This window comes from Sarcophilus harrisii, chromosome 4 (genome assembly GCF_902635505.1).
Source record: "Sarcophilus harrisii chromosome 4, mSarHar1.11, whole genome shotgun sequence".
In the NCBI taxonomy this organism is placed as follows: domain Eukaryota; kingdom Metazoa; phylum Chordata; class Mammalia; order Dasyuromorphia; family Dasyuridae; genus Sarcophilus; species Sarcophilus harrisii.
In genome coordinates this window covers 457,526,287-457,799,418 of record NC_045429.1, presented here as the reverse complement: position 1 = coordinate 457,799,418, position 273,132 = coordinate 457,526,287, and the positions used below count along the sequence as shown (strand labels likewise).

At 46.0% G+C, this 273,132-nt stretch overlaps 5 protein-coding genes, 1 long non-coding RNA gene and 1 pseudogene across 24 annotated transcripts in view; 6 read left to right on the top strand and 1 right to left on the bottom strand.

Moving 5' to 3' along the window:
* Window positions 1–52,358, top strand: part of MLPH (melanophilin) — a 54,563-nt gene extending 2,205 nt beyond the window's left edge. Inside the window, exons 2-17 of one of the 3 annotated variants that reach the window (XM_031968240.1) lie at window positions 11,405–11,540; window positions 18,035–18,256; window positions 19,218–19,351; window positions 21,112–21,150; window positions 21,933–22,030; window positions 22,442–22,555; window positions 23,458–23,638; window positions 24,039–24,205; window positions 30,598–30,684; window positions 39,831–40,019; window positions 42,366–42,509; window positions 43,598–43,690; window positions 45,612–45,680; window positions 47,739–47,796; window positions 50,259–50,359; window positions 51,496–52,358. In XM_031968240.1, coding sequence (XP_031824100.1) covers window positions 11,431–11,540; window positions 18,035–18,256; window positions 19,218–19,351; window positions 21,112–21,150; window positions 21,933–22,030; window positions 22,442–22,555; window positions 23,458–23,638; window positions 24,039–24,205; window positions 30,598–30,684; window positions 39,831–40,019; window positions 42,366–42,509; window positions 43,598–43,690; window positions 45,612–45,680; window positions 47,739–47,796; window positions 50,259–50,359; window positions 51,496–51,522 — 1,833 coding nt within the window. In that variant the 5' untranslated portion in view covers window positions 11,405–11,430 and the 3' untranslated portion in view covers window positions 51,523–52,358. The remainder of the gene's footprint in view (window positions 1–11,404; window positions 11,541–18,034; window positions 18,257–19,217; window positions 19,352–21,111; window positions 21,151–21,932; window positions 22,031–22,441; window positions 22,556–23,457; window positions 23,639–24,038; window positions 24,206–30,597; window positions 30,685–39,830; window positions 40,020–42,365; window positions 42,510–43,597; window positions 43,691–45,611; window positions 45,681–47,738; window positions 47,797–50,258; window positions 50,360–51,495) is intronic. The other 2 variants (XR_004234111.1, XM_031968241.1) reach the window with 2 other exon arrangements.
* On the top strand, window positions 35,589–37,427 carry LOC105750557 (annotated as a pseudogene).
* Window positions 52,359–58,974: 6,616 nt separating the features above from the next.
* Window positions 58,975–60,845, top strand: PRLH (prolactin releasing hormone). Its single transcript, XM_023503807.2, has 2 exons — window positions 58,975–59,074; window positions 60,520–60,845. The coding sequence occupies exons 1-2, from the start codon at window positions 58,975–58,977 to the stop codon at window positions 60,681–60,683; spliced, it is 264 nt and encodes an 87-aa protein (XP_023359575.1). The 3' UTR covers window positions 60,684–60,845.
* A 1,194-nt stretch (window positions 60,846–62,039) lies between these two features.
* RAB17 (RAB17, member RAS oncogene family) lies at window positions 62,040–80,669 on the bottom strand. The gene is made up of 6 exons (XM_031968239.1): window positions 79,786–80,669; window positions 76,000–76,159; window positions 69,485–69,636; window positions 66,788–66,913; window positions 64,796–64,889; window positions 62,040–63,932 (listed from the first exon to the last, which is right to left on the bottom strand). Exons 2-6 carry the CDS (start codon window positions 76,154–76,156, stop codon window positions 63,820–63,822), a joined length of 642 nt encoding a protein of 213 aa, XP_031824099.1. The 5' UTR covers window positions 76,157–76,159; window positions 79,786–80,669; the 3' UTR covers window positions 62,040–63,819.
* A 147-nt stretch (window positions 80,670–80,816) lies between these two features.
* On the top strand, window positions 80,817–87,468 carry LOC116423791. The gene is made up of 2 exons (XR_004234313.1): window positions 80,817–81,007; window positions 87,170–87,468. It is a non-coding gene; the product is annotated as an uncharacterized LOC116423791 (long non-coding RNA).
* A 10,071-nt stretch (window positions 87,469–97,539) lies between these two features.
* On the top strand, window positions 97,540–263,204 carry LOC100921442 (leucine-rich repeat flightless-interacting protein 1). 17 transcript variants are annotated; one of them, XM_031968223.1, is made up of 22 exons: window positions 97,540–97,682; window positions 198,302–198,388; window positions 204,749–204,766; window positions 211,665–211,712; window positions 213,679–213,723; window positions 214,402–214,452; window positions 221,724–221,762; window positions 227,688–227,747; window positions 231,202–231,264; window positions 234,215–234,295; window positions 236,189–236,233; window positions 237,836–237,901; window positions 240,529–240,606; window positions 247,694–247,729; window positions 248,137–248,262; window positions 248,864–248,935; window positions 251,566–251,736; window positions 252,631–252,723; window positions 253,095–253,187; window positions 254,824–254,916; window positions 257,184–257,325; window positions 260,171–263,204. In XM_031968223.1, exons 1-22 carry the CDS (start codon window positions 97,587–97,589, stop codon window positions 261,727–261,729), a joined length of 3,162 nt encoding a protein of 1,053 aa, XP_031824083.1. In that variant the 5' UTR covers window positions 97,540–97,586; the 3' UTR covers window positions 261,730–263,204. The 17 variants fall into 17 exon arrangements, with proteins under 17 accessions (XP_031824083.1, XP_031824082.1, XP_031824084.1 ...); XM_031968222.1 differs by having other exon boundaries at window positions 227,685–227,747; XM_031968225.1 differs by lacking the exon at window positions 97,540–97,682 and adding an exon at window positions 153,858–154,141 and having other exon boundaries at window positions 227,685–227,747.
* Window positions 263,205–267,198: 3,994 nt separating this feature from the next.
* LOC116423676 (leucine-rich repeat flightless-interacting protein 2-like) lies at window positions 267,199–271,672 on the top strand. Its single transcript, XM_031968773.1, has 5 exons — window positions 267,199–267,399; window positions 267,527–267,576; window positions 269,264–269,381; window positions 270,376–270,455; window positions 271,505–271,672. The coding sequence occupies exons 1-5, from the start codon at window positions 267,348–267,350 to the stop codon at window positions 271,670–271,672; spliced, it is 468 nt and encodes a 155-aa protein (XP_031824633.1). The 5' UTR covers window positions 267,199–267,347.
* Window positions 271,673–273,132: the final 1,460 nt, after the last annotated feature.

Here is a 273,132-nt window from a genome sequence, read left to right as displayed (position 1 = left end):
TTTATAGGGGAAACTAAGGCCTGGGGCAGCAAAGTGCTTTATCCAGGGTCACAGAGCTAGGTCCTGCCAGAGCGAGGGCCCATTCTGCCAAGCAGCCCAGCAACAAGAAAGGTTCTGGCTTCTCTTTGCCATTTAAAGCCCATGTCATATTACCCAGCAACCCTCAGCCTGATGCCAGTTTATAACAAGGAAGGCTCAGGATTTGACAGATGACTCTCCAAGAATCAGCCTTGAGAAATAAGTCAGGCAGTTTTCTATTGCCTTTAGTTTATAAATAAGGAAACTGGGGTTCAGAGAATTGTAATTACTTGCCAGAAATTCATTCTTTCGCAAACATTTTATTAAGCACCTACTTATTACTGTTCAGTCATTTCAGTTGTGACCGACTTTCCTGGCCCCGTTTGAAGTTTTCTTTGCAAAAATACTGGAGTATAGCTCATTTTGCAGATGAGGAAACTGAGGCAAACAGGGTTAAGTGACTTGCCCAGGGTCACACAATTTGGAAGTGTCTGAAGCTGAATTTGAACTCAGTTCTTCCTGACTCTAGCTTCTGCACTCATTCATCACACTACCTAGCTACCAGGGGATCTACCCTACTGTGTGCCAGGCACTTATATATTGGGGGGTTACAAATTTTAAAAATTAATTAACCCCTGACCTTAAGGAGCTCTCATTCTAATGGGGAAGATTTCATCAGCCGGGCAGATGGAAGCCCTGATTCTTAATGAATGGTCAGGCCTCTTCTCTGATGTCATCATATCCCTCCCTACAGGACTCCCTAGTGCAGGAAAGGGCTCCGAGGGCTGCTCTGGATTAGTGGTCTTGGGATTGTTGCCCCATCCAGGAGCCTCCCTCCACCATTAGCAGTAACCTGGGAACAAGTGTTGCTGGGAATGATAAGGAAGATGGGCCCCCGTCCCCCAGTGATTTCTTAGAACAGCCTGGAACCCTAAGGTGAAGTGACCCCAGCCCAGGATCCAAAGCCCATCCATGTCACGGGCAGGATCGGAGCCCAAGTGTTCGTGACTCAACATCGAGCCGTGAGCACTAACATTTGGTCTACTTTACGGAGGCTCCTTCACCCAGTAGAATGTAAGCTCCACTTCAGTTTTGTCTGAAACTGCTCCTTTGTCTGCCCAGCTCCTCATAAATGCTTATCGATCAATCGAGAGCCAGGCCCCCATTTGGGGGCAGCCACACATGTGGGGAAGGCCAAAAGCCCTTTCCTCCTGCCATCAACGTATGCCCTTGAGCCCGGGCCCTTTGGCACCGAACCTCTGCCGCTCTGCTAGATCCGCTCCCTTCTATAATGCAGCTCATGGGAGATGCAGGAGGGATGGAGGGTGGCTTGGGGTCATGGGCCATTGCACAAAGGGCTGGATCTGGAGAGATGCTTCAGAGGTTCTCAGCTGAACCCTAAGGGAGAGCGGAGAGTGTCCCCAAGCCAGCAGGACTCAGTTTCCTCTGGTGTAAAGTAAGCAGATAGCATGAGGCCTTGGAAGCCTTTCCACCCAAAATCGGAGATCTTGTAGCACTTGATCCCTCGGTGGGCCATGATCCCAGGCCACCCCCATTCCTCCTGCAGCTCCCATGAGCTGAGCTGTAGAAGAAAACTAAAGGCTAGAATGGCCAAGTGAGGCAAGAGAAGCCTGGAGATATGGGATGTCATGAATGGAAGAGGATTTAAACTTAGATTAAACTCCTAGTTTGGGTAAAGCCCTGGGCATGCAAGGGTGATCATAGGAGAGTTCCTGCCCCCAAGGAGCATCCGGTCTGTGCTCCTTGTATAAGATACACTCGCACATCACACATAGCCACATACACACACACACACACACACACACACACACACACACACACCACCTCAGTTTATTCATCTGTAAAATGAGCCAAAAAGGGAAATAGCAAACCAGTCCAGTCACTCTGCCAAGAAAACTCCCAAGTAGGCTCATAACCAGTTGGACACGACTGCAGTGACTGAACAATCACAAGCTCTGTTCCAAACCCAGCCCTCTTTCTACTGGGCCATGTCCTCTCTTGTAGCTCGCACAATTATTTTTTAATTCAAGGGATAAAACCTCTGCTGCTTCTCCTCTCTCCATTCCCAGATCCCTTTCATCCTCCCGAAGATGATGCAGGATTCAGGCAGGGGTCCTGGATTTGAATCCCGGATCTGCCAATCACTCGTTACCTGTGTGACCTTGTCAAGCTGTCTAAACTTTCATTTTTATACCTGTAAAAATAAGAACCTAAATAAACGAAGGATTCAGAGCCACCTTCTGGGTCTGAATCTCTCATCCTATGACCCACTGGAAATGTGATTTCCAACTATGGAAAAAACCAATCAGTGAATGGGCTACTTAAGACCCGGTCACAGAGGGTCTCGGGAAAGCCTCCGAGTCTTTAGCTCTTCTGTCCCCCTGAGTCTTTTCTCTTTTCCAAACTAAACCTCCCCTTTTCCTCCATCATTCCTCACATGACACGTCAGTAGCACCATGGAGAGAACACTCTCCCTGCCTTTGACACTCACTAGCCCTAAAAGGGCACATCAGACCCCAGAGTTCCTTTCAAACTTAACTCTACGAACTTAATTCAACTCTTGTTTGTCCTTATCTGGTCCCTCTCCAGAACGTCCTTCTAAAAACTGTTCCCCAAACCGGGGATGACTGTAAGATTAACACCCTGGGTCGTCTTATCGCCACCAGTGTAGAGAGAGTGACTCAGAGAAACTCTCCCCCCATTTATAATCAGAGGCTGCATGGGGTTGGGGGAAGGGAAGGACTTCCCAGCAGAGCTTTGCTCCCCAATTTCTACTGGCCAAGAACCCATGTCCTACCGTCAGATCAAAATTTCTCTTGCAATCAAGGCAAGACAAGAAGTAGACAGAGTTTGATTTTAAATCAAAATTTCAAGAAAAAAAATTGTATTTTTTCCTTAAACTCCATTCAAAATTTACCAGCAATTTAAATTGTTTTTTAAAGGAGAAAAAGACTATTTTAAGACAGTTAAGGAAAGCCAGTAATCTGTATTTGGCTCCTTAGTATTTAGCAAAGAGTTCCAGGCCCCTCTGCTGGGTGGCCCTGGGCTCTGCCCCACCCCTAGCTGCTCTTTGAACAAACAGAGATGACTGCCAATCTCGGGGAGCGAAAGCATGATTAAATTCAAGCAGAAGAATGAGGAAGAAAGATTACTTTGCCCAGGAATCTCATGACCAAGAGATAATTTCTAGAAATTTTTTTTTTAACAATCTCAAGAAAGATGGAATAATCAGGACTTAGTAAGGAGAGGATTGTCGTCCTCCTGGAAGCAAGAGAAACCTAGGGAATAGAGAGCTGGACTTGGACTCAGGAAGACATGTCTGCTGCCTCAGAGGGGAATGACCCTTTGGCCCACGGAGTCACTACCTCATGTATCGTACAAACGGCACAAAATGCTTCCCTCACTCCCTTCTCTGAGCCTCAGTTTCCCTATCAGTCAAATGGAGATAATAGCATACAAACATCCCACCTTTCAGGGACGTTGCAAGACTCAAATGATAGAATGTATTTAAAGAACTTTAACAACTGTATAACATGGCTATTGTACTCCACTTTCTTTTTTTTTTTTTTTTTTTATTTAATAGCCTTTAATTTACAGGATATATACATGGGTAACTTTACAGCATTAACAATTGCCAAACCTCTTGTTCCAATTTTTCACCTCTTATCCCCCCCCCACCCCCTCCCCTAAATGGCAGGATGACCAGTAGATGTTAAATATATTAAAATATAACTTAGATACACAATAAGTATACATGACCAAAACATTATTTTGCTGTATTGTACTCCACTTTCATTAAAACCTAAGGTGCCATGTTCAATTCGGGAAGCCTCAGTTCAGGAAGGGCACGGATCCACTGGAGGAGGCAACCGGATGGAAGGTCCTGGAGTCTGTGTCATGAGAATCAGTGGAAGGAACCGAGGATGCTAAATGGGAAAGAAAGCTCAGAGATGACTTGGTAGGGAGGAGGAAGGATTAGCTTTGCTCTGCTTGGCCCCAGAAAACAGAACCAGGAAGAGCTGGTAGCCAGTTGCTACATTTGCAAAAAGGGGCTGATTTAAACGGGTGGCAAGGAAGTCCTGCCAACAGTTAGAGCTGTTACAGATCAGTCCTCTTTGGGATGTAGCCGGAGCCTCTTCAGTGGAGTCTCCAGGCAGAGGATGGAGGCCCACTTCTTGGACATGTTACAGAGGGCTTCCTGTTCAGGATTGGGTCAGAGGTCCCTTCCTAGCCTCAGAATCAGGGATTCTGGGACTCAGTGGATAAGCACTCATCCGGGATGTTTGCAGGAGAAGCAGGTTGGATCTCTGAGCTCAGGGATTCCAGAGAACTCTCATGCCCAACAGGAAAGGAGAAGGGAAGCACTTGACTCCACTCACAGGATATATGAGCCAGAGACACCCACCTGGGCTCCGAGACAGAGACTCTTTGTCCTATCTGTGGACAACTGGATTGCTCCAGCTGTTTGCACAGTTCCTGGGAACCGAGGTTGCATTCAAAATACGTGCAGTAACAGGACACCAAATCCTGGGGTTGAAGGAGAGGAAATATACTTTATTGCCGAACTCTCTAACATACTCTCAAAAAGCAAGCAGTTATTTTTTTAAAAATACTGGGAATTTTGTTGTTAAATTTCAAAACCTAGTTTAAAGAGAAAATTCTACAAGAAACAAACAACAACAAATCCAAATATGCTGGAACTAGAATCAGAATTGTACAGGATTGATCATCTTCCACAATAAAAGACCACAGGTCCTGGGATATTATATATTGACAATCAAAGTAACTAGGTCTGTGGCCAAAAATGTCATATCCAACAAAAGTAATCATAATATTTTTATTTTTTCTTTAAATCTTTTTTATTAAAGCTTTTTATTTTTCAAAACATATGTACGGGCAATTCTTCAACATTAGCCCTTGCAAAACCTTATGTTCCAGTTTTCTCTCCTTTCCCCCATGTCCTCCCCAGATGGCAAGTAGTCCAAAAAGAGCCATAATATTTTTAACAAGAACTTTTTATTTTTAAAATATATGCAAAGATAATTTTCAATATTTACACATGCAAACCTTACCACAAGCATTTATTAAGCACCTATTGCATGCAAGGATAATGGGGATACTGAAATAAATGAAACAATATCTGCCCCCAAGGGGCTTATTTACAATTCAACGTATTTCAAATAAATGTAAATTAGGTGCAAGGTGATGGATAAGGGGAGTCACTAGAAGTCTGGACTTCATGAAGATTTCATGAAGAAGGTGGAATTTAAGTTGAGTCTAGAATGAATTTTAGCTTTGAAAAAGATGGGAGGAAGGAGGAAGAGCAATCTAGGTATGGGAGAAAACCAATGAGAACATGGAGCTCAGGGATGGATTGACATGTGCAAAGAACAGATTTAGTGGAAGGGAATAAATGATAAGAAGACTGGAAAGGTGGGACAGATGGGAAAGGGCTTTAAATGCCAAACAAAAAATTGTTATATTTGATCCTGAAGGTGTTTACTCGGTTTCCTGAGTTGGGCAGGGAATGATCTGGTCAGACTAGGCTTTAAGAAGATTAAGGGAAAGATGGACTGGAGTGGGGAGAGCCATGGGACAGGCAGCCCAACAAGCAGGCTATTGCAATGGTCCAGGTGAGAGGTGATCATTTGTCATGTGAGATGGCATATTACAGAAATCTCATTTTGTTTCTTGCCCCCCCCCCCCGACAAGACTGTAAGCTCTCTAAGGGCAGAGACCAAGTTCTCTCCATTTTTATAATAATAATGGTGAGGATGATGAGAGTATTTACTTCTTTAAGATTCACACACTACTTTACAAACATTATCTCATTTGATCTTCACAACAACCGTGGAGAGAGGAGCTATTATCTCCATTTGTTCTAAGTGTTGAGGTCACACTTGAACTCAGAACTTCTGTCTCCAGGTCCATCCCACACCTAGAGCAAAATTCTACCTAGAGGAATAGGCAGTGAATAAGCCTTTCTTGGCAGATCTTCTGCCTCAGATGGATGCACACGTGGTGCAATGTCCCATCTGTTTCTTATTGTTGTTTGTCCTTCATGACATCAGGGAGGTGACGTCACCTCTCAGTCAAACAGTAAGTAGTAGAACCAGAAAGTAAGTCCAGGTCCCCGAAGTCCAAATGCAGCTCTCCTTCCATAAGTTGTACAGGCTCTTGAGGGAGAAGCAGGATGCTGAAGGAGGAAGGCACAGAAGGGAAAGAGCTAGTGGGTCTGGGAGAGGAGCAGGTCAGATTTGCTAGAACGTGAGATAGGGCTGGGAAAAGTACCTTCGAGTCAAATGCTGGAGGGCATTGATTGTCAGGCTATGGGAATTTGGGTTGGGGCTTTGGAGCAACAAGAGATATACCGATAAATGTTTAACAATCAGCTTTTCCCTCCCCACCCCAGAAAAATACTACATGTCCACTTTTAAGTTTAATCTGCACTATTAATATTTTCTCCATCACTTTCTTAAGTCTAGACAAGCCAAAAACTGATAGAACAAGCCCTGATTTGTACCATTTGCCAATTTCAGAGTTATGACTTCACACTGAAAATTTAACTCTGGAAAGCTGGTTGGAGCTGGGTACAGGAGACTCCTCTCAAAGCCCTTCAGATGGTTGGTCATCTCCTTTCCCCTTCCTGCTGTCCACTTCCTCGCCTCATGCACGCTTCCTACTTTCGGCTTTCACAGCCCCTTCACTCTGCCTTTTGGATTTAGGCTCCCTGCCCCGCTGCAGACCCCCAGTGAGTTGTCAACCCCACCCCTGCCTTCCTCCACCCCACCCCCTACCCACCAAGGAGCCCCAAGCAGCCTATGAGAAAGCAACTTCAGAATAGGGATGGGCTCAGAAGTCAGGTAGCAAAGGGCTGAGGAAGGAGAGTAGAGTGGGAGGCAAATGTAGCTGGATCTCCTCTTGGACTGACAGTGAGAGAGAAGATAATGAGAGAAGAAAAGGGGAAATGTTTTTCTTTCCTAATGCCTGAACTCCATGGGGTCAGGAGGCAGTGGAGGGAAGGAGTAAAGATGCAGAAGGAGAAAAAGAGAAAAAGGGATTGAAAGATTCAGAGATCTGAGCATCTCCAAGACCGTAACATTAATCCTTTCATTTGTGGATGAGGACACAGTGTCCCAGAGAATGGCTTGTCCAGAGTCACACAATAAAAAGCTGAGGCAGAATTGGAACTCAGGCCAAGCAGTCTATTGTGAGAGAAACTTCTTTCATTGGAAGGGACTTGACTTTGTGAGTTTGGGATCTCCTTTTTGATTCAGTTTTTATCTCTTCTTCACTGTCTCTAGCAGCTCAGCAGTATCCCTAATTTGCTGTGGGCAAGGAAGGGATTATATAAGAGATCTACTAGATCTATATGTATATATATATAAGAGATCTATTAGAAAGTGAATTTCAAAGCTTGGAAGCAGATTGGTTAGAATTTTGTCTAGACTAAGAGTAAGTAGGATCTGAGAGAGAAGCTCAGGAGATTCTCCAAAGAACTTCTAGAGCACGAACTTTAAGGCACAAATTCTATGATGATGATTTAGGTTCCGGAGCCTATTCTTGTTTACTCTTTAGATCTCAGCTACATTCTGGGCACTTGACTGGAGCCCTGTCTTTTTGCCCTTCGTTGGCTTAGAACTTTGGAGGAACTCAATAAATAACTACTTGTCAATTGATTGATTGGGGGGGGACATGAGTAAGTGAGGGGTTTCCATAATTGGCTTTGATTGTGCTACTCTTAGGAGCCACATTTTTTCTCATATGAGGTTTGGGGTTTGGCCTTTCCAAGATAGAGTGAGAAAACAGCTAAGTCAGCTGATGGTCATGGTCGGGGTTGGTTGTTAGGATATACTGTGTGGCTTTGATGTTAATGAATGCCCTCACTGTGGGCTTAAATACTTCAGAAGAGAGGGAGAGATGGGAAAAATAAAAATTAAAGAAAACCACCCCTGTTTTTCATGAGGAAGAGGGCATTTTGTTCCATTGAAACCCAGCCATTCATTTTGCTCTAGGGGGCATCTGGAAGGATTTTTTCCACCCAAGAACCGAATTGAACCTTCCATGAGAAGTGGGAAGCCTGTGGCATACCAACTCTCCTCCCCGCCCTTACACCGCTCACAGAACAGTGTTGTTTGTGAAGCTGGCGTTGGGTGCTCAGGGCGGTCGGACAGGGTAGCCTGTGAACTGGAGCTCTGCCGTGACCCCGAGGCTCCTAGAGGTTTATAAAGGAAAGCAGGCTCTGGGCAGCTGAAGGTGACTTTTCATGCTGGCCATGAAGAGGCTGATGGGCAGTTTCCAGCTGGCAAAAGCTAGTTTTGCCCATCTTCCTGGTAGAATAAATTTGAGGGAAGAAGTATGCCAGAGTGGAGGATGGACTGCACTGGAAGCCGACAGATAGGAGTTCATGTGACCTAGCCAAATCCTTTGACCTTTCTGGGTCTCAGTTTCCTCATTTGTAAATCAAGGAGGTTAGATTAGACGGTCTCGGAGGACTCTGCCAACTCTGAATCTAAAAGCCCAGGATCTGGGAAAGAAGTTGTTTGATTAACATTTTCATGGTGAATATTTTTGGTCAGTGGGTTGGTCTGAGGGAGAAAAAAGCCTTGGAATCCAGAATGGAAAAAAAGGGTGCTCCAAGGAGGGGAAATCACTTCCCCATTTCTGAGGCTTCTCAGTGTTAGCCTAGGAGAGTGAGCACAGTGGACCACCTGCTCAAAGGGCCTGGGAAAGGGCCCTGAAAGCCCTCAGTGCTCTCACCTATTGCCCAAGCTGGATTCCACTCGGAAAACTCCCAGTAAGTCTATGTAAGGGTTGTGAAAATCCACATCTCGGGGCTGGGGAAGAAGTCACCTGGCCCTGAATAGGAATCCCCACCTCTGACCAGGAATTTTAGTCCATTCTCTGCCTAGAGATCTCCAAAAAAGAGGAACTCCCTTTCCCTCCTTCTCCTCTTCCCCCCTTCCTCCCCTCCCCTTCCCCTTTCCTTCTCCGTCCTCCTTTCCTCCTATTTCTTCCTTCCCCTCCCCTCCCATTCCTTTTTGGATCAGCTCTCCTTGGCAAGCTTTTCCTTCTGTAAAGGTCCAACTTCCCTCTTTGCCCCTCAGTCTCTTGTTCTGGGTTTTCCCCTATGGGGCCAAGCAAAATGAGGACCATCCTTCTGTTGCTTGACAGATTTTAAAATGGCCCAAAAGTGCTCTCGTGCCTCCCCTGATTCTCCAGGGAAAACCTTGATCAACCCCCTTTAGAAAGAGTCGTGAGCTACTCTGTCAATCAATCAGCGAGTGTTTAGTTGTTATTGCTTAGCAATTTCAGTTTTGTTCAGTTCTCTTTGACCCCATTCGGAGTTTTCTTGGCAGAAACGCCGGAGTAGTTTGCCATTTCTTTTTACGGTTCATTTTATACATGAGACTAAATGATTTAGCTAGGGTCACATGGCTAATAAATGTCTAAAGATGGATTTGAACTTTGGAAGTGGAGTCTTCCTGACTTCAGAGCCCTAAGCATTTATTAAGTTTCTATGATGTGCCAGGAACTGGGGATGAAAAGATTTATTCTAACCCCCCCCCAATATCTTATATTTTACTGGCAGATCCAAAATGTTCACAGACTAGAAACTACAGGTCACTTTGATACAAAATGGCGGCCAGCTGTGGACTGCATTCACGAAGGCCTTTGGTCCTCAGTGTCAAGGTCTGCTAGACTTCTCTGTTAGCCAATTGGCTTTAGAAATCATTCATCATTTATTCCATCAGACTCTGCAGGAGTGTGACCTTAAACCCCATGACAGCAGCTGAGCCCATTAGAATCAGCTATATCTGATGGAGTCCAACCTCCCACTTCCCCCTTCCCGTCATCGTCACTCCAAACCCAGCAGAGAAAGCACATGACCCTTCTTGAGGCAGATATTTCCTTTCATAAGAATCAAGTCTGTGTGATGCCTTTTTGCAATCGCAGATGCAGCCTTTGGGCGTTCAACTTGCCTGGTAGACTTGAAAGCCTCAGTGAACCCTGAAGAAAGAGTTTTTTTAAACTCTTCACATATTGCCATGTCCTCAAGCTTGCATTAAGGCTTTGGATTTCTCATCTACTCTTCACTAAAAACTTTTAGATTCTGGTAGAAGAGAAGAGTTCTAGACTGAGAGCTGGGTTTGAATCCCAGCTCCACAATTTACTACCTATATGACCCTATACAAATGGCTGCTCCCCCTGTGACTCAGTTCTTTCATCTGCAAATGAGAATAGACACCCAGAGTGTCTAACTGCCTCAGATAAGATCTTACATATAAAGCAATTTGTGGATCTTAAAATGTTTTAGAAATGCCTGGTAGTGGAGGAGGCAATGGGTAGTAAGAGGAGGAGAATCCTCCACTTCTTTCAGGATTCAGCTCCAGCACTGCTTCCAACAAGAGGCCCCCCTCCTAGCTGCTACCCCCCCAAAAAATTATCTATTTACTAGGTATTTATTTTCTTATATATATTTTTCTATCAACATGTTACCTCCTCCATTCAAATGCAAGCTCCCAGAGGGCAGGAACTGTTTGATAACTGTGTCCTCAGCACCAAGGACAGAGCTTAAGGACTTAAGCTGGTATAGTTTAAGTGCTTCATATTCACAACTGATAATAGAAAGTTGGACGAGATAGTCTCAAAATTCACTCCTAACTCTGAAGCTAAGAACCTATGACCATATGCCTGTGTGTGTGTGCACGTGTGTGTCCATGAGTGTGCACTATTTTTTGCACTCTATTTTGATCAGACTGTAGTTCTCTTGTCCAAAGACCATACCAGCTAAGCTTGGAGATGCTCGTCCTTATGAATATGCAAATTTTCAGTCATAACATTTCTCTCTTCTTCCTAATTAACTGCTTTTTTAATAAATCTTTTTCCTCCCACAATCCTTATCTACAACAAGAATTTTTTTAAATGAAAAATAAATTCATCAACTCATATTTACATAGTCCTATGGAGGAAGGGAATTCTCATTAGTCATGTCCATAAATGTAGGTCTCTTTCTTCATTTTAAGTTCGTCACCTCTCTATCAGGTGGTAAGTGACATGTTTCATCTTTATTTTATTGGGAATAACAACTATTAAAATTTCTCTACTGAGGTGGAAAGGGGCTACAAACTTCACTGAGTAATTGAGTGCCCGCACAAAGTCACAGATGCTTGAAGTTTAGGAGGCAACTAATTAGTGACTTGTCTGAAAGAGATCTGGGGTTTTAGTAGACCACAAGTTCCAAGGTCATAGATGGTACCTGTGATATAGGGTCCTATGACTTAAGTGCTTGCTGAGAACAATTAAATTGCAAATTGGATGGTATGGCTTCTCCTCAGCTGATTACGTTCTCTGTGACATTTAGGGTGCCATCCTGACCCACCAGCAATAATGGGCAGAAAACTGGATCTCTCCAAGCTGACAGATGAAGAGGCCAAGCATATTTGGGAGGTGGTTCAGCGTGACTTCGATCTTCGAAAGAAAGAAGAAGAACGATTAGAGTAAGCAATTTTGTCTTTAGTTTTCTGTTTGCATAGGGTATCTTAGCCCAAGAGAATGGAACTCCTAAAGACAGGAACTAATTTTTTTTCTTTTGTATCTTCTGTTTCTGGTACGCAGTAGGTGCTTAATATGCACGTATTAAGACAACAGAAAGAGCATTGCTCTGGAGTCAAAGGACTTGGATTCAAATTTCACTTTTAATGCTGACTTTCTCTGTGGCCTTGATGAAGTAACTTTCCTCCATGAGCTCAGTTTCCCCATTTGTAAAATGGACTTCTGACTCCCTCCCAATTCTAGATGTAGGATCCTATGAATGAAATTTAAACATATTTTATAAATGAACTTTATAGATGCACACATGCCAGAAAATTCTTCCACTGTAATGGCAGAGAAACTGAGGCAAGATAGAGATTAGAGAATTTTTAATATTTTATTTGGATTTCTGAGAAGGAAAGATTTACTGGGACCAAAAAAATCCATGTTTTACCCCAAGGCTAGTCGGGGCATCAGCTGCATTGATGTCAATAACAAAGACTCTTAAGTGGTCACATTAATCAAATTCTCACTGCTTCTTTCCATTGGACAAGAGCCAATGCCATGTTTTACAGAATTATAACTTTGAATATTGCAAATTCACTTCAGGAGGTTCCTGGTTTGCACTAATTGGGACCTGACAATAGGGGAATACTGAGATCATGCAAGTAGACAGTTTCTCTGAGAACAAGAGAGAGGTACAAAGGTCCAAGGGTAGATCTTTGGGCACTCTTAGCTTGCTAGATTGGAAGAAGAAAAGCCTTTCTCCCTCTGGAGTGGGAAAAGGCCAGCTAGGATATAAATGGAGTCAAGAGAGCCAAGAGAAGAACGTTCAAAGAAAGAGGAAGTAGCCATCAGTGCCCTGCCTATCAGAGGAGGTATGGAAAGTGTGACCATCTTTCCTTATCAGAGGGCTGGTTCTTGAAGATATCAGATCACCAAATGTCTACATCACCAGCCATTCACCCCCCTATCTATTTGTGGAAAGACTATCTTTTCTTCAAGGCCCAAGTTCTTTCACCGGAAGCCCATCATATTACACCTAACACAATGGACCAGGAACTCCAATGGGGAACTCCTCAATTTCTAGGCTTATCCTGCTCTATTATAAATCATAGTCAATGCAAATCAATTCAACAACAATTAAGCACCTACTGTATGCCAAGTTCTAAAGATGCAAAGTCAAAGAGAAGAGAACTGCTCTCCAAGAGCTTTCATACTAGGGAGTTAGGGGAGAAAAATGGGGACAATTCTTGACCATCTTTTAACCATTAGCATCTAGCATAGGACCTATCTAATACAGTTTGGTTCTTGTACTGAGGAGCATACAAAAATGAATCAAACAGCTTTCCCTCCCGACTATATGCTAAAGTTCTTCCATTACTATATTGTAATGAAAATGCTAAAGTACTTTGGACCTTACCACTCAGCCCAGATACTTGAGAAACAACTGTGTGTCTCTTTTCCCAACTGTCCCCTCCTTATATGAGCACACGGTTCTCAAAAGAATTGCAAATGAACAAAGGGAATAATAGAGAAGCTAGGGAAATTTCATTTAATATAAGAACTCCCTCTATCAATGTAGGTCAGCTTCTTCTCTGAGATTTATGGCATCAGGGAGCTACCTGGAGTCTTGGAAAAAGAAATTACTTGCTCAAAGTCACACAACCAGTACATGATCTGTATTGGCAGAGGCAGTACTTGATCTTAAGTCTTCTGACCAACTTTCTAGTCATCCCTCCAGACTATTATTATACTATAATAAAGTTTTTTAAAAGGAGGGGAAAAAAACAACACTTCAACAAGATCGATCAACATATTAGTTATGTCTGAAAGTACATAAGCAATTCTACACCCACAGTCCCCCACGTCTCCACAGACGGGAAAGAAAATAAAATATGAGTAATTGAAAAACTAACAATGATCTTGAAAGACAGATAATGAAATCCACTTCCTTCTTCCCAGCAGAAAGGTGGGGGATAAACAATGGAGACGTTGTCAGACACTGCATAGTCTGTGTAGGTTATTTTGGATTAACGGCTTTGTTCCAAAGAAGGATTCTGTTCCAGGGGAAAGAGGAGGGAGAAGTGGGAGAGTTTGGGTTTTGTTGTTGTTTGTTTTCCAGAAATGACTATTATATACAAACCAGAGACAGCAGTAATGCTTTTTTAAAATGAAAGAGAAAGAGGGGAGGAAAGGAAGAAGAGAGAGAGAGAGACAGAGAGAGAGAAGGAGGAAAGAAGGAAGGGAGAGAGGAAAGAAGGAAGGAAGGAAGGAAGGAAGGAAGGAAGGAAGGAAGGAAGGAAGGAAGGAAGGAAGGAAGGAAGGAAGAAAGGAAGGAAGGAACAGAGGAAGGGAGGGAAGAAGGGAGGAAGAGAAGGGAGAAAGAGATGGGAGGGAGAAAGGGAGGGAAGGAAGAAGGGAAGGAGGGAGGGAGGAAGAAGGAGAGAAAAAGAAAGAATCTTCCCCAACAGTAAAGGCCCCCAACTCAATACTTGTCACGTTGCTTACACAAAGCTTGTGATCACAGACGCTCTGTGACCTGAGAGACTAGATGATCTTTAGGTCTTTTCTTTATAACAAAGGGCCTGGATGCTGAGGAAAGGTCAAAGACAATGTAGAATTCAGGATAAAAGTCCTCCAGGTCCTTACTCCCATTGGAAGTGATTCTACCTTTTGAGGGTTTTGTCCAATTAATGCTGGTGTGACCTTGCAGGTCCCTCGTCTCTATAATGAAGGGCTTGAACTGATTTCAACAATTAGATCCTCTCTGAGATCTTTTTCTGCTCTAAACCTAGGATCCCCATGAATTGAACTGAATTGAATTGATTCCCTGATCTGTGCTCCTTGTCTACTAGGGAGAAAACTCTGCTCTTCCCCTGTCCAGCCTGACCCCTGGTGGGGGTTAGAGGTGGACCACATCCTCTCGTGTCATTAGGAAACTTGAGAACCCGGGATCCTTTCATAGCATGGGGAGCCATCCTCTTCCCCCAAACCTCTCCACAGGACCCCCAGTCCTCCTCCTGCTGGGAGACTCTCGGCCTTCCTTAGTCCCACAGGGAGAGGGCCAGTGAGCTTTCCCAAGCTATCTTATCTCCCTCCCTAAATTGTCAATTTCTTAAGGGCCCACAGTAGGTGCTTGTTTCTTGAATGACTAAATTCAGGCTGTAGCCTAGGGTTCTAGTCCCAGACTGGCAGCCTTCCTCAGTGTCTGCTAACACTAAAAGCACACCCGAGGACCTTGGTGCTGTCCGCCATTTACTCTCATTCTTCTCCCACCTTCTTTTCTACACCGGCAATTTGTCCTCCAGTGCCAGCTGCACCAGGCTACAAATGATTGGCTTTTCATGCAACATTTTAAAGTTTGTTTTTATCACATTTGATCCTCATTGTAAACCTGAGAGAGAACCCCATAGAACCTCATATGGGGAACTGACCAATATCCCCATTTTATAGAAGAGAAAACTAAGTCTCAGAGAGGTGAACTAACTTACCCAGGGTCACCTAGCATTTCAGACTGGATTCAAACCCAGGACTTCCCAATATTAAGTCCAACGCTCTCTCCACTACATTAAACCACCCATCTTTGAAGCTTAGAAGTCAATTAGCCGGTCAATCAACAGATGTTTCCTATGCTAGGCACACAGGAATAAAAATGTGGCCTGGGTTTCAGGGGTGTCCCGTGGGATAGAAGGGGGCAAGTCTCCTTTGATTCAGCCTTCAGCAGTTTTCAAAATGAGAATTCAGAAGGAGGAGGAGAGTGACCTGGATGGTCTTTGGGAAGTTGACCAGTGATTTTAATGACCCCAGGTTTTTTTTTTTTTGGGGGGGGGGGGGGGGTTGTTTTGTTTTGTTTTGCTGAGGCAATTGGGGTTAAGTGACTTGCCCAGGGTCACACAGCCAGGCAGTGTTAAGTGTCTGAGATCACATTTGAACTCAGATCCTCCTGACTTCAAAGCTGGTGCTGCTCTATCCACTGTGCCCCCTAGCTGCCCCCTCCAAGTATCTTTCTAAAATAACCCCCACTTTTCTGACATCAGTCATCTTCTGGAGATGTTCTGTGCCCATCAATCTTGGAACCCAAGAATTATATATCACCCAAAAGCCAATAGAATAGTGAGGGGGAGGGGGGAAGGTTCAGCATGTTCAGTGTGCTCAAGTGATAGACAGCCCACCATTCAATGTCAGAAGAGCTAGAGGCCTCCTCCCTACCCCACCCAGCACACTGGGTGAACTGCTGCTGAAGGAATCATGGGAGGACCTGGGCCAGAATCACTCAGGGCTAGAGTCAGAGGCCAGCATGAGTCACCTTCTGCAATCTTCACTGACTCAGCTCAAGCTCCTCATTCCAGGCCCTGCCAGCTACGAGATCTCCCCTTCCTCCCCCATCTTCACTGCTCATATAATCTCTATGTATCTTGCATGTACCTGCTTATGAATATGCTGTCTCCCCGTTAGAAACTAGGGTTCCTGAGGGTATTTGATCCACTCCCGCTCCTATTCCTCTTTTTACAAAGGAGAAAATTGAGGTCTCCCAGTTACCCAGGCGTGACTGGGATTTGAACCCGTGGCTCTTTTCGCTGCATCATGATTTGGCCTCCCATACCCAGTCATTCTTTCCTCAAGTGCCCTCAGCACAAACACATACGTCCATAATACACACATATATATGGATGTCCATGTATACATACACACACACACACACACACATATATATATATATATATATATATATAGCTTTCCCCTTATCCCTGGGATCCTGCACAGTGACTAACACCCTGTGAGGCTTAATTAATGCTGGGGGATTGACTTGAGTTCCATTTCACGCTTCATCCCTGGATCTTGGCACCGTTGGAACTTCCACGTGCACTTGGCGCAGTCATTTGGGTTGTCAGCCCCTTTCCTGCCCCCATCCCTGAGTTTCAGAGGGAGCTCCAAGATGAGGGGTCAATGGCGGAAAGACGTAGGCCCGACCTGGCTAGAGAAGGCAAAAAGGGAAACACCTTCTTTAAAGGGCCCAGCCTAGAAGCTAAATATCACCCTGCTCACCTTCCCCCGGTAGCCAACAGGAAGAGTTGAGGCTTGGGAGTCACTACAAACAAGCAGGGCTTCTGGAGATAAGCTCAGCCAGAATCCGGGGCTCGGGACACAAATAGGCTCCCGCTTGCTCAGGGAGGAGGCCCCTGGAGCTGCCCAGCGCTGAGTGCTCCAGAAGGGGCCGCCGGGAGCCAACTGGAAGGCACCCGGCTGAGCAAACACAACGTGAGCTGGAAGGGAAAGTCAGCTGCTTGCCCCGAGGGGTGATGGCAGCGGGAGGCCTGACACACCAGCCTCTGAATCTCCAGGGGTCAAATGAAAGCCAGCTGGAGCATCCCCGAAGGGCCCCAGCTTCCTTAACTCTTGAATGGCCACTGGCTTGGGGTAGATACCTTCCTGCTATGGATCCCAAGACATGACTGTTTTCACTTTGAACCTCCGTATCCAGGCAATTATCCCCATTCTCCAAAGGAGGAAGCTGAAGCTCAGAGAGGGTAAAGGCTGATTTGCCCATATCTGACGTGGGACTTTAACTCTGGTCCCCAATATGCTGTATTATTATTATCCCCATTTGAGGAAACTGAGTCAGAAAAAGGGAAGCTGTGTGCTTAGAGTCACAGAACGGCAGGATTTGAACTCGGGTTTTCCTGCCCCCAGATCCAAAGCTTTCTTCACTTTGTCATCAGCTGAGCAGGTCCTGCCTGAGCTTGGGCTCCACTGCCATTGACATCCCCACCACCATCACCCACCATCTTCATGCTCTGCTGAGGTCTCAGAGGAGACTAAAGGGGAGTGTGAATGTCACTCAATCTTAAGGAGGGCAGAATGAACAAAAGATCCTATTTAATCTCTTCCCATTGTACAGATAAGGAAATTGAGACCCAGGAGATTAGTGACCTGCCCAAATCATTGAGATGGGAAGTGGAAGTGGCCCAAGGCTCTACCATTCTCTTCCTCATTCCTCCATTTCTTTGGCACCATCTTTTCTCTTCCATCTTTTGAATCTTTCACCATTTACAGCCCCTCCTTAGCCTGTTCCTCCTTCAATTCACTTCTGAAAGTGTTCCCTAAGTTGGATCCTCAGCTTTTAATTCAGCAAGAAGAGGCGGGGTCTCTGACTCTTTCCAGTCTCAGGATTTTACATGTTGTATAAGGGCCAAGCACTGGGCACAGACATTTAGTAAAATTCATTGATCCAGTCAATCCATGTACAAATTCTCATTAAATCAGTCATTCAAAGCTTTCATGGAGAAACGTCCTACTATGTGCAAAGCCCTGGAGAGGCTCAAAAGGCCCCTCTGGAGCCTCAAAGGGAGATAGAATATAAACCCACAGCCTTGGGCTCCAGTCATTAGTGTGACTTAGGCAGCCTGGACTCAGCATCCTCACAAGCCATTTCTCCATCTCCTGGTACTTCCCTAAGGGAACTGAAGGGCAAGATCCAGAAAGAGAGCACAAAGAAAGAGGTGCTGTCCGACCAGGCCCAGCTGAACGAGACCCACTGCGGCCACTGCCTCCAGCCCTACCGCTTCCTGCTCAATAGCAAACGCCAGTGCCTGGACTGTCAGCTGTACACCTGCAAAAAGTGCGGCACTTACAACCGGCGAGAACAAGGCTGGGTCTGCGATCCGTGCCAGCTGGCCAGGTGAGGGCTCCGTGGGACGGGCTGACTGGGCTGGATGAGTGGCCTCTGTGGTTCCATGGGGCTGTTGGGAAGGCGGGCAGGAAAGCTCTTTGCAAGCCTATGATCAGAGATTTTTATGGAACAGGGAACTTGGAATCGGCTTAGATACAGAACTTAAGCTGTGTGACCTTAGGCAAGTCACTTTCTTTCTGGGTCTCATCTTCCTCATCTGTAAATTGGGGATAATAAGGCAGCCTGCACAATTCATGGATTAAGAACTAGAAACTATCTCAAAGATCATCTAAGCCAGACTGCTCGTTTTATAAAAGAACAAACTGGGAGCCAGGGTCTTACCCAAATTCATGCAGGGAGTAAATGACAGAGCAAAGATTTGAACCCAAAGCTTCTGAGTCCAAATCCAAGCTTCTGTCCTTTGCACCAGACTTTCTTTCGAAGGAACTCACTCAAATTTAGAGTTTGTTGGTTTTTCCCACTCTGCCAAGAAGCAGAGGATTACAGTGGGAAAAGTCCCTTGTGATATCGGAAGTCCTATAGGAATGCAAATGGGGACTTCTATGCTGTTACTGAAGTTCTTCTGTGATGTCCCCATGGGGCAAGAAGACAAGCTTGGGGTCCTGAAGGCTATGGCATGGGAACACAATCTCTAGGAAAGGATGTGAAGGCTAGAGGGGGAGCTCCTTCCCTCCAGGCTTTGGGAAGACTCACCAATGGGGCTGAAAAGGGCTCATTCTCATGTTAGCTTCTGGGGGCAAACTCATTCCAAACACTGAGCTGGGGCTAAGCCATGGAGAGGTTGCTATCTGCATCTGTGAAAGGAGCACCAGTCTGATGACATCGGAGATCTCTGAATTATTGAGATTTTGAGTAGTGGGACCATCGGGTGAGACATCAGCGTACTGACGGGGAGAGAAGCAGACGAAGAGCTGGCACCTGGCTCACGAGGCGATCTTTCCTCTGGCAGAGTCGTGAAGACGGGCTCCCTTGAGTGGTACTATGAACACGTGAGAGCCAGGTTTAAGCGCTTTGGGAGCGACAAGGTGATGCGCTCTCTCTGGGGCAGGCTGCACCACGGACCCGGGAGCTCCCCTGCTTTAGGTAAGAGTGGGGGGGGGGGGGAAGAGAGAAGTCTGAATCCCAGTCTGCTCTCCTCTGCATACACTGGTGGAAAATAAGCTCAGCTCTCTAGGACCTCGACTTTGGAGAGGAAGGAGACTTCAGGAGCCTAATGGGGAAGGATCCTCTCCCCCATTTTACAGATGAGGAAACTAAGGCTGGTACAAGTTAAATGATTTGCCCCCATTTGTGTAGGGAGTGGGGGGGGGCAATATGAATTTCATGGGGCCAATCCACAGGAGGAATCCTGAGTGACTTTTCCAGACTGAAGGTGAACTGCCCGTGGTAATCAAATGATGCAAATCTCAGCAGGAGCCTGTGGGGTCTATGAGAGTGGGGAGGGGAGGAGAGAGACAGACAGAGACAGAGAGATAAAGGGAGAGAGAGAGCTGTATGGGAGAGGATGAGAGAGACAGACAAAGAGACACAGAGACAAAGACAGAGAGAAGCTGAAATGGGGGGGAGAGAGACAGAGAGACAGAGAGAGAAAAGCAGAGATAGGGAGAAAGGGGGAAGGGGAGAGAGAGACAGATATGAGAACAAGCATCTCAATTCTCACAGCAACCCTAGGATTTAGGTGTTATAATCCCCAATTTACCTATGATGAAACTGAGGCAGACAGATTAAGTGACTTGCCCAAGGTCACATAGCTAGGAAGTCCCTGAAGCTAGATTTTTTACTCTAGTCAGCACACTAGCCACTGGGCCATCTAGCAGGCTCCTGATAATAAAAACAATTAAGACAAAAATAATGTAAATAAGAAGAGGAAATCAAGTAGTCGAATCATTTCCTCCCAATTACACAAATGGGGGCAGCTCCTCAGGCAAGTCGTTTAATCTGCATCAGCCTCAGTTTCCTCTTCTGTAAAATGGGGGAATGGGGGAAGAAGGATGTCAGAAGAGATGCTCCTGAGATCTCTTTCCTCTGAATTTGCGATGTTACAGAGCTGAGGTTATTTCCACCAGCAGGTGGCGGCCTTGTACAGCGCGAGCCTCCCTGCTCCATTGCGCTTTGTCTCCCTCAGCTGCCCCTTCTCTAGCCCCAGAGGAGACCATGATACCTAAGGATGGGCCGGAAAGCCGAGCATCCCGCCTCCGGCGCAGAGCTCCCTGGGAGGGACAGGATCTGGAACAGGCCCCGCAGAGATGTCCAAGTGCAAACCCCCCGAATTACAGGGAAGCGGGCTCAGAGAGGCTGAGCAAGCTGCCTGGGGTTCCCCAGCTAGTGAGGGGCTCAGACAGGATTCCCGGCTCCGGGTTCGACATGGGCTCCGGGCGCCCGGTGGCCTCTGGGAAAGGAGAAGCGCGGCCGGCAGGGTCTGAGAAGGGACATTTGCAGGCCTTCCTGCTGAATGGCAGGCGGAGTCCTGACAAGGAAGCTCCAGCTGCCACTTCCTTGGCTCTCTTAGGTTCTCAAAGCTTTTTCAATGCAGCTCCACCGAGGCAGGTTCCCATATGGTCCCAATATTACAGAAAAGTAAAGCGAGGCAGGCCTGCCCAGGTCCCCCAGCTAGCAAGTGTCTCGGTCACATTCCCACGCTGCTCTGTGTGACCTCGGGGGCTACCAGGTGCTGCCTTCCAGAGGATGCTGCTGGCAGTGATGATGGTGGTGATGGTGGTGGGGAGGAGGGGGGGGGAGGAAGAAGAGGAGGAGGAGGAGGAAGATGACCTGGATGAATGGCTTGAAGCTTCCTCCACATCATCTCGTTTATTTCTCAGTGAATGTCTTCCCTTCGCTCCCAGGTCTTCACAGCAGAGCCCACAGCGTCCCAGATGTCCACAGTAAGTGGCCCCCGCTCTGGAGGAGAGCTCACGCGCTTGACCAGCCTTGGTCAGAGAATCACCCAGAGTCCTGAGGGAAAGCCCCCCCCCATTGCTCCCTCAATCATGCTTCTCCTTGGAGAGGCTGCAGGCTGCAGAAAGGGGATGGGAGATGGGGCTCAAAGAGACTCCACCTGTGAGGGAAGAGTCAGAGACAGAGAGGGAGAGAGAGATACATGGACAGAGACAGAGATGGAAAGACAGACATATAAAGAGGGAGCAACAGAGAGGAAGGAAGGAAGGAAGGAAGGGAAGGAAGGAAGGAAGGAAGGAAGGAAGGAAGGAGGGAGGGAGGGAGGGAGGGAGGGAGGGAGGGAAGGAAGGAAGGAAGGAAGGAAGGAGGGAGGGAGGGAAAAAGAAGAAGGGAAGGAAAAAAAGAAGAAGGGAAGGAAGGAAGGAAGGAAGGAAGGAAGGAAGGAAGGAAGGAAGGAAGGAAGGAAGGGAGGGAGGGAAGGAAAAAAAGGTTGAATTGGACTCGTTTTATCCATGAGATTTTTAGTAAACACAGATACTTCAGTGAGAACCCGCTTCTTATCCCTGTCCTCCATCCTCCCATGGTCCCTGGGCAGGGAGGGAAAGTAGCCAGAGTCCTGCACTTGAGTTGAGGCCCAAGTTCGAAGCCCCCTGGGGCACTCGGTAGCAGCGTGACCCCGTGGCCCCTCTTGGCCTGTCCCCTTATCTGTGGCTGGAGGGGCTGCCCTCAGCTCTGCATCAGTGATGCAGCCCGTCCCCGTCCATCACAGGTGGCGGCCAGTTCTCTCCCGCGGGAGGCAGCGGGGACAGCGGGCGGACGTCGGGAGAGGAGGCCCTGGGCGGCCCCGAGGCTCCGCGTCCGGGCAGGGTGAGTGTCCCCGCTCCCCGTCCCCCCTGCCCGGGCCCTTCCCTCGCCCCCCTGATGCCTGGCACTCAGGGCTTCTCTGGGAGGCACCAGAGCGGGCGCTGCTGAGCTCTGCTGCTACAAAACTCCGCTACTCTCCCAGCCGGGGAGGAACAAGACTTTCCGTCTTTTTCCTGGGATCAGCCACATCCTCCAGTGGATGCTAGTGCCCTGCAGTGAACGTTGGTGTCTTTCTGTGGACGCTGGTGCCCCCCAGTGGACGCTGCTGACCTTGACTTTTGCCCTTCTCTGCCTTGCCCCCTATTATCCTGAGGAAACGCGGACACTGGTGCCCCCCAGTGGATGCTGGTGCCCCGCAGTGGACGCTGCTGACCTTGACTTTTGCCCTCCTCTCCCTGGCCCCATTGTCCCAAGGAAAAGCGGCTGCTGTCAGTTCACCTCTTTGACTTTGACCTGGACTCCGACCCCCCTGCCCAGCCTCGGCCTCAGTCTCCTCAGCGTTCTCCAACGGCCCTGGATGGCCTCCAGGTACGGGGTTGGGGGGGAGGGGCTTTCCTGACCGGCCCCGGCAGCCGCACACTAGTGCCATCCTGCCCGGCAGCGCGGCCAGCCTCCGACACAAGGACCAGCCCCCCAAAGCTGTTCATGACCCCTCCCCTGTTTCTCTGGCTCGGTCTCCTACTGGCTCCCCCCAAAGTCAGGGCCAGTGGCGAGCACTGTGTGGCCGGCAGGGCTTTGGGCTCATCCTCAGGGTCTTCCCCTCACGCATCTTGCTTTTAATAAAGAAGCAAAGGGGCCCATCGAGGGGCTGAGTATTAGGGCAGAGCCAGGATTTGGTCCCACACTCAGAACTGTCTGGCCACCAGTCAGTGTTACCCCAGGGGCAAAGGCCGGCTCCGCTCTCTGGCTCTCAGCAAGCCCCATGACAACAGACAGGCTGAGAATCCCTGGGATCCAGACCCTCCGCTGGACCAGATTGCGAGCCTCTGTCCGTGGCAGAGGGCCATCCCGCCCCCATCGGGCCCCAGAGGGGAGACAGGAGCCTGTTAGTGGGCGTTCTGAAAAATCCCTGCAGGGGCGCTCTGAGCTCTGAGGATGAGCCCGTGTCCTGCTGGGCCTCCAGCAGGGGGGGTTCAGTGGAAAGGGCCAGTCTGGAGTGGGAGGAGCTGCTCTTCATTATCTGTGTGACTTTGGGCCAGTCATACAGGTGACTGCAGGGCCTCAGTTTCCTCCTCTGTAAAATGGTCTCTGAGTTTCCTGGCATCTCTAAGCCTTTTCTCCCCAATGATCCTTTCTCCCACAATGAAAACTTCTTAGTCTATAGACTTTCCATAACTCTTTTGCCTCATTCGTGCCCATTGAATGAGTTAAATGGGGGGGGGGGGGCGCACAGGCTCCTCACTCCCCTAACTGTGTGCTCCGGTGCTCAGACCCTCCCCGGTGCTCCGAGTGCAAGTGTCCATGACGAGGAAGCTGCCTCCCTCAGAGATGCCTTGGTCAGCCATACCGGCCTCACCCCAGAGTCCCAGGATGTTCTGGAGGAGCAGGGACGCAGCAGCCCCCAGGGCTCTCTGCCGGGGGACTCCAGCCTGGAAAGGAAGCCCAGCCCTGGTAAGCTTCAGGGTTCTCCCTGGGAGCAGACATGGGGTCCTCCAGGAATGGGCCCTGTCCAAAGGAGGTGCTGCTGGTCAGCAGGCCCTTCTAACAGGTCAGCACCCCCTTCTAATAGGTCAGCAGGCCCTTCAGTTTTGATTATCTAGAGTGGGAGCTTTCACTTGGCTCAGGGTAATGGAGAAATGGACTTAGAGTCAGGGGCTCTGGGCTACTTATCCAGGAACTGGCTAATCCTGATCCTAAGCAAGGGTCTTCTCTGTGTCTCTGTCTCCTCTCCCATGAAATGAGGGGGCTGCACTCAATGGCCCTTAACACCATAAATCTATGGCCTTCTGATTGTAGGGATGGGGGGTCCCCTTCCACTTCCAGATCTATGAATTCACACTCACCCCCACAGATGGAGAAGCCACGGGGAGTGACCAGCCCCAGCTCCAGTATTTTGCCGACCTGGACACCTCAGACGAGGACCTTGGAAAGACCCCCAAGATGGCGGTCCCTCCCTACGATGCCAAACGCGGAAGTTGGACTTCCTCCCCGGAGAGTATGGCCCACTCCGAAACCCAGGTAAGAGCGATGGTCCCAAGAACCTGCCTCCATCCTCTCCTCCTTATGTTCTAGGGAACAGAGTTTTAGAACAAAATGTGCCCAAGCCCGTGTTCAAAATGCTTTCCTTTAGACACATGTACAAAAGTGCCGACAACTCCGTCGTGCAGAAACGCTGAGTAATACTGAGGACGGACACAAGCCTTTGGCCTTGTGCTGGCAGGCAGCTTCCTGAAAATTCCAGCTGCTCCCCAGAACTGGGCCTGAAGGTCCCGGGCCTTGGCTTTGGGCCTGGGACTTCTCCCCTCACTCTTTCCTCAGCTTCTCCCTTTCTAGACCACACATCAGGGCACAAATCTCCAAATCATTTAACCTGCCTGGTCTGCCCACGTGGCCCTCAGCATCCCCTTGACTTGACAAATAGTGGCTTCTTCCAAGTGTGGGCTCCATCATAGCCCATGGGTTTTCAATAGCGTTTGAATCAAAAATCCCCAGATGCAGCTGGAATATCACAAAGCGATCCTGCACCAAGCCGCACTTTGTGGGAAGTTAAGAAATGCCCCCCAAAAGTAGACATGATCTTGCTTTGATGGCCTGAAGCTCAGGTCTGATTTAAAACCCAGTGAAAACCTCTGAACTACACGGTCAAATCTAGACTTAGAAAACTCGTCTTATTTTCAAAAACCCACTTGGTATTGGACATGAAGGGTGTTTTCATGAGGAAGCATTCATGGGCAGGTGCTGGAATCTTACATCCACAAATTGGGCACAATTAGTGCAGCAAAAAGAAATCTTGCAAATCATAAAATTAATTTTTTAAGTTGTAAAAGGCCGGACAGTTTATTGCTCGCCAATCAATCTCATCATTTACCCACCATAGTAGGTGCTAAATCCCAGGCCGGGCCCTGTGGATACAAAGACAAAAGGACACAGTCTTGCCCCCAGGAGCTTCCATTCTGTTGGAGCTTCTTGAATGTAACACACACATGGACACATACAATAGAGATGGGGAAGAAAGGGAACAAGAAAACATCAGACCAAGTGCTCTAGGAGAATTTGAGGGGGAGAGAATAATTTCTCCTGGGAGGAGGAACCAGGGGTAGTTTCTCCCATGTAATATGGAGCACAACCTGAGCCTTGAAAACAGAAAAGGATCCAGAAGGTCTGAGAAGGCAGGAAGGCCTTCCTGATCTAGTCGATGGCCCACGGACCATTAAGGTGTCTGTCAGATTTAGGGAGGACTGTGCCGGGCTCCCAAGAGCCAATTGTGTAGCATTCCCTGGGAGCATTTGCCTTCTGGAGATCAGCAAATGCTACAAATCAGGGCTTGGTTTACTGTTTTGTGAATTGGCTGGATTTCAGGAAGTTTGGGGGAAATGTTAATATTGCAGATTCACTCTGAATACTTTTTTTTTTTTTTCAGACAGCCAGTAGTTAAACGTGTATTACTAGCTCACCCTGGATTCAGGGAACACCCGACTAGTATTTGGGTTTCACCAGAGATAGTGTGTAAGAAAGCCAAATTTGGGGAAAAAGTGGGAGGCGTCTAAGACAGGCCTTAAAGCCAGAGGGGTCAGACTCTGACTCTGTGAGTGGCAGGGAGCTGCTGAAGGATCATACAATTACAGATAGAGCTGGGGGGACCTCAGAGGGGTCCAACCCCCTCTTTTTACAGAGGAGGAAATTGAGACCTCAAGCAAGGATGTAGCTTTCCCAGCTCCTACAGCCAGGAAAAGCCTCAGGCAAACTCTTCTCAGATAAGGTAGGAAGCAGCCGGGAGTCCCGGTGGGCAGCGTGCTGGACCTAGGATCAGGAAGATTGTGTTTGTGTGTCACATGTGTTATGTGACCCAGGACCGGTCACTGACCCCAGCTCCCCTCAATTTCTTCATCTGCAAGGTGGGCTAATAACTGCACCTATAGGCTTTGCAATGTTGTTATTATTCCAGCTCTAAGTCTCTGATCTTCCTAGACCCTCAGTTTTTTCATCTGTAAACTGGAGGTGTTATTGTAGACGGCCTTGGAGGTACCTCCGGCTCTAGATTGATGATATTATCATTTTCTATATTTTAATCTCCAAGGAGCATGGTTTCCTCATCTAGAAACAGGGAGAGACATAGGTTCTCCTAGTCCCTGGAATGGTAAGGGGAGCCAGTGAGATTTTATTTTAATTTTTTAAACCCCTGACAAATCAGAAATGCCTCCGGTTCTTGGCTCCCAGACCTTGGCCATTCTGCCCTTTCCTCCAGGGGCCCCGGGGGCCATTTTCTGTGTCCCCCCTTCCCAGAAGGGGGGCTGTGATGGGAAGTTCCAGGACATCAGTCCATTTACCCACAAATAATTGCTAAGGAGGCAGGTGAGGGGAGCAACCCCTCTTTGGCCCCTTGAAAGGCCTACAGAAAGCTCTCCAGATGCAGGGGAGACAGGGCCATCCCCCGTGCCTCAGGTGTCCCATGCTAATTGGTGAGTCGGCCGCTAAACGGCCACATGTCCAGCATCTGCCCCCTCACCAAGGTGGGTCAGTCCAAGGTTTGCTTCCTGGGAGAGAGTCTCAAATGAAATTAAGGTTCCATGGCTTCAGGCTTTGGCTAACTCTATCAATTCAACGAGCCTGGAACATTGCTCGGGTCCATCCTGTTTCTTGAACCTGGTTAATGAGATTCTTCAAAGTAAGGATGCTCTGTGACCCAGGAGGAAATGGCCTGGTTTTAGGGCTGGGGTCCTGGGTTCAAGTAGATCTCTGCTCCCTAATGCTGTGTGACTTTACCTAAGTCTCTTTACTTGTCTAGACTTTGGTTTCCTCATCTGTCAAATGAGGGGGTCGATTTCCTTCCAGTTCTAGACCCACAGTTATTTGATCTTCCCCAGGATTTGATGCAGATTTCCTGGCTAACTCGAGCTCTAAGGCCCAGAGCGTCAGAGTGGGAAATAGCACATCAGGTGTAGGCAGGACTGGAACTCTTACCCATAGTCCTCGGGGTCCGGTTCTCTGCCTTTCTTACCAATTACAGGTCTTTAGGGAAGACCTAGAAGCCCCTTAAGGGGGGAACTCTCCATCAGAGTTCAAGCTTCCATGGAGTGTGGGAGCTGCCCTTCTGCTGTGAGGGAGCCACTTCCATCGGGCTTAAAACTTAGTTCTGTCTCCCTGTCAGCCTCAGGGTTACCAGAGGAGCCTGGGAGAAGGTCTACAAGGCCTTAGTCTTCATCATGTCCATTCCTCTTACTCTACAGCAGGGGAAACTGATCCCCGGCTGGCCCTGAGCCACATCACAAGGGTCGGGTTTTCACAGGCCTTCTGGCACTTGGCTGTCACCAAAAACAAAACTATGGTATCAGTGGAATCAACCCAGAATCACCTACTCATGGAATCTGGGAACAAAAGGGGGGCCCACAGGTTACCCGGTCCAACCCCTTCATCTGACACAGGGGGAAACTGAGGACCACAGTCTGATCTAATACATATGATCTAATATGTAATGGAGTTGAGCCAAACCCGGCCTGTTGATGTTTTTTCTTCTTTAAAATAATAATGGTTCTTTCTGAGGGAGAAGGTTTCTTGGGGAGGTTTTCTGGAGGCAGCCTTAGTTTCAGTTAAAAGTAAATAATCACCCAAAATGCAGCCAGCTGATAAAAGTTCAGATCTTTTATTGTGTCCTTCAATGTAGCCCGGTTAGTTTTCTTAGAGGCCTCTCTCTCTCCTTGGTTCTAAGAGCTCTTGCAGCTTTGTCCTTTGCCTCTGCTTTCTTCAGCCTCCAGCCAGCACCAAGGTGGAAGATGCAATGAATCTCTCTTGCCTCTGAGAGAGGGCTTGTGGGCTTCCCCCCAGAGTGCTCCTCTCCGACCGTTGGGAATGTTCCCAAGTAACTCTCCTGAAGCTCTAAGAGCTTCCTCTATATATATGATCTCCCAAAGGTTAACTCCTTCTCTGAGAGAATGGGATTATGGGTTATCTCCCAGAGTGCTCTCTGGCCCTAAGAACTTCAAGGGAGGTGTGAATTCAGATATCTCATACTAAACCCTGCTCAATCTCCCAAAGTGTGAACTCCAATGAGTACTTAAATACTTCTTGCTTATAAGAGCTCTCTAAAGGTGTGAACACAAGCATTATTGTCTATCAGTATTAGCAATTTGTCACCTTGTAAGGATTAGTTCTAAGGTGTGAACCAATAAGCATTGTATCAATTCCATTGGGTTAACACTAGGATTCTGACATCTCCCTTGAGTTTTCACCTTGTTTCAAGTTGAGTTGACACTAGGATTCCAACACCGGCCCTTTTAACTTCCTGCACTGAGCCCTTATCTCTTGGCTCTGAGAATAATGAATTTACACATCAGCCCCTGGAGGACAGAGACTTTATCTCACATGCCTTCATCATCTTAAACAACAGGAAAAAGTGCTTAATGTTTTGTCTGTTCAAAATGACCTGCCCTGAGCACTTTTGCAGACTTATTCGACACTGTATTTCAGACTTCAAAGAGTAGAAATGTTCTGGGATTGATACCTCCTGATACTGGATGAAACTCCTGTATTTTAGCTAACAATGAAATGAATTTCTCTAAATTGACAACAATAATTGCCACCTTCTGGCTAGAAACTTCTCAGGCCTTAGTCAGTCTGAGCCTCAGATGGCCAGAGCCATAACGAGGGTGGGGCCAATGGGACTTTTGGCCAAGGCACTAACATTTAGAGGGGGAAATATAGGTAATCACTTAGAAATTACCTCATTAGCACCTAGTTAGCAGGAGTAGTTAAAATAGGAAGCTCCCACTGTATACACCCTGAACCACTATAAGTAACTCATTGCCCTCTCCCCACCCAGCTTAACTGGTTCTTAATTACTTGTGTTATTTCCATTCCATGAATTATAGAGTTGCTCTGAAGCCACATTTGGTGCCTTGGGCACTAAGTTCATTCATTCTGAGGCAGACAGCAGACACAAGCAGGCCATTTGTGGGCCCAGAAGCCAACCCTTCCAGGTAGAAACGACCTGCTGAGGGACTGCCCTCTGGCAGCAGAGCCTTTGAGAGCCCTGATGCTGGGACTGAGGACCTGGCATAAAAAGCTCTTAGGAGGCAGCCCCCCGCCCTGCTGGGACTCTTTATTCTTCTCTTTGTGGTGTCAAAAGCAAGGACCCAAGTCTTGTGGTGGGACCTTACCAAGTTACAAAGGTAGAATGGTAGAGGAAGGGAGGAAGGCACACTGGCTAGAGCACCAGCCCTGGAGTCAGGGGGAGTTGAGTTCAAATCCAACTGCAGACACGGGACTTGGGTCTCTCCGATGCCAGACCCGGGACCACCTAACTTTGTCTCGGGATTTTACCCCTGTTGGGGACTTGGCTCGACTTTAGGCTCACTTCATGCTCGGTTGTGAGCATGGAACAGAATCGACTGGGGAATTATCGGCTCACATTGATCGAGCGGCTGAAGGATGTGACTCATTGGAGCAGAGGGTTTAGTACATAAAAGGATGATCTGATCAAATGACTGAAGGTGTGGGGGCAGCCATTATGATCCACACCCACCTCTCCCAGTTCAGAAGGACCCTCTCACTCAAACCCTGAGTACCTAGAAGGACACAGCCCTCTCCCTTTCCTCTCTTCAAACAAACAAAATGAGAAACAAATCCGATAATGGCAAGATTTCCCCTGGGTCAGTGGTGTGGAAATGGAGACTAATTGATTTTCCTCAGCCTCAGCCTCAGCCCATGAGAATGGTGACTTTGGGGTGATGCAGAGCTGGGTCAGAGCCCCTTCCTGCAGGCCCTGGGATCCAGGCGGGAAGCATCCGGTGGCCACTTCGCCTCCATCAGTGGGAGGTGTAATTAGCGGGAGCCTTCCCCAGCAGACTGATAGCAGAGTTCCTTCTTATTTTGCCAGAAGCATAAACATTCCCCCTCCCCACAAGAGGAGGAACGGGAGGCCCCAAAATCCGCTGGCCTGGGTTTGGATGAACTTATAATCCCACAAGATCTTTCCTTGGTTTGCTCATTATGCCTGTGATTTCCTGACCTCTCTTGCCAAGTCACCCAATTTTCTGCCTTGAATTCTGAGGCAAAGTGGGGGTCGGGCAGAGACTGGTCTTGAAATCAGATAAACGTGAGTCATTACCAAACAAACAGCTTTGTAAGTGACCCTGGCCACATCACTGCAGCTTTCTGTAATTCCACTTTCTCATATTTATAATGGGGGGTCAGACCCTTCCAGCCGGTGACTTCCAATAGCAGGGTTTCTTTTGGGGGATGGGCTGCACTTGAAGGCTGCTCTGGACTCTCCATTCTGGGTGCTTCCCATCCTTTCCCGAGGGTCTCTCCTTACACGCTCCTTTTGGGCGCTCTGGGCTTTTGAGGTGGTGGGTGCCGGTGGTGGGCAGCAGGATCTGTTTCCTCTGTCGTTCTCCCTCTTTCTTCTGCTGCAGATTCTCTCTGACGTGAATCGGCGCATACGGGTCGTCGAATGCTTGCTGGCCCGGCTAGAGGAGAGAATCCTGGTGCCCCGGGAGGAGGTAATGCTGAGCCGTGCTCTGGGAAGCCATGTTCCCTCCTGTTCCTATCTCAGTAAAGGAAATGCTACTGCTGAAATGAACGTTATTATTGAATTAAATAGACCACGTCTTAATTCATTTTATCCTTGCAATGACTCCGGGAAGGAGGTGCTAATCTTATCCCCATTTTACAGATGAGGAAACTGAGGCAGACAGATTTGACCAGGGTGATAGGGCTGTGAAATGAGTGTTGGGGGCTAGATTTAAAATTAGGTCTTCCTGATTCCAGAGCTGCCATTCTATCCATTGAGGCACCTAGCCACTTGAATATGCTTGGGGAGAATAAATTCAACTTATGTATATCCATGTTGTGTGAGGTAAGAGGCAGTATGGAGTCATGGATGGGTGACCCAGCTTAGAGTCAGGAAATCCCACTTCCAGCACAAACTGGCTAAGTGATCCTGGGCAAATGGTTTCAAAGGCGACGGACCATTAGCCTTTCCGAATCCATGATCCCAAGAACCTACAGACATTTGCAGGCTGTAGGATCCTGAGCAAGTTGCACAATCTCTCCCGAGTTCAGTTTCCTTGTCACAGAGGGACCTTGAGGACAAATGGGATAACACAGGTGATGTGTCTTACAAACTTTTAAATACCATTGACACGGCAGCTAGTTTTATTATTAGGAAGACCTTGAACAAATGATAAATCACTTATTAAGTACCTACTAAGTGCCAGACCCTGTACCTAAAGAATACAAATAAAAGCAAACAGTCCCTGCCTTCAAGGAGCCTAATGTTCTAATAGGGGAAACACTTCTTAGAGGAGAGCTGGAAGTACTGAGAAGGTAGCAGGGAAGAGGCAAAGAATCCTGGGAGAAACAGGGGCCGGCATCCCCAGGGCAGAGGCCAAAGGCTTGAGCGAGATGCCCGAGTGCTGGTGGGGGGTCTGGCCAGCGATCCAACTAAGGTAATAAATCCTGAAAGCAATCCGTGCTGCTCTGGAACAGTTCTCCTTGTAGAACGTGTTTCCTGAGAAGCCGGCCAGGCAGGCCCACCTGCAACCAATCCAGAATTCCCTTAGACTGTGTAGCTAGTTCAACATCCTCATTCCGTAGTGGGGAAACTGAGACCCAGGGAAGGAAATTGGCTTCCCTGAGGTTACAAGCGGGAGAGGCAAGATTTGAACTCGGCTCCTTTGACTCCCGACTATCTCTCCACAGCATCATAGCTGTCTCCTCTGTCAGGATACAAGCTCCTCGAGGGCAGGAACAGAATTTGCATTTCCATCGCTTAGCAGGGCACCTGACACAGGAAGTTTTTCAGGCTTTCTTTCATTCATTCATCAATGCTTCAGTCTCCCATAGAGATAACATTTCTTACCTCAGATCCTCCAGAGATTGCTCATGGGCCTTCCCCAGCACAGAGATTAAATGCTTCATTAATGGCTCTCATGAGTGATAAAGCCTTAGCCCTGCCCCCCCCCCAAAAAAAAAAAAAACAACCTTCATCTACTGGCCAAGATCTACCCATGATCACCTTGGGATAAAGCGAGGCTGGTTCTTCTACATTGGACAAGTGATCTCGAGGCCCGTTCCCAAAGCTTTTTCAGCCTGCCAGTGCACACCAAAGCCCGGACAGCTCTCAGAATGCAGGGGCCCCGGCAGGGATGGGGGAGGAGAAAAGGAAGAGTCCTGGGTCACATCTGAGACCAGGGGCAGGCTGCAGGAGCTGGACCGGGGCAGCAAAATCAACCAGAGGATAATGGGAAAGGGCCTCGTTAGGTTGGGGATGGGAAAGCTGCAACATAGCATAGAGAAGAAGAACGGTCAGAAGCCCCTTGGTTCTGAGACAAAGGGTACCTCAAGGACTATCTAGTCCAACCCCATCATTTTACAGATAAGGAAACTGAGGCATTCAAAGGTGAAGTTAACTGCTCCAGTCACACAGATGGTATGTAAGGCAAGATTAGAATTCTAATCTTTCCAACCTCTAGGGAGCTGGTGGCCTGCTAGTTAGAGCTCTAGGCTTAGATCCAGAAAGACTGGGGTTCAAATGGTTGTGTTAGAGAGAGAGAGACACACAGAGACAGAGAGACACAGAGAAAGAAAGAAAGAAAGAAAGAAAGAAAGAAAGAAAGAAAGAAAGAAAGAAAGAAAGAAAGAAAGAAAGTAAGTAGAAAGACTGGAACAGGGATGTGACCAGGAGCCAGGAATGTTGACTTCCCAACTTTGCTACCAACTAGTTTCATGAACTTGAGCAAATCCCTTCCTAGCTTTGGATCTCAGTTTCCTGTCCATTCTGGCCAGAATTAAGTGCATTAGCTTCACCGTTTCCTGACCCTTGAAACAGCCTTTCTTTTTCCCCTTCAGCTTCCTCAGCAGAACTAAAGCACCCAAAGTATATATTGATTTTTCTTTTAATTAGCTCTATTGATGGTGTGGAGTGCCAAGGGAGGGAAAGCTGCCTGCGTCTCTGTTTCTGTGTGTTTGTGTCTCTGTCTTTCTGTCTGGCTCTGGCTCTCTGTTTGTCTCAGCCTCCTCTCTGCTTCTCTGTGTGTCTTTTTTCTGTTTCTTTCTCTGTCCTTCTGTCTGTCTTCTCTCTCTCTCTCTCTCTCTCTCTCTCTCTCTCTCTCTCTCTCTCTCTTTCTCTCTGTGTCTTTGTCTCTCTCTCCCTCCTCTCTTCTCCCTCCACCCCACGGTAATGCTAATTAAACTACCCTCCTCCACCACCACCCACTTTGGAGCAGTCACCATTCTCTCAAAAGTGACTTCCAGAAGGAGCTGGCTGTGCTTTGATGTGACCATGGGGTAGCTGAGAAGAACATCCTAGATGAGAAAAGTGCTTTCCTAGAGAACCATAATGGGTATTACAGGGATTTGTTGTGGTTGTCTTTTTTTTTTCCTTGAAGTCACTAGATCTAGTTCCCTTGACTTCCCAATCTGAAATCCTGGCTCTTGGGGACCTCTGCTTGTCCAGCTGCCTTCCCCAAGCTGTTGAGAGGCCACAGGGCAGGTGCTAGGATTCATTTACAGGAGGAGAGAAGGGGAAGGGCTGTCACTCAAACAGCCGGGGCTTTGCTGTGATAGAGAGCTCAACAATAAATTATTTTAAAGGTTTGTGATAAATAAATGATGCTCGAATACTGTAAAGAGTGTTCCTATCCTCAGTATTCCAAAGGATGGCGCCTTCATCTGTCTTCTCCGACATGAATTGCAGCCCCTCCCTGATCTCAAATATCCCTGAAATTTGTTCACCAGGGGACCCGCCTCTAGACACAGAATTTGGCTGTTCTCACTACCCCTACCACCCCACTCCGAAACTCTTTGTGCACCCCTTATCAGAGCCTGGGCACTGGTGGCAGAGCTTTGGGGACGTTGAAGTCCCTTTCATGTAAGAATGAGGTGACTTAGATGACTAATATGTATCTATGTATATTATTGTGTGTATGTATATAATATATATCACGGTGCAGTAGCTAGACTTGGACTCAGTAAGATGAGTTCACAAGTTCGCATCAGACCCTAGATGCTTGCTAGCTGTGTGACCCTGGACAAGCCTCTTGACCTCACTATGACTCAGTTTCCTCATCTGTAAAATGGGGATAATATTTAATAGTACCTATTTCCCAGGGTTGTTTTGAGGATCAAACGAGATAAAGCCCTTAGCCCAGTGCCTGGCACCTAGTAAATGCTACGTAGATGTTAGTTGGGGTTGCTGTTTTCTGCACATAGCTACACCCAGATATTCCCACACATTTATGGACCCCGAGCTTAGGGGAAGGCACTAGTGTGGAGGGGAAAGAAGAAAAGTGGGATTTGAGCTGAATCTGGAAGAAAATCAGTTAGGGGGACTTGGGGAAGGGGGGAGAAGGGGAAAAGGCATGGCTGTACCACTGAGGGACTGTTAGAGTGGGGGGGAGGGGCGGGTAAGAAAGGACGTTCAAAGCAGAAGAAAGGCTATTGTCTTTTCTCTCAGAGGTCCCCGGTCTTCATCGGGCATAGCTGGAGGGTGGGGGGCGGGGGACCCGACGTCATCAGCGCTGGGCTTGGAGCCCCTGTTCTGGGTCGCCGCTGACTTGGAAGGAGTGTGGCGTGGTTGGGAGACCTCGGCGTATTCTAGAGTCCCAAGTCCTGGAATCAAATCCCGCTCTGACCCACAGGAAGCAGATTTCCTTTATAACAGTTACCTCTGTGCGTCAATTAAGTGACTTCTCTTTGCTTCGTGAGCTGCTTTCGTTCACTTCTCTTAGGAAAGGGGGACCCGGAGCGCCCTGGGGTCTCTGCCTCTGTCTTGGCCCCCGCCCTCGCTCTCAAGCTCCTTTTTAATTTTTCCAAGTGTATCCGCGACAGGGCAATCCAAAAACAGGCGCCGAATGTTGCCAGTTGGTCGGGTTTTCAATGGGCCTTTGTTTCTCGGAAAAGTCCATTCATCCAATGAAGTGCGCTATTTTCCCCGAGACTGTTTCTCCTCCTGTCTAGCTCTGGACTCAGCTCCTTGTCCATGTGGAACATGCGTCCGAGACTGAGTCCATCTCCCGAGGCATCCCACGGCTTGTTGGATGATACCCCCAGACCCCAGGGCTTCTGAGAAATGGGTTTCAACGACGATCCGAGGGGTCGAGTTTCAATCGGGGGCTCCTAACTTAGCCTCTCTGCCGTTCTTAGTCTTTTGTAACAGTTATTTTTTTTTTTAAGTGAAAGTTTTCTCTTTTTTAAAACTTTGATTCTATTTGTTGCTTTTTCTCTTTTTTTAACACCTCTAAATGACGTAAGGCTGTCTCTGCTCAATCGGGTCTAATTAGCTCAAGGGAGGAGTCTGATAATGAGGGTGGGGCAATAGGAGGGGAGGGGAAAGTAGGAGGGAGAGGAGAGATAAAAGGGGGAGGGGGAAAGGGGCGGGGAAAGCACAGGGCTGTACCTGGCTGCCATATTAACTCCGCCGTGGAGTTGGCGGACATTCTGGGCCTTCCGAGGTTGAAGCTTGCGTTCTGAGAGCGCGTTGCCCGCCGAGGCGTAGCAGGAGCGGCAGACTCGTTGGCCAGTCCTATCCTGGTGCTCCGCCGAAGCTAGCGCGCCAGTCCGAGCCCCTTCTGGCCCCGCTATGCAGGCCGATCCCCAAACAGCTTCGGCCTGGGCTCCCACGGACCCTGCCGCTGCCGCCGCCAGACAAGACCCCCCCTTCCCAGACGCCCCTGGGCTAGAGCAGCACCCCGCGCAGCCCTCTGGGAAGAGGCCCGAAGACTTTGTTTTCCGCAAGGTCGTGGGGGAAGGATCGTTCTCCACCGTGATCTTGGCCCGGGATCTGGCGACCTCCAAGGACTACGCGATTAAAATCCTGGAGAAAAAACAAATCATCCGGGAGAAGAAGGCCCGCTACGTGGTCAGCGAACGGGACGCCATGTCCCGCCTGGACCACCCTTTCTTTGTCAAGCTTTACTTCTCCTTCCAGGACGACGAGAGGCTATATTTCGGCCTCAACTACGCCCCAAACGGAGACCTCCACAAGTACGTCAAGAAAATGGGTCCCTTGGATGAGCCCTGCGCCCGCTTTTACTCCGCCGAGCTCGTGTCCGCCCTGGAGTATTTGCACGGCTTGGAAATTATCCACAGGGACCTGAAACCCGAAAACATCCTCTTGACCGCCGAGATGCACATTCAGATCACAGACTTCGGCTCGGCCAAAATCCTGGACCCTGGGAATCCCCAGGCCCGGTGCAACTCCTTCGTGGGGACGGCGTATTACCTGTCCCCGGAGCTCCTCCTGGACAAAAGCGCGGGCAAGAGCTCGGACCTGTGGGCTCTGGGCTGCGTGCTCTACTTCCTCGTGACTGAAATGCCTCCTTTCCAAGCCAGAAACGAGTATCTTCTGTTCCAGAAGATCCTAAAGGGAGCATTTGATTTTCCAGACAACTTCTTCCCGACGGTGAAAGACCTGGTGGAAAAGCTGCTGGTTTTGGATCCCCGAAATCGACTAGGCTGCGAAGAGATGGGGGGCTACGGCCCCTTGAAGGCCCACCCCATCTTCGAGAACGTCTCCTGGGACCATCTCCATCTGCAGCCGTCTCCGTTGTCGCCGCCGTCCTCGGTCCCGGAACCCGAAGTCGAAGACGAAGATGAGGCTGAGGTCGAAGGTTTGGAAAACTGTGATATCTTCCACCTCCTGGGTCTGCCTTCATCTTCCTCCCCTCTCGCGGCTGCGCCCACGCCCGGCTCTCCGCCCCGAGGTGCCGTGGACAGCTACGTCCACCGAGTGGACGAGAACTCTTTGGAGCTGGACCTCACGTTTTCGGAAGAGGAGAAGGGCCTCTTGCTGGAGAAGCAGGCTCGGGAGAACCCGTGGCATCGCTTTGTAGACGGTCGTTTGATCCTGAAAATGGGTCCCGTGGACAAACGAAAAACGGCCTTCGCGCGTCGGCGCCAGCTGCTTCTCACCGAAGGACCCCACCTCTATTACGTGGATCCTGTCAGGAGAGTCCTGAAAAGAGAAATCCCGTGGTCCCCACAACTGTGGCCAGAAGCCAAGAACTTTAAGACCTTTTTCCTCCACACACCCAGTAAGACCTATCACCTGAGGGACCCGAGCGGGAATGCTCACAAGTGGTGCCAGAAGATCCAGGAGCTTTGTCAAAACAGATCAAACCATCCCCAGGCTGCTGCCTAGGGGGGGGGGGGGGGGCCCAGAACCCTGGCGCCCGCTCTAAGGACCTTAAGAAGTTCTGCTTAAAATCGCAAACCTGCCAACCCTGTATAATAGGAGGTATGTTTTAGTGGGGCCTTTTCCAACTTATCCCAACCCCCTCCCCCTTAATGATCACTGAAACCTGGGGATTAATTTAATGTCTCTTTGAAACTTGCTTTTTATTGTATTTTATCTGCTCTTCCGCCTTTTTTTTTTTATATGTGGCAAAAACTAATAAATTGCTTTTACTTTCTACCTTGTTTCTTGCTGTTTTATGAATCTGAGGGGGTCTTGCTAAGTTGTCCTCCTTCTCCATGAGATTTCATGAATGAATGAATACAGAAATAACTAGTAACTTTTGTGGGGGGGGGGGGGGGAACTGAACACCAGAGCTCCTCCTTCAAAGAGCCTGTGTGCTAAGGAGAGTCAGGAAACGCTCCCTGCTCTCAAAACTTGAAAGATCAGTATCTATTTTAACTGGGTTTAAAATGTTATCTAGGAGAGAGATATACCCTGGCTCGCTAACACTTCTCTATTTGTCGCCATCCTCAATGGAAGCCGAGTGCAGAAGAGTCTCTAGGTTGATTGCCGGGACTAAGGTGCACAGGGACAGGTGGGAATACAACTGGGGCTCAGGGGAGCAGGGGGAGAGAACTTAGCTTGGGCAATAGAAGCCGGATTGGTAGATGGAAGGCTTCCTTCCCCATCTTGACTGTTTCCTTCACAGATACCACTGAGGTGAAGCTTTTCCTGGAGCTTTAGGGCTGACAGGGGCATGAGGGATAATTGTGGGTGTCCCTTTTCAGAAAGGAAGGCCCAGGGAGGCACCCAGGATTACAGGGAATAAATAAGAGGCAGAATTTTAACTGTAAAGGTCGAACCTCCCTCTCTTTCCGATCCACCACACCAGCCCCTAGGAAACATTTCTTCCTTCTTGCCCGAGTTCCCTGAAGCCTTTGCTACAATGGCTCACCCTTGACCAGAGCCCACACTGAATTCTAGGGGCCCTTCACATGAGTTCTGAGCCTGGGGTCCAAGAACTTGGGTTTTAAAAACATCTTGATCATTCTATTTCGATATAATGGGATGCTTTATAACTTTATGTATTGTATTTTATGTGTTTAAAAATATAAATAAATAAATTTTTAAAGCCTCTGAGAAGAGGCTTCCTCAGACTATCAAAGGGACTGGGGGGCCAAGACACAAAGGTGGGTAAGAGCTCCTTCTAGGAAAGAGACAGAAAGGTCTTGAGTTCAAATCCAGCCTCAGACATTGAGGAGTTTTTGTGAACCTGAGTCACTCAATCTGTCTCCCTCACTTTCCTTAAATACAAAATGGGGATAATTAGCACCTTACTTCCCAAGAGCACTGCTCCTGGCACTTAGGTACTTAGAGACTTTTAAACAGTTACTAAGTGCTTATTCCTCCTTTGCTAGGTGCTTGGGAAGAAAAAACAAGAGAAAATCTGTGCTTAAATCTGTGGCTATTAGAAGCTTACTTCTATCAGTTCAGTCAACAAACATTTATTATTTATTTTACTCCTGGCCAGCCCCTCCCACACACTCCCAAGCCCTTGAAAGGCAACGACTTTTAGAAGTTCCTTCCCTGGGAGTTGCCATCTTATCAGGGAAAAAAAATATTTCAGTCGATCAATTATTAAGTCAATGGATTATATCCAGAGACAATCAAAAGGAGCCCCTCCAAGAGTGGCCAGGAAACTAGGAGAGTGCTCAAGCTTGCTTCTTTGGAGGTTCTGGTGGACACTTGCCTACAGCGACACAATCAGATCCGGGGCCAAAAAGAAAACTCCAGTTAGAGGTCATCTAGTCATTAAATCAACAAACATTAAGCGCTCATTCTGGGCCAGGTGCGGCGCACCGGAATGAACCCATCCCTGCCCTCAGGGAGCTTACCTTCTCTAGGCTCCGAGCTTCCTCCAGTCTGGAAGAGAATCCCAGAGATCTTTTAGTTTAACCCTCCTGGTCCAACAGGAGGAAACTGAGAGACTCGGTGATTTCCTCAGTGTCAGAAGGTAATAAGTAGCGTGGCTGGGGATGCAGTATATTCGGAAGTACTTAAACTTTTGCTAATGTTCTCCTTTATTAGAATATAAGCTCCTTGAAGGCAGGAACCATTTGGGGCTTTCTTTTTCTTTAACTTTCTGCATAATGCTAACTTGCCTGGGCTGGGAATTCCCTCCCCACCAGCACTTAGATAAAGTAGGGGCTCTCTGTAAGCCCCGGGGGACCTCCTCTGTGGTCCTGATTAATTCAAAGAGATATACAATCAAACTGATTGTTTGATTCGATCAAAAAGTGGCTCCATCCAGTCACCGGAACTAAATTGGGTATATTTTTCAACTTCATCCTTAACACTTTCCAGATCTGGCCCCCAGGAGCTAAATCTCAGCTCAAATTTCCTGTTTGTCAAAATTTGAAAGGTAGGGCACGGGCAAGTGAAGGCAGCTTCCTTTCTTCTCTGTTTCAGTCCCTGGGGCCAGAGGCCCACACAGACGCTGACCTAGAAGAGGAGGCCCTGAAGAGGAAGCTTGGAGAGCTGACCAGCAAGGTCAGTGACAAAGGAGGGTCTTCAGAGGAAGAAGAGGAGGACGGCCAGAGTGGGCTGATCCCAGGAAGGAGTTCTGCACCTGGCACCAGGCCTGTCGAGGCCCAGCAGGTTGGTGTTCACATCTTGGGCTGTTTGATCCCTAACTTCTTGGCTTTCCTGCCTGGTCTGGTGAGTGTGTTGGGAAAGGTGTGACCAATGGACCATTAGACCACTCATCACATGACTGCCCGAGACCATCCAGCCCAGAGGGAATATGGGATGAGGTGTCTCAGGGGATTTAAGGGAGACATCCAGTCCATCTTTCCCTGAGTCAGAATCACTCTACAACCTTCCAGACAAGCAGTCAGGTGTTTGCCTGAATCCCTACAGATCGCACGGCTCTAATTGTCAGGATAATTATTTTTTCCTTATATCCAATCAAAATCTCTCTCTCTCTCTAATTACCACCTATTGGTCCTTCTTCTCTGGGGCATGGGGGAACAAGTTTGCCACAGGACAGCCCTTCAGAGTATAGAAGCAGCTTTGGCCCACCCCACCTCGTCTTCTCTCCTCTAGGTGGGATCCTTTCGACCAGCCTTCATCTGACCCAAATTTGAAGTCATTCGCCTTCCTAGCTGTGTCCTCTCCAGCTTTCTCAGTGGCCTTCATTAGGCATCCAAAATTAAATGCAAGACTCCAGGCGTGGTCTGACTAGGGACTATCACCTCCAAGTCCCAGTCATTGCTGTTCACTCTTAATGAAATCCAAGATCCCATTGGCTTTTTTGCTTTTCTTATAGTACTCTGGATGCCGGTTGAGCTTGCAGTCCTTTAGAACCCCCAGCTCTTCTTCCAATAAGGTCTTAGCTAGCTAGCTAGTGGATAGGGTGCTGGACACAAGGGTCTAGCCATTCCATCTATAGCCATGGAATGGGACAAAGCCAGCTGGCCCACATCCGGACCAAACTTGACTTTAGACTCATTTGTTATGAGTCAGTTGTTTGAGTCATGTCAGATTCTTCATGACCCCATTTTAGAATTTCCTCTGCAAAGATATTAGAGTGACTTCTGATATCTTTCTCTACTCGAGGAAACTGAGGCAGAGTTAAGCTAATACACTGTATCTGAGGCAAGATTTGAACTCAGGAATGTAAAAACTTCCTGCCTTCAGGCTCCACGGCTGCCCTGTTTTGACCTCATTGGCCCCATTCTATGTGAAAACCTTCCACCAATTCTTCTATTGGTCACTCTCAAGGGTGGACAGACCCCTGGATGGGCCTTTAGGGGTTGCCATCTGAGCCATTCTTTCAGAACCTGAGGGCAGGATGGGGAATAAAGGGCCTCAATCCCTACTTTATGAGATAGAGAAGAGCAGCTTTGGGGAGGCTATGATAATTGTTTTCAAAACAGCCAAAGAACTGATCTGGAGAAGGGGATTAAACTTGACCTGAATGGCCCCACAGGAAAGAGCAAAGAATTTTGGGTAGAAATTAAAAGGTTTGGGTGATGTCAACAAAAACATCCAACAGCTGAGAGTGATCTAAAAATGAACTAAAGGCTGCTCACTCCCAACCTCTCCATGGAGGTCTCCAAGCAAAGGCTGGATGCCAGTGTGGTAGGCATGTGGTTAAGGGGATTCTCGGCCATTATGGTTAGACTAGAGAGGCTCCCAGGACCCTTCCATCCCTGAGTCTGGACTTCCACCAAAGCATGCACCCCATCACTCTGTGCATCCTTAATGTCTCAGAGTATCTCCTCCCAACAGACAGATTGCAGCCCCTCCATGCCTTAATGGACAGATCTTTATGAACTTCCATAACCTGGGCCCAACATTCAGGGCCATACTGAGCCGGACTGGTCCTCAGAGAGCAGATGCTCAGGCCATCAGCATGCTGAACATGTTCACTTCCACTTACCCTTTATTCCAGCCCTTTATGGCTAGTGTAGACATGCAGTATTTTCATTCAGCTGATTTTAAGCCCCCAGGATCCCCTTGAGGCCTCGATACAATAAGGCAAGGGAGAAGGATGTTAATTAAGGATGATTAACAATAACTGACATTTATCGGGAGAGATACAAGACCTATGATTTCAGCAGCAGCAAGAACTCATGCTGTTCATGCCATTGGGTAACATGGAGGCTTAGAGAGAGTTTTCCAGCACACTGAGCAGATGCAGAGACTTGAATAGGGTCATACTCCAGTCAGAGTCAGAGATGGAACCGGAACCCAGGGCTTAGATTTCTGCTCCATCTCACTCTCCACAACACTCCACCCACTGCTTCTCTGCAGCTTCCCCAGGGACAGGGATGAGCAGAGCATAGATTTGAAGCTGGAAGGGACCCTTTATGCTTTCTGGTCTGTCTGACCCCCTCTTTTTACATCTAGGTTAACACTATAGGTGCCTAGCAACACCTCTGGCACTCATCTGAGTCTCTTTTACTCATGGAGCTAAGTAGACTCTGTCCTATTTCTCAGACTGGCCAGACACATGGAGAGGAGAACAGGTTTCCTGACCTTGAGGAGCAAGTCCCACGTACCAGAACCCCTGATTCAGCGCTCTCAGAGCTGGAGGACAGAGTGGCCTTGACAGCCACTGAGGTGCAGCATGCAAAGAGGGAGGTAATTACCAAAAGATTTTAAGGCAAGTCTATAAGCATTTAGTAGGTGCCGTTTGGTACCAAGATTAAGCAAAATTCTGGTAACAAAGAAAGGACAAAAAAATGTACATTGTTATTATATCAATTACTGTTGGAATCCTTACAAACTGCTAACTCATTAGAATTGATAGAGACCATAATTATCTAATTTAGCATGGTTCGGTATGATTGATCTGATCCTATGAGGAGATGTTATGGGCCAGAGCTTGAAACAAGGTATTAAGTGGAATTGAGGGGACAAAATTTAAATCTAGTTTAGCATTGATTTAATCCTACAACAAATAATGGTTTCCCAGTGATATAATGATTGGTGTGTACTCAGTGAACAGCATATAAGCAAGAAGCTCTCAGGGCCAAAGAGCACTCTGGGACATACAGAAGCCCACAAGCCCACTCTCAGAGGTGGTCAGATTCATTCCATCTTCCACCTTGGTGCTGGCTGGAGGCTGATGAAAGCAGAGGCAAAGGACAAGCTGCAAGAGCTCTTGGAACCAAGGAGGGAGAGAGGCCTCTAAGAAAGCTAACGGGGCCCAAGGAAAGAGATAAGAAATAAACGTTTGGATTTTATCAGCTGGCTGCATTTGGGGTGATTATTACTCTGAACTGAAACTAAGGCTGCCGCCAGAAAACCTCCCCAAGAAACCTGCTCCCAGAGAGCACCATTATATTTTAAAGAAGAGAACACCACAAATTACGTATATGTGTATATATTGTGTATGTGTATATAATATGAATGTGTAGGTAGGGAGGTAGCTGGATGGATGGATAGATAGATAAATAGATAGATAGATGGATAGCTCAGACCTGTGCTTTTATTAGTACATTCTGCAGCATACCAATTCATTCAAAAATATGGTTCTGAGAAGGGGTCTTCTTCCAGATTGCCAAAAGAATCTCAAACTCAAAAAACAAAAAACAAAAAACAAAACACACAAAAAAAAACCCTTCTACTGGAGCATGCTGGTAAGGAGGACTGTTCTCAGGTTTCATTTAGCAAGCCAGATTGACAAGGGGTCCTTGTATGTATTTAACATGTGGGTGTTGCCCTAGGTGTCAGATATAAAATCTCGGATTGCTGCCCTCAGTGCTGCTGGACTCCCTGTCACAACTTGGGAGAAACCCAGGAAGAAATCAAACCTCCAGGTTGGTAGAAGGCACTGAGGGTAGGTAGGGGAGGGGAGGTTGAAGAAGGAAGATGGAATCACAGTCCACAGCAAGCCCAGCTCCACCTGCAATTCCTAGAGCCAAACAGGGATTGGGGGGGAGGGCAGGGGGAGGTAAAGGGGTAGGGGCAGGGGAAGTATATGGCTGATCTGCTGAGTCTGTGGTTTAGACATTCGTTGGGGTTTTTTATTTTCCTATTTCCCTTGCTGTGTCCTGGAGTCTCACTATTGGATCTTGTGCCACTACAAAGAAAGCTGCTAACAAATACTATTATAATATTGTGCTATTACTACTGCTGCTGCTGCCTTCTTTCTTTTTTCTTCTTCATGATTTGGAGCATTTTTTCATCGAGTTATAGATAGCCTTGGTTTCTTCTCTCAACAGCTCCCTAATCATGAATCTTTAGATTATTTATGACTTGGGGAATGGCTCTTGTTTTTTTTTTTAATTTCAATTGGTTAATTAGAAATGAGACCTCTGCCAGAGACATTTGTTGCAACTATTTCCCCCAACTAGCTGTTTCTCTTTTAATCTTAGCTTTATTGAATGTTTATGCAAAATCTTCTTTTTAATTTTAGGTAATCAGACTCATCTATTTTATATTCAATGATCCTCACTAATCCTTCTTTGATCATGAGCTTTTCTACTATCCATAGACCTGATACATAATTTTTAAAAATAGTTCCCTTATTTATTTATGCTGTGACTTTGTATCTAGCTTACAGATCCATTTGTAGTCTATCTTGGTATAAAATATGTGAGGTAGTCTAAAGGAATTAGGATTATAAATGGAATTAGTTCCAATCCTGAGTCCAAGTCCCTGTGGATGGAACCTTGGACTTGGGATCAGGAAGATCAGAATTCAAATCCTGACATCAAAACTTAGTAGCTGAATAACCCTCAGCACAGCCAATAAGCAAATAGCGTTTGCTTAACTATGCATATTACTTGCAAAGCATTTGTTTTCCTTCCCACCCACCCCCCTCCAAAGGAAATGATAGTGAGGAGAAAATAATTTTTTGTTAATTTTTGTTAATTTTTTCACCTCCAATTTAATATAAGGAGAAAAAATTCAACAGTAGGAATAAAAATAATGATTAATAATAATAAGTTTGGAGTCAAAAGGTATCTCAAAAATCATCTATCTAGCCTGATTCCTTCATTGATATTTGAGTAAACCGAGGCTCAGACTTGGCTGGGTAACCTGCCTGAAGTCATTCAGATAGGATTGCAGGTTTAGGGCTAGAAGGAGCCCTCTAGACTATTTACACCAACCCTCCTCATTTTACAGATGAGAAAACTGAGGCAAGGAAAGGTTAATTGATCTGTCGATTATCATTCAGGCAGGAAGCATCAGAAACAGGATTTGCACCCAGGTCCCCCAACTCCAAATCCTGGAGTTTCTGATCTTCCTCAATGAATGGGAGTTTCTACACTAGCAAGTCCTCAATCTATACCATAGCCCTAAATCCAAAAAATGACCAAAATTTTGTTATCGACCTGATATTGGTTAATTTGTTTTTTCAAATGGAAAGCCACAAAGGAAGCTTTCCATTGGAGTATTAGCGTATTTAGAGGCATTGAGTTTAAATTCTAATTCTGTAAGCCTAGGACTAGCCCTCCTTCTCTTTCCAGCTCATCTGGAAAATGAGAGGGCTGGTATAGACAGCCTCGTTAGAATCTTAGGAGCTACAACCTCTCTGGGCCTCAGTTTCTTCACCTGTTAAATGAAGGGTTTGGACCATACAATCCCTGCGGCCCCTGTAGGTCTAGAGCGAGGTCCCAGATTCATGGTCACCTATAGAAGAGAATCAGCCTCCCATCCAGCTTGGAATGACCTGACCAGAGTTGGGTGTCATAAGGAAGCCCCTCAAATGATGTCTCGCATCTTCACTCCTAGATACTTCCACTCCAGCTCTCCAAAAACAGCCTGGGGGATGAAAATCCAGAAGACTCCGAGGTTATCAAAGTGAGTAACAGTCCATCCCTCAAAGAAGCCAGAAGAGGAGAGGAGGAAGGGAAAATGAAGGCTTGATGTCAGATGGCAAAAAGTCGAATGGAGCTGTTCATATTTATAGGCCCTTTTAAAAACTCTTGTTTTTATTCTTGTCTTTTTCCAAATAGATCCTTCTCCCTTGCCCTTCTCATCCCTTATAACAAAGATTTTGTTATTTTTGATATTTTACTTTCAGCCAATTACATATAAAAACAATTTTAATATTCTTTTTTTAATTTGAATTTCAAATTCTCTCTCTCCCCCTCTCCCTCACTGAGACAGCAAGCAATTCATATATAACAAAGTTTTTTTGTTTTTTGCTGAGGCAATTGGGGTTAAGTGACTTGCCCAGGATCACACAGCTAGGAAGTGTTAGGTGTCTGAGACCAAATTTGAACTCAGGTTGTCCTGACTTCAGGGCTGATGCTCTACCCACTGTACTACCTAGATGCTCCTTGCCTTTTTTTTTTAATCTTTTGAATGTTTCTGATTAATTAAACATTTCCATGCAGTTAAAGCAGTTCAGGAAGAGAGAGAGAAGAGAAAGAGAAAAACATACTGAACAGAAAAAAAAAATTACTCACATACATGTAAGAATTAGGATGCGAGATGGCATTATCGTGCAGAGAGTGCCGGCCCTGGAATCAGGAAAACCCAAGTTCAAATACAGCCCCAGACACTTGTTGTGTGACTCTGGACAAGCCACTTAACACTGTTGCCTCAGTTTCCCCATCTATAAAAATAAACTGATGAAAGAAATGGCAAAACCTCTCCAATATCTTTGCCAAGAAAACCTCAAATGGGATCACAAAGAGTTGGACACGACTGAGAAATGACTGAAAATAAGAATTAAAAAGTGGAAGACATTCAGAGTTAACATGGATAGGTATCTTCCCTTCTAACCCTAATTGTTGCATGCACAAATGAGACTTTTAAAAAAGGGGATATTGGTATGGGATTCCCTTCCTCTTACCCCCCAATTCCATTGCTTAACACTTGCTTTATTGCCTGCCTAACCACTCCTTTAATTGGACCCTCCCCAGCTAGCTTAGAGCCAACCTGCCATTAGGTGAATGGCTCCAATAGGTTGAAGAATGAATAGACATAGCCCCAAGGCACTGGGTCTACCAAAATGGTCCTTGAACTTGAGACACACCAGGAAGAAAGGCAAATCCATGGCTGTGTTGCGTGCATCCCACTCAGCTAAGATAGGCTATCTATTGATAGAAGGATGGCTGGCACCAAAAAGGCAAATGAATTGACTCCATTTTTCACCTCCTTTTCTTTTGTCTCCAAGTACACCCTGAGTTTGGACTAATTCCAAAGCTCAGACTAAAGCCAGCCTCATTAAGTCAGATCACCCGATGCCATTTCAAGATGTCGGTTCTTCCTACTCACTATCTCTTATCTCATTTGGAAAAAAAACTTTCAGGTTTCCCCACATTCCCCTATACAAGGATCTTTCTACCCAGGGTCCAGTGGTTCATCTTAACTGGCAGGAAGATAGATTTTTCAAGCTAAGATCTTGGCTAAATGTCTCAGCTAAGCATAGACCACCGATTCAGAGATAGACTTTTGCCTTGGAAGGCTAGCTGGTCCAACTCTGTCATTTGGCAGATGAGAAAACAGATCCTGAAAGACAGAGACTTGCTCAGTCATGTAACCTTGGGATTGACCTCTTTGGCCTTTGTTTCTTCATCTGTGAAATATAGAGGTTGGATTTGAGGAACTCTGAGTCCCTGTTCTTCCCTAAATCTGTTATCTTATGAGTCAGAGACTAGATATGAGCCTTCCTGACTCATCGAATCATAAATTAAAACAAGAAGCCGGGGCTTGCCAGCTTCTGCCGGTTTGGGAGAGCATTTTGCTTGATACATTTTCAGGGTGAGCACTTATACTTCAGAAACTGGCTATCTGTTAAAACTTCAAGCATTGATTCTTCCCTCACCCCTAGACTCAACTCCCCAAAAGGAGGAATTGGCCCTCAGGATTCAATGACATCTCAAGCCAAAAGATTTCTTTTTCTTATAGGTAATGTCTAGGCCACATGTCCCGAAGAGAATATTCAATAATTCTCTTAAACTTCAAGGTAAGAATCATCAGGTCTGTCTGTTGGGGAAGCCACAGAGAGGCAGGGACCTTGGAGACAAATATTTAGGGAACAGACAAGAAGAAGCATTCTGGGGGATTTGCACAGGCTAAGTGAATAAACACAGCTTCCACTGCATGTTCTTTGTGCATATAAGGAAAACCCAACAGGCTGGAGCCCTCCAGAAACTGGTCACTCTGGAAACTCAAGTTAAAGGTCTGCCCTTTTAAAAACAAGGTCATTTTGTTTTAAACACAACAAGTACTCCTGTTCATACAGCTAGTAGGTGGCAGAATGTCAAAGAGAAGCCATTGGCTGCCATATGCTGGACTCTGTCCGTAATGGACAAGGAGATCATCAAAGCGGCTTTTCCCTGTGGCCATTCCTGCTGCTTTCACTGGCCAGAACTCTTGAAATCAAGAGTTTGTTCTGCTTGGCATCTAGTTTGTATGTGTCCAGTATACTCAACATAGCATGTAGGTTGTATCCCCTCAATACAATATAAGCTCCTTGAGGCTAGGAGTTATACTTTTGTATGCCCAGTATCTAACAGAGATTATTTATTGTGCCATAGTAGATGATAAAGCCTTCAATTGATTTGGAGTTCCCAACAATAAAAACCCAAGAACCTCAAATACATTTCCCCAAAACAGTTCAACACAACTGCCAGATAGCATGTTGGCCAGAGATAGATCACCTGCCTTTTTTCACTTCTGTAGTTTGGTCCTGAAAAAGAACCTTTAACTTGGACAGCATGGCACTAATCTTGCCCAGTTCCCTATAGCTTTATGAGAAAATCACTTTACCTGATGTCAGTGTTCCTCTTCTCCTACGACAGAAGTCATGTAATATATTATTTCCTTGATACTCCAAGGTCATTGTTAGGGACAAACCATGGTTCAGTAATTCTTCCCAACTGTCTACCCCATACCTGACTTTGAGGTGTATAGAGCTGTTCATCACTGCATTTATTGGCCCACCAAGGGCTGTGCTTGTTGTGTTCATGGCTGCTTTTAATAGTTTGGCTGTCTTGCCCATTACTGTCATTCCTTCCTGATGTCCACTTGCCCTTTACTGTCATTCCTTCCTGATGTCCATGTGCCTGCCTCTAGCATCACCTTTCTAATTGGCTGCTCCTAATCTACTACAGGCTTGACAACCAGACCAACAAAGTGGTTAGGATTGCTCATTAAAACAAGAGTAAATAGGCCCCAAGGGAGGGCCTGAAGGAAGGGGCCTCTACTGTAAGTAGAGTATATGAATTTGTTGAGTTCATTTAGGATGCTCAGTGAGATTTTTGCTTTGCCTTTTGGATCTCATCAGGGTTCTAAATAATTGGGGTGAAAAGAAACTGAAAAGGAGGGTATTCCCCAATGATGAGGAATTCTCAAAGACTACTCCATGGCGCTCAAGCTGTCTCAGGCCTGGCCAAGCTGAAAATTTTTAAGTGAAGTTCTAGCAATAGACTCTGTGTCTCTGTCCCAAAGATTGGTCTAGATAAGTTGAGTCACACTCATCTCTTGGCCACTGCTGCCCTCAAAGGTCATCTGTGAGCAGAGGAGTCACGATCTGCTCTGCCAGACCTGGGGATCCATCCATTCAAAGAAATTCTAGATCCTTGCAGCATCTAAGTGTAGAGGGGGAGAGAATGCATAAATGTATGAGTGTATCTATATGCATGTATATACACTTGGAGGAAGTTAGATTTTTTCCAACTTCCTTTCCTCAGATCAGGATTCCTAGGTCTGAGTGGACTTCTATTGATTCATTTCCCTTCATACAATGGGAAGGCCTAATCGATGATCTCTGAACTGAACACCAAATTTCCTACCTCCATACTTTTGCATGGAGTGTCCACTATGCCAAGATTATGTTTCCTTCTCCTCTCCAATTCTCAGTATCTTTAATTTCCTTCAATGTTGAATTCAGCTGTCACCTGCCTCAGCCTTTCATGATCATTCAAATTATTACTGTTTTTTCCTTAAATTATATTTTATTTATTTAGAAGTTTAAATGTTCTGTGCCCACAATAGAATACATGTTTTGAAACATGTATTTATTACATTATATTAACAATAGAAAAGAATACAAGTTTCTTAAGGGGGGAAATGACGCTGCTTTTGTCTTTCTACAGCACCAGTCTAGGCATAAAATAAGAGTTTAATAAATGTTCTTTGAGTGGATGGATGGATGGATGGATGGATGAATGGATGGAAGGAAGGAAGGATGGTATTCTTGACCCAAGGTAAAAGAAGTACACACTGAGTATTCCCCTTGTAAGAGTTATGATTGATCTTTCAGATAGCTAGAGGTACTGTCCAAGGTGCTGAGGAGGAAAGGTGATTGCTTTGATTGAAATATCTAGAGAGGCTTGGTCTAGAAACCAGCATGGAAACTGCCATTGTCCTTGATAGTTTGAACCTAGCTAAATGATTAAATCAAACCATTTATTTTCCATGAAGACAGAAATGATGGCCTTTTCAACCGAAAATCACCTTACCGAGGGTCCCTGACTCAAAGAAATCCCAATGGGAAAAACAGAAGGGTGGATCACATTTTTGCGGTAAGACTCATCCCAATTCAGTTTCATACTTCAGTCCAATGAGTCTATTGTCTGTAGCTAAATACCCATAATACGTCCCAGCTTAGTCTTAAGCCAAGCTAAGGTAAAGAAAAATTGATTTGGGGAATTTTGGGAAATTTGGGAATAAAATGGAATACTCTGTATCAGTCAACAAGAATTTGTTAAACATTAGGAAAGATGAAAGGTAATTTTAGAGGAGAAGTCTCTAGCAGCTGGGGGACAGGGCAAAGGGTGAGGGAGAGACTAGGAAAAGTCTTGAAGGAAGTCAAGAATTCTAAAAAACATAAGTGAAGACGGAAGGCCTTCCAAGCATGCGGCATAACCAGGGCAAATGTCTGTAGGCATGAGATAGAATGTGTGAGGAATAGCAAATAGACAGAGCAGTGTGAGGAGGCTATAGCATACTTGAAGGCAAGTAAAGTAAAAGAAAGTAGGAAAGGTAGGAAAAAAGCCAGGTTGTAAAGAATTTTCCATGCCAAACAGAGGATAGGATAATGTGATAGGGAATCAGCAGAATTTGTTGAGTCAGAAGTGACATGGTCACATCTGCACTTTAGGAGAATCTCTTTGGTAACTGCATGAAAGATGAGTCAGGGAGAAAAGTAATTGAATGCAGGGAAACTAAAAATAATTGTTATTAATATTGTAGTCATAAGTAATGTGATGCTTTAAAGTTGACAAAGTGCTTTCCTTTTACTGTATTTGGGTCTCTGAGATTATCTCATTGATCTAATTAAGAGGCCATTGTTATTGTCTAAATGAGAAGAGATGAGGGACTGAATAAAGGTAGTAGAAAATCAGAGAACAGAAAAAAAGATGTCTTAAAAATAAAAAAAAGACAAGATTTATCTTTCATTTGGAGGTGGGAGATGCAAGAGCGAATAATAATAATAAAGTTAGGAGAAGTGTCATTAAAAATTTTGCAAATGGGGATATTAGTCACTGAGAGGTTAATTGACTAATAATATAATAATCAAGTTTTGACTAAGATGTGAGACTAGCAGTGAAGTAGTGAAAGAAGTGTAATAGCAGAGAATAGCCCCCAAACTCAGAATTTCATTTGAGTGGTTTTTAACTTTTCTTTGCTCTTCATTTTTTTTTTTGATACTCCCCAGAAACCTGTGATGACCCATCAGCCTTAAAGAAAATCTTTACCATCGAAATCAGATAAAGAATAACTAATGTTTTCTCCACTATCACCACCATTATTTTCTTCTCCCTCCTCAATTCTTCTTGGAGAAAAGAAGAAACATTGCTTGTGTAGGATTCCTGCTTCAAGGTGATAATAGTTGCCAGCTTTTCCTCCAAGCCTCTGCAGAGTGAATTTAAGAATAGAACAACATGGCGCATCACTTCCCAGATCATCGCAACCTACTTGCTACCTGATGCTATGTTTCTTTTCAGTTTATTGTATCTCTGAATTTATATTCCATAGACTCATAGATTTAGAACTAGGAAAGACATTAAAGAACATCTACTTCTACTCCTGGAAACATAGAATCATAGATTTAGAATAGGAAGAGACTTTTAAGGTTATTTAATCCAACACCCCAATTTTACCCTTGAAAACATTAAAATCCAGGGAAGGGAAGGAATTTGCCAAGGTCTTCCAGGTAATAAATAGCAAAACTGAGAATTAAACCTAGATCCCTCAAAAAGAGGATCTCAACCCTCAAAGGACCCATTTAGACACCTATTAAATGATTACTTTCTTGTATTGCTTTTCCAACCATTGTTGCTATCAAAATGAAAATAAATAATGTGTGAAAAAACCATTGAGATCAACATAAATAAATATATGTAAATACACACATATATTCATGTATATAAATATATTGTGGAAAGACAGAAAGAAAAGGAGACAGAGAGAGAGAGCAGGAGGGAGAAAAGATTCACTTTAACTTAATGTTTTGATGAATTTAATTTTATTGGCATAGATACTAATAATAATAACATTGCTACTGATAATAATAATAATAGCTCACATTTATATAGTACTTTTTAAATCTTGAAAAGCACTTTATAGACATCATTTTATTGGATTTTCTCAATAATTGTGAACAGGGGCAGGGAGCAGGAGCAACTATTAGTCTTATTTTACAGATAAGGAAACTGAGGCCCAGAATGGAAAAAGACTTCCTCAGAGTCGCACACCTAACAAATAAAGGAGGCAGAATTAGACCCCAGTCCTTGTAGGTCCCAATCTACTACCATTGCTATGCTGCCTTCACCAATGCTGATAATAATCTCCTTGTTATCATTCCCTGCCCCTCTTTTGTCTTCTCCATAGAGTAATCACTGTCTGCTTCTTTCAATGTCTTCGGGGCACTATGTCACAATTGAGCCCTTCATTGGGTAGCCTCTCGAGCTACAAGACTGGCCTGCTTTCCTGGCTCATCATTCAAAGATATCTGCTTAAGGATACTCTGATATAACTTCCCACTTACACATCATGTTGGCAATGTGTTGCAAGCTGCTTCTATCTACCCTGCATCTTCTCACTCTCCTTTGGGTTATTTAGCAGCAACAACAACAACAGCAATTACTACTACTACTACTACCACTACCATTACTACCACCACTACTATTACTACCACCACCACTACTACTTCTACTACTGTCATTTTTCAGCATGAGTTAGGATGTTTTCCTTGGGTCTTATTGCAAAACTCACCCATACCATTGGTCTCTCAACCAAGACTGTATAGAATCCATGTGCCCCACTCACTTCCCTGCCGATAGCCTGCATCTCTGGGTATCCACTAACAAAATCATACAGTGTGGATCTGGCTCCAGTACTTAGCACAGTGCTTGGCACCTAATGATCATGGAATAAGAGCTGGAAGTGACCTCAAAAGCAATTTGGCCCAACTCTCCCATTTTATGAAGAGGGACTGAGACCCAGGGCAGTCAGGAGCCCCATTCTTATCCAAGCATAAGAGTGAGATGAAGATAAGGCATCATCTCGGCCACTGGGACCTGAGATGGCCTCAGCAGTTGGCCCATAATTTTATGATGTCCTCGATCTACCTTGGTTGCCCTTGGGAACTTCATAGACCCCTCGTGGCCACTTTGAAAAGGTAGCTAAGAACTTATAGGATCGGGAAATCATACCCAAGAAGTAAGAATTGCCACAGTGTGGTAGAAAACTGTGGACTTGGATCAGAAAGATCTGGATTCAAATCCCAGCTCTAATGATAGCTATATAATGATGGACAATTCATTTTACTTCATGAGCTTCAGTTTCCTACTTGGTAAAATAGGGATAAAAAAAGTTATACTCAGAATTATCTTTGTTTCTAGTGTGTTCTAGAGGAGGCCAGCTGGGTAGTGAACAGGAAGATGGATACTTTCTTCTCAGAGGGACATGTTTTCTCTTTGGGAAGGTCCATCATCATTTTCCCTCTCCCTGCACCTGAATTTAGGCTATTCTGCCAGGCCATACCACCAGATGGCGATACTGTCACCCCAAAAGTCCCATCACCATGTAACTCTTCTCCTGGGCCAATGTTTCCTGCCCAATTCCCTCTGCGGCAAAGGTGAAACCATCTTAAATCTTGCATGAGCCCCATTCCTCTCTTAATTCACTATTTTTGAAAAAAAGAAATAAGATTGTAGACTTAAGCCTAGGAGGGACATTAAATGCCATCTTATACAACCCTCCTTAGAGAAGAAGAAGCTGAGACACCGAGCCAATTACGTGAGTTACCTGAGGTCTTACTATGCAGCAAATACTGCTGGGGATATAAATGTGTGAATAGGATAGTGCTTGCCCTCAAGGGTCTTACATTCTACTAGGAGATGTGGGTCACAGATACAGAAATGCCCAGTTACCCATTTGGTTCTCTTTCTTGTTCTTCATATACTGACATCTTTGTGCTAGTTTGAAGATAATGTTCAAAATATATTTTTAAGCAATACGGGATGTGTGAGAAGCAGAATCAGGGTTGAATCTAGATTTCCTGGCTGGAACTGATTACCACCTCATTACAACCACAAGGTCTCACAAACTGTCTCTAACAACATGTTCTAGAATTCAAGTATTGAAGCCAAGATCATCAGTCAATAATGTAGAGAATCCACCTCTTAATGGCCTAGCCGTACCAGACCTAAAATCATACTATAAAGCAGTGGTCATCAAAACCATTTTTTGGTTAAGACAGAGTAGGACAAAAGAAAAGAAATAAAGTAGTGGATTAGTGGAATAGGTTAGGATCACAGGACACAATAGTCAATAGCTATAATAACATTGTGTTTGATAAATCCAAAGACCCCAGCTTCTGGAATAAGAACTCACTATTTGACAAAAATTGTTAGAAAAACTGGAAATTAGTATGGCAGAAACTAGGCATTGACCCACACCTAACATCCTATACCAAGATAAATGGGTTCATGATTTAGGGATAAAGGGTAATACTATAAGCAAATTAAGAGAACAAGGGATAGTCTATCTCTCAGATCTGTGGAGAAGAGAAGAACTTATAACCAAAGGAGAACTAGAGAATATTATGAAACACAAAATGGATCATTTTGATTACATTAAATTCAAAAGATTTTGCACAACAAACCAATGCAGCCAAAATTATAAAGGAAGCATAAAGCTGGAGCAAATGTTTATAGCCAGTGTTTCTGATTAAGGTTTCATTTCTAAAATATAAATAGAATTGACTCTATAAGACTACAAACCATTTCCCAATTGACAAATGGTCAGAGAAAATGTACAGAAATTTTCATATGAAAAAAATTAAAGTTATTTCTAGTCATATAAAAATGTTCTAAATCATTATTAATTAGAGGCACTACTTCACACCTCTCAGATTAGCTAAGATGCCAGGAAAAGATGATGATAAATGTTGGAGGGGATATGGGAGAACTGGGACCCCGTATGCATTGTTGGCGGAGTTGTGAAATGATCCAACTATTATGGAGAACAATTTGGAACTGTGACCAAAGAGTTTTAATCCAGCAGTGTCTCTACAGGGTCTGTAACCCAAAGAGATCATAAAATAGAGGAAAGGACCCATATGCGCAAAAATGTTTATAGCAGTTCTTTTTAACAAGAAACTAGAGATTGAGTGGATGCCCATCATTTGGGGGATGTCTGAATAAGTTTTGGCATGTAAATGTAATGGAATATTATTGTTCTATAAGAAACAATGAGTAAGATAAGATTTCAGAAAAACCTGGAAAGACTGAACATGAACTGACACTGAGTGAAGTGAGAAAACAAAGAAAACATTGTACACAGGAAGAAGAAGAGTATGTGATAATCAACTGTGATGGACTTGGCTCTTTTCATGTGGTGATTCAAGACATTTCCAATAGATTTGGGATGAAGAGTGCCATCAGCATCCAGAGAGAATTATGGAGACTTAATGTGGATCAAAGCATGGTGTTTTTAACTTTTGTTGTTATTTGCTTGTTTTTTCTTTCTCTTTTGATCTGATTTTTTTTGTGTGTGCAACATGAAAAATATGAAAATATGTTGAAAAGAATTGCATATATTTAACCTATATCAGATTAGTTGCTGTCTTGGAGAGGTTGGAGGTAAGGGAGAGAGGGATAAAAATTTGGAATACAAAGTTTTACAAAATGAATGTTGAAAACTATCTTTATATGCATTTTAAAAAATAAAATACTATTAGAAAAAAAAATAATCCACTTTCTTTCCCTTTAAAAGAACCAAGACACCCGTCCCTTTTTAGTCCACCATCATTTATTTTTTGAAAGATTCATAAATTCAGCCCAGCAATCATATAGATGAATTCTTGAAGGACCTGAGCTATATCTGGTTTTGAAGACTTGAAGTGACTGAGAAAAGTTAAGGGCTCTCTTGCCATCTCCTTTATTTTAGCTTTCATTTTTGGTTCTCCCCTTTCCCTTTTTAACAGTTTTACAAAATCCAAATAACAGGTGAGTGATTCTACCTTCTCCCTATTTCCTTTATCATCATGCTCATCACTTTCCAGCAATGGTCCTACTCCATCTTGGATTTTTTTCCTTTGTCTCTACATGGCCAATAAAAGCCAACATCAAAATTCATTGCAAGCCATGAGTTAGGTTTTTCCATTCCCATTTGTTTTGCATTATCATTTCCTTTCTCTGTTCTCATCCTCGATGGCCAGGCTTTGCTTTTACTTCTTGCCCATGTCTTTTGAGAGGTGGCCAATAAGTTCCCTGGGCAGCCACACTGCTCTCCTGAGCTATTTCCTTTGTTCTTCTTCATGGGAACCATTTGTGATTGTGTCATCCCGATTCCATTCTTGAGACCATTCCATCCCTTCTGAGTCAACTCTTTCTAAAGAATGAATCGATGGCCAGGAGGTCCTACTTTTCTTTTATCTAGTATTCCAGAAATCTCTTCTTCCAAAAATCAAGGCTGGATGTCTGACTATACCTTATTGACCATGAAATCTAAGATTAAGTGGTCATTTCCGCACAAAATTCTTTTCAAGTCTGTTCTCAGCAACCGGTTCCTCCTGTTTAATTGAATCCAGTCTAGATTGGCACTTTTCCTTCCCTTCATCTTTTAAAAACAAAAATAGCAAAGTCATTGCAATGGTACACAAGGACTGCAGGAAGATGGTCATAGTTATCGATTTGCCTTTGAACTCTGAAGATAATGGATCTTGCAGGAGGTGGGTGCTAAAATGAGAATGCTTCATTTCCTGGGGGCATCAAGGACCATGCACATGAAGCTAAGGTAACTTGTTTAAAGGCCATTAAGTCTCGATGAAGATTTGGGGGGATCAAATTATATCTCTGGTGATTCAAAAAAGCCAAATCTTTACCTTTTTTATTGTCTGCTCCCCTAATGAGATTAGGGAGGGGGAAGGTAATTGATTGGAGGGAGGCTGTGGATGCCTATGACCTAATCAGTAAAAGAGAATATAAGAGGAGGGACCCCAGGCACATCAGTCGCTTTGGACTCAAACCTCAGCAGGACCATCTGCCCCAGAAGCTAAACTCCTCCCTTTCCTGATAGCACAGTAAGTATACTCTACCCAAATGGGGCAACTGACATTGGGGAGGTCTGAGTGGGGTGAAGGAAACAGGTGCCTACTGCCCTTCAATAACCTAGGTCCTGTGGGGCTGCAGTAAATGCTAGCTGGGGCTAAGAACAGGGGCAGGAGAGAAGAAAAAGGCAGACATAATGTAGTCAAGTGGCAGCTCTGTGTGCTGTCATGATTTCCCCCATCATCTGTGATCATTGTGCAAGAGACACTTCCAATGGGTTAATCTCAAAGTAGAAGGGATTATGTCTCTGAAAGGCCTTCTGATTTTGCCCACATCAGTTAGATCATAATTATCACTTCCTGTATTAATATTATAATAGCTGGCATCCCTATAGTACTTTAAGCTCTGCAAAGTGCCTTATATAGAACATCTCATTTGTTCTTCCCAACAATTCTGTGGGGTGGATGCTATTATCATCCCCAAACTTTTTTTGCCCACTGGATCATTTAACTAAAGGATAGGCTCAGAGCAAAGAAACCAAAATGGTGATATTTAGCAGAAATATTAGAAGGAAGCTATAGGTTAATTTTTAAAGCTTTGAAATTTGTAAGTTATAAAAACTACAATTTATAAAGGTCTTAACATTTACGTGTTATAAAAACTTTAAAAAAACCATTCAAGGGATTGTAGTTGGTTGTTGTTTTTTGAAGTTTGAGGATTTGGCTAATTATTAATTATTCATTTTCTGCTCTGAGATTCAGAAAATAAATCCAATTCAACAAACTTTGCTTGAGTGATTACATGTGTAACACACTGGAGGAGACACAGATGTCTCCCTTGATTCTCATATTTATACTTGGAAGAAGATATTAGCAATGAGATGCTCAATCAATCAATAAAGGTGCTGTCCCCTAATGATAGCTGGCATCCCTGGGTCTCTGGGAGGATTGAAAGGCACTTTCCAGGCTGATCTGATCTGGGCTAAAAGCCCCAGGAGGCAGGCTCTATGCATATTATTATCACCATTTTTAAAAAGGAAGGAAAAGTATCTTGAGATGGGTCACAGTGTCAGAAGCAAGTTTTCAGGAAGTGTCTTATGATCCCATGTCCGATGCCCTTATCTTGAGCACTGTTTCTCATCTTCTAGAGTCTGCAACAGTAGCAAATGGACTCTCTCTCTCTCTTTCTCTCTCTCTGTCTCTCTTTCTCTTTGTCTCTGTCTCTGTCTCTCTCTCTCTCTCTCTCTCTCTCTCTGTCTCTCTTTCTTTCTCTCTCTCTCTCTCTTTCTCTCTCCCCCCCCCCCCCCAGTGTCTCTGTCTATGGATGTGTTTTTCTGTTTCTATCCATTTGTCTTTCCCATTCACTTTCACATCATCAGTTTGGGGAACACAGCTCAAGAAGAACATTTATTTTGGAATCAGTGGATCTGGAGTCAAATCCTGGCTCCCTAATTCACAACCTGTGTCCCCTTCAACAAGTGATTCTCATTTTTGAGGCTCAGTTTCCTCCTTAGTAAGCCCTAAGTCTTTTGATCAGCACTATCAGGAATAGTCTAAGGCTATTCCCTCAAGTCCTCTGGCTTCCTGCATCCACAGGTGAGGCGTACATCTATCTCACGGCCTGCAGAATTCAGCACAATGAACCTCCTGGCAGTCTGCTTCCCGTACCTGCTGCTCACCTGCCTCGTCTTACCCAAGGCTGAATGCCGACTTCATGACGGCTCAGTGGAGATCAGGAGTGAGTACCCTTCCCTACCCAATCGCCCAGACTACCTCCACACCTCTCCTCCAGGACGCCTCCCAAAAGCCCTGGGTTTCTTCCGACTTTAAAGCTCGCATCCTCTGCTTCAGGTCTATCTTGATGGTTTTATCATTATGGGTTTATTGAAAAGTTCTCCCCCAAAATGCTCTGTAGATGGAGAAAAGGTGAAAGACGCGGTGCAGTTGGCAGAGTGAGGAGAGGAAGCAGGCTGCGTCTAGGGCAGTAACAGGAAATTTAATAAGAGATTAGTCTGACTCAATGCATTTATTCACCAGGAATCCTTAGAGCTCTGTAAGGGGGAAGGGACTCCTTCACTTGGGAGACCCAGTGCAGACATCTTCTTCCCTAAGTCACCAAGGTCAGGTCCATTGCCAAAGACACAGGCACAGACGTGACACTTTCATTAAGGTCAAGAAACTTGGTCCCTGGGGGTTCCCACACAGCCCCCATCAACTCTGTGTGACTCAATACAGTCTCCATGAGTTACAGTGACCCAAAATCTCATCGCTTCGGAAGCCACTGGCTGAGGATGCTGGCCAGACTCAGCCCGGCCCAACCGTGGACACCAGGCTAAGCTGGGCTTGAGGATAAAGCCTCCCCAATCAGCCCTTGTGCTCCAGCAGTGCAGAAGCAAATCCATGTTAATAGGAGATCCCTCAAGGGCACTGAGAAGCAGGTGTACATATGAAAAGATACCAGGACTTTTCAGCATAAAAACAGGCTTGTTTCCTAAAGTTTGCTCCCAAATGTGCTCCCCTCTTAATGTACAGGGTATTTTATAACATCAGATCCTTTGGATTCAGTCAGTCACTCAGCATTTATTAAGTGCTTACTGTGTACCGACCAGTGTTCTAAGCACTGAGGATACAAAGAAAGGGGGAAATGGTCCCTGCCCTCAAGGAGCTAATGGAGGAGACAACCCAGGTAGGCACACACACAAACACAAGGATTGCACAGGATATAGGGTTACAGAATAACAATTATAACAGCCAGGGACCCCTCCAGCTAAAGAATCCACTCCCCTCATTTGACAGGTGAGGCGCATGATCTCCACAAGGAAAGAGGAATGAATTTGTAATCAAGGGACCCAGAATCAAATTGCAACTTGGCTCCTTCCTAATTGTGTGAACTTGGGCAAGGTCCTTCACTTCCCTGGGATTCAGTTTCCTCATCTGCAAAATGAAGGAATTGGGCCAGCTGGCCTCTTAGGTTTCTCGGGTCACTCGAGATATGACCTCTGAAGTTGGGGAGCTAGCATTTGGGATGCCCATTGGCAACCATGACCCTTCTCTGTCCGTGGTCCTGAGGATACATCAGTCACTCAGCAATGATGTTTATCCCAAGCCCATCCATTTTTCCTCTGAGAAGCATGAACACTCAGCCCCATTGTATCTTCTAAGCCTCCCGCCCTTCCTTTCCAGATCCCGACATTGACCCTTCCTGGTACACGGGCCGAGGAATCAGACCTGTGGGACGCTTTGGCCGAAGGAGGGCCACCTTGGAGGACTACCTGAGGACTGCCTCTGGACGACATCCAACTTGCTTTCCTGCAGAGGAGAGTAACGAGTCTACCCAAGATGAGTAAGATGCGTTTGTTGGAAATAAACCCAAACGTCTTCTCTCCCCGGCCCTTCCCTCCCACTCCCTAGTTTCGTTCTCGGCAAATAAAAGTATTTGATCTTACTTAAATCGGTGTCTTTGTTTGGAACTGAAATAAACCAAAGAGTTGCATGATGACCCGAGTTCAAATTTCATTTCCAGGGGCAGCTAGGTGGTGCAGTGGATAGAGCACCAGTCCCGAAGTCAGGAGGACCTGAGTTCAAATCTGGCCTCAGATACTGAACACTTCCTAGCTGTGTGTCCCTGGGCGAGTCACTTAACCCCAATTGCCTCAAAAAAAAAATCATCTCCAATATTTACTAGCTGTGCACCCATTAAATTACTTAGCTTTCCCAGGTTTAAGTCTTCTCATCCGTATGACTAAGAGGATAATTCCTATGGCAGTCATCTCATAGGGTAATTAATCTCAACAAGAGGAGGGGTTCTTTTAGTCTTTGCACATGTATCCCCCCCACCTAGCACAGTGCCAGGCACATAGTAGGTGCTTAATTAATGCATGTTGACTGATTTGGATTATTATGAAGAGTCAGTGAGAAGATGTTTATAACAGAGCTTTATCACAAATAGTCAGAAAGCCTTGGGGCCAGACCTTATCTCTGATACACACTTGACTGCATGACCCTGAGCAAGTCACCACTTCTCACCACCCCAGGTAATGCTCTAGATTGATAAATTACAGGTGTTCCCAATTTCCAACACTGAAAGGCGTTTCCACACCAGGCAGTCCCTACATACATCAATGATGCACCAGACACAAGCCGACCATCCCCACGCCTATAAAGCTGGACATTCAAGGAGTTAGGATCTGATCTGGAAAGTCTTGGAAAACAACACTCCACAGGGTCATAGAAATGCAGCTCTAGTACTGGAAGGAGCCTCAGAACGTCTCTCCCAACCTCCTTGTTTTACAGATAGGGAAACTGAGGTGGGGAAGAGGAAAGGCCTTGTCCAGGATCATATGATTAGTGAGTATCCTAGAAAGTTTTGAACCTAAGTTTAATGATTAATTCAATGGCCTCAGCGAGCGCCCATCCTCCCTTGGAACTGTCCTTTTCCTCAGGGAGGCACCTTATTCCTGGCTTTCCTGGTTTTCAGAACTTTCACTGATGTCTCTGAGCAAACCACTTCCTTAGACCACCTTAGACTGTCTTTTCTCAATAAACAAAACCTCCAGGAGCATACCTGCCCTGACTGCCCTCTGGTGAGGCAGGGGCTGACTTCTTCAGTGCTAGGCTGATGGCGGCAAAAGTGGAAAAAGAAGGAAAGGAAAAGGAAGAGGAGGGAGAAAAGAGGGAAGAGGGGGAAGAGGAAAAGGGGAAGAGGAAGGAGGAGAGGGAAAATGAAGAGGGGAAGGAGGAGGAAGAAGAGCAAAAGTGAGGAAGGGAGGGGAGTGGTAGCATCCAAGGCAAAGACCCAAGATGCTCCAATTTAAAAAAATGAACAACCACAGAAACACTTCAAGCATCAATGACTGAAGATGACGTTTTGCTTTGATCCAGGCCTGGGAGCTTCTTGTAGGTGGTTACTCCCAGTGTGGAAAGTCCCTCTATTAACTGAGATCAGTGACTGCTAACTAAGTCTTAGAGAATCACCTACAGGGCTTTGAGAAGGTTCACGCAGCCAGCAGGTGCCAGAAGCAGTACTTGAACACCAAAGCTGGCTCTCTGCCTCAGCTACAGAGCACCACTGTTGATCTTTGGGTCATGGCAGCAACAAGACCAAATGTTGCTTCATTGGTTGGATTTTTTTTAATAATCATGTAATCACAGCATTAAAGGGGATGGATCCCTCTAAGTCCCGCTGATTGCTGGCACTGTGACATGAGCAGGTAGAGCTAAGTTAAGATGACTATGGTCTCTCTATTATTATTAATACCATCTTCCTTTCCCATTGGGCTGCCTCCTCTGGGTGTCTCTATCTTGCCCTTTGGGGTGCCCACCCCCCACTTCAGCCTTTCAGCTTCCTTTAGAACACAAGCTCTTTGAGAACAAGGACTGTCCTTTTTACTTCTATTTCCACTTCCAATTCTTAACACAGTATCTGGTATACAGTAAGCACTTAATAAATTCTTGTTGATTGACTGAATACCTTTCCATATTACTTTTAAATTTGCATAATATTTACTCACATCAACCCCAGAATTGAGAAAGTATGAGACCTCAGTATATCTAGAACTGGGAAGGAGGTTAGAGACCATTTAGCTTAATTTATTTTATAGACAGGGAAACTGAGGCCCAAGGAGCTAACAGTGACATGACCAAGGATACACAGTGAGTACAAGAATTGAGTCTTGTGGCTCTGAAGACACTAATATTTACAATGCAATTTTGCACAAATGTCATTATACAAATTACTGAGAAGGAAACTGAGGCTCAGGAGGCTGTACAGTGATTTGAAAAGCATCTTCTTAATCATCTAGGAAGAGAGTATAAATATGAAAACATGGAGAAGTATACACAGGATTTAAGTGTTTCTACCCTTCCCATTTCAGCTCCTTCCAGTTGTGTTCAGATGGCATGTCCACCTGGCGTTGGGCTCCCCCGGTGCCAGCCAGCAAGGGGATGCCTCACTCTGACCCATCAGAAGGCAGCCAGGCAGTGCAGTGGTTAGAGCGCTCAGAGCCTGCCTTGGCCCCCCAGTCATGTGGGTTCCTTATATTTAGTCCCTTCAACAATCTATGTCTCCATTTTCTCAGCTGGGAACTGAGGGGGTTGGGCTACATGACTCCCAAGCTCCCCGTCAGCTCTAAATCAGTGATTGCCAGAGAGGGAGAGGCCGTGGTGTCCCTGAGAAGCTGCCCACAGGTGGAGGCGTCAGGTGTTCTGGCTCCAGACTCCCAGACACCCCTGGCCCATTCCTCCTGCCAAAGGCTCCATCAGGAGGCTTTACTTGAAGGCCCCATGAATCTCTTCTGAGCCTGGGAGGGAGAACTTGTATGACAGCAAGTCCGGCATTTTGAGTCAACTTTCCAGGTCACCCTTGCCATAGCCAGGGCAGGGCCATCCGCCGGCTAAAACAAAGGCGCTTTCAGGAATGGGCCGAGAGCCTCGTCTTCGTGAGGGAAAGCCAAGAGGAAGCCAAAGTGGGGGGAGGGTTCTTTCCTAGTCCAGGCAGCATTTGTTCTTCACTATCCTGGTTGTCTTCAGGTCGACTCGGGGCTCCCCCTGCTGAGTCTGACCCCCATTCTGTTCTTCCCTTTTTAATAGTTCACGAGCTAGAAAAGGAAAAAGAGAAGGTAGCAAGATGTTTGCCCAAGAAGCCAACTCCTCCCTCCCTCACTTGAAAGTCACATTGAGGGATCTGTGGAGGGGAAGGTCCCAAATCACGACCTCTAATCATCCATCCGAGTTATCCCAGCCTTTCTCCTGGGCGCCAAGATGCTTGGAAGATGGACAAGACCCGCAGCACACATGAATACACTTCCTAATGACAGGGCCTTTTATATAAGCTTATATTGTAGCCCTCCAAGATGGAAGGCTGCCAATCAATCCATCAATGAATATTTATTAAGCACTTACTGCATACCAGGCACTCTGCTAGGCACTGGGGATACAAGGAAACCAAAATATTCTTGTACTCAAAGAGCTTCCATTTTCTTGGGGAACAGACTATACACATATAATCCTGTTTCTATTGTCTATAAGCTGTGTACATGTGGGCAAGTTATTGCCTTTCCCTGGACCCTAATCCTCACCCACAAATTGAGGGAGGCTGGACTACATGGCCTTTCCAGTTTTAAATCTAGTCCTGTGACCTCTCTTAACCTCAGTTTCCTCACCTGTAAAATGAGGGTGTTGGACTAGTTGACCTCTGAACTACAGAGCACTGTGGATTTGTGAACAGCCACTAGGGGACTCAGGTGGGAGGGAAGGACCAAAACTGAATCTTCTGGCTCCCCAGTCTCAGGGCATCTCAGTTTCCTCAGTTGTAAAATGGGGTAAATAAAGCACTTACCTTCACAGGTCTTCCATGAAGGTCAGATGAGATAATAATTGTGAAACATCTAGCACAGTTCTGGGCATACAGTAAGCACAATATAATCGTTAGCTTTCATTATCGTTATTATTATTTACTTACCTAAGGCAGTGAAGGCTTCGGTCACTTGGTAATTTAATTTGGCCGAGGTTTCCATGAACAATAATTTCTTACTTTCTGCAAATGCTTTTCCCTCCTGAAAGAGAGGAGAAAATGAACTCAAAATCCTAGAATCTTGAACGCTAACATCGACTGATGTCACCAGCATTTCTACTGGCTTAAAGTTTACAAAAGCACTTTGATTAGACTCTTTCACTTATTTCCTCACTTTATAGGCAGAAAGAATATTAGAGATATCTCTACAAGCTTCTTGTTTTCCATATAAAGAGTGTGAGAGATTTATTGACATGGACTCAAATTTATCCCCCTTCGGATTACTGCCTTGGTAGAGTGGTGGAGCTTGAGTAACTCGATGAAACAAGGAGCTAAGGCATACAGGGTTATCTAAGGTTCTGGTGCAGAATTTTGGCAAAAAGTGACCCACTGGAAGAGGAAATGGCAAATCTTTGCCAAGAAAATCCCAAGGGTCATACTCAAGTGAGAAAAGAGATGACATTGAAAGATGAGTCCCTGGGGGCAAATAGGTGACACAGTGGATAGAGCATCAGCCCTGAAGTCAGGAGGACCGAGTTCAAATCTGGTCTCAGAAACTTAACACTTCCTTGCTGTGGGACCTGGGCAAGTCACTTAACCCCAACTGCCTCAGCAAAAAAAAAAAGAAAGATGACTGTCCCAGGTTGGAAGCTTCCTGATACACAACTGAGGAAGAATACAAGATAACCAGCAGTATATCCAGTACTAATGAAGCTGCTGGGCCAAAATTAAAAGGAAATTCAGCTGTGGATGTGCCTGGTGATGAAAAGAAAGTCTGAGGCTGTAAAGATCAATATTGCAGAGAAACCTGGAATGGAAGAGCAATGAACAAGGTGAGCTGGATGTGGTCAATCAGAAGATGGAAAATTGAAACATGGACATCTCAGATGTCAGTGAACTCAGAGGATGAATATGAATATGAAGTGGAGATGATAAACAGATTTAAGGGCAGACAGAGTACTTGAAGAACTGTGAAAAGAATTTCATAATGCTGAACAAGAGGCAACAACAACAACAACAACAACAAAATCCCAAAGAAAAAGAAGGGTAGGAAAGCAAAATGGCTCCTGAGGAAGATTTACAAAGAGAGGAGGAAAGGGAAAGGGAAAGAAGAAAAAGAAAAACATTCTCAAATAACTGCAGAATTGCAGAGAATAGGAAGAAGAGATAAGGCTTTCTTATCCCTTTCTAAACCCTTGGTTTAGGATGGTCATTAAACCGTAGACTAAAAGGGACCTCAGAGGCCCTCTAGCCAAATCCCTTCATTTTATGATTGAGAAATCTTAGGTTCAGGTAACATGATTTGTTAGTGGTTTCCCTATCTGGGCCTCAGTTTCCCCATTTGTGAATAAAAGGACAAGTCTCTCAGTCTTTGGATTTGACCTCTACTGATTTCCCCAACTGTGACCTTCTCAAGAAAAACTGAAAAGCTTTTCTACAAAGAATAAAAGTAAAACCAAGACCCAATACAACATAGGCCTTTTTCTGGGTCTCAAAGCACACAGCAGCCCAAACAAGAAGAAGCTGTAAAGTACCTAGGAGAACTAGAGCTGGATCAACCCAGGAATTTTACAGACAAGGCAGAAAATAGAGCAAGACTCAGCCACTATCACCCAGCTGTCCTGATTCCCAGATCTCCCAATTCCTAATCCAATGTTCTTTCCAAAAGATCATGATGTATTCAGGTGAGCTCTGAGTGATGGAAAAACCAATGAAGGTCCTGATGAAGAAGGAGCCTCAAGACAAAATATGGTATACATTGTCTGTATCCAGTGTTTGCATTTAACTAAATTTCTTTGCCACAAAGGAGCCTTTTGTCTACCATATGGATGGAAATGACAAAAGACATCAATAAATTTTTTTTTTTAAAAGACTAGGCTGTTCTCTCTTAACCTGGAGCACTATTCGGCAATGGTATCCAGACAATGACCAAACACATACCTCAAGGGTCACTTCCCGAGAATCCTCAAGATCTGTCTTGTTGCCTACTAAAATCACCACAATTTCGTCAGGTGAAAATTCATTCTCCAGCTCTTTCCACCAGTTCTGGGCCCTCTGGAAAGAATCCTTAAAAAGAAAACAGCATATAATAATCTCTTCAGTTTGATTGGCTAGAACAAAGTAGTGGGAAAATGGATTTTTTCAGGGAGCTTGCAGGCTGGCAAGCGCTTTATAAACATCATCTCCTCTGTACCTATAAGCTATGTTCCAGTGAGATTATTTTCCTCATTTCAAAGAGGAAGAAACTAAGATTTAAAGAGATGAGATGGTTTATGTTGCATCACAGGCAAGATATGATGAACTCAGGTCTTCTGAAGTCGGGGTTCAGCACTCTAGTTGCTATGCCTCCCAAGAACAAGTACTTTTTTAATGTGTTGATTTGCTATTGAGACCCTTTTTCTCCCATTTGATGTTTGCTATTCTCATAATTTGGTTTTTTCAGCTTTGATCATTATTCAACTTTGGTTTGTTTGTTTTTTATTCACATACAATTAATACTTGTTTCAGAGTCCCAAATAACATGTCCCCTGAGAGCTTCATAAAACGGGGGCAATCATCACCGAATCTGAGAGCTGGAAGGGACCCAGTGGGAAAAGCCCTTTCATCCAAACTGAACACAAAGGCGATCCCCAAGGTCATATAGCCGATAAGTGGCCAGTCAGTCCTCCATGTAATTTTCTCATGCACTTCTGAACATGTGGCCTTCCCAGAAGAGCTAGTCTCTGGCCACAGCTGTTCCCAGAAAACCCAGAGGACTGAGATCAAATAGCCACAGAGAGATTGCAGCTAAAGCCCAGCCCTTCCAAGAGGAAGCACAAACAACAGCTCAGTCCCAAAAAGGAGCACCTGGGGTTCTCTAGACTAAATTGATTTTCAATGAGTAATCTCGGGAATTTTGGCTCCTCTTTAGGGAGTGTTAGCACATCAGCTAATTTTTTTAAACCAGTTTTGGACGTGGGAGCGAAAGATGCAACATCAATCCAGATTACCAGTCAATGAGATGCTAAGACCCGCTAATGAGAATGAAGTGCTTCTCATGTTTATTTTTCCTAGTGACTAATCTAGACTTAGCACATGATATCATGAGATTATTCAATGCTCAGCTCAACTGGATCAGTATGTACTAAGTGTCTACCAAAAGCCAAACATGTGCTGGACACCGGGGGATTAAAAGAGAAAATGAAACCAGATCCTGATCTCACAGGTTCAAGGGTTAGAGCTAGAAGCAATCTTAAAAGTCTCTGAATCCAGCACTTATATGGGGAAACTGAGGTCCAGGGAGCTTAAGTGATTGATCCAGTGCTATATACTGATGTATGAGATGACATCTGAACCCAGCTCCAGCCACCATACCATGCATTCAGCTCAAGGATATAATATATCCAGACAAAAAACTACATAAAATAATGGGGCATCTCATGTACAAGGTAGCATTGGAGATCTGAGCTTTGTAGGGAGTTTGAGATTCCAAGAGGCTAAAGTGAGGAGGGATGGCCTTTTGAGCATGATGCTCTGCCTGTGTAAAGTCACAGTGGTGATGAGTGGTTATGTCATACTATGATGGCATTTACATAGCTTCATAAGTGTCCAAAGCACTGTGAATATGTTGTCATTTGATCCTTACAATAACCCTGGAAGGAAAGTGCTATTATTATCCCTATTTTACAGATAAGTAAACTAAGGCACAAGGCAGGTAAGTGATATGCCCAGGGTGGCAACCCTAGGAAGTATCCGAGGCAGGATTCAAACTCGGCTCTTCTTGATTCATGGAGGGAAAGAGCACGTAGGACAATTTAGTTATTAACATATAGTATGTTAGGGAGAATGGTGCAGACTCAGAGAGAAATATATGCTGGAATCGGCCCATGCTTTTAAATGTCAAACAGAATAGCTTGTGCCTTATTGTAGAGGTAATGGGGAGCCACTGATGTTCATTGAGCAGGAGAGTAAAATGATCTGCCTGAATTTTGGGAATAGCCCTTGCCAGCTGTGCAACCCGAGATGTTCCTCAGGCCTGGAATTCTCTCCCCCTCCTCTCCATCACCTGGCTTCCCTGGCTTCCTTCCCATTCTCACTAAAATCTCCCTTTCTACAGGAAGCCGTTCCCAGCCATCTTCATTTTAATTGGCGCTTCCCCTCTTGGACTATCTCCAGTTCATCCCGTATTAATCGTATTTGTACTGAGTTATTCACATGCTGTCTGGCTGTGATTATCTTAAGGGACTGGATTGGGGGTGGGGGGGGAGGGTTGCCTTTTTTGGTATTCTCAGCACTTGGCACAGTGCTGCACATACTAGTTTCTTAAATACTTGACAAGTGACTAGACATGGAATTAAAGTGGAATTGGAGAGATTGGAGGCAACGACCAGTTAGGAGCTCCTGCAAATGTCCAGGTAAAGGACAGAGAGGGCCTGGTTGGAGGGGCAGGGGGATCTGAAGGAAGAGAAGGGGGCAGATGAGAGCTCTGATGAGTATGGGGTCAGAGGAGAGGGAAGTGGAAGGGAGGCCCCTAAGATCGGGTGACAACTAAAGGAATCTCACGCCTCTGGCTGGATTTGATCTGCTTAAAAAAAGGGAACAGACCCAAAGACCAAGCAAAGGCTATCTAGGGACCGTAAGCACCCAGGGCATCCAGACCTTGTTGGCAATGTCATAAACCAAGATGGCGGCATTGGCTCCCCGAAAGTAGAGGTGGCAAACGCTGTGATATTTCTCCTGTCCTGCCGTGTCCCAGATCTCCAGCTTTAAGGCCGAGTTGTCTATTTCCATCATCTGAGTGAAGAAGGCACCTGGGAGGAGAGAAGTACTGCATCAGGGTTGGAAGCAGGAATTGTCATCCATCATGAGCCATGATCTGTTTTGCGGTTCCTGGGGATGGGACCAAAGCTTTCGATGCCCTGTGACCAAATACCATCCACTCACATCACAGGAATCCTTTGTTACCCTCTATAATGGGGTCAAACCAGCAGACTTCTCAAGCCAGTCTTGTCCAACCCTCTCCCACCTTCAAATGTCTGAAGATGCTAGTGGGGTTCCCTACCTCACTCCCACCCCCAATCAGTCATCTCCTCTCCCAAGATCCCCTAGATCTTTCCAATATTTCTCATATGACATGGGTTATGGACAGTTTCCACTACTACATACATATATACATATGTATACACATCCTCACACACAGATATACAATAAACACACTCTCACAGACACACATATGTGCATGTGCATGTATACACATACACATGTATACACTTATATACATGCACATACACATGTATACACTTATATACATGCACATACACATGATCTTGCTAATGCTTTCTTCTTGAGATTACCTTCCTGAAATGCTGAATCTCTCTCTCTCCCCCCCCCCCCCCCCTCCAGTAGAATAGAATCTCCCTAAGGGCCAAGCCCTGTTTTGGTTTCTTTCTCAGGCTCCCCAGTCCCAGGGCCTAGAACACAATGACAGAGACTAGAACTAGTCATGTAACCTCATTAGTATAAGAAACTTGGTTAAGAAATCTCCCTCTGGCACTTTCCTTACAATATATAGTCTTGCAGAATGGGGACATTGTGCCTTGCCCCGCGTCACACCCTGCCCAGACAGTAAGTATCCGGGTGAAATTCAAACTCAGGTCCTCCTAATGCCAAGAAGGACTCCTGGAGCCCATATGCTCTTGCTCCCTGACAGAGGGTTAGCAATGGGGAGCTCTGACAGATTAACTGACTTGCCCAGAGTTACAGCCAGGTCAGACCTTGCATACAGTAGGTGCATAATAAATGTTTACTGAACTGGATTGTTTGGAACCCAAGACTGTAAACTCCTCAAAGACAAAATCTTGGGTATTTTTCAGCTCTGCCTCCTTCAATCACTAGTACTCAAAATGTGGTCCTGGGCATTCCTGAGACCCTATGGAAGGTGATTTTATAATAATGCTAAGATGTTTTAACTTTAAATTTGGTAAATACTGATGGATATAGAGCCAGGCCCCAATTAGTGCTCCTAATAATCCCTTACAGTGCTGGTATTTGAATTTCCTTTGAGCTAAACTCAATGATCCTAGTATATATAATTATAGCTTCAAATAGAGTGGGTACATACAACCACTTCAAGGGGCTCCTCGTTTGCACCAATCAGGATCTCACTCTAAACCACATAAACCAAAGTTCTTTGGAGGTCTCAATAATTAAGACTGAAAAGTAACCCAGAGACCAAAAGGTTTGAGAATTGTTGCTGTGGAGCCTTGAACAGTGTTCACCACTCATACGATTACATTTATACAAGGCATTTAATAGGAAGTGCATCTGGTATATTCCAGTGAAACTGACTCTGTCTCTCACCCCTTAAAAATGGAAAATGGGGATCGCTAAGTCTCCCGAATCTACCTTGATCATTCTATGGCTTGAACCTTCAGGGCCACCAGACAAGCTCTGGTGGGATGAATTCATTCTTGCCACATTGGAGATGACAATCCTGACAATTTCCATTTTGCCAGGGTCTTAATCAATCAATCGGCCAATCGACAAACATTTTCCCAAAGGTCCATGCACTGTGCTAGAGGTGGGTTTACAAAAATAAATCAGGCCCTCCTCAAGGAGTTTATATTCTCAATAGGAAAAATCATATTTACATATAAATCAATACCAGATTTGCATTAATGCCTTTTATTTTGTTAAATTTGGTGGGGTTTTGTTTTGTTTTTAATTTTGTTAAATTATTTCAACAACCCCATGAGCTCAATAGTGAGCATTGTTATTATTATTATATCATTATTTTATTAATTATTTTCCTCATTTACAAATGAAGAAGCCGAGTCCCACGGCCATGCTGTGTCCCCCATCGCAGAGTTAGGACTGAGCCTTCTGACCTCAGCCCTGGCATTGCTCCTTCTCCCACCTGCTGCCTCCACTCATCCAGGATTGGATGCCCTGGTGCTAACTTTGGAAGCTGACTCAGGCTGCATCCGTCGCCGGCTGTTCCTATTGCCTTATGTGTGGGCATAGGGCAAAACCCACTTGTCTGAGCAAGTACTTTGCTTCTATTATTGCCCTTTCCTTTGCTATGGAAGTAGCAAGTGAGGATGACTGTCTTACTGGCCATGAAGAATCCAATGGTGTCTCGTGTAATACTGTGCAATTTTTTCAGAAATGAAGCAGGAGCCATTTGGTGTACGTTTGCAGAACTAGCACAGCAGGGGCCCTCTAGGCTAACCAGGACTCCCTTCTACAACATCTGGGATCAATGCTAACCCGGGCTCCTCTTAAAGACCTCCCATCATGGAGACCTCACTCCATCACCACTTCCCAATGCTTCCTATTCCATTCTGCGGAGGCTCTAATTCAGAGAATCATGGGATCTCAGAACCAACAAATTCAGTGTCTTCCCATCAAAGAAGAGGTCCCTGGGTAATTGTCCAAGGTTATACAATGGTATGATTGGAACCCAAGTCCTTTGAATCCAAAGCCAGGGCTTAAAGACCATCTAGGTCCTTTCCCTTGGGCAATCTGGCAAAGCGTGAGGATCCTGCTCAGAGTAATGCTTATAATGTCCGGGCTAGCTTTCTGGCGGTCCTCCGGAAGGGCCTTGGTCTCAGCAGAATAATCACCAAAAGAATGGACAAGAATACAGTCCAAAGTCTTTATTGTCTCTTACTCAGTCTGCATCTGTCATAGTCTGACCCATTCTCCCTCAGCAGTCTGCAGTCTGACTTCTTGTTCCCAGTTCTTATGTACCCTATTACAATAACAAATACATTACAGTACACTAAGTATGCATGAACTAGAGAACCATGACATCACCACACTAAGCACTAAGCATATATGGGAATTAGAGAACCATTGTCTCATCAATTTCTCTGAGTTAACACCTTATTTCAAGTACACTTCTCCAGGGTTCTGGCCCTCTACAAATGCTCTTAAATGCGGGGAATAACAAGGGAAACCAATTACCTTGAAATAATATGTTCTAAATAACAAGTCAGGAACCCCTAATCTGGCCAACCTCTGCCCCAAAAAATATTCCCCCTCCCCACATCCCGCCACCCTTGGTTGGCACCTAAGTGATTCCTCCACTGAGGATAGATCTCGTTGGCAGTCCATCCTGCCCTTTCCCTTTTGCTTCTGCCCCCTTGGCCAACCTGAATGGGACTAATCTCCCTGCCCGACTTCAACAACAAAGACAAGGACAATGACCATTTGGCCCATAACCCAAACTCTGAGGTGTTCTTTGAGTATTGAATTAAGTGCTTCGGATTAAGACTTTGCGTCTCTTTGATCAAAGCCTGGACTCTGCTGCCACACCAATTTGTTAAGACTTATTTGGCTTGTCCGATAAATTGCACAGTGAACACTGTTGGCCTTGGGGTCAATTACAATCTATCCTTAGGCACTTCCTAGCTGTCATTTCCCCTAGAGTCAATTCTTCATCTATAACCTGGGGGTAACAATTGCACTCCCCTCCCAGAGTTGGGAGGATCGGAGAGGAAAAATATATAAAACATGTTGCTAAATAAATGTTAGTTACTATCGTGGGCTTATACAGATGGGAAGTAGACAAATACATTGTAGCAATGATGTCCCCCAGTCATTTGGCAGAGTAATTGTGCCGATTGCATCAAGGTCCCGGACATGGGAGAGCCTCCTGGAAGAGATCTTTCATGAGTCTGAGGAGCTTGGTTTACTCCAGCATGCAGAAAGCCCCAAGTACAGGAAAAAGGGCTAGATTTCAATAACACCTCTAGAGCCTCTAGAAGAGTGTGTGGGTGTGGAATAAATAGTATAGACAGGAGGAGGAAGATGGATTTCTCTACTGACCCTGAGCTGCCCATGAAAGCAAAAGCCCTTCTCTTCAATATTAATATTTTGCCCGTGTGGCTGTATGGAAGCAAGCCCCTAGAACCCCTCTAGAACCCCACTTCCTCTAAAGAGAATCACACAGAGATTGGTGGAAAGACCCCAATCCTTGTTAGCGTTTTGAAGTTTTTTTCAAGCACGTTACAAACATTTTATTATTTTACCCTCACAGCAAGCCTGGGAGATACATCCAATTATTATCCCCATTTTACAGATAAGAAAACTACAGCAGAGACAGCCAAGTTTCACAGAAGCCAACCCAAATGTTCATGGGAACTATTCGTGTCCAAGCTGTGGCAGAGTATTCTGAGCTCCTATTGATCTGATCAGCCACAGTAGGACACACTGGAATTGTACTCTAATATAATGATGTCATTTTAGACCTCTTGCACCCATAGAGACAGGATTTGACTCCTAGCTCCAGGTCTGGACTCTATCCAGTGCACCACCTGACTGCCTGACTAGCATGATTGGCTTTGGTTATTTCAGCTTCCTGAGCCTCAATTTCTCTCCTAAGTCAAATGAGAAGATTGGACTAGAGAGCTCTAGCTTTCCTTCCAGCTCCGGAGCTATCATTCAAAAGTCCACTAGGTGTTGCTCTCGTCCCACACAATGGTCCCCAAAGCCTATAGAAGTGAAAGTGCTTGAGGGAGCTTTCTATGTAAGCAGTGGAGGGCAGTACTCCTCCCCGGAGGTTTCCATGGAGCCTCCGAGTTACTTCCTGAGCTGATTGATACCCTTCCAGGGTCACCTGACCACACCAAGTCAGCCCACGCAGAGGCTCCAGATCTCCTGATTCGACATTCTATGGTCCCCGGGCTGGCTCAAAGGGAACAACTTTCATTTCCCAGGTTTCCCATTCAGAGGATGAATTGGAGGAGGAAAGTCTTTGATCCTCATCAGGAGGACTTTGGTTCAAATCCTGTATGACCCTGGGCAAGTACTTTCTTTTGGTACCTCAAGTTAATTCATCTATAACATGGGGACACCTGCCTCCAGGGGCTGCTGTGACAAACAAATGCACCATTCTGAAATCTTTAGGGCCCTACAGAAAGATACTATTATTATAATTATTTACTGTTATTTAGATCTGAGACTTTAGGGTCATGTAATCCAACTCCCCCATTTTCTATGCTGGCAAACTGAGGCACAAGGGAAGAAAGTGGTTTAGTATCGTAGGTCACAGCTCAGAGTCTGTCTAATCCAGAAGAGGAAACACAGAGAGTAGAAGACAGAAGCAGGATTTGAACCCAACCCCATCCACTCCCACTCCAAGGTTAGTAGCTTTTCCACCATCCCAAAACTTCCAGGGTCTTCTCCCCATGACCTCCAAAACTAGGAATGGAGATGGTACCTGGTTTAATTAATGTTGGTCTTGCTGTGAAATCTGCTCCTCAGGGAATGTAGAGCTACTCCTTCAATTCTGTCTGGGTCCAGAGAGGGGAAGAGATGGATGCCTATCACTAGAAGATGGCCCTGTTCTACAGCATGGTCTAGGTTGCCCCCACTCTCTTGGATGCTGAACTGGCATCCATTTGCTTTATATTTACTTTGTGTGCCTCTGTTTACTTATCTGAGAAAGGGGTACATCCTCTCAGTGGAATATAAGCTCCCTGAGGAAGGAACCTTGGTTTTTATCTTTGCATCCCCAGGGGTTAACTCAGAGCCCAGAACAGAGTGAGTGATTAATCAATATTCACTGTTGAATTGGTGGAGACATTCCATTTGTTTATTCCTAAAGTATTAGATGTAGATGGCTGAGTGAGAAGACTACCATGAAAGGAAAGAAGGCAGTGCCATGATCCCCCAATAACAGTTCCTCCTCTTCCCCCAGGATGGCAATGCAGCCCACTGGGCCAGAGAGGAACCTTGCGCCTCTCAAGGAATTTCATTCCACCCAGAAATATTCTCATTCTTTGAGCCCAAATTTATTTCTTTGCAGTTTGCACCCAGTGAGACCAAGAGGAACTGATCTAACCCATCTTCCATAGGGCAATCCTTCACACTCTTAAAAACCCCTCCCTTGCCCTGCCCCCACTTTGGACTTCTCTGGGAAGCCATCAATAGTTGGTCTCTCTGGAAGGAGGCACCGACTTCATGGCAATAGTGCCCAATGGTGAGGAGGGTTATGCTCTAAGACAGCTGATAGGAAGCTCCCCTTTAAAGAACATGACTTCCAGGCTCTTTAAAATCTGAGTGAACCTCTGAAGCATGCTAAGGGGAAATGCAGCTCTATCCCCACCCCAACCCTATTTAGCTCCCTTGGTCTTAGCATGAAGGAAAAAGCAAAGTGGAGAACTCACAGCCCATGGTGGGCAGGATTTCCTTGAAGTCATTCTTGATGAGTCGGATGACCAGGCTGGACTTGCCCACAGAGCTGCTCCCCAGGAGAACCACCTTGAAGACGAAGGGCTGGTGGGGGGCACCCTCAGGCTGGGTATTTCCCTTCGTCTGTGCCATGCTCTGCAAAAAAACACCATCCATCAGAAACAGGTACCATCAGATGCCCTAAGGATGCCAATGGCGCCAACCATTCACTTGCAAGGCTTCCTATTAATGCTCTAATGGGTACAATTCTGGAGGGTAGAGACCAAAGTCCCAGTTAGGAGCACTGGGTTACAGTCATTATGAGCACAACATGGGACTTTTCCCTGGCAAGATTTCAATCAATGAAAAAATAATGCTCCATTTCTAGTAATTAATCCCACCCCTTTGAGGGGATCAAAGAATGGTGGATTTGGAGCCAGGAGAGGCCATCAGAACCTTATCTGCCACTTAATGTTGAAGGGCTTGCATGAACCTCCCTGTGCCTCGGTATACTCATCTGGAAAATGGAACCACTGATTCCTATAGTACTTAACTATTTAAGAGCATCAGTAATATTTTTCATGCAGAAAACTAGGAGAAGCTGAAAGCCCTTCATCATCACCCACAATCAAAGCCATGGGACTGGGAACAGTTACCGCCTTTGGACCCTCCTAAAACATCTCATAAAAATATCGATGTTCAGAAGCACTAGAGAGATCCCTCACCCAGGGCTTCTTCTCTTTTATGTGTTCTTAGCAGTATCCAAAGAAGCTCATAGACACACACACCCCCCATCCTTCCCAGAAGCATAGGAAATGCTACATTTCCATTTTGTTCAGCCATATCTGGCTCTTCATGACCCCACTTGGGCCATTCTTGGTAGAGACATTGGAGGGATTGTCCATTTCCTTCTCCAGGTCATTTTACAGATGAGGAAACTGAGGCAAGAAGGGCAACGTGATCTGCCCAAGATGATACATGTAGGAAGAGAAAGAATCAGGAACCAAAACCAGGTCCCCTAAAAGTCTGGCCATTTCCTCAGCACACAAAACAGCCTAGCCAAGCTCTCCCGATAGTGCTCACTCAAGCTCCCCAGTGACCATCATGACCAAATCCATCAGCTTCTCAGAACTTCATTTTTCCTTGCACACACAAATATATTCACATGCAAACACACATGCATGCACTCAGAGAAACACACAGAGGTAGGGAGCTGTCCCAGGCAATGTGCCACTAAATGACAAAATGAATAAACGAAACAATCTCAGGACAGTGTGAATTTAGAAAACAGGACTATCTCCTGGGTTAGAATGGACTGGGAAAAGAGCCAGGGGTATCAGTGGACCACAAAGCTAAAGGGAATGAACAGTGTCACTGAGGCAGTGAAGAGTCAAGTGTGAGCTCTGGCTGGGTTAGAGAAGGCTCCCAGAGTGCTTCTTGCTATGGTCTGGCTCAGACCCCGTCTGGAGAGATTCACTACGATTAACTCCATTTTAGGAAGGACCAGTTGGCCCCATTGCCAAGCCAAAATTCCGAAAACGTAGCCCTGACCCCGTTCCTCCTCTACTCAGGCAACCCCCATGGCTGGGATTTCTCAAAATCGCTTTCAAAATGTCCCCTTTTCTGGGGTTGAGGGAGCAAGAACATGATTCCAACCTAGCAGAGACTTGGGCTTTGGCCACTCAATGGTCTCAGCCAAGTGTGAGCCTTTCCTTTCCTCGTCTCCAATATCGAAGCCAATCCAGGTGCCATGATTTTGTCAAATAAAACCTAGACCAAAGCCCTGTGCTCTCTCTAGGAGAGACGATAGTTGGATCGATCCAATGAGCCAATCAATTTCTGTAGGACACAATAAGCACAAGGCACCGTGCTTACCTCCTTCAGGCAAACACCATCAGTGCTACTGTCCCTATTCTACTGATGAGAACCGAGCCGAAAAGATGGGAAGTCATCTGCCCAGGGTCATAGACCTTGCAACATCTGTTTGCTTCAATGTTCTCATCTGGGAAACGGGAATAATGGCAGCACCTAGCTCCCAGGGTGATTGTGATGATCAAATGAAACTATTTTTAAGCACTTCACAGGTGCCTGGCACATAGTAGGTGCTATTTGACTGTTAGTTATTATTATTAATCCACTTCACCACCATAAACATTAAACCCACCATAATCTGTACGCCCTGAAAGAAGGATGTGAGCAAAAAAGCTGAAATGAGAAAATACTTCAAAGAAATCATTCTTTCCCAAGTACACACAGGAATCCAAAGGAGGCTGGGGCACGATGTCCTGGGAGCATGGAGACAAACTGCTTTAACTAACAATAAGCCAACTGTGTCACAGTGAGACTTTGGGCAAGTCACTTAACCCTAATTTGCCTCAGTTTCTTCATCTGTAAAATGAAAGCGCTGGCCTCCCTGGCCTCTGCAGCTACTTCCAGCTGCATCTGTGGTCCTGTGATTCAAATTCAAATCCCCACAGGCTAGATAAGGCACAAAACCTCCCTGGGGCGGTTTCCTCTCATTTGAGGGGAGGGGCTTGGCCCCTTCCATTATGTTACAAACACTGGGTTCTCTTCCAGCCCGAATATCCTCCAGATGAATTTGAATTTCAATTGTTTTCAAGACCTTTAAATATTTTAAATATCTGCCCTCCCCCATTTTCCTAATGCTGTTCATTAGCTCCCACCCTAAAAGAGATGACATCATCCAAAGCCGCTCCCATCAGCCTTTGCTAGATCAAAAGTGAGTGACTGGGAGAGACTGGGAGCGAAATGGGGGATAAATGGGGGAGCTCGGAGCGGCCACAATGGACCCTGTGTCCACGGGGCAAGAGGTGGGGCCGGCGGCCATCCAGCATTTAGCCCCCCTCCCTCCATAGCCAAGATGACCCCCAAGACCCAGAGCAGCCAGTGGCTCTCTTACACTCGTACAGGTTAGTAAGAGCACAGAGTTGGACCTGGAAGGGACCTTGGAGATCATAGAATATAACCCCCTTGTCTTACAGAAAAGGAAACTGAGGCCCAGGGGAGAAGGGGGATAATAACACTGAGTCATAAAATTAGAGATGGAACTCTCCCCCATCCAACATATGTGGACACTTACACACACACCATAGACACACACGTACACACATGCATGATTGTGCACAGACATGTGTGCTCGCACCAACACATACACACATACAAGGTGCACACGCATCACAGATACATGTGTATACACGTGTGTGTACACATAGAGACATGCCCGTAAGGCACACACCAGGCCGTGCACATAATCACATGCTTGTGTGTACATGTGTGTGCAAGGCACACATGTGTCTATCCATGCAGCCTGGGTGCATGCTCGCCTGTATACAGGCACATGCACGTCTATATGTACCTACACAAGCACACACATGTACACACACAATTTTGGAGAAGATAATTAGGAACAGGGAAAGGGAAGTGACTCCTTCAAGATCACACGGCTGGGTATCCCCTGGCAGAGCTGAAGCCAGACCTGGGAGGGCTCTTCCCACTCCTTGGCCTCCTCAGTCCCGCTAATAACAAGGACTAAGATCTGATGGACGAGTTGTGGGCAGGGACCAGTTCCGGGCCCCAGGGCCCCAAGGCCCCGCCCCCAGCTGAGTTGGTGCCAGGAAGGTAGAAGTAGCCTCTGCTGCCCTCGGGAACGGTGACCCCGAACTGCCCTGGCTGCAGCCCCCCCTCCCCCAGCCAGCTTTAGGAGCCCTGGCCGGGAGGCTGCTGGCCCCGCTGGACAGCTCCATGCCCCTCTGGTCACTCACCTGGGCTCGGGGCTCCACAAGTTGGGCCTGTGGGTCTGGCTGCTGGGCTGGAGGATGACGGGCCCGGCTCACTTCCTCATAGTTCCCGGAGAACTTCGCCCCACGCTCTGCAGTTGGCTGAGCCAAGCTCGAGCCCCAGCTCACCTTTCAGCAGGATTGTTCTCCTGGAACCAAACAGGGCTCATTTCCCCGAGCGGGGTCGGTGATTGGCCAGCCCGCAGAGCTGGGGGTACGGAGCTAGGACAAAGAGGGAGAGGGTCAGGTGGAAGGAAGGCCCTGCTTCCCCTCCACCTCTGCTGGGCCCCCACCTCCCCGGGACGCACACTCACTCACACAGCAAACAGCTGCCGGGAGGAGAGTGGAAGGTCCAGTTGTCAGGATGCAGCGGGCGGGACTAGGCCAAAGGGCTGAGCCATAAACCTGAGAGTAGGGGAGGGTCAGGTCCCACCCAGCAGGCGCTGATGGGAGGCCGGAAAACCCCGGGCCAGGGGACAAAGGGGAATTCTTTGCTGATCGAGGTCATTGCGGGCCTGTTTGTTGGTCTGCAGACTCACGGGGCCATCGATTTAGAGCCAGAAGTCCAATGGCCTTCATCGTCCTGCTCTGTACAAATGGCGGCTCCTGACCCAGCAGGGTTGGCTTCCAGTGTAGCTTCTGACACAAACGAACCTTGGAGCTGGAAAAGCCCTGCTCGGTGCCCGAACAGGGGGCGTCTGCATTGGTACAGACCAGTTTTTCCCCAGCAGTTCCAGGCACTAATAAAAATCAAAGGCATGAACAAAATCGGCCAAGTGTGTCCTGCCTCTGACTCATGCCCAGGACAAGGAACCTTCAGAAAACCAAGCTGGAAGGCACGGAGGGATTTTTTTCCCATCAGGCTCTGCTTTTTAGGGAGTTTGGTGCTCTTTAGGGAGCACTGAACTCTGGGGGGGGGGGGGGGGGGGAGAAAAGGACCCTGGGGCGGCGGGGGGGGGGGGGGGGCGAAGGGGGGGGGGGGGGGGGGGGGGGGGGGGGGGGGGGATGAGAAAAGACTCCTGGGAGAAATCAAATCCTAGCCCCCTGAATTGGGGCCACATGACCTCTCTGGACCTGTTTCCCCATCTGGGAAATGAAGGGCTCAACTAATGAAAACTGGACTCGAAGACCCTTTCTAGCTCGAAATCTTGGCTTCTAGATCCGGGTTCTTAACCTGGGGTCCATAAACCTCAACAGAGTTCAAGAGGTTCGTGAATTTGGCTGGGCCGGGTGGGAGTGCGAGCTTTATTTTCATTTCTCTCCAGTGGAAAGAGAGCTTCCTTCAGTTATTGGAGGGGGGGGGGGCGCCAAAGGCTTCACCAGGCTGCTGCTAAAGGGGCCCCTGACCCAAAAAGGTCAAGAACCCCTGCTCTAGACTAACTGATGACCAAGATGCCTTTCAGAACGTCCTAAGATTTCAAGGCTTCTTTCTCTAGGGAGCTTTCCCTGGGCCGGGGGAGATGAGGAGGCAGAAAGGGGGGGGGGGCGGGGGGGGGGGGGGGGGGGGGGGGGGGGGGGGGGGGGGAGGTACAGACGGGGGAGGGGTGGATGGAGGAGAGAGAACCAGCATTCCCCCACTCCGCGCTCTCCCCCCCTCCCCTCCCAGGCAGCGGGAAACCAAGTGCTTGGAACTGACCAACTTTCCCAGCTTTCCCTGAAGTTTCAGAGAGCCGAGGAATTTTCCTGTTCTGCACCTTCTTTCAGATGTACACAGCCCGGAGGCTGCTCTGACTCCCCCACCCCCACCCCCACCCCGCCCCCGCGCCAGGTGAGGCCGTCCATTACCCTAATCCCAACGGGAGGAGTTGGAATGCTTTGAGGGCTTCCCACGGCTGGGCGTGGCCTCCTGCTCCAGGCCGCCCCTCCCGGCGGGGGGGAGATGGGGAAGGGGTGGTAAGAGCAGGTGGGATCCCAGATCCCAAATCCCCCTGCCCCCTTTGCTGCTCCCCCTTCCCCTGGGGGGGGGCCGCCCAAACCGGCTCCCCTCCTCTGGCGCGGGGGCTCACCCAAGGTCCCGTCTCCCCTGCCCCCGGCATTGTACGTGACTGGGAGGTTCCCTCCCTCCTTATCTCCTTCTTCTTTGTCCCTCTCTTCTTCCTTTTAGGTCGTGCCCCAGCTCTTGCCTCCACCTTCCTTCCTTCCTTCCTTCCAGGATACCTGGTATTGAGCTGCCCTGTGGCTTCCGTTTTAATTCACTTCCTGTTCACCCCAACATCTTGACTGTGTCCCCCCCGTTTTGAAGTGTTTCTGTCGGTAGAGCACTTGTCTCCCCAGCCAGCGCAGGGCACATAGTAGGCGCTTAATAAATGCTTTCCTTTTGCTTGATAATAGGGCGACTGCTGCAAGCCCTTATTCTATATTTGGGTATTTTAATGTCCAAATAGGATGGGCAAGCCTGCCCAGCTGAAGCATCATGGGAGAAGGGGGGATAACAGGTGTCACTCAAGGTGAACCATCACCGCCATTACTGTAATGCCGAAGGAGCTGAGCAAGACGGAGTCTAGAGACCAATTCAATAATTTATTAAATGGAGAAAAATACTGGGACCAATGGATCCGTGTTGATCCCAGGGCTAGACAAGGCTATCATCTCAAAGAGTCTAGCTCCGATTATCGAGTATCAGGGCACCGAGTTTTTTATGGAATAACAAGAACAGTGACATTACTGATATTCTAATGGCATCTGAAATGGAATAACCTTTATCTTGTCAAACATTAAGGAATGTCTATAAAACCTTTATCTCAAACATTAAGAGGGGACGGTCATAACCTAAGGCAGAATACGAAATAGGATAATTGGAGGAACTGGGTCACCCCATTAAAAGGGGACTTTGGCATAACATTACCTCCACTACCATGTCTCCTCCAGCTGCCATAAGGACAGCCTGGGAACCTAAGGGCAAGAGCCTTGTCCAGCTCAGCTCTGAAATCATCACTGAGGGGGGAGACATCATGGGAGAGGTGAGAGGGAGAGAAGAGGGGCCCACCTTCCTCCCCTTCTGCCTCAGTCCTCCCCAAGACAGCTTTACAGCTTTACTTGGTCTTTAACAGGGAAAAAAACTCATCTTTTTCTCTCTTCAATCTAGAAATTTTTTTAACCAAATAGCTTGGATATCAACTGTTTTCTACTAGCCTGAGTTCTAGCTCAGGTTCCTTCCTTCCTCCTTCTTTTCATTATTTCTCTTGAGATTCATGACCTTTTGTTCTTCCACATGAGTTTCATTATTATTTTTTCTAGCTCTATTAAGTAATCATTTGGTAATTTGTCATTCAACTTTTCTGGGCCTCAATTTCTCTACCTGTAAAATAAGAAGATTGAACTAGATATCTAAGACTTCAGATAAGGACAGGAAGGTGGATAGGTGGTCCTGGAATCAGCCTCAGACACTTGACTAGCTGTGTGACCCTGGTCAAGTCACTTAACTCCAATTACCTTGAAAAAGACTTCATACAAATGGAGTTGGGATTCTAAATTGAATGAAGGGGCTGGATGAGAAGTCTCTCCTAACTCTAGAACAAGGATCCCAGGATTCAGATCCTGCCTCTGACACTTCCCAGCAAGAGGGCTTCAGGCTGGTAGATGAATCTCTCAGTCTCAGATTGTTCAGCTGTAAAATGGAGCTAGCAGCAATGGCTGCCAAAGGGCAAGGGAATCTGGCCAGGGACCCGTGGATGCAAAGTAAAGGAAGCAGAGCCAGGGAAACAATAGACAATGTCCTCGAGAAGGAAACAAATGGAGAGTCCACTCTCAGAAGGATGGAAAATGAGTGTTGGGAAATTATAATGAAGGAGTTGGGACCACACTGAGAAATGCAGGATGGCCCCCAGATCTTTGCCATATCTAGGTGGACGTGCCCTGGGTGGAAGGGAGAAAGGAGGAAGGGGAGAGAAAGGAGGGGAGTTAGAAGAGAAGGAAAAAGGGAGAAAGGAGAGGGAAACTGGAAGAGAAGGAAGGAGGGAGGAAGGAGAGGGGAGCTGGAAGGGAAGGAAGGAGGGAAAAAGGAAAGGGGGACTGGAAGAAAAGGAAAGAGGGAGAAAAGAGAGGGAGCTGGATAGCTGCAGGTTCCTGAGAGGTGAAGGATTACTGGTGGGTCAAACCAGGCTTGGGAAACCTGTGCCGTCCATCCCAGCTTTGGAAGATTAAATGCCATTTCATTAGCGACTAGATTTTATTCACCCTTAGGATCCTAGAAGCCCAGATTCAGAGAGACACATGTGTATGGACGTTTTCATTGATGAGTTTTATTGATTATCTTGTCTCTTCTTCCTCTTTCCATTTTTTCTTCTAAAATATCCTTGTTATGAGGGATGCTCCTCCGGAAAGGGAGTGGGAGAGAGGCCCTGGAAGAAATTCTGGTGGCATTAAAAAACCTCTTGGGGAGGTTTTCTGGAGGCAGCCTTAGTTTCAGTTAAAAGTATTAATCACCCAAAATCGCAGCCAGCTGATAAAAAGTTCAGATCTTTTATTGTGTCCTTCAATATAGCCCGGTTAGCTCAGAGGCCTATCTCTCTGCTTGGTTCCAAGAGTTCTTGCAGATTGTCCCTTGCTTCTACCTCTGCTCTCTCTCCTTGGTTCTAAGAGCTCTTGCAGCTTTGTCCTTTGCCTCTGCTTTCTTCAGTCTCCAGCCAGCACCAAGGTGGAAGATGCAATGAATCTCTCTTGCCTCCGAGAGAGGGCTTGTGGGTTTCCTCCCAGAGTGCTCCTCTCTAACCCCAGTCAATGCTCCCAAATAACTCTCTTGAAGCTCTAAGAGCTTCCTCCATATATATGATCTCCCAAAGGTTAACTCCTCCTCTGAGAGAATGGGATTGTGGGATATCTCCCAGAGTGCTCTCTGGCCCTAAGAACTTCAAAGGAGGTGTGAATTCAGATATCTCATACTAAACCCTGAAATCTCCCAAACGTGTGAACTCCAATGAGTACTTAAATACATGAGTGAGCTAGAGGATTTGCTAAGTACCATGCTAAATTAGATAATTATCATCTGTCAACTCTAATGACTTAACAATTTGTAAAGATTCCAACAGTTATTAGTAAAAAGTTTATTTAAAAATAAAAGAATGGGAAATTAAAAGGTGTTTGTTAGAGATGGTGGGTGACAGGAAGGGGAGGTGGGTCAGGTGAAGAGTGAGGGCAGAATTACCATGGACCATGCTCTATAAGATGGTGATGATGATGATGGTCATTATAATGATATTGATGATGATGGTAGTGATGATGATGATGATATTATTGATGATGGTGGTGATGAGAGCATCCTTAGTGGTTCAGGTTTTCAGATCACTTTACATTTATTATCGCATTTGATCCTCAGGTTGGTGCTATTATGATTCCCATTTTATAGATGAAGAAATTGACACCGCCCATCCATGTGGGAGATCTCATAAACGAGCTGTTTGGCTCCAAATCTTCCTGACTCCAAGGCCAGCACTCTCTCCAGCAAGGCCTTCCCAACAGTGGGGGACTTTTCTTGATTTCAGAAATCGAATTCACCTTCACCTTGAAGGGCAAACCCAGCAATCTTGCAAAGCAAAATAGGAGGGACTGAGAGACGGCTCAGAAAGACCCCTGGGCCCCTGCCTATGGGAGTCATCAGTGTTTGCTAAAGAGGAACACACGTTTGTTGCACTCAAAAGAATCCCTTGTGGAGACAGGAAACCTCAGTGAGGGCCGGTGAGGAGCGGAGTCCGCCCAGGCTCTTCTCCAAATGCAGGACTTGCCGGAGCTCTCACTTCCTTCCAGAAATTCTGTCCTTAGTTCTCCAAGGGGACCCTGATATCAGAGAGGTGATGCTGTGACATGCAAGTGAATTGGATGTAAGGGAGGGAGGCTTGTGCAATGAGGCCACCAAAGGCCCAGCCCCTTCCCCTTCTTGTTGATAATGTCCTGCCCCTGGAACTCAACTCTCACCTCTGGGTGCCAACACTTGCCTGGGATCCTCAGGCTTCTGGTCCCACTGTCTGCCTGAACTCCTCCAGTTCTGGGCTTCCCTGCCCCCTCTCCTCTGTCTGCCTTAGTATCTCTGCAGCTGACTCCCCAACACTTGAGCCTCTGTCCCTGCAGGGCCCTTCCAGAACTCTGGGGCCCTTCCTTCCATCCCTCCAGCCCAAGCCCCAATGGGACAGAAGCACTTGGGGTCCTAAAAAGGAGGCCGGGAGGCAGCAAAGTTGGAGTCAGGGAGCTCTGGGCTGGAATCCCTCGTCAAACATTTCACAAGCCATTGAGCTTCTCTCATCCTCAGTTTTTTCACCTCTTAAATGGGGAGGATAATAGTAATAGCGCCTACCTGCCAGGGTTGTGAGAATTAAATGAGACCTGAGAGAGACATGTGTATGTGCACATACACGTATATTTATGTAGGCCTGTGTCTGTATGTTTATATGTACCATGTTTATGTGTGCACATATACGGTTAAACACATGTATGCAGATATAATCTGCATATATATTTATGTGCTTTATTATTTTATATATATATATATATATTATGTGAACATCGTTATTATGGTGGTGATCGCTGGGATTTAGATAAGGCTTTAAAGTTTACAAAAATTAACATATGTACATATGGACTGGGCAGAGATATAAATATGTATGGCTATATGTATGTGTGTCGATGTTATATGTACATAGAGTGAGCGGACCTATATGTGTGAAGAGGATGCATAGAAAGGTTAGATACATTGGAGCGGGCAGATAACTGTCTCTGTGTGTATTACACTTTGCAGTCCTTAAGGCCCAATGAGAAACAGAATAATAATAGTTATCACCAAACATTGTTTTAAATGACAACGATCAGTGTTTCCTTCCTTGTTACTGGGCGACTGAGGTTTGGTGCTGCCACCTCCTGGCAGCATTAATCCGGGAGATTTACCCCTTAGCTTGGAATAAAATACTTTTTTTTTTTTTATTCACTCATTTGAAAATTTCAAGTTTGGGGCTAAACAAAAAACAAAAACAAAAAAAAAACGAAAAAAGGCCTGCTATAAAGTTCATGGAGAGAGACCGTGAGTCCCGATGGGTGGGGGAGTTGACATCAGACCTTTGGCCGGTCTTGGCTTTGTGACTGTGGATCGGTCACTTCACATCTCCGTGCTCCCTGGGACTATAAGCCACAGTACCAGGGCTGGGCTGTAGTGACAGTTTCCTTCCAGTGTCCTTCCAATCCTTATAGACCCCAACTCTTGAAAGAGAATCATGGGAAAGAGCATCCGCGGCCTAGGATCAATACCAATGCACCCGTAGGAGCTTTCTCTGTAATATCCCTTGACCAGAAAGGAATAATCTCTCCCTGATGGGACTGTGTGAGACTCGAGTGAGAAGGAACTTTGCAAACACTGAAAGATCGTATCATTGTTCTTATTCTTTAGTTAACGAGGAGGCCGTGGGGCTGGCGAGGGGCTGCCAGATTGGAGTCGGGGATGGCTGAGCAAACATTTGTCTGTGAGTGTCGGAGGGACAGTTTGTTCTGGAAAGCATCTGGAATGCTGGAGCTGATGAGATATTAACGGAGACAAGAAAATTGACATTAACCCGGGGAACTTTGGACCGGGATGAAGAGAAACAAGCCTCAAGTGAAAAAAAAAAAATCCCTTCCTTTAGCGTCTGTTGTAGACTGATAGGACCGAACAGGGATTGAGGAGGAAAAGAATAAAACTGGTTAACTGATCCCAGCCTCCCCCTTCTTTTCATAGATTCCAAACCCCTGACGTTAGAGCTCAAAGGATCGTGGCCTTAAGGTTGAAAGGGGCCTTAGAGGTCTTCTGGTTCATTCCTCTCATTTTAGAAATGGGGAAACTGAGACCCTAAGTGGTGAAGGGACTTGTGCCCAAGGTCACCCAGGAAGCCAGTGGCAAAACCCAGCCAAAAGGCACTGAGGTCATCAGAGCCTTTCACCCCACATCCAGTTCTCTTTCCAGAGAATGTTTGATTTTTCCTTTGACTCTCTAGAACCTAAAGAGGTAGCTGTCACACAATAGGTGCTTTACAAATGATTAATTGTCTGACTGTTACAGCTGGTGAGCTTTCTGAGCAGAGGGCTCCGGCGTGTATAATCTTGGCGTGTCCAATACCCAGCACATAGTAGGCATTTTCTCCATTCTAGTACATAGTCATCTAGTTCTACTTTTCCTTTCACACAGAAGGAAACTGAGGTCCAGAAAGAATATGTGACCTAAGATCACTCAGGCAGTAAGAGACAGGGAGGAGATTCAATCCCTGGGTCTCAGACTCCAGTCCAGAATTCCAGTCAATGACTCATGACTGGATTCACTCTTGCCACTTCCCGGCAGGAAAGGCACTTCCTGCAGGAGAGGCCCTCAAATGTGGGGAGGGGGCAAGGTAGGGGTCCCTCCTGCCCCTGATGGGGCTCTCCAAAGGCCCATTCTAAACTCCTCTGCCAAGGGGGAATTCATCATGGAAACTCTGAGTAGAATGAGGGAGAGATTCTTTTCCCCCTTCCTTCCCCCCTCCCGCCAACTCCAAGTCACTCTGGGAGTCCCTGAGCCAGAGGAAACTTTCTGGAAGGAATTTGAATTTGTTCAGAAGCCTGGAGGGGAGACTCTGGCTGCTATTTTTATAACAAATAGTGTGAAGAGGATCCAAGCCAGAAATTGGTAATTTAATTTTTACTATTAATTAATAACGAAATTTTAATTTAATTTTTTTTGGCTTTTTCTCTTCTGCAAAGAACAATAGTGATACTCCATTGTGTTTCAAGGTACTGATTCACCACAGGGTCACAGAATCTTGGAGATGAATGGGGACTGTCTGGGCCATCGAGCGCAACTGGAACCTACACGAGACTTCCTGAAACTCTGGAGCTCAGCACCCTAAGTGACGTCTGATAGATCCCTCAAATGGCCACCTGGAAAATCTCTGACTGAGCCAAGGGCTCCTCGGGTCCTTTCCTTTTCTGCCCCTCGGGTTCTTGGGAAGTGTCCTGGACTTCCCAGCAGCTTCCCTGGGCTTCACTGCTGACCCAGTGCTCCTTGGAGTGGGCAGCACAGGAGGAATAGTGACTGCGTGTCTGAGCCGGGGCCAGCACTCCCTCTGCTGGGCCACACTACCCCCTCATCTCTGATAACCGGCCCCTAGAGCCCATCGCTAGGGTTGGATTGGCTTGGCATGGCTTTCTGTCCAGCTCTGGGATTTCAATGCTGTGGAAATCCCCTCCCCCAAGGCTGGCTAGCCATTTGCCTATAAATTATTCATCCAAAAGCAGCAGTTTCAAACTAAAATAGAAATCTCCCACTTAGAAAGCCACAAACGACCATTATGTGTTTTAGCGAATTTTTATTTATTTTGTTAAATATTTCTCAATCACATTTTATTCTGCTTCTAGACAAAGCTTCCTCTGGTGGGCTGCATTCGATGCCTCTGTCTGAAAAGACAAACTGGGCCCCCGGAAGCTGTGACGTGGCTGGGCACAAAGCCCACTGTCATAGAGGATGAAAGCCTTGAAAGGGGCCCAAGAGGCCACGAGGATGGGGAAACTGAGGCCCATGGAGGGAGGTTATTTGCTAAGGTCACTGGGGTCTTAAGTATCAGATTAGATTTTCCTGGCTGTCTCATGCTGCCCTTATGACTTCATGGAACATCTATGTATCCCAGACTCCCAACTTAATTTTATTTTCTTTCATTTATTTATTTATTTATTTGTTTGTTTATTTATTTTGTGGAGGCAATTGAGGCTAAGTGATTTGCCCAGGGTCACACAGCCAGGAAGTATTAAGTGTCTGAGGTAGGATTTGAACTTAGGTCCTCCCGACTTCAGGGCTGGTGTTCTATCCACTGCGCCCCCTACCTGTCCTGAAAATCTATTTTATTATACATTTTCTATGCCCAAGACACGTGCTAAATGCTAAGGGTAGACCCAAAGAAGGGATGTCCTGTGCCCTCATGAAGCTTGTCTTCTCTTTGAGGAGATAAACAGATGTATTGGCAAAGTAACGCCAACCTACGGTGCTGTGTATGGCCCGCTACTGCCGGACTCCATGCTGGGAGCACAGGCTATTCTGTGTGACCCGAACACCTCCTCCTCACCTTGCTGGTGCAGCAACCCCCCCAGCCCCATGAGCTCGTGAGTGTGTGTGTGTGTGTGTGTGTGTGTGTGAGTGTGTGTGAGTATGTGAGTGTGAGAATGTGTGTGTGAGTGTGTGTGTGTGTGAGTGTGTGTGGGTGAGAGTGAGTATGAGTGTGGTTGCATGTGTGTGTGTATGAGAGTGTGAGTGAGTGTGTGTGTGTATGTGAGTGACTGTGTGTGAGTGTGTGAGAGTGTGTGTGTGATTCTGCGTATGATTGTGCATGTGAGTGTGTGTGTGAGTGTGAGAATGTGTGTATGAGTGAGTGAGTGTGAGTGTGTGAATGTGTGTGTGTATGAGTGAGTGAGTGTGAGTGTATGTGTGAGTGTGAGTGTGTGAGTGTATGAGTGAGTGTGTGTGTGTGTGTTACAGTTAATGGTTTCTGCTCCCTCCCCTCCATCTTTGCCGATAGAATGGAAGCTCCTCCAGAGCAGAACAAGGGCATGTTCATCTCTGTGCCCTCAGCCCCAAGCTCGGAACCTGCCACATGGCAGATGTTTACCAAATGGCTGTGGACCGGATGAATGAACAAATGAATGAATGAATGACGACTCCTCCTCCTCAGTTTCATTTCAGCAATGAAGTGGCTTTGGGGTCAGTAGAGAGATGAGGTCCTGGAGTGCAGGAGGGGCTGTAACTGAGGGACCCAGGAGCAAGTCTCTGTGGGAGCTTCGGGCAAGTCCTTCCTGGACCTCACCAGTCTACTAAGGGCTGGATTGGGAGAACTCTAATGTCCCAAGTAGCCCAGGATATAGGAGAAGAGCTCCCCTGGCCCCCACCTGTGAATGAGGGCGATGGTCCAATGGCCTCAAGCCCTCCCAGCTCCAGAGCTGTGATCAGGGAAGGCTTCTTGGAAGAGGCGGTGTTCAAAAGGAGTAAATGGGTGAGGAAGTAGAGGCGAAGGGAAAGGGGTCGTCCTCTTGCTCCTCTTCACAGCCCTCTGGGCGCCAAACAGCCAGCTGACGTTTTCCATCTTCCAAAGTCTTCACCGACTTTCTTGGCATTTTGCCCATGGCTTGGCTCAGTCTGGCCATTAGCCCGTGGCACGGCTCCTTCAGGCTGACTCTGGACCTTTGGAGGTTTACGCAGCCTCCAGAAACATCCCAGCACATTGAGAATTAATTAACGGGGGGGGGGGGGGGGGAGCAGGGGGTGATCACTGGCTCTGGAGCTGCCCATCCCTTCCACTTCTCCAACATGAGAAAATCCATATTTACAGCGCCACCGAGCTGGGAGGGCCGGCGGATGATCTGGAGAAACTCCCTCTCCCAGGCCTGGGCCTTCCCCAAAATTCACAGACCATAGAGAGTCGCCTGATGCACTGAAGACTGAACACAGCAAGTGAGCGGGCCGGAGAGGCAGGATTGGGATCCTGCTCTTCCTGTTTCAGGCTCTCCTCCATGATGTCCTGGGATCTGGTTGGCCCCCTCTCCCTCCAGAGCCAAACTCACATCTTGCTGCATGTTATCAGGCTTCTGAGCCCACACAGGATGAGCCCTTGTGAGGAATGCTGGGAAGAAACTGGGCTGGGTGGTCCTGAGGGGCCGCCCCTGAGATTCTGGGAGGCCATTAGCGAGGGGAAGACCCCTTTCTGCCAAGGCAGCCATTCTACTAGGGATCAGCACGGCTTGGGTTGGAAAGGTTTGCTCCCCCAGTCTGCCTCTCTGCACCTTCTACCTGTTATTATTAGCTCTGCCTTCTGGAGTCAAGCAGGCCAGGTGGGAGCCCTCTTCTGAGGGAGCATTTCACCTGGACAGAAAGAAAAATAAAAGTCTGGGAAAAGGTCACAGGCCTGCCCCACAGGCATGAAATAGGGAGTGATGGGGGACCTCAAATCTCACAGAATATTCTCTCTCCCTCTCTCCCTCTTTCCCTCCCTCCTTTCCTTCCCTTCCTCCCTTCCTCCCCTTCCTCCCTTCCTCCCTTTCTTCTCTCTCTCTCTCTCTCTCTCTCTCTCTCTCTCTCTCTCTCCTTCTCTTTCTCCCTCTCCCTCTCTCTCTCCTTCTCCCTCTCCCTCTTCCTCTCCCTTTTCCTCTCCCTTTCCCTCTCCCTCTCTTTTTTTCTTTTTGTCTCTGTCTCTGGCAGCCTCTGTCTCTCTCCAGCTTTCCCTGATTTTTTTCTCTGTCTATCTCTGTTTGTCTCTGTCTTTGTTTCTCTATCTCTATCTTTCCCTATTTCTGTCTCTGTCTTTGTCTAACTCTTTCTCTCAGCTAATAATTTCTTTTTTTAGGCCAATAATTTTTTGACTTGCTTTAGGGTTAATTCTATCCTTTAAAAGGTCACAAGCACCACCAAAGAAGAATGCCTATCTTGGGTCTGGTTGTCACACAGCCGGGTGTGAAATTAAAGGAAATCTTGGGGAGAAGTGACCATAGTTAGCACTTCTATAGCACCTTAAGGTTAAATGATTTGCCCAAGGTCTCATAGTTAGGAAGTATCTGAGGCAAGATTTAAACCCAGATCTTCCCAAATCTGAACCTTGCCCACTCCACTGTGCCATCTACTTTGATAGAGAGGGCGAGGAAAACTGGACATAGTCTGTTACCAGCCTAGATTCTCTGAAACAAATGTCAAAAGATTAGGAGAAAAGAAAGCTAGGATCCCATGGAATAAAATGCTTCTGAGTAAGCCAACCCAGGAGCGATAGCAGATATTCAAGAATGAAATTTTAAAGGCACAAAAGGAAACCATTCCAGTGAGGAGGAAAATTCGGATTCGTTTAAATAGATCGGTGTGGATGCATAGGAAACTCAACAAATACAAGTCAAACGTGCAATTCTTCTAAACATATTTACATATCTGTCATGCTGTGCAAAAAAAAAAAATCAGATCAAAAGGAAAAAACATAACAGAAAAAACATGCGAACAAACAACAACAACAAAAGGTGAAAATACTATATTTTGATCCACATTCAGTCTCCATAATTCTCTCTCTGGATGCAGATAGTTCTTTCCATCCAAGTCGATTGGAATTGCCCTGAATCACCTCGGGGAAGAGCCAAATCCATCATAGTTGATCATCATAAAATTTTGTTGTTACTGTTCTCTTGGTTCTACTAACTCAGCATTAGTTCATGCAAGTCTTTCCAGGCTTTCCTGAAATCAACTTCCTCATCATGTCTTATAGAACAATAATATTCCATAATATTCATATACCATAACTTATTGAGCCATTCCCCAACTGATAAGCATCCACTCAGTTTCTAGTTCCTTGCCACTACAAAAAAATGGTACAAACATTTTTGCACTGTGGGTCCTTTTTTATCTTTTTGTTATATTGACCCAGTAGAGACACTGCTGGATAAAAGGGTGTACCCGGTTTGATAACTCTTTGGACATAGTTTCAAATTGCTTTCCAGAATGGTTGGATCATGTCATACCAACAATGCATTAGCGTCCCAGTTTTCCCATATCACTTCCAATATTTATCATTATCTTTTCCTGTCATCTTAGTCAATCTGAGAAGTGTGAAGTGGTACCTCAGATTAGTCTTAATTTGCATTTTTCTAATCAATAATGACTTAGAACATTTCTTTTCATATGACCAGAAATGGCTTTAATTTTTTCATCTGAAAATTGTCAATTCACATCCTTTGACCATTTATCATTTGGGAAAAGGCTTGTATTCTTATAAATATAAGTCAGTTCTCTACATGTCTTAGAAATGAGGCTTTTATCAGAAACATTGTAAAAAAAAATTTTTTTCTACCTTTCTGCTTCCCTGCCAATCTTGGCTGCATTGATTTTGTTTGTACAAAACCTTTTTAATTTAATATAATCAAAATTATCCATTTTGCATTTCACAATATTCTCTAGTTCTTCTTTGGTTATAAATTCCTCCCTTCTCCACAGATCTGAGAGATAGACTATCCCTTATTCCCCTCATTTCCTTATAGCATCACTCTTTATATCTAACTTATAGACCCATTTCAACATTATCTTGGTATAGGTTAACAAATTTCCATATCAAGAAAACATATACAATCATAGAAGAAATTATACTCATAAGAGTCCATCTTTTAAAGCATTAACTTTTGCACTTTGGTAGCAAAAAAGTAATTTCATCCCTGTAAGATAGAGATGGTGTGGTTAGATAGCAATTATTTAGAAAAAGCTCTGAAGGTTTGTGGTAGACTGAGCTTGGTTTTAGTCTGCAGTATAATCAGAGAAAGCTGGTACAATCCTGGGCTTCACTGAGAGGCTCAGCTTCCAAAATAGAGAGTTAATAGTACCACCAAACTCTGCTCTCGTGAAGAGTATTGTCCTCAGTCTTGGGCAGCACAGTTCAAGAAGGACATTGAAAAAGTGAAGAGTTCCCAGACAAAAACTATCAAGCTGCGTCAACTGCATTAATATACAAATCACTTAGAAGAATTGAATATTTTTAGCCTAGAGAACAGAAGAGTATTGAGGAGATTTGGGAGCCATTTTTAAGTTTGTCACTTGGAGGGGGGATTAGAGTTGTTCTATTTGGCACAAGAAGTAGAACCAGGAGCAATGGGTGGGAGTTGTAAAGAGGCAAATAAAAATCAATATGAAAGGGAAAAAATTCTTAACGACTGGAACTGTCCAAACATGATCTGGGCTGCCTGTACTAGTGATCTGTTCTATCTCCGGGGAGATCTTTAAACAGGAGGGATGGTCGTTTGTCAGACTTGTTAGAGTGAGGATTCTTTTTGTGTATGGACTGGATTAGATGGTCACTAGGGTTTTTTAAAATTCAAAATTCTATGAGGCTGGCTGTATTGGGATCACCCCCAGTCTTCTCTCCTCGAAGTGGAACATTCCCATTTCTTTTCAGCAGTCTTCATGGCAAGAATTCCAGCCCCTTCACTCTCCAGGTGTCTTTCTTCTGCACAAACCCCCATGATTAAATTCTTTCCTTAAATGTGGCACCCAGAACTGAACACAAAATTTCATGAGTTGAGTAACAAAGCAGAATATAGTGTTCTGCATACTCTAGAGACAGCTGGTGACAGAGTGGACAGAATAATGGGCTTGGAGTCAAAAGACCTGAGTTCAAATTCAGCATCAGCCATTAATTAGCAGTGTGATCCTGGACAAATTACTTAACCTTTGTCAGCCTCAGTTTCCTCAATTTTAAAATGAGAACAATAATAGCACCTGCTTTTCAGAGTTGTTGTAGGGATCAAAGGAGATATTTGTAAGTAGTACTTGGCATATAATTGGTTCATAATATATAAATGTTTTCCCTCCCCTTCCCCCGGCCTTTCTTAATGCAGTCTAATATCATGTAAGTTTTTTTGACTGCCATGTCACCCTGTTAGTTCAAACTAAGCATGTGGTCCCTTAAAGCCTTGAGAATCTTCTTGGCTAGTTCTGTGTCCACTGATGTCTCCCTCCAATAGAGGGAGACACTCATAGCTCATTGAATCCTGCCTGTCTTTGGAACTTTAGAGATCAACCAATTCAAAGCTTCTGTTTTATAGATAAAAGACCATCTAGAGGAGGGGGTGAAAGGAAGAGTGGGAAAAATTGGAATACAAGGTTTTGCAAGGGTCAGTGTTGAAAAATTATCCATGCATATTTTTTGAAAATAAAAAGCTTTAATTAAAAAAAAGAAAGAAAATGGAAATATGTTGCCCCCAGACTCCCTGCAAATCAGTGGCAGAAGGGAGGACTTGAAGCAAGAACAGGATGGACCATTGAGTTCAGTGCATTTATTAATCATCCCCAATATACCAGAAAGAGGAGTAGTGTGATGCAGTAAAAAGAGATCCAGCCTTAGAATTCTAGTCTCACTGCTAAATCATACAAACTAGCAAGATCACTTAACTTCTCAGTATCACTGGCAACTCTCCAAGACTAGTAGCAGAGCAGGTGCAGGTTTGCATTGGTAGAAGGACTTTCCACATCTGGGAGTTCCCTATACTCTCTGACTACGAAAATAGGATTGGAATGGCCTCTGCCCTCAAGGAGCTGCCATTTTCCTGAGACTGTGTGTAGTTCACAGCATATAATCACAGACTCTCAGAATGGAAAGGGTTCTTAAGAGTCTGATAGTCATTAATCCCAGGTAGTCTGATCTACATGAAAGAGTTTTTTGGGGGGTAGGGTTGAGTACTTTCCATGCCACCCAAATTCAGACAGAGAGCTATGGAGACTGAATGATGATCTATTTTTTAATTTAAAAAATTATTTTGTTTATTTATTTATATTAATTTTTAATATTTAAATTTGTATTATTTTAAAAGTTACACATGTGCATTCATTCTTTACATATTTCCATATGAGCCAATTTGGGAGAGAAAAACCAGAACAAAAGAGAAAAACCATGAAAGAAAAAAAAGCACAGAAGGAAAAAAAGATGAAAATATTACGCTTCGCTCTGCATTCAGTCTCCATAGTTCTCCCTCTCTGAATGTGGATGGCATTTTGAATCCAAAGTTTATTAAAATTGCCTTCGATCACTGAGTTGATCGCAGCCCAGTCTTGCTGTTGAAGCTTACTCATTTTACATTTCTTTTTTTGTTTTTCTCATGGTTCTTCCCTTTCGTTCTGATTTTTCTTTTACAATAGGACAAACATGGAAATACGTTAATGTGACTGTACGGTATAACTTATACCAGATTGCTTGCTATCTTGGGCAGAATAAAGAGGGAAAATTGAAACTCCAAATCTTACAAAAATGAATATGGAAAACTATTTTTACATAAAATACTATTGAAAAAAATGTTTAAAGAGCTCTTTACCAGACATCAATGCAGCTTTTATGCTCATCATTGAAGTATTATGGGAAATTCTTTACCATCCTCTACTCAATCCATTTGGGGACTGCTCTTTAGGGCACTTTCCCTAGAGAGAGAGACAGAGACAGAGACAGAGACAGACAGAGAGAGACAGAGAGAGAGTGATGGGGAATTCTCTCCTTTCCTGCCGGATTGCCACTATCAGACAATCCTCCCTTTTGAAATTCGTTACCTAGGGCAGCACAGCATGCTAGGAAGACAGATAGCTTCAGTATCAGGCAGGAAGCCCTGGGTTCTAGTCTCTCCTCTGAAACACAGTGACATGATGACTGTATCCATTTCTCAGGGTTCTGGGCAACTCTTAAGTCCATAAGTTGCAGAGAAGGGGCCAGCCTGCATTTTCTGCATGAGTCTCTATAGCACGACCCTAAAGTTCTCCAAATTTAACTGCTTAGAAAGTTGTTAAAAGTTGAGAGAACGATAGAAGCATGAACAGAAATATGAAATCCTCATACAAAGCGTCTAAGCAATTTCCACCTAGCAGGGACTCATTAGTTTCCTGCTCGGCCCTCTCGTCTGCTCTGCTTTGCCCATGGACGTGCTCACGTGCTCATTTTACTTGTTTGTTGGTTCGAAATAAATAAATGAAATTTAAGTAGAAACTGCGGTTTTCCGCCATTCCGGAGAATGATGGAGAATCCCCCTCCCCGGGGCAGCCGCTGCACGCCGGCACCGCTTTAGCTGCTCGGGCATCCCCGCGGCTCCGCCGCCCATCCCTCCTGGAGGATGATGGGAAACTCCCTGCCTCCCTCCAGAGGCCGCCAGCCCGCGGCGCGGTCCCCGGCCCCCCCCCCCCCCTCCGGCCCATGTGGCTGACGTCAGGACGCCCGAGCGCGGGGCGGGGCCGGCCGGAGGCGGGGCGGGGCCGGCCGGGGGCGGGGCGGGGGCCAGTAGCAGAGCCGGAGCCGGGCCGGGCAGCCGGGCGGAGGCGGCCGATGGAGATGGGCACGCAGGGCTCCGGGCGCCGCAGGCTCCCCCAGCGGGAGCGCCTCACGGCGGAGGACGACGCACTCAGCCAGATCGCCCGCGAGGTGGGTGGGTGCGCCGGCCGGGGCCGGGGCCGGGGGCCGGGGGCCGGGGCTGGGGGTGCCGGTGACCTTCGCGGGGCCGCCTGAGCCGGCCCGCCGGGGACACACAAAGAGCCGGCTCGGGGCGGCCCGGGACGTCCAGCTCGCGGGCCGGGGCCCGGGAGCGGCCGCGTGGCCTGGGAGGCCCTTTCCAGCTCTCGGCTTCTGAGCCCGCAAAGCCCCTGCCACTCTTCTCTCTCTCCGGACCTCAGTTTCCCCATCTGTAAAATAAAAGGGTTAGATTAAATAGCTTGAGAGACCCCTTCCAGCTTTAAGTCTCTTCGATGAGGCCTCAGTTTCCCCATCTGCACAATGAGAAGGTTGGACTTGGTGACTTGGGAGGCGCCTTCTAGCTCTCACGTCTCCTTAAAACTCCCTCAGTTTCCCTAGCTCAGAAAGGAGCTATTTAGCCCAGAACTTGATGACGTCTGACTAGAGAACCTGGGTTCAAATGCGGCTCTCCTGGGTAGTGGAGTGTAGAGGGGTTAAATCTGGTGAGCTCCTTGGATCTCCGTGATCTGTAAAACTGCAGGCTGTGTGATCCTTGGGATGCCTCCAGCTCTCACATATGCGATCCTTTGGGCAGAAGGGTTTGTCCTTAGGAGATCTGCTGCTAGATGCCTAGCACCTACTGTGTGTCAAACATAGCGCTAGACACTGAGGGTAATGGGACAAAAAAGTGCCTTGAATGACGGAGCTATTCAGTCAATAAGGATTTATTAGGGGCTTACTATGTGCCTGGCTCAGTGCTAAGCCCTGAGGATACAAATTCAAGGGGAAAAATACTAGTTGCAGGCCTCCTGAAGCTTCGGTTCTAATGGGGGAACCTAAACTTACAGGGGCGGGGGGGGAAGCCCCCCTTCCCCTCAGCTGGCCCGGGGCTCTCCCTAAATGGATGCTCCTGGAGGAGCCACCCAGAGGGGAGACAAGGGACTGTTGCGGTCTAGTTGCCCGGCTTTCCTGCTTCTGGTCTGCTGGCTTAGTGCCTTGAGACCTGCCGGGCCCTGCCCTCAGAGAGCTCACCTCCTCCTGAGGAGACGCCACTTTTCGGCCGCCCTCACGGAGACCGGCTCCCCGAGTCATTTCACAAATGAGCCACCAAGGCAGGGAAGGAGACAAGTGATTGCCTCCAAGCCTCCCTTGGCCTCCATCCCAAAGGTTCCCAGGTAAAGCCATCACTCAGGGTTCCAGCCACCGGAAAAAGCTCACCTTCTCCAAGGCACTGGGGCCTGGGCCCGGAAGACTGGAATAGAAGCCCAGCTCCCTCCTCTGTGACCCTGGACAGCTCAGTCAATCTCTGAGGCAGCTGCTGAGACTATCTTTGGCAGGGGAGGCAACGGCCTCCATTGGAGAGGAAGTTCCTCATATCACTGAGTTCTAGTATCTTTCCCCAGGGAAGTTTTTAATTTCCCTTAATGGCAACTTAGTGTCTTTTCCTCCTCAAATTATAACAAAGTAAACACTCGAGATCCTAGATTTAAAACCGGAAAGGAACTCCTCCCATTTTGCAGATGAGCAGACAGAGGCCCAAGGGCCTGCTTGCCCGGTCTCCCCCAGGAACTCCAGGCCAGCCTTAGACACTTCCCAGCCTTCTCTTCTCATCACCCCCGTTTCCCCTCTTTTAGACAGGAGTAGTAATGCTTCCATGGCTGACTTCACGTGGAGGGTTGTTGGGGAAGAAAGGGCATTGGCCAGTGGAGGAAACTGGGTAGGTAGCTAATGGGACAGATGGCTCGTCCGACTAGAATCCAGTAAGGTTTCTGAAAGTGCTTTCAGAGAACGTGGGCAGCCACGTATAGTAATACATAGAGGGAGGTCCAAGTGCTGTCTGACTCTCTGGATCTATGGCCTTGAGGTTGACCACTAACTTCTCTAATTCCCAGAAAACTGGTTTAAGCGCAGGGAGAGGCCGGTAGCCAATCAGCACTGGTGAGGGGAGTTTTCACTAGAGGAGTTCCATGAGGAGGGAAGGCCCCCAAAGGCCAGCTTAGAGGGCTGCCCTGGCTGGGGTTTCAGCCTGTGGTCAGGGTCGGGGAGTCTTAGAGCAAAGGCGCTTTGCTAGATGCGACAGAGGAGGGACAGCTTCCCATTGGGCCCTTGTGCCCGTGGGGGCCAGGCCGAGCTCTGGCTTTCAGAGGCCTGTGGGGCCGACGTGCTCTACACTAGTCAGGGGCAGATCCTTGGGTTCGGGCAGCCCTTGGTCTAGAACTCGCTTCCCGGTGCTGGGCTAAGCCACAGAGATGGGGCGGCCCCGTGGCCAAGCTCTTGGGCTTTCCAGGGCCAAGTTTCCTGCTGGAGTCCACGTTTCTGCAGTAGACATAACCCACTTAGACTCCATAAGTCTCTGGGACCTGCTCATTTCCCTTCAGAATGGCGGCTCCTGATTGAACACCTTTAAAGGGCAACGTTGACAATATCTCCACCGACCCCCGCGTGGGGTCGGCCTGCGCTCAGGGCTTTTGTCTGTGTGTCCAGGACAGTCCCTCACAGCTGAGGGGATTCAGGATGCGGGAGTGTGTGAGAGGGGCCAACAGGAGGGCCCTTATCTCCACCGCCCCCCAGGGGAGGCCTGTGTGTGGGCCCACGTGGGGTCCCACTGCACTCAGGGCTTTTGTCAGTGTGTCCAGGACAGTCCCTCACAGCTGAGGGGATCCAGGACTTAGGGGTGTGTGAGAGGGGCCAGCAGGAGGGCCCTTATCTCCAGCCCGACTCCCCAGGGGCCCAGGTTTTTGCTGCTGGCCTAGCACCGGGTAAACGCTTAAAACACATAGACACCTCCTCACCGTGAGCACTTATTTATAATCTGCACCAGGTTCCTGGCCTGGCCCGGCCCGGCTTCCCACGGGACGGTGGAATTCTTTACGTGACTTGTAAGATAGCGAGCCGAGGGTCGGCCGGCTCCCTTTCGGTTCCATTTGTCTTTGCGTTCCGGCACCTTGCAGACTCGCTGCCAGATTGAGGTTTCTTTAATTGGATCTTGCTTGTGGGAGCAGTGGAGCCGGAAGAGGGATGTCATGGGGGCCAGAAGTGAGTCATGGGTCCATCAGGACCAGTGATTCAGAGAGAAAGGAAGGAGGAATAAAAACTCCCAAGCCATGCAGTAGCTTTGGAGTCCAAGGTCCTGCATTCAGATTCTGCTTGTAGGACCTCAGGCAAGTAATTCTTCCCTCTCCCAGCCTCAGTTTATTCATCTGTAAAATGAGGGTATTGGACTAAGGGGTCACTAAGGACTCTGAACTCTTCATCTATGATCTTGTGTTTTATACTCTCTATTTAGGATTATTAGAGAGAACAAGAAAGAGGGAGTGTGGGAGCTTGAAACTAAAAACCAGAGAATTCTCCCTCCTTAATAAAGCATTGAAGTGTTATCCTGAGAGAAGCCTCTCCTATCCCTTTCAGTTTCAAATCTATGCTGCTGAGGCCCTTCTCTGGACCTCAGTTTCCTTATTTGTGAAATGAGGTTGCACTAACTGACTTGAGATCCCTTTGAAGTCTAGAGCGTTGTAATTGTTGCTGCTGCTGGTGCTGGATCCCATGCATCCATCTGTGACCTCATGGCTGAAACACTCCAGACCCTTCTTGGAGCCTCAGTTTCCTTATTTGTGAAATGAGGTTGCACTAACTGACCTGAGGTCCCTTTGAAGTCTAGAGCATTGTAATTGTTGCTGCTGCTGCTGTTGCTGGTGGGATTCAGTTGCATCCATCTGTGACCCTGTTAAGGACCACACCTAAGTGTGGAGGGGCAGGTGGGTTCTCTGAAAGCCCCCATAGCTGTGAGTCGTAATACCCCTGAAGGATGTTGCTTGTGGATTGGGAATGAAATAAATTGGAGGCAGGAGGGAAGAGGAGGGAGGTCAGAGACTGCAATGGCCTCTGTCTCCTTGTATCGTTATCGTCCTCTCCCATGGAGGGGTCCATTCTGCTGCTCTGAGTTGGATCCCCAGCAGCCACTGGCAGGTGGCTCCTATAACATGACCCCATGGCCCAAAGCACTCCAGGCCCTTCTCTGAGCTTCAGTTTCCTTATTTGCAAAAGGAGGTTGCACTGACTGACTCCTGAGATCCCTTTGAAGTCTAGAGCGTTGTTATTGCTGCTGCTGATGGTGGGATTCAGTTGTGTCCATCTGTGACCCCCTGGCCCAAAGCACTCCAGGCCCTTCTATCCTCCACTACCTCTCAAAGTCTTTCCAAGCTCATGCCAATTGTTTCCATGACACTCTCTCTCCATCTCATCCTCTACCATCCCCTTTTCCTTCTGCCTCCCCTCTTTCCCATTATCAAGGACTTTTCCAGTGGTCCCCTCTTCTCTTCTTGTGGCCAAACTATTTCAGTATTGACCTTGTTGTGAAGAGTCTGAATAATTCTTTTGTGTAGCGACTTATTTGATCTCCTTGCTGTCCAAGGGAGGCTCACAAGTCCTCTCCAGCAGCGCCGTCGGGAAGCCTTGGCCCCACAGTTGAGCTTTCCTCATGTTCTGCTCCTCCGGCCATAGCTGGGACCATCATAGCTTTGACTCTGGGCCTTTGTGGACAAGCTGACGTCTCCGCCCTTCAATCTGCAGATTTGCCACACCTATGAACCTACCTTTAATTTGTCCATGTTCACCCATTTAGTGCCTGATATTCTCTTGCTCTACAGGCCCAAGCCCCCATAAGCCTTCATGCTGCCCACCTTTTTGAGCCTTCTTTCTTAGTCTTCCAACTATGGCGACACGGGCGGGATAGATAGGCCTGTTTAACCGAGGAAAGAGTGAGGGGAGCAGGGAGCTAGACTCCTGCCCACACGGGCCGGCCTGTCTGTCCCCAGAGGATCAGGGCACAGCCGAGGATTCCTCCTCCCTCTGGGAGCCCTCGTGTGAACCCCTCAGCCTCTAACAGTCGTAGCGAGCCAGAAGCCATCCAGGTCTAGGGTGAGTCTGGATAGCCTGGGAGCCCCAGACTCCGGGGATCCTTAGGCAGACTGAGACGGGAACAACCAAAAAGCGCCTCTTTGTCAGTTCCTGCGCGTGTGCGCTGTGAGTGACCAGGGCACTGTGGTTTGTTGGCTTCCATAAACTTCCTAGTGGAAGCATGAACCTAAGACTTGGCGTGTGACCTGACTGGTACGTATTTCTTGCCCCGCCGCCTTCACGCCGCTGTCTTGGATGAGCTAGAGCCCGTGGGATCCTCCACTTTCCTCACTGATTCTCTCAGTTTCCTTCCCCTTTATCCAGACCAGCGCTGGGGCTGAGCGTGGCTCTTAGATCCATGTGTAGTTGGGGCTCCCATGTTTCCCTTGATCCCCCAGAGGAGCAGTGGAGGTCCGTAGAAGGCTGCTCCATGTGGAGTCAGAGGATCCACTTCAATCCGTTAAGCGTTTATTAAACATCTCCTGTTTACTAAGCTTTGTGCAGCTAAGCACCGGGAATGGAGACGAACCAAAATCACTCATGGTAGAAGCAGGAACTTATAGCCTATAGGGAAACAATGTATATCCCGATTTTTTGTTGTTCAGTCATTTTTAGTTGTAACTTTTCACTCTCTGTGACCCCATTTGGGGTTTTCTTGGCAGAGAAACGGAGTGATTTGCTCTTTCCTTCTCTGGCTCGTTTGACACATGAGGAAACTGAGGCAAGCAGGGCAAAATGGCTTACCCAAGGTCACATGGCTAGTAAGTGTCTGAGGCTGGATTTAAACTCAGGAAGAAGAGTGTTCCAGGCTGGGCATTCTACCCTTATAGATATTATGAATGCAGGTAAATAAATATAATTTCCATTAGCTTGTCAATGGCTTTTCTGAATAGCCAGGCAGCTTGTACTAATTACTTTGTCCTTTTCAACAACCTTGATTCTAGAATTTGTCATTGTAATGGGGGTGGGGGTGGATGGAAGGAAACCCCAACAACCAAAGGAAATGGCAAACCCTCCCTTGGAAGATGAGTTGAGTTGGTCTTGGAGGAAGCAGGAGAGCCCCTGAGTCGGGCTCTGCCCCGTCAGTCCTGATGTTAGGCACATTCTCCTTGCTGCAGGATCCTTGCTGGGCCTTCCTTGGCACCCCACATGGGGCTGGACCCTCTTTCTAAACCCTTGGTTTCTGGTATTTTCACTGGCTGAAGTTGAGAACCCTCAGGAAGGTGGGGGTTGTTGCTTCATCCGGACCCTTCTAGCTCTAGGGAGACCTCTCCTGCCCCCCATACAGCCCTTGGCGTCACCCAGACTTACCAGGCTGCCAAACCAAGTCTTGCCATAAATCTTGGCCCGAGACAAGAGAAACGAGCCTGTTGTCTTGTGCCCCCGGGCCACCTGAGAGCCATTCCTGGCGAGGGAATGCCAGCTGGGGTGGATTCAGAAGGCTTAACTCGCTAGAGACTCACGGCTCCCCCAGTGGCTCATGGGCCTGGGCTGCGGCAGCTGTTACCCATCCCAGAATTCCGACTGGCTTCTCATGGTCTGAAAAGTTGTCATAAAAACTCCAGTGAGCCTGACTTCATTCCTGGTAGAATTCTGGAGTTGGTTCTAAAGGGCCGGTTCACGAACGCTGAGAAAAGGACAAAGGCATCGGAACCGGCCGGCTGGATAGCGGGTTTCGGGAAGCCCTTTCGCCGGCCCGTTCCAGACCCATTTTATTTCTTTTTTTTTTTTTTAAAGGATAAGTAGGCTAGAAAATGGCACAGATCATTGCTGAGAAGCAGGGGGTGCCGGGCCTCCATCCTGAGTTCCAGTTCTGCTTGGGCCCTTGCTAGTGTGGTGACTCTGACCAGGTTCCTTCATCTCAACCTGTTCCCCCATTTGTAAATGAAGAGGCTGGATGACTTCTCCCGTCCCTTTGAGCCCTAAATCCAGGAAGAGAAGGCCGGTTCTTTCCTTTGCCTCACTGATGATGGCGATGGCTTTAGTGATGCCCAAACCCTCTGACTTTTCTCTCTCCCTCCTATTCCAGCCAATGTCTCCAGCTACGCTGACGGGCCAGCATTTCTCGCCTCTCTCTCCCCTCCACCCTGTTTGTGGTTTAAATTACCCGATTCCTCCTGTACAGATGGAGGAATAAGCCCCATAAGACCAGTCAAGGGAAGAAATATGTGTCACCTCCCACCCCCTCCCCATCCCCTTATCTCCAGGGCAACTACAGCATTCCTGCCTTGCCAGGAATGGCCGGGGCAAGTGTGGGCCCCTCGGGATATTTATATACCTAATCCAAGGCCAGCAGCCCCAGATACTGGAAGCAGATGCACAGACGAAATTCCCCGGCCCAGCCGCCCAAGCACATCCCCCAGTCGTCACTCTGGGGGGGCCCTTAGCGGATCCTGCTCATCAGCATCACCCGGCTGTTTTATGTTTCTAGTGGGACAGAGGGGCCGGAGGGGACTCCCTCCCCCCGCCCAGAACCAGCCTTAATTAAAACTCCCCTGTTTTTAAGAGGACGCCATCCTTTCCCTCTCCCCAATTCTCAAATCTTCCCTCAATCTTCGACGCGTCCTTCGGTTGAAACCATTCTTTCCAAAGTGACCCATGATTCCTGTTGCCACGTGATGATGTTTCTCCATCCTCTGTCTTCTTGACGTCTCTGCTTGTTCCTCCAGCAATCTGCTCAGAAACCTTCCATAGCTCCCTGTTGATTCTGGGATAAAATACAAATCCTTGAGTCTCCCTTTTATGTGGGTGCTCTGTGTTTTGGCCAAGTTGGACCCCGTGGCGCTGCTCAGACTCAGTGCTGGCCCCCGGCTCAGGGACAGCCCCCATGCTGGAGTGCACCCCCCCCCCCCTCAGCTCTGCCATTTGGAATCCTTTCACTTCAAGGCCCACCTCCTTGGGACAGGCAGCCTTTCCTTAAATATTCATAGAGTACTTTATCTTAACTGCCCTAGAGTGGTGAAATCAGGAAAACCTGAAATCAGGCAAAACCTGCCTTTGGCATTTATTATCACCTCCCCTCTGCCTGCCTCAGTTTCCCCATCTATAAAATGGGGATAATAACTGCAACTTCCACCCTTACGCCCCAGGATTGTTGTGAGGATTGAATGAGATAACTTGCAAAATACTTCACAAGCCTTAAAATACAGCATCAAAGCCAAGTCTTCTTCCCCTTCCTGGACCTCAGTTTTCCACTCTGTAAAATGTGGAGGTTGGACTCGATGGCCTCTGAGGTCCAAGATCCTCTGACCCCACGTGTGTTGTGCTTAGCTGATTGTTGGTGCATCCTCCACCTCTGCTCCCCTCTTCCTCCGGGAGAATGGAGGCTCCTGGAGGGCAGGAACCGGCATCTGAAAATGCCTTTATTCTCAGCATCTTGCATGTGGAAGATACAGAATCAATATTTATTGAGTTAAATTGATTTAAGTAATAGTCTCTATATTAAAAGTGCCTGCTGACACACATCATCTCATTTCATAGGCTCATCTCTTTATAGATAATGGCGGAAGGGACTCAGAGGATTGGAGTTCAGCCCTCTTATTGATCCCGATCACAACAATGGGGGGGGGGGTCACAATACAAATATCACTGCTCCCATTTTACAGCTGCAGAAACAGCTGCAGAGAGGTGAAGGGATTTGGCCAACCCTTAACATTTTAAGTCAGGGATTTTAAAGCAAGTTTATATTCCTTGTTTGTCCCAGAATGCCCCCAGTAACGGCAGGAAGTGTGTGGGCTGAGGAGAAAGTCATTTGGAGACCTGGCTTAGATGTGGAGCTTTTCACTTAGTTCCAGCTTCCCCCCACGTTCATCAGGGACTAATTTGGGGGCTGACCCCTTGAAGTCTCATCCCCAGAGGCCTCTGACTACATGGAAGCAATTGTTCTTTGAAGCACTAAGATTCTCAGACTGCCTTCAGTCCACTTTCCCTACCGGAGCCCTAGTTCTAGAAATACTCTGTGACCTTGACACAGATGTGGCCTTTCTATGGTCAGCATGAGTCCTCGCTATGCCCTGGTCCCTGAATCCAGCTTTATCTGATCCCGGCTATAGTTCCTTAAGACGGTAGTGTGACTTCTCAGATTGGCTACAATGACAGGAAAAGATAATGATAAATGTTGGAGGGATGTGCAACTAATGCGGGAAATGATCCAACCATTCTGAAGGGCAATTTGGAACTATGCCCAAGGGCTAACAAAATGTGCGCACCCTTTGATCCAGAAGTGTCTCTACTGGGTCTGTATCCCAAAGAGAGCATAAAAGAGGGAAAAGGAAGTGCAAAATTGTAGCCCTTTTCTAGTGGCAAGGAACTGGAAACTGAGTAGATGCCCATCAGCTGGGGAATGGTTGAATAAGTTATTGTATATGAATGTAATCAAATGTTATTGTTCTATAAGAAATGATGAGCAGGCTGATTTCAGAAAAGCTTGGAGAGACTGACATGAACTGATGCTGAGTGAAGTAGCAGAACCAAGAGAACACTGTACACAGTAACCAGATTATATGATGATCAATTGTGATGTACTTGACTCTTTTCAACAATGAGGTGATTCGAGGTCATTCCAATAGACTTGGGATGGAAAGTGCCATCCCCATCCAGAGAGAAACTGAATGTGGATCAAAGCAGAGTTTTCACCTTTCTTCTTGTTGTTTACTTGTTTTTTTTTTCCTTTCTTGTGTTTTTCCTTTTGATCTGATTTTTCTTGCACAACGTGATGGATATGGAAATATATTTAGAAGAATTGTATATGTTTAATCTACATTGGATTGTTTGCTATCTGTGGGAAGGGAGAGAGAAAAAAAATTTTGGAACAAGATTTTGCAAAGGTGAATGGTGAAAATTATCTTTGCATGTATTTAGAAAAGTAAAATACTATTAAAAAGGGAAAAAAAGATGGTGGTGTGATAGCTAAGTAGATGATTGGATGGAAAGCAAAATGAGAGAGAGAGAGAGAGAGAGAGAGAGAGAGAGAGAGAGAGAGGAGAGAGAGAGAGAGAGAGGAGAGAGAGAGAGAGAGAGAGAGAAAGAGAGAGAGAGAGAGATACATCAATAGAGCATTTTTGATAGAGCATTTATTAAAGATTTACTATGTGCCAGATATTCTTAAGTGCTAGATACAATAAACAGACAATTTTGCATTTTGTTTTTTCCTCAAAGATTATTTTTCCATATATATACATATATATATGTATATATATGAAAATAGTTTTTGATATTTTTTTAAGATGTCAGTTTCCATCCCAACTCTATTAGAAATGCGTTGGCTCACCACATTGCTGAAAAGAGCCAAGTTCATCACAGTCAATCATCTCATAATCCTGCTGTTATCGTGTACCTTGTTCTCCTGGTTCATCCAGCATCAGTTCACATAAGTCTTTCTGAGCTTTTCTGAAATCAGCCTTCAATGAGACAATTTTGTTAAGCCCTTTGCTGACCTGAAAGTGTTACAGAAATGCTAGAGCTATTATCATTATTGTTACAATCAAGCAAAAAGGAGAGATACCGGAGTTACACTGAAATAATGCAACCTCCTCATCCTGTAGATAGTATCTCATCTCCCACCTCTGCATCTTTGCAAAGGCTGTGCCTTATGCTTACTTAGTTGTCCTTCCTCACATCTATTTCTCAAAACTCTTCAGGGCTCAGTTCATTTTCTGCCCTAGTCTTGACTGTCTTTGTCCTTCCTCCAGCCAGTGAGTCACCAAAAGAATAGCCTTATTTCTATAGAATCACAAGATCCTAGATCTAGAGTTGAGACCAGAACTTGGGGCCATTTAGTCCAACTCCTTTATTTTGGAAATTGGAAAATTGAAGGAGATCTTGAATTGTTGAGGTCCCAGTATGATGGAATGGGACAGAAAACCCATCCTTTCACCTTTTAAAGTGATGAACTTAATTAAACCCAGTAATGTTTTCCAGGATCCTCTTGCAGGATTCATGGTGTCTCAGTAATCTTGAGGCATTTCACCATTTGTTTTCCAAGCCAGTTTTTCTTAATGCAGATTCCTGAAAAATGGAAGCTTTCTTCTCTACATAATTAATGGGTTTTTCTTTCTTTCTTTCTTTTTCTTCATCTGCTTCCTTAATTTTTGTTGCGTTTTATGAGCCCTCTCAAGAAGCACAATATGGCAGAGTAGATTGGGAGCTGGTCTCCAAGTCAGGAAAACATGCTTCGGATCTATCCAGGTTGTGTGCCCCTGGGCAAATGACTTAGCTTAAGTGGAGTCATAAATTGTGGAGAAAGTACTTCCCTATATTAGCAGAAGGAGTTTCCTTCAGTTATAGTGTCTATCCCTGCTCTCTGTCCCATTATGACTATTGTGCTAGTAGGTGCTAGAGATACTTGGATGAAATGAAACAATCCTTACCAGCAAAGACCTCGGAGTATATGGGAGAGACAATACGGAAACACAAAAATATATTCAGCATTAATAAATATGAGATATATTAATATATTAATTAATTAATATATAAGATATAATTATATTAATAAATATAAGACAAAATAAATATGACACAAAGATATACCAACTACCGCTGCCCTCCCTCCCACCTTGCTTTATATTCAGATATTTTTATAATATATTTCCTTGTTTCCCTATAAAATGGAAACCCTTTGAAAAGGGATGTGTCCTGTAATTTGTCCTTTGTATTTTTAGTAAAATTATCGCGATTGATCTGTTGGGGGGACACTAGTTTGGGGGAAATCCGAAAGGGGCTTTGTGGAGCAAGGGCTGGGCCCTCCCCTCCCTTTCCCCTTGGCCCCTCAACGTACTTTTCCCCCCGTTCCGCTTCTCTGGCCTGTTTCAGCCCGAACGAGAGAAAACTTGCCTTGGCGGCCCCGGGGAGGAAATCGGGCCTCTGGGAAGAAGGAAAAAGCAGGCCCAGACGGTCCACCAGAACCGGAACCAGTACCTCATGGACTGTTCCTGAATTGGGATCTCAGAGAAATTAATGTGGATGGAGAAAGGGGCCCCCACACCCCTCGGGGGATGTGATAGAGAAATGTAGGGAGGAAGCGATGAAGAAAAAGGGAAATGGTGTAAACATTAGCAAATTCTGGAGTAAGCCCTGGGCTGTGGACGCCTGAGCTTGGCCTCTGGGGGACGGGGAATAAAGGGTCTGATGGCCCAGGCCCAGGAATGTACAGAATGGGGCCAGTAAGACAGACATCTGTCAGGCTATCTTGGGAACGGGCTCCAGAAGGTGGATTTGGCGTAGGGGGGGAGGGGGCTGTCTGTGTCTATGTATGTATGTCTGTGCATATGTGTGTCTCTGTGTGTGTGTCTGTGTGTCTTGTGTTTTTGTGTGTGTGTGTTTGTGTGTGTCTCTGTGTTTGTGTCTGTGTATGTATGTGTGTCTGTTTGTGCCTATGTGTCTGTGTCTCTGTGTATTTGTGTGTATCTCTCTGTGTGTGTTTGTGAGTCTCTGTGTGTTGTGTTTTTGTCTGTGTGTGTGTGTTGGGGCTGTGAGAGGGATGTGCTGGGGGAGGGGGCCCGGTGTCCCAGAGACATCCCCTGCCCCGTTATCTCTCGCTGTGCCTCGGCTGACTTGTGCTCTCAGGCCGGGCCAGTGACCAGTGATGACTCCAGCAGATGATTCCACATTGAGATCAGCGGAAACATTTTCACGGCCGTGTTCCTCTCCAGGAAAAGTCTCCGTGTCTCGCAGTCCTGTGCGTGTGCCAGGAATGATGTGGTCTGGCTCGCCTCCTTGAGCCCGGCCCCAGCGTCAGCGGCTCTGAGCGGCAGGATGTCGTCCATCCAGCAGCGCTGACACCGGAGCCCCGAGCGGTCCGCTCACACTGGGGACGAGCTGGGCTTCGGGGGCTCCCCCTGGGCCTCAGGGGCTCTGCCTGGGCCTTCTCACCCCGACCAAGGGGGAACTGTCTTCGCCACATGGAGGAACTGATTCCTCCTGGCTGTCCTCTGTGTCTCATGCAAAAAACACCCCCCTTTCAGGGCAGCTGCCTACCTGCTCTGCCCAACTGCTGACTACAGATCGCTGGCCCTGTTATCAAACTTGACCCTGACCTTGGTTACTCAGCTCCGGGGGCTTCCCTTCTCCCTATTTTCTCAGCAGGGGACAACTTGCCCCCTCCGATGGTTGGTTTTCTGTTCTTTGGGCGCACCAGGGGTTCCGGAGCGAATGATTTCAGTAGCTCCAGCCCTAAGTTTTCTGGATGGATTCCGTCTCTATTAACACATGAAATACATCTCTGATGTATTTTCTCTGATTTTTCCAATTAACAAAAAATAATTCTATCTCCCAACCTTCCTCCCACCTACCTCCCTTTGAAGCAAAAGAAAAGAAAACCCTTCTTAGAAATCTGCATAGTTAATCCAAACAACTGCCCCCATTGATCATGTCCAAACTGTCTCCCTCACTACCCAGACTTCCCCAGGCAGCATCCGGGGGAGCGTCCCAACGGAATTGTGTCCCTTTGCACTAATGAAAGTGTTTCTCTTTCCAAGTCATTTATCTCACAAGTGGCAACAACGTTGTTACTGTGTGTTCTGTTCTCCAGGTTCTGCTCATTCCGGTCTGCATCAGTTCATACAAGTCTTTTCTAGATTTTTTTCAAAACCATCCCTTTGATCATTTCTTACAGCAGTTATACTGATAAGGGGCAGTTGGGAGGCGCAGTGGGTAGAGCACAGAGCCTGGAGTCAGAAGGTCTGAATTAAAGGACACTTGACACTCACTAGCTGTGTGACCTGGGCAAATGACTTAACCCCTGACTGCTTTGTGGGGGGAAAAAAAGCCAATTACATAGATAGACCCTTATTTGTTTAACCATTCCCCAGTTGATGGTTAACCCCTTAGTTTCTAGTTCTTTCTCACTACACAAAGTATATCCTATAAATATTTCCTGGGTACATATAGGTCCTTTTCCCCTTTCTTTTGATCTGTTTAGGGCATAATCTTGGTCAGTTTAGTGGCTTTGGGGGAGAGTTCCAAATTGCTTTCCAGAATTCTGGGCCAGCTTATAGCTCCTTCAGCAGTGCATTAACTTGACTCTTTTCCCAAGCTCTTCCTACCTTTGTCATTTTCTTTTTTGGATAATATCAAATAAGTGAATATGATAAACCTTAAAGAGATATGAAAGTGCTATTTCATCATCATTATTTATTATCTTGCATTATTAACCTGCATTTCTCAAATTATTAATAGTTCAGGATTTGAGCCTGGGTTTCCCTGTCTCACCAGTCTGGAGACTGACTCACCAGTGCAATGGCCACTCACAGTGATCTGCATGGAAGCTTTCACCTGCTCCATTTTTCATGGCCAAGATTAGTTCACTCCTTGTTAAGCAGTCTAATGACCCTCTGCTACTGGGGGCCTCACATGTTGGTAGCAGATGTAGCTCTTACCCAATAGGCTTCAGGACTCCCCAGCATAAATAAAGGGGCAACCAGCCTCAGGAGATTAGGAGCTAGCGCATTTTCTCGTATGGTTATTGATTGATTGGATTTCTTCCCTTGAAAAGTGTGTGTGTGTGTGTGTGTGTGTGTGTGTGTGTGTGTGTAACATTTTATTATTTATTTAACATTCTTTTTAGATTTTGAGTTCCAAATTTTCTCCCTTTCTCCCATCCCTCCCCCATCCACTGAAAAGCCAAGCAATATGATACACATAAAATCATATAAAACTTATTTCCATATTTGCCATTTTTTAAAGCCAGAAAAATAAAGAAAAATGAGAAATTTCACTTGTAATTCATCGGTTCTCCCTTTGGAAGTAGAGAGAACATTTTTCACCGTGAGTTCTTTGTGGTTGTCTTGGATCATTGTCTTGATCAGAACAACTTAGTCTTTCACAGTTGATTATAATCAAAACATTGCTATTACTGTACACAATGATCTCTTTGTTCTTATCGCTTCATTTTGCCTCGGTTCATATAGATCTAAACGAAACCGCCCCCTCGTCGTTTCTTAGAGCACAATAGTTTTCCATCACAATCACATGCCACGACTTGTTCAGCCATTCCCTAATTCCCAATTCTTTGTCACAAAAAAAGAGCTGCTAAAAATCTTTTTGTACATATATGTCTTTTTCCTGATTTTTTGATCCCTTTGGGATACAGACCTAGCAGTGGGATTGCTGGGTCAAAAGACATGCGGAGGGAACCAGCCTTTGGTAGTTCCAAATTATTCTCCAAAATGATTGAACCAATTCATAACTCCACCCACAGTTCATTGTGTACGGATTTTTCGCTCATTCCTCCAGCATTTCTCATTTCTGATAGGTGTGACGGGGAGCTTCATAATTGTTTTGATTTGCATTTCTCCAGTGAGTGGTGATTTAAAGCATCTTTTTTATATGACTATAGAGAACTTCTTCTAGAAACTACCTGTGTATATCCTTTGGCCATTATTTATCAATTGGGGAATGGCTCACATTTTTTGTTTTTACAAATTTGACTCAGTATATATTTGAGAAATAAATTCTCTATCAGGGAAACTGGCTATAAAAATAGTTGATATTACTTCATTTTTTTATGGTATCATTTAGCAAAAATGTCTTTTCTCTATTTATCTCTTAATTAGGTCTGTTTTTGCTTTTAGAGAGGTGAGTGGTTCAATGTATAGAGTTCTGGGCCTGGAATCAGGAAAACCTGAGTTCAAATTCATTCCCACACTTAACCACTGTTTGCCTCAGTTTCATCATCTGTAAAATGAGCTGGAAAAGGAAATGGTAAACCACTGCAGTATCTTTTGCCAAGAAAACCCCAAAACAATCGCCAAGAATCAGACATCGTTGAATGACTGAACAACAACAGTTTTGTCTTTTGCTTTGTCCGAAATCATGATTGTTCCCCCTGCCTTTTTTGAGTTAAACTGAACCATATTAGAGCTCCAGCCCTTTATTATATACTTCTCTGTGTCTTTCTGTCCTGAGTATATCTCTTATAAACAGCATCCTTTTGGATTTTAATCCATTCTTTTGTCTACTTCTGTTTTATATGTAAGCTGAGGTTCTTCACATTCAGTTATGATGACTGTGTGTTTCCCTTCATCCCATTTTCTTCTGTTTCTTCCTCTCTCTTTCTATGTCCTCTCCCTCCTTAATACTCTGTTTTACTAATGACCAGCATCCTTTTAACCTGTCCTCTGTTTTATCCCCCCCTTGCCCCCCATATCTCTATTTCTTTCCTTTCTTATGCCCCCATTGGGTAAGTTACATTTCTATCCACAGCTGACCGAGTCAATATATTTTTTTCTCTTTGAACCATTTCTGATGAGAATGAGGTTCAGGAGTTGCCTCATTGTCCCTTCCACTATTAAAGCTCTTTCTTGTACCTTTTTTATGTAAGAAAATTTGTCCCATTCGGCCTTTCCTTCCTTCTTCCAGTGCATCCCACTTTCTCACCCCTTCATTTTTTTGGGGGGGGGCAGGAAATCATTTCAATGTAATCCACTCACACCGTGGTCTCTGTTGTAAGCTCTTTCTAATTGCCACAATAAGGATAAAGTTCTTGAGAGTTACATGTATCATCTTTCTCTATAAGAATATAAACAGCTGAACTTTGTTGAGTCCCTTATTACTCTTCTGTGTTTACCTTTTTGTGCTTCTCTTGAGTCTTCTGTGTGAATGTCACATTGGATATTGCTTGATAGCCCTGTGCCATGTCCCCCTGAAGGATTATACCCAGTTTTGCTACAGAAGCTATTCTTTATTGTAATCCTAGCTCCTTTTCCCTCTGGAATAGCGTATTCCTTTTAACGTAGAGCTAAGAAACTGTGATGATTGGCCATTGCTAGGTCATATTACAGATGAGGCAACTGAGGCAAGCAGGGCCAAGCGACTTGCCCAGAATCACAAAGCCAGCAAGTGCCTGAGGCCAGATTTGAACTCAGGAAGATGAGTCTTCTTGACCCCAGACCTGGTGCCCTGAACATCATGCCGTCCCCTAGCTGCCTTGATCTTCTGCCATCATCTTATCAGAGCCTATGAGCTCCCACGCAGCTCCTGAGTCCGTGGTGGTGGGAAGCTATTTGGTCTCTGCTTTTGTTGGGCGGCCCAGGCAGGGCCTGAAGGCTCCCACCTGGTGCTCTCTCAGCTGCTCCATCCTGGAGTAGAGGGGATTGGGGGCTCGTGAAGGCTGGTCAGGGGAGGACAAAGCCTAGCAAACCCAACTAGAAGAGCACTGAGCAGGAGCTGGGCCCGGGGACAGATTGCGTTGGGAGCTTATTGGCCAAGGCCTGGGATAGCTAAATTTGGAAAGGTCACTCATCGGAAGATGGCTCATCTCAACAGGTGAGGATTTGGGGAGTGGAGGGACGGCAGCTCATGAGCTATTGATGAAGTCACAGACGGGGTATGATGTGTGTCAGCGAGGGAATGGCCCGGCCTGGCCTACTCCCACCCCATGAGGTAACCCGACCCCTTAGCAAAGACACTGGTCCTGGCTCCAGCGGGATGGGGAGTTGGGAGAATCTGAACGCTGTGCCAGCCGCGTGACCCACTATGTGGCCCTGCAGTGTCACCTCCGGTTCCCTCGTCCCTGAAGTAAGGGACTGTCAGCTTGGATCATGTCTACCCTCAGTCCTCATACAACGACTTGTGCCCACTTGTTCTGTCCTTATAATCAGGAAGAAAAGGTAGAGTGCTCAGTTGTCCATAATCTGTTCCTCTCTCCCTGTATCTTACTAGTCACTTAATCTGCAATTGTGGGAGTTGGTGGGATGGTTGTGGACCTCCCTTCCGGTCCTAGATATGACCTGATTCCCTCTCTGAGCCTCAGTTTCCCCAACTGTAAAGTGAGGGGGTGGTCTAGACAGCCAATGAGAACTTTCTGTCTCTAGCTCTGTGGTCCTGTGACCTCTCTGAGCTTCGTCAAATGTAAGATGATGGGTTGAGATCCCTTCTAATTTTATGACCAGAATTCTATGAGTTGTGAACTTTAAGTCCTCCCACTTATTTGAGTTTATCTTCCAGGGAGCAGTTTCATAAGGGTTTTAGGGGGGAAAAAAGCAGCATCTACAGAGGCAGAGATGAGTACTGACCCACATCAGGAGGCTGGGGAGTAGAAGGATGTAACTTAGAGGACAAAGGAAAGAGAGATTGTTGCTGTTGAATCATGTTTTTTTCAGTCACGTCCAACTCTTTGTGACCCAGTTTGGGGTTTTCTTGGCAGAGATACTGGGGTGGTTGGCCACTTCCTTCTCCAGCTCATTTTACAGATGAGGAAACTGAGGCAAATGAGGTGAAATAATTTTCCCAGGGTCACACAACTGGTACGTGTCTGTGCTTACATTTGAACCCAGGGCTTCCTGACTCTAGGGCAGGCGCTGATCACTTAGATGCTCTTATCTGTAGAATGAAGATAATACTAGTTCCCGCCTCCCAGGATTATTGTGGATCTCAAATGAGATAATATTTGTAAAATGCTTTGCAAGTCTTAAAACCTTGCATAAATTATATTAAAATCCTACTGACAATAATAGAGACCTATAACACCTGGGTAAGGGTTCTTAATCATCTGTGTGTCACGGACTCCTTTGGCAGGCAGTCTGAAAGCTCACAGAGCCCTTGTGGAGATCACGTTTTTAATAATTTGAAGGAAATGCTCAATTACAATTAGCAGTTAGTGAAAATAAAAATGTAACTTTTTTTCATCCAAGTTTATGAACTCTTTGGAACTTATCCATGCATCCCTTGCTGGGAAAGGGCTGGGGAGTGGAGGGAGAAGGAGCAGTTACAAGCCTCCTTTGAGACATTATTGTGAGACTTAAAGAAGATAATTTATTATATATATATAATAAGAAAATCTATAAAATGCTACCTGGCTATTGTTATTAATTACTCTGGTAATTTACTCCATTAGATTATAAGCTCCCTGACGGCAGAAACTGTCTTATGCTTCTTTTTTCATCCCCAGCATTTAGTACAGTGTCTGGCACATAGTAGGTGCTTAATAAATATTGGTTGATTGATGATTCACAAATACATGCTATTTCTTTGGGTAGAAGATAAGCTCCCTGAGGGCAGGAAGTGTTTTATTTTTTAACTTTGCATCTCCGGCATCTTGCACAGTACCTCTTAACCCACAGGTGCTGGAGAAGTGCTTATTGAAGGGTTCCTATAGACAGAAATTTTATGACTAGAAAGAATCTAGAAAAGACTGCTAAGAAAAAGACCTTAGGAGCACGGGTGGTGTTTTCAGGCCTGGTTGGCAACTCTTCACAATGTGGCTCTGGCCTCCCTTGTAGGCTTTTTTCATATCTCTCCTCTTCTTCCTCTTCCTCCTCTTCCTCCTCCTCTTCCTTCTCTTCCTCCTCCTCCTCTTCCTCCTCCTCCTCCTCCTCTTCCTTCTCTTCCTCTTTACTTATTGTACATTCTAAGCAAATAATTGTGTTTATATACACACACATGCACACACACACACACACACACACTAAACAGTACATGTCTAGTCATTCTATTTTTGTACATTCTGTCCATTAAAGGCTCAGCTCAGCCGCCAAACCGCCTTCCACAGGAGACCTTTCATGGCTGCCCCATATGTTAGCACTCCTTCCTGCCAAATTACTTTCAACACCTTGTGCGTTCGCTTTTGTTTGTGTGATGTTTCTGCTCCCTGCAGAGCAGCCGTGCATTTGGGGGGGACGGGACAGAAGAACGTGCTTGGACGTGGGATTAAGGTGAGGGCTTCAGAAGAGGGAGGCCGACTTAGGATGCAAAGAACTGGTTAAGAAGGTGATGTGTGAAAACAGGATTTGGATTTGGGGACCGCTGGCTAAAACTTTAGTAATGTCGGGTTCCTTACAGTCATGAAACACACCCAACAAAGGTCTTGAAGGATGTATTTAGTTTTGAGTCTTGAAGTGCTCATCAAAAAGAATTTAAAGTGAAAAGAAAGAAGAAGATGGGCCTGAGGGAGAGAGGCAAGGAAGAAAGGAAGAAAGGAAGGAAGGAAAGAAGGAAGGAAGGAAGGAAGGACGGAAGGAAGGAAGGAAGAAAAGAAGGAAGGAAAGAAGGAAGGAAGAAAAGAAGGAAGGAAGGAAGGAAGGAAGGAGGGAAGGAAGAAAGGAAGGAAGGAAGAAAGGAGGGAGGGAGGGAGGGAGAGAAGGAAGGAAGGGAGGGAGGGAAGGAAGGAAGGAAAGAAGGAAGGAAGGAAGGAAGGAAAGATGCAAGGGAGAGAGGAAGGAAGGAAGGAAGAAAGGAAAGAAAATATATAGGTGCCCGACTAATGCACTGCCATTATATAGGAAAACAAGCCAGTAGAGATGTAATCCAGCAGCTGCTCTGTGGGGCAGCTAGGCTGTACAGTGGAAAGAATGCCTAGCCTGGAGTCCTGTTTGCCTCAGTTTCCTTATCTAGAAAACAATCTGCAGAAGGAAATGGCAAACCTCTCCAGTATCCCTGCCAAGAAAATCCCAGATGGGTCCATGGAGAGACACAGAATGAAAACGACTGAGCAACAACGACAGCAAGCTGCCTGTAGCCCCCACCTCCCTCAGAGACCCTGAGTAACCAGTGAAGATCCAACAAAGAAAGTTCCCGGCTCTCAAATCCTTGTTTGACCCGATCAAGTGGTTCAGTGGCCATAATTGCTCCCTTTTGCTGCGGCTTTATAAAGTTCACTTGTGTTTGCTGTAATCATAGGTTTGCCATCATGGTGCATGTGTCACCCAGTCCTGTCCCATTGGTCCATTTGATTTCTATGTAAGTGAATTTCCTGGTATTCTTCCTGTGAAAGTTGCTACCAATTATAGTTGTCAATTTGTGGTGGCCATTTGACATTTAAAATTCTTCTTCAAGATGTCAGCTTAGAGATGTAGTGGCTAGAAACCCTTTCTTGAAAACAAAACCTGGGTTCAAATCCTGCTCTTCCCATACATTCACTTTCTGAATGATCCCCCTCGGGGACCAGACAGCTCTTGTCTCCCCCATTAGAATGTAAGCTTCTTGAGGGCAGGAAATGTTTTACTTTGACATTTGTATCTCTAGCACTTGAGGGGAGGGGGGAACATAAGCATTTATTGTGCACCTACTCTATACCTGGCACTGTGGTAAGCACTTTACAAAATATGAGTCCATTTGATCCTTACAACAATCTTGTACTTTGACATACATATCTCCAGCATTTGGGGGGAAACATAAGCATTTATTGTGCGCCTACTCTATACCTGGCACTGTGGTAAGCACTTTACAAAATATGAACCCATTTGATCCTTATAACAATCTTGTGAGGGTACATTTGAGAGGAGATAGTGTCTCAGCTAATAAACACAGGTCACTCAGCTAATAAATGTCTGAGGCTGGATTTGAATTCAGGTCTTCCTGACTCCTATCTGCTGCTCAGTTAGCCGCCATTTAGCTTAATGACTGGAATCTCGTAGGGTTTGGGGATTGGTTGATATACTTAAGGTGAGATTGCACTATTATAACTACATGGGGTATGCTTATTTTAATTTATACTTTTTTATTATTTTAATTTATATGTAAATATATTATATATAAATATATAAAAATATAAATATAAATAGTATATAAATTACTTTAATTTATACTTTACCATATTTAACATGTATTGGTCAACCTGCCATCGGGAGGAGGGGGTGAGGGGAAGGAGGGGAAAAATTGGAACAAAAGATCTTGCGATTGTAAGTGCTGTAAAATTACCCATGATCTATCTTATAAATAAAAAGCTCTTAAAAAATAACTACACGGGCAGTGGAGAGTACTGGGCAGAAGGAAAACCTGGCTTCAAATCTCACCTCAGGTGCTTTCTAGTTTTTTGACTCTGGGCAAGTTAACCCATGCGCCTCAGTTTCCCTAACTGTAAAGGAAGGGAGTTGGTCTTGTTGGTTTCTAAAGTCCTTTTTAATGTGAAAGCTGTGCTCTTACTGCTGCCAGTTAGCCAGAAAGTCTGTAAGCTGCCACCGCTCAGGGGAATGATTTCAACGGTTCCGATGAATATAAAGCTCTGGGCCAGAGAAAGTTGCTGTTATTTATTCTTTCTCCCCTTTATGTCTTTGCCTTGGTTGTTTGCCTTTGTTCCAGAAGCATAAAGGGGAGACAAAGTGCAGCCATGATCTGATGTTGTCTAAGGTCTGCGGAAACTTTCCTGTCCTTGTCACTGGCCCACAAGAGTCCGGGAGGCTTCAGGAAAACCAAGGGGCCTCTTCTTCTCCCATCTCCCTCATGCTGGGTTTGGAGGGGAGGCCAGAAATAGCCCTAATACGGCCAGAAATAGCACCAGTCCCAGGTGGGGGCGGGGAGGCGACTGCGGCCACCCAGAAAGGCCAAAAAATACCCGAGTGGAACGGTGACCATCCATGGCCGTGCGGGCCGGCCGCATTCCTCTGTACTGAGATCTCTGCAGACCTCAGGCTTCTGCCGTCCAAGGCCAACAGGTGGGCGAGGACGGAGAAATCCTTGGCCATATAGAGGCAGGCCCTTCGTTCTTTCCATGCGCCAGTAGGGCCTGCTCGCAGAAAGGCTTTTCCAAAGTCAGGCTTTTACCAGTCGAGAGATTGCCGGGTTCTCGGTGCTTTCTCTCCAGATTTTACAATGGATGATATCAGCGGCTCTTATCTGTCCAGGTCTGTTCCCACAGTGTAAGCGAGGTTGGGTCCCCTATGGGGTAGGGGTGGGGGCAGGGGGAAATCAGGTCAACAGGCTAATAGCATAGGCCACCAGGCGCTGGACATCAATCTAGATGGTTGAAACACTCAGATATCCAAGCCCAAAATAGCTTCTCTGAGACATCAGCTGTTCAGCTGCTCAGACTGGCTTTGAGAGAAAAGCGACCGGCTTGGGGGTTAACTTACCCCAGATAAACCAAAAAGAAGGCTGGGGGATTTTTAAATATAGAGAAAAGAACTGCAGGGAGGGAGTCAGAAGAAAACACAGACCAACAGGACAGTTTGGAAAGATACAAGTAGAATTTGGAAAGATAGGAGAGAAAAAAGGAAAGAAGGAAGAAAGGAAGGAAAGAAAAAAGGAAGGAAGGAAGAAACAAAGGAAGAAAAGAAAAGGAAGGAAGGAAAGAAAAAAGAAAGAAAGAGAGGAAGGAAAAAACAAAGGAAAGAAAGAAGGGAGGAAGGAACAAAGGAATGAAAGAAAAAAGAAAGGGAGAGAGGAAAGAAGAGAGGGAGGAAGGAAAGAGAAAAAAGAAAGGGGGGAAGAAGAAAGAAACAAGGAAGGAAGTTAGGAAGAAACAAAGAAAGGAAAGAGAAAAGAAAGGAAGAAAAAAGGAAAGGAACAAAGGAAGGAAAGAAAAAAGGAAGGAAGGGAGGAAGAAAGAAACAAAGGAAGGAAGTTAGGAAGGAACAAAGGAAAGAGAAAAGAAAGGAAATAAAGAAAGAGAAAAGAAAGGAAGGAAAGAAAAAAGAAAGGAACAAAGAAAGGAAAGAAAAAAAGAAAGGAACAAAGGAAGGAAAGAAAAAAGAAAGGAACAAAGGAAGGAAAGAAAAAAGGAAGGGAGGGAAGAAAAAAGGGACAAAGGAAGGAAGGAACAAAGGAAGAGAGGGAGGAAAGAAAGAAGGAATGAACAAAGGAATGAAGGAAAAAAGAAAAAGAGGAAAGGAAAAGGAAAGGCTAGGCACTGTGTTAAGCATGGGGAAATGAATATGAGCAAGCTTACTTGCTTTCCATCCTCAAGGAGCTTATATTCAGCTCTAGAAACACAGCATCTACAGGGGAGCTGGGAAGAGGAAGCCAGGCAGCTGAATGTTTTTATCCAGCCAAATAAAGCAAATGGTAAATGGAGATTCACAGTTTCAGCAAGAGTCCCCTTTTTTGGTTGTTTTTCTGCTGTGTGTATACAAACATTCTTTTTGTGGATGTTTAAAGTTGAACTTTTTTTTTTTAAAGTAGAAATCTAATAACAGAACCGGCAGCCCCAGCGTGGAGAAGTTGAGCGTGGGAGGCAGCGGCGTTGCCTTGGCGGATGAGCAGCCGCTCGGGTGCCCGGGCCCCAGGAGCCGGCCTAGCGGGTGTGCCCCAGAGCCTTTGGGCTGTGCCGATGCAGGGCTCCTGGGTCTCCTCGCAGCCCCCCGGCCTCACCCTCTCAAGAAGCCCACCTTTGCTCAGGCGCATTTCTGCCTCCTTTGGCAGGTGGCCCTCAGAAGCTGAGCAGAGCTGCTCTTGCTTGGCTCCCGGGGACCAACATGGCTCCCAGGATGCTTTTCGTGGGCATCCTCAGCATCAGAGGAAGTTAAGAAGGAACAAAGAAAGGAAAGAGAAAAGAAAGGAAGGAAAGAAAAAAGATGTTTGCCTCCTTCGGCCAAGGTTACGGGCTTTGAATGGCTAAAATTAAGGTGCTTTCACATCCATCTATTGGGCTCGGTCAGAAGTGCCCTCCCACCCTCCTCCTTCCTTGACACTGGCTGTGTTCTCAATGTTGCTCCTTCATCTCCTTAGAACTGCCCGGGGCTGCTCCAAAATAGCATCTGGATGATTTTAGCCAGTGGAGTTGGGACTGAATGGGGGGGCAGGTGATTCTGCTCCCCCCACTTGGCCCATTTGAAGAGATGGGGGGGGGGGAGCTGCCTTCCTTCCTGCTGGGCTGGGTTTTAGACTGGGTTCTAGGCTGCTAGGGACTGCAGGGGCTTGTTTATATTCAGTTAACAGCTGCCCATGAGGGTCAAGGGAAGACTGAGGAAATATAGGAAGGTTAAAGGTCCCCAGGGGTGAGAGAGGTGGGAAATAGTCAGCTCCCCTTGCTTAGCCTTGGCTCTGGCAGAAATGTAAGGTACTGTTCTCTCCTGGGAATCATTGAAAGCATTTGGACCATGTTAATAGTGGTGCTAATGGACTAAGTATTATTGACATGTTGGAGAGGATTCAGATGGAAAAAAGAGATTATATATATGACATATACATACATATCTATGATATAAATATAGATATAAACTGAATCTACCCAGCTTGCCCAAACATTTTTAAATGAAGCTTTATTTCTTTTAATAATCTCCAGATCTCACTGCACAGCCTACTTCCTTCCCCAACACCATTTTGTTGACTTGTCATCCAAGGGAGTGGACTGAGCTTAGGGTTTGTGTCCCATGCTTACAGCAGTGCTGGAAAAGATATAACAGAGACTAAAACCCCCCTCCCTGGGGCAGCGCGGTGGCCCAGTGGCTAGAACACCAGCCTTGGGGGGCCTTTACCCTGTGACCCCTAAAATTTGGTGAGGTCTTTTGTGTTGCCCCTTGTGCATGATGCTCCATTGGATGGACGGGCTCCGCTGGATGAGGGATGGGTTCCATTGGATGGATGGGCTCCACTGGATGATGGATGGATTTCATTGGATGGATGGGTTCCATTGGATGGATGGGTTCCATTGAACGGACGGCCACTGAGGTGCCTTCTGGCTCTGATTTTAGGGTCCCAGGTATCTTTGAGACTTTCTTCCTTGGATGTTCTTAGCTCTGTGGGACTGTTCTGCCTTCAGCAGTGACCAATATGGAAATGAACATTTCACGGTCATCCCAATGGCAGCACATTTTCTCTGGTTGTTCTGTTTCTGTTACTCTGGGTTTCAGTGACTGGAGTTTCTGAGCCTCTTGTCAACACTTTATTTGGAAAAGGGATGTCCTTAGGGTGTCCTTTTCCTTCTAGGTACTCGTGGCAGGGAAGGAGTCCTGCAGGCGGGCCCCTGTCTGGGTTCCCAAGACTACCTGAGCCTGGGAGGGCAGGAGGCAGGGACTGGAAAGCGGCTCAGCCTCCTATCAGACTCCTGATGTGTTCTCACCAATCCTGCATTACTCAGTCTTTCATTGAGCGATCAGTCTTTCCTATAATTCCTTGGCAGCTCTTGAAAATTATGTGTTTGTGCCAGTGAGCTGCCCAGATTGCCTGCAGCGGTAGGAATTGTGGGGGCACAGAAAGAACACAGCCTGGGAGTCTGACTGGCAGTACAGAGCCTTCACATTTAGATGGAAAAAAACTAAAATCAAGCTTGCTGCAGAATATGAAATCTACAGTCATGAAAGAGTTGGAAGCAGCCCAATCTAATGATAATAATAATAATGATGACAATAATAGCTAGAATTTATAGAGCACTTAAGGTTTGCAAAATGCTTTATAAGTATTATCTCATTTGATCCTCAAAACAACCTGGAGAGGTAGATGCCATTATTATCTCCATTTTACAGATGAGGAAACCGAGGCAAACAAGAGTAAGTGACTTGACTAGAGTCATTCAGTAAGTTCCTAAGGTGCCCTTGTCTGGTATTGGTGGAGCGGGGAATTGATTCAGCCATTCTGCAAATGAATTTGCAGTGCTGTTCTCCAGGTGACCAAATACTCAGCTCTGTCCCAGGACAGGTTAAAAGAAAAAGGAAAATAAAAATATTTAAGGCACCTCCTTTTATAGTAGCAAAAAAAACCCTAGAAATTAAAAAAAGGTTCTTTTATTGGGGCAAATGGCTAAATTCTAAGATGTGACTATAGTGGAATAAGTCCTGTCATGCCCTAGGAAATGATGAAATGGACAATTTGAATGAAGCAGCTGGTGAGATGGAAGCAGGAGCACAGAGAATAATGCGCTGGGTTTAAGCTGCATTCAAATATGGTATCAGATGGTTACTGAGTGTGTGACCTTGGGCAAGTCACTTAATTCTGTTTGTAAAATAAAATTAATAAAATCACCCACATCTCAGGGTTGTTGTGAGGATCCAGTGAGATCGTATTTGTGAAGTTCTTAGCACAGTGCCTGACACATAGGAGACTTTTTATAAATGCTGATTCCCTCTCTACCCTCTCAGAGAAAACTCAGAAGAACTTTATGAACTGATGCAGAGGGACATGAGTGGAAGGAGAACATTTATACATGACAATCACATCATAAAGAAAATTTTTGAAAGCTCTTGGGACTTTGATCAGGGCAATACATTCAGAAGATGACGATGGGGGCGTCGACAGATTTAAAATAGAGAATCAGACGTATATATTTGGATGTAGCACACGTGAGAATTTGTTTTGCTTGGACTATTTTGTGATGGGACTTTTGGTTTTCTTTTTTTTTTTTTCCTTGTTAAATTGAGGTGGGACAATGGAAGAGAGAATAAATCCTTGTCTAAGTAAAACATGTTCTTTTTAAAGGACTCTAAGTCACAAAGAAGAAGCTGATTTGTTTTGGTAAAGGGAGTTTCCCCATCTGGAATTTCCCCTTACCAATGAAATCACAGATGGGGCCCTTACCTCTATCCCTGTCCCGACCCATTTAGCGTGTGCTGGGCATCTCAGCCCTTATCCAGGCTAGTCCTTGGAAAGCAAACTCAGGCTCCCCTGGCTTGTGCTGAAATACCCTCTGCGGCTCCGTAGGACCTGCCAGAGCTTCAGTTCCCATGTCGGTCACCCCTCCATCACCAGAAAACTGTCATGGAGGAAATAGTTCCATGACTAAAATGCTACAGATAATTAGATGCGTTTAGGCCTATTTTAGCTTTTGCTGATGTAGGTTGTCCTGGAAGTACGTAGTTGCTCGTGGTTAATATTAGCCAGAGGTGTCCTGCTTGTTGCTTATACAGCATTCCAGTTTTAAGGAATGGGTAATAAGAGAGGTATCAGGGAACAGCGGCCTGAGGATTCAGGTTCAAATGAGCCTTCCACCATTTCTGTTCACTGGAAGACTCCCTTTCTGTAGTGCCGTTGTTAGCCAAGAGGGCAATAGAGCTTGGACATTTGGAGAGGAAATGCTTTTTGTATATTTTGTTCAGGAACATAGATAGGGGAAGGAAAAGGAGAGAGGGAGGGAGGGAAGAAAGAGAAAGAAGGAAGGAAGGAAGGAAGGAAGGAAGGAAGGAAGGAAGAAAGAAAGAAAGAAAGAAAGAAAGAAAGAAAGAAAGAAAGAAAGAAAGAAAGAAAGAAAGAAAGAAAGAAAGAAAGAAAGGAAGGAGGGAAGGAGGGAAGAAGGGAGAAAGAAAGAAGGAGAAAAGAAGAAAGAGAGAGAAAGAAAAGGAGAAGGAAAGAGAGAAGGAAAGGGAGAAAGGAAGAAAGAAAGAAAGGGAGAAAGGAAGAGAGAGAGAGAGAGGAGGAAAGGGAGAAAGAAAGGGAGGAGGAAAGAAAGAAAAGAAGAAGATAGGAAGAAAGGAAGAAAGAAAGAATCCAGAACAGGGCTCACTCGGGAAGCTACGACAGAAATAAACCCCTCATTTTTGCAGAGTGAAAAGAACAGATGGCTTCATTTAAGGAATTCTGTCCAATAGTATTCTCTGTCTCTAAGTAGAAGTTTGTTTGGAGCAGAGATTTCTGGGGCATTAGTCGCAAATTAGTGAGTACTGCTAACACATCAACAGCAATCCCAAAGTCTGTGGTCTAGCCCAGCCATCTGCCTGTAGCCTCAGGGTCCTTTGGAAAAGCTTGGGCTCCAGAAAAAGATTCTGTCTTTAGTCTACACCCATCTATGCACATTTACTTTCCTCTTTGAAATGGAAGCTTCTTGAGGACTCAGACTCTCTTCCTTCTGACTCTGATTCTCAGTTCCTGGTGCAGTGACTTGTATACAGGAAGTATTTAATAAATGCTCCTGAATGAGTGATTACACTCTGACTGATAAGTCTCTGAGGAAGCATTGATTTAATGCTAAAGCATCTCCATTCCTGGATTTCCTATATTGGAAGTATCCTTTATCTTGTCTCTGTGTAACTACCTGGTTCCTCCCATAACCTTCATTTTAAGGAGGTACATCAGACCGGCCATGTTTTTATTCCTCCCTAGGCTACACTGTTGATTTTCTCCACTGTGAGAAATTCCCTCCCATCTGCCCCCTTTAGGATGTGAGCTCCTTGAGGACCTGGATTCATTCTCTCTCTGTCTCTGTCTCTCTGTCTCTCTGTCTCTCTGTCTCTCTTTCTGTCTGTCTGTCTCTCTCTCTTTCTCTCTCTCTCTCTCTCTCTCTCTCTCTCTCTCTCTCTCTGTCTCTCTCTGTCTCTGTTTCTCTGTCTCTCTCTGTCTGTCTCTCTTACATACACACATATGTTTTACTATTTTTCAGGTACAGATATTGTTATGCTGTATTAAATATATATTTATCTAAAACCATTAATTAATTCATCCTGTTTTATCATTCTGTATTTTCTGCTGAGCATCATCATGGGTCAGTTTATCTGGGCCCTTTTCCTCTTGAAAGTACTTCCTTTACACTTTCTTTTTATTTATCTGACTACATGTTACATCCCTCCCCAGTAAGCTCCTTGAAAGCAGGTATATTTAATCTTTGTATCCTTAGCCCCTAGCATAGTGTAGGTGCTTAATAAAGGTTTGATATATCGATTCCTTTGATCTGGATGATCTCCAACCTCTTTCAGTTCTAAGTTCTGTGAAACATCACAAGACGAAAGGTGACATTTATTAAAAGATTTTTTAAAAAACCCACATTCTGTTTAGTTCTGACATAAAGCACTGGCCATTTAAAGCATCTGTAATTCATCAGGCGCCACATTCACAGAATACTTATAGCGGCAATTTTTATGGTAATAGAGAACTAGACCTTGAGTAACTGCCAGACTGTTAGAGAACAAATTGTCGTATGTGAACAAAATGAAATCTCACTGTTCTGGAAGAAGCAGCTAAGATGACGACGAGTGCAGAGAAGTGGGGGACGAATGACGAGACTAAATGAACTGATGCAGCGAGGAGTCAGCAGGACCAAAAAACGATATGCACAATGACTACAACAATGTAAATGGAAAAAATAATCACTATCATTCAGTTAAAACAATGTTGCAGAGATATTAAGAACAAACTTGATGCTAAAGGAAATGGAAAATATAACATTTCTGCTTATGGGATCCTGAGAGTAAAACGATGTATGTAACGTCAAAATCTTCCAATGTGTTGGTGAGTTTTGCCAAAAAATAAAAAAAAAATGAAAAATTTCTTCCTATTTAAAAAAAAAATTGTTAAAGGGATAACTCTATGGAAAGGAAGGGAGATAAAGGGGGAAATCTAGCTCTTGGGGAAAAAAGCAAAATAGAAATAAAAATCTTTCCTTGCAAAGAAGGGGGGCCGTGTTAGGTTCTTTTGTAAACTGTATAAATGTAGATTTTCATATGTTGGATTTGCATCAAGTGGACTCGACACGTTTTGTTTTTAAATGAAGTTTTCTTAGGATCACAGATTTAGAGCTGGAAAGAGCTCAATGAGGACATAGAGTCTAACTCCCTCATTTTACACACCGGGAAATTAAGAAAAAATGAACGTGACTGGTGTCCCACACAGCCAGGGAATACTGTCTGAAGTGGGAATTAAGCTCAAATATTCCTGACTCCCAAGGTAAGCTAGGGGGCGCCATAGTGCTGGGTCTGGAGACTCATCTTCATGAGTTCAAAGCTGGCCTCAGCTACTTACCAACTGGGTGACTCTGGGCAAGTCACATGACCCTGTCTGCCTCAGTTTCCTCCTCTGTAAAATTTTAGATTAAATTAAATTAAAATTTAGCTCATTTTAGAGCCGGAGAAGGAGATGGCAAAACACTACAATATATATCTTTGCCTCAAACCCCAAAATGGGGTCATGGAAAGTCAGACACAACCGAAAAGCAATTTAAGGCTCCTCCTTTGCCTTTGTTGATGCTGCAGGTAGAGCTTTGCTCTTGGTTCTCACAGTGATTTCACAGTGACCCGTCTCCAGGAAGTGGCCCACACATCAGTAGGCTGTGTAGTAGAAAGATTGGGCATCCACCAAGATGAATCCGTTATCACATGTGGCCTCTGTGAGCATCATCTTTGACTTAAATAGTAACAGTGACTGTATACAGAAACTCAACTGCTTTGGGAGGGCCAGCAGAAAGCAATCAAGATAATACGGAGTGGGGCAGCTAGGGGGCACAGCGGAGAGAGCCCCAGTCCTGAAGTCCAGAGGACCTGAGTTCAAATCCTACCTCAGACACGTAACACTTCCTGGCTGTATGACCCTTAATCTCTTGTGCTGTGGACAGCTTTAAGAGTATAAAGAGTGGAGAAGGCATCAGTCTGCCTCAGTGGAGGGCCTTCATCATCTGGCAATTCCCTTTGCCGGTGAGATCACTGGGCCACTTCCAGTTCTGACTCTTAATTAGATAGAGAAGGTGTCCCAAAAGTCTAGGTGCCGTTTTGGCACAGTGCAGAGAGAGCGTGCCGGACTTGGGGTCCGGGAGGACCCAGTCACTTAACCTGTTTGCCTCAGTCTCCTCAGCAGTAAAATGAGGGTGATTTTTACCGCTGAGGAACCTGAGGCTAATAATAGTGTTTATGTTGCAGATTGTTGTGAGGCTCAAGTGAGGGAATGTTTGTGAAGTGCTTAGCACAGAGCCTGGCACACAGTAGGTGCTCTAGCCTGGCTTCTCCCTTTGTTCTGTCGTGTCTGTGAGTGAGTGGTGAGCGCTCAGGTCCAGGGTGGGAGCTCCTGACGATTGGGGCTATGGACGCCCTCGGCAATTTGCCGGAGTTTATGGACTTGCAGAATAATGAGAATACCAGGTTTATTCTCCGAATAATGTTTTTAAAAAGCTAAAGGAAACACCAAGTTTACTGAGAGATGAGTAAGAATCGAGCTGTCCCTTTTTTCTGGCCATATTCACGGGCCCCTTGAGATCCTTTAAGAATCCCCGCTCTGGGAGCGGGAGGGCCATTCTCCGCCTCCCGGGATGCTTTGGCTCAGTCCGGGATGGGGTCGGCGGGCCGGGGGAGCTCTGGGGGCAAAAAGGATAAAAGTGAGAATGGCCACCTTGGGTTTGGGCGTGGACCAAGTGGCAGCGTTGGTTCGTGTCTTGAGAGAACTTGCACAGATCAACTGGAGACGGATTTTAGAAGTCCTTGAACACCAAGTTAAAATGTTTAGACTATATTGTGGAGACACTTAAGTAGCCGTTGAAGTTTGAGGCAAACCTTTGATGGAAAAGTCATTTGACATCAGTCCATTGCACTGCTTGGAGGGGAGAGGGCCTGGGGTGGGGGAAGGAGAAAGGGAGGAAGGCAGAGGGAACATACAGGTGGTGCTCCATGAGTTCAGAGCCAGAACCCCAGCTGGGCTTGTGGAGATGTGTCCGGGAAGGGATGGAAGGGAGAAAGAAGCGGCTTCGCTCAGGGGCAAGATTTAGCTCAGGGGGCAAAGGAGCAGCGGGGAATGGCTGTCCTCCTGAGCCCGCTCAGCTCCAGGAGCCCTTTGCTGGGTGGCTGCGTCTCTGGCCCAGACACGTTTCCGGGGGGAGATGGGACCGGCCTGGGGAGCTGAGCAGCTCTGCCGGGATCCTCGGGGAGCTGACAGCTGCAGCACCAGAACCGGGTGAGATCTGGGGCTGGCTTCTCCGTGGGAGTCCGGTAAAGAAGTTTGAAAAGTGAAAGGAGAAGTGATCACTTCCTGTCCACAAAATGAGCTCATGGAAGAAAGTGGTTTTTCACAGTGGTTTGGAGGCCTTTCTTCCCCCTCTCCCCCACGGTTAAAAATGCTTCCTCTTGCCCAGAGGCTCCCTGAGCCTCCAGACCAGGGGTCACCTCAGCTGCCATCCCCCAGAGAGCCTCGTTTTACAGCCATGGAGACCGAGGCTCCAGGGCTGTAATGGATCGGGCCAGGGTCAAACAGGTGCTGGCGGAGCTGGCCCGAGGAGCCTGGTTCTGGACTTTGTCCCTGCTCTAGAGAAGAGCTCAGAGGTCTAGAACTGGAAGGAACACCCCAGAAGCTATTTAGTGTTTTTTACAGAGGAAGAAACTGAAGTCCAGAATAAGTTAGTGTAAGAGAGTCAGAATTTGAAAGGCCATCTAATGCAGCCTCTTCGTTTAACCATGGGGGAAACTGAGGCTAAGGGAGGAGAGACATGTCCAGAGTCATGTAGGATGGTAGGACCATCGAATCCCCATTCTGGAGCTAAGGGGGACTGGGAGGCATCTCTTCCATCCCTGCCTTTTTGCAGATGAAGAAACCGAAACTAAACTGGACGGTCTTCCTTGCTTTCTCTGCGGGTTCTGGGCGAGTACTTTCTGAGACGGCCAGGGCCAGTGACAGACACTTTGGGTGCAGAGTTTCTGCTTTCTACCTCTGGGCCAAGGGATCCCCTCATAAAGCAGGGAAACAGAGTGGTGCTCCATGGGAAGAAATGCAGATGTGAGAGGTCTGTTTTCTTCTTTTGTCCTCCCCCTGCCCTTGCCTCAGTTTCTCTGAGGATGGGAGCTTCTGGGCAGAATCAGGGCCCTCCCTGCCTTCCATCCCAGCTGGCCGCACCTTTTCAGCCTCTCTTCTTACACGGAAGGAATTGCCCAGGGAGCCCCAGTGACGATGGGAGGCGAAGCATCCGTTCTCCGAGGGTCAGGATTCGCAAGGGAATATTGATGTCCTCCTAACTGCTGCCTGGCTCCTGGCACACAAATAAGGACAATTCATTTCATGTGTCTTTGGGATGGAGATTATTGGGAAATGTCAAGCAATCCCATAGCTCAGTTATAACCGTGTTTAAAGCCCAGGTCAGCCGGGGACACTCTTCTCGGCCCCCAGAAAAAGGGGATTCTGGGGAGAAGGTAGAAATTCAGTGAAATCTGGCAGGCTTTTATTTAGGGTTTACCCTGTACCAAGCAAGGGCTCTGCTGCTTCTGGGGATGCAAACTGAAACAGCCCCTAATCTCTGGGAGCTCATGGGAAAGGGACTCGGCCACCAAGCTTTACTGAGCTCCTCCTGTGGACAGTGGGGACAGAGAAGCAAAAATGAGCCGGATCCTGCCCTCAGGCTGCTTACAGTCTCCTTGGGACCTTAGAGAATTACCAAGAATAGATATAAGATGCATATGGCATGTTAACATAGTGCTAATTACCATATTAATTATAATGAATGCAGTGATTGATTATAATAATGTCACATTTTAACACGTAAGTTAATACAAAGTTAATATTAATAATAAATAATATTTACAAAGTAAATAACAAGATCATTTCGAGAACTAATGACTTCTAACAACCAAGGGAGAGAAAGGGGTCCCAAAGGAGGGGTCTCAAAGCTTCTATTGGGCAGCTACAGGGAGTCATAGTGCATAGAACACAACCTGGAGTCAGGAAAACTCATCTTCATGAGTTCAAGGTGCTTCCTAGCTGTGTAACCTGGCCAAGTCACTTCATTCTGTGTGCCTCAGTTTCCTCATCTGTCAAATGAGCTGGAGAAGGAAATGGACAAGCCCTTCAGAGTCTCTGCCAAGAAAACCCCTCATGGGGGCACAAGGAGTTGGACTTGACTGAACAGCAAACAATCCTATCTCAGGGATAAGGAGAAGGGAGGGAGCGCCTCCCAGTCCCAGGAGCTGGGAAATGCATCGCATTGAGCAAGCCAGTCCTTGGCAGTTTCCCTCCCTGGGTCTCAGTTTCCTCATCTGTCAAGTGGCTAGATAGCCTCCAAGGTCCCTTGAAGTTGGTCCCTGTGACTCTATCGAATGTCCCATCTCCATAGTTTCAACTCATACAAATGCAGGATTAAGCCAAATGTTTCTTATGGGAAACAACATGGTTTCCCAACAATTTTTGCTAATATTTCAGGGGGCCAAGAGAAGAAGCTCTTCTGTGTCTTCTCTAGGTTTCTAAGCCTTTTAGCCGACTGGATTTCCCAATAATCCCAACTCCTACAAGCTTTTCGGTTTTTCTGGGAAGTCCTGAGCTACTAAATGGGGCCCAGAAGACACTGGCCCCAGAATCAGGGTCAGGTGACTTAAAACTGCATCCATTAAGCAATTACTGTATACTAGGCACTGGGGTACAAAGCCAAGGAATGGAACAATCCTTTCTCTCCCACGATTCTGTTCTTGGTGATGATTGCTTGGACATATTTAGGGTTAGAGCACGCGGAGGGTCCTAGATTTAAAGCTCTAGTGGGACCCATTTCTTTTAAGATGGGGAAACTTAGGCAGGAAGTAGTTAAGTGAACTACCCAGAGTCACCCAGCCAATGAGTGACTTTTGTGACTCACTCTCCACCATCCCACTTCCCCATTAAAATTGGCTTTGCTGTTTCTGTGTAAGTTCCCCAGGTTTGTCCTGCATCCAGGAGTCTATTCCGTGACCCACCTCGTGCCATTTTTTATCCTTAGAGTGTTTTACTGTGGCCCAGGTTATCTCACTGCCTCTGCTCTTTAAGGGGCAACAACGGCCCAGTGGTCTCAGTCTCGTCTCTGCTGGGGGTCCCTCCCCAGCCTCTCACTGGCACTCCCAGCCCTGACCACCCCAGCTTCCTCCCTCCTCACAGTGGGCCCAAGCTGCCTCCTCTTCCCTCCACACCCACCCTTGTCGATCAGGATCCTGTTACCTCTTATATCTCCACCCGAAGGCTTCCTCTGGCAGAGACCTACCAGTTGGCGGCGGCCCAGCAGAAGAGTCAGCCCATCAGCACTCGGCCACGTGGGCTTTGGTCCCTGCGGCTGTTCGAGCTCCTCCCGCCCTCCCAAAATAGTGCCCGCCGCTGTCCCTGTGAGCAGAGCCCTCTTGCCATTCATCGCTGCTCCTTCTCTTTTCTTGGCATTTCCATCCGAGGGCTCCGAGCGAGCGGGGGCTTCCTGGGAGGGGCTCCTCAGCGTGGGCATGACACAGACCCCGCTATTGTCAGTCAGCAACAGGGGCCGGATCAAACTGGAGCTTGTTATGGGTATCATTTGTCTGAGATGACCTTTTGTGACCGAGTGCCTGCTTTGGCACTTTGGGTGAAGGACCACCCTGGGTCCGGCCCTTGGGGTCATACTTACCTGGGGTGCACCTGGGACCCCTCAGCTTTGTCATTGACCATCCATCCCAGTGAACTCTAAAAGATCAACCCAGGGCACCCTTTATTTCTCCACTGAATGATCTTTAGAGCACAGTTCTTTACCTCGGCCTCCACAAATTCATTTTCTTTGTTGTTGTTTTTTACTATTTTTTTAAAACTTTTTATATTCAAAATATATACATTCATCCCCCGCAAAATCCCATGTTCCAAATCTTTCCTCCCTCTCTTCCCCACTACCCCCTCCCTTAGGCAGCAAGTGATCCAATACATGGCAAACACGTGCGATTCTTCTATACCTATTTCCACAATTATCCGGCTGTACCAGGAAAATCTGCTTAGAAAGGAAAAACTGAGAAAGAAACAAAAAGCAAACAAACAACAACCAATTCCCCCCCCCCCAAAAAAAAAAAAAAGTTGTGCTCTACCGTCAGTCCTCCCTCTGGCTGCAGCCGGCTGTCTCCACCACAAGTCTACTACTGGACTTGGCCTGAATCGCCCCATTCTTGAAAAGAAGCTCGTTTCTGACAATCTTGATCATTTCGGTATTTCAGCATAATTGGCTTATGCTGGGGCAGCGAGGTGGTGCACAGAGTCCCAGGTCTGGAGTCAGGAAGGCTCGTCTTCCCGAGTCCAAAACTGGCCTTGCACTTATTAGCTCTGTGATCCTGGCCAAGTCACTTAACCCTGTTTGCCTCAGTTTCCTCATCTGTTAAGTGAGCCAGGGAAGGAAAGGGCCATCTCCTCCAGCGTCTTTGCCAAGAAAACCCTAAATGGGATCATGAAGTGCTGGACACAAGACTGAAAAATGATAAAACATAATCATTCCCCCTTGTAACCTTGTTTCAGCGTGCAAACCACAATTGGGAGAAGAGGTGCAGAGGCTTTAGGGACTGCTGCCCAAGGGGTCCAATCCACAAAAGATCAAGAACCGCTGCTTGGGGCGGAGGGGAGGGAAAATTGCCCCTACTGCATTCTCCTGGAGATACTGGGAAACGTCGCAGCAAGTGGAAAAATAGAGATGCCTCCTTTTGCCCAAGTTAGGGAAAACCAACATTTGTTTCAGATTTTCGGGGCGGTCTGGAATTAGTCATGGTTCTCTGCATCCGGACGCCCTAACCTTGAGACGGAAGAAGGGGAAAGATGGAGCCGGGAGCAGTATTTTGGGTATTCCTTACGGGACGTTTTTTCGCTAAGCTGCCCACAAACATGCCTTTGGATGTGCTGAACCAAACCACAGGAAGTGCCAAGCGGGTATTTATAGACAGATCCTTCTGATCCTCTGTGAATGATGGCCTTCTTTATAATTTTCTCCAGACTGGCACTATGGCCGTACCTGCTTTAAAAAAAAAAAACCAGAGAATGTGTCACTGAGTTTCATGCTTCAGAATAATATATAATAAGTTAATGTTTCTAGAATCCTTTAAGGTTTGTGAATTATCTCATATAAGCCTTCCAGCAACTCTAGGAGGGAAGTTATGATATCCCCATTTTATAGGTGAGGAAACTGAGGCCGAACATGATTTCCCCAGGGTCACAAAGGCAGTAAATGTCTGAGACGGGATTTGAACTCAGCTCTTCCTGTCTCCCATGTGGAGGTTCCTCTGAAGCCCCAGAAGGCAGGATGGTCATCCCATGAGAAATCCCTCCTACTTCCCACCTCTATTCTCCCGAGTCCCAAAGATGAGAAATACTATAATGAGTTCACCTTCCATAGCTGCTGAGTCAACTGGGCAGGGCACAGCCTGGTCAGTTTTCCCATTTCCTTTTTAATTTTTAATTCCTCCAACCATCACCCTGGTGTAAAACTTCCCCAGCTGGCCCTTCCCCCCCCCAGCTTGCTCCCCATTATATTGTAAGCTCCTTGAGTCCAGGGACTATCTTTGCATCATCAGTGCTTAACACAGTGCCTGGCACATAGTAGGAGCTTAATAAATATTTATCGACTACTGACGATTATGTTTCCACTGGATCACAGGATACCAGAGCTGGGAGGGATGTCTCGGCCCAACTGAGTCAACACAGCCTCAAACCAGCATCTCTGACAATCTCACCCCCAGCTCTCACCTCACTGCTGGACACATAGTAGGTGCTTAGCGAATGCTTGCTGACTTGACTTGACTCAGCACCTCCCGAGGCAGCCCATTCTACTTGGGAACCTGGTTCTCTTCCTTCTTGAGTCAAGCAGAACAAAGACACTCAGTCTCTCATATGGGACGTCTCTTTAAATTCAATAAGCCTCCACCTATGGCTTCTCTTCAGACAAATCCTCCCCCAAGTTTTATTTTATTTTATTTTATTTTACACGGAATTTTGGCATTAGGAGGAATCTGTAGCTGAAAAAAAATCTTTTAATAACAACAACAATAATCAGTCTTCATAGAGCGCTTTGTGGTGTGCAGAGCACAAATGTTTTTGAATTTTATCCCACCACAATCCTGGGAGGTGGGTTGGTTACTTGACAAATATTGATAAAGTGTGAGTGCTTTCTGAGTGCTTTCCAAGTGCCAGTGCCTTCCTGAAACAGTTAGGTAGCACCACGGTGCATAGGGTGAGGGGTTAAGAAGATCTGAGTTCAAATTCAGCCTCCCACCCTGTTTGCCTCAGTTTCCCCATCTAGAAAAGAAGGAAATGGCAAAACCCCAAAGGATCTTTACCAAGAAAACCCCCAGTGAGGTCACAGAGAGTCAGATATGACTGAAAAACAACTAAACAATAAATATTGTTATTACAAAAGACTTCAGACCAAACAGTGCAGGAAAATTGTTTATCTCTTACTATGATGCATGAGAGGGAGATAATTTCATTGCTGAGGAATTGAAGGCTGGCAGGTCGGGTGATTTGAAGCCAGGTCTCCTTGGTTTCCAGAGCCGGCCTCTTTCCACCACATCAAGCTGTCAATGCTTCTTCCAAGGCCCTGTTGGGCTACTTGCTACAAGACCCCTTTCTGTCCCCTTGTTATCAGTGTTGGTCCTTTCTCCAGTTAGAGAACCTCCCAGAACCTAAGGGGTTTGTCCCTTAGAATGGAAGCTCCTTGAGGGCAGACACCGGTCACTGTTTTTAACTCTGGCTCAGAGCAGGTGCAACTAATGCTAGGAGAGGCTCATAATCCTCCCTCCCCAACAGACACATTAGTTGCCTTAGCATTTATTCTTATTATGCTGATTTCCACTAAGTGAGGTCTCATTTCTTCTCGGAGCATGAGTTTGCTGTCTCACAGGGGAAAAGTCGTCTTCAAAGAATCTTTTATTGATCTTTGAGTTGAACTCTGGGTCAGTGCTGATGCCCAGATAGCTAAGTTGCAAAACACGCCTTGTTTAGGAGCCAATTATTAAGTTCCATGATCAGGTTTCTCTGTTCCTTCTTGTTGTTGCTCAAACATTTATCCATTCCATGACCAGCTTCATAGGCCAAGGAAGCTTTTGTTTGTTTTACTGGGGAAATATGGGACAACTTGTTATTTCTGCTGAAAGATGGAAGGTGGAATCACTGGCCCAAGGGAGTTTTTTAGTGAGACATCGTTTGCCAGTAATCCTCCTCTCTCCAGTGAACAGATGCAGCCAAAAGTTGGTTTTAATTAATCAAGAACTTGAGACCTGAAATATTTAAGCTGAAGAGTTCTGCTCCAAACCCCAAACTTTTAGTTCTCTCTCATTTGCATCATGTTTTCAAGTGTATAGACACACGTCCTGCTCCCTTGAGGTTCATTTATTTTTGGTGATAGGCAAAAGAAGGCACTAGATTTAAGAAATATTTAAAACCCACCTTTCCTTCCTTCCTTTCTTCCTTCTTTCTTTCTTTCCTTCCTTCCTTCCTTTCTTCCTTCTTTCCTTCCTACTTTCCTCACTTCTTTCCTCTTTCCTTTTCCTTCCTTCCTTCCTTTCTTCCTTCCTTCCTTCCTTCCTTCCTTCCTTCCTTCCTTTCTTCCTTCCTTCCTTCCTTCCTTTCTTCCTTCCTTCCTTCTTTCCTCACTTCAGTTAAAAAATATATTCCTTCCTTCCTTCTTTCTTTCCTTTCTTCCATCTTTCCCCACTTATTTCCTTCTTTCTTCCTTCTTTTCTGCCTTCCTTCCTTCCTTTCTCACTTCTTTCATTCTTTTCCTCCTTCCTTCCTTTATCCTTCTTTCCTTTCTTCCTTTCTCACATCTTTCCTTCCTTTGTTCTTTCCTTTCCCACTTCCTTCCTTCTTCCCTTCTTTCTTTCCTTTCTTTTTTCTCTCTTTCCTCATTTCTATTCTTCCTTCCTTTCCCCTTCTTTCCTTCCTTCCTTCCTTCAGTTATTAGGAATATACTCCCTTTCCTGCTCCCACACAGAGAGCATGTTAGGACAATCCTAGCTGACCTCACCTGTGTGTTTTTTGCCTAAGTCACCCACATGCAGAAGGCAGCTGGTGGCACAGTGGATCAGTCACTCAGAAAGACCTGAGTTTAAATCCAGCCTCAGACACTTTTTAGGTGTATAACCCCAGGCAAATCACGTCATTCTATTTGCCTCCATTTCTTCCTCTCTAAAATGATCTGGAAAAAGAAATGGCAATAACTTTGCCAAGAAAACTCCAAATGGGGTCAGAGAGAGTCAGATGTGACTGTAAACTGCTGAACAACAACAAAATGGAGATAATAACAGTACCTACTTCCAAGGGCTTCTTGGAAGACCAAATGAGATCCTGTTTGAAAAGTGTTAAACACACAGTAAGCACTCTATAAATACTAGTGATGATGACAATGATAGGACTCCAACTTGTGCAAAAAATGCTTTCTCTGCATCTTCTTGGTTGGTTTCATTGGTCTGAATGATGGATAAAGACCAACCAAGAGTTGCCAAATACCAGGTAAACAGTGAGGGGGAGGGTGCCAGCCCAGCTGGGTACTGGGAGCTCTATTGATTGGTCAAAGTCCTAATGGTTGCTCTAGTCACTTAGGAAATACTCTTTTCTGGAATCTCAGAGTGGGTGTGAGGCAAACAAGAGTCATGAGCAGCCTTCATTTACTCATTAGCTTAAATTAATCCTTTGAAAACAGCTGTTTCCAGACTCTCCTACACAGGCAGCCTCTGCTTGAAGGCCTCCCATTATGGGGAATGAGCTCACTTCCTTGTGGTACAGTCAGTTCCCCTTTCCAATAGGTCTAAATGGAAGGAACCATCTTCCTTCCATCAGCCCGTATTTTCTTCTTTTTAACTTCTCATGCTGCTCTTTCTTTCTTTCCTCCAAGGGTTGAGGGGACGATCTAATCTCTCCACTCTGTAGTAGCCCATGGCCAGAATACCTGATTGACAGCTATCATGTTCCCTGGGTTATTTGTTTCTCCATTCGAGCCTAACCTCCCTCAGGTCCCTTCATCTTACTTCATATGGCATAATCTGGAGGCCTTTCGCCATCCTGGAGGTTCTGTATCTGAATATTAATGGCCTTACGATGTCATGCTCAGAAGTGAACAGAATATTCAGCTGTCACGCCAAGTCAGACTGTCATTGTCCAGCCCTGGATATTGTCTTTTTCTTGATAACGGGCAAAACTCATTAACTTTTCTTGCCTGCTGTATGATACTTGTCAATCCATATTGTGGTCCACTCAGGTCTACAGATTGTTTTCAGCTAAACTACTAGATAGCCACTCTTCCTCTATTCACCTTCTACTTCTGGAGTTCTAAACTCGTAATAATGTTTAATTATCTCCACACAAGCTACTTGTGTAGATTTGGCCCAATGTTCTGGATTGTCCAGATTTTTGTAACCTGACTTTTTCCTCTAGCATGTTACTCAGCCTTCCCAGCTTTATGATCACCTGTAAATTTAATAAATGTGCCATCTTTGTCCTTATCTAACTCATTGATTTAAAAAAAATCAATAAGTTGCCAAATAGGTCCCTGAGGCTTCTCCCTAGAAACTTCATTTCAAAAAAAAAAAAAAAAAAAAAAAAAAAGAAACTTCATTTCAACTTCTCTGTGAAAAACTACTGTTTGGGTATGACCACTCAAGCATAGAAAGGCCTGTTGCCTCTACATCTCATTCACAAAAACAGCTAGATAGACTTGGCCACTTTCTAAAGCTGGCTTAAGTTCTATCTATAGTTTTCCCTTCATTTGGCCAGTTTCGTTAACCCTGCCAAAAAAGTAAACGTGATTAGCTTGGTGTGACCTGTTCATGGTAAGTGACCTGCTTACTCAGTGTGTCCTAATATCTTCTCGCCTACGTCAGGGGACACAGAACTACTTTCTTCCAGAATTTGTTACTGAGGTTCTTTCAGCTCCTTCAAGAATTCGTTGTTTTGCTCTTTTACAGAGATTAAATTATTTTAATTACACTAATTTAATTTAATTAATTTAAGAGATTCCCTTTTACAGGGAAGCGCTAATCCCATAGAATTTTCGTCCAGACTGACCTGAAGTTCTGCCTGCTGTTGAGCTAAATCTACTAGCTGCCTTTTAATTAGGACAGTTTCCTGCTCTCCTTCTCAAACTAGCTATTTATACTGAAACCTATTTTCCCTGAGTGAAAAGGCAGCATCCCACATTAAACTTGAAGCTCTGTTTGCAGAGATGTCATCCTCAAAAACAAGGGCAGAGCTTGTAGTTCTCACGGAGAGGGATGTGAATGTGTGAATGCAGAGAGGTGTTTGCTTGCTACGAACCCCATATCCACTTAGCAGGGCTCCGTTGTCTGAAGGCTGCCATTGTTGGCCACAGTTCCTCATCTGTCAAGGATGTTTGGTTCTGAGCCCCCCTCCCCATTGTTTCTCCTTTCTAGCTTTCTATACCATGGAAGTTGTTCTTCATTGGCAGAAAAATATTTCTTCTGCCTTTAAGATTTTCTGATGGATAGAGTACTGGATTTGAGTCAAGGAGCCAGAGTTCAAAGACTACCTCAGACCCATATTAGCAGTGTGATCCTGAGCAAGTCACTTAATCTGTTTGCCTTGATTTTCTCATCTATAAAATGGGGATAATAGTACCTACTTCTGTAGGTCATGGTGAAAATCAAGTGAGATAATGTGAGATGATGAAAACCTTATAGAATTATAGAAATGGCAGCTTTTACTGCTTTATTGTTGTTGCTAATACTGTTATGACACATTATCTCCTCACGTGGCTACTGATTGGTGATCTGCCAGGGTGGATTGGGGCACATATGACGAGATTTTCTCTAGGTGTGGAAGTGATCTGATTGGAGGAGGAACAGTTGAAAGACTGGGAATCTTCAACAGGGAAAACACAAGGGGGAGGAGGAGAGATGGTCGGCACCTTTAAATATTCAGAGGACCTCCATGTTGCAGGAGGTGTTTGTAAGAACCTCAACTTCCCATCCCCTCTGCCCACTAAGGTTCCTTTCTGTCTCCTCTGGATGTATCCTGTGTATATCTAAGTAGTTACACTTTGCTTCCCCATTAGAATATAAGCTCCTTGAGAACGGGGATTGTTTCCTTTTTATCTTTGTCTCAGCAGCCCTAAGCATTATGCATCACATAATCGATATTTAATAAATGCTTATATATTGACTTACTGAAAGGGATCTTCCCTCTTTTTAAAATGGCCTTGCATTTTGTATTTTACATATAGTATAAATTGTATTTTATATATAGTAATGACCGCTAGGTGGCACCACAGGAAATAAAGTCCTGATTCTGGAGTTCAAATCCAGCCTCAGACACTGGCTGTGGGAGCCTGAGCAAATCACTTAATCCTGTTTGCCTCGGTTTCGTTATCTATAAAATAACCTGAAGAAGGAAATGCAAACCACCCCAGTATTTTTGTCAAGAAAACCCCAAATGGGGTCCCGAAGAGTCGGACACAACTAAAAACAACCGAATTTAATAACTAACTTCCAGATAAATCATTCTCTTCTCCTTTCTCCCTTCCCCACTGATTCTTCTCTTATAACTAATAAAAACAATTAAGCAACTTAACTGTTATAGTCTGACAACGTATACAACATTTTGTCCCTCTAGTCTCCCCTTTTTATTCCCCTTCGATCAGTTCTGCGTAATCAGGGCCGATGATTACAATTTCTGAGTTTGATTTCCTTGTTAGTGATCATTCCATTTCCATTTTTGGAGCGAGTGCTCTTCTTACTTCAAGGAGGAAACCTATTCTTTGTGTAGTTTTAAGGTCCAAATATGTTATGGTTTGATATTCGATGCTCTATTGTCACCGCGGTGGCTGCCCTTCCCAAAGGACAGTCTAGAATCCCCACTGTGCTACTTAGAGAAGAGGGTTTGGTGAAAGCCGCGAAGCTCCATCTGCAGCCCAGAGATGAAAGCTTCTTAGGGGCTGGGTGATCACTGTCTTTCCCTTCTCTTGGCTTCTCCTCAGCCCATTAGATGGGCCTGGCTTTGTCAGCTGGGTCATGGCCATTGCTAGGCCTTTCAGATCCCAGTCTGGTGCCATAAATGATTCATGAGTCATCAAAGGATGCTCTGGCCCATTGTTAATAATGTAGCATTTCTCCCTGCAGAACAAAACATTTACTTATATTTCATGAAGATAATGAAACGTCAGGTGAAGGTTGGATAAATTTTTAAAACAAGATTGAGAAATAATTTGGTCAAAAACTCCTAAAATCTGCCCTTATTGACTAGTTGAAATTATACTCCTCACTCTTGTACGCCCTATTTAAATGTGATTTTTTTCAAGTTGTCACTGAATGGAAAGCCGATATTTCCTGTCAGAAACTGGATTTAAATCTCGAGTCAGAGCAAGGCGTGGGGGCACATGCCCCTAGTCCCCAGCATGGGGAAGCTGGGCTGTTCCATTGCTTGCGAGGGGACTTCGGGGAGCTGTTACCTGCACTGAGGGTTGTCGATAGGATGAAGTCCCAAGAGTTGGGAACTCTCAGGGCATCTAATGAAGGGTGAATGGCCCAGCTCAGAAATGAGTATTTCCAAGCTTCTGTGCAGAAGAGCATTAGGATGGGATTAGGGATAGGAAAGAAAGTGCATCAGCATCGGGAAAGTCTGTGGCGCTGGCTCTAAGGGCAGATGGGACTAGGGTTAGGAAAGTGCATCAGCATCAGGAAAATCTGTGGCACTTCCAGGTAGCTGGATCTAGGGGCAGATGGGGGACACCTAGTCCCCCCCAAAAAGGATAGATGTCCCACATCTGCTATTTTGTGACCATAGGGGAGGACAGAAAATCAGGGCAAATAGATGGAAACACGGTCCTGTCTCTAGTCAAAGGCAGGGATTCTGCCTTTTTGCCAGATTGCTGGCTGAGATGAGAGGTTTCAGGCATGTTTAAGTTATTCCCCCTCTCCAGGAAACAAGTAGGCCAGTTCTGGCCCAGACCTTAAACTTCCTGTGCCTCTCTGCTGCTTTTATTGACCTCCCCCTGGCTGATCTAATCACATTTAAGCAGATGAGTCATATGGTGTATGTGCTATAATATATATATATATATATATATATACATACATATGTATATATACATACATATATATATATAAAACATAATGTGTGTATATGTTCTCATACATATATTTATATACACGTATATATATTCATGTCTGTGTCCTCCTTCTGGATGCTGATGGCGCATTCCATCCCAAGTCTATTGGAATACTCTTGAATCACCTCATTGCTGAGAAGAGCCAGGATTTTTGCCCCTCCCCCCTGAAGTAGACTGTCCCCTGCTTGAGGACAGAGACTACCCTTAAAAAAAAAAAATCTTTGTTTGCATTTATTTCAAATAGTACAAGAAGTTGGGTCCTCTTCCCCACAGAGCAGTTCCCGAAGTGTCCAGCAGGGGTCAGGCTGGCGTAAACATCTCTACTGAGCTTCTGGCTGACCTCCCCCTGGTCCTGAGTTAGGGACCGTGAACTCCTGGGCTGATGAGAAATTTGGGCACTTCCTGTCCCTCCCTCTGAAGCTTCCACGAGGCCGTAAATCCCACTGTCCCATCGGTGATAAGTAGAACGGGCTCTTTCATCCAGTGCTAGAAACATGGAGCCCATTTCCTGGGAGCTGTCCTGCCCTTGACTTTGGGATGTTGGGATGTTTAGGAAATGGCATCTGGGAGGGTGAGTCTCCCTAAACTTCCTTGTGTACATGAGAAAGAATAACTACAGCATAATACTAACATGAATAGCACTTTCGGGTTTGCAAAGCACTTTATATAGGGTTTCCCTCTGAATTAGGAAGACTCACCTTCCTGAATATAAATCTGGCCTCAGACACTTACTGACTAACTCCAGGCAAGTCACCTCACCCTTTTTGCCTCAGTTTCCTCATCTGTAAAATGGGCTGGAGAAGGAAATGGCAAACCCCTCCAGTATCTTTGCTAAAAACTCCAGATGGGGACAAGATTCAGACTTGACTGAGATGACTCGACCACAACAATCCCATTGGATCCCACCTCAACTCAAAGAGGTGGAGTCTTTTCCTTATTATATCCATTTTACAGATTGAAAAATGGAGACAGAAGTGAAGGGACTTAACTGGGGTCGCACGGCTCGTTAAAGTGTCTGAGGCAGAATATGGCACCAGGCATTCCTGGCTTCACATCAAGTATGACATAAACATTAGCTGCTGCTGTTATTTTCATTATTATTATTTCCTGGTTTCTACCTTACTTTGCTCTCTGTCACAGATCCCCTTCCATTTACCTTATATGCTTTGTCAGCTTCTAATGATTTACATATTATTTCCACCATTAGAATAGAAGCTCCTTGAGGGCAGGGACCTGACTTTTTGTCTTTCTTTGCATGGAAGAATAAATGATTGTTGACTGACTGTTCCAAGGAGCTCCAGAGAAAATGGAGAGTGAGGAGCACATGGGCAGATATATAGATATATTTAAAAATATATATGATCTTAGAAAAACCACTATATATATACATATATATATATAGTGGTTTTTTTTAAAGATCCTGCCCTGCAGAGCAAGGTTAGTGGGATCAGAAGGTCATGCTCAGTGTGCACATTGACAGCTGTTGTGAAACTGAACCCAGATCTATTGTTAGGAGCAGCTTTGGATCAGAGATCAGATGCTGAAGTATTTTCTCCTCCTCTTCTGGGGAGGGGTGGAAGGGGGGAACAGGGAAAGGACAGGGTAGGGATACTGATGGCAAATGGTGGATGACAGAAACACAATTTATCTGTAAATTTTTAATTGTTCTTTTTTTTTTCCCCCAAGATGGAACAGAAACAAATTAAGAGAGACAGGATTCCAAAAGCTGATCAGGAAAAGATACCAGTTCCTTTCCATTTTCCCCTCCTTTCTGCCCTCCCCAGTACCTTTTTTTTGGGGGGGGGTGCTAAAGCTGTAACTCTGGATTCATGCAGTATAATGAACCTTCCAGGGAGCCTATCCCAGGACATTGGCTAACCTCAGCTGACTTAGGGTTTCTTCTCTGGGTTGACCTCAAGAACAGGCCTGCTCTAGCTTCAGAAGGCCTACTCTCCTGCTCTCTTATACTTCAAATTATTTTTTAAAGGACTAAAGCCTCTCAATCTAATTGAGAACATGTTTATAACTCATTCATACTAAAGTGTAATCAATTTCTAAGCGGAAATGAATGACATCGGAGACTTCCAGGTTTTGTTGGGAAAAGCAGGTGAGAAGAACAGACAATTCTTGGTTTAGAGATGGCAAAAGGAGGGTCTGGGGCTGGAGGTAGGTGGAGGACAAATGCTAAGGGCTAAACAAAATTGCCTGAGGACCAGTTTGCCTTCTGCATTCTAAGACCCCCTGGCAACCAGTGGAATCAAATTAAAATGTAATTGAGAAATGCTTTAGGAAGACATCAGTACCACTAAGAGCAGCCCTTGTGAGGGTTAGTGGTCCCCATTTCTATTGGGGGTACTTAAAATTATTTTGGTCATGTCGGGTCTGTCTGCTACGTGTCAGGTCATACCGCGTCTGTCAGCTCTTCTTTGTAGCATTTGTGAAAATCAAAATGGTTTAATAGCCCGATGAGTGTCAATGACCTTTTGGTGATTTATTAACCAAGGGTTCACTGTATTCTAGCTTTTAATGTGATTCAGGGGAAAGAGCACCAGATTCTGCTGGGAAAGAATGCCCAGCACCGCCAAAGCAGACAAGACTCATACAGTCTCTGCTTTTGTACCTTTAGGGAGAGGAGCCTGCTGACTTTGGAGGTAACTTCTTCCACCTCAGAATGGCCCCATTCTGCCAAGTTTTCCGGACCCCATGTCCCACTGGCCTTGGTTCCATTCTTTGGTGCCATACAGAAGGAAGCTTTCTCTTGCACAGATCAGCCTTCAGAGACAGCTAAGATCTTCTTTGGGCCAATGATCCTCACTCCCTTCAGCATATCCTCTGAGGGTGTGGTCTTGAGGCTCAGCACTTTTCTCATTACCCTTTTCCAGTTGTACCCCAGCTATCAACACCCTTTCTGATCACTGGTGCTTAGAACTGAACATGAAGCCCCCAGGGAGGTTTTATGAAGCCAGAGGCTCTCACATCTTGATTCCCAGAAGCCATGTCTCTTAAGAAAGTCAGAGATCATCACCTTTTTGGTCACTATATCACACTGTTGCTTCCCAGTGAACTTGTGGTCCACTCAAACTTAGAGATCCTCTTTCAAACAAACTCTTAACCAAGCCTCTTCTTGTTGAGTGGAGTTAGTTTCTTGAACCCTGGAATAAGCCTTTTGGGACATATCTACTCAATTTCTTCTTATTTGATTCAGCCCTAGAGGTGGTTGAGATCTTTTTTCTTTGCCGCCACCTCTGTTATCCGGCGTGTTAGCTCCCTCCCAGCCTGATGTCATCTGCAGGTTTGATAAGGTGCCATCTATGCCTTTCTCCTTGATAACAACATGAGTCAAGAGCCAAGCAGAGATCCCTGGGGCACCCCACTGGAGCCTTCCCAAGTTGCCATCAAACCCTTAATGAGTCTGGCTGTTCAACCAGTTTATTATCTTATTGTAGCCCACATCACTCCAAGGAAGTGAGATACCATCTTAACTGTGTTACCAAAATCTACGTAGACTATCTACGGCATTCCCCTAACCTACCCATGAGTAATCTTGTCAGGACAGGAAATAATGTTAGTCTGGCATGAGTTATTTATACCCAAGTCTTGCTGAGCCATTGCAATCACCGCTTCCTTTTCTAAATGTTCACTTGCCATCCCTTTAATGATAGTGTCCAGAATTTGATCCTTTGGGAGATAGTGTGAGTCTGGAAGGGTCTCACGTACTGTGCTATGGTCCACGGGTTCAGACAGGACTGAATAATAGCAAAAGACTTTGACAAGGCATCTAACTCAAGCTCACTAGCCTGGAGTTCCCCTGCTCTCTTTTATTGACAATCAAGACACCCCTTTCCCTTCATCATAAAAATCCTGGGAGTCGTGGAAAAGGCTTTGTTCATTGGTTCTGAAATGTGTGGGGGCACTTTAGTTTTGTGCTTCTTGGCTCCTCCCTTCTTGGGCATGTCCAAGACAGGTATATGAGAACAACAGAAGCATAAATGTGGAGGAACCAACCGTCTGCCATCTGATTTTGCTGCATCGGTTGAGTGACAGGGATGTCAGGAGGGTAGAATTCTTCACTCCCGGTGGGAGCTTTTTTCTACTCAAGAACACAGTGTAAATTAGGAGCTGTGTGAATAAGCAAGTAGACAGCATATAAGAAGCAAGAAAAAATACAACAGATAATTTTGTTTGGTTTTTTAATGAGTGCTCTACTTGGAGGCAAAGTTATACAACCATTTTTTTTATATGATGGACTTTTTCCAAAAGAGACTTTTGAAAATGTCAGACTTGTAACATTTTTCTTTAATTAATATGCATATTTTTTGGCAGATTTCTTTAATCTTCTCATGCTTAGAGTCTGCTGGCCAATTCTGGCAAGAATTCTCACTATTTATCCCATGGATAGAAATAAAATGTCATTTTACCAATCCCAGTGGCTTCTTTGGGGATTGGTCCTAAATTAAGGAAGGACCTGCCATCATCAGTACAGGCTAAGGAGGCAGCATTGTGCAACAGAAAGGGCTTGGAAGTCCTATTCTCCGTGTGATCCTAATTGTCAGTGTGGGTGAGTGAAAGGGGATGATGTTGAAACTTAATTTCTGTGGTGTCTGTTTTCTGATGAAGACCACACCCTGACTTCCTGTTTCACTCACCATGGGTATTGCACAAACAAAAAAATAAATTCAGGACTGAGGCACAAGAGCGCAGAGTCCTTTTCCAAGTATATTTACATGAGTCCTTGGGAGAATAGCATGTCCACTTAATCAATGATGATAATCATGTGATGGAATCATTATTTTGTATTTGAGGCTAGGCCAGGAACTGGCAAGCCCTGAAACAGGGATCCTGACACTGGCTTCCAAGGCACTCCATCAGTAACCATTTCTTTTTGTTCAGTTGTTTTTTTAGTTTCATCCAACTCTTCATGACCTCCGCAGAGATACTGCAGTGGTTTGCCTTTTCCTTCTTTAGCTCATTTTATAGATGAAGAAACTGATATAAACAGGATGAAGTGACTTGCCCAGGGTCACATAGCAACTAGATGTCTGAGGCTGGATTTAATACCCCCTAACTGCTCCAGTCCATGATTTTATAGCTCTTAAGGGAATCATTTTTCCATGGTACATTAACTCTAAGGTATCAATAAATAGCCAGAGTAATTCCCTAAGCTAGCAGAGGTTTGTACAGGACTTCAGAGAATGATTTTGGTTCAACCATGGGGCTTTTAGAATTCTCTGGAAGGTTTAAAATGATAAGTAGCATCTATCCAAGTGAACATTATTTGTAATGGGGATAAGCTAGAACCATTCCCAGTAAGATCAGGGCTGAAACAAGGATGTTCATGATCACTACTATTATTCAATATTGTACCGGAAATGTTGTCTTTAACAATAAGAGAAGAAAAAAATGTTGAAGGAATTACAATAGGTAATGAGAAAACAAAACTATCACTCTTTGCAGATTAAAAAAATTTATAGAATCAGCTAAAAAAACTGTTAGGAATAATTAACCACTTTAGCAAGTTTGCAGGATATAAAATAAAATTTTCTAGAAGAGTTCACTTTCAGCAGTCAGTCAGGAAGTATTTTGCCAGATTAGTGCAAGGCAACAGTGAAACCGAAATCAAAAAATGAAGCAGACCCTTCCCTTTCTTGACTCTATTGGGGAAAACAACATATGGATGTGTGTGTGTGTGTGTGTGTGTGTGTGTGTGTGTGTGTGTGAATGATAAGGTGACTGGGCAGGGAGACAATGGCAGCTAAAGAAAGATCTCCAGGAGGAGAGTACATGTGAACTTTGAGGAATCAGAATTCTAAGGGATAGGTAAAGAGAGAGAGCATACTCTGAGGTACTGTTAGGTCAAAAGCTCGGAGATGGGTGAAGTGATATTTTATGTGAGAAAATGAAGTCCATCTTGGTTGCATCCAAGAGGACTCAAAAGGTTCAAAAGGTAGGAAGGATATGGCCTCAAGTTTTTAGGTTTCTCTCATCCACCCTTCACATAGCCACCAAATCGAACTTTATTTAATTATTCATTCACTATTTATTAACTTATTTAACTATACCACTCATTGGCTCCATATTTGCCTAGTTGCTTCATTTCTTCCCTAGCTATCCTTCTCTGGGCTTCATTATGCCTCAGGAACCCCCGTCATCCTGCAAGATCATCATCATTGAGGCTAGAAAATCAACTGGGAGACCAAGCAGGTGAGGGGCCCGGCCTCAGATGGTAGCTCTACTTGTGGAGGAAAGGGTGATTGGAAGAATTTCCATAGAAACAGGGCTATTAGTAAAAGGGATAGGTTTATGGGCATGGATAATGAGTTCTAGTTTTGACAGTTGGAGTTTGAAATGCCTATGGGCCATCTGGTTCCAAATTTCTGCTAGGCAGGTGATAACGAACTCGGCAGTTGGGAGAGAAACGTAAATCTGAGCATCATCAGCCAGAAGAATAATTTAGGAAGAGACTCTTAGGATGGGGCTTATGATAAGTTATTGACAATAATGGAACGAGAAGGGACTTTTTGAGGTAATGGAGAGGTGTACCCTGTACAAAGTGGGGAATTGACTTTCCAAACAGGAAGTAAGGAGAGATAATTTTAGAGGGAGTGTGTCCTAAAAGTCTTGTCATCTGCTCCAAGAGAGTGACTGTCTTACACAGTGATTCTTAATGTAGGGACTAGGGATATGTAAGAGACTTCAAGGGAGTTCAAACTCAGATGAGGAAAAAGTACATTTTTATTTTCACCTTTTTCCAACTAAAATTTAGCATTTCCTTCAATTATTTAAAAACATGATTCTGAGAAGAGATTTGTAAGCTTTGTCAGTCTTCCAAAAGGATTTGTGCTGCCAAAAAAAATAAGGAAGTCTGTTCTAAATGATCTCACAACAATATTTTGCACCATTATGGTGGATTTGGGTTCCAATGTCTCAACAAAGTTATTATACTGGGAAGAACCAAATTGGGGGGGGAGGGAAGGCAGGAGGAAAGTCACACCTGCATATCTTGCTGAATTTTCTAATGGTTGAAAAAAAGAGACATGGAGTGATTGAGCAAGTGCATCTTCTTTTTCTTAAATAAAAGCTCTTTGTTTTTCAAAATACATGCAAAGATAGTTTATAATCTTCACCTTTGCAAAAGTTTGTATTCCACATTTTTCTCCTTCCCTTCTTCCACTCACCTCTCCTAGATAGCAAATAATTCAATATAAGTTAAACATATGCAATTCTTCCAAATATATTTCCACATCTGTCTTGTTCTGCAATAAGAGAGAGAGAGAGATCAAAAAGGAAAAAAAATGAGAAAGAAAACAAAAAACAAGCAACAACAAGCAAAAAAGGTAAAAATACTATGCTGTGATCCACACTCAGTCCCCACAGTCTTGCTCTGGGTACAGATGGCTCTATCCCCCTTCATCAGAATTGGTCTGAATCATCTCGCTGTTAAAGAGCCACACCCATCACAGTTGATCATCATAAAATCTTGTTACTGTGTAAATGTTCTCTTGATTCTACTAACTTCACTCAGCATCAGTTCATGCAAGTCTTTCCAGGCTTTCCTGAAATCAGCCTTCTCATCATTTCTTATAGAAAAATAATATTCCATAATACTCATATCCCATAACTTGTTCAGCCATTCCCCAACTGATGAGCATCCATTCAGTTTCCAGTTTCTTGCCACACAAAAAGGGCTGCTGCAAACAGTTTTTGCACATGTGGATCCCTTTCCCTCCTTTATGATGTCTTTGGGATACAGACCCAATAGACACACTGCTAGATCAAAGGGTATATACAGTTTGTTAGCCCTTTGGGCATAGTTCCAAATTGCTCTGGTTGAATGTTTGAGTCAGTTCACAACTCCACCAACTATATATCAGTGTTTCCCACATCCCTTTCAATATTTATTTTATCTTTTCCTGTCATCTTAGCTAATCTGGAAGGTGTGAAGTGGTACCTCAGAGTTGTTTTAATTTGCATTTTTCTAATCAATAGTGACTTAGAGCATTTTTTTCATATGATAGAAATGGCTCTAATTTCTTCATCTGAAAATTCTGTTCACATCCTTTGACCATTTATCATTTATTTGTTGGAAAATGGCTTATATTCTTATAAATTTGAATCAATTCTCTATATATTTTAGAAGTAAGGCCTTTTCTAGAAACACTGGATATAAATCCTCCCCCCCCCCAGTTTTCTGCTTCCCTTCTAATCTTGGCTGCATTGATTTTGTTTGTTCGACAACTTTTAAATTTAATATAATCAAAATTATCCATTTTGCATTTCATAATGTTCTCTAGTTCTTTTGTTTTAAATTTCTCCCTTCTCCACAGACCCAGAAGGTAGACTATCCGTTGTTCTTCTAGTTTGCTTATAATATATCACCTTTTATGTCTAAATCATAAACCTATTTTAATCTTTTCTTGATATAAAGTATTACATATTAGTGCCTAGTTTCTGCCATACTATTTTTCAGTTTTCCCAGCAATTTTTGTCAAATAATGAGTTCTTATCCCAGAAGCTGGAGTCTTTGGGTTTATCAAACACTAGATTACCATAGTTTTTGACTACTGTGTCTTGTGAACCTAACCTATTCACTGATCTACTACGCTGTTTCTTAACCAGTAACAATTAGTTTTGATATATTATATATGCTAGGTCTTTTACAACTATGTCACCTTCCTTTGCATATTTTTCATTATTTCCCTTGAAATTCTTGACCTTTTGTTCTTCCAGACAAATTTTGTAATTATTTTTTCGAGTTCTACAAAGTAATTTCTTGGGAGTTTGATTGGTATGGCACTGGATAAACAGATTAATTTAGGTAGAATTCTCATTTTTATTATATTAGCTTGATCTATCCATGTGCACTTGACATTCTTCCAGTTGTTTAAATCTAACTTTGTGTGAAAGGTGTTTTGCAATTACATTCATATAGTTCCTGGCTTTGTCTTGGTAGACAGACTCCCAAATATTTTATATTATCTACAGTTATTTTAAATGGAATTTTTCTTTCTTCTAACGTAGAAATGCCAATGACTTATGCGGGTTTATTTTATATCCTGCAACTTTGCTAAAGTTGTTATTATGTCCTCTGGCAAGGAGCTAGATGAACTACTTCACACAGCTGGACCTCAGTTTCCTTCTTTGCAAAGTAGATGACCTCTTAGGTCCCTTCCAGTTCTAGGTCTGGGATTTAGGATTCTGTGGTGCTAAATTCCAGGTTTGCCCCACTTACGCCATGCCAGAGGGATAATTTGACCTAAATTTTGTTGCAGAGATCTCGTCACACTGTGAAAATATCCCTGGCTAATACGAGCCATCTATGTGTTACATAGTAGTTACATTTGGCCAGTTATTAACCCCTTTGGGAGTGATGTGATGGTGTAATAATGTATCTTCACATTGACTATCACACTGATGTTCTAATGAGCCCGAGAAGGTCTTGTGATTGTGCTCAATTGTTTTTTGGAGGATTGTGGTGACTGAGCATGCGAGGGAAGTGCAACTGATTGGTGGGGCTGCAAAGCAAGAGAAAGTGATCAGTTTGTGATTAACACATGACTATGACTGACAGCTGCGGTTGTTTAAGAGTATAAGAGTATTATAATATAATATAATAATATAAATGATTAAGATACCTGATCTTAAAATCTACTAATTCTGAGATCTCCAGGATCATAATGAGATTTGGAGGAGACCTCAGAGTGACATAAGCAGACCTAGTAGATTAAAAATCTCTGTTCTTCAGAGATCATCGATAAAGATCTACAGGGGCATCTCCGAAGTAATTTAGTCCCGTTCCCTCATTTTACTTAAGACCCAGTTAAATGACTTGTCCAAATAAGCATCGGTGCTAAGCGTCAGAGGCAGAATTTGAACCCAGGGCCTTTGGCCAATGAGCCAGCATTCTTCCCATTGCACAGTTCTGCCTCCCTGTTGTATATATTAGGGGACGATGGATCCCTTTTTAAAGGATTTGCCATTAAATCTCCTCAAAAAGCAAACATTCCCAGAGGATTTAAAATCAAATTCTGTTCATAAAAATATTTCCTTCTACTGACTGTGAATGGATCTTATACTTACATGGTTGTTTGCATCTTGCCTTCGCTGTTTCTGCCTCTTTTTGTATTACCAGTGTTTATTACCACAGAGCCTGACATATTACATGTTGAATAAATGCTTGTTGGTGCAGTGGGTAGAGCCCCAGCCCTGAAGTCAGGAGGACCTGAGTTCAAATCTGGTCTCAGACACTTAACACTTCCTATCTGTGTGACCTTGGGCAAGTCACTTAACCCAATTGCCTCAGCAAAAATAAATAAATGCTTTTTGACTTACGGACTAACTATTGCTGGAAGTTGTACATACTTTTGTGAAAAAAAAAAACATGAGCACATTTTGAATGGATATTTGTATTATTCTGAATCACCATTGCTGTAAGGCCACTTAGTTATTTATTAAAAAGTCAATGTTTAATTATGGAAGGGCCTCTTATCAAAGTTGAACATTGGCTAAGTCCCCCAGTCAGCTCCGTTTGGAGTCATCATCACCTTCCTCTCCTCCTTTGCCCTCTCTTCTCTCTCCCCATACCCTGGGTTATTGCTAGGTCCTGTAGGTTCCTCAGTTTCTTCTCTCCTTCCTCTTTCCACTGCTGCTGGGCTGGGTTAAGCCTTCATTACCATTTTCCCAAGAGCTTCCTAATGAGCCCAGGACTGCCCGTCTCTCTCTTCTGCTGCCAGGTCAATTTTCTTCTAGGCTAACCTTAATCATGTCCTTGGTCACTCTTTTGCAAAACTATAACTAGGGTAGGGTGATAGGAGCCCTGATCCAGGGGGCTGTATAACAGAGCACATTGCAGTGCTTCAGGGGTGATTTAGTCCTTGGTCAGCAAGAATAATTTCTTTCATTTGGAAGTTCCCAGTTGGTGAGCTTTTCCCTTGCCCTGCCCTTCCCCCCTTCACAAATGGCCTTCTTTGTGCTTTTGCCTTGAGTGTAACAAATCCTAGTTGTCCCTCCACCCCTCGCTCAAGAAATCTTCATAGATTGGTCTTTACCTCCCGAGTTCCCCTGCCCCGCATTCCAGGTCATCAGAGATTATGCCGCTCACCCAGGCACAGCGCAGGCTGCCCAGTGAGCAGATATTCTCACACGCTCTCCCTGGGACTTTGCCTTTTTGTGCGGTTCCCTCTCCTTGGAACAGCCTCCTCCTTCCTCACCCGGCCCTGCCCTGCCCATCGGGATCCTCCTGGAGCTTCCAGACCCATCCCTGATGACCCGGGAGCCTCTCCTGACTTCAGAAGCCCATGTTGTTCACCCCCCTCCCATGGCAGCCGCCACGTTGCCCTCTGCACTAGAATGATTGGGGGACAACCAGAGACCGGGCCAGATGTCTTCCTTCATCCTTTGGCTCTCTGGCATTCTGGGATTCGATGATTCCAAGGTAAATGGAATGACTCGGCTCCGGCGAGGAGCCGCTGGCCCTCAAACCTGGGGCTTCTGGTCCCCAAAGCTTCACACCCGGCGCTGCTCGGGCAGCCCGGGATGTGGCCCCAGTTTTGTTTTTTCTGTATGCTTGTGCAGTGTAATCCAGTCTGATATTTAGGAGAGGTGGAGAGATGGAGGGAGAAGAAGGGGAGAGGAAAGGGGAGGAGGGACTGAGGGAAAGGGAAGAAGGGAGGGGGGCATAGTGAGAGTAGAGAGTGAGGGAGAGGAAAGAGGAGAAGAAAGGGGAAGAGAAGGGGAGCGGGGAGGCTGACTGAGGACTGGGGAGAAAGGAGGAAGAGGGAGAGTAGCGGGGAGAGAAGAGAGGGAGGGGAAGAGGAGGGAGAGACAAAGGTAAATATGCACAAAAGAGAGACATACACAGAGATTGAGACAGAGAGAATGAGAGACAGAGATTAAGAGAGACAGACGGACAGGCAGGCAGAGAAAGAAAGAGAGACAGAGACAGACAGAGATTAAGAGAGATAGACAGAGAGAAACAGACAGAGATTGAGACAGAGAGAGACAGACAGACAGAGAGAAAGAAAGAGACAGAGAGAGAGAGAGAGAGAGAGAGAGAGAGAGAGAGAGAGAGAGAGAGAGAATATTACTCTGTGTCAGAGCCAGTGCTAAGGATGCAAGTACAACCAAGCAAGGACTAGATAAGGGAAGTGAGGACTCAGATTCTGGCGTCAGTTGGGGTAAAGTTTGGCAAGAGAGGGAGAGACCTGCTTCTGAACAAGAGAAAGCAAAAGTTCCTCCTCATGATCCAGGGTTGTTCCAATGGGGGGAAGAGGAGGACTTGGGGAGGGAAAGCGCCGTGGTTGGCAAATGGAGGCTGAGTGCCTGCTGTGTGCTGGGTGTTGGATTTGCTGAGAGGGAGGGGAAACCTGTCCTCAAAGAGCTCCCATCCCTGTGAGGGGCTTCCAAACAGATAAACAGATGAGCTCCAATTGAGGGAGGAGGGAACAAATGCAATACCTGTGGACAGTGGAGAAACTCCCTTTCTCCTCCCCTCCCCCTCTTTCCCCCTTCCTCCATCTTTTTGTCCTTTCTCCCTTCTTTCCCCCTTCCCCTCCTCTTCTCCAAGGTGAGCAGTAGCTTTCACTTCAAGCAGCTTTAACCAAACAGGGACCCTGGACCTTCTCTTTGTGTATGGGGGGGGGGGGGGTCCTGTGGCCTCCGAGACCTCTTCTGGCTCCTAACCTAAGACCTCTCTGTGTCTTTCTTTGGAAACTTTCTTCAGCTCACCAGGCAATGTTTAGTAAACTGAGGGCCGCCATTTTATTTGGCACACTTTCTTGTCCTGGAAGGGTTTTTGCTAATGAGGGATTATTAAATAAGACCTTACTCAATAGGCCGGTTAGCTCTAGACTTGCCATCTAGTAACCCTGGCTGGGGGCAGGGAGAAGGAAATGGAATAGGAAACATTTATTAAGTGCCTTCTGCGTACCAATCCCTGCGCCAAGGATTGGATTAAAAAATAGAAAATCAAGATCCTCGTTGCTCTTGTTCTAATGGGGAAGGGGAGAGGAAATACATATAAGGCAGGCTCATTTCCATGTTTATTTCATGGCAGATGGAAGACAGTGGGTTGGGGCTGCAGCAGGGCCTCCGGCAAGTTCCCAAAGACTACGGGCAGCAGGGGTCTGGGGAGAACTGGACAGTGGGGCCTAAGGATTGGCTGGGAAAGAGAAAAGGCCCTGACTGCGCTCGGTGGCCACAGGGGGTCTTCTGGCCACCCCCTCACCCAGCAGCCAGCCTGCTTCCTCTTTGATTCTTTTTGCCCCCAGTATAGCTTTTAAAACCTTTTGGGTTTTGGCCTTAAACTTTCTTTTCCAGCCTTAAGCTCATTCTGGGCATCAGGACTTCGTTTCTTACATATTTCTCGGACCCCTCTCCCTCTATTGTCCTTTGCCATCCGGGAGGTCTGCAGTGCACTCACAGCAAGATTGCTTTGGTTTCTGGCCTCCACTGGCCTTTTCCCAAGGCTTTCCTCCATGACCATCCCTCCCGTTTCCCCATTATCTCCTTCCTATACAGCAGTGCTTGTCCTTCCCACCTCCACTCCCGGTAGCGAGGCTCTTTCTTGTGAATAAGGTCTGCTCTTCCTTGGCAACATTCCCATCATGGCTCATTCCTCCAGGTCTCTGTAACATTGACAAGGTCAAATTGCCCTCTGGCTCCGTGGGCCTCCCGCTCCCAGGGCCTCCCGCTCCCAGGGCCTCCCGTTCCCAGGGCCTCTCAGCTGTGCTTTGTGCTGCCATTTTCTCACTGCCTTCTTTCTGGGAGTAAACTTCTGGGAGTCTCAGGTGTCAGTCTTCCTCTATTTTGACCTGCAGCTGATAGCTCTGCAGAGACAGCTTTGCTTCCTCCTCCTCTCCCTTTCACCTGAAAGCCCTTTAGGTCAGATCTGGAAGACCCCAGACAAAGGCATCCTGGTCCTCCGGGTCTCCACCAGCCCTCCTGCCTTGGCGCCAGCCTTCCGAGGTCAATGCTGGCTCTTCTTGGGCCACCCCTGGCCCTGACCCACAAGCACTCACCATTTCTTTATTCCAAGCCTGGCCCAGAATTCCAAATCCTGTTTACAAACACTGTGTCTCTTGCCCAGCTACTGTTTTCTTCCCAGGTGCACTTTTTTCTGGTGACTCCCCAATCTCAGTGGACAGCACTGAGGAAAATGCTGCTTCTGACCTTTGCCTCTTTGGCTTTCTTGCCCAGGATCGTCTCTGGCGACGGTCTCTAGGCTCCTTCTGGCAGCAGAACCTGTGCCCACATGAATCAGCCCCGGCACAAGGCGCCTGTCCAGTTTGACAAGTCTGGGGAAATTCCCTCATGCTGCCCAGGTGCAGATCTTAGGAAAGCCACAAAGATCAGTTCTTTGGGGATCACCTGGCAAATGAGCCCTTGGCAGAATCACCAAAGTCCCCTATCTGTGTCCCCCCTTCTCCCCTCTTCCCGGATGATCTTCTGTGGACTTCTCCCAGCATTCCCGGGAGGATTAACGCGTGAGTCCTGCCCGTACAACCAGCTTCCTCCTTGTTCTGCAGAACCTCGGGTTTCCTTCCTGCCCCCACCAGTGTTCTCTCCCTCTCTGTCCTCTGCACAAGACCTTTCTGTCCCCTCCAATCTACTGACCCCTCGGTCAAAATGCGCCCCCTGACCTCATTTCCCTTTGGATTTTCTTGCTCCAGTTTTTGAGAAGCACCTGCCTGACCACTTAGTGGACCCGCACCCAGTAGGCGACCGAGCTGGGCTTTATCAGGATCCTCTCAGATTCCACATCTCATTGGGCTGAGGAGAAAGCGACAAATGACTTAAAAAAAGATTTGGATGAATGCCAAAAGGTGCCCCCTCCCACTTGACCACCAGAGGGATGGGCTCAGGGACAAAGGGACGGAGTATATTTGGGACATGATCAATGCGCTACGGAGGTTTTAGTTTTTCTTTTCTTTTTTTTTTTTCAATAATCATGATGTTTTTAAATGAGAGTATCTCATCAGGGCAACTGTGAGTTACCAGTTGGACTGTCTTTTCTGTCTCCTTCGATGGTGACCAGACTTTTGTCCTTGACAACAATATGTGGCTCTGTTTCAAAGTGTTACTTAGAGAAGAGAGATCTTGAGGCAACTCAGTGGCGCAGTAGATAAAGCATCAGCCCTGAAGCCAGGAGGACCTGAGCTCAAAGCTGGTCTCAGACATTAATACTTCCTAGCTCTGTGACCCTGGGCAAGTTCAATTAACCCCTATTGCCTCAGTTTAAAAAAAAAGAGAGAGAGAGAGAGATCTTGGAACTTGATAATGGTTCGCAGCCCTCCAGAGTTCCCCTATCCCTCGTCTATCTGACATGATGCGGGCAGTAGTTGATGTGTTAGAATGTATCTGGGCTCACACTGATCTCTGGGTTTTTTAAACAGTCAGTTCTGATGATGAGTTAGCTGCCTGGCTTCATTAAACCAAGATATTTCTGAAGTCTAGACCACGGGATGAATTAATGGACCCAAGTCCATCTCAGAGGCAGCTTGGTATAGGAGAATGTTTGGACTCTGAGTTCAAATTCTGCCTCAGACAGACGTTTACTCATGTGACCTAATTTTCTCTGGCCTTCATTCCCTCCTTTGTAAAATGAGGAAGTGGAGCTCAAGGCCTCTTGGGATGCCTTCCAGCTCCAGGTCTATGATGTTGTGAGTGACAGTGGATAAGTCATCATCTCCCTGGACTTTGGTTTCCTCATCTGTTAAATGGGAATAATGATTCTTTTTAATATCTTCTTCATAGAGTAGGGGGAAAGATTTTCATTTTATAAAGCATGATCTATGTGTATATACACACATATATATGCACATACACATGTGAAAATAATTATTATCTTGCAAAAGGATTTTCTCAGTCATCCCGTTTTTGCCAGAGCGTCTTGTCAAAGTCAAAGCCCACATCAAAACCAGATGCTTCCACCGAAATGGAAGAAATGATTTCGACATAATATGAGTAACTAAAATTAAAGTCGTTGGCCAAAGGACGCGGATAAAGGGCCAGGGAGGTTTATGGGTGCCTCGCCCTCATCCATTACTCCCGGGAGCTGAGCATGAAGGCATCTCTCATTGACCTCTTTGCTGAGGTTTTCCCAGTGTGACGTAGCCCAGGAGGGGCTATTTTTATCTCCAGTTATTCCAGAATTTCCACCCTCATGCCCAACGCAAGACTTTTCCACTGTGTCTCCAGCCTGCCGGCTTTGGCTCTTCCATCGACAGCCCTTGAGATTCCTCTGGAAGCTTCTTCCTTTCCTGTAAACCCAGGTGAGGCAGTTGGGATCTGACGGTCCCTTCTTAAGATGTGAGGGAGAGCTCCCTGATACCTGCTTTTCATAACTTGGTCAGTTTTCTAAAGGTTGGTGGCTTTTGTGCTGAGTTGTCCTTGGAGGGGTTGAAAATGAAGGGACCCACTTGAGACATGTCTTTTTAGTACTGAAATTCTTAGAAAATATTTTTTTTCTGGGAAGATTAATTATGAAGGCGGCTACTTTCAGAATCAGGGGGAATGTTGGAGGTGGAAGGCTATAAACTTAGGCTTGCCCACTCATCTCACAGGGGGCCGATTTTGGATCAGCCTTTTAATAGGAGTGTTTTAGCCATTAAGCTCGTAATTTGTTTCAAGTGTCTGATCTCCCTCCCTTTTTTTGTCCTCTAGAAATTCATGGCAGCTTTTTGTGGCACTTTATTCCTCCTGGAGAGACCTGTTGGTTTCTGCTTTTCTCATTTTGTATTATTCTGGAATTAGCTTCCTTTGGAAAATTCGGTCTCTACGATTTCTAATAGTGAGCAGGATGGGATCTGGGATTTCATCAGTGTGGAGAACTCCTCCCAGGGGAGGAATCTCTCCCTAGAAATGCAGGTCAGCACCTCCTGTCTTCGAGTTGTGGAGATCGGAGTGACGTCCCTGGGGGCACACGGGCCACGTAGTGGAGACGGATCTGGAACCCAGGGTTTCTTGGGATCATGGCCGGCTCTCTGTCCCCTCTGCCGGGCAGCTTTCTGGATTTCTAGTGCAAACGTGAAGGAAGACTTTCTGTCAGATTGAGCAGGAGGGAGATGTTGGTGTTGGTGCAATAACTCATGTTATTGCGCATGATGATTGAGTGAGAACAGTAACTTATAATCACTGTAGGATTACAAAGTGATTTATTTCCTACAATTATCTCATTCGGTCCTCGACTCCTATTAGTGTTACCATTCCATCTCTTATTGTTGTTTTTACGATTTCCATTTTACAAAGAAAACCGAGGGTCCAAGAGTCATATGTATGGTAACCCTTCTCTGGGAGCTTCCTGGGATCTGAATCCACATCCTGTGACTTTGATGGAGTCCAGCAGAGCAGTTCTGGCTTTCCTTCCCTCCAGTGTGTATCAGAGCCCTTCCATTTTATTCTTGCTAGAGGCTGTTTGGAGGTATCTACTCTTTCATCTGAATAGGGGGAGGTCCTGTAGTTTGCTTCCAGGAATAATCTCTGATTTGAGTGTAGGCAAATCCCAGGAATACCATGTTAAGTGACTTGTCCAGGTTGATACTTCTTAAATGTTAGGAATAGGATTTGAATCTGGGTTTTCATAGCATTCCCTTCAATATATCATGGCACCTCTTTGCCCTGAGTACTATCTAATAATTCCAGCTAACAACCACCTCCGGAGGGTTCAGTCATTTGAAAGAGGGCTAATTTGTACCTTTTGACTCTCAGTCCTTGTCTCCCAAGAACACACCTATATTTGAGAGAACCATTCTCAGAATATCAGAATTGAAATAATCTGCATTGGCCCTTTTTGATTGTCATTTAGTCCATTAGATGAGTCTGACTTTTGGGGGTTTTCTTGATAGAGATACTAGAGTGGTTTGCCATTTTCTTCTCAAGTTCATTTTACAGATGAGGAAACTGAGGTAAATAGGATTGTGACTTGCCTAGGGTCACATAGCTAAGGTGTGGACCTGGATTTGAACTCAGTTCCTTCTGACTTCAGGTCCAGTGCTCTATCCACTATGCATTATTGGTCAATTTATCCAAGTGTTTCCTAAACAAGAACTGAGCCTCTCCTCCCCTTCCCCGCCATCTTCCCAACCAAAACCAAAAATTAAAATGCATGACAAATGGCCATCGAGCCTTTGCTTAATTTCTGACTTTGGGGAAGAGAAATTCACCACTTCCCAAGATAGCCTGAGTGCTTGGCATACAGTGGGCACTATATAAATGCTTATTCCTTTCCCTGTATCAGCCCTAAATCTGCCTCTTTGCAACTTCTGCCCATGGCTCCTAGAGTTTGGAGCCTTGTGAGACCAGACAGACTAATCCTTATTCTTTAAGGCAGCCATCATGACCCTCCCCTTGCAGCCTTCCATGCTCCCTTCAGTGAAGTACTTCACTTAAATGGCTTGATCAGAAAGGAAAAACAGAATGCTATGGTAGCGTGTTGGGATTAGAATCACGAAGACCTGAGCAAATCACTTGAGCCCATTTGCCTCAGTTTCCTCATTTATAAAATGGAGAGATGACAGCACCTGCCTCTCAAGTTCCCTTTGCCAATCACATGAGATAATTTTAGCAAAGTGCTTACTGAAGTTCTTAACCTAGAAAGCACTTACTAAAACGTCCCCACACCAGCCAGATCCGGGGACTCGTCAGTTCCAGCCTCTCTCTATCCCTTGATCAGAAGAGTAGATATTTAGGCAAGAATTTCGCTGCCACCCAACGCACGTTTTAGTCGTCTCGCTTGGCTCCTGCACGAAATCCACTCAGCCTGCCATGAAGTACCTCTTGGTCCGGAGAGATAAGGGGCTTGGCTTTCCCAAGAGGCACTTGGCTCTATGTGTTCGGGGTGTTTTCCTTGGTTACAGTTTATAAGGACTATTCCCATGATCATTGTCAGTGTGAAAGGGACTGGTTGGACAGCTTGGATTGATTAGGGAAAATACATATTTTTCTTTAAGGGTTGCTATGTACTCGGGCCTTGATGTCATCAGACTCTGACAAAGGTACAGTTAATTCCAGAGAAGCCAAGGAGAACTGTTGAAAAGTCACTTTGATTATTTACTCAATGCTGAATGGAATGATTATTTCAAGCATATACCTGGGATAGAAAAAGCATGTCCAAGAGGAAGATCATGAAGGCAAAACCTGGGCTGCGCTGAGATCATCTCTGAGGAAGCACTTGGCAAATCCTGAAGCGTCATATCACGATTCCTTGTTGTCGTTATTGTCATACTGGGCAAGAAAAGTTTTCTGAGCAAATCTCCGATGGGGGCTCATGGGTTACCGACATCACAGAAAGCAGAAAAAGAGGGAGGGTCGTTCTCATCTCCCCCTTCTCCTCTCTCCCCATACACTGACCAGGCTCAGCTCAAATCACAAGCAGGAGGCAACAATTGGAAGGATAATGAAATAGTCCTCCTGGCACCTCAGTCTTGGTGAGAAACTCGCCCAAGCACAATCAAGCAGGGCTCTGAGTGTGTCTTTGAGTGTGTGTGCCTCAGTATTTCAGTGCATGAAAGTTTACCCTCCCCAGGTAAAGGTAGCCCCCCTGCATGTTTGAAACCCCCTTTAAATTTCTAGAGAATGTTTGTTTCCTTGGAGGTTTTCCTGATTTAATTTTTGTTGATTCACTCCTTGTTGTTGACACGCTCACACTCACCAGGCCCTTTTAGCCTGGTGAATTTAGCCCAGAATTTTCATTGCTTCGACATCTTGCTACTTCCTAATTTGCAAAGACTAGTAGAGTTTAAAAGATGAGGTTCTCTTTGAGGAGCATTACAGAAAGCCATTAATGCATCATTTCCCAAGATCTTTTCCTCCTGTTCATTTCTGGGTCCAGATAATACTTTTTTCACTTCCTCTCCAATATATATTTACTGTCGGACTAAGTAGGCCTCCTATTCCCTGCATTGGGGACAATAGTCATCTTTGATTTGATTTTTAAATTCTGTTACTATATTTTGTTTCTAACATCACCATCATTTCCAAATAGCTCTCTCCCTCCTCTGCTATCAAAAGAACCAGCCTTTTTTTTTTTTTAACAGAGAATAAAAAGGGGGCAAAATCAGTTCAGCAAAACCAACACTTCAGCTGAGTCTGATGGCATATTCAGTATTCCACACCCATTGTCCCCCCACCTCTGCAAAAACTAATTGGAAGGTCCATTTTCTCCTAGCTTTTTCCCAGGAAGACTTGGAAGGTTCCATTTCATTGTTGCTGTTACTCTGTTTATATTTTTGTGACCATAATTTTTCCCAGGTTCTCCTTCGTTTCATCTCAGTTTGTAGACACATGTCCATGTTTTGTAAAAATCTTGATATTTGTGTGTTTTATTGAAGGGCTGTGGTAATTAACATTCAGTTTGGTTAGCCCTCTATTCCTCATCTGTGGGAGTCTTTCTTTGCTGTCACTAAATGTTCTGGTGTTCTTGAGACTTTGCTTTCCACCTTTGCCATCCGTGGGATGGGTTGGCTCTGCACAGAATAATTGGAACGATTCACGGCTCTAACCAGGTATTCGTATTCCTGCTTTTGCTTACTCCTGAACACTCATTTTAGAAGTAAAACACTTCACAGAGCCTCAAATAATTCATAAGGAGTAAAAGATCTCTTTCCACCTCTGTGGGGATTCCTTCTTAGAGACCATCAGGGTCTCTATCTTGGATAAGGAGCGGGGAGAGCTTGTTGCTCCGAGATCCTACCCAGAGGTTCCTTCTCTGTGCCGGACCAAAGGCGGGACTGGACCATTCGGCCCAGACTCATGGTGGGAATTTTATTCTCTACTGGGTGTCAAGCAGCAGAGAATGGCCATTTTCTTTCTTTCTTTCGTTCTTTCTTTCTTTCTTTCTTTCTTTCTTTCTTTCATAGCTTTTTATTTACAAAACAAATGACTGGGTAATTTTTCAACATTGACCCTTGCAAAACCTTCTGTTCCAAGTTTTCCCCTTTCCCCCACCTCCTCCCCTAAAGGGCAGGTAGTCCCATACATGTTAAATATGTTAAAATATATGTTAACGAGGATGTCCATTTTCACAGCACAGCCTGGCAGCTGCCCAGCCAAATGTGTTGCTGCTGCTAGCCCCTTTCTGGCACCAGGTGGTCATTTCTGCTCACTCAGCTCCTCTTTCTCCCCAGAGAGTCTCTGTTGCCTTCCTGACATAGCCAAAGTCCCACAGGAATAAAAACTTCCTTCAGACCAGTCCTTAAGGCCCAAAGCTTCATGGGAAATGTGGCTGTTCACTTGCCCCTGTCCCTTTTACACCTGGGTAATTTAACACTGGCAAGTGATTTCCAATAGTCTGTTCTGAGTTCTAAGCTCTAGTGATGCTATTAATTCCTTAATGATTTGTTCAAGTCACATGGAGATCAGTTAGGAACACCGGTAAGGAGAGGCTCTTAGAAGCCATCAGCGCCCCCTCCTCATTTTAACAGATAAGGAAATTGAGGCAAAGAGAGATTAAGGGACTTGCCCAGTGAGTGTCTGAGGAGGGATTTGAACTCAGATTTTGACTTCTCCCTGATTCCAATCTCTGTGCTTTATCCCCTGCTCAGTGAGGAATCCCAAAGCCTGATGAGGAAACTAACATACAGAGAAGGTAGGAGTGGCTTGCCCAGGGTCACACAGTTACCAAGAGCCTGAGATGGGAATTTGAAACTAGGTCTTCCTGGCTCCAATTAATAAACAAGCACTTATTGAGCACCAATTATATACCAGGCATCGGATCGGGGCTAGGGATACGAAAATGAAACAGCTCCCGCCCTCAAGGTGGAAAACCTCATGGGGGAAAAGCAAGATGGAGGATTTGTGTGTGTATTTTTTAATATTATACACCCTTACAGCTACGAAAGAGGTCATGCTAGAGTCTGCATATTTGTTACAAGGATATTCCTTCTCTCCCCTTTCCCATTTTGAGGTGGGAAGAGGGGAGAAGGTTTCAGCACTGGGGGAGTCAGGAAGGGTATGATTTAGGGGGGGAAAGGGCATCTCTGGCTGGGCTCTTAGGGGACCCTAAAGGGCATTGCTGCAGGCTGAGGATGGCGAGAGTTCCATGCATTGGGGGAGAGAGAACATAGAGACAGGAAGTGGAAGGTCATAGGGACAGCTAGGTCAGTCTGGCTGGACCACAGAGCCCACAAGGAGGAGCGTACAGGTGATACAGTAGCCAGGACGCTGGATTCAGAGTCAGGAAAATCTGAGTTCAAATTCAGTCTCAGTTGTACATTCTCTGAACCACCCAAGACAAGTCACTTCCCCTGTTTCAACCTCAGTTTCCCTGCCTGTAAAGTGCAGGGGTTAGACTTAAGACGGTCCTTTCTAGCTCTAAGTCTGTAATCTTATGAGTTATGTGCAGTTAGGTTGGAGCCGGATTATGAGGCTTTAAGTGGCAAACAAGAGTTTGTGGCTGGCCCTCGAGGACTTTACTGATGAAGAGTCTTGAACTGGAGCAGAGCCTTGAGCTTTGGGAAAATCAATTGGAGGATGGCTCGGAGGCTGGAAGCATCCTGAGGCCGGAGGTCACAAAGGCCTGAAAGGGAATGGGATGGAGGGAGTTAGAGGGCGACTTTCAGGTGGAGAGAAGGGAGAAAATTCATCTGTGTTACAGTGGTGAGCCTTCTGGACAGGGAAAATGGCCTTTCCAGTAGGGAGTCTCTATCAAGATGGAGAGGCAGGTTTCAGTGTTGAGTTCCTCCTATAAATAAATCCCATCTAATGTTTATTGGTTCTTTGAAAACTTGTTAGGGCACAAGTTGTGAGAACAAGGTTATAAATGGTGTAAACATCCAATCAGCTGCTCTGAGTTACTCAGACCTTCCCAGAGAAACAAGTGATCTGCTTGGCAGCCACGGGAGGAAAAATGGACCATTTCCATCGCTGTATCCGTGACACCAGAATGGAGTTTTGTTGGGATGAGGGCAGATGAGTGACAAAGTTCAGAGAAGTCTCCTCTGGCCCCTGAGGAGTCTGGATGCAGCTGCCCCGAAGGCTTCCCTTACAGCAGAGTTCTCAACTAGGGGCCCATGGATCAATGGTAGAAGACAGTGAATGTGGATGTAAAAAAGTGGCATCTTTACTTCAATAGAATTGATTTCCTTTATTATTCCATGTATTTCTTTTTATGCATTTAACATCCGAGAACAGGCCACTGGCTTCCTCAGATTAACAATGGGGTCCCTACCACAAGAAACGGGAAATACCTGATGTCTTTGCCTGGGATATAAACTTCACAATCACCTGTGCTTCCTGTAGAAAGTCCCATGGCAGAGATCTCGGCTGCCATTGGAAGATCCTGTATCTGGAAACCCGGATTTTGAAGGAGCCAGAGACAGGATAGAGACACATGGAGAGAGACGGGCAGAGCTGGTTGGGAGACAGCAAGGGTTTGGGGTTCAGGAGCCAAACCTTAATAACAACATTCATGATCATACTAATAATAACTAGGATGGATGTAGCGCCCCGGGGCCTGCACTGTATTTTTCAAACATTATCTCATTTTATTCTCACAACAATTTTTTTTAATTATGGGGGAGTCACCCTTCTCTGAGACCTCTTCATTAATTTTAATGACTCTAATTCCCTTAGACAAAGCCCAAGCTGCCTACCTCAGCTGAGGGAGGTGGTAGGGTTTCAGCAGGAAACGGATTCTAGGATCAGACTTGGTTCGAATTGAGTCTCGGAGAAAAATATAAATCACCCCGTCTCTGGCACTGTTCCCATTGGGAATTGTTCGTTTTGTACATGGGGATCTGATGACAAAGATCACTTTGAGGGACATTGGAAACTATAAAGCATTATAGAAATATGCATTTATTGTTCTTGTTTAAAGGGATTTTTTTTTGGTTCTACCAGCCTATACAGAATTGAGAATTGTGTTGAAGTGAGGACTTTAAAAATGGATAAATCTGTGATCTGTGATTCCTTGATCAGTCCCTGCTTAGGATAATAATGATGATAATAATAATAAAAAATAATGATAGCTAGCATTGGAAAAGTGCTTGAAAGTTTACAAAGCATTGTACAGAGATTTCATTTGACCCTCAGACAGCTTTGGGAGATAAGGGGGTGTTCTCACCACCATTTTACAGATAGGTTAAATGACTTGGCCAAAGTCACACGGCTGATAACTGCAGGAGGCTGATGAGACCCCCCAAAAGTGTGAGTTCTCACTACCACTTCCCTTTGGCCCTGGGCAGACACTGGAACTCTGTGGACTCAGTTTCCTCAGCTAGAAAGTGAGAAGCCTCAGTCTGAAGGTCTCTTCCCGTCTGTAATCTGTTGTGATCTGTGACTGGCTGGCCATTAGCCGGCACAGGCCCTGAGTTTCTGTGAGAGAGCCAGGCGACATCGGTGGCCACGTCTTGGGGAGGCAGGAATCCGGGAGTGCGGCCGTACCTGCTGCTCACGGATTCCCAGGCACAGGGCCGGGGCAGGGGGGGGCCCTGAGGAGAGACGCAGCCAGAGCAAGCGAGGGGAAGGAAAATGTGACTAAGAGGAGAAAGCAGAAGCTGGGGCCGAGTGCTCGCTCTGCTGGCCGAGGTGGCTGATGGGAAGGCCCACTTCCTTCCTGCTGTGCCCCAGAGGTGATCCCGGAGCTGCCGGGGCGGGCTGGGTACCAGGCTCTGCCTCTGCTTAAGGCCTTTGTGGGTCTGCAAGTGAAGGTGGTGGGGAGGGAAGGTCTGATGTCAGGAGCAGTTGTGTTGTGGGGGACAAAAGGCATCAAGAAAGCTTTATTAAGCAGAGATTCTTCTGAGCTAAAAATAATCTTTCTTTTGGACCTGAGCAGGTTCCGTGGGCTCATAGAACTGAGGCTGAGAGGGGACAGCGAGGAAGGTAGCCCCTCCCCCTGTATCCTGTGGCTCCCCAGCCCCACAGACAGGCCGTTTTCCCCTCTTTTACCCAGAGGCCTTCAGTGAGCAAGCTCCAGGTCTCTGCTTCTTTCCCCTCCACTTCCCCCTGCATTTTTGGCTCAGCTTCCCCTCCCGCCTTCTGCTTCCCTCAAACTACTTCAGGCCCAGAGCTGGTGCCTGTAACAGGGGTAGGAGCCCTGGAGCTTGTACCTGAAGGGCTTTTGCGGCCCTCCGGTTCCTCCACAGCAGAGAGAGCCGGGAACGGCCCAGGATTTTCGTCCAGAAGAGACCTTGGGGTTACTTACTTCCATCCCCCACCCTCCTACTTGGGCCCAAGCGCTCACGTGAGGCAGGGAGCGAACCGGAGCCGGCTGCCCCTTGAACCCAAGGCCTCCGGCTGCACAGTAGAGGCAGTGGGCCTAAGGCTGGGGAGCTCAGCTCCGATGGGGAAGGTTCAGATCCTGCCTCTGACCCACAGGGTCTGGGGGACCCCACAAGCTGAGCCTGGCGACTGTGAGGGCCACATTACAGAGAGGAAGGGCCCGACGTGCTGGAAGTTCCCTCTGCCAGAGGAAAAGAGCTCAGCTGCTTCCTGTGTCACGTCTTTCAAAAGTAAAAAAAAAATGAAGTTAAAATGTTATGAATGTACGAATTTGCACCCGCTAGAGATTGAATAGTGTTGGGGTGAGGGTCTCCCATAGCTTCTCCGCTGCGCCCCCACCCGTCAGTGCCGAGGTGCTCGAGGCCACGAGGTGGCGCAGTAGGTAGAGGGGAAACTGAACTCCAGTCCTGCAGTTGTGTGACCCTGAGCAAGTCATGTTTCCTTTTCTAGAAAATGGGGATAATCTCACACACACACACACACACACACACACACACACATGGGGTAGGGTAGGGGTGGGGAAGGAAGGTTCTATGAGGTTCAAATGCAACCATGTGAAAGCACTATATAAATGCAGCTGTTATTATTCCTGGCTAATCTGGGGGGACGAGGGGGCTTCCCACGGCCCCTCCCCCACCTTCTCTCTGTCCCTTCTCCCGGCCCGTCCTCTCCTCGTGGAGCTGGGTTGAGTGAGGAAAGTAATTCTCACTCTAGTGTCAATGTCAGTCCTGGTCCTCCCCCACAGGGGATGTTTGCTTGGCTGAGGGATCCATGAGCCGGGGGCTCCCTAGGAAAACTGGGTCCCCGGGAGGGGGGATGGACGTGGGGTCTCTCTCTGAGCCGCTGCTTGTAGCTCCTGTAGCCATTCCGGGCCCTGGGGCTGTGCTGGAGGAGCCGGGGCTGGCTCCCGGACCCACCTTTGTTTGGCTGAGGAGGAGAAGAAGAAAACTGCCAAACATTTCATGTGCAAATGAGCCACCCTTAAGTGCTCTGGGGAGGACTTAAACCAGCCACTTCCTCTGTCTGGGCCTCCATTTCCCCTCTGTGCCGGCAGAGTCCGGGAGTCACTTCTGGCTCTGTCTGTGATCTCTTTTTGCCTCAGTTTCCCCCTCTGTGAAATGAGGGTGGTCTCTACCCCCCTATGCCTGAGATGCTGTGGAGGGAGGCTGCTGAGCTGACTTCCCTGTATCGCTGAGGGGAGGGGGGAGAGGGAGGGTTAAACTCTATATTGAAAAGGAGGGCTGTGAGAAATGTGTCCCCAGGGCCCTGTCTGGGGTGGGGGGGGGCGGTTCCACATGCCTGGCCCGGATGGAACCCAAGGCCACGAGCAGACCCCGGCCAGGGCTTGCCAGGCCGCTGGAAGCAGGTGGGGGACCACGGTGCCCCCCGTGCCCGGGGCCGGGCTTGCGGGTCTGCAGAGGGCATGGAGGCCGGGCTCCGGGCCCCGGGGACAGGGCTGACCTCATCTGGTCACCAGGCGGGGCCGGCAGACGGCAGCTTCCTCTCTGGGGCAGCCCGGCCCGGAAGAAACACAATGGAGCTTGTTGCTAAGCAACCTCCTCTTTTGCCTCCGAGTAACCGAGATGCTGCCAGGAGGGGGATGACTGCATCCTGTCTCTCTTGCTCTCGCTCCCCCTTCCCCCCCTTCCTCTTGGGCTCATGAGGAGGGGGGAGGGATGAAAGGAGAGAGTGTGAAGAGATAGGAAGTGGCCTGGGGGAGGGGGCCCCAGTGCCTGGAGATTCAGCTGCTTAAGGTGGAATCTTTTCGTGAAAGACTCAGCTACGATTTCCTTCCGGTTGTGTCTCTCCCTGGCCAGACTCACCCAGATAAAAGGGGGGGGGAGGGTCTTCGCTTACCTTGCAGAAAATAAAGCAGCCCGGTCACTTCAGACCCCCACCCAGCTCAAGCTCCCCCCCCCTTAGAGAGTGGGGGGAATGAATCAAATCAAAAAGTGCCCTCTACACACAGACATGGTCTGAGGGCACCAAAGGCTCTCTGGGACTTTCCCGGAGCCTCATGGGGGACACAAAAATAAGACATTGAGACGTTCTGAGTTGCCCGGCGAGGCAGGGATGAAGTCCCAGAACCGTCCAATGATGTAAGAGACCAGGGATTTCTGTCAGCCTTTTAACAAGATGTTTGCACGTTTCCGTCCATCAGGAAGCTGGTTGGGACGTTTTGCTGGTGATTTAGTGACCTTGGGTAGAAGATGAAAATTTCCTTGAATGTGTGTTTACTAAATAAGTGCTTGTTGACATTTAAGCTCAGTTGACATTGAACTCAGACCAGAACTGGGTCCGGTGGTCATTCAGCTCCACTTTATCTCGCATACATCAGAGCTGGGCAGACTGTTTATTTTTGTCTCCCCCATGACACTCTGGGCTCCTGGAGAGCCAGGGCTGGTATTGCTCCGTAGCCTCAGAGCTTAGCACAAAATTTGTCCATAGTGGGCATCTTCATAGTGCTTGTTGATTGACTAACTGTTCGTCCCCTCTGAGTCCTTAAGCAAGAAAACAAAACGAGCCTTTTTTATACACAGTGAGTTGGGAAACGAGATGAGACATTTCCTTACTACTGGTTCTTTTGCAATTTTTCCCCTTTTTAACCCAATAGCCTTTGCCTTTCCAAAATCTTCCCTATGGAGAAAAGCCTTGATTTTAATGCTTATTAAGTGATTAACTAGTAACCGTATCTAAGTTTAGGGTGCATTTGCTTTTCTGGAAACAGGATGGAACAGCTGTTCAATTTATCACTGTCTGCATTTACTAAGGTCTTATTGAGTGTTAGGGGTTCTCAGGGATACAAAAGGCTTACTGCCCCAAAGGGGGTTGAAAAGAAGAAAGCGCTGAACTTGAAGTGGATTTTTTGCCTTTTTGCCTCAGTTTCCCCCTCTGTGAAACGAGGGTGGTCTCTACCCCCCTATGCCTGAGATATTGTGGAGGGAGGCTGCTGAGCTGACTTCCCTGTATCACAGGTTGGGGTGGGGGGGCTTCCAGCTCTGTGATCCTAGGCAGAGCATTAAACTCTGTGGCTCAGTTTCCTCACCTGCAAAACGAGGAGCTTGGATTCAATGGCTTCTGAGGACCCTCCTCTAAAGTCTGAAGCTGTGATCCCCCATCTGGGAAATCCTATGAGGTAATCTGAGGGGGAGGGAGGAAAAGGCCTCTGGGAGGAAGTCGCAGGCCTGATGGAGGCTGGGGATTACTGGAAGGGAGGGGGGGAAGGCATTCCAGACATGGGAGACAGAAAGCCCCTGCAAAAGCACCACGGACTCCTCTCCGGTCTGGCTGTGAAGCTGTGGGCTAGGCACTTAACCTCTCTGTGCCGGTTCCTTATCTGCAAAGCGGAGATAATAATAATACTCCTCACCTTCCTGGATTGTTGTGAGGGTCAGATAAGTAACATCCAGGAAGCTGTTTGGGAACTCGGGCTCTCTGGCTGTTATTGTTCCCATTGTTGGCCCTCGTCACTAACTGCGAGTTTTTCTGCCCTGAGTCCCATCTGTAAACAGTAGGAGTTCCTTTCTCTAAGAGGGGGCAGGTTGGGCAGCGCTTGGCCAGTCCTGTTCCTCATCCAATTCGGCCATAATTGGTTAGGAGCGGACCGTGTGCTAGACACCGAGTTGTGACTCTCAGTTCCCCAAAGTACACAAGGATGGCAGCCAGTCGACAAGCATTTATTGAGCACCAGCTGTGTACCAAGCGAGTCCCGAGGGTGCCAAGGAAGGCAAAAAGAGACTCGTTGCCCACAGGGAGCTCCCAATCTAAACGTGCTCGGAGCCTCTCCCGCAGGAGGGATTGAAGGCAGCCTGGGGGAAGGATAAAAGATGGAGCTGAAGAGAGAGCATCGGGCTGCCCAGAGACTTGGAGATGAGGGGTGGGGGCGGGGAATAAGCGAGGAAGGTCCGGGTGTGGATGTAAACGCTGGGAGGACAGGCCTGTGCCCAGGATCGAGGGAAGCCCCCCCTTCCTGAGGGGGTTATGAAGCCTCTCTAAATGCCCAGCTGGCGGGCCAGAGCTCAAAACGCCGGGACCCATGGGGGGGGGTAGATGGCACCCGAAGCCCGGCGATTTGAGGGGTGGCCCTGGCGCTGGGGACGAGCCCCTTTGACCGAGGATGTTTTAGCTGCAGGGAGGCTGGCGGGCGGGAGCGGGCCCCCTCGTCCTCCGGGAGCGGCGCCCGGGCTGGGCCGCCGGGCTTAGCTGGGATCCCCGAGGCCTCCGCTTGCGGGGCAGCCAAGGAGCGCGCTCACCACGGGGAGCCCCGGGATGCACGGAGGGGGCAGCGCGCTCACACCTGTGCCTTAGCGGAGTCCCTCTGGCAGCCGGCCGGGAGCGGGGAGCCCGGAGCGGGGAGCCCGGAGCCGGGGGGGGGCCCAGCGGCGCAGGTGCGAGCCCCGGTCCGGGGCTGCCCGGCCTCCTCCTGCCCGGAGGGTTAATTAAGGGCCGGGGAGCGTGAAATGTGCCCGGGGAGGCCGAGAAACCTCCGATTTCCCTGCGGTTCCCCGGCAGGGGGGCTGGCCGCTCCCTGGCCGCCAGGGCTCCGCTCCCAGCTGGCCCCGGCTCCCAGCCCCCGGGGGGCCGGCCTCGCTCCCAGCCCCCGGGGGGGGGCGGCCTCCGCTCCCATCACCCGGAGGCACCGGGGGGCCGGCCCAGGCTCCGCGGCGGGTCTGCCCCGGGCACCTTCGCAGCCAGCTCGGCTCCCGCTGACTCAGAGGGAAGCCTGGGAGCCGAGGGGCGGGGCCTGGGCAGCCTTCGCCTGCCTTTCCTGTGTGTCTAGAAATAGGGTGGGGGCCGAGCAACGGAAAGTTACTCGCGGCGGGCGGCGCGGAGGCGCGGCGGAGTCGGGGCGCGGGCGGCGGGGGCCCCGGCGGGCGGGGCGCGGAGTCACCTGCCCTCGGCTCACTTCCTGGCCACGCCCCAGGTGAGCGGCCCCGCGGCGGGACGGCCCGGCTCCTGGCTCGGGGCTGCGAGGGGAGCATGGAAGTTTCGCGGCCGTGAAGGCAGGTTGGGCCCCCCGTGCCGAGGAGCGGGGCTTCCCCGGGCTTCCCGCGGGCCCGAGCCCCCCCCCCCCCCCCCCCCCCCCGCCGGCTCCCGGGACGTGAACGTGGATGAATGAAACCGGGCGCTAGGAACTGCCCCGCGCCCCCGCCGCCGCCGCCGCCCCCGCCCGCGCGAAGCTGGGGCTCTCCGGAGGAGCCGGCCCCGAGTCCTCAGCCATGCAGAAGAAGGAGATCGAGTGTCTGAGCCCCGAGGCTCAGAAGCTGGTAAGGGGGGGGTGGCGGGCGCGGGACCGGGCGAGGAAAGTTCGAGCTGGGCCGGAGAAGTTTGCGCTTGTTTCCCACCGCCGGGCCGGTGCCTCCTTCCTGCCCGCCTCCGGCCCTGGCCCGGCGCGGGGCGGGGGGGGTCGCTTCCTGGGGCCCGAGGGCCGCCGCCCTCCTCCCCCTGTCTCCCTTGGGGTGGGGAGGGCGCGCCGCGGGTCTTGCCGGGGCGGGGGCGGGGGGAGAACGGGATAAGGCATGGAAAGACCCGGACTTTTCCCCCTCGCCCCCCTCCCACCCCCATTCATTGGGGAACCGGCGCTTTCCCTGTTTCGGTTTCCTGCTGTGAGAAATGAACTCTTTCCACCAGCTGGTTTCTGAGGGGCCCTTTCCCGCCGCGGCAAGTGCGGGGTCCCCGAATGGACGCTCGGGGCAAGCCCCGGCCCCTCCCTGAGGACTCGGTTTCCCGAGCTGGAGAAAGGAGACGTTGGGTCTAAATGTCCAGCTCCGTGTCTGTAATTATAGCTCTGTGAGATGTTCCCCGGGGCGGGCCTCAGTTTCCTCCTTGAGGAGGGCCCTTTCCAGCTGTGGCGAGTTAGGGATCTGAGAACAAGGGTGGGCCACGTGCCCCGGCCGCGTTTCCCCCGCCTCGCCCGGCAGACTCAGTCTCCCGGGCTGTAAAATGAAGAGCTGGGATTAGGTGCTTGAGAGGCCCTTCCCGGTGTAGCCAGGTGGGAATCGCGGATGGAGGCAGGCCCGGTGACAGGAGGGAGGCCCGGCCGCAGGAGGCCCGGCCCGGCGACAGGAGGCAGGCCCGGCGGCAGGAGGCCCGGCCCGGTGACAGGAGGCCCGGCCCGGTAACAGGAGGCCCGGCCCGGTGACAGGAGGCCCGGCCCGGTGACAGGAGGCCCGGCCCGGTGACAGGAGGGAGGCCCGGCCCGGCAGCAGGAGGCCCGGCCCGGTGACAGGAGGCCCGGCCCGGTGACAGGAGGCCCGGTGACAGGAGGCCCGGCCCGGTGGCAGGAGGCCCGGCCAGCCGCAGGAGGCCCGGCCCGGTGACAGGAGGCCCGGTGACAGGAGGCCCGGCCCGGTGGCAGGAGGCCAGGCCAGCCGCAGGACCTGTTGAACAACACTTTTGATCCGTTTGGGCCGCGGTGTTTTTCCTTCCGCTGAAAGGTTTTTCATTGTTCATTGTGTGGAAACGTTTCATTGACGGCTCCCGGTCCCCTCGGGCGCGGGCCCTTGCCCGGGACCGGTTCCTGCCAGCGATGGTTGGTCGGCCCGAGCCGCCCAGCCTGGAGCGCTCACCTTCCAGGAAGGCGGCCTGGCCGCCTTATCAAGCGCCCTGAGCCCCCGCTGGAAGGGCCAGCCTGCCCGTCACCTGGGGAAGGGGCCCCTCCCGCCCCTTGGGACCCGCTTTGTAGGTTATTTGGGGACCTCTGGAGCAGGATCCCGGCCTCACTGGGGGGGAGGGGAAGCCTTGAGCCCAGTCTTGGTCTTCCCAGCTGATGCTGCTCTCTGTGGCTGGGCTGACCTCCTCCCTGTGGGAGGGCATCGGTCCCAAATGGCTTCGGGGCCAGAGGAGGAGGGATAGTTAAGGAGAATTTGTGGCCTTATCTTTGAATTATAAAGTCCAGAACTGGCAAATCCATGACAATCTGCAGATAGCCGTGGCATCCCATTTTATGGGGTGGGGGAAACTGAGGCTTAGTAGGGAAATGACTTGGCCAGGACCTACAGGCTGCAGTTGGCAGTAAGTCAGTGACATTTGCCCCTGGATGCTGCCGGCCTTTCTCTGAATGGTGATAAGGAAGCCAGCCTGGGTCTCCTCATTTAAATCCCCCCAGTAACACTGTGGGAGGGGGGGAAGAGAGACTTTCTGTGGCCCCCTCCCCCCACCCACACCCAGTGAAAAGGAAATTCCAGTTCCCCTCCGAGGTGTCAGCTTTTGGCTGCTGTTTTTATCTGCCTCAAGGTGTCGATTGACTCTGGTAACCTGGGTTTGAGACCCTGCTCTTCAGGCTGGTGAGGGCTGGGGGACTGACTGGGAAGCCAGGAAGGGGGGGGGGTCTACCCAAAGTGGGGGGACCTGACCTCCCTCTGATCTTTGGGGAGCCCTCACCTAATGAGAGCTCCATTTCAAACTAAAAGTGACATCTCAAAACATCATCCCAACCCACAACAACTTCCCTTTGTACTCCAAGAACAACTGTTGGGGGGGAGGGGGGAAGAGGTCATGTTTCAGACATTTAACACGTTGACCTTTGTCGGTTTGGAGCCTGGGATTTAGAAGGAACTGGATCTGCTCGGAACCAGGCCTCATTTCATTCTCTTTAATTTAAAGCAAAATGGACAAGGTACCATCTTTCACTCACCCAAAAAAATCCATTTAATCCACCAATCCCATCGTCTTCGTGAAGTCGGGGGAAATCGAGGAAGGCCCCCTGCACTTTGGGAGGTCCCAGGGGATGGGCAACCGGCTGTGGGCTGGAGAGTATCACCAATGCCCCATTCCCAGCAACGTCTTGGAGAGAGTGACTTTTAACCCACTTCCCAACCATTTCAGGGTGAGGCCTTTATTTTATTTCCTTTTCATTACATTTTCCATTTTATTATCTTTCCTCCACCTTGAAGAGTTAGGAGATAATAGCCAACAAGTGTAGAGTGATCATTATCTCGTTAAATCCTCACAACAAACCAGTTGTTTGCCGCGTTTTACAGAGGAGGAACCTGAGGCAAACAGAAGCTAAGTCCCTTGCTCAGGGTCACAAGGCTCATGAGCTTCATTTGAACTCATCTCCTGCTCTAAATGGGCTACATTAAAATCATGGCTGCTGTTGTTAAATAATAATGTTAAGCCTATATTTTAACATATTTAACATGTATTAGACTACCTGGATTTAGGGGAGAGGGAAATTTGGAACAGAAGGTTTTTACCAGGGTCAGTGTTGAAAAATTACCCATGAGTATGTTTTGTCAACAAAAAGCTATAATAATAATAAACGTTTAACGCAGTAACGACGAGAACCTTTGGGTGTTACGAGCTGTGTCCTATCTGTGTGTCCGACAGATCTCGCCAACCCCGGGACTGAGAGCCACTGAAATGGTTCTTTTTCAGTGATCACATATTTGTTAAATTCCAGGCTCGGGAAGTTTAATTAAGGAAAGCTTTCTGGGCTCCTCCCCCACCATGGCAGCGTCATAAATTAGAATGCCCGGGACGGACATTGGGCGGTTTCCAGTCGTGGATATTTCGGCTCACTATATTTATTGGAGGGGAAAAAATGTTCTTTTCCTAGTGCTTGTCAGTATTTATAGGCCCGGAGTTGGAGACTTCGAAAAGCCCCAAATCGAGCAATCTGGTCAGACAGGTGACCTCACCCCCAAGCTATGCCAGGGCCCTGGAGACCTTCACTTGCCACACTAGCAGCCCCCAAGAGCTCAGGGGGAATGCTGGGTAGGACGGGCCTCTCGGAGGTCGGCCATAAGTCTTCCCAGGCTCAGACAAGGAAAGAACGATGTTATTTCTCCGCCCCGGGAGCAGCGCAGGGCCAAGTTTTCCAGAGGAAATTTGAAAAGGTGATCGTGGGTTACACGGGACCATTGTTTGTCCCTTTTTAAGTTTCTTTCCTTATAATTAAGCCCTGAGTGTGAAGGCAGGTGGTAGCTGGAAGGGCTCCAAGTCAGGGTCAGTCTGAGCACTTTTCTGTGGTTCCGTCAGACAGAGTTGGGCTTGCTGCTATCTGATGGAGGGTAGGGGGGAAATACCCTGGCTCTGCAGATGATTTCTCTGGATATCATTGGATCGGGCAAAGGGCAGGATTTTTAAGCGCCTTATTTGGGGTTTTAATATCTCTATCTGTTGATTGGAAAGGACAGAATCAAGTGGAAGCTTGGGTTGGTCGGGAAGGAGCAAAGCTTGGTAATCTGGGTTCTCTCAACAGCTGTGAGATCCTGGGCAGCCCAGTGAAGGTCATTGTGCCTCAGTTTCCTGGTCTGTAAAGAGAGGATTTCGAAGGCTGTACTAATTGGTTCCTAGGCTTGCTGAGAGAGAGTCAGGTAGGAAGGAGTTGCCCTTTTGTCCACTCCTCTCAGATTACAGGTGAGGAAGCAGAAGCTCCGAGTTCTGACCCTGAGGTCAGAGGTCATCACTTCAATCATCCTCTCTTTCCTTTCATCCCTGCCCTCTACAAACAGTCCCCATCCCCAGATGTCTCCCATGCTGAAAGAGCCCTTTGCCCGCCCCTGTTACCTCCTCCCTGAGCCTTCCACCCACAGCATTTGGGAGGAAGCCTCTCTGCTTTGTGTCTGGCCCTTCTTATCAGCCCCGGGTGATCTGGCCTCTGACCTCATCGCTCAGCTGACGCTGCCCCCTCTTTGGCCACTGTGACCTCGACATTTTTGAAATATGCTTCCTTTTCTCCAGGCGTGTGACACTGCTGACCCGGCCTCCTGTTTGGCCTCCTGGGCCAGCCCCTGGCTTCTCCTCCTACCTCTCTGATGGCGCCTCCTCTGTCTCTTCCCTGGCGGGGGCGGGGTGAGCCCCCTCGGTGATCCCATGGGCCAAGCCATCCCCCAACGATGATTATTGCAGATTGCTCTGGTGTGTCTCCTCCTCCTCCTCCCACATCATCACTGGCCACGGAACAGGCCTGCTCAGGCCCAGTGTGCCCCGAAGAGACATTCACTCGGCAGCCCCCTCTCACGCGACCCGCTCTCCGGAGTGACTTCTTTCTATATCCGGGACCTCCGTCCTGGCGATTGCCGCGCTCCCAGCCTCACAGTCGGGCTCTTTGTCCTGGCCCCTTCCTCCTCCTATTCCCGGCTTTGTCAAGTTTGGCCATTCTGCCTTCAGGATACCTCTCACTTCTGGCTGCTTCTTGCCACCGTCACTAGCCTGCTTTACCTTCTTTCCTTCTTGCCTGGATTAAGTGGCCTCCCGACTTCCTGTCCCTTCTCTGTAATCCAGCCTCCTATTCTTAAAGTGCAGGTTCCCCCCCCCAAAAAAAATGCCCAGTGAATTGTAGTTGTTCCATCTTTATCTGGGACAAATATATATCTTTGGGCACTAAGGCCCTTCATAATGTTTTCTATCTTCTAGACTTATGTCATATTACCCCTCCACCATTCATTCTCTCTCTCTCCCTCCCTCTCTCTTCTTCCTTCTTTTTGTGGTTCTCCTTCTCCTCCTCCTCTTCTTGTTTCTCCTCTTCCTGCTCCTTCTCTTCTTGTTCCTCCTCTCCCTTCTCCCTTCTCTTCCTCTTCCTTCTTTTCTTTCTTCCTCCTTCTCCTTCTTCCTCCGCCTCCTTTCCCCCCTCTCCTCTCCTTCCCCGCCTCTTTCTGAATCATGGGTAGGGACGGCTTCTCTACTTTTTAGCCAGCTCACCAGTGAAGTCCCTTCACCTCACTAAACATCCCTTTCCTCTTTTCCAGCCTCAGGACAGTATCACTTACACTTCCCACCTCTTCATGAAGTTGTTGTGAGGGGAGCCCGAAAAGGGCTGGGCAAAGGTCAGAGGGCCTTGTTTTTAGAGCTGGACTGTGATCCAAAATGTTGGAGATGCTGTGACACACCCGGCTAATAGTCCCAGGTCAGCTGTCCTATACTGTGAATGTCGGGCTTCCCCCTAGTGCTTCAATGGAAATGAGGATTCAATTTTTGCTTGTTATTTTTCATGTATCTCGAGATACTTAGACTTTTTACAAAAATCCATCCCTGCTGTTTATTGCTTAGCGCCCGTTAATCGCCAGGCGTCCTCCAGCATTTCTGTAAATTTAATCACTCCTCCATCACATGCAGTAGCTGAAGCATTCCTTAGGTCATGTGATCGTTTCAGCAGAGCTAATAGCTTCAAAATTCCCAAGTAATAAATGACCCGGATACCGCGCATTCCGAAGTTGGTCCTCTGATGCCCAGATATGAGGCGGTAAGAGCCGCAGGGACGGGACCTGGGCTTTTCTTAAGCCAGGGACCTCTCAGGTAAGGGCCCTCCCTCCGCCAATATGGACTGGCCGTCTCGCTGCAACTTATTTTTAGAGAGTTCTGTTTCTGTGCTGTTGTACCTTGAAAGTGGGCCCTTTGAATTCCGGTACAAGATTCATTTCTCCCTGTGAGAGAGTTAAGTGACTTGTCTAGGATCCTACAGTCAGGTGTCAGAGGCAGAGCCTGACCTCAGGTTTTCCTGTCTCTGAGGCAGCTCTATCAACGCGCCACATTGCCTCTCACCTAGGCAGAGTTGGCTGGAACGAATCACCGTCCTGTTGTGTGCTTTAGTTCTGTCCCCCAGGCCTGAAAGAACAGGCCCTGTAACTTCTGGGCTTAACATTGGGTAGTGAGGTAAACGGACAATCTCGTGGGGCGCGCTGCCTTCTGCTGTGCTGCTGTGCACAAAGGGAGGTCTAGGGTAAGGAAACGCCTGTAGGGAGAGAGGGGTAACATTTGCTTCCAGATGTTGAGCCTGGAAGGAAGGCAAGGCTGCTGAGAGACAGATAAGGAGGGAGGGTGTTCCTGGGCTAGGGAAGGCCGGGGGTGCAGCAGATGGAACACTGAGTTGGAGAAGAGCTAAGAGAATACAGTTTGTCTGGACTGTTGAGTTTGAGAAAGTAGCCATAGGACTGGATCATAGACGTTCTTGATCTAAAGCTGGTAGGGACTTCAAAGGTCATCTTGTCATCTCACAGTTGGGGAAACTGAGGCCCCGGTAAGGGAAGTGGCTCATCCAGGATCATAAATACACAGCAGTCACCAAAGATTCTCTGTCTCTAGACCCAGTGTTCTTTCCAATCTACAGTTCTGCCTACAGAGTCGTGGGAAATAAGGTTGGAAAAATAGGAGAACCCAACCGTGAACAGAGGCCCGTGAATGCCAGGACTTTTTGGCTTTATCCTGTAGGCATTTGGGTGCCAGTGAAAGTTTACAAATGAGAAAAGGGTTATTTTGGCAGATAGAATGGGAGAAGGGAGACAGGAGAGGTGGGGCACCCATTTATGTGGCTGCTACAGTAACCCCGGTGGGAGGAAATGAGGCATTAGAGTGAACAGAGAGAAGAGGGATGGGCGCAAGAGATTTGGAGGCGGTGTCAGCTAGACCTGGCACTTCATTGGATGGTGAGGCTGGCAAGAGAGAGGGCAGAGCCAAGAATTATTCCGAGGTTATGGCTGGTGGTGATTGGGAAGATGCCGGGACCCTCCACAGAAAGAGGGAAGGGGAAGGATTTAGGATGATGGGAAGAGAGGAGTTAGTGAAGAAGAAGAGTTCCCTTTGAGTTTGAGATTCCCAGGGGGAGTGATCAGGCAGGCGGGGGGGGGGGGGGGGGGGGGGGGGGGGGTGGGGGGGGGGGGGGGGGGCGGGGGGGGGGGGGGGCGGGGGGGGGGGGAGGGGGGGGGGGGGGGGGGGGGGGGGGGGGGGGGGGGTGTGTGAGGCAAGGCTAATCAGAAAATAGATTAGGGCTGATGTCTTGATGGGAGATCTACCTCAGCTTCCCCTCTCCATAATTGGCCCTTCCAGGAAAGAGGAAACGGAACTATTGTCACCTTGTACCGGGATACTCCAGTTCTGGCGGTTTTCCTGTGACAACCATATCTAAAATTCTAGTGTCCTAAATATTAATTGGAAGTAAGTTATGGAGGAGGGAGGCTACTGCGCCTGTGGCACACCAAAACCCCAGCCTTTTTCTTACTGTAAATCATGTCTCGTTCCTCCTGGACATCTGATGGTGTGGTGGGTGGCGTCTTGAAGACCCAAGTTCAGATCCAGCCTGAGATAACACTTACTCACTATGATTGTGGGCAAGTCAATCTTTTCCTGCTTTGGTTTTCTTATCTTTAAAATGAGGATAATAGCATCTACCTTGAAGGGTATACAAATGTAACATTTGTAAAGTTCTAATTACTTAGTTTTGTCTGGTTTTTATTTGTGTTTTTTATTTATATCCCCATGCTTAATTCTCCAGCATTTGGCACATTTGGGTTCTATATAAAGGCTTACTCTTTTCCTTTCTCCTTTCTTCCTTTTTCTTCTTTTTCTTTCTCCTTTTGTCCCTTTCTTCCAGCAGGACAGGGGGTAGAGAGAGAGAAAGTCCAGAGCCATGATTTCATTAGTGTGAGAAACTTCCCATATGGACAACTCCCTCTACCTGGGCAGGTCAGCAACCTCTGTCAGTGTCAACACACCAATAAAGATTTACAAAGTTCCTGTTGTGGGGCAGGTGCTGTGCCAAGCCCCAAGGAGACAAATAAAAACCTAGGCCTTGCTCCGAGAAACTTACAGTCTGGTGGGGAAAGACACACAAAGAAGCTGCCGAGAGAATAGGAAGAAGGCGCCTGCACGGAATCTTGATGAAAAATTCCAAAGATGTCCCAAAGACAATGTTGTCTGTCCTTCATTCTGGCAGAGGACCGCGACATCAGGGAAGTGGTGCCATGACATGCAAGTGACTTGGATTTAAGTGAGGGAGGGCTGCCTTAGCCTCTCCTTGTGAGTCATGGGCGCTCAGAGGCAGGATACAGATCAGGATGACTGGAGATGGCCTGAATCCAGGGAAAAATTTTCGCCTTTTTAAGCTAAGTTCTTCCCCAAGTCTCAGTTTGACTGAGGCAACACCCATTCAGTGATTCAGGCTAGGTGAGACTCCCAGCAATGGATTTTCTGAGGAAAGAAGGGATGGGGAGGGAGAGGGATCCAGAGAAATCTTAAAACAGAGATGAGGGCAAAGAATCTGTCCCTTCTAGTGTTTGAGAACAGCTTCTGAAGGGGATGAGAAGTGAAGACTCACGGCCATTGTATGTCAGTGTTGGAATCTGAACCCAGTTCTCCGTGACTCCAGGCCCTGTCCCCTCCACCCTCTACCCTATCGTTCTGTGGAACATTGACTCTTTAAATTCAGGTGTAAGATTTTACCTTTCTCCCCAGTATTCTAATCTGTTGGGCTCCTTTGGGATCCTGACATCATCTGGCCTATTAAACTCTCTCTCCTATTCATGCATTATCTGCAGATAAGCAGTCTGTTAGCTAAGTAACTGAGGAGATCCTTCCCCAGAGGCTCCAGGCCTTTCCAGCTGGCAGAGAACTTCAGCCACTCCCATATCCACCTCAGAGGGCAGGATTTTCGAGCCCTCACCTCCATCTCTTTTCCATAAGAAGAATATAAAAATCTGTGTCAAGTACCTGGTTAAAATCTAGATAAAATCATCAGGGTCAATCCCCTGACCTCGTTAGAAAAGGAAATGAAGGGAAATGAAGCTATTGGTGACCAAGCCTTTTCAAAATGCCTCCAGCCACTTTGACGACCTGATGTATATAAGAATTCTCCCAGAAATTAAAATCAGTTTCCTGGCCTGCAGATGAAAGAGACTCTCTTCCCTTTCAGATTTTGGAAAATTGGCCATTTGCCCATCCCTCACCTTATTATGGTGCCGCTCCTGCCCTCTGTGATTTTTTGGAGACCAAGGATAATGCATCAGGAGTCACAATGGAGAGTTGTTTCTTTAGGGTATTGGGATGGAATTCATATAAATGTTACTTATTATTAACTGGCTCAGGCAGCTTGGATTCCTTCAGGGCAGCTAAAGGTTCTCATAACATTTCCTCACTTCTTTGGGGCATCACTTCCTTTTAGTTGCACTTGTATTATTCTCCTGGGCTAGACCCAACAGAAATGCTGACATGGGGGGAATCATTCCTGCCTTTTCTCTACCATTGGTCGCCTCTATCTTGAGAAGTGGTCCTATCTCTTCTTTGATCTTTTTTCTCCCAATTCAACTTGGAAAAAAAAAGCTTGTGCGAACTTCAGCTTTCCTTACCCACCTCAGCTCTTTTGAGTATTAGTGATCTTAGGGCTATTACGGAACCTGGGTCTGAATTTATGCTGAAGAGCCTGTTTTGCTTCCATCTCTGTCTTTCAAGAATCTCATCTGGTCGGTGAGAGTTCCCTGTGTGTCCACATCTGTTTTCTAAGACAATTCCTGTTTTTTGTTTTGTTTTGTTTTGTTTTGTTTTTTTTTTAATTATAGCTTTTTATTTACAAGTTATATGCATGGGTAATTTTTCAGCATTGACAATTGCCAAACCTTTTGTTCCAACTTTTCCCCTCCTTCCCCCCACCCCTTCCCCCAGATGGCAGGCTGACCAATACATGTTAAATATGTTGAAGTATAAGTTAAATACAATATAAGTATACATGTCCATACAGTTATTTTTCTGCACAAAAAGAATCGGACTCTGAAATAGTGTACAATTAGCCTGTGAAGGAAATCCAAATAGAGGGATGGGAATTCTATGTAGTGGTTCATAGTCATCTCCCAGAGTTCTTTCGCTGGGTGTATCTGGTTCAGCCCTGTTCTTCTTCTTCGGAGTGGCTGGCTGTTCTTTCTGAATTTAGTTTTCTTTTTGATAGATGCCCAGTCCTTCGGGGTTGCCATTGTGGATAGAATTTTAGTCTATAGAATTCTACCGGTCCTCCTGCCGTATACTTTGAAATCAGTTCTCCCCTCAACAAGCATGCATGTTTTATTTCCGGCTTCCCAACATGGTTCTATCACAGACTCTAAAACACGGTAGTCACTTCTCCAGGGTCCCCGTGATTTCTACTCCAACAACCAGTTTGTCCTTGTCAGTGACTTAAAGATTTCTCACTCTCCTGGTTCTTTACATTTTAGATAAGATGATGATTGATCTTACCGGCGAGTTGAGAAATGCTTTGGGTTGAAGGGTGACAGAGAGCCGGCTCCTGATCAGTGTGCACTGGTCTCGTACCGTGCTTGTGAGCTGTTTCCCAAACTCTCAGTCTCCTCTATCTACGAGGTCGCCAGTCAACCAACCAATAACCTTGCATGTACTAAATTATGTGCAGAGTAAATTATGTCAAGGCGCCCGGGTGGCTCAGTGGATAGAGTGCTAGGTCTGGAGGAAGACCTGAGTTCAAATCCAAATTCATTTTTTTCAATGAGTAGCCCTTGTGCTTTCAGGTCTTGCCTGGTTTCTGATCTTCCTAGGGAGCTGGTGGCTCCCGGTGATCTTAGGCATGGAGGGCTCTCTGCTGCAGAAAGTCCTGGGATTCTGACCTCTTGGCCAGGCCTTGGCTGGGAAGTCTGACTGCACAGATGTGAATCTGCTCCCCTGAACCTCCCAATTTAACTTTTTTGGGGGTTTTCAGAGAAGTTTCGTTTTAATCTGTGTAACTTCTCACAGAATGAGAGAACAGGTGAGAATTGCTTTGAGATTTCTCTTCAATCTGTTCGTTTTCCTCAGCTTGAAGGTGAACATGGAGGAAAGAAGATGGGGAATCTAGAGACATTATGGTGTTGTTCCTGTCAATATTCAGGGAGCTCAGAGGCATCTAGGCCAGCCTAAAGTGGATGTGTGACAAGGAAAGCAGAGGCTTAAACCTCCTCATGGGAGGTTTTCCCTTCAGTGATGGTGACGCTACATTTTCAGAAATTGTTTATTCTAAGCCACAGCTTGGGGAAAGAATGAAGGGCCAATGTAAGGACCCAGAAATCTGATCCGTACTGATTTCTTTTTCTTTTTTAAAAAAAATTAAAGCTTTTCATTTACAAAACATATGCATGGGTAATTCTTCAACACTGACCCTTGCAAAACCTTCTGTTCCAAATTTTCCCCTCCTTCCCCCCCACTCCCTCCCCTAGATGGCAGGTAGTTCAATCCATGTTAAATATGTTAAAATATATGTTAAATCCAATATATGTGTACATATTTATACAATTATCTTGCTACACAAGAAAAATTGGCTCAAGAAGGAAAAAAAACTGAGAAAGAAAACAAAATGCAAACATACAACAACAGAAAGAATGAAAATGCTATGTTGTGATCCACCCTCAATTCCCACAGTCCTCTATCTGTCAGCTCTCTTCATCACAAGATTATTAGAACTGATCTGAATCATTTCATTGTCGGAAAGAGCCACATCCATCAGGATTGATCATCAATCATGTATAATCTTGTCATACTGATTTTCTAAACTATGTTTATTTTATAGTCTATTTTTATGGTAATGAGTTTTTATTACATATCCATTCATTTTTTAAATACATATTTCTTTATAAATCATGTTGGGGGAGAAAAAATGAGAACAAAAGGGAGAAAACACGAAAGGAAAAAATAGAAGAAAAAGAAAAAAAGTGAATACAGCATTCAGTCTCTATAGTTCTCGCTCTGATTGCAGATGACATTTTCTATCCAGTCTATTGGGATTGCATTGGATCACTGAACCGCTGAGAGGACCCAAGTCTTTCAGAGTTGATCGGGCACAATCTTGCTGGTACTATGTACAAAGTATTCCTGGTTCTGCTTGTTTCGCTCACATCAGTTTGTACGAGCCATACTGATTATAAGACTCTGGGTATCCGCTCTCCATACTGTTGCTGTTTAGTCATTTTTAGTCATGTCTGACTTTTCACTACCCCATGTGGAGTTTTCTTGGGAAAGATCCTGGAATAGCTTGTCATTTCCTTCTTCAGATCATTTTACAGATGAGGAAACTGAGGCAAATAGGATGGAGTAACCTGCCCAGGATCACACAGGTAGTAAGTGAGGCCAGATTTGGGAATTTGGGAAGATCAGTCTTACCAACTTCAGTTGTGCCCATACTATAATTCTATAAAAATATAAGTTTTAGGGAAGTTAATATATTGGGACAGGGATCACTCCTGAGAATTCCCAATGCTAATAAAAGCACTGGTCTGGTCCCTGGCCCTGGCCTAAGTAGGGCTCTTATATATGGACATTTGCACTTCAGAGAACTAACTCGAGTACTATTCATCTCATTTATTACCATGGAGTAAAGAAGCTAGAAAATGAGACATGAGATATTAAGGGGGTAAGAGGATCCATTCTCAACCATAGAATTGGGAAGCATCCCCTGAGTCAAGTCCCAGATGCTCCAGTTCAGTCCAGTTAGCCTCAGAATTCCCCAACAGATCTGGGATCCCATGGAGTTGGGAGTTTCCCGCTGGCCTCCCGGCCTTGGTGACAGACTGACCTCTTTGACTCCTGACCCTTATCCAGTCCGTCTGGCGGCCTCTTGAGTTCATTGAATTGACCGGGAGAGCTTTTTGACCCATCCACAGGAGCGGCTTTGCCTCCATCGAGGAAACCTGCCTTCTTTTACTACTGGGCTCTGAATGTGATCGATTCTCTTCATTTCTGTGATCTTTCTGCGATTCCGAGACTTCTCAGGTTTCCTTTCCTTGTTTTTGTAACTCAAAGCCAGGGCTGTTTCATGTTAGGTAAAAACACTGGGAGAAACAAGAACTTGCCTTTTACAGCAAATATGCCCACAGTGATCTTTCGTTTCTGCCTTAGTCACCATCCAAACAGCTGTTTCCACTTGCCTCCCTCAGGTTGGGTCTTGGGCAGCACGGGGAAATTCAATGACCTTTAAGATGGCCAGCCTCGTGGAGTCTGTGGGGAGATGGTCCATTAAATGCTATTGGCCGCCTCCACTATCTGGTGCTCAATTTAGGGCGAGGCTTGTTCCAGCCCTGGGGTTTGGGGGTGGGGGCCAGAATTCAGTAAGAAGCAAATGTGACTTCCCCTTGTGGAAGAATGGAAGGACGATAGGGGGAAAGGAAAGGGAAGAAGAGAAAGCAAGGAAGAAGAAAAAGGCAGGAGTTGGAGAGCTACAAAGAGGGAGGGAAAGGAATCAGACAGAGACAGAGGGGAGGGAGGGAATAAGGGAAGGGAGAAAGAGGCAGAGAACTTCCCTTTTAATTGGAAGTCATTTTTGTTCAGTTTGAATTAGTCAGGCAATGAAACTTGCTTATCTTTGGTGAACTCTGGAAAAAAGAGGTTGGCTTTTAAATCCACTGTTTCTGGGGTCACAGGAAAGCAGGGTCTTTCTAGTTCTCCCTGGCTGGACTTGGATTTCTCAGCTACAGCAACCCTTCGTTGAACCAAGCAGCAGGCAGAAATCTCTCTTTAAAGTCTAGCAATGTATAAACTCTGTTAAATCTACAATTAGTAACCAAGCATTGATTATTAATTTGCATTAACCCACTGAGGTGACATCATTGTACAATACGATGGCACCTGGTTGTTGACTTTAGGGGGTGGCAGTGTGGAGTAGCTACTACACCACCCCCTTCTTCCATTGAGGGTAACCTCGTTGAGGGCCGGGACATTCTTTTGTTTCCTTCGGATTCCCTCAGAGTTATGTTTTTGCTTTATTTACTAGATTTTACCTTACTGGTCTTGCCGGTGCTTGTAGCTAATTTTTGCTTCGCTATAAGTTTTCTATAATATAGCCATGAAGTAGGTTCCTCATATTACCAGAGATCCAGAGTTAGAAGGGATCTGAGCCCAACTTCTTATTTTTCCATAGGAGGAAACTGAGCCCCAAAGATATTCAATACCTTGCTCTAGGTCACATAAGTAGCAATGAGTGGCTGGGTCATAATTCTGTAACTGCACACACAGTGAATGAAGTCACCTGTTGGGCTCCCAGTGGAATATAACGGTCTACCACTTCCCCTCGGTCTCTGACTCTGTCTCTGTCCCTCCTGTTTCCCGCTCTGTAAAACGAGAGGGTTGGACTTCTGATGTCTTTTCCAGCTGTCTATATCCGATGACATTTCCTCACTGGGCCTCAGTTTCCAAAACAGTATAACGACTAGCTGGGCCCCTCTTAGCTCTTGATCGAGAATCCCAGCATTTTGAAAAGCAGTTAGTCAGAGTCTCTTAAGGAAAAAAAAAGTTTGTAATGGGCACTCTCTGGGATAGGCTGCTTTCGAAACCGCCTCTTATTTTAACTGATGCCAGGCTTGTTTTCATATGAAATCGGGTGTGTTGGCCTGACCTCCGAGTCCCGGATTTCATGGATATGGGATTTCAAAGGGCTTCGCTGAAGTACTAATAATGTGAGGGATCCACCTCACCCAGATACTCAGAGCTTTCGTGAAAACCTTTCCTGCCCTTTTAAAGCCTGTGAAAACCCTTTGCTGCCCTTTTAAAGCCTGTATTCCAAGTATTAGAGGCCAGGGAAAACTGTTTTTCCTAATTTAGAATTCTGAAGGGTTACTGTGACTATTAATGTAGAATGTAGCTGCACTATCCTATTTCTTCTTATGACAAGTCATCTGAAAGCCCTGGGCTCACTGTTCCCCTGGAGCAGGGGTCCTCAAACTTTTTAAATAGGGGGCCAGTTCACTGTCCCTCAGATTGTTGAAGGGCCGGACTGTAGTAAAAACAAAAACTTTGTTTTGTGGGCCTTTAAATAAAAAAACTTCATAGCCCTGGGGAAGGGGGATAAACGTCCTCAGCTGCCGCATCTGGCCCGCGGCCGTAGTTTGAGGACCCCTGCCCTGGAGTCTTGAAGCAGAACTTGGTGGGGTGGGAGGCAGCATCAGCTACTTTTCTGTTCCATGTAGAGCTATTTTCTGGTACTTTGTAGGTACCTCAGAGATCCTACAATCAACCTCCCTCCTGTGTCCTTTTCTTTATGATGACCCGGACTCAGTCCCAATGTTTCCTGTGGCTTCCTAATAAAGGTTCCTCACTTTTGGGATCACCGGCCTCCTCCCTTCTTCTGTGAAAACCTCAAAGTCCCGAGACTGGTGGAATGGGGGTTTGGAGTGGTGTGGTCAGGTGGTATAATATATATAAAGCCTTTTGCAATCCTTAAATCTCGACATAAATGGTAACCAATAATTCCAATCTGTGTCATTAAGGCTTAGCACAGAGCCTGGCCCATGGGAGACACCTAGGAGATGCTGTGTTGTGGAAGGAGGGATGGGGCCTCTCTGTTGAAGTACATTTACACCAACAGTCCACTGATATACCATGGAATAAATAATTGGAACAGTAGGAACGTTGGCCCAAGGCAAAGAAAATCAGTGTTAGTGGGGATAGAGTTGATTAGAAAAGGGGAGGGGATGTAAAAGAACTATGGTGAGAACAACATAGAGCATTTTCCAGTAGCCCCATGTCATCCGTCCTCCATATTTGTAGTTGGGATTGTAATGGGCAGTTACACAAAAGGGTCATTTGGCAGTTGTAGCAGGAAGTTGTGTGTGTGTTTGTGTGTGTTGCATTGTGTTCTTTTTGTCAATTATGTTGAGGTAATAAAAGCTGTTGGCTCCAGGAGAAATTCAAATTTGAAATGAGTGGGTCAGGGCTCAATGGAAAGAACCAAAGAATCTGGAGTCAGGCCCGGGCTTTGAAGCAAAGCCATCCTCTCTCTTCTCTTGGGCAAACTCTTTATGTCTCTGGGAATATTTTTTTCCATCTGTAAAGTGAGGGAGTTGGTCACAGAGGAGCCTAGAATTCCTTCCCATCTGGATCTATTACCCAAAGCTGCTTCTGCTTTGTGAGCCTCAGTTTCCTCTCACGTAATAAAAGGGAGTTGTACTTGAGATCTGAGATCCTTTACTGCTCTGATGTTCACTTGACCTTTGGGTCTCAGTTTCCCCATTTGAATAGCTGGACTTGCCAAGTTCCATTTCTGTTCTGGGAACACCTGTAAATGTGATCAGTAAGGATGAAGTGTTTGGATGAAAGTTTCTGTGTAACTTGTCAATTTACGTCCCCCAGTAAGAGCAACATGGCTTGATTTTGCCACCTAAGTGTATAAAATTGGGGAGTTCGAAACTGGAAAAGATTGTGATTTACAGCATTTCATCATAATAGTTATTTCCTTCTACACACCCTCTCCCCACTCACTGAATATGGACAAGGCAGCCATAGCAGCGATGAATTTCAGTGAAAATCAAAGAATAATAACCCAGAGTTAGAGTTCATGGCTCGGGGTTGATGCAGAACACTTGTCTTAGATTGTCTACCTGCGGTTATTCTCATGAGGAAATTGGGGATCAGAGGTGCTATGAGATTGGTCTCTGATCACATAACCAGGATGAATCCGCGTCTCCTTAATTGTACAAGGGATTTGGAACTTCCAGTTTACTCTAGAACTCGGGTCAAGCACCATTTTCTCCATGAGGCCTTTTTTGATCATCCCCCACTCTCCAGTTTACTAGGGTCTCCCCACTACTAAGTTACCTTGGGTTTATTTTTTATTATGATTATTTCTCTCTTTGCTAGAATGTAGGGCCATGAGAACAAGGATTTGTGTTTTTGTATTCCATATATATATGCGTGTGTGTATAAATATACACAGTATACCACTGTGCAATTTATTAAATAGCTAGTGTTTGACTTTATTTTAGACCAGCTTCTGTTCTCTGAAGTCATTATTAGTCTTTTTAGTGGAACAGCACCATGAAGCACTCCTAGATAAAGGAGTGCTATGACCCCTGCCCCAAAGTTTGCAGCCTAATGGAATTATACAAATTGGAGTAAGTTTGACAGAAGGTAGAATGTGATTAAGGTCCGTGGACAGTCCAAAGTGTACATTTGAGGTAGAAAAGATGGGATGGAAAACTTCCAGGAGGAGGCAATGTCTGAGTTGGGCCTTGAAGGAAAAGGAGGATTTTAGTGTACAGAACTTAGGAGAGTTTATGCCCCTTGAGAACATGGCTGTACGAATGCCCAGAGAGAGAAAGACGGCAGGGCCAGATGGCGGAACAATTTGGCAGGGTAATAGATGGGGTTGATTCTGAGTGAAGAGTCTCAAATCCCAAGCTAAGGGATGTGGGTTTTATCCTGTGTCCTTAGGAGGCAGTGTTACCCATTAGAAAGAACAGTGACCTGTAGACAGAAGACTTGGGTTCAAAGCTCCTCAATGATTTTCATACTCCTTCCGTGACGTTGGGCAAATTATGTAATCTTCCCGATCTTCCGTTTCTCCTTCTGTAAGTTGAGGAAATTGGCTACGTTTATCCTTGATAGATTCATAAAAGAAAGGCCTACGATCATATACTAGAGCTGGCAGAGACCTTAAAAGCTATCTAGTCCAACCCTCCCTTTTACAGAGCAGGAAACTGAGGACCAGGAAGATCATGTGCTTTGTCCATGTCCAGCTGTTAGTATCTGAGCTAAGATTTGTTTCCCGCATCTTTGTGACTCAAGTCCAGCACTTTCTCCACCATACCTGGGGGACACTAGTCAGCAAGAGCTGAGGGTGGAGGAGAATGCCCCACAAAGATGTGGGATCTGCAGGAGGATCTCCTGATTTGGCAATTCCTAGGTCAAGGAGACCTCTTAGAGCTTTGTGAAAGCATCAATGGATGAAAAAAAAACCATAATATTTGTTAAGCTCCCCTTGTTTGACAGTCTCTGTACTATATGCTGGGGATACAGACACAAGCAGGCAAGACAGCTCCTCTCCCCAAGAAACTTAGGGAAGAGGCGCTATGAAAGGGCAACAAGTCACCTGGTGGTGTGGGGGACAGGAGACGGGGTGAAAGGAAAGCTTTCATCAGCTCAGAGCCTGGTATCCTGAGGTGTCCATTTTACCTCTTCTGAACTTCTGATTACTAAGCAGTTGTTTTTATTCAGTCATTGTAGTCACATCCAATTCTTCACGACCCATTTGGGGTTTTCTTGGCAAAGGCACTGGAGTCGTTTGTCATTTTGATCTCCAGCCCAGATGAGGAAACTAAGGCAAACAGAGTGAAGTGACTTACCCAGGGCCAAACAGTGAGTAAATGTCTGAGGTCAGATTTGAACTCAGTTCCTCCTGAGCTCTGTGTGCGATAACACCACCTAGCTGTCCGTACTAAGCAGTAGACTGTATAAGTAATAACCATTTATGAGAAGGGAGCCATGGAACTCTGTAATTCTGCCTGTGACATTATCTGGTTGACTAGTTGATGTTATTGATGTTCTGTGACCACCGGGTGAGAACCCTGCCCTCTTTGAGTTTATTATCTTTTGACTTATCACAGTTGAAGCCTAATTAACATTTGATTTTTTAAAAATTGTGTTTTGTGCAGAGTAGGTGGCCAGGAATCAAAGTCAGTAATGCCGAGGTCTTCCTTCTAATCCTGTATCTTTTGCTCCTCAGGCGCGGCATCTGTTTCAGCGTTCAGTAGCATCACAGTTGGGGATGGGACCGAATAGACAGTAGCAGCCTCAGCATCTTCCAAAGACAAGAACAGAGAGGGGTAGGAAAAGGAAGCTTGAGTGAGGACCCCTCTTGTCCCCAGTCCCTCGGCTGGCTTTTTAAAAACAGACTTCTTCCTTAATCTGGTTTACTTCCATTGTCTGTCCAAGCACTGGTTGCCAGTGTCCCGCTGAGAAAGCAGATTTCGGGGATGACTATGGAGCTGACTTACCTCTACACTACCGGGCTGTATTTGGGTGTGGAAAGAAAGTTCAAGTCATAGGTTTATTTTTCCCCGTGCAGGCTGGTACATGAACAGAGGCCATCCTTGAGCCAGTTCATTCAGTCATGGACATTGCTGACATGGCAGAGTCATCTGGACTTGCTTGTATGTGCCCAAATATGGGTGTTGCCCCGGCTGAGACATGTACAGATAAAAGAGTTGAAATGGTTGCTGGAAGGCAGAGGCTTCTGTACTTCTTCTGTGCTATGGACCCCTTTGACAGGCTGGTGAAATCATTCTCACAATTATGTTTTTAAAAGCAAAAAAAATGTAGGATTACAAAGGAAACCAAAATATTAAAAAAAAAAAAAAAAAAAAAGTCTCCCACACCAGGCTAAGAGCTCTTACTCTAAGGGGTTTGGATAGTGTGCGGAACCTGATTACTGCTGACTTCAGCATATTTGAACCTGACCTTGAACATGATTAATGCTGCTATTTGACTTACCTTTATTTTGAAGGGAATAAAAAAGAACTTAATTCCTGTGCTTGCAACTCCAAGTTAGTCGTATTATGGAGTATGACTTTTAATGCGCAATGCGTAAAACCTCAGCATTACTGCTGAATGTGGCCAAAAAGGAAAAAGAAAAAAAAGAAAGTACTGGCAAAATAACTTCTAACTTGCCTGTTTCTTTCTTCCAAGAGACTATAAGCTCCTCGTGGACAGGAACATTATACCTCTAACTATGGTATATCTCACATAGCACTTAACAACATGCTGGGCACATGGCACCTTTTGTGGTTGTTGTTCAGTCATCTCAATCATGTCCTACTTTCTATGACCCCATTTGGGGTTTTCTTGGCGCAGATACTGAAATGCTTTCCTTCTCCAGCTCACTTTACAGATGAGGAAACTAAGATAAACAGGGTTAAGTGAATTGCCATGGGTCACCCAGATATAAGGCTGGATTTGAATTCGGGTTTTCCTGATTCTGGGCCAGGTACAATATCCACTAGGCCACCCAGCTGCCGCTGTATTACTAATTAATGATATTAATGTGTAATAATAATAGGAATAACTGGCATATATATGAAATCCTCCCCCTCGAACTAGAAGGGGTCATCTAGTCTAACGTCCTCATTTTACAGATAAGGAAACTGAGGCCTGGAGGAGGCTAAATAATTTCAGTCAGAAAGTAGTTTGTCAGTCATCTAGCAATTATTCTGCACTCACTGTGTTCCAAGCATTGTGCTAACTGCTGAAGTTACAAAAACGGGGGAAAAGTCCCTCCTGTTGAGGAACTCATGTTTGTTGAGGAAATATCATGCAAACAACTATGTACAAACAAGATAGGCACAGAATACAATTTTATTTTATTTTGTTGAAATTTCCAAGTTTATTTTATTTGAAGAAACAGACTAAGCAAGATGAAAAACAGAAAAGCAACACAAAGCAAAATGAAACAAAACATAAGAGCACCTTGTCATGTACCCTGTTTAAAAAACATCAGGGAGGATTCAAAACCTATAACAAAAAATGCCAATTTAAAAAATCATACATATTAGTGAAGAAATTATATTGAGTGTCTGTCTTTTCTTTACTTCTATGTAAACCATGTTTTTGTTCTCTGCTGCACACCTTACTTTATTCTTTTCTTCCTTTTCATCACCCTCATATATGTATATACATATATTCACACACACACACACACCAGATACATACATGTCTTTCCTATCCCTGCTGACTTTTTCATTAAATTCTGCTCCATAATTTGGCTTACTACTACTTAACCTCTTCTTGGCTCTCCCTTGTCTTCTTGCCTAACCCTTGGCTTCCCCATCCACCTATTCCTCTCTTCATGATATATATGCAGTTGCCTATTGAACCCATTCCCAATGTGAGTAGATTTTTAGAACTATGAGTCTTCCTCCGTCCTCTAATGCCTCTGTATATATTCTTCCTCTGCACCTCATTTGTATAACATGATTACTATTTTGATCTTTACTCTGTCAGTCTTTCTTTTGAGCTTACCCTAATGTTGATGTAAATCTTAAACATAAAGTATACATTTCCCATGAAAAAAAAACATAAATAATTTGTCCATGTTTAAACAGTTTGTCCACGATGAGTTCTTTAAACTTCCTCTTTGACATTGATGCTTATATGTTAAATTTTCTGCTAAGTTAAGATTTGGTTGATAGGAAGTTCTAAAAATCTGCAAGTTTGTTGAATTTCCATTTTTCCTCATTCAAAATTATAATTTTGCTGGATATGATATTTTTGGCCACAGGCCTGGTTCTTTTCCTTGTCTGTAGATATCATTCCAAGACCAGTGTTTGTTAATTGTAGCTACTGCTAAGTCTTGTATAGTCCTGATTGTAACTCCAGCATATTTGAATTGTTTTTTTCTTGTTTCTTGCAAAATTTTCTCTTTGATGTGGGGGTTTTCCAATTTTGCAATAATATTCCTATGTGTTTTCCACAAAGGCTCTCTTTGTGATGGTGATCGAAGGAATTTTTTCTATTTCTACTTTCCCCTCATGTTCTGTCATTCCAGGACAATTTTTAGGATTATTTCCTGCATTATTGTGTCAAGGTTCTCTTTTTGGTCACAACTTTCTGGCAGTCCTGAAGAGGGAGGGAAACTCTTCCCTTTACAGGAGCTATGTTCTCTTTAAGATGATCACTAAATTGTTGTGTCCCCTTTCTGATCTCAGAGATCAGGATCTCCCAGACTCCAAGGAGAAGGCCCCTTCCCTGGATAAGGGAAGCAATAGTATTCAAGGGCAAATCCACTCCCATAGATCTTTTTGAAATTTTAAATTCTCATTCAGTTGAGAAATTCTGGTCTGATCAGCTCAGGCCATCCCAGCCCTGCCCCAGGATGCCCATATAGCAGGGCTCCTTAAACTCAGCTCCTTGCAGAAAGCCTAAAGTAGCTTGCTCAGCTGCTAAGACTCTCTCTGCCCACCGAGAAGCCATTCTCTCAGCGCCAAATTCCATTTCCCCAATAGGGCTCTGCCACTCTAGAAGCCAGTCTCTTAGCAAACTGGTTGAAACAACAATAAACTTTCATTTTGCAATTAATCATTCGAGAATAAACCTGCAGCCGATTAAAAGGGGATTTTAACAGCTCTCTCATTGCCACTAGCCTCATCACCACCAGGAACTGAGGGGAGTCAAACTTCATCAGTCCAATTATTCTTATATTTTCTCTTCTTGATCCGTTCTCCAGATCTCTTGTTTTTCTTGTGAGATGTTTCACATTCTGTTCTATTTTCTCATTCTTTAGAATCTGTTTTGTTATTTCTTGGTCTCTCGTCATTTCACTGGCTTCCCGTTGCCCAATTCTAATTTTCAAAGAGTTATTTTCATCTTTGAGACTCTACCTCCTTTTCTAATTGGTTAACTTTTTTTTATAATTTTGTTTTTCTTGGATGGTTTTGTTTTCTTTAGTTTTTCCTCAGTATCTCTTATTTGATTTTTGAATTCTTTTTTGAGTTGTTCTATAAATTCTGTCTGGGCAGGGAGCCATTTCATATTAGTCTTTGCAGTAGAAGCTTTTTTAACTTAAGTATCCTCCTCTGAAGATGAATCCCAGTCTTCCCTTTTCCCCTAATATGTTTCAATGGTAGGTTCTTTCTTCTTTGCTGATTCGCTTCTTTTTTTAATAAGAGATATGAGTGTAAGCCCTTCTAGCCTTGAGGGGTGGGGGGATGATGATGCCTCAAGCTTCCCCTCAGTTCTTCACTCTGACCAGGAATCCTAAACCAAGAGCTTCCCCCTCCTGCAAGTGCCCACAGCCAGCAGTGTCCCTGCCCCGCAGCTTCTGCCCTCCCAGTGTGCCGGCTCTTTCTCCTCAGGGCCCAGTCCCTGCAGCACTGGTGGTCCTGGTGTTCAGCCAAGGTTCACTCTGTCTTCCAGGACCCAAACCCCCAGTCTACAAACAGTTGGGGGAGGTGAAAGTCTCTGGTTCCTGCTGAGGTTCCAGCCAAGTCAAGCTAGCCCAAAGCATCCCCACTAGGTGCTTATTGGTAGCCAGCCTGGAGGTGTCTGCACTTCAGTCAGGTTAATCCTGGCCTGGGGTCTTTCTTCAGATCTTGTCAAATTGTGTCTGGAAGCCCCAAGTCTTCTTGATTTTTCAACGGTCTGTGTTGACCTGTTGTGTTTGTTCTATTTGTGGGAAAAATTGGGAGTTTGAAATTTACCAACCTACTCCACCATCTTCCCAGAATCCTCCCAGAATCCAATTTTAAAATAATAACTAACTTTTATATAGTGTGTACAATGTTTTGGACTCTATGCTAATGGTTTTATAATTATTATTTCCTTTAATCCTCACAACAATCCTGGGGTGCTATTATTATTATTATTATTTTGTTTGTTTTTGTTTTTTGCTGAAGCAGTTGAGGTTAAGTGACTTGCCCAGGATCACACAGATAGGAAGTGTTAAGTGTCTGAAGTCAAATTTCCAGATCCTCCTGACTTCAGGGCTGGTCCTCTATTCATTGCACCACCTAGCGGCCCGATAAATGCTATTATTTTCCCCATTTTACAAATGAGGAAACCGAGACAAACAAGTTCAGTGACTTGTCCAAGGTCACATAGCTAGTGGGTATCTGAGTCTGGATTTGAATTCAGGCCTTCCTGACTCCACTGTTCTAGCCACTGTGCTGTCTCGCTCCTTCAGATTGGAGAGGAAGCCCCTCTTAAGAAAGGCATTAAGATTAAGGAGGACTGGGAAAGGCTTCTTACAGAAGGTGAGCCTTTGGCTCAGACCCAAAGGTCTCCCAGGATCCCAGGAATCAGAAGTGAAGAGGGAGCGTTTCCCGGCTCGGAGGTCGGCCAAGGAAAATATGGAGTCGGGAGGATCCTGAGGTTACCAGGCTGCAGGTGATGGGGAGGAGAGAGATGTAAGAAAACTGACCATCACTGGTCAGGAGGGGCAGGTTAGGGAGGGCTCTGAAGGCCAAACAGGGTCGTAGTTAATCCTGGAGGGGGTAGAGAGCTACTGGAATAGGGAGAGGGACATGGTCACACCTTGTTTTAGGGGGATCAGTTTAACAACCGAGGGTCAAAGATAATTTGAACCCAGATTCTTTGTATTAAATAAAAGCTTCTTAGTTTCAAAATACACACAAAGATAGTTTTTTTGCCCTTGCAAAATTTTCTCCTTCCCTTGTCCCCGTGTCCCTCCCCTAGACAGCAAGTGATCCAATCAATATATGTTAAATTTGTGCAATTCTACATATAATTCCACCATTATCCTGCTGCACAAGAAAAATCAGATCAAAAAGAGAAAGAAAACAAAAACAAGCAACATGTTGCTGGACCACAGCCAGCAGTGTCCCTGCCCCATAGCTTCTGCCCTCCCAGTGTGCCAGCTCTTTCTCCTCAGGGCCCAGTCCCTGCAGCCATGTTGTGGTCCACACTCAGCTCCCACAATCCTCTCTGGGTGTAGATGGCTCTCTCCATCACAAGATCATTGGAACTGAAGTTGATCTTTTATCTGAGCTCTACACCAATGGAGTGAGTCTCCTGGAAAAGTAGTGCCCTTGGGGCAGCTAGGGCGCGCGCAGTGGATAGAGCACCAGCCCTGACATCAGGAGGACCTGAGTTCAAATCTGGTCTCAGACACTTAACACTGCCTGGCTGTAGGACCCTGGACAAGTCACTTAACCCAATTGCCTCCGCCCCCCCACCCAAAAAAGAAAGAAAGAAAGAAAGAAAAGGAGTGCCCTCCTGTAGCAGAGGTGAAAGTCATGGGAGGGATGCCGGCCTCTAGGAGTTGGGATCAGCCACCTCAAAGGTACCTTCCGATTGTGACGGCGTGAATTAACTTTGGAAAGTGACCGAGTTTCAGCATTTGGTGATGTGGTTAATGTTCTACTGGGAAAACCTCAATTGGACTAAAAATTAACTGTAGCTTCTGTTTTTTCAGGCTGAAGCCCGACTTGCAGCCAAGAGGGCGGCCCGAGCCGAGGCTCGAGAGATCCGCATGAAGGAGCTGGAGAGGCAGCAGAAAGAGGTAAAAAGCTTCTCTAAGAGCTGCGCTCGCCCCTGGGGGGCGGGGATCACACACTGTACAGAACCTCCCTCTTCTTGCTGCTTCGTTGGGCCGACCCAGTCGTGCCGGGATTGGGACTGAATTTGTTCAGTCTGAATTCCTGTGAAATGATCTCCAGGCATGCATGTAATCAGGCAGACTGTGCCCGGGCCCCCGGCAGTGGCTTCACTCTGAGCCCCCGGATTATCCCCTCACACACAGCAACAAGCCCAAGGCCCGTCTGGCCCGCTCCCTTTCTGTCTCCCCTAAAAGGGCGGCCCATCGGCCACGTCCTCAGGCAGCCCTGAGGTTGCCCTGGCCATGCCTGATACTGGTGGTCCCCGGGAATGGTGGCCAGAAGCACGCAGCTGCTGCCTCTCCCAAGCAATCTCGGGGCTTCTGGGGAGAAGCTGCAAGAATGGGGCGAGGCCCTGAAACATGGCCTTTGGTTAGACTGGCCTGGGGCTTCCACTCTCCTGGCCTTTATCAAGCGCCGTGTAAACATGTATGTGTATGTGAGAACACACATATACCCACATGCCCACGTATGTGTGCCCGAGCCCACGTGCTACACGCGGACTCCCAGAAATCTCCGTGCACTTGAAGCTCACACTTCAATTTACATACATATACACTCATATGTGCACACGTATGTGTATGTAGGTCTGCTTATATTTCCTTCTTCCTCTCTCCCCACACACATGGACACGTGCAGAATTTTCCAACTGAGATTGGAGTCAAAGTAAGTGAGGGGTGACAAAGGGTGTGGCCGAGCCCCCAGCCTTGCTCTTGGGGAGCCCCGGCAGGTCACCCTCCAGCCCCAACATTTGTGATGGTTCAGAGATGTCGGATTTGGGGATAGGGTGAGACTCTGGACCTGGGCGGTCAGTGATGCAGGGAACTCCCCGAAGAGGAAATCCCCTCTACCAATGCAAGTCGCCGCGTTCTCTGCCAGTGAGCCAAAGTCTGCAAAAGAAACGGTTTGTGACTATCCAGAAAGGGAGGCAGCTTCGGTAAAGAGCTTCCTCATGGGTAGGTCCTGACCTGACAAGGTTCATGTTTTTAAAAAGTGCTGTAGAAATAACAAACCTGGATTTCTTGGAGAATCTGGTGGATTCTCCCATCATCCTTCTGGTCTCAAGCTGTGAGATGCAGGCTGGATGCTGGTACAGATGGACAAAGTCCCGACTGCCGGACTGGCCAAAGGGTCGGCCCTGGTGGTCAGTGCCAGCTTGGAGGCCTCTGGTGGGAGTGCGCCTGGTGTTCTGGGAAAGTTGAGCAGTCCCTTAGAGGGAGCCACCTAATCCAGCCCCTTCATCTTACAGCCCAGGAGCTGAGGTGGGGAGGTTGAGTGACTTGCCTACAGTTACATAGGCTGTGAGAGGCAGAGAGCGTCCCAGATCTGACATCTCCTTGGGCCTGTGTGGGCCGGCGTTCTGGTCGGTGACTTAGGTGTGAGAGGAAAGCGTTCTGCTTTGTAGACCACGGGAAGCCGGCCCACACTCTCCTTAAGGAGACCCTGGCCCATGCTCGGGATGGGTCTGCAGCCTCAGACACAGACATGTTCCCTTCCTGTAATTGAGCCTTTCTCCACTCCCATGACATGACTCCCACTGCCCATAATCCTTCAGGTAGTGCTGTCAGTGCCTCCGCAGTCCCCCCTCTGGGTTCTGGGCCGGGGGTGGAGCTCATCTCAGGCCCTTGGAGACCCTCTTTCTCCTCTCAGGCCCAGCCCCCGTTGCCCCTTTCCAGACCAGAGCGCATCCTCCTTGAGGGAGATTAAGCGCAGTGTCTTGTCTTGGATCTCACCATCCCCGTGCCTCTCTCGGGGGACGTTTTGGAGGCGCGGGGGGGGCCCTCCCAGGGCCTGATTCATATCAGGAAGGACAAATGCCATGAGGTTAGCCCAGGAGCTGTCAGCCAGGCCCATTCTGTGCCACCAGCTCTGTCTCCGGCCCCACACGCTGCCCACCTCTCAGTGTTTCTTCGGGCCGGCGGTTTCCTCCCTCGCGGGGGAGCAAAGGCCGTGGGCAGCCAGGCCTTGGAAGCCCACGCAGTCTGGCTCTCGTGGTGTGCCAGGGAACCATGGGGAGGATTCGGCTCAGGTTCTAAGAAGGCCGGTTATGGAACCGTTTGCAAACCGAGACAAGTTGTGCCATTTGTAGAATATGCATTCAGGTTTCAAACTGTAGAATGAGATGGCAGGGAGAGTACAGACAGCAGCGTGGAGAGCTCTGCCCTTGGAAGCGGGAGGACACCCCGTGACAGCTGGGTGAGCCCATTGGTCCTTTCACCTCTCAGCTTCAGTTTCCTTACCTGTGAAATGGATACCTCCCATGACTGGTGGGAGGATCAGATGAGAGCATTCTACGCTTAAAGCACGTCACTATTCCACAACATGGAACTCCCCGATGAGGAAGGTCCCTCCGCCAAGACGAGTCACACCGTCTCTGTAATTGACAGTCTCAGAGAGCTGGTGGGGCATTGAGAATTAAAGTGACTTTTCCAGAGCCACACAGTCAGGATGGGTTAAAGGGCAGCTGGAACCCACGTTTTCCTGACTCTGAGGCCGCCATACAACTCCAGATGGATTTTTTATATGGCAAAATGTGTTGTTTTAAAATGAGGGGGAGAAGCTGGTTTTGATAATACAAGTGGTTCCTGCTTCTTTTTGAAGGCTGTGTCCGTGGGGAAACGTTTAGAAAGAACGGAGCTGCTTAAAAAATGGCCCTAAAAAGGGCCACCGCCCACCCTTTAAAGAAAAAGCATTTTTTTTTGTCCTCCAATGGAAAACCCCTTAAATGTCCTTTTTGGTTAGCATTTCTCATTTGTAAGGGAGCCAGAGGCAATTACTGGCTTCTCATCAGCCTGTTTGCATTAAAAAATAATTCCACTCAAAAGAGCGAGAAAGCAGAATAGAAAGAACACAGGTCCTGGAATCAGGAACACCCAAGTTCAAATCCTGTTAGCTGTGGTTTAGTTGTGTGACCCTAAGGAAGCCACTTTACTCTGTTTGCCTCAGTTTCCCCATTTGTAAAATGGAAATAATAATCCCCTGGTTGTGGTGAAGATAAAATGAGATAATAATTATATAAATAATTATAAAGCATGGTGCCTATTATACAATACTATACAGTAGGTGCCGTATAAATGTTTTGGGGTTTGTTTTTAGTGCCATTTTAGCCCTTGGTCATTAAGCTGTGGGATGGGTGCAGAATAAATTCAGAAGTGCTCCCAACTCCATTCCTTGGTTCAGGCCGATAGCACTTACTAAGGGCCTGCTCAGTTCAGTCCCTGCATTTCTGAACCCGGAAGGCCTCCGTCTGTCCAAGGGAGGGTGGGTGCCGGGGGCCACGTCAGCCTGGGAAGCTTCCCAAGCTCGTTCTTGCTCCGTATCGTGGAAGTGCAGTCGGCACGAGCCTGCGGGCCCAGCGGCAGACAGAGGGAGGCCCCGTCTGGGACAGGCCAGTGTGTCTGAGTCACCTACCTCATTTGTCTCATGGTGCCATGGAAAGTCACAGGTCAAGGGCACAGGAGGGCTCCCTCTCTCTCTCCTTTCTGGATCTAGAGCCAAGAGACCCCAATCTCCAAGCCATCAGATACAACCCCTGAAACTCTTTGGCTTTACAGGTAGGGAAACTGAGGCCCAGGGAGCTAAAGTGATTTCAGATCTCAGGATCCTGTGAACTAGAAGGGATCTCAGAGCCCATTGAGTCTAATGCTTTGACTTTACAGATGGGGAAACCAAGACCCAGGAGCTTCAGTGACTTAGGACGCTGCACCTAAAACTGGGAGGCCATGAGCAGCTTCTGCAGGAGTCTAAATGAGACTGAAAAAAACAAAGAACTTGAGTAATTAGAGCGTAGGGTTAAACGTTTTGTGTGCGTTGGGCTTCTCATTTGGAAAATGAACCAAAGGAGGCCCCGAGTGGGATACGCTTGTCTCAAAACCGTAGAAGTCGGGCCGTGGCTAGATTTGGGTCATGTGGCACACGGCCCCAGATCTGACACAAAAGATTAGTCATGAGAGGCCGGACAGCCCTGTGAGGCCGCCCGAGTGTCAGTAACCGCTGGCATGAGACGCCCGAGGACCCAGAACACAGCCCTCTTTCAAGGCTACCGTGCGCGTGATAACCCGTGAGCCCAAAAACTGCCCTTCTCAAGGAGGGAAAGAACAAACTCCTGGCAAGGTCACTTTCTTTGTGTTGCCCTTGAGGAAGAAGCCCTGGAAACAGTTTTGAGAAGCTGTAGATAAAAGAAATATTTATTAGAGATAGTGAAAAAAGAAATGTTTATACCAAGAATTGCCAGATGGATCAAGAGTTGAACAGACACATATATTAACCTCCACTTTCCTGGCAGTTTCAAACCCAGCAGCTTCTGAAAAAAATAGCTTATGCCTTGGGCATAAAAAAATGCTTAATAAATTGAGTTGAGGGGCAGTTAGTTGGTGCGATGGACAGAGCACCAGCCCTGAAATCAGGAGGACCTGAGTTCAAATCGGCCTCAGACACTTAACACCTCCTGCCTGTGTGACCATGGGCAAGTCACTTAACCCCAATTGCCTCAGGAAAAATAATAATAATAATTAATTAAAAAATAAAACAGAGGTTCCTGATCTCGTGTACCCCAGGATTGGGAGTCTGTGGATGGATTTAAGGGAATCTGTAAACTTGGATAGGAAAAAGTTCCATCGTGATTGGGTTGTTTCAGTCATGACCTATTGGGATTTTCTTGTTAGAGATCCTGGAGTAGTTTACCATTTCCTTCTCCACTTCATTTGCCCCTAGTGACCCAGCTAATAAGGGTCTGAGGCTGGATTTGAACTCAAGGTCTTCCTGACTCTAGGCTTGGCCCTCTAACCACTCTGCTATCAAGCTGCCCAACCTTAGGTTATCTTGATTTTTTTATTTTTATTTTAAAACATTCTCAGGAGACAAGGTCTCTGGGCTTCACCAGGTTGCCGAAATGTGCACAACCCAAAAAAGAGACAAATTTCCATTCTATAAAAGGACCAGTAGGGAACAGAAAAGTGGTACTTTTAGGAAGAATAGATGTGCCATTACTGCCGAGCTTTCACAGGAAGAGTCCATCTGAGCCAATTCCCTGTACCCATTTTCAGAGCGACCACGATGCTCAATGGGGACTCCAGTGGAGAAAGAATGTCCAGAGCCCTGAGTGGTCCTGAACCACATAATGTGAAGGAAGGCTGTCTGGGCAAGTGGGAGAATTTAGCCCCTGCCAGGCTTGGTTGGAATGGGTCTGATTAGGGGAAAGAAAGCGAGCTCAGATGGGGATTAGCCGGGCCAGTTGGCCTCCACCACTCTTGAGTTGATTTTGACTTAAAGTAGCTGCTCCCCAACAGCATCAATGCCCGTCTGAGACTGGAGATTTCTTTGGGTGGTTTCTTGGCTTGTAGAGCCGATGTATGTCTGCGTCTCTTTTTCTCACACTGTGCTTACTATAAAAGTAGAAATATTTTAGGTAACTGTTTATGTAGGTGAAGGAATACGTACCATACTCTTGCTTTGGGTATTAAGAGAGGCAGTGTTGTGTAGTAAGTAGAGAGCTGGCCTTGCAGCCCCCACGACTTGGATTCATGTGCCAGTTCTATGATCTTGAACTCGCCCTTTCGATGCCCTAGAAAACTTTCTAAGACGCCAAATTGCAGCGACTTGCCCACTTGCATTGGTAGAGGGAGTTTCCTCACTTGGGAGTTACCGTTTACAGATTTAGTCTTTGTCCCCATCTTCTACTTAAATCCAGCTGTCAAACTGACATGTTCCTAATCTTCTGTTTCCTGTGGTTGCATAAATCAGAATATTATGATATCACGTCTCTCCTTTGGTATATTCAAGTGTAAATATCTTTTGGGGATTCAACACGATGAATATGTTTAAATATTCTTGAATTTTAAACATCTGGAAGTATGGGGAATTATTGGCCTTGCTCATTGGTTTGGGAAGGCATTCCTTTGCAATTTTGCTCTTGGGACCATTTTGAATTTGGGGAAATTCAAAGGATCTTTGTCCACCAGCATTAACGCCGGGCTCACCTGAGCTTCTTCTTGAGAAAGGGAAACTGGGAATCGCTCCGAAATCCAGGGAACTCTCCAACGTCCAAGGTGCTGATTAGACTCCAGTGGAATGGGACATCCTTGGGGGGATGAGTAACTCTTGAAGTGGAGCCGGAAATTTCCAACAGGAAAGCGGAGTTTCATCGGTGTCTCCTTTATCTGGAGTGCTACCATTTGTTGCCATGTCTGCTCTGGGCTCTATGTGTTCTACCTCATAAATGATGTCAGCTTTTGTTTCTTTCTTTTTTCTTTCTCCTTTTTCTCTAGATCTATCAGGTTCAAAAGGTAGGCTTTGCTTGAGCATCGCTTTTCTGACCTGCATGTCCCTTCTGTTCCTTGCTAACACCCCGGATATCTTTCAGAAATAACTCCATTAACTCAAGACACAAAAGTTTGTTGCTGCCTGGATGAGTTACTTTGAACCAGGGCCCCAGTGTGAGACCATTTTGTTTTATAAAATAAAGCATAGGGATTTCTCTTATATTGTTCCATTTGATCTTCATGATAGCTTTGAGAGGTAAGTATGGTGGGTCTTACTGTTCCATTTACAAGTGAGGAAACTGAGGCTGGCAGCCTAAAGAATTAGCCAAAGCCGTTCTACTAGTAATTAGCCAGGCTGAGATTCAGATTTGATTATTTGTGGGAGGGGTTTCCTATTAGGCTAATGTCTATACCATCTCTTTAGACTCTTTCCTGAGAGACTAATTTCTGAATATTAAATCCTTTTGTAAAAGTTGATTTCGCTATAAAATTAAGAATTCATACCCCTGTGAGGACTCGTAACTTTCTACATTAAAACTTGTAAAAATTATACATTTAATATACAAGTTTTGGTGAAAGTCATCACCAAATAGGAAGAATGAGGATTCGGATGATATTTCTGTCTTGCTCCTTCCTCCTCCTCCTTAAAGAGAATGGGAAAAGTAATCCTGGCACCCCAGAGCCAGAAGGGACCATGTCCCAGAGGGGGAAGGCCAGAACAAAAACTCCTTCTATCCTCAGCCCAGATCATGGTCATCCAGCCTCTGTTTTAAAATCTCCATTCATAGAGGCAACTCACTTCCTCCTGATGCCTCCTGTCCTCCTTGGGATAATTCTCTTTGTAAGGAGAAATTTCCTTAAAGGTGAAATCTGCTTCTTGCTGCTTCATCGTACTCCAGACAGCATTCACATCCTTCTCCAAGCCTTCCCTTTTCCAGGCCAGATATTCCCAGTTTTGGGAACTGGTTTTGAGGCATGGTTTCTAGGCCCCAATTGAGGCACTCATCTTTCCTAAAACATGACCCTCAACTGAATACACATTTCTCACCAGGGAAGATACAGCAGGACAATCCCATCCCTCAATCAAGATATTCTTTGGCTGCTAATTAATGCAGCCTAAGCTTTCATTTACTTTTCTGGCTTCCATAACACTGCTGACTCACACTGAGTTTGCAGTTCATTAAATTCCTGTATCTTTTCGTGTGAACTATTGGCTAATCAACTTTCTCTCATCCATCAAATGCAATTGATTTTTTGCCCCAAGGGCAACATTTTACATTTATTCTTGTTAAGTTCCTTTATAATAGATTCCAGTCACTATTCTTATCTGCCTCACTGGTATTTTTTGGTATCCCAGTTTTAGCATTCATTTTATTGCTTATTTCTCTCAATGTCGTCCGCAAATTTGTCATCTCTACTTTATCCAAGTTATTAATCAAATATTAAACAGAGTAGGGCCAAGACCAGATTCTTGTGATCCTCTGCTAAAGACCTACCTTCAGGATGACATCAATTTACAAATCAGCACTTTTGGTTTGATCATTCAATGAGTTCCAAATTCACCTAACTCTACTGTCCTTTAGGCCATGAGTGTCAGAGGTGAGATTTAAACATAACTGGGAAATATTTAACAAAATCAAAATACAGTAAAAGAGAGATAATGTTACATTTGAAAACTGGGTCAGTACGAAGCCCCCAGGGGTTGATTAATGAGCCTACTAGAGTGACATTGATTGAGACCATTTCCCTGAATCTTCTCTCAGGGATATTGTGAGAGCCTGTCGAATGCCTTGCTGTGATCCTGGTAGATTCTCATCCAGAAATTTCTCCCATTAATGAGTCTTGTGTTGCTGTCCAGAAAGGCAGTGAGGCTGATCTGGAGTGATTTGTTCTGGATGAAACATGCTTCTTAGTAGCCACAATTCCTTCCTTTTGTAGTGAAAAGGAAGCCTAATACCTGTGTGACCTGGGCCTTACCCATAAGACCATCAGTTTAGCTGAAGAGCAATCAGATCCAAGTTTTACATTACATTGTACTTGTACATGAGCAACTGAGTACACGTGCAGATGTACTTACTGACTGGAGAATGAACCAGTCCCCCCTGTTCCCTCCCCCTCCCCCATTTCATTTTCAAGAAATTGCAGGAAGAAAGATGGTGGCTTTCAATGATTGCTTCAACCTTGAATCCTCCCATTTTGTGAACTCCAAAGGCCTCCAGAGAGGAAGAGGCTGAATTGCCTCTGAGAGGAGCTGCAGAGAGAACTCAGCCAGTCCCAATGTTACCCAGAATGAAGTCACTCACTCATTGAGACCAAGCGTAAGAAGCTGGGCGTCTTCGGGCCAAAGGCTGAGTCACGTTCCTCATAGAGAACCCAGTCAGGTCCATTTTATTCTCTTCCTGCATACGGGTGTTTACCTGTGCCAGGACCAAATGAGCCTCAGGTTCACTCACTGCTTACTGGGCCTTCTTTGTGGAGAAGCTCCATGAAAAAAGGAGCAGTTGGAGCTTTGTCAAGTTTTCTGGCACCCAGGGCAGCATTCACTTAGGACAAACTGCTCCTGAGCAGCTCTAAGTACAGACCTCTCTTACATGGTAAATGGGGTGAAAAGACATAGGTAACTGTATACACAGTAAGAGTATTAGACTGAAACTAAGTGCCAGCCCCTGGCATCCCATAGCTTGTCTTGATAATTTCTTCATCATCTTCTTCCTTTTCTTTTTCTTCCTTCTTTCTTTTTCCTCTTCTTCCTCCTTCTTTCTCCTTCTTCTTCCTCCTCCTTCTTACTTCTTTCTTTTTCTTCCTTCTTCTTTCTTTCTTCTCTTCCTCTTCTTTCTTCTTCCCCCCTCCTTCCCACCACTTCTTTTCTCCTCTCTTTCCATCCTTCCTCGCCTCTCATTTTCTCTCTCATTTTTATATTCCTCCCTATCATCTCTTTTTCTTCCCTCCCTTTCCCACTTTTTCTTTTCCTCCCTCATCTTTCTCTCTCCTTTTCATCCTCCTTCTTTTCCCTTCTCTGTCTCTCCTCTCCACCATTTGCCCAAGGGCACACCATGCAGCAAATCCATCCCAAGCTGTCTCTCCCCAGATCCAGCTCTCTTTCTACCACATCTCCACCCCATCATTTACAAGTCAGGAAACTGAGGCTGAGGGAGGGTCAGGCCCTGCCCTAGGGCCACAGCTAGCTGGACAGACCTAGACCGTGGCCACGGACACAATTCTTAGGCCCATAGCCAGAAATGATAACGTGGGGCAGTTGCCCAGCAGGAAGTAGATTTTGGAATTTGATGCTCTGAAGAAGATCCCGCTGTCACTGTCCTACGCAAGCTTTGTCTAGGACGCAGCCTCCGAAGTCAGGCTCACTTTCTGGTCATTGCCAGCTGCTTCTGGCCAACTCAGACTGTTTCTGAAAGCTGGATCCTTCTGGTCTCCCACTGGGCTTGCTCCCCCTGCATGTCCTGCCTGTCTCACTGCTAATCCCCAGCGTGGGCACTTTCTGAAGCTTGGGCTGCTGTGGCTGCTACTCACCTCTGACCTTGGCGCTCTGGTCTGGGGGCCACTCGGAGCCTCCTGCTCTTTCCCTACTAATCGTGGTCTGGGTGGCCCTGGAGCCTGGTGGCCGGGGATTGGGTCAACTTTAACCGGCAGATGCCTCCAGGAGCGATTCACATCCACAGGTGGGACTGATCTGGACTTCTGCTTCTCTAATTAAGTGCTCTGCCAGTGATTTTTTATTTATTTATTTATTTTTATTTACAGGTTATATGTATGAGTAACTTTACAGCATTCACAATTGCCAAACCTCTTGTTCCAATTTTTCACCTCTTACCCCCCACCCCCTCCCCCAGATGGCAGGATGACTAGTAGATGTTAAATATATTAAAATATAAATTAGATACACAATAAGTATACATGACCAAACTGTTATTTTGCTGCACAAAAAGAATCAGACTCTGAAATATTGTACAATTAGCTTGTGAAGGAAATCCAAAATGCAGGTGGGCATAAATATAGGGATTGGGAATTCAATGTAATGGTTTTTAGTCATCTCCCAGAGTTCTTTCTCTGGGCGTAGGCCAGTGATTTTTTAAAAATCTCATTCTTTTGAAAGGTTATCTAGCTTCTGTCTGCCCCCTCCCCCCCCCAAAAAAAGGCAATTTTTAGAAACCAATATCTAAATTTCCCCTTTAGCTCTGCTTGCATCTGGATAACTGTAGTTGTTTATAAACTGTTTATAACCTGCCATGGGCCAGTTTTATTTATTTATCTAAATACATTTAGGGTTAGGGTTAACCCTAAATACATTTAATAATTTGATCATTAATTTATTTGATTAATTAGAAGGCTTAATGTGAATTAATTATTTATTTAATTGTCAGCGCACACACAGTTCATTAAAGGTCAAAGGATCAGCGGGGAAGGGAAAGGAATAAATATTTGTTAAGTGCCTACTATGTGCCGAGCATTGAGCCAAGTGCTTTACACATGTTATCTCTTCTAAAAGCTTCGTGATCCCCTTTTTCAGTTGGGGAAACTGAGGCAAATAGTGTAAGTGACTAGAGCTCCAAGGACCTAAATTTGGCTCTCCTTTTGTAGCCTCAGGATCATCAGGAGGCCTCTAGTCTGGGCTCTCTCAGGGTCACACATGTGTGTTAATGGTAACATGGGAAGCTAGGTCTTTCCCCCCAAAAAAGTTCTACATGGAGGAGATTCTGCCCATTTCATGTTACAGATTAACAACAGAGCCGGGTCCGCTGCAAATGGAGCCGGCCACGAGGGGCCGAGGCAGAAAATAGAAACAAAGGGAAGGCGAAATGCGATGTGACACTCGGGGCTTCCAGAAGGGCTTTCTTATAATAGCCTCGTGTTTCCCTCCTCTTGCCGTCCCCTTTATTTTTCCAAGGCCCCTGTGAGGGCAGCAGATAAACCTGCTGTCCAGATGTGTAACCTGAACCCCAGGGCAGCAGACTGGTTGGCTTTCCTGGCCGGGAGCAGGCCTGGGCCAGGAGATTGCAGACCAGTTGTCTTCAAAATCCCAGGTCTCCCAGGCGAGACCCTCCCCTGGCCGGGCCCCCACCTCCCGTTTCCGTCCCTCCCCCAAGTATCTGCTGTGAGAGTGGTCAGAGTGTCTCCAGGGAAGGAGGATTTGGGCTCAGGCAGACCTTGGCCTGGGACTTTTCCTCTGGTCTCCATCCTGGTGTATTTTTAAATCCCATTTACATCAGCCCATTGGCTTTTTCCTCTGTGTTCCCCGTTACCATTGTCACCGAAAGAAAGAAATCCAACCATTTTAGGACAGAGAGGTTGTAATCCAGCTGCCACGCAGCAGCCAGGCCAAAAATAGCAGCCGTGTGCTTCGGCCGTCGTCGGCCAGTCCCCGAGTGTGGGCTGGGGGAGGTCGGCACTTACTCGTTTTCAAATCACCCGGTCCTAGAGTGGGGGAGACAGAAACCTACATCCTCACACACACACTCACACACACTCACAAACACACAGACACACACTCACACTCACACACACACACAGACTCACACATACACACACAGACTCACACACTCACATACAGACACACACTCACACACACTCACACATTCACACACACACAGACTCCCACCCACACACTCACAGACACACACACTCACATACACAAACACACACACCCTCACACTCTCACACACTCACTCACATACACACACAAGGCCCAACCTTAGCGGGAGCCTGATCCTGTCTTAGTTTTAGTTGAGGTAGAAATGAGCAGGTGTCTTTAATCATGGGAATCACAGACACTCCTGGAGCTGGAAGGCATCTCAGAGACCATCAGTTCAACCCCTGCATGTTACAGATAGGGAAACTGAGGCTCAGGCAGGCCCTAAGGGATTCACTTAGGGTCAAAGGAATGAACAGTTTAGAAACAAACATTTCTAAAGCATCCTGGAAGTCACTCACTCCAACTTGAACCCTTATCCAGTGACATCAGCCCAACTTTTTACTGAATCTTGCTTCTGCCCGGTCTGTTGGAAGAGGATCAGTCCTAGGACTGCAGCCTCCTTCTTCTGCCCTGTCCGGGGGTCATCGGCCACTTCTCAGTCCTCCTCCTCGGGAGGCCCCCTTTAATTAGTGCAGAATCAGGGGTGGAGGAGATTCCCTTGGGACTCATGCCGAGGGCCTTCACCACTTTATCCCACTCTTGCTGTAGAGCTGGGATTCTTCACCCTTTGGGAGCTGTAGGAATACCTTGCGCAGTCGGGGGAAGTCTATGGGCTCCTTCTCAGAGTTATGTTTTTAAATACATAGAATCACAAAGGAAACCAATTCTGTGGAAATAAGGACGCCATTTTCCCCCTTGCAAATTCTGAAATCTCAGGGTTCAGTGGACCCCAGGTTCAGTTAGAAAGGGAAGCAGCAATTAGACCTTAGTATCTAATAAAACGTCCAGGCTAGTTCCTCCTGGTGGGGATTTTGATACTGAGGCTCAGCCAGGAAGCCCAATGGCTGCTCCTTAACCCTTTCTTGCCCCATTCTGCTGGTGAACCCCAGACCCAATAGCATCTCTTGGCTTATGCTTATCTTGCTAAGTGTGTTTGCTTGAAACGATGCCTTCCTTTAACCCCCAGGCCTCAGCGGGACTTGTGAAGGAGCTTCTTACTTCCTTTCCATATTCTTGCCACAAAAAGGAGACAGACGGGCCATCCTTTTGCTCAGGGGCTCTTCTAATCAAAACCTCCCCCCTGACTGGGTGGCGGGGAAGGCCCCTCCCTGACGCTGCCAGGCTGTTTGCTAGTGTAGCATGCTTGCTGGATTCATCGTGCTTTTCCCCTCCCCGGCTCTGTGGGGTGGGCAGAGCAGCGCTCTGGAATTGCATGTTGGGACGCCGTACAGCGCTGATGTCTCTCACCTAATTTTCTTTCCTTTCTGTCTCTAGAAATATTATGGGCTGGATACAAAATGGGGTGACATCGAGCAATGGATGGTATGCTTCTGTGAAAAATCCACAATAGTTTCTCATTTAATTGTTCTCCCTTTAATAATGTAGGACTTCCCTGCCATTGAGCTGTTTAAAGATTGATGAGTTTCTTAGTAGGCTTGTGGCAACATGAGTAATCAAATATTCCGAAAGCTGGGTTTTTTCATAGAATTGTTTTTGCAATTGCTCTCTTTCCTTTTCTTCCCCTGGAAGACTCTCCTGTAAGAAAATCCATTGAGCCCCATTATAAAACAAAAATGGAACCCTGGTGACATTTAGAAGAAAACCGAGGCCATTTATTATTCATTTATGTGAGTTCCTGGGGTGAAAATAACTGATCATTCCATTGCAGCAGGAATGGTCAGAGGACCAGTCATAATGGCCAATCCCAGGGTCCTCCTCCACAAAATAAGCCCCACATAGAGCTTTGTAAACTGAGCTCACATAGATCCTTCTAGTGGTGATTGGGAACAAGCTCGGGGCATGTCACGTCCCAATTTGAGAGACTCGGCAAAGATCCCACTGGGCGCTTGGCCCCAAGCGCCCGCGTCCCCTTAGCTATACATGAACCAGACTCAGTGTACAAAGAGAGCCGAGGGAAGAGCTCAAGGTGAGTTCAACTCAAGAAGAATCTGGATTTGGGATATTTTTTAAAAGAAGCCATTTCTTAATTGGGAATGAGGGAGAAGGGAAGAGACGGTCAGTTAGCTCTGGGCAGGTGAGGGTGGCCCTCTGCTGTCTAGTTTTTTTTAACTTGAAAAGTGATTCTAAGAAAAATAAAAAAGGAAGGAAAAAACGAAAATCTGATCTGTAGAAGTCATCGGGTCCTTGTCTAACCTATGGAATCAGTCCCTTTTCCTTTACCCCTTCCCCTGGGCAACCCTCAACTCTCCAATATTATAAATTAAAATACTGATCAGGTTTGGTAGAAAGAGATCCTTGGGCCAGTGTACTCACAGGCCACAGGTCCATGTTTGCTGGAGGTAAATCGTATAGAGAAGAACCAAAACTTTCCATTCTCTCATGATTGCTTCTGGGTGAACAGAGGCCCCTCGCAAACTGCTGCTGCAAAAAGAGATGACTTGCAGTAATTAATCTTTAGGCCTGCAAAGCCCCTTGGGGAGAAGGAGCAGCCCTTCATCTTGCGGTAGGGTGTATACAAATATTTTTGAAAGGAAAACTCAATTTTTCTCACAAAATCATGGCAGCCCTTTGTGTGAGAGACAGCAGGGCAGTTTCTGGAGCACAAAAAGAAGAAGCAGATTGCTTCTATTAGTGCAGAGAAAAAAAATGTTTTGTGCCCTTGTCAACAAACTCCAGGAGAAATGTGGGCATCTCTATTGTAAACAAGCAAAGTGTTATGGGCTGTGGCGAAGGAATGGGTCCAAGCCTATTAAGTTTAGTATCCGGGTATCCTTGCCCACTGACTGCTGAGTAATTTGCACTAGAGTGCAGAGCCCTGCCTGCCTCCACTAAGGTTCTACCCCATCCCTTTTAGCATTTGTTAGTACAAGAAGTGCTGCCAGTTGTGGTTGCTTTTACTGCCCCTGAAATCCCTGTCAGAGTCTTCCACTGTAATGCAATAAATAAAACTTTGTGGCACAAACTCTTAGATGCCAAAGTAAAGAAAGGGGAGACAGAGACAGAGAGAGAGACACGGAGAGTGAGAGACACAGATCGACAGACAGACACGCAGAGAGAAAGAAAGAGAAAGAGAGGAAGAAAGAAGGAAGGAAAAAAACAACGGTGATTTGACATTCGTAGCACAAATGTTATGTTGCCTCCCCCCCCCCCCAAAAGAAAGAAAGAAATACAGGAGGTAGATTATAGCTTTCTCTTAAGGAAGTTAGCCCCACTGTTTTGTCTCATTAAGTTTCTACCTTAAAATATCAAGGCTTCTTTTTTCCCCAAAACATTTTTGACATTTCTGCTTTCAATCTTTCACTGTTTTCTTCTTCTGTTGCTTCGTTAGGAAGAGAGCGAGCGATACTCTCATAGATTCCGAAGAAATCCATCGGTTAGTACGGTCTTTGTTCTTTCCTTCGTCCTTTGCCCAGAACCGATGTCTTATTTGTGCTTGTGGTTGCTAAAGTAAACATTGACTTCCATGGTCCTCTTGGAAGGAAGTGACTGATCTTGTGGCTGAGTGTGGGCCGTGACTTAGGCCGATACTGGGAAAGCTGCTGGGGACGTTGTGCCTTAACTTTTGTTGTTTTTTAGAAACGTTTGGAAGCTTTGGTTATTAACAAGATACGGATGGTAGCTTGTGTGTGCTTCCCCGTGTTATCTTTTTGCCTAATGAAAAAAGAAGAGATGTTTTTATGATATATTGAATATGTGTATTTATAAGTTACCACATTGCATGAAATAATTTCATTTCAAGAAAGTGAGCATAGTAGATCCTGACAGAATCAGATGGAAACAGGTGTGTACCAAGGCAGTGGGCAGAGCCGATGGATTATTTGGGATCCATCTGCTTTGTTCCTTGAGAATGAAGATACTCTCCTTGTGATCTGTCACTCACCTGATTCGTGAATTTTATCCATTTAATCATTAGCTTGAATCAAATCCGATTCTGTTGTAAATCCAGCCGGTGGGTTTGCTTTGTTTCCCTCTGAGATTTGGGCATTGATATCATCATTTGTGTGATTTCTACCATTTCATGTGTTTCTTTTCATCCTTTCTTTTCCAATAGGCTTCTGATGAAGATGAACGCATGTCAGTGGGTAGTCGCGGAAGCCTGAGGGTTAGTAACCAAATTATTTAGTGTGCACGCTTACTTATGCCTTGTAGAAACTTTCTGTTTTCTCATTAGAAGTTCAAAAATCTTACTTCTAGGTTTTCTAATCTAACCTCAGGGTTATACTCATGATGAATCACATTATAAAGAATCCTTTGTATCCAAGCTATTTGCAAGTCCCTACAGGTAACATGCCATATAGAAGCATCAAGGATGGTCATATCCACTTCTTTATGAGGAACAGTTCTGCTCCAGTGCCTCTTGAAATTGAAAAGTTTTTTTTTTTTTTGCCTGAACAAAATCAATGCAGCTAGAATAAGAAGAAAACCATTGAGTAGGAAAAAAATGGTTCCATCAAATATTCCTTGCCTTACGCAAGTGAAATGGTCTGTATAATAGGTTGAATATATGTATATTATATAATATTATATAAATATGTACATATAGAGAGATTTAGGTATGTAGTTTGACTTTTCAATTTTTTTTTCTTTACTCAGTGGTTTCTCTTATTTCAGGGGCATTTATGTTATGTATGTAAAGGTTTCTTGAAAACCCTTAGGGGGAAAATAAATGCCCACTTAATCACTTTTCAACATAAACATTTCCATCCTCAACTGTATAGAGAATTGACACAAATATGTAAGACCAAGAATAATTCCCCAATAGATAAAAGGTCAGTTTCCAAAAGAATTTTAATCAATATGAATAAAATGCTTCAAATTACCAATAATAAAAAAAATGTCGGCTGACAAACTGAGGTTAAAGGCGTCCTCCCTCATGATTTGGCACTGAGAACTCTTGTTTTTGTGGTTCCTGCACAGTTTTGTAGCTGCCACTTGATCTCTTTCCCTTCTGTTTCTGTTGTTGCCCTGGAGAGGTTACCAATAACACCAAATACTTTCAAATGTCTTTTACTTGGAAACTGCAGCTTCCATTTGCGACTTAAGAAAACAAGCCCAACCTAGAATTATGGTTTGGAGCGTGAATGATGCCAGATACTTTCCTAATTTGTCCAGAGAGCCTGCAGAAGCCTCAGCAGTGTTTGAACACGCCAGTTGTGATAACTAGCCTTGTGTCTAGAGCAGATCTTGGATACTGACATATTTGGACAAAGGCTCTGTCCTGGGAAGACCGGCTATAAGCTTCTGGAGGGCAGGGGCTGTTTTGTTTCTGCATTCTCATGTTTTCAGAGTAAGTGCTTTGATCAGTACTTGCTGTAGAATGGAATCCTGTAATGTAATTGCTGTTGAGTGACATTTTGATAGATAGTCGCTTTAAGATTCAGAGGATCATGGGATTTGGAACCAAGAAAGCTTGGGTGATCCTGCAGTCCGATCCCTCCCATTTTACAGATCAGGAGAGTGATTTCTCCAAAGCCTCTTCCATTGTAAGGAGGAAGTTTTCCCCAGGTCCCTGCCTCCCAATCTAATGTGTCATTTCTGTTGTATTTTGCTGGGTCTATTATGTAAAGTAAAATGGGGGAACATTGGATCTGTTGTATGACGATAGGAATCACATAGTATTTGGTCTTACCTAAAAAGCCTATATCGTAGTTAATGAAGTATAATGTACTTTCTTAATTAAGATGGGTGGTTGATTATTTAGCCTGTTAAACTGGAATTGATTATTTTTTCTTCCTGAGATAATGTTTTCATAAATCTTCACAAATCCTCTTGATCACATCAAATATACTTTGAGACTTGAAGTGGAGAAACTGAGATGTTTTTATTTCCTCTTTAAGTCAGCAAACTGACCTGTGGGTGCCTGCTAGCAGATTTCTTTTTCTGAAGCAAGGGCACATCTCATCTGTAATAACAAGGATTAGCACTTAATAAACTCGTGTATTGTATCAATGAACTAGATTAAATTTTTTTCACCAATCTGATCCTATTTTTACACTTAAAACCCCTCTGCTCCCCTCAGACTACATCAAAATCTGTCAAAATTCTTTATAGCACTAAAAAGTCATGTGGGTAGCATTTTTCTTGGTTGTTTCAAGTATCCCCTGAGTATGGACAAATAGTGACCATCTTCACTGGCAAGGGTGAGGTATCGGGGTGGATTCGTGTCTTGTAACGTACTGTCCCCAAATGGAAGGAGATTCTTTTTGCTGAATCTCTTCAAAGACAGTAAGTGGTGTTGGGAAATGCAACTGACCTGCTTTGAGTAGTACCTTCTGGAGGGACTGTAATAAATGTTGTAGCCACTTATACTTAAAGATTTTAAGGAAGTTATTATGGAATTATTGGTGGGAATCAGTGACTATTATATCCAAATGAACCCAATCCTAAATTCCTATTTGGAACAACAAAGAGTGAAATCTTGCCCTTTCCTTTATGAAGGAGCTCTGGGCACTCAGGAGGACCTGAGTCATTGAATTCTGCCTCCCATACTTTCAGTGTTTGGTTTATAGGAGTTCAATATATGTTTTTTTCATCGACTGACTGTGTGAAGTTGGCAAAGTCATTTAACCTCTCTGTGCCTCAGTTTCCTCATCTATAAAATGGGCATGTTGGACATGCTTCTGGGATCGTCTGACAGTGATATATAATTGTTTAGTAAGGACTGGATTTCCTTCCCAAAACAGACTGAGGGAACTCATTATTTGCCAATGAGATCACTTAGCCACAGCTCATTAATCTCCCTTGCTCCTCCTCCAGAAAAGTGGGCAAGTCACAAACTAGCCCACCTAGATGCCCAGACGAATGCTCTATCACTCTCTTTATAAGATGAACACTGAGGCTAAAAAAATAGAGGTGTTAGGATTAAATTGTTTAAATTTTTGAATGGAGCTCAAACAAACGTTTTATTTCTGTTGGAAGTGAATTTAGTTGAACAAAGTGTAACTTATTTTTTAGAGCACCATTCCTGGTACCACACTGAAAGCCTGGGAAATCTGGCCTTTTTTTCCTTCATCCATGATATAGGAGATTGATCCATCTTGGTCCTTTCTTCCATCTTGAGATTTTGTTTCCTCTAGGGCTTTCCCTGTCCTGATAATGTCTTCATATGTTGCAGAAAGAGACAGATATCTCAGGACTACTCCAAAATTTTTCAGGGTTCGGCCTACGAGTAAGTTTCAGCAAATAGCTTTCCTCTGGGCAGCTGATTAAGTTTTTTCCCATCCCTGTCTTTATTCAAAATAAAATTCATTTGGTCTCTGGTGAAAAATAACAGCTCGAGGGCACGAGGAATCTCTTTAGACTGCAATGCAGTCATTGTGGTCACTGCTATGATGCCCTATCAATTACCCAAGGAAGCTGACTTAGCATGCTTCCTTCCCAAGGACACAGAGTGTGATGAGGCACAGTGAGCCAGGCCCTGCCCAGTATTGAGCCCCATTCCTAGAGTTTCTGGGGTCTGTTGTCCATGTGACTGGAAAAAATTTCTCAGGAGGATCTTTCATGGGACTGTGCTTAAGAAGAGAATTGTTCCTTTCCCTAGATACCGATAAGTGCATTAAGCATTATCCAGAATCACTCTCGGATTTTTGAGGGGCCTCTTAAGGGCCTTTCCTGAACAAAGATCCCCTCTACAACATACCTGACAGTGGATATCCAGCCGTTGCTTGAAGCCCTTTAGTGAGGGGGAACCCACTACTTCCTCTGACAACCCAGTCCACTTTTGGACAGCTCCGTCCAGTTAGAGTTTTTCCCAGACCGTGAGCCTGAATCTGTATCTCTGAGCTCTCCTATCCCCATCCTCGCTGGCAGCCCTCTTTCTCTATTCCTGGTTCTGCCCTCTAAGTCCAAGAAGAATGGGAGGCTGACTCCTCTTCTTCAGGACAGCCATTTAGACATTTGGAGACAGCTCTCCACTGTCTCCTCTTCCCACCATCTACCTCACGGCATCTCTTCTCTAAACATCCTGATTCCTTCAGCTTGTCCTCAGACTGCATGATGTCCAGGCCCTCCGCTATTTTGATTGTCCTTCTGCATATACTCTCCCCTTTTCCATTGCCCTTAAAATTTGCCAGAACCAGACAACATTCAACAGATGTCTGAGCAGGGTAGAGTAGAGCAGAGACTCTTGTCTCCCTAATCCTGAATTTTGGGGAAGTGAGATAAAGGTCATTTCTGAACTTGCAATTTTATCCCTGCAGGGACTTTGGGGGTAGAAATTTTCTCCATCACTGAATACTAGCAACTATTTTTAAATTTGTGGTCTTGGCAGCTTGCCTGGTAAATTACTGCTGGGATCAGCCCATTCAGGTCTGTAGGTAATGCAGGTAGGATTGAAATTTATTCTATTACCTGTCTTTTAATGCTGATTCCAGCCACTTAGCACAGCATCTGTCAAAAAGGAGGCAATGGATGCTTGGCACCTGAATTATGAAGCCAGTAGCCTTCTAAGCAGCCATGGCATCCATTAACCCATCCAAATTGCCATCCATACTCTCTCTGGAGCAGTATCTCACATTTGTGATGTTGAATTTTTGGTCCTCTCGATGACTTTACATTTAGCCCTGTTGAATTTGACTTTCTCGGATTTGACCTTTCTTTCTTGTATAATTTATTGAAGCCAGACTCTTTCTCTCATCCATTATATCAGCTACTCATCTGTAGTATCTGCTAGTTTGCCAAATCCATGATCCACTCCTTTATCCAAGTGATGGAAGAAAATAGGAAACCCCATGTTTCCCAGCACACATCCGTCATCCTTCCAGGCAGCACCTTCATAGCTGAAATTGAGTCACTAATTAATCATTCTCAGGGTCAGCCTTTTGTGTAATAGTAAGACCCTCAAAACCTCATCTCTTCTATAAGAATAGCATGAAGGAATGGATCAAAGTGGACATGCTTATTTCAACTCTAGAAAAACTAAATCTGCCATTGAGCTTCTTTTGCCAATGTAGTCTATCTGACATGACTAGATGTTCATGAAATCATGTTGGTGACTTTTTCCCAGAATTCAAGTTAAGATCATTGACTTCCAGCTTGTGAGATCTATTCTCTAGCCTTTTTTGAGTTAGACAAGATTTGCCTTCCAGTTCTTGGGCCTCTCTCCCACCCTCTGCGGCCATTCAGTCATCAGCCACAGTGACTCAGCTGTTTCCGTCATATATCCTGAGATGATTAGTTCTTCTGGACTTGGGCAGCTAGGTGACCTCTACCCTTTCCCTACTTATTTTGGGCATCGTTTCCTGTTAGCCATTTCTGTTCATGCTTTCTGCTCCAAAGATCATTCTCCTTGGCAGAAAAAAAAAAACAGAATCAAATTTAAGAGTGGAACAGCCATTTTTTGCCCTTTGTCTGGCTCCACCAACCCCGAGCAGAGGTTTTATAATCCTAACCTTTGGGGAGATGCAGTCTGGGAATTGCTGCTGCAGGTGTTGCAACCTCTGCCTCCTCGACTGCTCCAGATCCTCAAAATCCAGAAAAGAAAGCTTTCCCCTCCAAAGCCCTTAACACTCTGCCAAGTGATTCAACATCAGAATTGATAAGAATTTATCAGTAGGAATGATGCTTAAAAAAAAACTTACCATCTTCCCTGCTTATGGCCATGGGCCCTTTCCATCTGCCCTGCTACTTCACCCTCAGAACAGGAGCTTTCCTCTGCCATTTGGCTGAAGTCCTCCTGTATGCATTGTCTTCCCAGTTAAAGTAGGAGCTTCCTAGGAGGAGGGACTGTCTTACTTTTCTATGTGTATTTCTAGCACTTAGCGCAATGCTTTTGTACATAGTAAGTGTTTAATAAATGCGTTCTTATTCATCTCTCATTCGTTCAGCCATTTCCACGTGCTTCTTTTATTTCTCTTTGATTCATCTAGCTTTGTGGCTCTTTTTTTTTCCCCATCATCTTTACCAGGTTTGGTCTCCAGTGTTTTCTGGTCCAAACCCCATTATCTCTTGATGTTGCTCTCTCACTGTTTCCCTTCCCAGGTGGTTGGTCATCGAGCTGGACAACAGACCTCTCAGGGACGGCGAGGAGGGACTTCTGATGTGGGGATTGACTGGATCCCATGAGATCCTCTCCATTCAGTGTCTTAAGATTCTGAGAAACGACAGGAGCACGCTGCTCTGTATTTATTGACTTGGCCAAGAGTCAGGGGCAGCCAACACCCGGTTAATATTAATGAGACTCGAAAAATTAATAACATCCAGATTTCCTGTTATTCAATGTGGACTCATAGATTTAAAACTGCAATTAACCTCAGAGGCTGTTATTCAGCCTCTTCATTTCACAAGTGAGGAAACTGGGAGCCAAAGAGCTTTAAGTGACTTTCATACCTAAGATCCCAGATTAAAAGCTGAGAAGCACCCCAGAAGCCATGTAGTCCAACTTCCTTATTAGGAAACTGAGGTAGGGTTTAGTCATATGCAGGATCATAGACTGAGAGGTAGGAGGGACTTTAAAGTATTCTCTGGTCTGACCTCTTCATTTTTCAGATAAGGAAACAGACTGAGGGAGAGAATTCACTTGTCCCAAGATGACTCTATATAACCAATTACCTCCTAGAAAACCTAATTCTTGAATAGTTTCCTTAAGAGATTTTGTTATTTCAAAATTGGTGTAATTTTTCTTGATATTTCTATTATAAATTTATTTCTTAGAAAATAATTTAATATTCTTAGAAAATAAATTTATATTATAAATTTATTATGATATTTATAAAAAGTCAGTGATTTACATTAGTTGCTTTTTTTTTAAATAAGAAATGATCCTAGGAATTTAATACATCATAGATTTATAAACAGAAAGGACTTCAGGATTCATCTGTTTCAACCCACCTATTTTACAAAGGAGGAAACTCAGCCCCAGAGAGAAGCAGAATGGTTGCCTCTAGTTATATAGGTAGCAAGTTTCAGAGGCAAGTCCTCAATTCCAAAGCTAGGCCACTTTCCACAATGCACCTTAATTAAATCTATTTCCTGTTAAGGAGAGTGAAAATGTTCAGGGCTACACTGCTTCCACTTCTGGGAAATTAGCAGGGCTTAACACACAGAAACTTGATATTCTTTTACCTTCCATCTTGGTACATTAATTTTTTTTTTCCTGAGGCAACTGGGGCTAAGTGACTTGCCCAGAGTCACACAGCCAGAAAGTGTTAAGTATCTGAGGCTGGATTTGAACTCGGGTCCTCCTGACCTCAGGGCTGGTGCTCTAGCCATTGCACCACCAGCTGCCCCCTACATTAACCTTTTCTGTTTCTTTCTCCTTGGCCAGAAGGTGGGAGAGAGGAGGGTTTTATTGTTCGTTCTTATTTGTCCACTATGTCTGGGGGACCCTGCCCCTCTTCTGACCTGCTTTATTATCTTCCTCGGTGCTCCTGACAGTCCCAGGCAGAGCTGGACTATGCCGGTGCCTACCCTGTGGTGAGAGTCCGAATGGGCCCCTGTGTGTGAATATAACCCACTCGCGAGGCATGCGACTAACATCACTCACTTGCCGTCTCTCCCGGTGATTTAGGGACATGCATGGAGCTCAGCCAGAGGGCCTAGGCCTAATGTAGTGGCAGGAGCCTCAGAGGCAGATAGTACCACTCCCTTCATTCTTTACAGGAAAACTTCATTATTTAAGGAAAGTGAGACCCAGAGGGAGGCAGGATCTGAACCCAAGCCTTCTGGCTCCAGAGCCGAGGCTCTTTTCACTTTTAGGCTGCTAAATAATGGAACGTATTTTCCCACCACGTTTCATAGAAGAGTTTGATTTAACACGTGTCCCAAAGATTAATAGCAAAACAGTACATTGGGCTGGCAGCCACTCTGGGGATAATTGGGATTTCCATTCGAGGGGCTGCTTTTTCCCTTTGTCAAAACTGGAATCAGTGGGGACTCCCAGATCACCTTCATAGATGCCAATTGGTGCTCCTTCGGTTTCCATTAAGATTATCTGCATTTTGTGTTTTGCATAATTCCACATGTGCTTTCTCAGTGATAGGAGAGGGTGGGGAGAGAATGTGGAACTCAAAGTTTTAAAAACCAACATTAAAAATTGTTTGCCACATAGCTGGGGGAGAATAAAAACCCATATTTTAAAAATTAAAAAAGGATTATCTGTATTTTAGCTCAATCACTAACATTAATAATCAAATAAAAAATTAATGATTAGCATGGACATGGTTGCTAGAAGTTAAACACTAAAAACTGCATGGTGGGCTGGGCTCGTTGTGCTCTTTGAGATGTTAACCCAGGGATTATTCAGTACTGCAGTCCTCGTGCCTTATTTCCTTTTTTTATAAAAACCCTGGTTTGTGAGAGCCTTTTTCTGTTCCTTGTTCCGTTAGGATGTTTATGGATTTGAAATCGATTTTCATTAAATTTTTCTTGTTTCCATATTGAAATCCTTTTCCAATGAAATAGCCATTTTAAAATGAGGTCTTTATAACTCGATATTTTCATGCTCAGATACATGACTCTGGAGGAATGGTGCCTTGTTGATATGATCACGACTTCTGTAAATTGAATAATCTTCCTTTAATGAACAAATGAGTGAATGAATGAATGAAAAAATGTACTAAGCTCTTACTGTAAGGCTAAGCACTGGAGACATAACTAGCACAAAGCAAGACAATTTGTACCCGGTAGGAACTCACTCTAATTGAGGGAAAACAGCACATAACTGTAGAATACATAAAAGGATTTAGGAAATCCTATGGGTGCAGCAGAGGGGCAGCTGGCAAGGGCCTCCTTCTGTTCTGGGGCAATGACTTTCTATAATCATTTAACTTGGTAGTGTTTTCTTTGTGCCATCTGCAGTTAAAAAGAAGAGTAAAATGATAGGATTTAAAATCATAAGCAAAATCTTTGCTCATTATCATCCAAGCCTCCTCATTGCACAAATCCAGATACTGAATTCTCAAGAGGTCAAATGATTTGCCCCAAGTAGACGACAAGATTCCAAGTGAGATGAAACTTTGTCGATCCTTTTGTCTCTCTATCGAGTAACAACCACCTGCCATCATCCTTTCTTACCAGCCGTTCAAGTAAACCCAGCCATTGCATTCAAAAAAATCAGCAGCACATAGGACAAAGAATCATGTAGGCTGGAAACCTTCTTTCATTAGAATTGAAAGGGCTTCTCCTCAGTTGCTAGATTCACCGAAGAGAATCATCAACTCCGTTTACTCTAGATGCCCTGGATTAAAAACGCTAGAATGTGATTTCCAAACCCATTTGTTGAAAAGTCCCATTCGCCCGGAAGGACGAGCCAGTCCAGTGGAGCTTCAGAGGCAGAGAAGGAAAGGGTGAGGAAAGCTAGAATTCCTTGCCTCTTGTTTCTATTACTACAGACCAGATTAGAAAATGGGGAGCTCCAAAGCCCAAGGAGAGCCAAGGAAGGGGTGAGCCAAGAGGCTTCATTTTATAGGGAACTTGTTTTCTCTGTTTTGGTGAGAATTGAAGGAAAAGATGCCCAGGACCTAAAGTTGGATTTCTTTTGGCTTCCACATGTAATAATTCACTTCTCTCTGAGACTATTTTGTTTATTGAAGAGATAACAAGAGAGACGGTTTAAATCTGCAGTGTGCAAATACTAGTGACATATTCCAGCCCCAGATAATCCTCCCTGAGCAGAGATGAACATGAAAAATGGTCCCCAAAACTCCTGCCGGTTGCCAATAGTTTTATCATTAAATCTTTGATTTTGGAGAGTGTCTTAAAAGCTTTTTTGGCTTTCTGTTAGAATTACTCTGAAAGTTTTTCATAGGGATTCTTATTTAACAAAACAGTGGAAAGAAAAAGTACTAGGGCCTGTGATTTTTTCCATATAGAGAACACGGAGAGGAGGAGGCTTCCTACCAGTGCCTTCTGGGAATTGATGGTCTTGGAGAGCTGCCTAGGGTTGAGAGGGGAGGAATCGTGTCCGGAGCCCCACAGCCAAGATCTCATCGGGAGGACTCGAACCCAAGTGTCCAAGGCTCCAAGGCAGAATCTCAAACTTCACCATGTAGTTTCTCTACTTGAGAAAGTGGCTTCCAAATAATTTGGTTTTTAACATAAGAATAAAACAGGGTTTGCCATGAGGAAGCTGTGATACTTCTGGGTTTGGGAATCGATCTGCTTTAACCTATCCCTTCAGTCAACTACTCTGTTTAGTAGTTATTGACTGCTGGCTGTGTGCAAGGCTTTGCACCGGTCTTTTTAAGGACCCTTGGGATAGTTTTGATTGCCAACTCCTGTTCACATTTCCTCCTGTTTATAAATCATTGTGTGTTAAAGCTATGGGGACCTTTGAAACATCTACCGCAATGCTCTTATTATGCAGATGAGGCAGCAGAGGCCCCCAAAAGTAAAGTGACCCTTCCAAGATCCATGTGATCTTGTTTCCAAACTCTACAACTCCCAGCTCAGTAGGGAAGAATTAGCATTATCAGGTGGTCGAACTGAACTGTGACCTCCAACACGGACGTGAACTCCCCAGATTGGCCAAATGCTGAACTAAACCTCAGGATGTCGGCCCTTCATCGGGCAATCAGGTTGCTAGTTCTTTCTCTCTCTAGTTACCCAGAAATTGCCATAAGGATTCAAAAAGGCCTGGAGCTGCCCATGGGGACATAAACATGGGCTCTCAAGTCAAGCCTGCTGTCTGCTTATTCCCTTTGTTGACTGCAGGGAAGCAGCTTAAAAGCCACATTATGGGATGGGCCTTCCAGAAATCAAAATCCTGAGCAGTTAGAGCCAGGAGGAGGCAGTGTAGACAGTGTCACGGGAGAATCTCTTGGAATCTGGGGCCAGGAGCCCCTTGTGCAGTTCCAGCATCCCCAGTGGGCAGCCTGGTCTGTCAGCACAGATTGCCGACCTTCCCTAAGACCTCCTCTGATGTAGACGTTGATATGGGGGCCTTGAAAGCTAGGGTAACATGAACTCCTGCAAGTCTTGCCACGCTGACATAGGTTGTATGTTGGGGACGGGCTCTTGACTAGTTAGGAACAGCCTTGTCATTTGTTGTTCAGTCTCGGTCATGTCCAACTTTTCGTGACCCCGTTGGAAGTTTTCTTGGCAAAGATAGTGGAGTGATTTTGCCATTTCCTTCTCCAGTTCATTTTACAGATGAAGAAACTAAGACAAGCAAGGTTAAGTGACCCACCCAAGGTCACATAGCTAGTACCTGAGGCAGATTTGAACTCAGACTTCCTGACTCTAGGTCTACCCATTTAGCTGCCCCAGGAACAACCTAATTTAATACAAAAAGGCTGGTACTGAGTTATATGTCCTTGGGTCATGGCAGCCCATGAATCAAATACAAAGGGGCTGGTGGTCCTGCCACTTTGACAATGGTGGAGGAGAATTGCTGATCCTCTCGATGTGAAATCAATGCTCAGTGACCAGTGAGGGGACACACACAGGAAGTGCCTCGGAGCAATCCTGCCCTTCTTGTTATAAAGGAAAGCGGAAGGTGGAAGGAAGTTCCATGTAAAGAGAAGGGATGGAAGCTCCCGGGTTCTCCTGGGAAGAGTAGGAAGGAGTCGGTATTCTAGGTTTACTGTGCATAAGAAGGCAGCAAGAAGGCTTGGTTTCAGGGAACATTTGCTCACCTCCTGTTACCTTATTCATGATGAAGAAGTTGTTGGAGAAAGATAATTATAAAAATGACTTGAGGCCGATGGACCAACGTTTGTTACAGAGAGTGAAGAGGAGAAAGTCTGAAGAACGATCCCCCTCACATGAAGTCAGCATATTCTTTGATGGCTTTAGGAACAGAAATAGGCACAGATGGGAGGAATATGAGTCACGAACGCGGAAAGAGAAAGGAGAGGAAGGGCAAAGACTTGGAAACGGCCCTTCGCTGAATCCTCAGGCCTCTGAGCCATAAATATTTGATTTGGGAAAAGAATGAGAAGATCCTGAGTATGGCAGGCTCCAAATAACAAGAAAAAGCAGACAGGAAATGACTCAGTACTGATAATGGAGTCATTCTCTACAAAAGGAACAGCAATGGGAAAAGCAGCTGGACTAGACCAATGTACACAGTGGGCAGAGTCAGACTCCCCTAAAGGAGAAGACTAAAATGAGGATAAAGCTAGAAGAGTAAAGATGTGAAGAGGCTACGGCAGGCAAGTAAGACCACTCCAACTTGACCTATTGAAATAAGCTGGTGATGCTGAAATATGGACAGAGGAAAGGACATTGACACTAATTTAAATATTTTCATACGGAAGTTTAACCAGTGCAATCAGTTGCCATAATGAAGAGCCCAGAAGAGCCGATAAACCATGTTGGTTAGCAAATACTCGACTTACTTACCAAATGGAGAGAAGTGGCGTCACGGGAAAACACTGCTCTAAGATCCAAGTGACTTGGAAAATTTAACTGAGAAAGAAAGCAGAAAGATTATGGACGGTATTTGCTCTAAGCAGAAACAGATGATGGAAGGTGAGAACCAGTTTAAAGAAAGCTTGGCTAGATAATCAATTAAACAGAGTCTTTGAGAAGACCTTTAACCATGAAACTGAAACGGGAAAATCAAAGAAGTAAAAGAAACCATCTTTAAAGGTTGTCTTATAACTGATTCTTTTGACCATTAATGTCCCTGGAGCCCTCACATGTGAATCTGGGTTTCCCTGACCCACATGTATTTATATAGGAGAGGAATATGTCAATGAATTGCACGGTGCTGGGAAAAGAAACTGTACTAGATTAAATGTAATTAATAATAATTATAATAATAAAAGCAGCTACTGTTTATATAGTATCTTCTCTTAAAAACCATAGCTTAAAAAGGCCAAAGTCTCCCACTACATCCAGGGCCATCTCCAGTCATACCGATCTCTATTTGGCCACTGAACCCAGCTGGCTCTGGAGGGGAAAGTGAGGCAGGTGACCTTGGTTCACTTAAATCCAGCTCCACTTGTCTGTCATCGTCCTCTTCCAGAACAAAGAACAAACAACAACCTCTTATATACCAGAAAATCATACTCATCTTAAATGATTACCTGGTAGATGAGTTCTGTTATTATCCCCATTTTATGTTGAGGAAACTGAGGGAGAGTGGCTCTGCCAAGAAAATCCCAAATGGGTCATCAGAGAGTCAGACACTGAACAGTTGTGTGTGTACATGCACGCCTTTGTGTGTTCCCTTGTGTGTGTGCATGCGTCCATTTGTGTGTTCCCTTGTGTGTGTATACATGCACTTGTGTGTCTTGATACAAAATTGCTCTTACCAGCAGCTGCGCTTCTTTCTGCTCGGTTGAGGCCGGCCTGCGCTTGCTCTGACCTCGAAGGCCGACTTTGTTCTTTCCTTGTTCTTCAGAAGCTCTGTCTGATCTCTGGCAACTTTTCCTCTCCTCTCTCTCCCAGCAGATGAACGGTCACGATGGCGACTTATATGGATCCTCGTCCCTGAGTAGAAAACCTAGCAGGGTCAGTAGATTCTCTTGTCAGTGACAACGTAGCAGGGCAAGTGCGAGACCTTTCTTAAATATTGGTAAATTTAGGCTCTTGGGCCTGGCGTCTGCTGCACGGCGTATCTTCCATTCCCCTTTCTTTGTCCCCCAGCCAGGCTAGATGGATGCAGTGAAAAGCTGCCCCCTCGATCACTTGTGAGAAGTCCATCTGACATGGGGGTTAGAAACACTTTTGAAAGTAAAGCTAAGCAGAGCTGTGGTTTCCCCTACCATCAGTGAGCATTTATTGAGCACCTAATACATACGGAGCACTATGCTAGACCTATCACATTTTAACAATTTTCAACATCTCTAATTTCATTCATTCATTCATGCATTAATTCTCTGGACACTTGGGGCACGCCCATTGGGTACAGAATGCTGAACTGGAGCTAGGGCAACTAGAAAGTTAAAGTTGAGCAACTCATGACTGCCTTCTGGAAACTTAGAACCAAGTGAGCTGTGATGTGTGTGCCCGGTATTTAGGTCTATTGTCCGTGTAATTCATTTTGCTCAATAAATATTCACGAGCAAACATACTGCCTGGGAGGCTCTCCTAGGGTAGCTTAGAGCTTGGCTTTCTATTTTTAATTCACTTTATTCGATAAATGTTCAATTTATTTATGAAGTTTATAGCCAGCCCTCCTATGGCTAGCTTAGAACTCTATTTTTAATTTACTTTCCTCAATAACTATTCAGTTTATTTAGAAAGCTTCCAGCCTAGTGTTATCCCATATGGCCACCTTTGAGCTCCAAAGCCTACTTTGTATTTCCTCCCATTTATTAATAGACTACGGATCTCTCTAAAGAAAGTCAAGAGAGAAGAGCAGAGGTTGATGATCCTAGCTGGCCCCAGGCTCAGACCCCTAGCTCCTGCAGTGACAGTAGGAGGCACCTAGCGTCGGTTCATTCTTACACATGAGGAAACTGAGGCACAGCTAAGTCCAGTGTCTTCTCTGAGGTCACAGAAAAAGGTCACAAAGCCAAGCCACCTGACTCCACGTCCTCCAGCCCCTTTATGTCCTGCTGGATAGAGGCCCCTTCGTGCTTTAATTCTTTTTGATTAGAGTTGGCCTCTGAGGCTGATGGAGAAGGAAAGGAAAGAAGGGATTGTCTAATGTGAGATCCTGGGAGCTCCCTAATTTAATCTCCTAATTTTTCAGATAGGGAAACTGAGACCTGAGAAGTCAGGTTAGTTCTGGCCTGAAATCACCCAGATAGTGACAGACAGGACCTCGGATTCTGTACTGTTCAGGGAGTGCTGTAGATTTTAGCAGGTCATATGAGAAAGTCTCCATCTGTTACATGACCTCAAGAGGAGGATTCAGGGTATTTGAAACCCTGCAAATGGCTGGACCCCAAATCTCCAATTAATCAAGGAACCAGCATTTGTCTGGCCGAGCCCCTCCTCCTGGGGAGACAGCACATACACAAATAGACAAACACCAAAGAAAAAGAAAGGGAGAAGGGGACACGCATTGATTAAGTGCCTACTGTGTGTCAAGCTCTGTACCAAGCATTTTACAAATGTGCTAGCAGCCAGAGGCAACAGGAGAAGCTTCAGGTCCCCCCATCCTGGGTTTTGGAGCTGGAGCTGGAAGGAACCTCAGAATTCATCTAGTCCATCCCTCTCCTTCCTTAGATGGCTGCAAAACCTCCCAATGCCCTACCCAGCTTGCCCTGGGTCAGGGACTGATTGAATTGTCAAGTGCAGGAAGTTAGCAGGAAGGGGTATGTGAGCCTCTGAGCCAAGTCAGAGTGAGTCAGAGACGTTTAACTGGGGACCTTTGACTAGACAAGGTAGGGAAAGGAGTAGAGGGCAGAGGGCAGAGCTTCGCTAAAATGAGCTCAGCCCCTTGCGCTGATACCGAGCCAGTCTTAAATGTTCCTGGACCCATCGGATCTTGTCTCTTATTAAGCAGATTCAGAGGCTCTCTTTATATAAGCATCTAGGTATAGAGCAGTGGATAAAGCCATGGCAAGATCTGAATTCAAATTCTATTTCAGATACTTGATGACTTTGTGACCCTGGGCAAGTCACATAACTATCTCAGCCTCAGTTTCCTCATCCGTTAAAAAGGAAGATATTTGTCAGGGTGATTGTGAGATAATATTTGTAAAGCACTTTGAAAACTTTAAAGGGCTATAAATGTAAGCTCTTAGTATCACGTGACCATATTTCTAGTCCATTAATAATAACTAACATTTGTGTTATTGAACAACTAGATACCTATAGAGGGAGTGTCAGGACTGGAGTCAGGATGACTCATCTTCCTGAGTTCAAATCCAGCCTGAGACATTTACTGGGCGTGTGACCCCAGCTAAGTCCCTTCATCCTGTTTGCCTCAGTTTCCTCATCTGTCAAAGGAGCTGGACAAGGAAATGGCAAACCACTTCAGTATCTTTGCCAGGAAAACCCTAATGTGGTCAGAGAATTGGACCTGACAACGATAACAAATTTATAGTGTGCTTTAAGGTTGCCAAAGCACCTTACAAACATCATTGCTTTTAATCCTCACAACATCCCGAGAGGTAGGTGAGTCAACTGAAACGGGCAGAGATGAAATGATTTGCCGGCCAGAAAGTGTCCCAGGCGCTTCCCGACATCCAGGCCTCTGTCCACTTCGCCACCTACCTGACTCACTAACACAGATTTTTCTCTCTCTTCATTTAGTTAGATCCAGTCTATCTAAAATCGATAATCTTTTCAATTCACTTTATCAGCAACAGGATTTAATTTGGGGACGAAGAGCTGTGTATTTGTTGATAGAAACTGAGAGGGCTTCCCCACAGAGAAGAGCTCAGTACGATGGAGAAGACTCTCCAGCCCCTTGTTCTGGGAGAAGGTCCCAAAAGGCATTGAGAAGAAAGGGCGAGCCCCCACAAGTGGGGAACCATAGCAAAGCCCCAGGAGATCTGGGAGGTGATCATTTTGTATCTGTGTGACTGTGAGCAAATTAAATCTTCGCACTCCTTGATCTAATTTTTCAACTGTAAAATGAGATGAAAATTGTAAAAGAGATGAAGTCCCAGGTGCCTTCCAGCTCCAAAGTCCTAGAAACTTAGACCCTAAAGCAAATAGTGATTGTTTCATCACCAAGATAGAAGCAATAAGTTAAAGGGAAGTGTCTGGTTCGCATGCTACATTTGTATCATTTCACCCTTTGATTTCACCGCTTGTAGCAAACTGACTCACAATATCATCCACTGATTTGTGTCCTTTCACTCTTTCAGAATTTTGTGTTTCTAAGATCTAGTGGGATTTGAAAAGAACATCCATTCCTTTTAATAAATTTTTAGCTGATTGTATACATGAAAAAAAAAAAAAAAAAAAAGATCTGTAGCTTTCTGAATGGCCAGGATGAGACCTTGGGTTATTTACTACAGATACTCACATCTCTCACAAGCTTTCTTTTTCTTTGATGCTTCAGAGTTCCAGATCCAGCAAGGAAAGCAAACTGCCCAGCAGATTGTCATCCAGGGAGGAGAAGTTGGTTGGTTTCCATTTAATTCTCACATCCTCTCTCCAAAGGCCGCAGGTTTTGTGGCGTGCACCCGACGTCTCCCTTACTCATTTTCATTTGGATTCGTTTGCCAGCCATAGCAACCATCAGCAGGGCCGGAGCGGTTCAAATGATCTCCTTTTCTGTAATGGGAATTGAGTTATTTTAATGAGTGTGTGAGACTTAGACCAGAGGCACCCGTATTCTTTGGTAATAAACCACATGGTCAGAAATCTCTCCGCTTGGAGGCTCCGTATATTTATCATGCAGTTAATTAATTACATTCAGTTTCCAGTTTGGCTTCCAATGACAATTACTAATTGTTCAAAAATCAACATCACACATGGCAGTGGTCAAAGGCATAATTGGTGGGCAGAGAATCAGGCCCTGTAGATTTGTTTGCTCATTAAATATAGATGTTAGAGCTGTAGTTTCAGTGCTAGGAAAAACTCGTAGATGGCAAAGCACCAAACACCGATGTAGGTTGGTACTTTTTCTGCAACTTACAAGTTTAGAGAGTGCCAGGAGCCCAGAGAGGTGCCAGGAGCCCGGAGAGGGGATTTCACTTGTAAACAGCCCAGTCTTTGTGGTTTCACAATCAGTTTGCCATCCACCATACTCTGCTGCCTCTCAGCCCTTAATCTGGGCTAATTAAGTACAGTTTTTTTTTTGGGGGGGGGGGGGTTGCTGGAAAGCTTCAGGTATCTTTACCCCAGGGTCAAATGGGACCCCCATAGGCTCTCTCTCTGTCAGGAAATATCTTCAAAGGAAAAGTGGGAGCTCTTGGCTTCTTTCTAAGTAGCATGCAGAGATTGGGAAGGATTGATCCAGAGAGACCATTACTGTCCTCCTTAAGTCTGCCATGTGATTATGGATTAGATTTGATAAAGAGGGCAATGCTTGGATAAGGAAGGTCATGGTAGATGCCGCTGGTCCTCAGGGGCTCTAGATATGGGCTCAGTCCTGATACTGCCTTATCTCCTCTATTGTTTTAGACGTAGCCGTGGGTGACTTGATGGAGAGGAGAGAACCCTGGGTTGGAGTCAGGCCAGTTCTACATCCTCTCAGGAGCCAGTGAGAGGCAGGAACTTAAGGAGCTTCTAGCTCTAAAATCTAGGATCTTTAATCTGACCTTTTAGGGTACAGGAGAATCCCAGTATGAAAATTCACTCCCCCAGTTCGGGTCAGCAGCTCCTCTCAGGGTCATAGATCCAGAGCTGGAAGGAGCTTCGGGCTCCGGTTAATCCAGCTTCCACCACCATCCTTTCTCCCTCCTTAGTGCTTGAGCATTGCCCAGACACTAACAAGTGAGCAACTTGCACGGCCATACAACTGATTTGTGTCAGAACCAGAATTGGTCTCAGGGTTCACTGACTGTTTATAGATCTCATTTAGAAGCATCTAATAGATATGAACAATTGATAAAACTAGCTCACATTTCAATCAGTCAATCAAGAAACATTGATTAAGCCATTAACCAATCCTTTTAGATTTCCAAATATTGTCTCATTTGTTCCTCACTACAGCCTTGCAAAATCGGTGTTCTTATGATCCCCATTTTAGAGATGAGGTAACAGAGACTGAGAGGTTAAGTGACTTACAGCTAGTAAGTGCCTAAGACTGGATTTGAATTCAGGTCATTCTGATTTCCAATCCAAGACTCTTATCTACTGAATCACCTCATCACTAGTTCATGGAGATTCTCTATTATGTTAATTTGTTTTTGTTCCAGTCACATCTAGTTACTTATTGTGCTCGGCCTAAGCTTGATTTCCTTCACATTTCCTTGTAATTCAGAGCTTTCAAAAAATTGGACTACCTTGAAGCTGAATTAGTGAGACTATACTAGATGTAAAATTAGTGAGGAGATGATCAGTTATCCCATGCCCTGAAAGGTTTCACTGCAGGGCCATTCCCATGCAGCATAATCACCCTCTCTAAGGACCCTGAATGTTCATTGTATGAACTTCTTCCTCATCTGCTTTACCTTCTGTTCAGTTGGTGGAATTGTTCCTTCCTGGGAGTTATCTTAAGTTTAGTAGCCCTTGAGATCTTGGCTAAAGAATACATTTTCACGAGTTGCTAATTGCCCCCCTCCAAAAAAATTGCCTTTTTCACCCCACTCCACTCCCCACCCAGTGGGGATTTTGATTTCTCAAAACAGAATGAAAGAATTATTGGACTGTAGAAATATTATCAAAAGATGAGATGGTGGAAAACAGCTCAAAGGCAGATAGAATTTTCTTAAAGATGTTATTTAGTTTTATTAGACTGAGGCTCATGCAGTAAATCACAAATAATTGACACTGGAGTTTATGACAAAAATCTGAAGCATAGATTTAGCAAAGGCCCCTTGGTTTATTTCAAACATATTCTAGTTAGTGGATCCAATGTAAAAATTTCTCTTAAGTTGCAGTAGTTATAGAAAAATGTCCCTTAATTTAATATATAATCTTCCTCTGCTATATTTACATACACACCTATGACCTGAAATAATAAAAACAATCAGGTCGATTTATAGGGCAGAAAGTAGAGACTTTATAATATCAGATTCAATTTATGGATTTTTTTCCCTGCAAACCATGCATTTTAGCAAAATTATAATAATGACGATAGATGGAACATGTGGGGTTTGAGGAGGAAATATTTCTTTGAGATCAGGGTCACAAGTAAAACCACTGCTATTGATGCAAGACAAGTTTGGGTTGGATTGGGTTGTGTAGATCATAGCATTTCTCATTTAGCTAACACCTTTATTCATTTCTGATCACACCTCTCTGTTTCCTTAAGCTGATTCAGCTAGTTAGCAATCCCTTAATATTTTTGCTATGGAAATAATTTTAAAGAAAAGAAACTAAAGCATCTATGTGTTTTGATAAAATGAAGTTCTGAGGGTTGGTTTTTTTTCCTTTCTCATTTCCCCACTTTTCTTTGATTCCAGGGCTCCTACTATTCTGACCTCGGGCTTTCCTGCAACAGCCTTCCCTCTAGACCCCCATCGGCCTCCCAAAATGGAGCTCGGGTCTGTCATCTTCCTCTTCCATCTGCTCCCTCTTCCAGTGTTGCTTTCCATTTAATTATTTGAAAAATTAACCCAATTTACTTGGACACTTCAACCTCATTGATATAGTAATCTCTGGAGAACCAGGACATCATCAAAATAGTGGCCATTTCTATAACGCTTAGAGGTCTAGCTTGTGGGTTCTGTAGATATGTGACTAAGCCTGGCTCATTGCCAAGATTCCCCCCTACCTTTTTTTATTTAAAGAAAAGTATTAGTAGTTTTAATGTGTCTCCCCCCCCCAAAAAAAAAAAATGCCATTTTGTATTCATCTTTTTCAAATCTCAAACATGTAGAACTTATTTCTTGGGCTTCCCTTCCCTTTCCGGCAGTTGTCGCCTATTTATTGTCCCATTTGTGTTTTTTTTAAACATTTTTCTCTCATAAATGTATCCAGGAAGAGATCTGGAAAGCCCTTTATGTAATCAGAGTTGTTCATCTCTGAGAAGTGGGGAGAAGGATTTCATTTTTTTGGATCACTCCTCTCAATATGTTTCCTGTTTTCTGAGAGTTGGAATTCTGCTCCAGTCCCCAAGGTGTGATTTTTTTTTTTTATAATTTTAGCTCTGTTTTGTTTAAGATGTGTTTTCTGTTCTGGAAGAATTGTGATAAAAAATTATAATCGGGAGAACAACAACTTGGAGGTTGAAGTGTCCATGTTCTGTGCATGCAGTTTTAGTGTTTGAGTGATTCAAGATGGTGGCAGGGTCCAAACCAGGCCTTCTTATATTGCCAGACACAGGGTTTATTTGTTTGCTGCCTGTAAAGGTATCGCTGCCATGGTCCTCCCTTTGAGACAGCAACTGACTTTGAACTGCAGTATTGTAGGCTGGCTTTTACACAGGCTGTCCCAAAAGTTTTAGTGCCATTCAATAATAGTTTTAATGATGGAATTGCTTAGAACTGCACCAAGATTTGGGGACACCTCGATTCAAGTACTGAAGAGAACCCATCAGGAACATTTTCAGTATCCTCATTTTAATGGAGCAGTAGCTGAAAGCTACTGTCTTTTCCTTAACGTTGTTCCTGCCATTTCTCTAAGCAAATTGGGCTTGTCAAATTCAGATCGGGACCTTCATGGCTTCTTTTTTCACTCTTGTGTCTAAGGGTTTCTTAACACTCATAACTGAGGGTTATCAGTGGCTGTGATTCTATATAGTTCTGGTTTCCCTGCACTTCTCCATCCATCTGGAAATACATTTGGTTATTAACTCACAAAAGCATTTTCTTTGACTGTCACTGTGGGGAAGGGGGGATTTTAAGCCCAGATAATCACATGTTCTTAAAATGCTTTTCTTCCTTCCTCATTCTTCCATTATTAGAAAGACACGAAACTTCTACTGGCTCTAGATGCTTTCTTTCCACCAGGGACGTGTGTATAAATTACATCTGTGTGAATTAAAATATATTCCAAATATTCCACAGAAACTTCCTTCAAGCCATGCTTGGTTGGAGGGCTCCTTTTTTCTGGAGCAGGAAAAATGAGGAAGAAACCTCTCATTTGTTTTGGGTGAAATTTTGATTTCTAACTTACTAGAATACTAATGAAAGAGGGAGTGTGGTGATATGTAAAGATCACTGGCTGCCTCTAGTGATTAGTACTTGTGTGATCTTGAGCAAATACTTATGTGCCTTAATTTCCTCATCTAATAAATTAGAGGGTTGGACTCACTACCTCCAGAAGTCACTTCTAACTCCAGATCCATGGTCTGTCAGCTTTCTTTCCTTTTTTCCCTAACTGTAACATAATTTAAATGTCATAACTTCACACCCCACGATTCAATCCTTTGATGAATGTCAATGTTTTGTCATCGTCCAAATTATTGAAACCATAAATGTGCTTCTCTCCTCTAGTCTTTCTTTCTTTACAGCAACGTGAAAGCTGCCTGGCGTTTTGGGGTTGGTGTGCTCGCTTGCCCTTAATTTCTTTAATATGAACATTTGCACTTTGTCACATAACACCGGGAGCATTTCTTGGGCGTCACAGTCCATTCCACGTTGCACTTGTGCACCGGGATATTGCCTTCACTGTTTGATCCATTGAATTGTAATGAATTTTATCCATTCACATATATATATATATATATATCAATGCTCCTGAGTCACCTTGGCCGACTTGGAATTTTCTATCTCTTGAACTTTGGCCGGGAGCAGCACACTGAATTCTAAATCTGTCCTGGATTCCATTCTGAGATATTTCCTAGAAAACTCTTAGATAAGAAAGGGGCAACATTGACCCCCAACAAGGAGAAAGATTATTTACAGTGCCTTGAGAGGCCCTTTGAGACATCTATGATTTCTATTCATTTGAAAATTGCCCCTTCAGACACTTTCTTTTGTTGTTAGACTTACTTTAGGGTCTTGCTTATCAATCTTGTGCTATGCTGATAAAACAAAACTATCTTAAGTAAACTATTAAATAGTTCTCCAGAATTCTCCCTGATATCATCTGATTGACAGATGATTCACAGCCTTATCTGGGATCACAAATAACTAGCTAAAGCAACTCAATGTTCCTGAAATGGAAATAACCAACATGACAGTTATTTGAAATATATCAGCAGTTAATAGTATTTACTTCAAAACTACAGTAAACTCCCATTTATCCAGAATGTTTCATAGAATCACAGAGCTAAAGGAGATACCTCACATTCACTTCATCAAATTGTATGTCAGTCAGTCCTTAGACATTAAGCACATACTATGTGCATAATTGTGTAGCCTAGTGCTAGGGATACAAAAAGAATACCAAAAAAAAAAAAAAGTATTCCCTGCCCTCAGGGAGCTTACAATCTAATGGGAAAGACAACCTAACCAATATAGACTAAGCAAGCTATGTGCTGGATATAAAAGAAGTCATGGTAGTCATGGAAACACAAGGCTCTCCCCACCCCCAGGCTATGAGGTTACATTCTCTTAGAGAGAATTAGTATCGACTATTTACTTATAATAAAGGTCCATTTTAAACTGTGGAACCTCATTGAATGTTTGAGTCCAAATTCAACATCCTGCATGTTTTCCTAGTACACCGCCAAGGTGAATCCCCCAATGTGTGAATGCATATTATGCAGCGCGAATTTATTTCTATTTTATTATTGCCGATTACACTGACATCAAAATTTTGATGATTGGTATTTCCTGGCTACTTAGATTTTAGATAAAGAGATTTCCTGTAGCGGGGATTGGTGGTGTGTTTATTTGTTTGTTTCTTAACTTGAAGCTTCCAAAATGGAGATGCCAGTGTTTGGTTGACGGAATCTCCCTTTGGACTTCTGCATGTCCCTTTGTTGAGTGCGCAGTTTGGGAAGGTGGGAAATGCCGTTTCCACACTAACCTTGCATGCCATTGATAACAGATTTGGAAGCGATGCTCCCATCATTTCCCAGTTTCCTCACCTCCTTTCCAGCTTGTGTGTCGGTTCTGCTCCCTGGTGTCTATATCTCCCTGTGGTTTGGACCCAGAGCAGGCTGTTCCTGTCCTGAAGTTCTGTTTTAATTGTAGGCGTCCCTGTATGATGAGAGCATATACAGTGGGAGCCGACGATTTAGTGCCTCCACTTCACATCCTGTAAGATGTTCCGTGTTCCTCTGCCCGCCCTCTGTTTGTTGTCTGCTTCCTGATACCCTGAAGCTCCCAGTGAACACCCCTCTCTGGGTGATCAGTGATGCAGTCGTTGACTCATTGGCTCATAAGGGGACTTTAGTAGCCATCCCTGATCTTCCAGCTGCCAATCACAAAGCTCAACTGTCTTACCCACTGGGCTTTTGATGAGAGCAAAATGGAGTCACTGGTTTTGAGTCTTAGGAAGGCGGCTTTGGCTGCCAATGGAGGCTGGATTGGAGTGGGGAAGGCCGGGAACTAGGAAGCTTTTCAGATCTCCCTCCCTCTGCTTCTTCTCATTTGGAGGATTTGTGTCCTGAAGTTTTGGCCTCCTGCATCTGTGGAAGAGCTTGGCTCGAGACTCAGTCATTTCTTTGTGAAATGAACGGCCACAGAAATAGGCTTCCCTATTCAATGTCCTTTTGGTGTTGGGGGGGAAAAGCACTCTCTGACAAGTAGCTTTGATGAGAGGAGGCAGTGTGGCAGAGTGGAGAGGGGTCTGCATGAGGAGCCCGGAAAAGTTGGCTTCATATTCCACTCAGGTACTCAGTCACTTCTCCACTCCTAAAGTGCCTCTGCAGTCAGTCAACAAGCATTTATTAAACTGTGTTCCAGGTCATGTGCTAAACATAAAGAAAGGCTAAAAACAAACAGTCCCTACTCCAACTTGCAGTCTGCTTAGAACGCCAGATCTTTTTTGAATGATTACCAAGCTCCTTGTACTTGCAGAATTGCTTTCTGTACCCAACCTGAGAGTTTATAGTTTTCTTTACTAAATTTCTTATTGGATTTTAGCCCTGGGCCTTAAATTGTCAGTGTGTTTTTGGCTCCTGCTTCCCATTCCGGATATTGGCTCTCACTTCCAGCTTCGTGTTATTTGCACATTTGAGAAGCGAGCTTGCTCACAGTTTTACTCAAGTCATTGGTATAAACATTCAGTGGAATAGGACCAAGTTCAGATCCTTTCATAGGAACAATGATGATGCTGGCTCTTGGGGATCTGGCTAGTCGTCCTATTCCAGATTTAAATATCTCCAAGAGTTGATTTCTTTTTCTTTCTCACTTTAAGTAAATGATTAGTAAAGGGGCAGCTTGACATAAGCAATAGAACCCTAGGAATTACCATCAGGAAGCTCTGAGTTTTAATCCTGTTTCCCTTCACTTGTTAGCTGAGTGATTATGAATAACTCATTTTACCTCAGTTTCCTCATCTTTAAATTGGGAATAATATTTTTATTATCTCCCTTAAAAGTCACTGAAGCTCAGTGAAGAAACTGTTGAAAAGCATTCTCTGGGTGCCAGGCCCTTTTTATTGTTGCCAGAAGTCATTTCCTCATATTTGTTACTAGTAAAAACAAGTTTCTAATGCTTTAATTTCTTCTAAATAAAAGTTTAAATCTTATCTCAGTTATTTCCTCTCTGGTCATTTTACTCAATTGACCTTCTGTTTCCCATATGCAAAGAGAGGGGCTGATTAGATGGTATCTCTGGGCCCTTGGGTACCTCTGTGATTGTTCAATAGAAACAGCCCGGGCCAGATCCATCTTTCCACTCTTTGTTGTTATTTGGAGCTGAAAAACAGGGAGTTTTATAGTATAGAATCACGTGTAGAAGCAGTGCTTCTGCCACTGTATCACAGTCCAAGCTTTTGATCCTGCGAGGTAGTTGCTGTTATTATCCTTATTTTACAGATTGGGAAACTGAGTCAAACAGGTTAAGTGAGTTGGCCAAGATCACACAGCTAATAAGGAGACTGGATTTAAAGTTGGCTCTTCCAGACCCCAAGCCCAGTGTTCTGTCCACTGCATCCGCTGGCTGATCTTGAGGACTTTTTTCATCAGGAAAAGATAAACCATAATATCCATTTAGTGGAATAAAACCCAGGGGGGGCTCTTTGTCCAAAAGTTCATTCCTTCACAAAATCAGCAAACAACTAAGTTCCTACTTAATCCCAGAGCCCAGGCATTTCGACCAATAATGCTTCGTTGATTGACTGTAGGTACTAGAATAATAAGAAATAAGAGGTCCCTGCCCTCGTGCTGGCATTGATTAAATCCTATATTGAGTAAATGAATCAAGATCTGGGTTTTTTGTGATTTAAACAAGAGAAAAATCACTGTCTAGGTGCTGGGTCGATATTAAAATCTAAATCTAATTTATTCCTGTTCCAGGGTCAGTAGGAAGTAACGATGGGGTCAGGCCATTATCCCAATGAAGGCTTTGGTTTCGATGGCTCTGGGTGGTTGGGTCTCTGTATCCAGTTTCTTGTGACCACCCAGTGTCAAAAACAGAGGCTGGGCAGTTCCTACTCCCCTTAAGGTTCATTGGCTGCCTCTTGCCATCTTATTTAACCTTCTTTATGCGTGGAGGTCCATTTGATCAGCCCACCATTTTGGAGTGAAAACTCTCGCCTTCCCCCCCGTCCTGTGTGTGTGTGTGGGCCGGGCCCCCCCCCCCCCCCCCCCCCCCCGGTGGGGGGGGTTCCCCCCCCCCCCCCCCCCCCCCCCGCCCCGGAGCTGCTGCTTCTCCTCCTGTCTTTAACTGGCCTCCTTTATTTCTCTCCCCTGTGTTCTGGGGTGTGTGCGGGCGGGTAGCCTTCCGAGTACAGCGGCTACCGGGGCTCCGGATCGCGGGCGTCCTCCAGGGCCAGCTCAGCGCGTGCAAGTCCAGTGGTGAGCACGTTTTTATTACTCTCTTGACCCAATTTCTCGTCTTTTCCCTCTTCCTTTCCTTTTCCGTGGCCTATGGGGCAAGGCCTGTGGAGGTCATCACTTCCATCCTGGTTTTTTGATATTAGCAGGAGAGATGTGAGCTCCTTGAGAGCAGGAACTGGGTTTTGTCCACATTGTTTGTGACTCCCAAGGTTTATACAGGCCTGTGCAGGTGGTGTGTGTATTTTCTAAGAGGTGATTCTGTTACTGTGAGACCTTGGAGAAATAAAAGAACCTCTCTGTACCTTGGTTTCCCCAATCCCCTAGGATTCTCCTGGTTTGTACCAACTCCATCTCGTCTGCCCTCACAAATCTGATATTGCCAAACATTTTGTGGCTTTTTCAAGGTTTATTTTTGATTGCAGTTCAAACACACGGTTCTCAAAGGACGATTTCTCTTTTGTCTCCCGGCTCCATTTGCAGGCCAGGGTAATTGGTGCCCCAAGCCAGCAGTGTTCCTGGAAAGGATTCTCTATATTGTGTGATAGTGATTGAGAGAAAGACCCTCATCCTTTGCTTCCAGAGCCAGGGCTCTTTCCATTGTGACATACTTTCTCTCAGCTTGGGTAAAAAACTCTCTCATTTTTAAGAGAAAAGAAGGGGGAAAATCCTTATCTGGAATATTCAATAACAAGCTGTGTTCTTTGACAAGAAGCTAAGTGATATCATAGTGCACAAAACGCCAGACCTGGAGTCAAGACCTCAGTTCAAATGCAGCCTCAAACTCTTGTTAGCAAAGTATCTTGCCTAAGGTCATATAGCTCTGTTTGCCTCAGTTTCCCCATCTGTGAAATGATGATCCTAATAGTACCCACTTCCCGCGGTTGTTCTTAGGCTCAAATGAATGCTATTCTCATTCCGTGTGTGTGTGTGTGTGTGTGTGTGTGTGTGTAATGTAATAATGATCACTAATATATATATGCATATATATATATATGTTAGTGACCACCATTATTTGACAATAAGATGAAGACTACTCTACGTTTCCTATATCACATTTCCTGAAATGATTCCTAAAATCAACACAAACCAGTCCCAGGCCACATCTTAAGGACAGTGCTCAAGGATCTCTTACTAGAGAGAGCTATTCCTTTGCTGTATTCCTCCCACAATGTTAGGCTGTAGGAGTCTGTGTTCTGGGTCGTTCCCAAATGTTTAGGAAAGGGGGAGCGTATATTCCGCTAGGAGAAGTCTGATAATGGGAAACCTTAGTGGACCTTCTACATTTAAGTATCAAGATATGATATTAGCATTAGTCAAATACAAACCCAGCCTATTAAGTATTTCTTGTTAAAAGGCTCACGGCGATGACAGCTTTGGAAATAAGGTTTGCAGGAGCGCACAGCTACATCCCGGATCAAACTGCTCGCTTTCTCAGTCCAGGGAGAGGGGCGGGAGAATTTGGACCTCAACATTTTGAGTAGACAAAAATAAAGTGTTGTTTTTTAAGAGCATGTGTTTAGTTTACATTGAGATGTCCTTGTAAACTGAATGTCCGTACAAAATATTTCTGAGGAGATGCTGCTTGCCACAATTCTTTACAGATCTTTGTAAACAATGAGAGGGTGACTCTTTTTAATTGGGCTGGCCACATCAAGTGATGGAAACAATTTTACTTTGAAATCAACATCTTCATCCTACAATCTCTTTTCTTAAAGATGAGAAAAGGTTCTGTTGGTTGATGCAGCCTGCAGGATCCTTTGAAGAATTCTCAAATTCTGCTCCTCCGAGTGTTAAGGTAGCAAATATTTCCCAAGGTTGTTGAGCTGCAAATCTCTCTTTACTCGTTAAATGGGAGTCTTTCCTAGTTTGGAACCTTCCTTCGAAAGAAGGTAGAGCAAAGCCAGAATGCCAGTATGTGTGGTGGCCATCCGGTTTGGACAAAATGTCAGTAGAAATATCAGCTAATTTTGATGTGATTATACTTGAAGCTTGGCAGGGCATTATTATCCCCATTTTACAGATGAGGAAATCGAGGCTGAGGGTGACTTAATTATTTATCTGGTGGATGTCCGAGGCAGGACCGAGCTGGAGGGAAAGGATCTCAGGAACCACTTCCAGTCCAAGCCATAACTGAAAGAATTTACAATATGCCTGATAAGTACGTTCACTCACTGTTTGCTTGAAGACTTCCGTTGAGGGGAAACTCGCTACTCCCCATACAATACTGGCATCATTAGCAAATATTCCGCAGCCCCCGCCTCTGACGCTCCGACTGCTTTCCCTGTCCCTGATCTTACTCCCTGGGGCTTCTCTGAGGTGCCAGCCCAGCCTCTTTCCTCTCCAGGAAGCCCTCGGGCTCCCAGTCCCGCATAATGTAAGACCCAGGGACCGCTCTCCCTTTCCTAAGCATTTGGGAACCACCCAGAACACCCAGATTCCTACAGCATAGCATTGTGGCAGGAATACAGCAAGGGAATAGCTCTAATCCAGTGTCTCCTTGGGCCTCCAGGAGCAACGAGAGAATGCTGCCCCTCCAGCAATAACGCCTGTGACCCAATTTACCTTTGTCCCTTATCCCAAAAGCTAACTTTGGTCCTGCACAAACCTGCCACCTAGCGTCTGAATTTGGAACACAGACATTGTTTGAGATCGGACCCATGGCGGTTCCTAGGCTGGGTTCGGACTTCGCTCTGTCCCGAGTAGCAGCACAGAGTCATTTTCAGGAATGTTCTAGGGAGAGCCAAGTGGCCTTTGGCCATGTCTCTCCCCCCTCCCCCCCCTGCCCCCACCCATGGCACCGTTGAGCTTTTTGCATGGCTGAAGCCGAGTATCCCAAAAAGGAGCTCGCCTGTGATAAGGTGACTCACATTTACTCAGTGAAGGAGGGATGGGTCAGACACTCATTTACAGAGGGGTGTGGTGGGAGGCGCTAATGAGCTTGTGGAGCACAGATTCTGGGCCCTTTGGGGGGCCGGGGGGAGCAGAGATTTCTTTAATCGCAGTATTTGTCGGACTGCCCTCGTTCCTGCATCTGCCCTCCTCTGCCCACAAGTTGGACAAACTCTAATTATTCCTAAAGGAAAAAGAAAAACCTTTTCCATGCTTGAAATAGCAAAATGAGTAGATGCTGACTCAGATTATGGGAATCGGGACATTTGTCATTTACTGTACAAGTACTGGTCTGTCTGGTCTCTGCCCAGCCCAGCTCTGAGAGCTCTCCCATGAATATGAAAAATCTACATTTTTTTTTGTTTTGTTTTTGTTTTTTTAATACCTTTTTATTTACAAATATACACATGGGTAATTTTTCAGCATTGACTGTTGCAAAAAAATTGTTCCAATTTTTCCCCTTCTTCCCCCCACCCCCTCCCCCAGATGGCAGGTTGACCAATACATGTTAAATACGTTAAAGTATAAATTAGATACACAATAAGTCTACATGGCCAAACCATTATTTTCCTGTACAAAAAGAGTCAGACTTTGAAATAGTGTACAATCAGCCTGTGAAGAAAAGAAAATAAAAAAAAATGCAGACAGACAAAAATAGAGGGATTGGGAATTCTAAGTAGTGGTTCATAGTCATCTCCCAGAGTTCTTTCCCTGGGCGTAGCTGGTTCAGTTCATGACTGCATCATTGGAACTAGTTTGGTTCATCTCATTGCTGAAGAGGGCCAGGTCCATCAGAATTGAGCATCATATAGTATTGAAAAACTATTTTCTTTTGAAAGAAATGGCCTGTGGAAATAAAACAAAGCAGATACAAGGTCATTTGGTAGCTGAGGCTGGAGGGAGAGAAGGACTTTGGGGTGGGGGAACAGGCCTTTGAGCTGAGGAAGATTTCCCCAAAAGCCCAAACTCCGCGGCTGTTGACATATATGAGGAGAGGGCCGGGTGGGCCCAAATGACCCTGATGGTTCGAGTGTCCTTTGGCTCAGAGGGACTTTCTGAGTCCTGGAGCTTGCCAGGAGCGGGGGCAGCTTTCCTAGTCTCTGAGGATGCCTGGTTGCTACAGCCCCCACCCCCATTACCACGTTTTCCTTCTGTAGCTCCCATCAGCCTTGGTCTAACAACTCGATCACCCCCACATCCCTTCTCTCTCCCGGCTCTCTCTGTGCCGCTGCCCAGTCTGCCTCGGTGTTGTGGCTCCTTGCAGAGGGAGGGGGGGTGCTAATGGCTGCCAAGCCCAGCCCTCCTTCCTAGCCTCCCGCTTCTGTCCGGGACTGCAAGCCGTGACTCTGGATGCTTTGTTTTCTCTGGCTCGGCCAGCGTGTGCCCCCGGGCACTGGCGGGTACATGCAAGGATGGCAGAACTTTAAACTATCATTTAAGAGGCCCCGTCCCCGTGAAGAGGTGGCAAAGGTGGTTCACCCCGTCATTGTGGATTTCCAGAAAAGGGAAAAGTTTGATCAAACATTAGAGAGGATTGAAGCTCTCGGAGGCTGACAATTGTCTCCTTCCCTGCCACGGCTCCAGGCCCCGGCTCCACGCTAGGCACTGTCCAGCCAGTGAACTGAGGCCCTCGATATGTTTAGTGCTCACGTCTATCAGAAGTTAAAAGCACAGTTAGCAAGAGCTCCATTGGTTGCTTAGAAAGTTTGGCCAGAGTCGGCATGATTAAATAAAGTTCAGGCACTGGGTTCAGTTAAGTTTTAGCTTTTTTGCTAAGTAGAACTAATGTCCTTATTGATTGAATATTGAATAGATATTTGCCTTCCAAAATTCATTTCCCATGTGTACCCATGAGTATGTCTGAGATGGAGGGCAACAGAATGGGGGGGACGGAGGGGATGAAGGGGATTTTCAGGAAGCTCACCCTGGCAGCAGGACCTGACGGGTTTGACGGATTCATGAGACTCAACATAAAAGACTGATTGGTCGTCAGAGAACCGTATCATGGTCGTTCTGGCCTTCCTGCTCGATTCCTCAGATATCAGTTCCTCCAGTCATTTCCTCCCTCCATACTTTTGCCCTGTCTGACCTCCAGACCAGGAATTATTTCTCTGACTCCCTTCAGGACTCAGTACAAATCCTTCCTCCCGCAGGAGGTCTTCCATGTCTTTTCCCAGAATCCTTTCTCCTCCCTAAGTACCTTCCATCTACTCTGATTATACCAAGCATCTGTCCAGATGTTTCCATGTCATCTCTCCCATTAGAACATTGGTGCCTGAGGTCGGGAAATATTGTCCATCCTTGTTTTATTGTCCCCAGTGTCTCATACAGAGCCTGGCTGGCACACAGTAAGCACTTAATAAATGTTTATCAATTGACTCAACTGAACTTGCATTTGGCCTGCCAGGGAAGTCTCTCCACAGTTCCAAACCAGCAATACCTCACAGCATGGGGTTCACAGGGAACTCTTTAGGGGTGTTTGTTGCTTATGTGCCTTATGAAAGAAAATCCTAATTTTTCAGTGAGAGCTTAGTCAAAAATGAAGTTGTGATTTTTTTTTCCCAATCAAGGTCATGAAATCCCTGGGATCTTTTCCCAATCCTTGAACCCCAGTTTAAGACCCCTTGATTTAGTATCTGAGCTTCCTGTGGCTCCCTTGGGTGGGAGATGTCAGACAAGAAGCAGAAAGAGTGACACAGGAAAGAAGGGGGAGAGAAGAAGGAAGGGAAAGAGAGAAAGCAAGAGAGAGAGAGATGGAGAGAGGAAGGAACAAAAGAGGGGGAGAGGGGGGGAGGGAGGGAGGGGAAAGAGGAGAAAAGAAGGAAGAAAAAGAAAGAGTGGGAGAGAGATGGAGAGAAGAAGGGATGAAAGAGAAAGAGGGGAGACAGACAGACAGACATGGAGAGGGAGAGGAGAGAGAGATATGGGTGTGACAGACTCAGAGAGGTAGAGATGGAGAGATTGGCAGCTGGTTTTTGTTGGTCATTTCTTAGGACAACCATGTTAAGGCACCTGTCGCATCTACAATGAAAATGTCTGTAGTTAGCTCATTCATAATAACTAGCATCCATACAATACTTGAAGGCTTATAGAGCACTTTACATCCACTGTGAGATATGACAGGCAGCTACATGGCACAGTGAATAGAATGCTAGCCCTGGAGTCAGGAGGACCTGAGTTCAAATGTAGCCTCAGATATGTAACAGGTGTGTGACTTTGGGCAAGTCACTTAGCCCTGTGACTTAACCTCCATTTCCTCACTTACAAAAGGCCCTGGAGAAGGAAATGGCAAACCACCCTAGTATCTGCTAAAAAACAAGAACCCATGAGGGTCATAAACAGTCAGACCCGGCGGAAACGAGCTGCCCCAGTCTCATTTGATTCCCACCACAAGCCAGTGAAGAAGACACGATTATTCCTCATCTCCTGCCTGCTCCCTGTATGCCTGGAACTTGTGCCAGAAATACAAATACGAGCAAGACGCTCCCTGCCCTCAAAGCGCTTGCGTTCTATTGGGAGAAACAGCACTGAAAGAGAAGGCAGAGGGGCGCGCTGGGCTCTCCTAAGAAGGGAGAATTTAGGAACGAGTCAGCTGGTGCTCAGATGAGGGGAATGTATTCAAATTCAATTGATTAGCCCTCTCCCCCATCAGTCCTTCTGCTAATAGAGTCTAATGAGAAAACTCTGCATGAGGAATAAATATTGTTTCCTGTTCCGTCTTCCAAGTTTTGTGCCTCTTAGAGCTGGTCCAGCCTTAAAAATGGCCTGACTTTCAGTCATTTGGGGACAATGTAAATCAGCATTTATCAGCATCGATGCGTTTGTTAGCCCTGGGAGGCGGAAGGTTACTTAGAAATCTCACATACAAAGTGAGCTTAACAACACGGATTGGTTAACTGGCATTTCTAGAAGCCTGCGATCTGCAAAATGTCATCATGAGGTTCCTTACGACAGCAGCCATGTAAGTGCTGTTACATTTGCATTTTACAAAGGGAGAAACTGGCAGACAGAGGCCGGATGACTTACTTGGGTCCTGTAGAAAGTGTCCGAGACTCAAACTCGAGTCGTCCTGAGAAATCTGCCACTCTACTCTTTGTGACACGTGCTTGCCTCGGTGAAGGGGACCCAGCAGATGCACCGGTTATTGCTTTAAAACAGTTAATATTTGCCTATTAAGTTCTTTTTTTTTTTTTTTTTTTTTTTTTTTTTTGGACAGGTTGAAGAGAGGCCAGAAAAGGACTTTGCTGAGAAGGTGAGTAGGCTCTACTAATATTTTTATCTTTTGTTTTTTAAAAAATTACAGCTTTGTAGCGTTCAAAGTTCACAGATAAAATGGACAAGGAAAAACCTACCTGATTTCCAGGGAATATGGGGAAAGGCGAGATGGAGTTGCTGTGGGAAACCCCGAGTCTCACAAGCTCCCTGTAGCATCCCACTGCAAATGTCTTTCCAGGGTGGGTGGGAGGGTAGGGAGAAGCCTTGGATGGGACCACCATCTTGCTACCGGCCACTGCCACCTAACTGCCAGTTTCCGGGCTTGGGACCACAATAAAGGGCTGGGATGTGTTTATAAAACCCGTACAGATTCAAAGACTGCTCAGATCCAGTGGCTGTAGAAGACTGTCGTCAGTCCTGAAAACCTCTCTTGAATTATTTCAGGGCTCTCGTAACATGCCCAGCCTATCAGCGGCCACGCTGGCTTCCCTGGGTGGGACCTCCTCTCGGAGGGGCAGCGGGGACACCTCCATCTCCGTGGACACCGAGGCCTCCATGAGGGAAATCAAGGTAAAACTTCATGAATGTTTTCTGACTTGAAACTGCCTTATGAAAGGCAGCTGGGTGGTGCAATGGGTAGAGCACCAGCCCAGAAGTCAGGGGGATCCGAGTGCAACTCTGCCCTCAGACACTTCACACTTCCCAGCTGTGTGACCCTGGGCAAGTCACTTAACCCCAATTTCCTCGGCAAAAAAAAAAATAAAGAAAAACTGCCTTTGATGAAAACCTGCCATGGAGAATAAGGAAGCATTTTTTCTCTCTGCTTCCCATCATGCCCCTGTCATGCTTCTATTTCTGCATTTATCCAGTCCCAAATCCATAATCAGAAATCAGCTGGCTTTTGAACTCGGACCCTTGGTCCCAGCTCCATCATCACCTCTGTGCCAGGCAGTTCCATAGGAGACTCTCCATATTTCCCAGAATCCTCAAAATAACGTACAGCCTCACTCCCGTGCTCACAGCGTCATCTGAATTACTTGTTTTATCCTTTGGGAAAGTGGAAACCGAGCTCCTCCCTGTGCAGGGAAGGCCTGCCCATGAGCTCGGCAGCCGAGCGTTGTCGGTAGTTCTATCCCCGTGATGTCCTTCCTCTTCTTGCTGTCTTTCTCAGGAAATCAATGAGTTAAAGGACCAGATTCAGGACGTAGAAGGCAAATACATGCAGGGCCTGAAAGAGATGAAGGTATCCGGCGGCCACCCGGTGGCTGTGTGTGGTGCATTAACCAGCCTAACTCTGTCAGAACTAAGCCGAGTCTCCACGTTCTTCACCGAAAGCACGCTGGGAATTTTCCCTAAAATCTTCATGGGAGCTGGGGCTGCCCCCGCCCAGATCTCACGGCTCCCATCAGAATGAGTTAATAGGGACGGTCACTAACGTGCTCACTGGTGCATGCTGGGAGGCCCTTGGAGGATGGAGGGCATGGTCTTGTGTGTCTGCATGTTTCTTGGGGCCCTCTCTTGACCCACCTTTGCACTGAATTTATGGACTGGTGACCCACCAGCTTTTCTTAGTCACAGGATGAGCAGGACCCTGGCCGGACTGTGGGCATGTTGGGGTGCAGGGATCTCGAGGGGATCCGCCTGGGGCTTTCTACCCCTTAACCCTGTGGGACTGAGGCTCTCGGCAAGCCTGGAGGGGAGCATTTTAGCCAGAACTAACTGTTGCCCACAGGCCTAAGCTGAGGCTCTCTCCACTTCTTTGGCTCAGGTCGGTCCCACAAATAGTCCTTACAAAAGGTTAGGTGGGTTAGCGACAGTCCCTTCCCCAGCAGGTCAGGCTGGTTGGCGATGGATCGGCCCAGAATCCTAGAGCCCCCGAATTGTCTGAGGGCGTTTCAGCATCCGCCTGCAAAGTCAGGTAGTGCTTTTTTGGGTGAGAATGGTGGTACGGTCTCACGTGAATTGGACTTTCCTTTCTCCCACACACTCACCATCCGTGGCTTGTTCTGAGGAAAGGACAAAGTGCATGCTTTTTGGTAACAGTTTGAATGTTTGGGAAGTGAATTTAGCCAAGAGAAGTCACTGAGCAGATTTTCTAGGTTGAGAGCCTTGGCAAGGGACCAGTAGGATGAGTGTCTGCATCCCATGACCTCATCCAGAGGTCATCAGGAAAGTGTATTAGATATAGATTATGGCCTGATTCCATTTTGTTACTTTTATTTTTCTGATTCTATTTTTGGCTCATTTTTTAAGTGATTAACTTGGGGTCTCTGTGACCCAGCAATAGCTTGTAAGTCATTGGATCATAGGCGCAAGACCCAAAAGGGATCTGGGAAGTCACTGAGTCCTGTCCTCTCATTTTGTAGATGAAAGAAATGAACGTGGAAGTATCTGAGGCAGGATTTGAATACAGGTTTTCCTGGGTTTCTTCTCCACAATGCCCCATCGGCCTTGGTCTCTTCCCTTTTCTCCTTGGGAGAGAACGGTGGAACAAGTAGCTGTGTCCGGCAGGGCAGGGGAGGGAAGCAGAGGGATTCAGTAAAACATCATTTGCACACTTGATCCTCTGGAGCCCAGCTCAGATATGATCTGAGGATAACAGTCTCAAGGACAGGACACCGAGGATTACACGTTCTGGACCCAGGGATTAGTTGGCTCAGGAGTCATTCCAGACAGCTAATGATTATCAGAGGGAGATTAAAAGTCACTTGGCTACTCCTGGCTCTGCCTTAGAACACATAATCCAACCCTCCAAAGAAGATGAAAACCAGCCCCTTGTTGCCCTCAAGACCAGTCTTCTGGGGATCCCATTATTCCTTGCACGTCCTCCCCCCATCAAGCTGGGCCGTCCTCCTCTTCATGGACGGCCTCAGCCTCCAGGAGTCCAAGAACACATACTGAGCTGGCCCTGAGTGCTCCCTCCAGTCATGGTGGTTCACAAGCCAAAAGCTGGTTTGTTGTACCCAGAGCCCATTGGGCATTTAAAGTGGATGTCAGTGACATGGTGGGGTTGAGGTGATGGCCGGATGTAAGGTTCTTCCGATGCTGTCATTTCAGTGAAGATATTTCACTCGTCTGGTTTCTATCGAGCAGATCCTGAAGGCTCTTGGGATCCTAGATTTTGTCCCAGTTCCTTCATCTGACAAATAAGGGAAACTGAGGCCCAGAGAGGTTGGGTGATTTGCCTTAAAATCCCATGGTGAGAGGTGGCAAAATTGGAGCTGTGTTCTCCGACTCTGCAGGGTTCTTATCTAGACCATTCTTATTCCTCTCTTGGAAACATAGTGAAGAGTAGGTTTAATTCCAACGGTGAGCATAAATCAGGAAGACCCTGCAGCAGCGTGTAGTACTAGCAGAAGCGTATGCGGCTTCAGATATTGCTTGTGGTGGGATCCCTTTGTTTTCCAAGCCGACGTAGCCGCTGGGGGATCGGGAGATCTTTCCATTTTGCGTTTGTCCGCCATCTTGATGAATGTGTGAACCGTTTTCATCTCCAGACCCCGGGTTATTAATAACTAAATCACTCACTGGTAAGATATTACCACAAGGAAAAGCAGGAAACCACAATCTTCAAATGACTATTTGTGGTAGATTCCTTTTCAGAAAGAGGGCCTGGATTTGAGACCTGATTAAGATGGCTGCTATTTCAAATTCCATTTCCTCCATAGATAGGTTTAATTCTTCGTTGAATAGTGATTAGAGGTCTTGTGTCATTACATTTTAATTTAACTTCATTTCTTTTCAGTTAACAGATTAAAGATCTAACCAGCGGTACCCTCTCTTCTCTTCCCCCCAAAGATTAATTTCCTAAGAAATATCCAACGAATGACAATCTTTTACTTTGGTTTTCTAATTATGGGGTGATTTCCACAGGACTCCCTGGCTGAGGTCGAGGAGAAATACAAGAAGGCCATGGTTTCGAATGCCCAACTAGACAATGAGAAGATGAACTTCATGTACCAGGTTGACACCCTAAAGGATGCCTTGTTAGAACTGGAAGAACAACTGGCTGAATCTCGAAGGCAGTATGAAGAAAAAAACAAAGTGAGTAAGGTGCCGTCATCCGCAGCTGGGTTGTTGGTCACCAGTGAACTCTTGTAAAAAGAGAAAAGGGGAAAAGGAGGATGGGATTAGCTCGTATAGAGTTTGAAAGTCCATGGCCAAATCACGGCTATTTGTTCTACAAATAAAACCCATTGGGTCCCGGCCCTTTCCCTTCCCTCTCCCCAACCACAACCCAGTCCAACTGAACACAGAGATTTCTGGGAAACCGTGTTAGTTGTACTTCAACCCAAATCAGATTTTTCCACAAGAACACTACAGATCTTTTTGTAATCGTGAAATCGTTTTTCAAGGGCAAATAGGACTTTCTTTCGGCATTGCTTTCCCTCTCTTTTATCACATTGTTACAGAGCTAAGTTAGAGAGTCCATCCCAAATGTTCATGAGGGTTGTTTGTGTCCGACCTGTGGCAGAGCCTTCCAAGCTCCTGTCGGTCTGATCAGCCACAGCTGGACACGCTAAATCGACTCATGCAACGACCCCCTACCAGCCCTATCCCTGTTGGGCAGCCAGTGATATCAGTGAACTCCTTCTTAGAGTAACGTTCTTAAAGGCATAAAACAACACAAGAAGAAGATAATTATTAATAAAATAATAAAAGATAGAACTTTACAGAGGACACCAGTGATACTGAAACCCAACTCCCCAGATGTTTTTTAAACAAATTCATGGAGCTCAGGTTAAGAGCCTGGTTTTGGGGTTTCACTTGTTCTCAAGCACTTTTGTCACTAGAACCCTTATTCAGCCGGCTCTTTTTAAGCACCTACTGTGCGCTGGGCCTTGGGGCCACTAAGAACAAGTCATTGACACCGACCAGAACCACCCCAGCTTCTGTGAGTTCACCTTCCCCTCCTCTTCATGTGTTTGTCTTTTACAGGAGTTCGAAAGGCAGAAGCACGCTCACAGCGTGCTGCAATTCCAGTTTGCTGAAGCAAAAGAGGCCTTAAAACAAAGAGAAGAGATGCTGGCGGTAAGTGGTTTGATGGAACCCCTTTGTCCTCTGACTCCAGGTCACCCTTAAAAGCTGACAGCAGCAGCGATGGCGAAGGTTGGGGGAGAAATGAAGAATTTGGGCCTTCATCCCATGGACATCTTTGAGAGTCCAGGGTTGGGAGGTTTTGTTTTTAAATTCTTATTGATATTTTTGATAATTGTTTATTATTAATAATTTTATGGAGAATGCAATGGAGAAATCAGATTATTTTGGGGAAGGACCCACTGTCACATCTGAAAGGACTTTCTCTCTCCTGCTCCCCGGGGGCCCACCAGGACCCTCAGTCTTTTCTGTCTACCTGTTTAACCATTAATCTGCTTTCTGTCTTCTCTGCTCCTGTCCCTCAGGAAATCCGACAACTGCAGCAGAAACAGGAGAGTTATATCAGGGAGGTTTCTGATCTTCAGGAAACAATAGAATGGAAAGACAAAAAGATAGGGGTAGGAACCTCTCAAGTCTTTGGGCATGTGTTTGAACAAACCCCCTCTTCATCACCATGTTAAAAAAAAAAATGACTTTCTTTTAAAGGCAGCCTCTATAGGCACTCACTGAGTCCCTGTTATTCAATAAAAACTGACTGTGCATGAACGAACTTCCAGAATTCACCTTAAATCAGGAAAGCTTCGAAGGCCTCTTTTTGCTTCGGCATGAAGACTTAACATGGCATTCGGAGTCAGAGGACCTGGGCTTCAATGTGGCTTCTTCATGGGGCCTCAGCTTCCTTTTCTGTTAAAGGGACTAGATCACCTCTAGGGTCCCTTAATACCCTTGTCTTTAAAGCACTGTGCTATGACCCATATGTTTTGTACTCTAGACGGCTGACTTGGGCCCCCAAGGGGCATGGGGGTGCTCGCAAGTGAAGGGAGTTCACCAGTCCTGGAAGCATCCATTTGGTGGAGCCCTTTTGGGGCTTTTTGGGTTTTTTGGTTCAGATATGGGTTGGATCAGCCGGTTTCTGAGGCCCCCTTAGAGCGCTGAAATTCTGAGATTGTCTTCTCCACAGTATCTCCTTTACTTCTGCATTATACCAGCTGATAATAACAGCAATAATAAGATCGACCACTTAGAGCTATTAATTTATAGAACTTAATTTAAATTTTATAGCTGTTCATTAATAGATTTGTAACCTAAAAGGGCATATATGCTAAAATAGGCAGCTAGAGGATAGAGCAGTAGAAAAAGAGCATCATGGGTGGATGGGGGGAAGAGCACACGATGTCTTGTGCATATATACGTATGTGTACACATAGATAATGTGTGTGGGCTTGTGTATTTGTGTACTGAGTAGACAGAGACCTCCCAAACTAACACCAGCTTTTCCAGACTAGTTCTCAAGTGCCTCCATCAGGGCTGGGAACCTTCCCTTGGCACAGATCCCTTGGGAACCTTCCCAGGATGTTTTTAAACACATAAAATGTGTAGAATGACCAAAGAAGGCAGATACGTTGAATCTAGTTATCAGAACTCCCTTTTTAACTCCCGGTTTCCAGGGGGAGCCCCCACCGATAGCTGTCTTCCTCTGTTACTGGCCAGTAGCCAGGGGTGTGGCTCCCCCGTCTCTCATCCCGGGCATGGGAGAAAGCCGCTCGGTGGGAGGGGCAGGGATGGAGGCGATTCCACTGCTTTCGGGCACTCCCTCTGCCAGGGCAGATCGCCCCCTTTTCTGTGACATTGTATACAGTCTCAGGGACAGCCCAGAACACTGGGATTAAGTGGCCTGCCCAGGCTTACCCAGCCAGAATGGGCCTCCCTGACTTGGAGGCCAGCCCTCTGCCCACCATGCAGTCGCCCCTGGCCCAAGCAAAAGTGACCGAGACCATCCTCTGTTCCCCGAGTACCTGAGGAGGATTACTATAGGGACCCACCCTCTCTGGCCCCTGCCCTTTGCCCACCCTGCACTGAAGGCCCCGCTTAACTGCGTCTGTATTTTTCACCTGCCCTGTCCGGTAGCTCAGTGCTTTAGGCTCTCTTAGTCTCTGGGCCAGACTCTGCTCTTCCTGCTGTTTCTGAAACCGTCTCTGCTTTCTCCACCTTCCTCCTGTCTGTGCCTTCTCTCCGGGTCCCCGCCCGCCTCAGGCGTTAGAGAGGCAAAAAGAGTACTTTGATTCCATCCGGAGTGAGCGAGATGACCTTCGGGCCGAAGCGATCCTGCTGAAGGAGGAACTGAAGGTACGGAGCCCAGACCCGGCCGCACCTGCAGCCACGGGCCCGGGTCCCCCTGGCCGATGGAGCCCCCCCAGGGGCTCATGGAGGTCTCTCGGGGGGTGGGGTCAACTGAGATGCACAAACCCCGAGGCCACCCCTCTACCCAGTCAGTGTCAGTGTGAAACGTAGCACTCTCGGAGATTTGCAGACTGCCAATCATTTTAATTTCAAAGCTTTCCCAGGACAGTTATCTGTGAAATAAAGGGGTATATTTGATGGCTTCTGGCTCCATCCAGCTCTGAGTAAATGAGCCAGAGACAGCTGCTGGCAGAGAGTGGCTAGACCGCCGGGCCTGGTAACCATAAAATCCAGATTCAAATGTGTGACCCTGTGATGCTTAACTCTGCCTGCCTCGATTTCCCCAGCTATAAAATGAGGAATCATAGCAGCACTTACCTCCCGGGGCCATTCTGAGAATCAGATGAGAAAATAATTGTAAAGTGCGTAACACAATGCCTGGCACATAGTAGGTGCTATTGTTGTCATTTCAGTAGTAGCCAACTCTCTGCAACCCCATTTGGGATTTTCTCAGCAGAGATACTGGAGGGGTTTGCCGTTTCCTTCCCTGGCTCATTTTACAGAGAGGGAAACTGAGGCAAACAGGGTTAAGGGACATGCCCAGAGTCACCCAATTGGTAAGTATTTGAGCCAGATTTGAACTCATGATGATGAATCTTCCTGACTCCAGACCTAGCTGCCTACATACAGTAGGCGCTATATTAATGCTTATAATCCCTTGTAAACTTCCTGAGGGTTGTCACCAACCTCTCACCCAGACTAGCTTCTCGTGTTGTTCTTTGTGACTCAGTTTGTCCCTGAATCTTTCTCCTTAGCCCAGAATTCAAAGCCTTTCTAAGATTTACCTTAACCCCCTCCTGCCTGTCCCAGGCTTCTCTCTGCTGTCCAGCTCACTGCCCACTATAGTGCCCTGAAATTTCCAGCCTACGTGCCTTTGCTCATACCGTGCCCTGAGCCTAAAACCGCTGTCCCCACTTCTTTCTCCTCTTGAAATCCAGCCTGTTTTTGGAAGCCTAATGTGTGTCCCTTGATCATTAATCATGTTTATCATTCGTTTTATTGGAATATGGAGGATTGCCTATTTAAACAAATGTAGATCCTAGAATCCAAATCTGTAGAATGGGCTAAAGTACCCAGTTGTTTCACGGAAGCTGAAGCCACAGATTTAAGGAACTTTCAGTGTGGGTTGGGTTAGTTTGCCCAACTGGGCCAAACCCAATGACATAAAATGAACGATCCTGTGAATAAACCAGCCAGTAGAAATTTATGACTAAGTGACATCTAATGGTCAAGTTTGGTACTGGAACCCAGATCAACTAGACATTGTAAATCCTTCAGCAAACAGAGGCGGTGGATTGCTCAATTCTTGGGACTTTGTCTGTCTAGCTCAGGAGTTTTCCCAGCATGAGAAAAATACCCACAATGGAGATCAGGGGATGGGTGCATGAAAATGGTGGCAAGGTCCTGGCGCTGAAAAATCCAGCAGTTCTGAAAATGACAGGCAAAGTCCCATTTACATAGGGCTGTGCTTGGGTAGAGATCTGCCCCCATTTTAAATCCTTTCTTTTAGGAGTTGAGGATTGGATGGATTTGTTTGGGTTTTAAAATACAGCTACATCCTAATAAGTGTGAATACTGAATCTCCCAAAATGGCTGCATGAATTCAAATTTGCATGCTTTGGCCTTTCTAATATATAAGATATGGCTATTTGTTCCAGTCCAAGGGAATCATGGCAGTAAAAATGCAAATAATAGGACCACTTCAGGGGATTTGTTATGAGATCTTTGCAATGATGCATTTTTTAATTTATTTATTTTGATAATACATTTTATAATGAATGGCAAGGGGGAAGTAAATTCATTTTATATCAGTTTTCTGGGTAGTAAGATTTGCCAAAACAGAATTAATTCCACATGCAGCGGAATACCTTAATGTCAACAATACCTCACGGACATGATTAGACATGATTTGAAGGCTTAAAAGTTAGATAGAATGATCTATTTGGCAGATCCATACAAAGGGACCACATCCCAGAACAGTTTGCAAATGCTAAAAGAATTTTTTTTTTTTTGCATTTTAAGATATTTTCCCATAACCAACCCCTTCATATGTGCAGTCTCTTTAGAGAGCACCTTCTTCAGAAGAGATTTTTCTAAAATAGGCTGATTACTATTCCTTAGTGAATATTACAATGATCCTGTCTTGTCCACAGAAACATGGAATCATCCTGAATTCCGAAATCACCACCAATGGAGAACCTCTAGATCATCTAAGTCACGTGAGCCACCTGGGATCTCCCAAGGTGCCACAAGAAGAAATAAATGCCCTGAAGTCATCCAGCGATGGGACCCTTGGTAAGAACTTGCTGCCTTCTGGGCCTTTTTCTCTTTCTAGTCATCTTTTAGTCACCTTCTGTGCTTGATCAGAATTGAAGCCATCCATCATCACACGGTCAGTTCACTAATCACTCCGCATGTCACCGTGTCCTGTCACTTCTTGTGCATTCTGCCGCTAAATGGTTCTGATTACCTGCATATGTTGTCATGCAACATTTTTCACTAGCAATCATGGATGGCCTAAGTGTACATTTCCCTAGTTCCTCAACCCAGTTGAGCAAGACTGAGACTCAAGGGACCAAAACTCCCAGTCGAAAGTGCAGTTGGATATAGACATCTCTAACATGGAAGTTTTCTTTAACTAACTTATCTCTAGTTCATAAGACAGACTAGTGATGATATTGACATCAAACAAGGTCATTCACCAGATTTTCTCATCTAAAATGCTAGAGTGAAATCTATTACAAAAATCTAAGATATTTCTTAATCAGTCAGGTAAGGTAAAGAATACCTGACCATTCCAAAAATCCATATGTAGGTGCTCCCAAAGGTCCCAGCTGGCACTGAGATTTTGGGACTGTGATTCTGAGTTTCCATCAGCGTATGGGGCCAGCATATTGACTGTGCTCCTCAGGAAGTGATGGTTGGAATAAGTCTGCATGCAGTGTTCTCCCTTCTTTGCCAGAATTGACATTTTTATACCCATGGTACTTTGCCTTCTGGAAGGGGTGTGAAGCTGTGAGAGCTTAACACAGTTTATACAATCTAAGGCAATTGGATGACTCATGTTCCACTGGTCACTGACCGAGCTCACTTGTCTCCCCTGAATGTATACGCCCTTTGGGACTATGAGCTCAAACATATGTAGTAGGTCTTAGAACTTGCAGCGCGCACAGGTCCTCACCAGACACTAGTTATTGACTTTTTTATGGAGTCTGGATAATCATATTATCATGGCGACCAGCCGGCAGGGCACGGTGGTGTCCAACTCATAGAAGCAGGAAGTCCTAAAACATACGAAAGGATCCCTGCAAGCTGCTAGTTATTTCACTTTCAAATGTAACGTTACCTATATTTTATATTATTTTATTGAATATTTCCCCATTACATTTCAATCTGGTTCTGGCCTCACTTGGGAGGCCAGTTACAGACCATGATTTGACACCTCCAGTACGATGGATAAAGCACTGAACTTGGAGTGAGACCTGAGTTCAGATTGTGCTTATCACACTTAACTGGGTAGAACACTTAATTCCTCTATGCCTCATCTGTAAAAACGAGGGGGGCCTGTATTCTGTAGCCTATAAGATCCTTTCCATGTCTAAATTTTCCACTCAGTATCTTTCGCTTCCTTTTTGTTTCACTTCTGGAAACATGAAAGCCCAAAGACAAAAAGAATGGAGATTTTACACGTGTGTTTAGAAACAAATCTGGAGTTTCTGGGTTTTTGAAGAAGATAGAGATTGGCAAAGGCGGCTGAACGCCAGCTTCCCACCTCCCTCATTGAAGGCACTGACCAGTCAGGGAGAAACGGGCTCTCTTTGGTCCAAAAAAGCATTTGATGAATCTCTTAGAGCAGGTGACTTGCTAGAAAGGCTCAGTGAGCAGAGGAGCACTTGTTCCTTGGGCTTGAAGAATCCTTGGGTTTTTACGAATTGGTTTTATTTGAGCATGAACACCTCACCACTCCTGCTCAAGACGGGATCGTGGAGCTGGAGGCCTCGCCGTTTCCTGCTCAAGTCCCTTTTCTTGTTGTACACTGGCTACCCCGTCATGCAGAGTGCCCCAGACAGAGCTCCACTCTCCTTTCCCTTTCCTCAGCAGTAGTTCTCAAAGTATGGTCTAGACGCAGGGGTCCTCAAACTTTTTAAATAAGGGCCAGTTCACTGTCCCTCAGACTGTTGGAGGCCGGACTATAGTAAAAACCAAAACTTTGTTTTGTGGGCCTTTAAATAAAGAAACATCATAGCCCTGGGTGAGGGGAATAATTGTCCTCAGCTACCGCATCTGGCCCGCAGCCGTAGTTTGAGAACCCCTGGAGAGAATCCTGGGGATCTCTGAAACCCTTTTAGAGGGTCTACAAATTCAAAAATAGTTTTTATTTCCAATATGGTAAACGTCTATAAATATAACCCAGATAAGCAAAAATGCTTTGGAGAGATCCTCAATCATTTTTAATAGGATAAAGATACTAAAAACAAAAGTTTGAGAACCACTGCCTTAGAGAGTCAGATATTTAAGAACAGAAATTAAGGAAAGAAATAGAAAGTGGATGAAAAAAGAATAATCTCTCCATGAGATTTAATAGGCTGGTTGACCAAAAGCCATTTTAAGTAGGATAGATGTTTAAGGATGCGTTTCTTCCAGGAGGTTGAGGGATTTTCCTTTTTTGGAGGGGAGGGGGAGAGAATTCATAGACCTTAGAAGATTATATGTTATGCTCTGGACTTGACCCCAATAAAATCAGAGAGTTTTAATTAAGTCTGCAGTCTAGAAAGAAGCAAGGCAGACCTAGTCTCCAAACTTGACCAGTGAGTGAGTCCATGGCTGAATCTGATTGTCGGGGAGGACATCGGGCTGCTTGCTCCAAAGCTTGTTTTAATTGTGAAAGCCTGAACTGGACTTGCAAAAACCAAGTCCCCCAGAACCCCCTTTGTCTCTCAGCTGGTGGTGGGCTTCACCGTCCCGATGATTTACTAATTCAGTCGCTGCTGTGCCTCACGGGATTGGCAAAGGCTGATGATCTCTTTTTAATGGGGATTCTTGGATGGTTCGCTCTCCTTGGGAAAGGGGGTTGGGCGAGAGTTAACCTAAGTGGTTGCCACATCACGTGGTCCCTTCAATTTTCTCAATGGTCTTTTAGGAAGAGCCAGTGCAGTGGAGGTGGCGAGTGAGAATGTGGCCCAAGTGGGGGAAAGCGCGGTCTTGCAGAGTCCTGAGTGTGAGCAGCCCCAGGCGGATTCTGCCGAGGCAGGTGTGGACACAAAGGCCTCCTCTCCTGATGGGAATGCAGAGGCAGAAAACCCCCCACAAGACCGGGCCGTGATGCCAGAGATATTAGCCAAGGATCCAGCCCATGTGCTAGAGACTCGTTCTGTCCCTGGCAGTACCAACGCGCAGGCTGAACCCAGTGAGGATGGAAGTGGACTGGGTGCTAGTGTAGAGTCCAGTCTCCCTGAGGATTTAAAGAGTAATAATGTGGATCAGAATCAGGAAATAGCAGGGAGCCCTCACTTTCCAGGGGATGGGATTAGCCAGGCCCTAGATGCTCAAAATGAAGAGAAAGACTTAGTAGAAAAGCAGGGAGAGGGTCAGCCAGAGGAAGAGGACGGCATGGAATTAGCTCAGGGGACCCCAGATGCTGAAAGGATAGACACGGTGCCCGAGGAATTCAGCAAAAGCCATTCAGAAAGCCTGCCTGAAGGAACGGAAGCCAAAGACGGGACGCAGGTAGAGCCAAAAGCAGACAGCAACAGGGCCCAAGAGGGAGTAGTTAGTGGGGAGGAAAAAGGTACAAATCTCACAAAAGCAGAACACAATAAGGAGGAGGAAAATGAGTTCACAAAGGAGGAAGTGATCCAGACAGTCCCGTCTTCTCCAAAACCCAAGAGCAGTCAGCCGGAAAAAATGGACTCGAAGGTCACAGCTGGAGAAAATGGATGCTCAGGCCAGAATGTGCCCTCAGGAGAAAGAGACGGCCAGAAGGGGGAGATTTGTGATTCCTCGGCCAAAAAGTCCAAGAACAAGAAGAAGAAAAACAAGAAGAAGAAAGCCCCCCCTGTGGACTCTCCTGAAGACGTTAAGAAAGAACTGGTCTTGCAAAACACTGAGGAAGAGGAAGAGGAGGAAGTGAAGTTGGAGGCCAAGAGTCCAGCCCTTGGCGAAGGGGATCAAGGGGAGAAGCCGGAAACCAGGACGGATCTTGACGAATATGTGGATTGTCCCGAGGAACCCAAAGCTGACTCGGATGACAAACCAAACCAGGAAGGAGATAAAGCAAAGAAACCCAATGAAGGCGAAGGTGAAGAGCTTGACGGTGATACCACCCATCCACCAGGAACCGGTGGCGAGGGAGAGGTCGGTCTCTCAGAGCCGGCCGAAGCTGGAAGCACCGAAGATTCTGCCCCAACTGATAGTCCTGCCGGGAGAGCAACAGAGGAGAATAAAGGAGCAGGCGGCAGTGGGCCCGAAGACCAAGACGCGCCATTGTCCCCTCGTGAGGGGTCTCCCACCGAGACCGTGGAGGAAAACAACCAGTCAGAGGAGCAGCCAGAGACAGCCGAGGAAGCGTTAGAAAGCAATAGTCTAGACGGCGATGATCCCGAAGACCCCGTGGGCAGCCATGCAGAGAGCAAAGAGGATGCTCAGGGCAGGAGCAGTAAGGGGAGAGATAAAAACAAAGAGGAGTGCACCATGTCGTGAGTGGAGGCAGGCGGCTCCCAGCCGCTGGTGGGGGTGGGGGGACAGCTGGAAGGAAGAAATGCACTTTGCAGAATATCGTATCCCATATTGTAGGAAAAATAGGGGTTTCTCTCCTGGTGACAGCCCTAGCCTCTGGGCTGGGCTCTGTGGCAATCAGTGACCCTAGATCAGTTATTGAATCTCAGCTCCAGGCAATCCAAGTGTTTGTCCCTTATAAGGGGATGTGGCTATGTTATGGCGAGCTCAGGATGATCAGAGAACCAAGTAACTCTCATCAACAGTCCTTGCTTTAGTTTCTGGTTCCAAGTCAAGGCGGCCTCAATTCCTGCTCTAAGCCCGTGTAGACACATGTCGGCACATGACGCCATTTTATTGTAAAGACCAAACAGCCTTCTACCTGTATGGGATTGATTCCCACTTGGGTTTGTCTCTGATGGCCGTGCCTTCTAGTTATCCCCAATATATTTATTTCAATGGGCACGTTGTGACAGGTTGCATGGATGATTTCCAGGCAATAACGAGCTGCCAAATGATCTTTAGGTCACTGAGTGATAAAGTTTGTGCCTTATGGAAATGAGAGTTCATTTAGACAATGAAGCTCATCGCTTTCAAGACCTAGGGAAGGCTTGAGGTCAGATGATACTCGGTCTTGGTGATCTAGGCAAGATCTCTTACTCTAGATCAAGTCTTGGGGACCATATTACCAATCATTCCTTGATACGTAGATTTTTTTGTTTGTTTGCTGGGGAAATTATTTTATTTTATGTGCACATTACCCATCTTATATCTTTTATATACAATGCTACCAAGAAAAATGGTTTTTTTTTTCTCTAAAAATAGCTATTTGTTTAAATTAGCCTAGTATTTTTCATTTCTATCAAGAGCACACTTTTGAAATGATGGCTTCCCTTGAAAATACCCTTTATTTATCCTCTTGGCTAATCCTTCTTAAGTGTCTAACCTTCATTAACAAATACTATATCAAAAGTTAGAACCATCCCTGTGCAGATTCCTAACTCCTAATGAGCAAGAACAGTTGCAGACAGTTGAATGCTTTTTGACTGTCCCCTGCACTATCGATCCAGTTTTGCTGGTACGTCCTGAAACTGGCCTGCGCGCAGGCCCCTGTGTGTTTGCTGCATAATGAAGTGTTCCTTTTAAATGTTTTTAAATATTAAAATCAAAGTGTACGCGCACGAATGTCATTGCCATTCAGGTGGACATGTTATGTGGTTTTTCTAGCTGTTACAAAATCATTGAATACAACCAGACCAAAGTTTTATGAACATTTGAGGTGTATATGATAAATGTTGTATATAATTGAAATAAAGGCATTTTATAATTTTAAAAAGCTGTGATGCACAATTTTTGCAACATGTATAATCCTCCTAGGACTAATACTGGCTCCCCTGCTTTGGCTGTCGCCTCCCACATTCACCTTGTCTTTATTAAAAACGGACGCATTTGGAAGCCAATTCCTTCTGAACCCTTATTGTTTTGTGTTGTGCCATCAAGGAAGGTGTCTGTGACCATTTGGGCACCTGGAGGGGGGTGGGGAGGGTTTAATTTCTATTTCAAATGACTTAATGTCTGTGAGAGTAGTTTGTAGATTGTAAGCATTATACAAATGTGTGTTAGTTACTCATGGGAGTATATTGAGGGAGGATATGGAGGAAATAAGTGAGAGGGAAGGGGAATCTGGGAATCTAGGTCTCTTCCTAAAGTCAAATTGAGAGAAACACTATTAGCTCAACAAACTCATGGGACTGTGAAAGGCCATGAAAATAGTTTTGGGGGAAACAACGGTTTCCATTTGTCCTGGACGCCGGGTGTGTGAAGGAAGCTATAGCACGAGACAACACCGGAAAGATAGAAAAGGAGCCAATTATGGAGGGCCGCAAGTACTGGCCTCTGACCATCAGGATACATGAACAGAGTCAGGTTAAGATTAACCCAGCCAGAGTAATTAGAGAACACTGGAAAAGAGAGATGGCCAAAGGAGCTGTTGCCATAGCCCAAGCAAGGAGGCCAGAGCCTGAAACTAGGAACTGTCCATGGTCATAGAAGGGCCAGAAGTTAGAGAGTCAGTGGGAAAAATCAAAGGTTCAGGGCACGCAACTGTGACCATGACCCCAATGGGAAGGGGAGAGAAAAGGAGTGAGAGAAGTCATAGTGTCTCAAGCTGGAAGAGCCTTTAGACCCCATCAGTCAGATGATTAACTCAGTCAAATGAGATTCTGTTTGTAAAGTACTTAGCACAGTGCCTGGCACACAGCAGGTGCCTAATATTTATTCTCTTCCTCCTCCTCCATCTACTTCCCCTTAGACCTTAATAAAAATCCCCTCTATCATATATTCCCCAACAAGTAAATCGGTTCTGGAACAGATAACTGGCCGAACTATGGTGTTGGGAACAGAAATAGGGGGATCAGAAAGAAGAGCCCCCTCTGAGGAGGAGAGGATGAGGTTAGTTTTGAGTGGGTGGTGACAGCAGAAAGGGAGCCTGGGGAGCACAGAAGCAGTGTCCAGTGGGGGACATCAGGAGCTGTCCACATCCAAAGGGTTTGTGATCCTGTAAGGCAAGAATTCTTGGGGTCTATGGGCAAGTGCGTACTTTGTATTTGGAAAACTACTTCGTCCAGGGACCAAGGCCACCCCTTCTCTGAGGCAAGTAGCCCAAAGAAGTGTCCGAAATTTCTTGATTAAAATCCATGTATTGTATACAAAGTCCCAGCTTTTTGAGGGCAGGGACTTTCACTTTTGTCTTTCCTCTGAGCTCTACATACAGCTACTTAATAAATGTTGATCCTTCTGGGTGTGATGGCACCTTACACACTTTTCTAAAAACTCCCCACTCCCGATTGCAGATTAGGGATGTCCCATTGCTGCGAAGGGAACACAAAGCTGGGGATCACAGAGTCCGGGCCCCCTCAGGCGGGCATCTCTGTGGTCGCTGGCTTTCTGAACTTGAGGCAGCCCATTTTAATTTTTTTGCAATGTGATTGTCAATTTTTCTCCTTCCCTTCTCCCCCCCCACCCTTAGACTCCAATATATGTTAAAACATGTGCAATTCTTGTACACACATTCCCACTTTAAATGCCAGAGCCCCACACCCAAGAGCAGAGGTGGGGCCCCCGCTTACCGGCTATGGGATCTTGACTCACTTTGCCCTTGAGCTTCCATTTTCACACACCCCACCCCATGAGAGTCACCTTTACTCTCTTCAGCTGGGACAGTCCCAAGGTGATCCTCAGCCTACAGAAAAGGGAAAGCATGGCCCAGGTTTGGATTTTCTGTTTTCATTATCAACTTCACCCCTGATGCTTCCTTATGCCGAGAGAAAGAAATCACTTTGGACCCCTGCTCTATTCCAGTCAGAATTAATCAGTTTGATAGAATCATAGCAAAGTTCTATATATAAAGTCCCAGAGTGAGCTGCAGATTCTAAGTTCCCTTATTTAACTTTAGGAAATTAGCTATGGACCCTCCACCTTTGTTTTGCCTTGTCCCTGTGATCAAGCCCAGTTTGGCAGAGTTGACTCCAGGGAAAAGTCCAAATATTTTGGGGACCAATTCTCTGGCCAACGGGAGCAGATCACCACCTTCTGACTGTTTGGGTCACTGCTTCACCCGACTTGTGACCCTGCTGCCATATTGCTTCTTCAGTGGCTTATTCCATATTTGGTAGAGCTGTTCAGGAATGATTAGACATCTAGACCCATAAAAATAGGGCCTAGAAGGAGGAGGTCTTTCACATGGCAAGGAAGAGTTGAAATCCATTTCATTGAAGGTGACCACAGACCCTTTAATAAAGCTCAGACCTCTGCCTCAGTCTCTCTTATTGTAGGGGGAATAATTTAATCTTCACAGTGCCAGACAGAGATCCGTGGCATGAAGAAACCCCCAAGTCCCATTCTCTACAAACCCCATCCCCATCCTACTATATACATCCTATTACCCAAAAGAATTTGGCCAGGTTTTCCCTTTGTCCCCAACTAATGCTGCTCCCTTGTGTCCCTGATATTTTTTTATCTAAAGATTTGCCAAATATTTCTTATAAATGATCTCACTTGAAACTCAAAGCCTTGGGAAGGAGGTGCTCATTATCTCCATTTTACAGTGCCGTCTCACCATGGGATAAACAGTTGGGAAAAAGGGAGCTCATGTCCTGGCACGAGGCTGCTTATTGGTGGGGTGATAACTTCCCCTGTGTGAGCCCTAATTTCCTTAGCTGTAAAACTGGGGAGTTGGGTCCATAGCCTCTGATGTCCCAGCATTAAGTTCTGTGACTCTGATTCAATTATTTGTCCAGGGTCGCAGGGAGGAAACCAAGGGTTTTCTGACTTTCTGGACATAGAAAAGAGCCTTCAGCTGTTGTCCAAGATCTGCCCGGCCTCTCACTCCCTGAATATTGTGGGCATTTAATAAATGTCTTGTGAATTTAATAGACCTGAAGGTGGAGACAGATCCAGATTTATACGCTGCCTCCAGAGACAGATGAGAGCTGGGTAATTATGCTCTCAGGGGCGCCCATGAATGTGTTCATCAGAAATTAAAGTGAGGAAGTGTGGGAAAACCCATTATTGGTTCGAGTTCAATGCTATTAATGCTTTGTTCTCGCCGCCAAATGGAGGGCAGTCTCAACAGTCCAGGGGATGGATTAGCCAGAAACCATTTGCTGAACATGGTCCTTCTCAGATACACGGGAGTCACTGACAGTCACACGGGAGTCACTGACAGTCACACTCGGAGCTTCACACAGGGACTCCCTTGAGAAGTTTCTTTACCTGCTTGGTTTTTCTGTCACCTGGTTTAATAAATGTCCAGAGAGTTGGAGGCTACAGGTTAATTATTGGTGAGAGAGATTCCCTGTCTGAGGATGGGGTTCCCCTGTAACTTTCCCTTGTTCTGGTTTCCATATCTACGCCCCGAGAGGCCATTTCTCCAGGTGGGAAAATTTGCTGGGGTTGTATAAATATGGTGGCTAACCCAGCCCGGTGGAGGGGGGCGGGGGGGAGAAGCTGACCCGGAGAGGTCAGAGCCCGGCAGGTTTGTTTCCTCCCACGTGGAAGTGATGGGGGCTGCCCTGCCATCTCACAGGGCTGGTGTGAGGGGGGGGATGCTCGGTATAAAGGCACCATAGGTGAGATTATTCTTATAGAGAGCTGGACCACTGCTGTTCTTCTGTTCCAATGTACTGGGTTCTTGGGTGGCTGGGGGATAGAAAGCCAGCCTTGAGTCCTGGAAGTCTGGGGTCCAGTCTCAGCTCCCACACATCCTGGCTGCGCGACCCCCAGGCAAGGCCTTTCCTCAGTGCTGCGGCCTGATGAGAAGGCGTCAGCCCCCAGGCCATGAAATCCCAGCTCGACACAAATAGCAAAGACACCCTGAAAGCTCCAATTATTGTGAGGGGGGGGGGCTGATGGGGGAGAGCAGCCGCCCGAGGGGGCCCAGTGGGATCCCAAGGGCCTTTTCTCCTTTCCTGATGACATTAAACCATGAAGCTTGTGAGATTTTGTGTTGCAGTTGTGTCTGGCCCTAGAATACTTGCATGCTAACCCTAACGTAGAAGACTAGCCTGTGTGCTGCAGCTGGATGCTGCCCTCGCGTGTCCAGCATGTTCGGGAACGTACTGCCCCCCCATCCTGTCTGTGACTCCATTCACCGTGGTATGTGCACCCTAACTCCTTTACACAGTCGCTAACTGCATGCTCACTCGTTCCCATTTTTGCCTTCTCTGTGCCCAGCGGGGTGACTCGGCATTGACACCTGTGGTTTTTCCCTCTTCCTTTTTAGACATTAGGCTGAAAAACCTTGTTGATGAACGAGAATGCTTGTTAGAACAGGTAACCCGGCATTTTCTATTACTCCGTGTGTTTCTCGCCCCCCCCTGTCTCTCTTCCATCCTCACCCCAAACAGAGACCAATAACCCGCTTCGGGTGGAATAAAACTGGCTGCTGCTCCCCGGTGTAAGTATTCCCAGAACTGTATCCCCCAACACTCTGTGCTCCAAAAGCCGGAGTGACGTCCATCCATCGGCAGGTCCAGGCGGCATTCCCGAGTCTGCCTGTCGGCTCTGGATGAGTGCCTGGAAGGGCTGCCCTTTTTTGAACAACCCCGGGGGTCCCCACTGGCCCACTCAAACAGCCTTATTCTGAACCCGCCCCAGACATACGGTTTACTTCCTAATAAAAGACCGACAGGAGAAAATTTCATAATCTCCCCCCAACGATTCACTCCAGTGATTAAAGCCCCTCAGTCTCAGAAATTCCGTATGTATGTGTGTGACTGTGTGTACGTGTATATGTGTGAGTGTGTGTGTACAACCCATCCAAATAAGTGTCTTTGAAGTTTTCTATACAAGAGACATTTCTGAGAACGCAGACTCTTCATCACCATAATCGGTGACATAACAGAGAAGAACCCTTGGAAGTTCATTGAGATCATGGCCCTTCTGAGTTTGGAGAGAGATTTCCCCGGCATTAACGAGGCAGAACTGAGGGAGATCAGAGCATCCGGAGTCCTCCCGGGCTCCTGGCTGCCTTTGTGGCTTTGGCCAGTCCCTTTATTTTGTTCTTCCTCCTCCTGTCTCAGCTTCCTCCTTGGCAGAGGGGGATGTTGCCCTAACAAAGCCCCCCAGGTTCCTGTTCAGCACAAGGCCTGTGCTCCCCCGTCCTGCTCTGGACTATCGTTTGGATGCCCTCAGCATCCAATATCATCCGAGCACTCAATGTGTACAGACCAGCCAGTCACGTGGCTTGGACTTGAGACGTGGGAACTCCGAGCCCCATCTCCAATGGCCAAATTAAGCCTCTACACAAAAGGGCAAAGGTCCCTTCCCTACATCTTAGCAAAGGTGTCCTTCAGTGACCGATCTATAATTGAGCAGCAGATTTCTTTGCAGAAGCTGGGATTTCTACCAAGGGATCGTAGTTAATGCAAAGCATGTGTCTGTGTGTGGATATGTACACGTGTGAATGTCTATACCCACATATATGTATATCATGATTAGACACATTATCTACAGGGGTGGGGGCTCAAAGGGGCCCGTCTCATGGTCCTCTGCTTAGTAAATAAAGTGCGTGGCGGATCCATAACCCCCTCAGTATCACAGGCAAACCAGACTATTTTATTCACTCTCCAATTTATGAGGATTTCGTTCAATCAGCTTTGCTAATAGGCTCTCCCCCCTCCCTCCCCAGAGTGAGTCTTCATCTGTGGCCAGAGATTCAGAGAGAAGATTTCCTTTGTTGTACCGAATCTTAAGAAGAATATTGATTGGCTTTATTTATAAAAGACAAATTCTGGGGCTACATTAATTTATAGTTTTTCCAAGCTTGTAGCATGTTAGATTGAACTGAGTTCCATGAAATCTGGAAGTGAAACTAGTTATTAAGTCCTATCGTAGCAAGATTGACCAATTTGGCTCTGGATTGGATACACTAAACTTACCTATCTTTTTTATTGAATCTCAAGTGTGTTGATTGAATTTTGATATGAAAAAATTAATGGATGGATTTGGGGTTTTTCAGATTAAAAAACTGAAAGGGCAGCTGGAAGAGAGACAGAAGAACGGCAAGCTAGAAAATGTGAGGTCTGAAGAAGACATCTTGGAAAATGGGACAGATATCCACGTACTTGATCTACAAAGTAAATAGCGGTTTTTCTTTAGCTAAAATCCCTGTCTGTGGGATCGGGTTGCTCTTGAGCTCTTGGAAGTTTTAAAGGAGAGTTCTGGGCCCCTCAAAAAAGGCCTTGCAGTTGAGAAAGAATCCCTGACTTAGAGTATCTTCTGGGCAGCCAAACTTGGCTGGGCCTTGTTTTATAAGAAGTTCTCCAGGCCCTGGGCATGTCCTTGGGGTACCGCTGTGTGAACAAAAAGTAATCAGATTAGCCCACTCAGCAAATCCAACAGGGAAACTGTAATGCACACGGAGACCCTGCAGACAGAACAATCCTTCACAAACTCTTCCATGGGAAATCTCTCCTTGGACAGTGGGAGGACGTGATCCCTATATGATGTTCAGGGACGGCTACCAGAGCCTCCCAGACTGGGGAGACGGCTCCCTCTTGCTTTCTTCATAATGAGTCCCAGGTTCTATTTTGGAAAATGGGACCATCTGCCTGAAGATGATGGATCTATAGATCCGTTGGTGTTCTCACCTTTTCCTGAGAAGGCAGGGAGGGTGTGTTCTCACCTTTTCCTGACTTCTCAGGGGGGGGAGAGCACCAAAGGGAGGGGGAAGCCAGACCAGACATTGTCAGCAGGTTCCCTCTGGGCTGAAGGGGCAGAAGGGTCTTATACCTCACCCAGAGTTCCCCCACTATCTGTGGCCCTCTACACAAAGCCCCAAAACAGTGTCACAAAGAGTCACCGTAACAATGGAACAACAAAAATATAATGGAAAGAGGGTCTGACTTAGAATCAGCCAGCCCCGGCCTCACCTGGTGCCTGCAGGATGCATCACTTCCCTGCCCCCAGAGGCCCCTGGGGTCCCCGACGTCCAGCCCCCGCACTCGCATCCGCCGGTTCTAGAATCAGAGGTCACTCTGACCCGGAAACAAACGTGGGCCCCAGGGAAGCAGGGGGGCCGACCGACTATAAGTTCTATGGGGTTAACATGGTTTCTTTCTCTTCCCGCAGGGGACGCCAACAGACAGATCAGTGACCTCAAATTTAAACTTGCCAAGTCTGAGCAGGAGATAACTGCGTTGGAGCAGAACGTACGTGTGTGTGCGGAGCGGGACGGTCGGGCCGGCTCTGGCCTCCGTCAGCCTGAAAGAGCCGAGAAAATAGGACAGTTTCCTTTTGTGAAAATATATTTTAGCCAGAAATACATCTCCAGGAGGTGGCGGTCCAGGAGCCGGGTCCCCTGGGGGAGGATGGTCACCGTTAGTCACCATCAGAGTCCAGTGAGGGAATCCCCTTCAGTAGAGCCACCAGAAGAGGACCTGGCCCCATCGGTGCCCCAGAGCAGCTGCCACGGGGAAGGGGCTAGAGGGGTGGCCCCCCTCCCCTCTGCCCAGTTATGTGGGAGAAGGCAGAACAGCCTTCCCCTCACACGTTCCAGCCAGACAAATTTCCAAAGAGCTTTTACTAACAAAACTAATAGGAAACAGCTAGGAAATGTTTACAGAGCCCAAGTTGCTAATCCACACATCTGGCCATAGATGGAGCTGGCTGGAACATTTAAAGGTTACACTGGGTCCTCAGCCCTTTTGTCTGAGGGACATTGCTCTCCAACACATACACACAAAATCTCTGTCTCTTTCTCTCTGTCTCTGTTTCTGTCTCTGTCTCTCTCTGTCTCTGTCTCTCTCTGTCTCTGTCTCTCTCTGTGTCTCTCTCCTCTCTCTTTCTCTCTGTCTCTGTCTCTCTCTGTCTCTCTCTCTCTGTCTCTTTGTCTCTCTGTCTCTCTCTCGCCCCTCCCCCTCTCTCTTGCCCCTCCCCCTGCCAGGCTCAGGCTCACCAGGACCTGGCTGCTCCCATACTTTGGAGGAGAGGGATTCACGCACTGCCCTCTCCCCTGCCTCTCTGCCCTCTGACCCTGACACTTCACCCACCTATGGAGACTTCTCCCAGAATGCCCCAGCTCACTCAGGAGACTGATTGGTCGACTCCTAGATGGTCGACTCCCATGTCGGGGCCTGTCTAAAATGCGGGCACTGGTCAGGACGCGGGGGCCCCAGCAAAGGCCTGCATAAAGCCCACACAGAATAAAGGGGCTCCCTCCGGTGGGCCTCGAGACCTCAGGTTGGTTTTTCCCCCTCAGGTCATACGGTTAGAGGGGCAGGTATCTCGCTACAAGTCAGCTGCTGAGAACGCAGAGCGGGTGGAGGATGAGCTGAAAGCAGAAAGCAAACCAAAGAGGTGGGGGGGTAGCCCAGAGGGGCCCAGCCCGGGGCCCTGGCTTGAGGGGCACGACTCCTGGACCCCTTAAGGGGCCAAACTGCCATTCGTGTCATCCCTGGGAGGAAGCCCCCGGGCAGCCCAGGGAGGGCTTACTGCTTGTTGACTGACGCAGGAAGAGATTCAGGAAGGATGTATCTAGTAGAGGACCAGTGGGGATGGGAGAGAGGGGGCGCCAGGCTGGAGATTTCATGGGGTAGGGGCCCCCCATCTGCCAGTGTGGGCCATTGGTTGTTCTGCAACGTCTCTTGGTTGCCCGGGACACTAAGTGACCTATCCAGGGCCACATGGTCAGCATGGGTCAGAAACCAGACTTGAACCAGGCCTCCCTGTATGGAAATATTAAGTGAAAAATGAAGGACCCCGGAGGTAAGCCCTGGCTCTTGCTGGGAAGGTGCTTCGAGGGCTTGCAAATAAAATCCACCTCATGATGCCCAGGCAGAGTGAAAGGTTCTGTGCTCAGGATCAAAGCACCGGCAGCTACTAAGCGCTGGTCTGGGCCAGGTTCTGGGGCTAGAGACAATGGCGAACCTGGCCTTGCCTGCCCTCAGGCAGGTGACCAGCAGAGACCGGTGGTCGCAGGTTAGTTTGCTCCAAGCTGAGATTGGGGTTTGGAAGCAGCTTCATGCAGGAGGGAAATGCTTAAATCGAGGAAACCCAGGATTCCGAGATGGGGGAGGGGGGGGGGAGAGGGACAGGGGAGGAGCTTCCCGAGGACCAGGAGGGGGCAACCTGCCTGAGCAGAGAGTAAGTGGAGGGGCATAAAATAGAGTGCGGGGGATGGAGCTTGGAAGCTTAAGAGATGATGCAGAGTTTTACATGCCAGTGGAGGGCTTTATATTCAGCCCTGGAGGTGATAGGGAGCCAAGGGAGTTTTATCTGGGGAGTATCACAAGGTCAGATCTTCCCATCAGGAAAATCTCTTTAGAGGCAGAGAGGAGGATGGCAACTCTTGCCTAGCCCAGACTGAGGTGATGAGGGTTCGAGTCATGTGGATGAAGAGTGCATGGAGATTTCCTCCGGGAAAACCACCCGCCAGGAGACAGTGGGGCTTCACTAGCCCCGAAGGAGACACATGTCCCTCAGCCGCTAGGAGTTTTTCCAAAAAGACAGATCTCAGTTGGGCAGCTCTTTGCTTTAATGATAAACGGACGCACGGCTGCCTTTGCTCCTCATCTCTGGGAATAGGCAAAAAGTCTGGTCTCCTGGGAAGACATCAGTGTTGCCCGCAGGTTCCCTGCGTCACAGGTATTAGAAGGAGAGGGAAACAGCCGCAAGGTGCGAGAAAAGAGGGAGAGGAAAAGAGGCTGGGTACGTAGCTGAAGGAAGGATGGACTAGACGGCTGGACCAAGTGCTTGTTCCATGCCGGACCCTGTTAGTAACTGGGAACAGCAGTTCCCTGCCCTCGAGGAGTTTCCATTCCAATGGAGGAATTGGAGGGGGGGGGGGCCACTGAGAGCCTCCAGAAGACGAAAATGTCACCGGGGAGG

Excerpts from the sequence above, each read along its gene's own strand:
- PRLH (XM_023503807.2), top strand. The coding sequence starts at position 58,975 with ATGAACCTCCTGGCAGTCTGCTTCCCGTACCTGCTGCTCACCTGCCTC. Across the intron at positions 59,075-60,519 it reads CGGCTCAGTGGAGATCAGGA|ATCCCGACATTGACCCTTCC; the intron begins GTGAGTACCCTT and ends CTTCCTTTCCAG.
- RAB17 (XM_031968239.1), bottom strand. The coding sequence starts at position 76,156 with ATGGCACAGACGAAGGGAAATACCCAGCCTGAGGGTGCCCCCCACCAG. Across the intron at positions 69,637-75,999 it reads AATCCTGCCCACCATGGGCT|GTGCCTTCTTCACTCAGATG; the intron begins GTGAGTTCTCCA and ends CTCTCCTCCCAG. Across the intron at positions 64,890-66,787 it reads CTCGGGAAGTGACCCTTGAG|GAGGGAAAAGCATTTGCAGA; the intron begins GTATGTGTTTGG and ends CCTCTCTTTCAG.
- LOC100921442 (XM_031968222.1), top strand. The coding sequence starts at position 97,587 with ATGGAGATGGGCACGCAGGGCTCCGGGCGCCGCAGGCTCCCCCAGCGG. Across the intron at positions 227,748-231,201 it reads TGAGTAGAAAACCTAGCAGG|AGTTCCAGATCCAGCAAGGA; the intron begins GTCAGTAGATTC and ends TTGATGCTTCAG. Across the intron at positions 234,296-236,188 it reads CCTCCCAAAATGGAGCTCGG|TCTTTCTTTCTTTACAGCAA; the intron begins GTCTGTCATCTT and ends TCTCTCCTCTAG.
- LOC116423676 (XM_031968773.1), top strand. The coding sequence starts at position 267,348 with ATGTTCGGGAACGTACTGCCCCCCCATCCTGTCTGTGACTCCATTCAC. Across the intron at positions 267,400-267,526 it reads CTGTGACTCCATTCACCGTG|ACATTAGGCTGAAAAACCTT; the intron begins GTATGTGCACCC and ends CTTCCTTTTTAG. Across the intron at positions 270,456-271,504 it reads TAACTGCGTTGGAGCAGAAC|GTCATACGGTTAGAGGGGCA; the intron begins GTACGTGTGTGT and ends TTTCCCCCTCAG.